The sequence below is a fragment of the Panthera onca genome, chromosome D2 (genome assembly GCF_046562875.1).
Source record: "Panthera onca isolate mPanOnc1 chromosome D2, mPanOnc1 haplotype 2, whole genome shotgun sequence".
Classification (NCBI taxonomy): domain Eukaryota; kingdom Metazoa; phylum Chordata; class Mammalia; order Carnivora; family Felidae; genus Panthera; species Panthera onca.
Window position 1 is genome coordinate 12,384,945 of NC_138349.1, and position 286,761 is coordinate 12,671,705.

Sequence of the window (286,761 nt, forward strand, 5' to 3'; positions counted from 1 at the left end):
AGAGGTGCCCTTGCAAATGCTGGAGAAAAAGAGAGGTGGACAGTAAAGGACTATGGGTCTAAGGAACATGGAAAGAGAATGCGACCCCTTGCCTTTTCTTTGCCTCCTCCCCCTCACCTTTGCCAGCTCACATACTGGCTGGCCAGGTGTGAAGATGTTCTGGGTTCTGGTCCTCTCCTTCCAAGCAGCTGCGTGACTTTGGGAAGGTCTCTCCATCTCTAAAAGTCTGTTTTTGTGTCTACAAGACCAGTGCTCTAACCCTTGAGCTATGGAGCCTGTTTTTACAGTGTCTACAAAATCACAGGGCTAGACCACAGCATCATTTTTGTATTTGTTGTTAGTTTCTATTTCTTCTTCTTTTTTTAAAATTGGGGTAGGGGTGCCTGGGTGGCTCAGTCTGTTAAGCTTCTGTCCGACTTCGGCTCAGGTCGTGGTCTCACAGTTTGCGGGTTCGAGCCCCATGTCAGGCTCTGTGCTGACAGTGCAGAGCCTGCTTGGGATTCTCTCTCTCTCTCTGCCCCCCTCCCCAACTCGCAAGGTCACACTCTAAATAAATAAATACATACCTAAGAAAAACTCAGATAAAGTGACGTAAAATTCACATGACATAGAATTAACCACTTTAAAGTGTACAGCCCAATGATATTGAGAACATTCACTACATTGTGCAATCACCACTTCTATGTAGTTCCAAAACATTTCCGTCACCCCAAAAGAAAACCCTGTACCATTAAGCAGTCAGTCCCCTTGCCTCCTCCTCCTCCCAGCACTTGGCAATTGCCAATTTGCTTTCAGTTTCTATGGATTTACTTGTTTTACATATTTCATATGAAAGGAATCATACATCTGGCCTTTGGGGTCCGGCTTCTTTTACTCAGCATAATGCTTTTTTTGAGCTCATCCCTCTTACAGTAGGTATCAATCCTTCATTCCTTTGTATGGATTAATAATATTCCTAAAGACTACAGTATGATTTTGAGTTCCAATAGTTTGACCCCCTTTCCTTTTCAAACATCTGTTCATAAACACATTATGAGCAGCAATTAAAAAGAAGGCAGGTACTAAGGGGAAATACTTGGGGTGCCTGGGTGGCTCAGTCAGTTAAGTGTCCGACTCGGTTTCAGCTCAGGTCATGATCTCATGGTTTGTGAGTTCGAGCCCCACATTGGGCTCTGTGCTGACAGTGCAGAGCTTGCTTGGGATTCTCTCTCCCTCTCTCTCTGCCCCTCCCCTGCTCACTCTATCTCTCTCTCAAAATAAATAAATAAACATTTTTTAAAAATAAGGGGAAATTGTTGAGAAATGTGTAGCCCCTTGCTTTATATTTATATATATATAAATTTATATATATGTTTATATATAAACTTATATATATAAATTTATATATATAAAGCAAGGGGCTACAAATATATATAAGCATATATATATTTGCTTATATTATAGTTATATATATTTTTTAATCTATATAATATATATATATTCAATTGGAGTATAACATTTAAAAGTGCCCAAGTGTACAGCTTCATGAACGCTCACAAAGTAAATACAACTATTAACTTTAAGCTGGGTCAACACACAATATATTATTCACACCCCATTCTTGTCTTCTCATTACCCGCCCCCAATTCTCTCTTTCTCAAGGTACCACCATTCTGACTTCAAACGCTATACGTTAGGTTTTCCTGTTTTTGAACTTCATGTAAAGGGCACCACAGATTATCAATGCTTTTACATCTGGCTTCTTTCACTCAGTATTACGTTTGTGAGATTCTGGCACTCTGTTGCATGTCATTGCGGTACATTCATTCTCGTTGTTGTACGGTATTAATAATATCGCAATCTACTTATCCGTTCTGTGGGTGATGGGCACGTGAGTAGTTTTAGCTCTGTGCCATATAATAGTGTTGCTGTGAACATTCTAGCCTGTTTTCATAAACTGATGCTCACACATCTTTTGGGCATATGCCTAGGACTGAAATTATTTGAGGCATATATTCAGCTTTACTAATACGGACACAATTTTCCAAAATGGTCAGACCATTTTTGATTCTCATCTCTTGCTTCTAAGATAATCCTTTCCAAAGCATGGGGCTAGTACCCACCGCCGTACTAGTGTTGCATAAAAGGATCTATGTGAGGAGCAAAACAAATAACATCAGGCTCCAAAGTGAGAAAATTATTGCCTGTTTAATGCTCTTTCAGTCCTTCTGATTACATAAAGAGAATCCCATGTGAGGTTGCTAGCTACCTCTCTGTCTGTTTTTATAAAAAGTCTCGGACTCTCAGCAGGCAACTGTATCTACTTGATACTTAATAACATTTTGTTTTCATGTATTTGTTTTAATTACTTTCTACTTATCGCAAGCAATGAAAGGTTTCTCATTTTAGTTATTTAGTATTTTCTTTCAAACAAATTCATTTAAGGGGTGGCTGGGTGGCTCAGCTGGTTAAGCGTCTGACTCGGGACCTCAGCTCAGGTCCTGATCACACTGTCAAGCCCCGTGTTGGGCTCTGTGCTGGGCGAGAAGCCTACTTAAAATAATAATAATAATAATAATAATAATAATAATAAATTCACTTAATTTTTTCAAAAGTGAGTCAACTTAAAGAAAATAGTAAACAATATGCAGATGATATGCAGCTTCCAGAAACGAAGTTGGTAGTGGAATGACTCCTGTTTGGAAAATACCCACTTAGAGTGTGCATTTATTTACCAGAAGGCCTCCGTGTGATTTTTATCTGCATTTGATGAGCTTACTTCAGAGTACCAGGCTCACCACTGAGCACTTGGCTTTACTAATCGACAGAAGACAAATTTTAAATTTGTTCCAATTCTAATTTGCGGAAGAGAGGCCAAAATGAAGTCCATACGCCATTACAAAGGTCTTCAAATACCAAAAACTTGATGTGTCTGACCAGCTTGGCTTATTAATGGACAAAAATCGCATTGAAATTACTTCATTTCATGCAGAAGTCAGAAGGCTCTACTTGATGCCTAAACAGATATGAGAACCTTCTGCAGAACTGGTAGAAACAGTCATCCACACAGGTTAACAACAAAAATCCGTAGAAATATGAAACTAAATATCTAGTTCCCCACCTGGATTAGTCCTTTTTGGATTGGGGCGACAATTAGAGACCAAGTGTTGCTTTCCCCAACATTCGGCTACTCAGAAGCCACAACGGGAATCTTCTCAGAACTAGGGCTGAGGCGCCCAACACGTAAGTTAACGCGGGGAAGCAGAAGGTAAGTTGAGGCGAGGAATCGAAAGGCCACGAGGACTTCTCTCCGCCCCCGCTCCGGCCCAGGCCCCGCCCCGCCGCCGAGGTCCCGCCCCCACATGCCCCGCCTCCTCCGCTTCCCAGTCGGCTTCGCGAGTCCGGCGCGCACTGGAGATGGCGGCCGCGGTGGGAAGGTTTCTCCGGGCCTCGGTGAGTGGCTGCAGACAGGGGACAGGCGCGGAGACACTGCAGTGGCACCGAGATCGTAGTTCCCAAGCAGGATCCTGCTCTCTGCCGTCTGGGGGCCTTTCGCCCTTCTTGGAGGGCACCAGCGGGTAACGGACCCCAGAGGCCTCTCCTCTAGGGAATGTGCCTGCGCAGAATCATCCTGCCCCCGCCCCCCGCCTCCTCCTAGCTGTCCCCTCTTCTAATCCCTCCTCACCCAGGAGTCGCGGGTCCCCAGGCCTTTTTCCACCTGAGCACCTGGTCCCGGAGGCAGGCGACCTGGGCTCTGTTCCCTGTTCCGTAGCCTACTCTGTGACCTTGGACTGACTTTCCGAACCTCAGTTTGCTACCCTTCCTTACCTTAGGATAGAAAGAGTGATGGCCTACATCAGGGCGTTGCTGTGAGCATCCACTAGATGCTGCATGGAAACCAAAGTGGTAAAGTACCAAGTGCTAAAGTGCAAGGCACTTCCCTTCTCCCACCCCAGGTCTGTCCCCACGCTTCTCAGGCAAAGCCTAATTCCTTCTTGGTACCCACCCTCCCCTTTCTCCTGGCGGGGTTCAACGCAGGCTCCTTCTTCCTGAGTCATGCTAGACACTGTAGTTGAGCACACAATTCCCTTGAGCCCTGTACACACTTTGCCGGAGGCTGAACTTTGCTCTGCTTGTTTGCTTATCTGTGAGGCCTTGTCTTTTCTGGGAAAACCTTGACGTGGTAGAAATTGCTTAGCAGATCATGCTGGTAAAGGGCTTAAATACACAGAGCATGGCCAAGTCCTCTTGGTTTTTGGATCCTCTGTGTTCTTCTTAAGAGCATGGCGTCTTTACGGTCTTATAATTCCCCTCTGCCTTGCAAGATTTTAAACAAATTATTTGTATACTTTTAAAATAAAAGTTATATCTGTATAAGATGTACAACGTGATGATTCGATATACATAATGAAATGATTACGACCGTCAAACTAACATATCCCTTCACATAATTCCCTTTTTTGTGTGTGATGAGTGTGCCTGAAATCTATTCTCTTAGCAAATTCCCAGGGTTCAATATAGTATTATTAAGTATAGTCATCATACCCCTCTACATTAGATCTCTAGACTTATTCACTTTGCATAACTGCAACCATGTACCCTTTTACCAACATCTCCCCATTCTCCTCTTGCAGTCTTGAAGGAGAAGGAGGCAGAAGAGAATGTTAGGAACATGAAGATTCAAGGGTGCCTGGGTGGCTCAGTTGGTTAAGTGTCCGACTCTTGGTTTTAACTCAGGTCGTGATCTCACAAATCGTGAGTTCCAGCCCCACATTGGGCTCTGCCGTGACGGTGTGGAGCCTGCTTGGGATTTTCTCTCTCCCTCTCTCTCTCTCTCTCTCTCTGCCCCTCCCCTGCTCATTCTCGCTCTCTCTCGAAATTAAAAAAAAAAAAAAAGAACATGGAGATTCAATCTATGCTCTTAGAGTTTTAGGTTTGATATTTGATTCACAGGATCAAGGATAGCTGAGCCCACCAATGGCCTGATGCCCTTTCAGCAGGGCCAGCCTTCAGCTACCGTTCTGGGGCTACTTCCTAATATAAAGTGTTTCTCTTTCCAGGTTGCCCGACATGTGAGTGCTATTCCTTGGGGTATCTCTGCCTCTGCAGCCCTTCGACCTGCTGCTTCCCGAAGAACATGCTTGACAAACGTATTGTGGTCTGGTTCTGCTCAAGCAAAATTGGCTTTTAGCAGCAGTAAGTGTTAATGCCTTGGGTTGACCCTAGAATGAAAACAGGAATCCTCATCTCAGGACAAGGGTTCTGAACCCTGTCTATGTCTGAACCCTCACTTGGGAAGATTTTTTTTTTATTTATTTATTTTTGAGACAGAGAAAGAGAGCGAACGGGGGAGGGTCAGAGAGAGGGAGACACAGAATCTGAAGCAGGCTCCAGGCTCTGAGCTGTCAGCACAGAGCTCAATGCGGGGCTCGAACTCACGGACTGTGAGATCACGACCTGAGCCGGAGTCAGATGCTTAACTGACTGAGCTACCCAGGCGCCCCGGGAAGATTTTGAAAACATACCACTGCCCCAGTCCCACTACAGACAAATTAAGTCAATCCCTGAGGTGTGAGACTGGGACATCATTTTTTTTTTAATGGAAAAGTAGTTGATATGACAATATTATTAGTTTCAGGTGTACAACGTAGCGATTCAAGATTTATATACATTAGGTGGTGATCACCATGATAAACCTAGCTACGGGCTGTCACCGTACAAAGTTGTTACGGTATTATTAACTGTCTTCACTGTGCTGTGCATGGCACTCCACCCCTGTCTGTCCATTTGTAACTGGAAGTTCCTACCTTTTAATCCCCTTATCAGTGTATTTTAAAAGCTCTCCAGGTAATTGTGATGTCCAGTCAAAATTGAGAATTGCTGAGGCAGACAGCCCTTGTGTCACATTACCATTTTGGTCATCAGAGGTTTAAATCCTCTGTGTTGAGGAACATGGAGGGAGGGAGGTGGGACTCAGATACCTCTGGGCCTCGCTGTGTATGAGGGGATGTGAGGTAACCGGAAGTGGCCAACAGCCTGTCGGAACCAAGGCTTTTGGACTCAGACCTGTGTGCTAGTCCTAGCTGGCCACATGAGAGCATGGACTCCTCCAGGACCTGAGTAAAACAAGGCTATTTCTTGAGATTTACACTCCCATTTTCTAGAATGTGGGTTTTGCTAAGATGAGCCTCAGATGAGCGGTATTTGAAAATACCTCCTTTAAGTTTGTCCCACCTTGTAAAAAGCACGTGCAACATCTAATCGCTTGAGAAATATACTTCAGCAAAGCCTTTGCTAATTTTACTACCCTGGAGCTTTAGAAAAAATTTCTAGTAATTTGACGCCCCACATATAAAACTTTCCTTGTCCCCTGTCCCAGACCCACTCCAGCGGCCCCCACCGTTTCTGAAGCCTGGGTATTTTGACACTTTGTGGCAGGTTGCCAGTGGAAGCAAGTCCTCTCTAGTTCTGACACATGTCTCGTACCCTTTCCTTCCTTCCTGTCCTCTCAGGCACACCCCTCCTGTCCGTACCTCTCATTTAGATAACTGCAACGCCCTCCTACCATCAGTCTCCCTTCCTCCTGCTCCCCTTACCCTCCCCTGCCAGACTAACCCTCCCAAGAAGAGTTGACTCATCTTCTATCTCCTGCGTGTAAACCTCCTGCGTGAAACCTCCAGTGAGGACTCTGTCTTTTTTTTTTTTTTTTTTTTTTTTTTTTTTTTTAAGAACAAACTCTAGCCTGATATTTCAGGGCTGTCACAGCCTGGCTTTCAGTCATTCTTGCTTTGTCTCTCACACTTCCTTCCACACACCTGCTCTCTCTGTTCTTTGTTTGTTTGTTTAATGTTTTTTATTTTTTTTATTTATTTATTTAAAAAAATTTTTTTTTTTTAACATTTATTTTTGAGACAGAGAGAGACAGAGCATGAATGGGGGAGGGTCAGAGAGAGAGGGAGACACAGAATCCGAAACAGGCTCCAGGCTCTGAGCTGTCAGTGCAGAGCCCGACGCGGGGCTCGAACTCATGGACCACGAGATCATGACCTGGGTGAAGTCGGACGCTTAACCGACTGAGCCACCCAGGCGCCCCTAATGTTTTTTATTTTTAAGAGAGAGAACGCACACACGAACCGGGGAGGGGCAGAGAGAGGGAGACAGAATGCAAAACAGGCTCCAGGCTCTGAGCTGTCCGCACAGAGCCTGATGTGGGGCTCGAACCCACGAACCACAAGATCACAACCTGAGCTAAAGTCGGACGCTTAACCGACTAAGCCACCCAGGCATTCCTGCTCCCTCTGTTCTAATCAAACTGTGCCACAGGCTGTTCCCCACACTTGCCCAGTTCCCTCCTCCATGCCGTTTGCCCTGTCCCACGTGGCCTTGACAAAATCTAACCCATATTTAGAATCCACGTCTGGGCTCATGTCTTCCTCGGTTCTGTCTTAATGCCATCCCTACCATCTCTGGCATCATCTTTTTCAGCTTTTTAGTCCCCATAGTACTTTGAATTGAATTTGTATACAGTCTAGACTACAGAAGGTGGGGGGGAAATGACCTAAGATGTACAGTTGAACTGAACCTTTTATTTATTTATTTATTTTTTTTATTTTTTAATGTTTATTTATTTTTGAGACAGAGAGAGACAGAGCATGAATGGGGGAGGGTCAGAGAGAGGGAGACACACAATCCGAAACAGGCTCCAGGCTCTGAGCCCTCAGCACAGAGCCCGACGCGGGGCTCGAACTCACAGACCATGAGATCGTGACCTGAGCCGAAGTCGGACACTTAACCGACCGAGCCACCCAGGCGCCCCTGAACTGAACCTTTTAATTTATACTACTAATTAATTACTGTGAGAGATTTGAATAAAGTCAAGTAGGCGCGTGAATAAGCAGATGATGAACTGTACGTGCGTGTGGGCTTCCTTCAGGTTCTTCGTACCATGCTCCTGCCGTCACCCAGCACGCACCCTATTTTAAGGGCACTGCCGTTGTCAACGGAGAGTTCAAAGACCTAAGCCTTGATGACTTTAAGGGGAAATATTTGGTGCTTTTCTTCTATCCTTTGGACTTGTAAGTATAATTTCTGTGATGCTTGATGTCATTCTGAGAGCCAGCAAAGGTCTCTGCTTCCCCCTGACATTTCCTATCTCTGGTTGCTCTTCTGGTCAAGGGAAGGGTTCTTTGGGTTGTTTATCGCCAGTGGCCTTGCTGAGTACAGCTTGCAGCTGCAGCTAATCTGATACCTGTAGAGGATGAGGTGGCATTCTTAGTGGGGTTGGGTTTTGATATGGCTGTTTTCTGTACTCCAGAGCAGTGGTGTCTGTAAGCCAGTCTGTCTGCGAGGAAGCTTTCATTGGCCTGGAGGAAAATGAGAAAAGTAAAGATAGTAATAAAATGAGTTTTCTCATAAAGTTATTTATTTTTGGGCGCGCCTGGGTGGCTCAGTCGGTTAAGTGTCCAACTCCGGCTCAGGTCATGATCTTGCAGCCCGTGAGTTCGAGCCCCGCGTCAGGCTCTGTGCTGATAGCTCAGAGCCTGGAGCCTGTTTCGGATTCTGTGTCTCCCTCTCTCTGACCCTCCCCCGTTTATGCTCTGTCTCTCTCTGTCTCAAAAATAAATAAAGGTTAAAAAAAAAAAAAAATTAAAAATAAATAAATAAATAAAGTTATTTATTTTTTTCTTTATTCTTAGACTATGCCTCTTTTCCCCTGCCCACCCCCATTTTTTGATAAGATTTTTTTTTTTTATGTTTGAGAGAGAGAGAGAGAGAGGGTGAGCGCGTGCTTGCAAGCAGGTAAGGGGCAGGCGGAGAGGGCAACAGAGGATCCGAAGCAGGCTCTGTGCTGGCAGCAGAGAGCCTGATGTGGGCTCGAACTCACGAACCATGACATCATAACCTGAGCCAAAGTCAGCTCCTTGACTGACTGAGCCACCCAGGCATCCCTTGTGATATGATGCTTCAATAGAAAGGGAAGTCCATTGAGGGTGGTTAACCACTTTTGCTTTTTTCACCTATAAGCAAGTGGAGCTAGTCTTCAGACCACGCATCGTTTAAATTCTAAATCCTTGTTTTTAAGTTCTCTGATGGGAATTGCTTCCCTTTTTCTCTAGCACCTTTGTGTGTCCTACCGAAATTGTTGCTTTTAGCGACAAAGCCAGTGAGTTTCACGACGCGAACTGTGAAGTTGTTGCAGTTTCGGTGGATTCCCACTTCACCCATCTTGCCTGGATAAACACGCCACGGAAGGTACAGACCTCAGTTACCCTGCCTTTGCAGTGAGCTTCCTAAAGACTGGAAAGATCCCATGAAAGACTAGCCTAGAAGTTGTTAGAGCATGATGAGTCTGAAATAGGCGTTCATAGGTCCCAAGCTCCCGGCAAATTCTGTCAGACTCTCGCCACGTCTCCGTCCACATTGCCTGGATTTACTGCCCACCACTCGTGTGTTTTCCAGGGCACAAACAGTAACAGAGACCAGTCTCAGCAGAGCGGGGCAGACCCAGCTGGGCATGGCTGCCTCCTCTCTGACCTGTACCTTATACATCCCACATACCCGGCCTGGCTTGTGGGACGGTGGTTAATAATTTCACTCTTTTGCATGATCGTTGTTCCTGCCTGAAAAGTTGCTTGGGAGAATCAAAATTTCTAGCTGTGTTCCCAGCCTGTCAGTACCAAACTAGTCAAAGTCTTTATTACTCTTCCATTCTTATGCTATAGAAATTAATCTTCAAGTAAGAGAATACTTCAAGAATTAGGAAAAGAAAGTGTTACAGTATGAGCTGGGTTTAAATCCTGCCTCTGTCCCTTTCTAGCTGTGGCCTGGAACAAGTTACCTAACCTTTGTGCGCCTCCAGTTTCCTCACCTGTAAAAAGGTGATTGTCATGGTATCTGCTCCAGGATGGTTGGGAGGAGGAAGTGAGTTAACAGAAAGAGCTTAGAGCAGCACTCGGCCTGCTGCCGGTGCTCAGTCCCGCTGCCTGCTGCCATTCTTGTTGGCCTCAGACGTCATGTTACCTGGCTGAGACAGTGTAACAGCCCGTCGCGTTTGCATTTTTATTAGAATGGCGGTTTGGGCCACATGAACATCGCACTCTTGTCAGATTTGACTAAACAGATGTCCCGAGACTACGGCGTGCTGTTAGAAGGCCCTGGTATTGCTCTAAGGTAAGATCCTGTTCCTTATGAACTTAAACTTTGTTTTTCGTGTTTAGCATCATCTCACTTCTTCGGGGATTTGTAGAGACCTCGGTAAGGCGCTTTGAAGCCCAGAAAGCCTTCATTCACCTTAGCTTTAGTAGCGCCAGTGAGTGCCTGCTGCGAGGGTTGGCAGAGGCTTTCAGAATGGCTGTGACAGACCCGCCCCCTGCAGCACCCTGAGTGTTGATGGTCACACTGCTGCACTTGCCCTAACCACCTGGGAGCCGCTTTCGTGGGGGGGGTAGGGGGTGCACTCCTGGCGTGTTTGGGGAGGGGGAGACCAGCAGCCCGTAGGAGTCAGGAAGCTGGCGTGGGTGAGATCTTATTCAAGCCCGAGTCAGACCAGAGTTTGAATTTTGTTTTTTAACCCAGCTATTTGTTTAACAGCTGTAGGACTTTGGGAAAGTTAATGTAACCTCTCTGAGTCCCACTTTTCCTGTCACTGAACTGAAAATGTACCTCCCAGGTTGGTTGGGAGGGCTAAATAAGGGGAGGCAGCCAAAGTTTACAGCACAGGTTCTGGTAGCTGTGAAGACCTTTGTCCCAGAATGTCATTTCTGTCCTCGTGCTTTCAGTAGTTAGAGCTTCATTCCTTTGAGTGTTGAAGCTTTCCTTCTCTAACAGTCCTATATGCAGGAATGCAGGCTTCCTGCAGGGGGGTGGTGGGGGGGGAGGGCAGAGAATAAGAACTTAGGCCTTAGAATGGCATCTTGATGACCACTGAGTGAAGGAGGGTTGGGCAGAACTTCACCTCCAGGAAGCCGATGAGGACCTCACTGGGATGCACCTAGCAGTTTTGCTGGGGCTGGTTGGAACCTACTCACCTGCTCTGTCTTGGTACCTCACTCTTCTCTGGCCCACTTTCCTTTTGGGTTATCCCTGGGATTTTAGTTCTCCACCTTGGAGTTTGGGCCTTTTTTACTCCAGGCAGAGTCTCTCTTTCTTTAATAAACTAAAGCCTGGCTTTGGCAAAGTTGGCTAGGGAAGGAGAAAAGGAGTGCTGGCTTTTTCCTCCCAGGCTCCCCTTCCATGTCGGGTCTTGCTGGTGTTGCCGTTACTTCCCTGCTAGTTTCACCATTAGGATTGACAAGGGAGGGTAACCGAGTCTGGTTCGTAAGATGAGGCTTTCGTTCTGGAGTCTCTGGGCTCCGTCCTCGCTCTGCATCTGCACCATGGACTCCAGCTTGGCTCCTCTCTCTTGAGCATGCGCCAGGACCGCCGAAAGCCTCAAAGCCCAGACCCCCAAGAGCCGGGCCCAGGGAGGAAGAAGCACCATTTTACCTTGCTGTTTTCTCTTACTTGCTTCTTCCCTGAACAGTGAACACTTGGAATGCCACACCCTTTTAAGATGGGCTGTTAAAACCTGTGGTTTAAACATATCTGCATATGTCATGGTAACACCAACACTTGTACAGAAGATGAACACAGACTTTGGTTTTTCCTTTAGATTTCTGCCCTGAGGCCTTATTTAAGGACATTAAATTCTTTCTGCAAAGATTTCCCCTGGGATTTTCCACCATTTCCCCAAGAATTCACTCATTTCATAAGTATTTACTGAATATAGATAAAATACATCTCTGTCTTTTCCTTTTGCCTATGGTTTCTTGCCAAGGTTTGATACGGCAGCTCAACACCTGCTAAATATCACTAATAAGTGAAAGAAGTCTTTGCTCTCCGTGACTTTTAGACTGTGTGACAGTCCAGTCACATTTGCAAAGGTGACTACCTGCTTTCCATGTTGTCCTGGTCCAGTCACACCTTTGTTAAGGCATCTCATCAATAGGAGATGATCAGCTTTTTATATAACAATGAAAACACCATGTTTAAGCATATGATTGAATTTAAGAAATGCTTTATTGATGAGAATTAAAGACAAAAGTGGGTAGAAGTTAGACTTTCTAGTTCTCTCTAGAACATTCTGCCGAAGTACTAATGAGCACAAATTCTCATGCAGAGGTCTCTTCATAATTGACCCCAATGGAGTCATCAAGCATTTGAGTGTCAATGATCTCCCTGTGGGCCGAAGTGTGGAAGAGACCCTCCGTTTGGTGAAGGCATTCCAGTTTGTGGAAACCCATGGAGAAGTCTGCCCAGCAAACTGGACCCCGGATTCTCCTACAGTAGGTTTCTTTTCCAAAAGCAATGAGGTCCCAGCATAAGGATCCCAGGTCCTCATTGCCTCAAGAGATGCTGGCCTGGAGCACCCACAAAAGAACCCACCCTTGGTGCCAGGGTGCAGATAGTGTGCAAATGGGTGAGGCTGCTGAGGGGTGGGGGTTGGGGTGGGATCAGGGATCAGGCAGGCTGTTAAAACAATGTTCATCCATGCATTTTAAAGGAAACAGACCACACTTTAAAAAGTAAAAGAACTTTGGGTTAAAAACTGAGCTTTCAACTCACTTTTGAGACTGTTATCTTAAAGGCAGTTACCTGATTAAATGTTTTCGTACTTTCAGATCAAGCCACATCCAGCTGCTTCCAAAGAGTACTTTGAGAAGGTAAATCAGTAGGTCATCCATCCCCTGCTACCTGCAGCTTCTCCCATCAGAAAGAACCACATTTGGACTCACCTATTAGCATTTCAAAGATGATGATTTCTAGAAGACGAAAAACCAATTATGTTTGCATTCATAAATAATACTCTGAATGTTTTCTTTTTGTGACATTGGCTAAGGCTTTTTTAAATGTACTCACACATACAAAGCGTCCTTTATTGGTAACCTCTTGGTGGCTAGTTTGTAGAATTTGCTAGTTCACCTATTCCTTCAATTGTGTCTTCAATGGGAAGAGCAAACACTCTTCTTTCTCAGCCTTACTCGAACTTTTCTGTGCAGCAGAGAAGTCAAACGAGCCCCCAAAGCTTCTGATCAAGGGTCCTGAAATTTTCTTCTTGGATTTGTTTGTACTAAACTGAATTTTCTTTTCAGGTAACAAAGATCATAGTTTGAAGGTGTTAATGTCAGTAGTCTGCTTTAACTCTTGCAGTGGATGTATATGTACTTGAAACAAATGTGAATCATGTTTTTAAAAAAACACAGTGACAAATGACTTAAGCGATCATGCGTGTTTCTCTTCCCTGAGATTAAAATAGTTATTTTACTTATTTGCTAGCTGACATAGTGTCCACAAATATTGTAGATATTGATTGGGCGTAATTATAAAGCATATTTATTGAATCCAGTAATTGCATTTTGAAATCATTATAATTATTTTCTTTTCTGAAGTGCTCAATGTAAAGTACGTAATAAACATTTTAAAATATTTGCATGCTCAACACCATTAATTGTTGGTTCGGCTTATGTTGTGAGGCTCTAGGTCTCCTTCTGATTAGATCAGCAAACATTTATGGAGCATTTAGCTCAGGGCCCCCAAATATGAGTAAGATGCTGGCTCTGTACCCAAGGAACTCAAGTTAGGGCAAGAGAGATATGGAAGCATCTATTCATTATATCAGTAAATCCTGGGTGCGGTTTTGGAAGCATAAGGGTGAACAAAAAGAGACAACCCCCTTCCTTCATGCAGTTACATTCCAGAGAGGGAAACCCAATAAATATAATAAAAATACATAGAATGTTTGAAAGGGAAATAAAGTAGAGTAGGGGGCTAGAGCAGAGAATTGAGATGTTCTAGATGGGGTCGTCAGGAAGGCCTTAAAGTCAATGTCCAGGTCCATTTTCTCATCTGTAAAATGAGGGCAATAATTGTCATACCTCAGGGTTTTGATGAGGATCAAGTGAGATAAAACATGTAGAAAATGAGGGTGCTAGGCAAAGGGTTTGGCAAGTGCAAAGGGCCTGAGGCAAGAGTAGGTGTAGAGTGGATGAAGAATTGAAGGGGCTGTGAGACTGCAGTGGTGAAGGAGGAGAATGGTCAAGGGGAGCCCAGAGTGCCTAATGGATAAACTGGGGACTTTGGATTCTCTTCTAAGAATTCAGAAGGTTTAGAATTTAGAAGGTCTCTTCGAAGGTTTTGACTGACAAGAGTCGCCTCAAGCGCTTTTCTAGGAGGATCACTCTGGCTCCTTTGTTAAGACTAGACTATAAGGGTCCAGAGAAGAGAAGCTGAGCTGGATTTGACATACTTGAGGGTAGAGCCAACAGAAAATACTACAGGTGTGCTAAATACTATGGCACAATACGCAGTAGATGCATTCCTGGGGTGTGAGGGGAGCACTGGGGAGGGGGGAGCTTACCCAGCCACTGGCATGGGGGTGAACTTCCTGGAAAAGGAGATGAACTCTTGAGGTTATTGAAAAGTGAGCCAGGTGAGCTGAGCAAAAAGGGGCACAAATTCATATCAGCCTGCATAAAACCTTAAGCTTTCATGTCCCTGGAGGGAAAGGCAAGACAAGGCAAGGGACAGAACAGGCCAGCTGGCTGTTAAAGGCCCGAACAGCTTTTCCAACGGACCCAGTGTCATGTTAGGGCTTTTACATGTTTCGTCTCATTTGATCGGCAACAAAACCTTAAAATGGGTGCGATTACTGTCCTCTTTTTTACAGATGACTAAATAGACCCATTTATGTTGACTTCACCAATGCCATCCAACTAAATAACTTATGGTCTTCAACCCAAGACTCCTGAAGACCCCTGAACTCCCTAAACAAACGTCCAGGAGCACACATTCTACAACCACCCCACCCACCCCAGTGCAGGGCCAGGATGTAGGGGAGGTAGCAGCAGGAGGAGGGCAGATGCATTTCTTCTCCAGAACCAGACCCTACTTGATCTGGTATTCAAAGGAAGGAACTGAAACTGCCCCAGCACTAGAGAAAAACTTGGGAGATTGCACTTTATGCAGTGCCCTCTTCACCCGCAGGGTCAGGGCCCCACACTTAGAAGGGCCCTGGGCCTGGTTTAATGCTCAGGATGTTGACTTTTTGAAACTCTCAATCGTTTTTAAATAAGGGGTGCCACATTTTCAAATTTCACCGTGAAAATTAAGTAGCCAATCCTGACTATCCCCAACGCCCTTCCAAAAGGTTGGCACACCGGTCATCTGGGTAAGATTCAGGTTCTTCTCAGTAGGTACTGTGATAGGGGTCCATAGGTGACCCCTCCAACCTGGAAGCGGTCCAGCTACCCTAAAGGGAGAATAAGGTTGGGAAGACTTGGTCTGCAGGAGGATGGGCAGGTGCACGGGGACCAGGGCGGGATGGAGGCGTGGAATCTGGACGCTGGAGCGTGGTGACAGCGAGCATCGGGAGTTCGGGGACCCGGCAGCGGGAATACCGGGCGCACCGGGTTCCCGCCACTGGCGCGCGGCGACAAAGAGCAGCGGGCGAGCCAGGAACCCGGCAGCGGGAACAGGGGACGCGCGCGCGCCTGGGCGGGGCACGCCGCCCGGCTCCTCCTCCGCGCCTGGCGGGGTGGCGGCGGCCTCCCTCCACTACATAGGTCCCAGGAAGAGGAGCAGGAGGAGGAGGAAACGCGGGGGCCGGGCGGCTCCCTGGGTGCAGCGGCGCGGCCCCCGCATGGAGCCCAACGTGCGCTTCTGGATCACCGAACGCCAAGTACGGCCCGGGCCCGGCGCGGCTGGGGGCGGGGAGGCCCTGGGCCGCGTGAAGTCACCGGCTGGAGTGCTGGCTGGCCCGGGTGACCTTGGGTAGGCCACGTGGTCGCACCACCCGCCTTCCCACCTCAGACCCCGGGAGGGGACGAAGGGGAAACCCAAGCGTGCGGGAGGCCGACAGCCAGGGCTGTTACCGCGTGTCACCGCTACCCCAGGCCTGGCTAGCGAGGGTCGTCACAAGGTCACCCTACCCATCGCCCTGAAGAGTCAGGCCCCGCCTCGCAGGGGTCTGCCCTCCGCTGCCTGAGCTGTTGCTGAGCACCAGCTTGGAAAGGAACAGCTGCATCCAGGAGCCACCCCCGCCCCTCCTAACCTCCGTAGGCTCAGCCACTCGGATGGCACAGGGGCTGTCGGCAGCGGTAGACAGGGAGTAGCGCGGGCCCCGCCTCCAGGCGGTGACTGGGCGGCGCTGCCCAATAGAAATACGATGGGAGCCGTAGAGGTCATTAAAATTTTTCTAGTAGCCACATTCAAAAGGGTAAAAAGGAACAACAGAAATTAATTTTAACAGTCTATTGTATTTAGCCCAACAAATGTAAAATATTAACGTTTCAACACGTAATCAATGTAAAAATTATTAATGAGATATCTACAGCCCTTTTTTACATCTTTGAAATCTGGTGTCTGTTTTACACATACAGCGTATCTCAGTTTGGCCTGGCCACATTTCAGGGGCTCCAGAGCCACACGGGGCTAATTGGACCATACAATTCTAGGGTGTTCTCTTTCAGCCTTACCTAAAGGAGGGCCTAGCCTGGTTTTGAGTGGGGAAGTTGAAAGGGGACAGGGAACTCCAGCTTTCCAGGCAGAGCCAGGACCGGAAGCCAAAACCATTGCAGAGGTGGTGTGTGTTGTGGGGGAGGGGAAGGGGAAGGTTTTGGAAGCCAACCACACTTCCTCTGTCCACATGTGAACTGAGCTGCCTTTATTGATGCCTGGCTGGGGTGTCGGGTTCTTTATGACTCAAGTTAAGTCTTAGAACAATGATAAGAGGGTAAAGAAGAAGCTTCTGAGAACTTTCTAGGTAGTTGGTTCCAGGTCATTTGTGCGATGTGAACATAGATAGGCCCATTTGACCCCAGAGTCTGAGCTTTTAATCCTCGAGAGTAATTTGATATTAGAGTAGTTAAGAGCACAGGCTGCTGGGTTTGGTCCCGGCTGGGTTTTCTTGGGTACGTTCGTGAGCTTTACCTCACCTGTAACATGGGGATGTTGCAGGAGCTGCAGTTAGAAGCCCTTTAGGGTCTCAAACATTATGTTCACCGTTATTATTACCATACATCTTTTCTTTTCTGCCACCACTAACCTCTCTGGTGCTCTTCTCCCTCTCCAGTCTTTTATTCAGAGATTCGTTCAGTGGACAGAGTTATTGGATCCTACAAATTTGGTCGTTTCAATTGTGAGTATTTCCTTGTTTTCTGAGATAACGCATTTCACATCTTATTCTGAAACGGGAAGACCGTGTGTCCCTGTTGAAAAGCAGTGGAAGGGGCGCCTGGGTGGCGCAGTCGGTTAAGCGTCCGACTTCAGCCAGGTCACGATCTCGCGGTCTGTGAGTTCGAGCCCCGCGTCAGGCTCTGGGCTGATGGCTCGGAGCCTGGAGCCTGTTTCCGATTCTGTGTCTCCCTCTCTCTCTGCCCCTCCCCCGTTCATGCTCTGTCTCTCTCTGTCCCAAAAATAAATAAAAAACGTTGAAAAAAAAAAATTAAAAAAAAAAAAAAAAAAAGAAAGAAAAGCAGTGGAAACAGAATCCATATATATTATCACGTTTTCATTCCTTCAGAATGAGCTTGTTAGATTGGAAGGTGGGTAAGCAAATGCTGACAGGTAATACCAAGCTCTGGGCCAGGTGCTGGTGGCTCAAAAGGGATCAAAACAGTCATCCCTGGTCATGGAGGACAGACTGACAGAGGTGGTCACAGACCTTGACCTCGGGTTCTAAGGGAGGCGGAAGGCCAGAGGGAGGAGGCATCCAGGAAAGGTCAGACAGAAGGGACTGTAAGCAAAGCCCAGGGGAGAGAGCGGGTAGTCCGGTCAGTGCGTTGGGGAACCAGGCAGTTCCTGAAGGGCCTTGTGTGTCACTCAGATGAGAGGGGTTTGCATTTAGCCTGCAGGGCGAGGTGGTGAGGTTTGTGGTTCAGAGGGTCTCTGGTCCCATGTGGCGAAGGATCAGAGGGACCAGACTGTAGATGAGGTGAGCTGTTCAGGGAATGGCTCAGCTATCTGAGTGAAAGACCAGGGTTTGAACCATGTGTTGCTGAGGGCAGAAGAGGAGATGCCCTGTCACCAGCAATATCCCTCAGGGCCAGAGGCACAGGGACACTCCCATCCTTGTGTTCAAGTTGTTCCAGGCAGCCTTGTTTATTTATTTTTATTTTTATGTTTTTTTAATGTTTATTTATTTTTGAGGGAGAGAGGGAGACAGAGTGTGAGCCGCGGAGGGGCAGAGAGAGAGGGAGACACAGAATCCAAAGCAGGCTCCAGGCTCCGTGCTGTCAGCACAGACCCGACCTGGGGCTCATGAGATCATGGCCTGAGCCGGAGTCAGATGCTTAACCAACTGAGCTGCCCGGGTGCCCCCACAGTCTAGTTTATAATAGAGAAAAATAACCTGAATGCCCATCAGTAGGGAGATGGGAAAATATAATGTATATTCATACAGTGGAATACTAACAAGTTGAAAATGATGATCTAGTTTGCGATGTATAGTATTAACGTGGAAACACGTGTATGATGTTACATGGAAAGCATCTACAATGTTAAGTGGAAAAAGCAAGACGCATAAAGTACAACATTTATGCAGATGACAATATAAACCAAAACTACATCTTTGTTTACAGATACATGTATTCTTATTTGTAGAAGTATAAGAAAATGGACTGGAATTTCATACCTTGAACTCATAATACTTTCTCTCTGATAGAATAGGGAGACAGGAGACTGCGGGTGATGGCTTTTTGGGGAAAAAGAAAAAAAAAAAGAAAAATTGGAAGCAAATATAACTGAATGTTTTATAGCTGTTAATTCTGTGGAAGGGGATTGGGAGTATGTACTCATTCTTTGTATTTTCTGTATTTAATTCTTTTTTTTTTTTTTTTTCTCAAATTAAGAAGAAATGAAGAGAGGAAGTAAGCCTGAATGGATCAGATGTGGGGGTGAGAGAGAGGAGAGATCTTCAGGTTTCTCTCAAAGCCAGGCAGATGGTGGTGGCTCTCACGGAGACAGCTGACATCAGAGAATGGGAGGGAGGTGGCAGCACCCGTGGCTTGAGCTGCTGGAGCTGTCTGGGAAGCTGGGAGCTCTGGATCTGAGTGCCACACGGGACTGTCCTCATGGAAACTCTCAGGGAGTAGAGAACATCATCAGCGTGTTGCACTGAAATCAGATGTCAAGGAGCATGTGATTCCTAAATCTGAGGATATAGCTAAACAATATTGAGATCATTGCTTGATTTTTTTTTCTCTCTGATTATAGGAAAAAATAGAAAAATCAAGGCAACTATTGTTAACAAATGAAGATGCGTTCACACATGACTTGGAGGACCGAAGGGTATGTCTCCCGTGCCTGGTTCAGGGTTGGATGTGGTTGCCCTCAGGAGATTCTGCTTTGCATGGTCTCAGATCAGGTGGAGTCTTGTCATAGTGAACACTGTCCAGGGGATCTGCTTTTTAGAACTGGATTAGTTTTTTTGTTTGTTTGTTTATTTATTTTTGATAGAGACAGAGCACAAGTGGGGGAGAGGCAGAGAGAAGGAGACACAGAATCTGAAGCAAGCTCCAGGTTCCGAGCTGTCAGCACATAGCCCGACATGGGGCTCGAACCCACAAACCGCGAGATCATGACCTGAGCCAAAGTCGGACGCCTAACCGACTGAGCCACCCAGGAGCCCCATGGATTAGTTTCTTTTAAATGTAGTGAGGATTCATTCTCTTAAACCAGATTACTAGCAGAAGGAGCTAGTATTAAGGAGAAAAAAGCATAGGGTTCCTCCTGTGCTTAGATATTAGTGGGGATCCTCTGTGGCCGATCCCTGGAGCCCCATGGGAAACTCCAGAATTCAGGCAGGCCTCTGAAGTCAGAATCTATTTCCCATTAGAGGCAGTGGTCCAGGTCAGGATTACACTCCTGCCCAAAGAGTTAATTAAACCAAGCATTTGTTATCTACCTTGTGGTGGATGGGGCTTTCCAGAGCCTACAGACATCAGTCCTGTGAGGCAGCCTGTGGAAAGCTCACATATTTAGTTTGGGGTGTGTGTGTGTTTATGAACTTGATAGGGCCTCTGGGCTCACAGCCTGGCTCAGATGCAGGTGCCTTGGCTAATGGCATGGTACATCACCTTGCCTGCTCTTCTCTGAACCAGGGGCAGGCTAGATTCAGGTACTCACCTGAAGAGTAAGTTAGGTGTTGGCCTTGAGTCCTCTCCAAGGTAGGAGATTTAGGACTTTTTAATGTTCTGGCTGTTTTCTTTCTGTGGATCATCTTATTGCTTATTGTTAGTTCATTTGTTTGTTTGATACATTTGATTAATTTTTTTAAAATTTTTTAAACATTTATTTATATTTGAGAGAGAGAGAGTGAGAGGGGGGAGGAACAAAGAGAGAGGAAGATACAGAATCTGAAGCAGGCTCCATGGTCTGAGATGTCAGCACAGAGCCTGATCGGGGCTCGAACTCATGAACCGCGAGATCATGACTTGAGCCGACGTTGGATGCTTAACCGACTGAGCCACCCAGGCGTCCTTGACTGATTTATTTTGATTTATTCTGTCCATGTGGCATTGAACAGTTCTGGCCTTCACTCTCTAAAAGGTGGAGTAAAGGCGGCACCAGAAATGAGACTGGAGAGATTTTTTTTTTCCTTTTTTGCTGCCAATTCACCTTTAAAAGCTTTGCTTGTTTTTTCTCTTTTTAGGTACAAGAAGCTTGGAAGAGAAGTCTTGTAAGTTTCAGCCCCTTGCTAATTTTTAGCCTGCTACCATAACAAAACCAAACATCAGACTGACCCTTGTGTTTGCTCTTGTGAAGTCAACAGTGCATCCTGACAACAGCAAACTGATCCCCGTTCCTTTTCGGCCTGCAGGTGAGCAGATTCCAATTTTCACAAGCGGGTTGAGAAAACATGGCTTGTAACAGTTAAAAAACTCTGTCTAGAAGGATTTCTGACAGTGAGTCTGGAAACAGCTTAAAAGGGATGTTTGAAGGGTCTAGGTGTTGATAGTGGAGAAGAGCAGGTTTGGGGCCCAGAGCTGCATCCAGTGCTGTGGAAAGATCTGGAAGGTTGGGGGTGAGGGCACAGGCCTGGGTCTGAAACCTCCTTTGCTCTGTTATCTGCTAAGAAACACGGCCGATCATTTCATCGATGATGGTTCTAGAACTGGTAACTCATAAGTGTTTTGGATTCCATGGAGTAGCCTCTCTCTCGTATCTTAATTACAATGAGGGGAATAAAACCTATGATCATACAGGGCCCTTTTAACTATAAATTCTCTTATAAACAAAAAGCTGGAAACACCATAATCTCCAACACTTCAGACTATAGTTAAATAATTCATTAAAATGAATGAGGTAAATCCCATGTGCTAATATAGAAGAATGGATCTCCAGGAACTAGTTAAAGGGGAAAAAGGCACAATATGAAACGGTGCATAGTGATCCCGTTTGTATGAATAAGTGTTGTGAGCATGAGAGAGCACCAGAGAGTGTGGGAGTTTCCATCTAGTAGAGGAAAAACACTTGTCTCTCCTTTTAATGCCTCGCTTCTGACACCAGATACATGGGCTTTTCCCACACCCTTCAATTCTGTGACACCAGCCAGGTGTCTTATAGGTTTTTGAGTTTTTAATTTTTTTTTTTTTTTTTTACATTTATTTATTTTTGAGAGACAGAGAGACAGAGCACAAGTCAGGGAGGGGCGGAGAGAGAAGGAGACACAGAATCCGAAGCAGGCCCCAGGCTCCGAGCCATCAGCAAAGAGCCCGACGCGGGGCTCAAACTCACAAACCGTGAGATCATGACCTGAGCTAACTGACTGAACCACCCAGGTGCCCCTGGTTTTGGGGTTTTTTTTAATGTTTATTTATTTTTGAGAGAGAGAAAGAGAACTAGCAAGGAAGGGGGAGAGAGAGAGAGAGAGAGAGAGAGAGAATCCCAAGCAGGCTCTGTGCTGTCAGTGCAGAGCCTGACATGGGGCTCAAACTCATGAACTGTGAGATCATGACTTGAGCCAAAATCAAGAGTCAGACGCAGCCACCTAGGTGCCCCTGTCCTACAGTTTTAAGTCAGTCCTGACTGTCGACCTGGGGACAGCGACAGACCCCACAGGTTAAGGGCTCAGGCCCACCAGACCACCCCAACTTCAGAGGCCAATTGAAAGTCCGGGTTCTCTGTGCTTCTGACGAACCTGCTGTAAATTGGAGGTCCTCACACCCCCCCCCCCCCCCCAGCCCTCCCAACTCCTGGGGCTTGAAATTGCTAGACTGGCTCACAGAGCTCAGGAAGACCATTTACTTACTAGATTCACCGTTTGTTATTAAAGGATACAGCTCGGGAACAGATGGAAGTGATGCACAGAGTGGGCTGGGGAAGAAAGAGCTTCCACACCTTCCCCAGGCCTCTGCTCTGCCAGCACCTGCTTGTCCTCAGCAACTGAAACACTGTAAAAAGCAGGCTTTATCACTACGGTTGACTAGATCGTTGGCCCTTGTGACTAGCCCCGCCTCCAGCCCCTTTCCCCTCCCTGGAGGTGGAGGTAGGGGGTGGGGCCGAAAGGTCCAATCCAACCCCCTCATGCGTTGGCTGGTTCCCCTGGCAACCAGCCCCTCCTTAGGGGCTTTCCAAAAGTCACCTCATTAACACAAACTCAGGTGAGCTGGACCGGGGTTCTTAGGAGTACAAAAGACACTCATTTCTCCTTCACTGCTGTTCTCATTGAGGAAATCCCAAGGGCATTAGGGTCTCTGTGCTCGGAACAGGGACGAAGAGCAAATACGGATTTCTTATTATAAATGACTGCATCACAGATGTACTAAGTTCGTGCAGAAGGACAAACAGGTGCAGGTTCACAGCGCTTGCTCTGAGTTGGAGGGACTGGGAAGGCCCGGGGGGCGGGGGCACCTCTCTAGGTCTTTCCTTGCTGTGCTGATTGAAATGCTTGCCATATGCATATAGTTATTATTAGGAAAAAATGAAACAATGAAGACTGTCCTTTGGCGTCTGTGCCTTCAGGGCGCTGGAGAGGAGGTTCTCGGGTGGGTGCGCCCCCCCCCCCTCCCGCCTGCCTCGGGGGCTGCAGTCACTGACCCTCTTCTCTTCCTTGCCAGCTCTCCTACCTTTCACAGCACCCATGGTGAGTCAGCTGAGACCCCAGGTTTAGGAAGATGTCCACTCATCTCCTAACCTCAGCGGTTTGTGTCCTCCAGCTCTGGAGCCCTGTCCCACCACCCCCTGCCTCTGACCCTTGGCTGCTCTTCTTGTAGTTTCACCCTGCCCCCCACACTTAATCCAGTCGGGCATCTGGGCCTCTTGAAGGTCCCTGTGTCACAAGGTAGTCCTTTCTCTGGATGCCTACTGTGCTCAGAGCGCTACAAGGCGGATGAAGTGCTCCCTGCTGCAAGCACACAGGACTGTCCGTGACCTTCTCTCCCTTAACCCTCCACCCCACCCCTGCCCAGTACAGGCCCTCTCCTGGGACCTGGGATTGCCCCCCCACCCCCACCCCAGAGAGGCTGTACCACCGTCACTCTCACGGGGTGCTTTTTCACAAAGTGACAGCATTCCTCCGTCACTTCTCCCACACCCGTCCTGTGTGTGCGCCCACTGCCAAGTGCAGACTTCTCAGCTGCCCCGCCCTGCTGCATCGCAGGTCTTTGAGGCAGGGACCCGTGTGAGAGTCCCAGGTGTCCTCAGTGCCCTGTAGGCATCACTTGCCCTGTAGCCTTCTGCATCTGCACCTTCGCCTCCTTGTCCCAGGTCCTGGGGGGCCAGTCCTGCATCTCCCCTGGGAAGTCCTTTGCCCGGCAGCTCCCCCTCCCCCAGAACACTTAAAACTTTGCTTTATTTTCTTAAAAGATCTTTTTGTCGATGCTGTCGGTGAAAAGTCTGAAGTCCCTGATTTTACCTCAGGTAACAACTGTTTCTATTTCATGATGACTGAATTCTGTTGTGCTCGAAACCAGTGTGTGATCCGTTTGCCTCCGTCTTTGTGCAGGTTTCCTTCTACACCTACACTACGGCATTCAACATTGTCAACGGAAACGCAAGTTATGTGAGTATTATGAGGCCCAGGGGATATGCAATTCTCTGTTATTTCTTTTGGAGTTTTGTTTGTTTGTTTTAATTATCCTTCCAGGGTAAAACTGTGGTATTTGCTAAGTATGTACTTTTGTTTTTTCCTTAGAATCGTCGCCCACATGAGAGTCTATTACTAGGGACAGGAGTAATTGCTTCTTCATCCTTTTTTGGAGTGGGTATTTTAAAAATCTGTCAAATCTTATTTATTCCTCAGGACAAAACAAAATATTCTGAATTAAAATTCATGTTTCAACTCAAACTATTTTTTTAATCTTTGTTTTTTAATTCAAATTTTTTTTTTTTTTTTTTTTTTTTAAGAGAGAGAGTGCGTGCGTGAGCAGGGTAGGGGCAGAGAGAGAGGGAGAGAGAATCCCAAGCAGGTTCCATGCTCAACACAGAGCCTGACATGGGGCTCAATCCCACGGCCCTGGGATCGTGACCTGAGCCGAAATCGAGAGTCAGACGCCCAACTGACTGAGCCACCCAGCCACCCCCTCAATTCAAACAACTTAGAAAGTATGACTAAGAGATAAGAAAGGAAATGGTCACCTGTAATCCTGTCACCCCCCCCCCCAAATAAGCATATGAGCATCCCAAGTTTCTAGGCATATACTCAGTACTCTTACCTTTTTAAAAAATGTATTTAGGCTAGATAAACATGTACAAATCGTATATTGCTTTGGATGTCAGGGCACCGTGATGGTTAAAAACGCAGACATTAGAGTCAGATAAGCCTGGGTTGGCATCCTGGCTCAAATTCTTAGTGGCTCAGTGACTCTGGACAAGTTATATAACCTCCCTAAGCCTCCGTGTGTTCCGCTGATAATCGGGAGAACACCTCAGCGTTGCAAGAATTAAAAAATACACGGAGAGCATTTGCAAAGGCCTGACCTGTGCCAGGAACTAGGTCGATGCTAACTCTTGCTATTGAGTATGTTCAGCTGATTTTTCAGACCTAGGCAATAATGATTTTTCTCTTGTTTTTCTAGTTACTCCCTCATTTGCTCCAGATGCGGCTGAATAACATGTTATTGAAAAAAGCCCTTCCCATCATCATTCTGAGTAAGCAGGAAGCATGCAGTCTCTGTGGTCTCTGAGCTTTCCTTCATCTTTGGGGACAGCCAGGTCCCTTGGCCACATTGTGACTGATGACAGCTGCTATTTGTAGCTTTCCGGGGCCCCCGGGGCCAAACTAGGTCCTTGGTTTGAGAGGTGACACTTGCTCTGTAGATATGCTCTTCATTGTCAGAGGATGAACACAATTACATTTGCAAGACTGTGCAAGCCCTGTGCATGTATCATTTCACTTAATCCTGACAAAAATGTATGGGTAGCAATATCGGTAGTCCGTTTACGGAAGCAGAGGCTGAGGCAGGGGAACATTAACTGTCCTAGGGTCACACAGGGAATAGGTGGCAGTAGGGGGGATTCCAGCCTGGCGGACAGACTCTAGTGGGAGCAACAGAGATGTTAACCGTTTCAAGTTTGCCAGCCTGCAGATTCACTAATTCGCACTCCATGTTTGACTCTGGAAATCATAATAGCGGTTTGAAGTGTTGGCAGAATGATGTGGGCGGTGACATTTGGGAGAACGTCATAGAAACCTGATCAGACCAGCTAAAGCAAAGAAGGGGGGTGTATTTCCAGGACCCCGGGGTTTCTCCTGGAATCCTCCCGGGGAGCTGGGCTGGACTTTCAGAGGTGCTGAAACCTGGTGCCGGGTCCTGGTCAGGGAAGGACCAACCGACTGGGAAGCCAACAGTTCTGATCCAGCTCCACAGCCCCAGGACAGAGCTCGGTTGGCCAGCTCCCGCCAGGTGACCGCCTGAGGGCGGAGGAAGCACAGCCATCAGAGGAAGAGGCGTGACATCAGAAAAGGTGTTCCTTCACTGGGCCAAACTCACCCCCTGTTGTGCATTTTCTTCTCTACATCCACAGCCCACATCAGTGCCATGAATGTTGTTGCCGCCCGAAGCCTTGAGCCCATTCGAGGGATTGAAGTCATGGACAAGGAAGGCAACGTCATGGGCTATTCCAGAAGAGCCGGGACAAAGGTAAGGGGACGCAGTGGAGCCTTAGCTGGCTTGCCTCTTGGGTAGAGCATTGAGTTTTCTGTTTGAGAGCTGTACCCAAGTCATGTCTCCCTTCCATCTTTCCTTATCCTGTTTTCCCTCTTGCAGACAGAGCGGTTTTCCATTTTGCACTGTGATGTTTGAAATGATGTTTCCATTTTACACCACTAATATGCAATTAGTCTGGGTTCTCCAGAGAAACAAAACCAGTCGTATGTATGCATGTGTGTATTTATTTTAAGTAATTGGCTGATTCAATCGTAGGGCCCATAGGTTGCTCAAGTGTAGGCCAGGTCGGCAGGTTAGAAACTCAGGAGCCGCTGAGGCAAAATTTCTTCTCTGGGAAAACCTTCTTGATTTTGCTCTCAAGGCTTCCCAACTGATTAAACAAGGCCCATTCACACCGTGGAAGGTAATCTTTGCTTAAAGTTAACTGATTATAGATGTTAACCACATTTACAAAATAGCCCCACGGTAGCACGTCAGTGTTTGGTTTAAGTACCAGGTCCCATCGCCTAGCCAGGTTGACACATGAGACTGACCGCCGCAGACGGGCTTCCACCAAATGCTAGGCCGCTCTCTGAGGGTGAGATTTTATTTTTCCAGCTCAGCATCCACACACACACCCGCCCAAGGCTGCTCTGCACTTGTGGAAGTCAGTGACTCCCTGTCTGGATTTGAGAGCGGTGTTCGCGGTCCCCCTCACAGCAGATTTTCTTATAGTCTTCGTCTTTCCGGACCAGTCTGCTGGCAAGGCTGGGCTGAGAAAAACCGTGCTCTGACCAGAACTCTTCAAAAAGGCTTCGGTTTTTAAAATTTTGTTGTGGGGCGCCTGGGTGGCGCAGTCGGTTAAGCGTCCGACTTCAGCCAGGTCACGATCTCGCGGTCCGTGAGTTCGAGCCCCGCGTCGGGCTCTGGGCTGATGGCTCGGAGCCTGGAGCCTGTTTCCGATTCTGTGTCTCCCTCTCTCTCTGCCCCTCCCCCGTTCATGCTCTGTCTCTCTCTGTCCCAAAAATAAATAAAAAACGTTGAAAAAAAAATTAAAAAAAAAAAAAGAATTTTCTATAACAAATATATATTAAAATAAATAAATAAATAAATAAAATAAAATTTTGTTGTAAATATTTTTTTAAGTTTATTTATTTATTTTGAGAGAGACAGCGCATGCCAGAGGGACAGAGAGAGAAGAAGAAGAAGAAGAAGAAGAAGAAGAAGAAGAGAGAGAGAGAATCCCAAGCAGGTTCCACGCTGTCGGCACAGAGCCCCACATGGGGCTCAATCTCACGAACCTCGAGATCACGACCTGAGCTGAAATCAAGAGTCAGACACTTAGCCAACTGAGCTGCCCAGGCGCCCCTCCAAGGCCTCAATTTTTAATAAGTTTTATTTTTAAATAGTTGAATTCTTTTGCTCAATTCAGCACCCTGGCTTCTGTGTGCATTCAGGTTGAAGAAACTGGACTGGCCTATGGTGGTCTCATTTGGGGTTTGAACTTTTTGTAAAATTACTTTTTCAGCAGGTGAGGTTTTTTTGGTTTTTTTTGTTTTTGTTTTTTCTCTGTGGAATGCCATTAGCTAAAGAATCATAGCATGAGGCAATTGTGTGCAAATGGCCTGAACAGCAGCATAGAACAGCCCAATAAGAAGTGAAGGGAATAATAGCTTCTCATGGTGTCAGTGTTCAAGGGGACTCCTGTCGGGACACCCTCTGCCCTATGTATCAGCAGAAGAGGAGGTCAGAAAAGATGACTGATGGGGCGCCTGGGTGGCTCAGTCAGTTAAGCGTGTGACTTCGGCTCAGGTCATGATCTCACAGCTTGTGAGTTCGAGCCCCACGTTGGGCTCTGTGCTGACAGCTCGGAGCCTGGAGCCTGCTTCGGATTCTGCATCTCCCTCTCTCTCTCTGCCCCTCCCCCACTCACACTCTGTCTCTCGCTCTCTCAAAAAATAAATAAACGTTACAAAAAATTAAAAAAAAAGAAAAGAAAAGATGGCTGCTCGTTCAGTTGGTAAATATAGCGTTGTTTGGCTCACAAACATCTTGCTGTAAACCCTGTCCGTGATTCACAAAGCTGAATTACAAACCATTAGCTACATGCCTGCCACCAGATTCCTGCCAGAACGTCTAGTAGCGTGTCTGAAAAATAGGAGCCACCTTTTCTTTCTTTTTTAATTTTTTTAAATTTTTTTTAACTTCATTTTTTATTTTTTTAAATTTACATCCAAATTAGTTAGCATATAGTGAAGCAATGATTTCAGGAGTAGATTCCTTAATGCCCCTGACCCATTTAGCCCATCCCCCCTCCCACAACCCCTCCAGAAACCCTCAGTTTGTTCTCCGTGTTTATGAGTCTCTTCTGTTTTGTCCCCCTCCCTGTTTTTATATTATTTTTGTTTCCCTTCCCTTATGTTCATCTGTTTTGTCTTTTAAAGTCCTCATAGGAGTGAAGTCATATGATTTTTGTCTTTCTCTGACTGACTAATTTCACTTAGCATAATACCTTCCAGTTCCATCCACATAGTTGCAAATGGCAAGATTTCATTCTTTTTGATTGCCAAGTAATACTCCATTGTGTGTGTGTGTGTGTGTGTGTGTGTGTGTGTGTGTGTATATATACACACACATACATATATATATGTATGTGTATATATATGTACATATACACATATGTATATGTGTGTATATATATACACACATATATATGTATGTGTATGTACATGTGTATATATATATACACACATATATATGTATGTGTATGTATATGTACATATACACATATGTATATGTGTATATATATATATACACACATATATATATATATGTATATATATATATATATATACACCACATTTTCTTTTTTTTTTTTTTTTTTAATTTTTTTTTTTTTTTTTTTAACGTTTATTTATTTTTGAGACAGAGAGAGACACAGCATGAACGGGGGAGGGGCAGAGAGAGAGAGGGAGACACAGAATCGGAAGCAAGCTCCAGGCTCTGAGCCATCAGCCCAGAGCCCGACGCGGGGCTCGAACTCGCGGACCGCGAGATCGTGACCTGAGCTGAAGTCGGACGCTTAACCAACTGAGCCACTCAGGCGCCCCTATACCACATTTTCTTTATCCATTCATCCATCGATGGACATTTGGGCTCTTTCAATACTTTGGCTATTGTTGATAGTGCTGCTATTAACATGGGGGTGCATGTGTCCCTTTGAAACAGCACACCTGTATCCCTTGGATAAATGTCTAGTAGTGCAATTGCTGGGTCGTAGGGCAGTTCTAGTTTTAGTTTTTTGAGGAACCTCCATACTGTTGTCCAGAGTGGCTGCACCAGCTTGCATTCCCACCAGCAACGCAAAAGAGATCCTCTTTCTCCGCATCCTCGCCAACATCTGTTGTTGCCTGAGTGGTTAATGTTAGCCATTCTGACAGGTGTAAGGTGCTATCTCATTGTGGTTTTGATTTGTATTCCCCTGATGATGAGTGATGTTGAGCATGTTTTCATGTGTCAGTTGGCCATCTGGATGTCTTCTTTGGAGGAGTGTCTATTCATGTCTTTTGCCCATTTCTTCACTGGATTATTTGTTTTTTGGGTGTTGAGTTTGATAAGTTCTTTGTAGATTTTGGATACTAACCCTTTATCTGATATGTCATTTGCGAATATCTTCTCCCATTCTATCGGTTGCCTTTTAGTTTTGCTGATGTTTCCTTCGCTGTGCAGAAGATATTTATTCTGATGAGGTCCCAGTAGTTCATTTTTGCTTTTGTTTCCCTTGCCTCCGGAGATGTGTTGAGTTGAGCTGAATTACAAACCATTAGCTACATGCCTGCCACCAGATTCCTGCTAGAACGTTTAGTAGCGTGTCTGAAAAATAGGAGCCACCTTTTCTTTCTTTTTAAATTTTTTTTAATGTTTATTTTTGAGAGAGAGAGAGACAGACAGAGTGTGAACAGGGGAGGGGCAGAGAGAGAGGGAGACACAGAATCCGAAGCAGGCTCAGGCTCCCAGCTGTCAGCACAGAGCCTGACGTGGGGCTCAAACCCATGAACCGTGAGATCATGACCTGAGCTGAAGTTGGACGCTTAACCGACAGCCACTCAGGCACCCCGGTAGTGGCCACCTTTCTAAATGAATTACAGGTAACAAGGGGACAAGTGGTTGCCTGAAACACCTCGTTTTCGAAACAAAGGTTTTGTGCCTAAGAACCACCCTAACGAGACATTTTTAATAGCTTTATTGAGATGTAATTTATATACTATAAAATTCACCTGTGGCGCAAGTATAGTTGGATGAATTTTAGTAAATTTAACCAGTTATGCGGCTATCATCTCAGTCCAAATCTAGAACATTTTCATCCTAAAAATCTCCCTTGTGCCCATTGAGCCACTCCCTTCTCCCACCCCCGGCCCCAGAGAAACACTGATCTGCTTTTTGTCCTCATAGTTTTGCCTTTCAGAAATTTCATGTAAGTGACTTGTACAAGTGTTTTTTTGTGTCTGACTTCTTTCACTTTTGAGGTTCATCCGCCTGTACCAGGCGCCGAAAGGTTGTTGCTTTTCATTGCTAAGCAGCATTGCATTGTATGGATGTGCCTTCCAGGTTTTGTGTATCCATTCCCCGGGCAACGGATATTTGGATTATGTCCAGTTTGGGGCTGTTATGCATAACGCTGCTCTGAACTTCCACGCAAATCTTTATGTGGATGGCCATCTGTCTGCATCTGTCTTCCGCTCCCTTTACCTGTAGGGTGCTAGGGCTGCTGTGAATCATTTGCACAGCTGAAGAGAAGAATGAGAGCAGGTGTATTTATTTTTAAGAGCCAGAGTGAGCAAGACTGGGGGAGAGGGGCGGAGAGGTAGAGGGAGAGAGAGAATCCCAAGCAGGGTCCATTCAGTGCAGAGCCTATCATGGGGCTCGATCTCACGACGCTGGGATCAGGACCCCAGCTGAAATCAAGAGTCAGATGCCCAACCGACTGAGCCCCCCAGGTACCCCATGAGCAGGTGTTTAATCTGTGAGTTGCTCCTTGGCTCCTCGTGCCCTCCAGCTGCTGTGTGAGCACAGCCACACCCTTGGCCTTAGGATCCCTTCCCTCCAGGAGCCAGGAGCTCTCAGCCTCCCAGGGGAGGCAGCCTCAGGCCCTGCTAGCTGTCAGGACGTCTAGTCCATCTGTCCAGGAGGAGCTTCGTTTTTGCATGAAGGCCAATTTAGGGTAAAAGATTTGATGGTCTGCTTTAAAAAAAAAAAAGAAAAGAAAGAAAGAAAAAACGTTTATTGGTGCACCTGGGTGGCTCAGTCAGTTGAGCATCTGAGGCTTGATTTTTGGCTCAGGTCATGATCCCAGAGTCGTGGGATTGTGCCCGCATCAGACTCTGAGCTAAGCATGGAGCCTGCTTAAGATTCTCTCTCGCTCGCGCTCTCTCTCTCACTTTCTCTCCCCTGCTCTCCCTCTCTCCTCTGCCCCTCTCCTGCCCCCTTGTGCATGCATGCACGCTTTCTCTTTCTCATTCTCTCTAAAATAATAATAATAATAAAAAGAATAGTGTCTGCAACTGTGCATAAGGATAAGCATTCTTCCAACATTTCCCTGTCACCAAAAGGTTTATTTTCTGTGGCTAAAATTTCAGAAACTACGCAACCAGCAATATCTGATTGTAACAGGGCACCTTTGATCAGATTTCAGGGGCCAGTCTGCGTTGTTTTCCCTTGACGGGCCTTGGAAGGCACTCCGCTGCGAAGTGTAACACGTCTCCCAGTGCCCCCCAATATAGGTGTCTGCTTTGCAGTGTCCTCCCCTCACACACAAGTGGAGAGAGGCCGGCCTTGCCCCACTGACGTGGAAACACACCACACTCGGCAGCCGCTTTTCTCTCCCTGAAGTTGAGCAGTTTTATTTTATATTCCTGAAAGTTTAAGTGCCACCCTCCTCGGCCCCCTCTGTCCCTGTGGGGGAAAGGCGTTCTCTGCAGAGGAGTCGGATGAGCTGAGCATCATCTGATGTGGGAAGCAGAGAGCGGGGCTGGCGGGCATGGGAGGGGAACCCAGAAGGCAGGCTGTAGGCACGTCCTGGGAAGCCAGCTGTGGAAGAGACGGGGTTGGAAGGGGACAGTGGCCTCATGCCTGTTCATCTTGTGCAGAGCAGTGCTGTCCGTGGAGTCTTGCCTTACCCGGGGCTGGGGTTCTGAAGTTAACATGTGAGTGTCATCTATAGTCAGAATTTCCCCGGAAAGTCTCTTACGTTGCCCTTGAGTACACATGACTTTGTGCATATATAACCCATACAGTAAATAACATGTTTAAATGTTGGATGTATAATGTATATTATAGAAAAGATGACAAAATGTTATCAACCGTACAACTTACTTGTGCAAAGTAAGATTTTTGTAGCACCCCTCATTACACAAGCAAAAGGTGGGTGCATGCAGGTGGATCCGTGCATGGCACGTGTGGGTGTGATGCCACGCCAGTGCCCTCTGAGCTGGACTTCTGGAAGGTTCCTCCACTCAAAGGGGTAGGAATAGCTGGGCTGCTGCTCGGGATCAGGAGGCCTGTGGCAGCGTCCTGGATTGAAAGGAAATCATGCAGCAGTCCTCGGGGGGCACTTCCAGCATTTCCACCAAGGGGCCTGCCCTTTGGTTCTAGGTGACGATGTTTCTATAAGCTGCCTTCGCTTTGTACTTTGGGTGGTTGGCAGACCAATGGAGACCATTGTGGAGTCAGCGGAGGCAAATCCCGTCCCCAGTTGCTCCTGCACCCGCCCCCGCGGTCCTCCAGCTGCACGCACGTGGGGCTGCCTCCACCTCTCTCCACCTGCATTATTTTTCTAAGTGAGAAAAGAGAAGTGCTGAAGAATATCCGGAAATGGCCTCATGCCATGTGTTAAGGTGCTTCCTTTCCATTTCTACTAGGCCGTTAAAGATACGGCGACGTCCAGGATCGTGCTGTTTGGGACCTCCGCTTTTATCCCTGAAGTCTTCTCCCACTTTTTCATAAGGTAAGAGGCAGGTAGGAATAGACGTTTGACACTCAAAATCCTTACAAAACTTGTCAAACACCGAGCCTGGTGGGAGGGATGGGAAGAAGTTTCTTTGGTCACCTTCCTGCTACATTCTGTTCATCACAGTTAGGACAGCAGGATTCACTTGGGGCACGCATGGAAATCCAGATTTGCCTGTTCCTTAAACGTGGAATCTCACCCAGACCCTGTTCTCAGCTCGCTGTGTGTTCCTGGGCGTGTCCCAGCACCTGCTGAGGCACAGCCCCTCAGGTCTCGAATGCTGAGTTGAGGTGATTGGCAGGTTCTCCCAGCTCTGATGTGTTGTGAGTGTGGCTCAAGCCTGCCTTCCCCCTTCATTCAAGCATGTGTTAAATTAGCCTAAGTGGCCTAGATTCAGCAGACCACCATCCCTTTTGAGAAGCAAGAAATGGCCGGTTGGGAGGAAGTCCTGGGGACCTGCCAGTGACAAGCCCAACACGCAGTAGCTTAGGCCGGAAGGCAGATGTGTTGGTTTAGATACTGGGTGCGGGCAGAGAGCGTAGCCCAGGGCAGCTGAGCAGACGCCCCACCGCAGGGACGGTCCTATCTTCACGGTGTCAGCTTCCCTCTGTCCTGCCACACGCTGGCTTCTTCATGGTGATGAGGGACGTGACTGCCAACACCTCCCAGCTGCTATCCTCAAAGAGTCCGGAGGAGGGATAGAAATGTGGCAGAGACAGGGAATGTCTTCCACTCGGTTCACAAACTCCCAGAGGAGGACTCAGTTGGCCCAGATGGGGTCACCGGAACCCATCCCCTCTATCCAGCGTGGTGAGTTAGAAAGCCTTCGTTAGGACCACATAAGGAGTGTTTTCTAGAAGTAGCAGCATGCCGCTTAGAGCCAAGTGTTACTTCCCATGGGCCACCGGCTGGATGGCTGTAGAGACTAATGCTGGCCGGGTTCTTCATGGACCAGTCTGGCTGGGTCAGAGCTGGGCTTCCTCCGAAAGCTGGCACCCTCCGGTCTATCCCTTGAAGCCCACCTAGTGACAAGAGCGGCCTGGGGAGAAGGGATGGCGTTCATTTCCCAGTGGGCCCTCACAGCTGTGATAGTGTCCAACCTGGAGTGACCTCGGTGGCTCTTCTGACTCAGCCCTTTTATTCTGCGTGTGAATGAACCCGGGCTCAGGAAGGGAAGGGGTCTTGCCCAAGACCCTGCAGTCTGTCAGTGGCAGCCGGACCCAGGCCCCTGGATCTCTGGCTCCCAGGCTGGGTCAGAAGGTCACATGCATGTCAGCAGAGCCCAGCATCTAGAATCTGGCCTCTCACTTTGGAGGTGTGGGATTTTGGACAAGTGACTTAACTGGTCGGTGGCTGTGTCCTTGTTTGTGTGAAAGGGGGTGATGATAACACAAACTTCAAAGGGTTGTTGGGGATCAAATGGGCAAATGCCTGGGAAGTGCTGAACCCCAGGCCTGACGCCCAGCGAGCGCTCCGTCAGTGCAGCTGTTGGTATCGCTTGTTTGCTGGTGAGTGGGGACCAAGGCGTGGGCCCGGCCAGCTGCACGTAAGACCATTAGAGCAGAGGGCCAACCTCTGAAGAAAGCCCAGTAACCTTGTCTCTTACAGGACCCAGTTTTTCCGGCAATATCCGTGGTCATTATGGACCTTCAAGCTGTCCTGTACTGTCTTAGTAATGGGACTGATGGTGCCAGTTTCTTTTAGTATGTACCCACAAATTGAACGGGTAAGTGCCCCCTATTCAAATTTCTCTCAAAACAAAAACAAAACAAACAAAAAAAAAAAAACAAGCCTTTTTCTTCTCCTCATTGTAAGAGAAAGAGAATTGTAAGAAATCTGCGAAGTTTACAGAAGTATAAGAATAACATTATTTAATCCCGTCCCGCAGATCACTTGTGCAATTCTGGATTCTATTTTTCTTAGTGATATACCAGAAGCATTTTTCTGGGATATTTAAAAAACCTTTGAGATTTTTTAGATACCCCATAACGTTCCATAGTGATGCCTCATCCAATGGGACTTTCTGCAGCGATGGAAATGTTTGATACGTATGCTAATACAACCACCTCTAACCACATATAGCTGTTGAGCACCTACAATGTGGCTAATGTGACTGAGGAACAGAATTTTTTTTTGAATTATTTTTTTAAATGTTTACTTATTGCTGAGAGAGAGAGAGACAGAGTGTGAGCAGGGAAGGGGCAGAGAGAGAGGGAGACACAGAATCTGAAGCAGGCTCGGGGCTCTGAGCTGTCAGCACAGAGCCCGACGCGGGGCTCGAACTCACGGACTATGAGATCATGACCTGAGCCAAACTAAGCCACCCAGGCTCCTCTAATTTCATTTTTTTTTAATTTTTTTTAACGTTTATTTATTTATTTATTTATTTTTAATTTTTTTTTTTTTTTAACGTTTATTTATTTTTGAGACAGAGAGAGACAGAGCATGAATGGGGGAGGGTCAGAGAGAGAGGGAGGCACAGAATCTGAAACGGGCTCCAGGCTCTGAGCTGTCAGCACAGAGCCCGACGCGGGGCTCGAACTCACGGACCATGAGATCATGACCTGAGCCGAAGTCGGACGCTTAACCGACTGAGCCACCCAGGCGCCCCTATTTATTTTTGAGACAGAGAGAGACAGAGCGTGAACAGGGGAGGGGCAGAGAGAGAGGGAGACACAGAATCTGAAACAGGCTCCAGGCTCTGAGCTGTCAGCACAGAGCCCGACGCGGGGCTCGAACTCACGGACTGCGAGATCATGACCTGAGCCGAAGTCAGGCTTAACCGACTGAGACACTCAGGTGCCCCTGAATTTTTTATTTAATGTATTTTAAGTACTCACATGCAGCTAGCGGTTTCTGTATTAGACGATGTAGTTCTATAGACAAGGATATAATTATAATCGATGATGAGTCAGACTACCTGGGTTCAAATTCCCAGCTCCTCCATGACCTCGGTCAATTTGCTTAAATTCCGTGAGATTCAGTTTCCATATCCATTACAGAGAATTAAAGATAGTATCTCCGCAAAAGGCTGTTGCTGCTGTCAGGGACATTGTTGATGTCACAGCTTTTGGCGATTCCTGGCGTTTCTTAGCTGAAAATTTCAAATGTTTGTTTCTGTCACCGAAGTTAAAAATCAGTGATGTCTTCAAAAGCATTTAAATTTATGGAATGAGCTTGTTCAAAACCCAAATCTAGGTTCATAACATCATTAATTCAGGTAACTTTGCCATCACCTAACGTAGAAACTTTAAATTCTCTTAGTTGCTATACTCGCTAAATATTGCTAAATATTTATTTATTAAAATAAAATGTTAGAATATATTTTTAATCCTTACAGGCCCACCTAGACCATGGCTTATTATAATAAGATTGTAATAAAAGTGAACCCTTTTGCAAATAATTACTTCTGGTCGCACTGGCACTCAGAGTGAAGGAGGAAATTCCCCTGTGGGCTATTCAGCTATGGAGAGGCGGGGCCAATGGGGGAAGGACCTTACCAGCCCCTCATGGTGATAGAACTTTATACGGAGGCAATGAGGGAGACGTTTCCAGGGGGGAGTGGCTTAGTCAGGTTGTATTTTAGAAATATCACTCTTTGGATGTCACAGTGTAGATGGGGGCAGTCCTGGAGGCTAGGAGGACAGCTGGGGGGCTGTAGACACATTCTGGCTGGAGGTGATGGGGGGCTCAGAGTAGCTCCATGGTAGTAGGTTAGAGAGAAATATTGAATTGGGCGAGTTAGAATTTGTGAGCATTCAGATTGGGGGTGAAAGTAAAGAGAAAAGGATCCAAGGGGATACCCAGATTTCTGGTTTAGGTGTGATGCCAATAACCAGGACAGAGGGAAGGAAGGGCTCTGTATTAACTAGGATTACGTTTTGGGGCACCTGGGTAGCTCAGTTGGTTGAGTGTCTGACTCTTGGTTTCAGCGCAGGTCATGATCTCACGTTTCGTGAGTTCAGCCCCACATCAGGCTCCACACTGACATGCAAAGCCTGCTTGGGATTCTCTCTCTCTCCCTCTCTCTGCTCCTTCCCTGCTCATGCTGTCTCAAAATAAATAAACTTAAAAAAAATTTTAAAAATAAATTAGAATTACATTCGGTTGTAAATGAGATAAAAAATAACAACAACCTGAACAAGGTAGAAGTTGTTTCTCACTCACATAAAATGTGTCATGAGCACGCTGGGAAGGCGCACACATGAGTTGTGTTTTTCCACAGTACCTTTTCCAATAAAGCACCAGTTTTATCCAGTCACAAAGCAAAGGGAATCACGATCATAAAAGCAGGTTCAGGGTTCCAAACTGGGTGACATTTCACCATGTGATTAAACTTGGCTTCTTACACAGCGCATGGAACAGAACATAAGTCACACAACAAACAAGGTAACGGAAAGGTGCAGAAGTTAGCGAAGCCAACGTGAAGTCAGTCTGTGGGTGCGCAGTTGAGATAAGGCCGTGGTCCAGTCGGGTCAGCTCTCGGCACTTACCGCTTATTATGGTCAAGCCGTGAAGGATCTCAGTCATGTTCGAGATCAATCGGGTAGTGCCTTTGGCGGCAGCTGCTTTTTAAGTGGTCATAGAGGGGTCACATCAGAAGAGTCTGATGGTTTGCCGCAAAACTCGTCCCTTTATGAAGAGCCCCTGCAGACCTCCTCTGGTTCGGCTTGTTGCCAGTGCTGGGGTATCAGCTGATGCCGGTCCCGGCGATAATCTCGGAGCTGCAGTACCTCTGACTACTTGTGTCATTGCTTGACACAGGCCCCTGCTTGACATCAGAGGCTCCATTTTGCTTTCTACTGTGAGGTGACCAGCCCAATAAGGCAGCGATGCGCCATAAAGTCCTCAGGGATCTTAATTCCTTCCAGGCCAGCATGACACCATTCCTAGGGTTTGGCCCCATCTTCAGGGTACCAGATGGTACCTTTCTCATTCCACTTGGCCCCGTGCCACTTTCACTTCATCACATTGGCCAGAACTTAGTCATGTGGTCAAGCCTCACCGCAAGGGAAGCTGGGAAATGAGGTCTTTATTTTGGATCTATTTAAAATTCTGCTGCTGTGGAAGAACAGATGGGACAGATGGCAGGAAGGGTAATGTGTCACATATGGAAACAACTGTTACCTGCTAGGAAGTAAGTATGACCAAAAGGCTATGGGGAGATTAGGGAAAGAAGAGAATTGCCGGCTGATCCAGGAAGGCTGCCTGGAAGAAGTAGGCTTTGGACGTGGATGGATTTCAACAGGCAGAGATGGGGGAGTGAAGAGGGCATTCCAAGTCGGGGTATAGGAGAGCTGAGGAGTCCAATGTAGCTGGGCACAAGTCACTGAGTGTGACTGGCAACATGCTTGGGGCCAGATAGCAGGGCCTGTGTGGCCAGGCCCAGGAGGCAGGCTCTACTCTGAAGGCAACCAGTGGGTCATGCAAGGCTTGAAGGGGCAGGGCTCTCAGAGGCCAGAATAGAGGCAGGAAATGGAATCCATTTCCCCTCCTGAGCCTCTCCCCGCCAACAGCCAAGCAAGTCTTGGCATTTGCTAGACCTTGAAAGAACCTTGTTTGTCCAAGGTGGGCACAGAGGTGGCTGAATGGTGGTCCCCAGCCAGTGGGGTCCCCAAGCCCTGCCTCCTTGTCTGGCCCCCACCCAGGACCAAGACATCTTCTCAGACGTACCACGGGCTGCAGCAACCTTCAGGTCTGGAAACTCAGTGACCTTGACAGGGAAACTTGTCCCCTGCAAAACTCCTTTTCCACTAAGCTAGTACTTCTGCCACCTCGTGAGACTAAGAACCGTGACTGGGGATTAGGGGGATTGTTGTTAACTTTGGTGGGTGTGATGACAGCAGAGTAGTTGCATAACAAAGTCATTGTCCTTTGGAATTTCATAGGGAAGCATTTGTAGGTAAAATGACAGATCTGAGAATTGCCTTCAAATACTCCAGAAAATACCCCAAATTGGGATTGGGAGATGCCGGATGAAAGGAGATTGGCAGGTTGTTACTAATGCTGAGTGATGAGTAGATGAGGGCCCATTGTATTCTTTCTGCGTGTGTTTATATTTGAAATTCTCCATAACAAAGTGTTCAAGAAGTTCTGCTTTTTTGTTGTTGTCGATCAGACATCACTGAAAAAGTTGGACCGGAAAATAGATGCTTTCTGTAATACATACATATATTTTTTTGCCTTGGCTCTTAAGGCAAGAAAAGTTAATATAAATATTAAGAATTTAACTTTGTTTTTCAGATACAGTGCAATAAGCTTGAAAAGGAAATTCAGTCCGCAACAGAAGAAACGGAACTCTTCTATAACAGAGGGGTATAGGGATGAGTTTTTGGTGAATTTGTTCTGTTCCTGCTTGAACACCTTCCTCTCTGCTCGAGGTGCCCGTTCCGAGGACTCTGCCAGGGGTCTGGAACCCGAGGTGTCTGTGCCCCCAGGATGGCTTACAATTGCACAGGCCAGCGCCCTTTCCAGGCAGGCGCCTGGGGTTTCAAGCCTGGATGAAAGGGGAAACAAGAGGCTGTCCTGTCTGGTCCACCCCCATGGGGTTGCTGAGGGGACGGGTGATAGAAGATTCGATTCTCTAGGTGTTTGTTCATCGGCCTCTGAAGGGATACTGTGAAATTACTAATAAACTTATTAAAAGTTGAGTATTTGGAAAAATAAAGGAAAAGGCTCTCCCGTGCCCAGGGCCCAGGCATTAAATTGGTGGCCCACCTCAAGGTAAGTGGGAGCCTCTGGTGAGCGCTGAAGGCCTCCACCCCCAAAGCAATCCTCTTTCCCTCCTCAGCTTACTCCCATTTTGGATGACTGAAAATCTTTGGCCCCCGGGGCCATCCGCCTCCTTTCTCCTCTCAGGCAAATGACCCTGCCTCCTCCCTCACAGTGAAAACAAGGCTGTGGACCAGCGGTGGAACCTCCTGGCATCAATTCCGCAGACCTCTTTCCACCCACGCCCAGCCTTCCCTCCTCCTCGCAAGGTCAGCTGTGGGCCGGGCTCTGGGCCCTTCCATTCTGATTTCCTCAGGGCCTTCCATGCCTGTGTAGCTTCCCTGCCTCTGGCTCCAGACTCCTCCCTCCTTCCCAGAAGCAAGGGAACTACTGGGGTCACCAGCCTCGTTAAAATAGCTAACATCCTTCCAGAGCCAAATGTTTTCAAGGATTGTCTCCCCTCACTGTGCCCACCGCCTTCCACCCTGCTAGAACTGCTCCCCACCCCGCACCCCACCCGAACGCTGACTGCCAGTCTGCTGGGTGCTCAGACTCAGCATGGGGTTTTTGCTTCTCTGAGCAGTAGGCCCCCCTCCTGCTGCCCCCGGTACCCCGCCCCTCAGACATCCACTTGAGACCATCTTTTCCTCCCCGTCTCAGGAAATGGCACCGCCCCCGACGAAGCAGCATCACCCAAGATCACTGGCGTCACCCTCTCTTCTCCCTCCCCTCAACCCCATTCAACAGCTGAGCCCAAAGGTGACAAGTGCCACAGCCTGCCCAGCCCATCAGCATCCCCTGCTGGCGTTACTCGAGTCTCTCTGCTGGCTCCTCCCTTCCCTGCCTCAGCCTGCTCTGATAAACACCTGCCCAAAAGCCTTAAATGGCTTCCCAGTGCATCAGGTTCAAGTCCAAATTCCTTACCAGGCAGGCAAGAGCCTTTACCTTATTCATCTCCTGCCGCCCCTTTTCTTCACTTTGGACCATACCCTGTTCCTCATATGGGCTGCAGTCTTTCCTTCCTGGACCTTCATATCAGCTGTTCCCAGCTCCAGGTTAACTCTCGCTTATGCATCAGGTCTAACTTGAACATCAATCACTCCCTCCAGGAAGCCCTCTAGGATACACAGTACTGAATTAGGTGCCCCTGCTATGTGCTCCCATAGCACTCATACTGTATCTAGCCTGGCCACACCACAGTGGGATAGCCTGTTTGCTGACCCTGAGCCCCCCCCCCCCCCCCCCCAGACCGCATGCCTTGAGAGCAAGAAGTGTGTGTGTTGTGCAACAAGGGAAGCCTCAGGACACAACGCAGTGCATGGCAGAGTAGGCACCCTAACATCTGCATGCTGGAGGACGTTTCCAACACACCCTGCCCCAAATCATCAAAGAATGTATCTGAGGCTTTCAATGTTCCCTGGGCCAGAATGATGGTTATCTTCAAATTTGGTTAAAAGGGTTTCACAAAAGCCTAAACGAAAAAAACTGTTTAAAAAAGCCTACCAGATGGCTCGGTATAGCCACAGGCATACACGAAACAAAATGAAAGAACAAAACACACAAAGGACCCAGGTGGAGGCTTAGCCACTAACAGATGACAGAGTAGAAATGCGAGAGCACCTTTTCAAAGGAGAAGACAGAAGTGCCAGCTCTAGGAAATGGGGGATGGAGAAGGGCGAGGGCAGGGAGGGCAGGGGGTGAGCCAGGCACGGAGGCAAGGAGCTGAACGCCTTAACTTTCAAACAGGCCTTGTAATAACTTCTCAGCACATCTGCATTGACAAAAGGGTTTTATCTTTTGTTTTGAGTGGGGAGCATTACAGAAAGAGGGCACAATTCTTCATCTGCCTAAATTTCATTGGATATCAAAATATTTTCATTTTATTTCTGCATCATAAATCTGTAATTTTAACAACTTTGATCATTAACTGCTATAGTAATACAAAAAATGGAGATAAAGACGTTCATGTTCGTTTTCATAAAGTGCAGATTTAATTTTCAATTGTTTGCCTTAGTAAACATCATCTCATTCCAGATCCTCCCTGCCCCCACCCAAGGAGGGAGGGGAAAAGGCTATTTTTTATTTTTACTTAACAAATGTCTAACACAAAGAATAAATGAAAGATCTAATAAAGACAAGATTTTTTTGCAACTGTTTTTCTGGGTAAGATTTCTAAGGACAACAGTAGTGAGTGTAAAATAATTTTTCACAATATGAATACATATAATAACAAATACATAATTTAGACCTCTATGCTTATTTTGCAACTTTTAAGTCTCCAATTATGAAAAAGGTACATAAGCTGAACAAGAATACTTTCCAGTGTGGCCAAATTACTTTCACTGAAGTATGAAGACACTCTCCGGTCTTAGCCTTTGTAATTATGTAAAGTTGCTATTTTCTTCATACCGACATTTATATCCAAAATGGGCTTATTTTTGCTCTATCATATAAGGACTGGCATCTTTTTCAAAAGAATATTGCTAGCAACAGGGTTAAAGAGTACTAATGGCTTAAGTTTGCCAAGTGCTTACTTCTGTGACAATATAAATATGGATTATTAAAGTTGTCTACTCAAGTATAAAATCTATGCAAAATCCTCATAATCTAGGCAAAAATGTTTAAAGGCCAAGAAAAAGAATTCTTTTCTTTTACAAGAAAGTGCAACTGCAGGATCTTTTTTGAATGATCTTCTGGACAGTTCTGCAGAAAACTTAGTAGTTTGGCTCAGAAAGTAGAGTTCCTCATGAGGAATAAAAGTTCTTCCTAGAAGAATACAAAGCAAAATTTCAGGCAGCTTTCTGAAAGTAAGCCATTCGTTTGTGGCTACGCAATGGGACAAGTGGAACTGATAATAACGAAGGCTTTCGGGTTTGCTGTGATTTGCACTAAAACTTGGCAGAGCTTTTTTTCTCTTACGCCGGGACACCACGTCGTTGCTCACGTCATAGGTGGTAGTTACAGCACTTGGTCTGACCCTGACCGCAGGCATGAATCTGACCAGGAGGACATCGGAAATGTTTTCATATGTGTTTTAGGGCTTTTTCAGATCAAATCTCAATACTTTCACATAAATCATTAAAAATAGAACATTTTCTGTGCTATTTTCAGTATTTTACACAGTGGATAACCATGGTGAGAGAACTTTCTATCATTCATCAGGGATATGCTGTCACACAGTCAGATTTTCAGCATTTGCTCGGCTGCTGCTAGATGGTAAAGGAAGTTTTCTGTTGCTGGTGGAAATCGTCTTTGCTTTAGTGCCTCAAAATTGAGAACTAGCTTTTCTCCATCACTAGAAACTTCTGAAAATGGTTCCAGGTGGGTGAAGATTTCTCTAGTTTTTAGAGAAATATCCTTTAATGGAACAAGAAAATATGCCATAAGTTAGCATCAAAAAATATGAATTTTTGCTGCATTTGGAGAGAATTCTTCCTATTTTTTAAGTTTACCAAATTATTTATGCATTACAAAAAATGAAACAAACTTAAAACAACTTAGAAAAACCAACACCATGTTTTTGCCATTTTAGCCATTTTTAAGTGACAACAAGTACATTCAGTGTTTTATGACTACCATCCATTTCCAGAACTTTTTCATCATCCCAAACTGAAATCTTGTACCCATTAAACAATAACTCCCCATCCCTGTCTCCAATGCCTGGTAACCACCATTCTACCTTTTGCTTCTGTGAATTTGCCTGGTTCTGGGTACCTCATATAAGTGAAATCACACAAAATTTGTCCTTTCGTGTCTGGCTTATTTCACTTAGCATAATGTTTTCAAGGTTAATACATGTCGTAGCACATGTTAGAACTTCATTGCCTTTTAAGGCTCAATGATATTCCACCATACGCATATACCACGTTTTGCTTATCCATTCATCCACTGATGGACATTTGGGTTATTTTTACCTTTTGGCTCTTATTTACAGAGCTGCTGTGAACCTGAGTGCACAATTACTTATCTGTGTCTGCTTTCAATTCTTTCTGAAATATACCCAGTAGAATTGCTGGATCTATGGTATTCCTATGTTGAATTTTTAAGGAACCCTGGTATTGTTTTTAGAACACATCTCCCCACCCCCCAAAATCCTCTTCTACCTGGAATAAGTAACCCAGCACCTGCCACATGGGCTGTATTCCTCTTTCCCGACAGTCCTTTGCATGGCTGATGACTCACGAGAGCTCACATTAAAGTCATGTCTTTTTCTTGGTTTGCTGACATCATTAATTCAAATATTTTCAAACCCATACAATATAATATGCCAGGCAATTTCATCATACATTATACTGAGTCACCTGCGTATCACTTTTAGTCCACGAAAAACGCAGTAACACAAAACTCATATTTACACAGTTAACCAACATTGTAAAGAGCCAGCATTTTTACTTGAGCGTTGATGGAGGGATGGATGGGCAGTGATGATCCACACGGTAGGAAAGGAAGAGTCTCAGCTCTCAAGGCAAGCCCCGCCCACTCTTCCTGGCCTGAGCAGATGGGCCACCAGCGCTGAACAGAAAGAACGGTGCTGCTGGCGGGTTCCTGTCACACCTGTGGCTCCTCTCAACCTTTAGCTCACGTGTCACCTCCTCAGAGAGCTGTCTAATCTCTTCTCTAGTATTCTTCACCTTGACCTTTTGTTTCTATCACAGCATTCATTTCGCATGGCTCACAATGATCTGGCGTTTACTTTTTTTTAAGTTTATTTATTTATTTATTTTGAAAGAGAGAGAGAGAGAGAGAGAGAGAGCGAGAGCATGATCTGGGGAGGGGCAGAGAGAAGAGAGAGAATCCCAAGCAGGCTCTGTGCCACCAGCACAGAGTCCGACGTGGGGCTCGAACTCACAAACACGAGACCATGACCTGAACTGAAATCAAGACTCAGACATTTAACCAACCGAGCCACCCAGGTCCCCTTACATTATTTCCTATTCATCTACTCCAATAAATACAACCCTACTGCCCCATGCCTGACATATAGTCAGTGCTCAATAAATATTTTCTGGATAAATGAATGAATAAATGGAAAAAAGAACCGGGTCCAGCCAGATGAGTAGGGCCTGCCTATCAGAGCCCCCCACCCCCACCCCTGATGAGGTGGTACAGGTACAGACAGTGGGAGACAATCCTTCCAGGCCTCTGGCCCCCACGGGATGACACAAGGGTCTAGATGAGCCAGGGCCCGGAGGCCAGGATGGAAGTGTATCCCGGGAAAAGAGTAAGGAGCTGGGAACAGGCTGAATGCAAACCGGCAGCAGACAGGAAAGGAGCTGGCAGGCTGCGGTGCACAGGAGGGCCTGTCATCACCACAGGGACAGGCTTAAATAAACTCTCCAGCCATCCCGATCCAGAAAGGGGAGAGGGGAGGATCCACATGGAAGCTCTGGTCAGCCTGACAGGGAGACCCCACAGCGGGGCTAGCCCTGCAGGGTGTGAGCCCAGACCTGCTACCTTTGGCAGGGATCGGACTACATGCTTGCTTACTGCTGTTCTGGACGCAGTACATCGAAGCTAGATTGAGACGCCCTCTCTAGTCCTCAGCAGCAACTATCTCTTGAAAGTTGTTCCTCCGTGAAAATTCTGCTGGAGCACAGAATGCGTTCGCTCAGGAAAGCATTCCAGACCAGCTGGGGGTCACACCTGTCACCAGCCCCCTGCATGTCTCTGTACCCAGAGCCTGATAACTATTTGGCTACGGTGGGCCTCTGCCCGCTCCTCTAACCAGGGCCACCCTGCAGACCCTCGTGCCAGCATCTGCCTACAGCTTCTCACGGCTCCCCGCGCCCCAGGCAGTTCTGCCACACGCTGCCCGGCACCACCACTGCACAACTCTCAGTAAGTCAGGGGACTGAGGAGTTACCTGTATGACTTGGCTGTCTGACTTCTCCGGATCTTCTGCAGATTGAACAATCAGCTGACCAATTTCTTTGTGCAGTTTGCCCATTGTCATGGCCTCTGGTGAGATCAAGCAGAAGTGATGTAGATATTTAGAAGTTTACATAATAAAAACCAGGACGCCTATTTGAAAATGTAAACCATCATGCGGAGGAAATTTTCAAAACAACCAACAACCGCCCCCATTTCCATCTTCATCCTGAACGCAAATATGATATCACTCCAAGGGATGTGTAGGAGGCACGGCATAATCATGATTTCTACTTCGTTCAAAATAAGAACATGCCAATACCAGGTTTCTCCTTCACAACTACCTGATAAGAATTTTTGTTTTTCTTCCTAGGCAAGACCTAATGAAAACTACTGACTACAAGTAAGTTGTGATTTTAAGCCAAGAGCCTAACCTCCCTTCGCAGGTCTTTACGGTTAAGAATTCAAGTGTAACCCGGGGGCCTGGGTGGCTCAGTTGGTTAAGAGTCCCACTTCGGCTCAGGTCATGATCTCACATTCGTGAGTTCGAGCCCCGCGTCGGGCTCTGCGCTGACCGCTCGGAGCCTGGAGCCTGTTTCGGATTCTGTGTCTCCCTCTCTCTCTGCCCCTTCCCCACTCATGCTCTGTCTCTCTCTCAAAAAGAAATAAACATTTGAAAAAAAAATTCAAGTGGAACCTTCTGGTGGGGATCCTATAGCAGCAGAGCGTCCTATCAGTTCTGCAGAAGCCAGCTGAACATTCCAGTGTGTGAAGACCCTCAGAATGTGCAAAGGAAACAACCTAAGTCACACGATTTACATACACTGCTCCTTTTCTGCAGCAAAAAAATGAACAGAAATTTCTGTTTGTCCCTCCAAGGGACAAACTCCATTTGAATGGTGTTGATTTGAGACGAGCTCATCTTATAGACTCGGAGCAACAGAAGGCGGCAGGACATGGCCACCCTTTCTGGTCCTAATGCTTCAGCAATATAAGTGGCCCTGGCCACAGCTAGTATCCTATCACTCTGGCTTTACAAAGGGCAATACTCACCTCCATTCCCTTTTGCTTACTGACACATTGTTCAAAAAGATTTTCCATACAGGATTCATGTTCAGTCCTTGTGCAATAATAAATTTCTATGCCCTTTTTCATCCTCTGTCCTTTAAGAGGTGGAGCCTACTTCCTCTCTCTTACGTGGGGACTGGACTTAATGGCTTCCTTCTAACAAATAGAATATGGAAGAACTGGTATATGACTTCTGAGACTAGGTCATAAAAGGCACTGTGGTCTTTCTGTCTCTTGGATCACTTACTCTTGGGGAAGCCAGCTGTCATGTCATGAGAATACTCAAGCTGCCCTACAGAGAGGCCAGGTGGTGAGGCCTCCTGCTAAAAGTTAGCTTAGAAGTTGAGACTTTGGATGACTGAAGCCTTGGGAATATCTTTGTTTTTTAATGTTTATTTTTGAGAGAGAGACAGAGCATGAGCAGGAGAGGGACAGAGAGAGAGAGGAAGATACAGAATCCGAAGCAGGCTCCAGGCTCTGAACTGTCAGCACAGAGCCCAACATGAGGCTCGAACCTACGAACCATGAGATTATGACCTGAGCCGAAGTCGGACCCTTAACCAACTGAGCCACCCAGGTGCCCCTGCCTTGGCAGTATCTTGATTGAAACCTCATGAGAGACCCTGAGTCGGAACCTCTCAGCTAAGTCAGTCCTAAAACTGTGAGATAATAAATATTTGCTGTTTTAAATTTTTTTTTTTTAACGTTTATTTATTTTTGAGACAGAGAGACACAGCATGAACAGGGGAGGGGCAGAGAGAGAGGGAGACACAGAATCTGAAACAGGCTCCAGGCTCTGAGCAGTCAGCCCAGAGCCCGACGCGGGGCTCGAACTCATGGACCACGAGATCATGACCTGAGCTGAAGTCAGACACTTAACCGACCGAGCCACCCAGGCACCCCAATATTTGCTGTTTTAAACTACTAGGTTTAAAAGTGATTTGTTATGCAGCAATAGGTAACTCATACAGCTTGTTTAAACAGAAAAGTTGAGAAACGAGATAGAGACACTATCCTATTGGGGCACCTGGGTGGCTCAGTCGGTTGTGTCCACTCTTGATCTCAGTTCAGGTCATATCTCAAAGGTTCATATGACGGAGCCCCACGTCCGGCTCTGTGCTGACTGCACGGAGACTGCTTGGGATTCTTTCTCCCTCTCTCTGCCCCTCCCCCACTCACGCTTACTCTCTCATAATAAATAAATAAACATTACAAAAAAAAGATACTATCTTATTAACATATACTGTACAGCATAAGCACCCAGAATGTACTACTGACATGGCTGGGCCTGTAAGAATAAATGCTCTGTTCCAGACACAGAAAATCTCTCCAGTTTCAGCACAGCGGGCAAAGCAGGCCCTTAAATACCAGTTTTTGAATACCAGTTTTAGAGCATCAGCCTACAGATACAACTGCTTCAGGGGCGCCTGGGTGGCTCGGTCAGTTGAGCGTCTGACTTCAGCTCAGGTCATGATCTCACGACTCGTGAGTTCGAGCCCCGCGTCAGGTTCTGTGCTGACAGCTCGGAGCCTGGAGCCTGCTTCATATTCTGGGTCTCCCTCTCTCTCTCTCTCTGCCCTCTCCTGCTCATGCTGTCTCTCTCTGTCTCTCAAAAATAAAAAAATAAATAAATAAACATTAAAAAAAAATACAACTGCTTCAGGTGGGCGGGAGGATGGGTGAAACTGATAAAGGAGATTATGCGCACACTTATCTTCATGAGCCCTGAGTAGCATGTGGAAGTGTTGAATCACTGTACTGAACCCCTGAAACATAACCCTCTATGTTAGCTACACTGGAATTAAAATTTTAATAAATTAATTTAAAAAAGTCTAACTGCTTGGCTTCCATTTTGTATCAACGACGGAAGAGAGAACTAACCTTTCGCAAGTGGGGCAACGGTAATCTCACGATCTGCCAGATTCACAAACACGTCATAGAGGTCTGACCTGTTGCTCACCTCCAAGTCCACAAACCCAGCGATGTAACCTGCATGACACAGATGACCCACATTACCGGAATGGGAACAAATCCTGTTGTGAACGGGTCGAAAGAGAATGGACTCTAAAAGTTCACCAGCTGCTTTTCTTCACTGCTTTACTCAGGGGACATCAGCTGTACCCTCTGGCATTTCTTCAGACTACATTATTGACAGTTGACTGAAGAAACCCTTCCAACTCAAAACGTCCCCCAAACTACATTGTGGTGTCAAAGAAGAAGGCATTTACTTTTCAGTTACTGCTATTCAGGTCAAGAATGACAGCCGAGGTACAGGTAGCAAGGATTCTCTTGACCAATGTTCCCCCTGTAGGTCTCTGTCTCTAAGCAACCACAGCCACACGCCTGGCTTTCTCAGGGACAGCGTGCTGGGGACAGCATCAACTTTCACCAGTTTCAGATCTGATACAATAAATGCTAAAGGAATCAGGACAACTCAAGAATTAACAGAAGTTTGGAACTGATGTTAAGAAAACAGCTACCAGACTTTTCACATTTCACAGAGCAATACAATTAAAAACAAATAAAAAAAAATTGAGGACCAATTCACTATTGGGACCTCATCAAAATAAAAAGCTTCTGCACAGCGAAGGAAACAATCGGCAAATCTAAAAGGCAACCGACAGAACGGGAGAAGATATTTCAAAAGACATATCAGATAACGGGTTAGTATCCATAATCTATAAAGAACTTATCAAACTCAGGGCACCTCAGTGGCTCAGTCAGTTAAGCATCAGGCTCAGGTCATGATCTCATGGTTTGTGAGTTCAAGCCCTGTGTCGGGCTCTGTGCTGACAGCTCAGAGCCTGGAGCCTGCTTCAGATTCTGTGTTTCCCTCTCTCTCTGCCCCTCCCCCGCTCGCACTCTGTCTCTCACTCTCTCTCTCAAAAATAAACATTGAAGAACTTATCAAACTCAACACCCAAAAAAACAAATAATCCAGTGAAGAATTGGGCAAAAGACATGAAAAGACACTTCTCTAAAGAAGACATCCAGATTGCCAACTGACACATGAAAAAATGTTCAATGTTACTCATCATCAGGGAAAAACAAATCAAAACCACAATGAGATACCACCTTACACCTGTCAGAATGGCTAACATTAACAACTCAGGCAACAACAGATGTTGGCGAGGATGCCCAGAAAGAGGATCTCTTTTGCATTGTTGGTGGGAACGCAAGCTGGTGCAACCACTCTGGAAAACAGTATGGAGGTTCCTCAAAAAATTAAAAATAAAACTACCTTATGACCCAGCAACAGCATTACTAGGTATTTATCTAAGGGATACAGGTGTGCTGTTTTGAAGGGACACATGCACCCCCATGTTTATAGAGCACTATCGACAATAGCCAAAGTATGGAAAGAGCCCAAATGTCCATCAATGGATGAATGGATAAAGAAGTGGTATATATATACACAATGGAGTATTACTTGGCAATCAAAAAGAATGAAACCTTGCCATTTGCAACGACGTGGATGGAACTAGAGGGTATTATGCTAAGCAAAATTAGTCAGAGAAAGACAAATATCATATGACTTCACTCCTATGAGGGCTTTAAGAGACAAAACAGATGAACATAAGGGAAGGCAAGCAAAAATAACATAAAAACAGGGAGGAGGACAAAACAGAAGAGACTCTTAAATATGGAGAACAGAGGGTTACTGGAGGGGTTGTGGGAGGGGGGATGGGCTAAATGGGTAAGGGGCATTAAGGAATCTACTCCTGAAATCATTGTTGCACTCTATGCTAACTAAATTGGATGTAAATTTTAAAAAATAAAAATAAAAAATAAAATAAAATGTGAAAAAAAATAAAATTTTTAAGGAAAAAAAATTGGTTGCATTTACCAAAGAAATAATGCATCATCAGTATTCCCTTTGGGAAGGCCAGAAAAAAGTCCTCCCCCAAACCAGGTGAACGCCAAGCCTCTCCTCCTGCGAGACCCCCACTGTCTACCTGGGCACATCCGCAGGGCTTCCAGCTCCTCGGCACTGAGGTGCACATAGGAATGAAGTATGGTCCAGTCCTGTCGATGCCACACCAGGGCAGGCAGAGTCCTGGGGAACGAAGACAAGAACTCAAATGGTTGCTGGCCCGCACCCGCACCCTCCTCCCTCTTCCTCCCGAGGACAGAGCTGCCTGTCAGAGGCAGAGGGGAGAATGAAGACTACACGTGCCCCGACCTCCAGGCTTCAAATTAAAGTAATGCAATGTCTTCAACTCTGCCTTTTTGGGTCAGATTAGCTACAAAAAGCTCAAGGTGAAGTTTCAAAACATCTCCGTGGTGGCAAGGAGTAACACTTCTGAAGTTTTCCTCCAAATGCCTCACTCCACAAACTGCCACGGAGGGAGTCTGAGGGTAGAATCCAGAGTGGGGCCCTGCAAGCAACACATTTTTTTTGAAGTCTCTCATTTCTATCTTTAAAGTTCCAATCAAACTTGCAAACCACTTTGTGTTTGTTTTTATACAAAATAAGTTTCCTTGAAAAAACCAGTGAAACAGCTGCCGCGGAGAGAGGTGACGAATTGAACTGTGGTATGGTGAATCCGCTGTTGCCCTGCTATGTTTCCCAAGCTGTGGACATCCCCGTTTCAGAAGCATAGATGTAGAGGGAAAGGGTAACTGGGTGGCCATCGCAATGACAGCAGTCCTCGTTTCCAGAGCGCACACGATGAGCAAGGCACACGCCAAGTACTTCACACACGGCATCGCCAGTCCTGACAACAGGCTTACGAAGTGGGCATTATTACCTTCATTTTACAGATACAGAGACGGAGGCTTAGAAAGTTTAAGTATCCTGGATGTGGTCACAGAGCGGGTAAAGCGCCCTCCAGGATTTTAACCCAAGTTCTTCTGACTACCAAACCTTCTTTTCCCGTTTTCTAACCAGTCAGCCTCCTGGAGCCTCAATTTTCTCATCCGTAAAAGAAGGCAAAGTTCCTTGCAAAGTTCGTGTCACGAGTAAATTTAATAATTGAGGTGATTTATACAACAGCTGGCATACAGTTAAGCACAAAAGCTAGGTCCTCTTGTTTTTAAAAAAGAATCTATGAACAAGTTAGATTTGGTAAAGAAAAAACTTTCAAAACATCTTTATTATAAAAATAAGAGAGGGGCACCTGGGTGGATCAGTCCGTTAAGCATCAGACTCCAGCTCAGGTCATGATCTCGTGGTCTGTGTGTTCAAGCCCCATGTCGGGTTCCACGCTGACAGCCCGGAGCCTGCTTCAGATTCTGTATCTCCCTCTCTCTCTGCCCCTCCCCTCCCCAACTTGTGTTCTGTCTCTCAAAAATAAATAAATGTTTTTTTTAAAAAAAGAGAAAATCTGTGGTAAAAGTGAAAAAAAAAGAAATAACTTACTTAAAACAGGGGTCAGGAAACTATGGCCACGGATCAGCTGTCTGTCTTTGCACATAAAGTTTTATTGGAACACAGCCATGCTCATTCATTTACATATGCACGACTGGCAGTTCGGTGGTTGGGACAGAGAACTTATGGCCTCCAAGCCTAAAATATTTATGGTCTGGCAAGGAAAAGTTTAAACTCCCTGCTCTAAAATATTCTTATTTCTAAATTTAAAGAAGAATCTGCCCAAATTCAGTGACCTTGAACTACTAAAGCTCACCTGAAACATTAGACCAAGATAGCATTTCACCCACAGCCTACCACATTCTATTTATACCAAATGTGTAACAGAACAGAGCACACAGGAACACAGACTGCCCCAAATCAGCTCCCAACAAAGCCTCTACTTTTTAATGACCAGAGACAATACCTGGTGAACTCCTGGACAGCTTCTATTTTGGGGTGATAGACGACAATTCTTTTCTTTAGCATCAGTGCTGTGTGTAAGATAACGGTTTCCATTCCAAACTGAGATACAATGTCTTAAAACACAAGAAATTATAATATTACTGCATTAAATAATATGTAAGAAAATAACATTTTTATTGGAAGGAATTCTTTCCAATAAATGCAGAGTTTATTTTCTGTATACAGAATTATTTTCAATACAGAGAATAAAAAAGCACCTTATGCACTGGATGAGCATATAAATCCAGACATCTGCTCCCTAGGATGGGTGCTATGACAGCTTAAACCTGACCCCCCTCCAAGGGACTCTGCACTGGATGCACAGATGAAGCCAGAGCCCAAAGAAAGTGGAATAAATGATATGAAGGGAACCAGTATCTTTCTGTGTCATGAAACACCCTTAGGTTTAAAAAAAAAAAAAAAAGTTTACTCTGGAGCACCTGGGTGGCTCATTGGCTTAAGCAACTGACTCTTGATTTCGGCTCAGTTCATGATCTCACAGTTTGTGGGTTCAAACCCCACATAGGGCTCTACACTGACACTACAGAGCCTGCTTGGGATTCTATCTGCCCCAACCCCGCTGGCTCTCTCTCTCTCTCAAATAAATAAACATTCAAAAATAATAATAGATAAATAAATAAAAGTTCATGGACACCACCCCTCCACCAATACATACGTCATTATGTAAGTCCTTTTGAGACAGCTGAACAAACCTGTCAATAGGACACTTAGAAACCATATAGAACAGCAGGTTCACGAGCTAAGACAGGCGCTGTAGGAGGACAAGAGTGAAGGCCAGCATTTCCCCTTTCCTCCCTTTTAAGGACCCTGAAATCTGTGGCTTAGCCCTGCACTGCTGTTTTGGATTTTCCAGTTGGGAGAGGAAGGCGGAGAGTTAGAAGAGGAACTCTGGGTCAGGGGCCTGAGCTCTCCACATGGAGGAAGTAACTGCTAAAATGTAAGGAAAGAAAAACGATGGAAGTCGGCAGACACTCAAACTGTGAAATTCAGCTTACCCACAAAAGAACATTTCTGTATTATTAACAGTCAGAATCGTGTGGAAAGGGCCACCACAAAAATCTGCTTTCCTACGACAGAATTCTAATCAAATAAGGCAATGTAGAAGTTGAACTACCCTCCTGTATAGCAAATAAATATTACATAGATGAAAATATACAGAAAGATGGAATATTAGAGTACAATGAGGATTGCCCTTGGCTTGGGGATCTTGTTGTTGGGATGGAACCATCCGGGACGGGTTTTTGTTTTGTGGGCTGTGTGTGTGTCTGCGTGTGTTTACCTTTGATGGAGCCTGCAAGATAAGCCTTTCGGGCATCAAAATCTTTGCTAAGGAAAGAGCCATTTTCTTCACTCTGGCATATCCCCTTTGTGAGTACTGCAATATAACTCTCCATCATTTTAACTGGGCTCCCATGTTTCAGGTACATTCTGTAAGAAAAGACAAAAAACAACCATGCTTTTATATAGCATGAACCACACAGAGCAATGCGCCCAAGGCTGGGTATGGGTACTTCCTAAAAAATCTAAGTCAACCTGCTGATAACGCTTCTGAATGCCTGAAACTTTTTATGACATGACTACTTCTATAATTTAATTCGATAATGTATTGAAAAAAACAACCATTCAAGAGACCTCCAACAACTCCCTGAAGCTGGCTTTCTCCTTCCATCTCCATAGCCCACTCGAGCAGGAGAGTAAGCTAAGGACTTTCTAAGGACTCATTTTTCTTTTTTTCCCTAAGTTTTATTTTTTAAGTTTATTTATTTTGAGAGAGAGAAAGAGAGCATGTGCACACCCGCACAAGTCAGAGAGGGGCAGAAAGAAGGAGAGACAGAATCCCAAGCAGGCTCCACACCATCAGCACACAGCCTGATGTGGGGCCTGAACTCACGAACCCAGGAGATCATGACCTGAGCTGAGATGCTTAACCAACTGCACCACCCAGGCGCCCCTGAGGGCCCACTATTCTTAAAAAAAATATTGCATTTTTATCTGTCTTATATTCACAAATGGTGCTTCTAGCCATAAGGACTCTATTATTGCTGGGATTTCCTTTGACAAGAAAGGAGTTTTACACATTGTTCACAGAGAAAACAGTAATTATAGAACCTATATTTATTATCAGAGTTCCCAGAGGTAACTATATTTAGATAATTAAGAAATCAAACTCCTTTAAGTTTCTGGTGGTAAGTATACACTAGATATATTCATCATCAAGTTCCAGAAAACGCTGACAGGAAACTGCCTACATTTATAGCTCACATGTGAAATCAGTCTCTTCCCCTGAAATCTCTTCCTCTGAGTAACTAAATCTAAATTTTGCATGAGAAGCAGGACTGGGCCTACTTGAGCCTTTTAGTAGCTAAATGGATGAAAAAACTGGAAAGAAAATAAAATTATTGTTTAAAACAGATCATTTGAGGGATACCTGGGTAACTCAGTTAAGCGTCTGACTCTCAGTTTCGGTTCAGATCATGATCTCACGGTTCGGTAGTCTGAGCCCCTCGTTGGGCTCTGTGCTGACAGTGTGGAGCCTGCTTGGGATTCTCTCTCTCCATCTCTCTCTCTTCCCCTAACCCACACATGCTCTATCTCTCTCAAAAATAAACATTAAAAAAAAAAAAAAAAGATTTAAAAAATTTTTTTAAAATAAAATAGATCACTCGAAACTGTATTTATTGTAGGTTAAGTGAAAAAAGCAAGTGTTGTAACTACTAGCCAGTCAGTGTTTTTAAATGACTTCAATGCACAATTGAGGGAAAGAGGTAGAGAACAATGAATATGGTAAGCTATCCTACATGTAAACTAGTCAAACCCATGAACTCATATACATGCTTCTATATGGAGAAAATATCTCCGGTATGATATAAAGAAAACAGCCCCAGGAGTGCCCCGGGGTGGGGGTCGGGAGGCAGATTTGAAGGCTAGGAATAGGGAGAGGAAGGGACCTAGGTTTCACTGTATACCCTTCTGTATTGTCTGTATTTTTTTCCTGTGTGCTTACATTACCACCACCAAACAAACAAACAATATACCATTAAAACTGTAAAATAGACGGGCACCTGAGTGGTTCAGTCAGTTAAGTGTCCGACTCTTGATTTCTGCCTAAGTCACGATCTCACTGTTTGTGAATTGGAGCCCTGCATCAGGCCACATTGTCAGTGTGGAGCCTGCTTGGGATTCTCTCTCTCCCTCTCTCTGCCCCTCCCTTGCTCACGTGTGTACGCGTGCACGCATGCACACACACACACACACACACACACACACTCTCTCTCTCTTTCTCAAAATAAATAAATAAACTTAAAAAAAAAACACCCTGTGAAATAGAAACGATATACAGTAATGGAGAAGAGAAACACAGGAAGGGTAGTAGGATAAGATCACTTTTTCCATAACAACCCTGGGCCATGAACTACTGACATAACAACCCTGGGCCATGAACTACTGACAGAAGCAAGGATCCCCCCAAATCATTCCATAGGAAAACCACAAAGTGCAACCCAGGGGAACTTACTCAGATGGGACAGCCGGAGGCTGTCACACCTGGCCTGGACAACTGGTTCCAAGTGAAACCCTGGTTCTCTACCATGGCCACTAGCTGGAGGCTCCAGAAGATGAAGGGGGTCATGGCAAATGACCTGGATCCCACACAGGGAACGAACCCCCTCGTGTGGGCTTCCGCTGCCACTGTGAGCAGCGTGCTATGGAAGGCACGCCTGCCTGTCCCCTCCCCAGAAACGGAAGGGAGCACCTCCATGGTAAGCAGCAGCATCAAAAAGTGTTGGTCTATGTACTTGTGCACACAGACAGGTGTTAGTGGGGAGAGGCAGTGTGTGTGTGTGGCAAGAGCATGTGGGTATGTACACATGCAAGGGTACGTGCAGTAAGGTGCAGGGGGCACAAGAGGTGGCTGCCAATAGCTCTCAGTCCTCCTTTCTCCTAAACTGTGACAGGAGAAGAGTCCGGAACCCAACAATGCCATGGCACTACAGAAGCTGAGGAACCTTCCAGCTTCCTCCCGGGCAGGAAGTGGAATCTAAAGCAATCTTAAATTTTGAGCCCAAGAATATTTCCCAGTGAATTCACTGGGAAACCTAACCCTGACTCAGCCAAATGAAATGGGAGTCCAACGTTTGTTCAAAAGCAGCTTTACAGTGTTTTTAGCTCATGGCTTGTAGACAGCGTCTCTTCTCACAATAATAATCTCCCTTTGTGTCAGTGCCATGGTAGCAGACAACTGTTTATATTCCACAATGAACCATATACCTGGGACTTATCTTAAGAGAGCAAAAAGGTTTTCTTATCATAGCTGGCTGCAAAACAGTAAAACTTCATTCTGTGAAAATACAATCTACCTGAAACCCTTAAGTAATTAGAAAGTAGTCTTCTGCTACATGTAGATATAGATATATAGATATAGATATAGTTATGGATATAGACATATAGATATAGATAGCCAGAGATAGATAGCATGTGTGTGTACACATAAAAATGGCAAAAAAGCAACCATTCATCGAGCTTATAGCGAGGAACACAAAAACAACTCCCTTTGCTCCCCACCCCATCTAAAACAACTTACTGAGCATAAGCCTGAGGGCTGATGTTGTAATACATAACCTCTAAAATTACAATTCTATCTAGTAACAACAATATTAAAAAAAAAAAAAAAATCTAAAACCCTGTCAAAGCCCTGATTGAGGAAAAAACTAATTTCCCCAAGATACAAGAAAGGTTTGATTAACTCCACTATATACACTCACCAAGGCAAGAAAGCAGACTGGTATATTTTACATACAATTTTTCAACAGCTGGGATGAAACTAAAGAAGTTTACCTGAATCACTATTAACCAATTAATTGGATTCTCAGCTTCCCAGCACTCCAGCTAAGAAGTATTTTCCTGCGTTTTTGCATAATTCAAAATGCTCATTAACTTTCCCCAAAATGACTCCCCCACACAGACCTTGACACATATAAATTAGCTTACCACTTCGCCAGCACTTAACTTATCCGTCCTGCTAAGGAAAGTTCTAGATTGGAAGTGAGCAGAAGTGTCAGGCCAAAAGTAGCAAGTGACTCAAATACCCAAGAACTACAATCGTTGTGTAAATTGCTTTTTGTCCTCCCTTCTACCATTTTCCCAAATAAGAGCAGTGTCATAAAAGCAGAAGAGAAAGTTCCTCTTACAAAAGTTTCCAGAGGGCCAGTAAAGATTAAGTTGGGGAAGCAGAGGGCTGAAATTTGCTTCCTCCGTGTAGAAATCTGCTATGTAACTACCGAGCAAGATCTTCATTTTTGTAGGATAGCATTTAATACAGTTTTCATACAGACCTACACAATATCCTAGTGAAGGCGGCATATTTCTCTGGATTAAAATCTTTGGCGGTCAGAACAATAGAAAAATGAGTCACCTGTCCAAAAGAAACAAAAAGTATACTTTTTAAAGACACTTTCACAGATTTAAATTTTATTACTACATTCTAGCAAACCTCTTGTACAAGATATAACAGCATTAAAAAGAAAAGATCAAAATGTAACCAAGTTCTCACTTCCTTGTTTATACTTTTATGTTTACATACACACATATAAAAGATATGTACTTATATATACCTATATATTTCATTTCTTAGATAAGAATGTAGTACTTTTAGAGTTAACATCTTTTCAAAAACACAAATATATTTCAAATATCAAAAATGTGAGTTTTCATTTAAAGTACTCTCACCTCATCAAAGCAGAATTAGAAATGTCATATCAGATCTACCAATTTATCAACTCTTAATTAATGAAAGAGGATACAAAACAACAAAAATACACACAGTAAGATCACACAGTTCCTGAAATAGTCAATGCTCTACAGAATGCCATATAATCTCTGTAGAAAGCACACTGTAACAATAAGCTTCATTTGTCTATACTCCTCTATTATTATAAATATAAATTTCTTCTAATCATATACCTATTATTCTCATTAATGAGATAAAATTCAGGACTTTATAAAAGGCAAAGCATTTAAGAAATACATTTTTAGAAATCATATTCTTTTTTTTTTTTAATTAAAAAAAAATTTTTTTTAATGTTTATTTATTTTTGAGACAGAGAGAGACAGAGCATGAACGGGGGAGGGGCAGAGAGAGAGGGAGACACACAATCGGAAGCAGGCTCCAGGCTCTGAGCCATCAGCCCAGAGCCCGACACGGGGCTCGAACTCACGGACCGCGAGATCGTGACCTGAGCTGAAGTCGGATGCTTAACTGACTGAGCCACCCAGGCGCCCCAGAACTCATATTCTTAAGTATAAGAACTACCTCTAAATCTTGTCATTTTTCAAATCTGAAAAGCAGATTTGAAATCGATGTTGCTGCTATTGACATTATGGAACAAAACACAGATAAACCTATTCGACACATCAAGACTTTTCAGCAAGAACTTAATGAACATAAACGAAAGATTTTATAACACATTGAAAACTATCTTTTTGCAAATTTACATTTTCTAATTATGAATCTGTTTTGTTTTAAACCTCTAACAGTTTTAAACTGTTGCCTTCTTGTTATTTTAAAAGTAACTCCTTAAATTTAAATTGATATCTTGGACATGTTTCATGATTATTGGCTATAAAAGTAGCCCTAGATGGTAAAAGAAGTCCCCACACAGGCACACACCAGGAGCTTCGTCACTTTCCAATATTTCTTTATTTGAAAAAAAACAAAACAAAAACCCTGCTGGTTACTTGGAAATTAGAAAAGCCCACAGTGACCACATACTGGTTTTCAACATGTCACACTGATACTATTCATATCAAATGACACACACACAAAAGCCTACTTAATACATGTTTCCTTAATTCTCCTTTCTATTCCTAACATATCCTTACCATCCATAAACAAATGAAAAAAAGCTTTCTTAATTATATCAAGGATAATTTTATCTTTAAAAATTTTGGGGGGGGTAAGGGGCATTAAGGAATCTATTCCTGAAATCATTGCTTCACTATATGCTAACTAATTTGGATGCAAATTTTAAAAAATAAAAAATAAAGTTAAAAAAAAAATTTTTTTTAATGTTTATTTATTTTTGAGCGGGGAGGGAAGGGAGACACAGAAGGAGAGACGGAGACACAGAATCTGAAGCCGGCTCCAGGCTCTGAGCTGTCAGCACAGAGCCCGACACAAGACCCGAAGCCACTGAGTTGTGAGATCATGACCTGAGCCAAAGTCGGACACTCAACCAACTGAGCCACCCAGGCATCCCAAGGATAATTTTATCTTTTAAAATAGTTTTTAGGGCGCCTGGGTGGCTCAGTCGGTTAAGCTTCTGGCTCTTGACTTCGGATCAGATCATTATCTTGTGGTTTGTGGGTTCCATCCCCATGTCAGGCTCTGCACTAACAGTGCAGAGCCTGCTTGGGATTCTCTCTCTCTCCTTCTCTCTACCCCTCCCATGCTCTGTCTCTCTCTCTCTCAAAACAAATAAACTTAAAACAAACAAACAAACAAACAAACAAACTTAGGGGCGCCTGGGTGGCTCAGTTGGTTAAGTGTCCGACTCTTGATCTTGGCTCAGGTCATGATCTCATGGTTTGAGTTTGAGCCCCGCGCTGGGCTCAGCGCTGACAGTGTGGAGCCTGCTTGAGGTTCTCTCTCTGCCCCTCCCCTGCTCAATCTCTCTCAAAATAAATAAACTTAAGAAAAAAAAAAACTTAAAATGGTTTTTAATTATGGACAAATGCTTCTTTCCACTTTTAATCGGTCACGACTTTGCACGTCCACATTACTACTCCATCAGAGTATAACCCAGAAAGGACTTCACTACACCAGCCATAGGGTCAGTCAATAGAATGTATATCAACCAATATTCATAGAATGAATAAGAGTGAAATTTGAAAGGGGACATTCCCAGTGAAAAGCATATCTGGTATTTTTCAAAAGCATATTGTGAGCAATAATGTCTAAAGCTAAGAGTCACTGGAAGAATGTTACGTCACTTTAAATATTTTTGGTTGTTAGACCTTCATGCAGTCATACCTTTATCAAAACTGAAGAATCTGGAACTTCAACTGTTGTGATATAAAACCATGTTCTTCTGTACTGACCAAAGACGAAGGGATGGAGAAGTTTGTTCTCATCTGTAAGGCAGCATTTTCTCAGCAGTAAATTCCTTAAAGTAGCTGTCGTGGAAGGATAACACCACACCCACAGAACTTCTCCATTTGTGTCCTTTTCTACGGTGGAAAGATGGTCACTGTGAGAATGTCAAACAGCAGCAAGGAAGTGAATTGATTGGTTACTCAGAAGCACTTAGCGGAATCAGTTTTCACATCCCATTTTACAAAGCATCCCGGAGCATGTGTGACCCCAAATTCCCATCCACCTCTGTTGGTCAAATCATGCAGCTCTCCTGATCTTGAGTTTTAGGCCACCTGAGTAAAAACCTTTTACAACAAATCATGAATGAAAACTTAAGGGGCACCTGGGTGGCTCAGTCAGTTAAGCATCCGACGTTGGCTCAGGTCGTGGTCTCATGGTTCGTGAGTTCGAGCCCTGCGTCGGGTTCTGTGCTGACAGCTCGGAGCCTGGAGCCTGCTTCCGATTCTGTGTCTCCCTCTCTCTCTGCCCCTCCCCTGCTCGTGCTCTGTCTCTCTCTCTCTCTCAAAAATAAATAAACATTAAAAAATTTTAAGGAAAAGAAAATCTGAGCCTTAAATTTGGCAGAGTTCTTTCCTATCTCCTCCCACACAAATTCATAAACTCAGCATTACGTTTTGTTTTAATTTTAATTAAAATTAAATTTTAATTTTTAATTTTTTTTAAGTTTATTTATTTTGAGAGAGTAAAGAGAAGACAGAGTGAGAGCAGGGGAGGGGCAGAGAGAGAAGGAGAGAGAGGGTTTCAAGCAGGCTCCACGTTGTCAGTGGAGAGCCCAATGTGGGGCTCAATCTCACGAACCTTGAGATTATGACCTGAGTTGGTCACTTAACCGAGCCCCCCAGGTGCCCCCTCAGCCTTACATTTTTATCAGTTAGAAGGATCTTTAATAAATACACAGGAAGTGTTTGTCAAAAACAAAACTGGAGATGAAGAAAATGGTGAAATCTCTTTTAAATCATGTTATATACTGATTGTATAAATTCTATATTTAACATTGTAATAGTAATAATAATAATGGTTATCCTGTCACATAATGTAGTTTCCTCATCACAGTAAACACCTCAATAACCTAGCCTAAGCTTCAGAAAAACAGTTACTGTGCATATAGCAGTATGGATGCAGATTTTTGTTATGGAAAATATCAAGTTCATAAAAAAATGAATTCCCGTCTCCCTCATTCAGCTCCAGCAATTATCAACACCTGGTCCCTCCTTGTTTCTAATGTTCCCCCTCCCCCATTATTTGGAAGCAAATTCCTTTTAAATCCGTTTCCATACGAAAAATAAAAATCTGAATTGAAAATATGATTGTAAGTCATCTTCGTCTTTGCCGTTACCAGATAAAGTCAGAATTTAACCTAACCTTATTCACAAGTACCTTCAAGCAGGACTAAGATGCTTGAAGTACTTAGGTTTTGTTTTGAAGCAGTTCTAAAACCACATTAGAAATAATACAGGGGAAATAAAAAAGAAACACAGGAAGCCATTCCCAGATAAATGCACTCCTTTGAAACACTGAGAAATAATCAGCACAGTTAGCCGGTTTTGCTGAACGCAAGCAACGTTCTTCCACACTAGAGGAATAGAATGTTATCTCAATGGAGTATTACTTCAAAGGTCAACGGCACGCAGGGAACCGACAGACGTTCATTCAAGCAACCCGCGGCCGCCAATGGGATGAATGGTTCCTTGAAACACCCAACCCTGAGACGCTGCACACGGCTCAGGCACACCCAAAGATCCCAACGTACTTCCTCAACCACTAATTCCTCAAATCTAACTGGGATCCCGCCGTACATGATTGTATGTATGTAGACACGCCGGCTACGTGCCTGAGCTCTATCACATGATACAGGATTCCGCCACTGGTGTGAGTTGGGGCTCTGCGGCTAGACCGCAAGGGTCCCAACCCTGGCTCCGCCGCTTCCTAGCACGCGTCCGTGCGCAAAGGACACCGTGGGCCTCCATCTGCTTCTCCGAAATGTGGTCACCAAACATTACCCACATACCCTGGAGCCGTGGTAGAAGTTTAATGGGAGATAATCCGTGCATAATGCTCAGCACTCGGGGCTGGCACAGTTGGTCACGGTGACTCGAACTGCTCAATCACATAATCGGGGCCAGCCGGGCGCCGGGCAGGAAGTCACGCGTGCCTCCCGCACGCTCCGAGGTCTGCCCTGCCGCCTCCCCGCCCCCCCCCACCCGCACCGCCCACTAACCGCTCTCGGCCCAGCCCCTGCCCCGCCTGCGCAGCGGCCCCTCGCAGCCGCCGGAGCTCCGTCACCCTCGACGTCCGGGCTTCTGTGCATCATGGGGCGTCCGGCAGGAGGCCCGGGGTCCCTCCGCCCTGCTGCCCCGCCCGGACGGGTCCCACGCGAGGCTACAGGCGGACCCGCCCAGGGCGGCTGGCCGGGTCCCCGCGCCCCGCAGCGCCCCCCGCCCCGGCCCAACAGAGAAGGGGCCGCGACCTCCTCACCGCAGGCGGCGCCGGGGACCGCGGGAGCAGAGGCCACCCCGGGCCCAGGCGGAGGCCGAACTGGGGCGCGGGACTGCGGGGCAGGGCGCCTTCGTCCTCACCGATCAGCCCGACTCCGAGCATCAGCTGAGTGTCCGCCGCCTCCGCAGCAGCCATTTTCCGCCGCCGCCGCCGCCGCCGCAGCGCGCCGCTCCCAACAATCCGCTCGCAGGCCCCGCCCCTCCTCCAGGGCACGCCCACCATCGGGTCCCACCCCCAATCAAGGCCCCGCCTCTCCCTCTGGCCCCACTTGGGTCCCGCTCGCCCTGACTTCCTGCCCCCCCACCCACCTTCAGCCCTCAGCTCTTTTTTTTTTAATTTTTTTTTTGTTGTTATTTATTTTTGAGAGAGAGAGACAGAGCACAGGCAGGGGAGGGGCAGGGACAGAGGAAGACACAGAATCCGAAGCAGGCTTCAGGCTCTGAGCTTGAATTCACAAACCATGAGATCATGACCTGAACCCAAGTCAGACACTCAACCGCCTGAGCCACCCAGGAGCCCCAGCCCTCAGCTCTTCAAGCTCGGAAAACTCCTCAGCCTGGGCATCTTTCCTCAATTCCTCTAATCCGATCTTCATAAGCCCTCTATTCAACCCACTCCAATCTTCCCTCCCCTCCTCAATCTTTTCTCATTCTACCTCTGCCCTCCAGGCCGACTAAAAAGAGGAGTCATGAGTATGGAGGAACGGTCTCCATCCATCCACCCACCCACCCAACCATCCATCCATCCATCCATCCACTCATTCATTCATTTTCATTCATCCATCCATCCATCTACTCATCTATCCATCCCAAGAACAAAAACAAACAAAACAAAAACGAAACAAAACAAAAAGCCCGGAAGATTTGAAAAAGCTTTGGGAATATAGTGTTGAACAAGACAGAGCATTCTAGTGGAGGGAGACAGACAATTGCTGAGTAAAATAATAGAAAACAGCCTAGAGTGATAAGCCTGTTGCAATAACATAGTGGAGTGTGTTAGAAAGTGGAGGGGATGTACTGCTTTAAAATAGGTGTCAAGGAAGGCTCCTCAAGGAAGAGATATTTAGACAGAGATAGGCATGTTGAGAAGGAGCCAGGCAGTTTGTGTAGCTCCAGGATCCCTCCTCATGGATCTTCTGTGCCTCCAACCCCAAACCTCACAAAACTAATTAGGGAGGGTCTTTGGTATCTACAGGAATATCATACCATCTCCAACTCACTTGACGTACATTTTAAACTATTTAATATAAAATATTATATATATATATATATACACCAATTGTTACATATATACATAAATGCTAATTTAAGGAAAAGAGGTGGTTATCCCCCAGTTTAAGAAATAAAGCATTACATGGGGTGCCTGGGTAGCTCAGTCAGTTAAGCCCCTGACTCCTGATTTTGGCTCAGGTCATGATCCTGTTGCATCCACACGACTCCTGAAACAGAATGCTACGGGCACCAGTGACTGATTGGGACCAACACTCTTGATAAGAATGTGGCCCTGAACAGCCGGGGTACAGAGTTGTTAAAGCCGATCACATCATTTTATCATTATCTGGGAACAGAACAAAGAAACAGTTCCCAGATGAGTTAGAAACAGTTGCCAGATGAGTCAGAAACAGTTATCGAATGAGGTGATTATTTTAGACTTTCTGCTGCTAAGTTGCAACCAGTGGATCTCCTTGACCTTGTCTCTGATGCTCTTTTTTTGAGCTTTTGTTTCCTTCATTGATAAAGCCTGATTCACAAGAGTATGAAGTATGATTTACAAGAGTAAAAGCAAGGCTGTTATCTTTGACCTTTAAGTGTCAGAACAAAGTTGTTATCTTTCAAGCTAAGCGTTAGCCCTACACTACAATCTAACCCTTACAATCCTAGCATTGTGGGATTGAACCCCACATGGGACTTCTTGCTGAGTGTGGAGCCTGCTTGAGATTCTCTCCCCAACTTAAATACTCTTTCTCTTTAAAAAAAAAAAAAAAAGCATTACAAATATAGTTGAAGCACTTCCCTTCTCTTCTCCAACCTCCTTCCCCTCCCTTTCCCACAGAGGTGACCACTGCTCTAAGTTTGGTCATTGTCATTTTCCCATTATGTTATTAAGTTTTGGTTTATTTGTATGTTTCACTCAACAAAATATTGTACTCTTTCTTTTAAAACTTTACACCGGTGCAACAATAGCTAACATTTACTGAATAGCAGACATTGTTCTAAGTATTTTACTTGTTTTTTTTTTCCTTAAATCCTCAGAATATCCTTTTGTATAAGTCCTATTACGATCCCCGATTTATAGGTGAGAAAACTGAAAAGTAGCACAATTTGCCTAGGATCACATACATGATTGCAAGTGGTGGTGCCAGGACACAGACCCAAGCAATAAGACTCCAGCCACACAAGAAATCACTGTGCTACAATGCCCTTCCATTCTGTTGCATACTATTTGTATTCACTTGTAAGTTGCTTTTTTGCTCAACTTTGTTTTTTTTTTTAAAGATTTATCCAAGTTAATACTTATAATTCTGGTTCAGTAATTTTAACTGAGTGATACTTTTGAGTATGAAAATATGATTAGTTCCACCAGCTATTAATGACAATAAATGTGTTTCCTGCTGTTTACTCTGTAATCACAGTGCTGCTATATTTTCAACAAGTCTCCCTGTTCTACTTTCTCCTTACCTTGGGAAATTCTACATCTTCAAGGTTCAAATACCATTTCTGCCCTCAACCCAGGCAAAACTAAGTTATCCCTCTTCTAAGGTCTAATAGCATTTGGCCATAGAACTAGAATTGGGAATATATATGGCTCTTCTTTAAATTTTTAAAAAATGTTTATTTTTGAAGGAGAGACGGAGCATGAGCAGGGGAGGGGCAGAGAGGGAGACAGAGAATCTGTAGCAGGCTTCAGGCTCTGAGCTGTCAGCACAGAGCCCAACGCAGGTCTTGATCGAACTCATGAGCTGTGAGATCATGACCTGAGCCAAAGTTGGACACTTAACTGACTGAGCCACCCAGGCACCCCATATATGGCTCTTCTGTTTCTCTCATTAGACTGAACTTCCGGAGGGCAGCACCCTGAATTATGCCCCTTGGATTTATTCCCTATGCTTACTATTGTAGTAAATAGTTGCTAATGTTTCTAGATCTCACAGAAAATACAAAGGTGTTAGGGGCTGAGGAGTGGGATGCAGATTTGGAATCAGTTTGGAAGCCAAGTAGACACTTGCACTCATGTTTCATTGGCTTTTACAATGTCCTGCAAGGTTCTACAGATAAAGTGTTCACAAGGAAAATAGACCCTCTTGTAGATTCCCTTTAACGTGAACAATGCACCAATCTCCATCAATCTGCACCTTAAATACCTGCTTTTGGTGAAGGTCACTGTCATCCAATTAACTAGGATAATTTATATAAAATCCTAACATATTTCAGCTACTGTGATGGGCTGGAATAACTCCATGGTTATATGGTATAGGGCTAACCTCACCACCTCAGGATGTGATCGTCTGTGCAGATAGGGCCTTTAAAGAGGTAATTTAATTAAAATAAGGTTGTAAGGGTGTGTCCTAATCCAATCTAACCTATGTCCTTATAAGAGGAGGAAATCTGGACAAAACAAAGAGATATCAGAGATGTGGCTGCCCAGAGGAAAGGCATCTGCAAGCCAAGGAGAGAGGCCTTAGAAGAAATTAAACCTGCCAACACCTTGATCTTGGACTTTTTATATCTTGAACTGTGGGAAAATGAATCTCTACTGTTTAAGCCCCCTAGTCTGTGGTATTTTGTTGTGGCAGCCATAGGAAATGAATATAGCTACTCTTCAGCCATGTGTGTTAAGTTTGAGAGAGAGAGTGAGAGAGAGCAAGAGAGCACACGTGGGGGAGGAGCAGAGATGGAGAATCCCAAGCACCGGGAGTGTGGAGCCTGATGTGGGGCTCAGTGCGGGGCTCAAATCCACAAACCTTGAAATCATGACCTAAGCTGAAGTTGGGATGCTTGACAGAGCCACCCAGGCGCCCCACTCTTGGGCCATTTGTATTGGGTGTATTTGAAGCACCCTACTGGAGATTATATTTCTGTGGGGGTTCTCCCCCTCTTCTCTGATAAAAGAGAAGCTTGGAAAGATTGCCTTTGAATCACTAAGGGTAAACTCCTCTTCTCTCTGCAGTAAAGGTGTGGGCCCCTCAAGTTCACTAGCCATCTTCCTTGGGTGGGCAATTGCTCCTTTATCTGGGGTTAGGACATACTGTCACGTCCTTTTGTGGTTGAAGTTTCAGATGTGCCAGGCACCTGGGGAAATTCCCATAGCTTGGAGGAGAGAAAGCAACAAAGGATCTTCGTTCATGGAGTGATGGACCAGGGAAAAAGCCCTAACCTGCTGCTCCTGAGGGACTGGAGTCAGAGTTCATCAGTGAATCAGGGAAAGCATTCCTCCTCTCCCCAAAAGGAACACTAGGATCTGTGCACTGAGGAACATCCCAGGTCCTGGATGGTAGCCAGATGCTGCAGGCTCAGTCTTCAAGAGCAATCTTTGAGGCCAGAAGAGCCACAGCCAGAAGCAGAGTGCCCAGAACTACCTCACAGTCTCCCTGGATTTGTTTGCTGGCCCAAGAGTAAGCCCCTGGGGTCTGGGACAATTGGAAAGAGACGCTGAAGAAATACCAAAGTCTCTGGTAATAAGGCAGTTTTTAATAAGAAAGATAAAAGCAATACGAGCATAATTGCCTGTTGAGTTTGTGACAATTTATGCTGACTTTACTAGGAAATACCTTGTTTTGTTCAATATGGGTTTTATGTATTTAAAGAAGATGTGTTAATGAACTGAAGCCTTTCTGAAAGGCAGTCTGGCAGTATCTAACAAAACGCTGAAGTGCATACCCAGCGATTTACTCTTCAAAAATACACATACCAAAATATGCATGTTTAATGATGTTCATCTGGTGCTGCTAGTAATCACAAAAATATGAAAATTACCTAAATATTTACTCATGAAGAAACTAAAAAAAAATAAAATAAAGGCGTATTCCACCATCATAGAGTGCTATGGAGCTATTAAGGTGAGGTAGACATATTTGTACAAACTCACTATAATCACATCTGTGTGTAAAACTCCAAGCTGGTCTGTATATACACAGGATTGGAAGGACGCACACCCGGATACTGACAGTGATTACTTCAGAGGAACGGTGTGGGGATAGGGTATGAAGGAAGGTATGAATTGTATAATAAAAATACAAATATAAATATTTGGAAATGTATGATATGAATATATACATTTACAAATATGTATAGATGCATATATTTAATACATAAAGACATTAAATGCACTAATACAAGGTCCGTAACTGTAAAGATGTCATAGGACAATATAGAAAAATAATAGTGGTTTTCTTTAGGCGGGTAAGACTTTAGCTATTTTTCCTCCTCCTTTTACTTTCATTTCACAATTTAAAAGATAAAGAAGTATTTGTTGCTTGCAGTAGTTCAAATTAAGAAGTCTCTGAAATTGGGATGTATCCTACAATTAAAATTGAAAATGTTTTCAAATATATGGTAGATAAAATGATGTGCTTAATCACTGATGGCGTTTCTAGATTTGATGAAAGATAGTACACAGAAAAAATGAGAAAATATGTTAAATCCACAGGCCCCAGATCTCCTGTCCCTCCCACCTCACCAAGGTCATTTGCTGAATCTTACAGGGACACATTTAGCTCCAAATACATAATATAATTTTCTGTGGTATTTGGGCTTGGGGAATCATTTTCCATTACATTGGCAGGGGTATAGCATTAGGAAAACTCCACTTCCCTTGCACAGAGTGCAAACATTTGCAAAGCACACTGTGAAATGGGACAAAGGCTGGGGAGATGGGTGCACAGATAACCTCAGCAGAACTCATGCCTGTGACCACCTTACAATCAGGTGGGAAAACAGAGAAGGGGTGGGGGAGGGCCTGACCAGATCTATTGCTTCTGGGATTTCAGACCTAGAGATCCAAACTTGAGGAAAGGGAAAAAGGAGACAATCTCAGAAGTAGAAGAGCATGAAAGCACCTTACGTGTATTGCCTCTCCTTGTTCTTGGTTGGCTTGTTCATGCTGTGTCTCCTGCAGTCCCTGATGCCTGCTAGACACTCTATTTTCTCAGTGAATTAGTTAGGGAGCAGCCCCTTGTGGCGGGGAGAAGGATAATGAGGCTGTGGCCAGGCTCAGGACACAGGGCAGGGGTGGGGAAAGAACGCATGCCTGCCTCCCTTCCATTTCACTGCTGGGTGCTGTCAGACCTGCCAGACAGGTTCACAGAGTTGAGGGAAAATGAGTAGAGGGCACGGAGAAGGGGAGGTATTTCTAACCTTAAGCAATAAGATGCTGCCTGTCATAGATGGAAGGGGGTTGGAGGGTGTGGAAACAGACAAGCCTGAGTTCAGATGTCAGCTCTGCCATCTTGGCTGCCAAATCTCTCATTTCGCTACTTTCTGTGTACTTGCTTCCTCAGTGATCAAATGGAACTAATCATACTTTCTTCTGTGCCTGTCCCAAAGTTTGAATCAAGAAAAATCTTTATGTTAATATTATAGATCACTCCCAGACCCAATGATTTCTTAGGGGGTCCCCGCAGGATTCAGCACACAGCTATGCTCATGGCTAGGATTCATCAGCAAGGGGAAAAGGCACATGGGGGTGATTTCCGAAGGAAAGTAGGCCAGTAGGCCCGTAGGCCCAAGCTTCTAACCTCTCCTAGTGGAGTCACACAGGACACGTTTCATTCCTACAGCAACAAGTTGTAACAACACAAGTGAAATATTATTGAAGAGGGAAGCTCGTTAGAGACAGGCAGGTTTTTATTGGGGGACAGTCAGGTGGCACCTTCTGCCGAGCAAGTACCCAAATTCCAGTCTCTCAGAAGGAAACAGGTATTCAGCATGAACCCCACTGTTTGTGCAAGGAGTCTAGATAGTCATTCTTATCAATTCCAGGAATGGTGGGAGCACTCCCGAAATCCAAGTTCACAGATACCAGCCAGGGGCCTACCTTATCAGTAGGCTTTTCTAAGGATAGCTGGCTGAGGCCTGCTATGTCTTATTTGCACAGCCTGCTTGCTCTTTGCTCCCTGGGAAAAGAGTTAAGATGTTATTGGCACTAATATGGATTTGGAAATGCCCCAACTCCCTGGGCATGTAGGTAAGGCACCCCAACATCTTCTATAGATGTTCCAATTCCCAGATCCCTGTGAGCCAAACGTGGCTTTTCGTTTCATTGTTTTTCCTTACTTGTATTTAATAAGAGGTTAGGCATATGTCGGGATGTCAGCTCTTTTCAGGGATTCCAGGCTTGCTTGGGGCCCAAGAAGTCACCTCTGAAAGGGGCTTTAGTCAAATGCCTTGACACTCTTTGCTGATGGTTAACTGGCTTCCAGATTATGTGAGGCTTTCAGAACATTCCCAAGGGAAAGTCATCCTTCTTATGTTCTCCATCCATAGTTTTAGGGTGCTGATATTGGAACCTGAGTAGATCCCAGGCCCCAAAAAGCCTAGCTTTCAAACTGTGTTGTATTAAAAGAAACAGATCAGCATGAAAATGTAATTGAGATAAATTCTGATCTGTATTTGCATTTTTCTTTTTTTTTAATTTTTTAAAAATGTTTATTTATTTTTGAGGCAGAGACAGAATGCGAGTGGATTAGGGCAGAGTGAGAGGGAGGCACAGAATCCGAAGCAGGCTCTAGGCTCTGAGCTGTCAGCACAGAGCTCGACACGGGGCTCGAACTCACCAGCCGTAAGATCATGATCTGAGCCGAAGTCGGACGCTCAACCGACTGAGCCACCCAGGTGCCCCTGTATTTGCATTTTTCAAAGAATATTAAAGGTTATATAATTTATTACCTACAGTGATATGTCTTAAAATCCCTTTCCCCTATTTTATAAATAGATATTTTATTTTTCTTTTATCATTTTTAATTTTTTTTTTATTTTTTTGGTGCCAAAGTCTGGGATAAATATCTTATTTTAGAATAGTCTTAGATTTACAGAAAAGTTACAAAGATAGTATCTAAAGTTACCTACCATACACCCCAACCATTTTCCTCTTTTGTTAACATCTTACATCAATAAGATACGTTTGTCACAACTAACGAACCAATACTGACACATTAGTAACTAAAGTCCATATTTTTTTTCCTTAGCTTTTTACTTATTTTCTGGGTTCTGTTCCAGGATCCTATTTAGGATGACACTATATTTAGTCAACATGTTTCCTTAGGCTCCTTTCGGCTGTGACAGTTTCTCAGACCTCCCTTGCTTTTGATGACCCTGGCAGTTTTGAAGTATGCTGGCCAGGACTTCCATGGACCGCCCTTCAATTTGTTTTTGTCTGATGTTTTGCTCATGATTAGACTGGTTCATGCGTTGTGGGGAGGAAGACCACAGAAGTGCTCCTGTCATCACATCATATCAAGGGTACATGGAGGTATTAACCTTCATCACCTGGCTGAGGCAGTGTTTGCCAGGTTTCTCTCCTGTAAAGTTACTCTCCTTCCTCCTTTCTACGCTTTCTGCTTTGGCTACCAGTCACTGTGCACGGCCCACGCTGAAGGAGCGGGGAGTTATGCTGCACCTCCTCCAAGGCAAAGCGACTACACAAACTATTTGAATTCTTCTTCCTGGGAAATGTGTCTATTCTCTCCCATTTATTTACTTATCCAATCGTTTGTTCACATTGGTGTGGACTCCCTCCGTGTTTTTGTGAACCATCACTCCCATTCAGTGGCACGGGTTCTGAAATCTCCCTCCTCCTCTTACAAAAAGCTCTTTTTGTTATCTCCTCTCTCCTCTTTCCTTTTCTTCCCCGTTAGCCTTTTTCCCCTACCCCTCTATTTTTCTCTCTCATCTCAGCCCTTTCCTACTTGATTCTCCCACCTGACTTTTCCAGCTGTCCTCCCAACTGATTACCTTATGTATTTAAGAAGGTATAAGTGGGAAAAAAGGGGAGGAACACAGGGGGAAATGCCGACTAGTCGGTAGATGATGTTAGCAGTTGAGAGGGCAGAAAGAGCCTGTGAATATTTCATGCATTGATTATTTGGTCTCTCTTACATGTCCATGTATGAAAAAGACTTCTTGAGAGCTTGTATCAAGGACAGTGTGAAGGGTGCTCAGGGTCGTATCTCCTTCAAACCTTGCCCAACTCATGCATATTCCACAGGTGAGAAAATGGAAGCTCAGAGAGATTACTTGCCCAATATCATGGTGCTAATAAATGGCAAAGCTGGGAGCCATTTGGCTCCAAATGAAGCCAACTGGCTCCAAATCTGGCATGCTTATTGGATGAACTGAGGTGTATTTATAATTCTAAATTCCCTAGGAAATGAAACTTAACCCCTAGTTCTAAAAACACCAGTGTGGAGTACTGTAACACGTTCATAGTCTCAGATTCCTTCTAAAGGGCTTTTGCTTGGACAGTCTGAATTTGTAAAGTTAAACCTTACACAGTCTTGCCCTTTTCTTCTACTGAGCTGTACCTTTGTTTTCATTTCATGCAAAGCAAAGTCACTTTAGAATGTTAGACTCCATTTGTGTTTCTTTCTTTTTCTAGAAGTTAATATGGAGAAAATTTGTTAAGGTCTCTGTATTAGTTTTCTATTGTTGTGTAACAAGTTGCCACAAACTTACTGGCTTCACACAACACCCATTTATCACCGTGCAGTTCTATAGACCAGAGGTCCAAGCATGTAATGACTGGGCCTCTGCTCAGGCCCTTGTCAGGCTGAAGTCCTGGGATGGCAAGGCTGTATTCCTCTCTGGAGGCTCTGCAGAAGAATTTCCCTCCAAGCTCATCCAAGTTGTAGATGGAATTCAGTTCCTTGCAGTCGTGGGAGCGAGGCCTCCGTGCACTAGCTGGTTTTTGGCTGGGGGCGTCCCATATCTAGTAGAGGTCACCGACAGTTTTTTACTACGCAGCTCCTTCCATTTTTCCTCTCAAGCTTTGAAATCTCTTACTTCCTTTGCCAGTGACCTCTAGACCTGGATTCATAGGGCTCATGTGATTGGTTAGGCCCACCCAGAAAATCTCTTCTGAAAGTCAACTGTGATACATAATATAACTTAATCACAGAAGTAACACCTCATCATATTTACAGTCTCGGGTATTATACAGGGTGTGTACATCAGGGACTGGGAATCTATGGGCATCTTACAATTCTGCCTACCACATTCTCCACTCCTTTATTTATTCACACACCCCATATTTGTAGAGTGCCTGCCCTGTGCCAGGCACAGTTCCAGGAGTTGGAGCTACAATGGTTAACACGACAAGCTTGGTCCCTTAAAGATTACCATCTAGTGTGGTGAGACAGATGGTAACCAAGGAAACAACGAAAACTATCCATTAGTGATGAATGCTGTGCCGAGAATTAAAATAGGGTAGACTTCAGGTTTAGATGGGGTGGTCAGGAAGGGGCTCTCTGAGGAGGTGCCATTTTAGCTGCTTCATGAGAAGACGGCACAATGAAAAGGTCCATGTGAAGATTGTTTAATACCCACAAGCCCAAAATGAAAGCCCACACCCTGTGGTTCCAGGGTTCCTTCTAATCATATTTAACATATTTAACACAGAAGCCTATTTCCAAACCACACCCTAAACCACTCTGCACAGCGTCTTCCTCATTCTGCTCTTGGCCCTGGTTGGGTTGGTGTAGCTTTGAGCATAATCTCCTAAACTCCCAGATCCCAGGCGGGAGCTGGGCTGTGTGGCATGTCAACAATGGAGACTATGGACACTAGTTCCCACAAACATGCTTCTCTTCTGCCCCTCAGACTTCTCCTGGAGTCGGGCAGAATATTAATGGTGAGGACTCCTGGGTGTAAGATGCATTTCTCCCAATAAATAACAAATACTGCTAGGACAGATTTCTGCTAAAAATCTACTCAACTTAATCTCCATTCCAATCTCCTGCTTTAAAGTTACACAACCCAAAGGTTCACTGAGAACTGCCTGGCCCAGGCACAGCGCTCCCCACATCTGCTCTTGGTACACCACCGTTGAAAAGATTTCCAACCCTCATTGGTCACTTTCATGGTTAAGAACACAAAGGTGTGGAAAAAAAACCCAACAAAAACCCAAAGGTGTGAGGTTTTGGACCTTGTGTATCACCATGCAGTTGGAACCATCAAGGTGCTCTGAAACATACACTGAACAAACACTTTCCGGGTGTGGACCATGTCCCTACCATCAAGGGACTTCCAATGTCATGGAGGAGACCAACATGCACGTGGGCAATGATAATACAGGAGGCTTGCTTTAATGTATTAAGTGATTTTTTCAACAAATATTTATTGAGTGCTTACTCTGTGGTAGGCACTGTTTTAGGTGCTAGACTTAATATAGCAGTTAAATGGAACAGACATTAATCCCTGTCCTCATCAACCTTATTATATTCTAGAGGAGTATATCATGAAATATATAAGTAAGATGTTGATCGCTAAATAAATTCTGTGGAGGAAAATAAAGAAAAGGGTGCTCAGAAGTATGAGAGGAAGGGGGTGCCTGGGTGGCTCAGTTGGTTAAGCGTCTAACTTCAGCTCAAGTCATGATCCTGCAGTTCATGGGTTCGAGCCCTGGCTCTAGCTTTCTGCTGTCTGCACAGAGCCCACTTCGAATCCTCTGCCCTACCCTCTCTCTCTCTCAAAAATAAACATTAAAAAAAAAAGCGGGAGAGAAGTATGGGAGGGAGGGAGGTTATTATCACTTTAAAGAGGTGAGGGAAGGGGCACCTGGGTGTCTCAGTCGGTAACGTGTCTGACTTTGGCTCAGGTCATGACATGATCTCACAGTTTGTGAGTTGAGGTCCTGCATTGGGCTCTGTGCTGACAGCTTAGAGCCTGGAGCCCACTTCGAGTTCTGTGTCTCCCTCTCTCTCCTGCCCCTTCCCCATCCCCATTCACACTTTGTCTCTCTCTCTCTCTCTCTCTCAAAAATAAATAAACATTAAAGAAAAAAAGAGGTGAGGGAAGACAACACTGAAAAGGTGACACTGGCATGGCCTGGGAGGGATGGGAATGGGGAAGGGTAGGATGGGAATGGGGAATGGTAGGGTCTCGCAGGCCACTGTATGGACTTTCACTTTGACCACATGTGCTGGGTAGCCACAAGAGCGTCTTCATCAGGGGACTGGCATGATCACCTCCTTTTTACTCCCTGCTTGCTATGGTGGAGAGTAAAGAGAAGGGGGTCAAGGGGAAACAGAAAGACAAGTGAGCAGGTTATTACATATTCTAGGTGAGAAATGATGGTGACTTGGACCAGAGTGATAGTTATGGAGGTGGTAGAAATGAAATTTGCTGATGGATTGATTGCATGTGGGGCTGTGGCAGAAAATGTGGAGTCAAGGATGTCTCCAATGTTTTTGGTTTAAGCAACTGGAAGAAGGGGGTTGCCATTATTTCCATGGGGAAGATGATGGAAGGAGCAGGTTGGAGGCCAGAGAGACCAAGAGTCTGGTCTGGGGCAGGTTGGGTGTATGTTGTATGTCAAACGCTTAATGGATGTGTCAAATAGGCATCTGGGTGTGAGACTGGCTTTCAGGAAAGAGAGAGAGAGAGAGTGAGAGAGAGCACTAGTGATATAATTTTGTAACTTCTAAGCACAGAGATGATGTCTAAAGCCATGAGTTAGAACCAAAAGATGGATGTAGTTAGAGAAGGGAGAAGTCCAGGACCTCGGCCCGAGGACTTTTTAACCTTAGAGGTCCGAGAGGCGAAGAGATACTAGTCAAGGAGACTGAGGAAGAGTCAGAGAAGTAGGAGGAAAATCAGGAGAGGGTGATCCTGGAAGCCAAGTGAGGAAGTATTTGAGGAAGGATGGAGTGAACAACATTCCGTGTGAGAGGAGACAGAATCCAGTGCACTAGTACAAAAGGCTGGCCTAATTTTTAAAATTTATTTAATTAATTTATTTATTTTTACTATTTTATTATTAAAATTTTTTTTTAAATGTTTATTTTTGAGAGAGAGACACAGAACGCGAGCAAGGGAGGGGCAGAGAGAGAGGGAGACACAGAATCCAAAGCAGGTTCCAGGCTCAGAGCTGTCAGCATAGAGCCCAACTCCAGGCTCTAACCCACGAACCAGGAGATCATGACCTGAGCTGAAGTCGAACACTCAATCAACGGAGCCACCCAGGTGCCTCAAAAGGCTGGCTTTAGAGAGGAGCACAGACTGCCGGGTAAGAGCAGGGAAGCAGAGTCTCTGAGTACAGAAGCGAATGGGTGGGTAGATGGCAGAGTGCAGAGGCAGGTTCTCTTCTCGCTGCTCCACTGCTTACAGTGCTACAGAAAATGAAGCCATCAGCTGAGAGCAGAGGATTGGAGACAGGAAAAAGTACGAAACAGTCATTGGGGAGATTGGGGATGTGGCCCAGAGAAGTGTAGTAGGATGGCTGAACAGCAGCACGCTACTTGTTGGGGCTTGTGGTCAGGAATGTCAAGTGGGGCTTGTCAACATGGTTGTGCATTTTTCCCCAGTCATACTGGGCTGCAGGCAAGGAGCGGGAAGACACTTGGATTGGCCAGGGTTGGGGTCAAATAAATGGAAAGCGCAGCAAGAAAAGAACTACATGATGGAATCCAACTTGGGTGTGGAGGAAATAGAGGACATGGGGGATGAGGAACAGTGAAAAGGAAACAGGATTTGTGCATGGAATGCAGGTCCCAGTCAGGCAGCAGGACCACTGGGGTTGTGGTTCACTATGAACAAGAAAGTGAGATACTTGAAATCACAATCTGGGAACTGAGAGAGTTGGTATGACAAGGTTTAGTTAAGAGTCAGCAAACATGGCCTATGGGCCAAAGTTGGCCTACTGCCTGTGGTTTACACAGCCTTGAGCTAAAAATAGTCTTTACTTCTTTTTTAGTCTTGATTTTTTTAGTCTTAAATTATTTTTTTAGTCTTTTTTTTTTTAAATTTTTTTTTTAACGTTTATTTATTTTTGAGACAGAGAGAGAGAGAGAGAGCATGAACAGGGGAGGGTCAGAGAAAGAGGGAGACACAGAATCTGAAACAGGCTCCAGGCTCTGAGCGGTCAGCACAGAGCCCGACGCGGGGCTCGAACTCACGGACCGCGAGATCATGACCTGAGCCGAAGTCGGACGCTTAACCGACTGAGCCACCCAGGCGCCCCTATTTTTTTAGTCTTAAAAAATTTATTTTTATTTTTATTCCAGTATAGTTAACATATAGTATTACATTAGTTTCAGGTGTACAATATAGTGACTCATCAATTCTATATATTACTCAGTGGTCATCAAGATAGTTTTTATATATTATTTTCTTTATATTTTTTTCTTAATTATTTTGAAAGAGAGAGTGTGCACATGTGTGGGCTGGGGGAGGGGTGGAGGGGGGAAGAGAATCCGAAGCAGGCTCCTCGCTCTCAGCACAGAGCCCAATGTGAGGCTCGATCCCATGAACTGCAAGATCATGACCTGAGCCAAAATCAAGTCGGACACTTAACTGAGCCAACCAGGCATAGTTTCTACTATACAACCCAACATAGTTTTTATATTTTTAAATGTAATATACACACACATACATACATACATACAAGGGCAATTATTCTTTTGGCAAGAACAATTGCTCTAAGAATTGAAGACATTGCCTCCTGGCCTGCAAAGCCTAGGGTACTTACTATCAAGCCCTTAACAGAAAAAGTTTGCTGACTCTTAGTCTAGACTCTAGGGTATCACCATGAGTGTGAGTAGCTGAGGTAAGGAAGAGGACACAATTGTAAAGTCCAGGTGGCCAGGATATTGGCAGGAATATCTACACGTGTATAGAAACTGCTAATAATTATGACGGTGTTGGAGAGAGTGGCAGGGAGCTAGAACTAACAGTTAAGGAATAAGGAGTTGTGACCTGGGATCTGTAGATGCCTATTGAGGACTGCAACATAGAGGAACCACACGTAATCCAATCTGATAGCATGAGGTTCAACATTCAAAGTTAAGGGAGGAGAGAGAGAATGTTCTAGAAGTAGCTGGGTGAAGAGCTAGTCAGTCATTGGTACTCCTCTAGGCACCAGTGGTTTGAGGGATGAATACAGCTACCACTTGACAGAGCTGCAGGGGAAGCAGAGTGCTCAGAGATGGCCTGGGTGACCAAGTTAATGGTGCCTTAAGGAAAGAGCACAAGTGAAGGGGCAGTTAAGTCAGCCCCCACTGGCTGGAAAGACTTTGCAGAGGAAAGCTTTGAGCGGAAGCTTAAAGTATTGGTAGGACTTAGGTAACAATGGGCGGGACAGGAAGAAGGGAAGGGATATATAGGTGTAGGAAAGCATGATATATTTAAACACTGACCTCAGAAAGGCACAAATGAACTTCAGTACAGCTGGAGGTTCAAGACCAGTGCAATTAGGAGCTTTGGGAGAAGAGCATTATTGTCTCTTCTTTAGTATTTGCGTGCTGGGGCTTAAGTAGATTGAGAGCCTCACGTAGATAGGTAGATGCTCTATAAATGAAACAAAACCACACAATCAACTTGCAGACTTGTTACTCTCCCACGGGTATAGTAGAAACTGTTTTAAATAAATCTGTATATGGGGATGCACTCATTCATCTCTCAAGCATTTTTTGAGAGTATCTCATCTGCCCAACGCTCTGCCGGGCATTGGGGGTGTAGTGGTGAACAACACAAAAGCTTCCTTCCACTCTCTGAGCTTATAGTCTGCAAGTATTGAAGTGTGATCAGGCTCAGATAGGATGTTACTGGTGCTCACTGCTTTGGCATCTAAACCAATCTGGGGGCCAGGGAAGAGTCCTGGAGGAAGTGAAATGTGGAGAAATAGGTTGTTGTTAGAACAAGGAATGCGTGGTGGTGGAGAATGTTCCAAGTGAAGTGACAGCACTCATTGGGTTGGAGGTGGGAGAAAGGGCTATTTAAGGCACTGAAGACATGGAGTGTGGTGAAAAATGGACTCGGAAAGACGATGGGGGTCTAGCCTGGAGTGGGGTCTGCATCCTCAAGAAGCCTCTGGCAAAGTCCAAGAAGGCAGGACCCATGTCTGTCCTGTTCGCTGCCTTGCACCTGCTATCAGGTGCTCACTTCCCATACCTGGCACGTGGTAGGTACATGATAATGGTTTGTGGAAGGAGTGTGTCACTGTGAACCATAGTCTAACGCTCTGAAAAAATTATTAGTTTATCAGTATAAATACCTTCATTATTCTTGTAAACAAAATGACAAATGTGAAAGCATTTTGTAAACTGTAAAACATACCTGATTTTAAGCTATATTATGTTGCAATATGTATAATGTAGTACCTCTTTTGTGCTCCTAACAACTGTTGTTTTTTTTTTTTGAGACTCTTATTTACTCAAAATCCCCAAAACATTGTATTAGAGAAATTATCCAGTCATATGTAGTACGAAAGTAGCTTGATTAGGGAAAAAACCTTCATCAGCCTTTTAGCCTTTATCACTTCCTTTTACCGCTTCCTAAGGTGGCTTCTAGCATATTCACATTGCTTGTTTTCTATGAAGTGAGCATAAACCAACAAAGTAATCATACTTTTCTCCTGGTTCAGAATAGATCCTACCTTGTTCCTCACTGTGTACTCCTCTATCTTCACCAGGGAATCATCAACTCCTTGGAAACAGGCGTCTTGCATCGTTTATGCCCAACATCCAACATTATGGCTATTAGCTGGTATTTAATACCTACTGGCTACATTTAATAAATTTATTCTGGAAGTTGCGACTGTTCACAAATACAGTACTAGAGCCTAAATAACTGTATTTAATGCACTTAAATGATCATTGGCTATTATATTACCAAATGTTTCATATACTTTAACTTGAAAGGGAAAAGAATGAAGATGCAGAAATATTGAATTTCATCTTTTCTCCAAATTTTCTAGAGTTTGTCTTGTTTTAGGTCTACCACATAATGGGCGATAACCCATGAGATCATTTTACCATCTTCTTTGATATATAACGCAAAGGTAATAATGTTGAAAAGCTTTTTCTGATATTTAGGCCAGGTTTCCTTTCATTTTATTCTGTCACATCTCTCTGTGGCCTACTAAATAGTTTTCTATCTACGGCATTTAAAAGCTATGCTTGCTCTTATGTTAAGCTCTTTAATTCTGACTTAATTATCATATACACAAACGAGTCTCTTGATCCTGCCCCATAAAACCGTTCCTGTAGCTTCTTAGTAGTACTTGTTGTTCAACTCTGTCTGGCTCTTATTTTGGGGGAGGAGGGTAAGTTTAATTTAGAGTGGCCCAAGCATTTTGGAGAAAGAACTCTGAAGCTAATTTTTAAGTAACCTCTTTTAGAATTTTTTTTTTTTTTTTTTTTGGTCTATGTTTGCATTTCCTAAGTTTTCTTTCTTTACAGTGATACATTTAGTTACATAGAAAAACCTCTTGGCTCCGGTAGAACGAATGAGAGGAAAAGGCTTTTTGTGTGTATGTGTTGTGGGTTCATTGTTCCCGGATGTAGTATTCTGTTATTCATTCACATGTACCATCCATTTTTACAAAATGTGTAAAAAATTTGTAACAATGTATCCCACTGCTGCTTTCTGATTTTTTCTGAACTCCTCTTAATTTCATACCAAGGGCTTGAGTAATTAGATTCAGTTTAAATGGCTTTCAAGTTCCAGGTATAATAGTTACTGATTAAACATTAAAATTGTTGGTCAAGAGGCACCTGGGTCAGTAGAGCACCCGACTCTTGATCACGGGGTTGTAAGTTCAAGCCCCACGCTGGGTGTGGAGATTACTTAAAAAAGTAAAATACTCAGGGGCGCCTGGGTCGGGTCCCTCAGTGGGTTAAGCTTCCAACTGCAGCTCAGGTCATAATCTCCTGGCTCATGGGTTGGAGCCTGGAGTTGGGCTCTGTGCTGACAGCTCAGAGCCTGGAGCCTGCTTCAGATTTCTGTGTCTCCCTCTCTCTCTGCCCTCTCCTGCTCACACTCTCTCTCTCAAAAATAAACAAACATTAAAAAATTTTTTTTAAATATTCAAAAAAATTGTTGGCCAGTAATAAAAGGCTGTAGCAAAAGGCCTGATAAATTGATTTTTTTCCACTAACACTCATTTTTCTTGTTTGTGATGTGTGCTGAATGTAAAGCTACCACACTCAAGTATTTTCAAACGATGCAAAATCTGTTCTGCTGCAGAGCTTCTGCGCCCTTGCCACGTTACTCTCTCCAGCCTGTCCCCACCTTTCAGGTCTCAGCTCAAAACTCACCTTCTCTGAGTGTCCCTATTCCCCAATCTTGGTCTCACCACCTTTTTTACTTTACCGATATGAAATAAACTTGCTAATTTACTTATTGCGTCCCTCCTCCCACTGCTAGTCCGTCAAGGGTCGGGCCACTATTACTTCCCAGAGGTGAGCGGTGCTGGGCTAGTGATACCTGCTCGATGCGTTTCTGATTAACGGATAAATACGGCATTTTCACTCAGCGGAGACAGGCCATTCCCCAGGCGGAAGGGACCGGCCTGTAACTTTGCATGACTGCGCACAAAACATGCTCAAAATGACCCTATGCAGACGCCTTCTTTCTCGCCAGGCAGAAACCCTGACCCCAATTTCACCTTTCCTACCCCGTTTCGCGCTCGAGGAGTGAGGGGCGAGCGGTCTGAAAACCTCCTCCCCAACGTTTCCCGGCGGAGGCCGGAGGAGGAACCGGCGCGCACGTACTGCACCCGCCGCCACGTCAGCCGGTGCGCGCGACGGTAGCGCGCCTGCGCGCGGAGGACCGCCCCGTACATCCGGGGCCTGGGCGGCGGCGGCGCCGCCGTGCGGGGGTCACGTGGCTCTTTCCTTTCCGTCTCTGGCCGGCTGGGCGCGGGCGACTGCTGGCGAGGCGCGTGGAACCTCGCGCTGGTTCCCTTTCGTCTCCTCTCGCGGCCCGGGCCACCAAGGAGTTCGCTGACGCCGGTGAGCTGAGCCGCCCGCCAAGATGCCGGCCTATTTCCAGAGGCCGGAAAATGCCCTCAAACGCGCCAACGGTGAGTAGGGGATCGGGGCGCGCCGGGCTGGGTCGGCCCGAGGCCTCGGAGGTCGAGGGGCCCGGGCCTCCTTCTCCCTGCTCCGCCTCCCGTCTGCGGCTGCAGAGGTGGTCGATGAGACCTGTCTGCCGCCGTTCCAGCCTGTGGTTGGGCATGGTTTCCCTTCTCGCTTCTACCGACCGCGGTTGGGGGGGTGGGAGGTGCGGAGCCGGGAACCGTCGCTCTGGGGGGGGGCCCTTCCTTCCCCCCGCCGCTTCCTGCTGCGTCTCAGGGGCCGCGGCCCCAGAGACAGGTCTACCGGGGCCTGGCCTCCTTAACCGCCCCCCCCCCTTGTCCGCCTCCGCCCGGCTCCCCAGGCCGCCGGGCCCTCGGCTGCTTAGGCCCCGCGCCCCCAGCCGCCATCTGGGAGTGCCGGGGAGGAAGAAACATGGCTCCCTCCCGGGGACAATGCACGCGAGAACCTCGACTCCACCTCCTGCCGGCGCCGGGAGCCGGCCAGTCCCACCTCCCGCCCTCTCGCAGACACCTCCGCCCCCCAAATCCAGCGCCGGGCTTTGCTGGGTCAGGGTCCACTTAGCCTTTTCCCCAGTCACTATAGCTCTGCTTCGGGGACTCTGACCCAATTAACCGGTTATCTGTTTTTTTCCTGGCATTGATTATTCTCAGTCCCAGAGCCTATCCCAAATCACATGAAGTTGGAACATTGTTAAACCTGTAAGAGACTTGAAGTTCTTTCTTAAAGATAACGAAATTGAGGCCTACAGAGAGAGAATGTTTACCCAAGGTCACTCCGAGAGTTAGTTGTGGAGCCAGGAGACTAGAACCAAGGTCTCTAGACTTCCAGATGAGTTGTTTTTTTTTTTTCGCCACAGCGCTCCTGCCTGCGATTTTTATTTCCATGTGTTCTTATGCCACCGGCCCTTTCGCGAAAAGTTGTGCGTGTCTCGGTCTATTCGAGAGGCATTTATTATGTTCGCATCATGGGGGTGCAATGTATTATGCATGGCTCTGGTCTTTAAAAACTTTTTCGTTTAGAGTTTTTTAAGCCTAATAATTTCTAAGTGTGTAGGTAGTTGATCGTTCTTATTTCAACCCTTCCTGTACCCCAGACAAGTTTTGAGTCTTATCCCATTTTGTAGGTGGATATACCGTGTCTCTTACAGTCTTATGTTGGTGGAGCTAATTTTGTTAGCTTGTTTGGAAATTCCTCTTGTGGAAATGTCAATTTCAGTCGACACAAAATTGTTAGTGATAATCTGTCGGGGTAACGGTGCCTTTGTCACATGGTTATTTTAAAAGCAACAAAAAAGAGTGTGAAATAGGATAATGCCACATTCTTTGGAATAGAGTAGAGTAAGTGTCCTAAAAATCAGTTAAAAGTACAACTTAGATCTGATGACTGCTCATTTTAACCAGTGATCTAATGGTTAGGACAGGCAAGAATTAAGGACGTTAACTTATAGGAAAGAAACTCAGTGGAAATGGAGATTTATCACTAGAAAATGAACTGTAGCAAAGTTAGATTTTTTTCTTACGTTTAGAAACTTAGAAATCTGTATTATGGTATACAAAGTGACTTGGATTCAGTTACTACTGTAATTGCTATTGTAGATTTGTTCTACAGTTGTTTGCTTTACCAACAGGCATTTTTCCTTCTAATAGGCTGAAGCACTGTAATCTGGATAGCCTAAGTATTCCACATTTGATGTGCTCCGGCCTTGTTGCTTTCATCACTCCCTTTTGAATCCTCATATGAGTTTACTATTGCAGTAATTGTTTAAATTAAAAGGGTTATCTCCTGTGTAACGAATCTTAAACCTCTTTTTCACGTTTTCTAAGTTGAAATAGCTTTGACTCATGAAGGGCAAGTCAGGGAAAACATCTGAAATTAAAGTAGGCAAGATGAGAAAGGGGCACTGTGGGGGGGGGGGCTTTTATTTGTGTAGGTTTTTTAAAAGTCTGTATTGACTCCTTGCTGCAGCCCTTTTAAATTGTAGGATGGGTGTTACAGTAGAGAGAGGCCTTAGCTTTCAAGTAGTTAGCTCTGTACCTTTGATCTTGTGAATGAAGGATCCTGTCTGAAAGTGTCAGAGTGAGCTGAATGTGGATGGCACATGGCACCGCTTACAAAACTTTAAATAGGATCGTAAAAGCGCATTTCATTCCATGGAGATAATCTCATTTTATGTAAATGTTTTATCTATGACATTTGTAGCCTTAAACACATTTAGACCTAATCCACTGCATTATCGTAATAAAATGTGAATATGTTTAAGTAGAATAGTTCTTCAAGTCACTCTGAGTCTGTAATTCAGAACAATTCCTTTGGAAACTATTATAGTAATCATTCAGGAAGATGAGAACTTGGCCTAAGCAGTTACAGACAAGAAATCTATACCCCAGAATCATTTGGAAAAAGACCCTTTTGCAGATTATGTTGTCAGTAGTGCAGAATTAATTGCTCCTGACCTTGTAACAACCTTTTAATTTAGTTCTACCAGTGACTTATAAATAAAGTTATTAAACCCACAAATCGAGTAACATTATAGCTTATCTACTTGGTCTGTTGCCCAAATAAACTAGTAATGTTGAAGGGCCGACCTAAGCTTTTTCTTTTATAAATAGATACAATTTGTCACTGTGTCTGAAAGGTAAGCTCAGCATGTCCACCCTCCTAGTAACAGTTCATAATGCTAGATTTTTATTTTTATTTCAAGAATATCAGTTTGGAAATTAACTTTTTTTTTTTTTTTTTTAACATTGCAATAGAGCTTTTAATATGTGGTATGCCTCTCTAGCCTCAAAAAGTTTTTTTTTTCCCCTTACTAGAGAATTCATAGGAACTAAATTCTCCCTGTATGTGACTTCGGATAAAGACAGGAACTCACCCTCATGGACTATCATATCTGTTCCCATTCAGGTTTTTTCCCTTTAAAAATGTCCTTGCTTGGTATCCATGTTTGCTTTTTTCCCACGATGATGGTAGGGTGTCCTATAAAAATTATTTTTTAGTGCATTTGCTTTGTTTGAACCTATTGTTTCAGAGTTTGAAAGTGGAATTTGTAATAATAAATTCTGATTGGCTGTTTAGGAAGTGAAAAAAATCACTTTTCTATCCCTAAACAAGATTTTTTATTTTTTATAGTGACATTAAGACACCACACTCCCCTATTTAAAAATAAGAGATAGGGTAGGTAAATTATTTTTACATAGTTTATTATTTTGTCATCACCATCCCGGGCACAGTTCTCAACTTTAATTCTCTTTGTGCCTGTTCTGTGTTACAAGCACTTTGACAGTGTTTATATACTAAACAGTATAAGATTTAAATCCTCAGTGTAAGATTGGGAATTGGATATAATAGGTTGTTCTGGTGCTGATGCTGTGCTGTTTAATATGAATGCTAAATTTAACTAAAAACATTTACTTCCAAATTTTTGGGTGATAGAGACTTTTCTGTTAAATAATTGTTAAAAGCACCTAAGGTACTGTTGGATTTTAGACGATAACCTCGTTTGTATGCTCCAGTTTAAAGACTGTAACGTCCTCCCCTCAGAACAGGAAGGCTTAAAAAACAAAAAACACCCAGGAAAGGCTAGTATTCTAACAAAGTATCTAGTTGTGTTACATCTTTGTTTCCTCTTACAAGGTGTTTTTTTTTTTTTTTTGGTTCTTTGTTTTTTTTGGTAATAGCATTGACTCAAATGAAAATGGACTTTTTCTCATAACAGTACTACTAATGTTGACATTGACGTGAATTACTGAAGAGGGGTTTGTTTTCACTAACCTATGAAGAATAGGGCTTAATATGATATGGGAAGACACAGGCTATCCTTTAAAGATAAGAATTTCAGTATCTTTTGTGATTTGTTGCAAACCTCTTAATATACCAGAGAGTTGGAATATTGTTTGTAGTTTTCCTGGAGGAAGGAACGTTCAGAAGCAGCATTCCTGAAAGATGTGATAGTTGGGAGAAAAATTACTTACTAAATCTGTAAATCTGGTAAAACTCCCAAATAAGCAGTGTTTCTGCCAGTTGTTTGCCTAGCACAGAGTTTCATGATAATGCTGTACGCTGTTTGGTTAACTCTTAAAAATAATTCTTTGTCAAAGATTTCTTAGGAAAACAGTGATTTTTAACAATAGGGATGTAGTGTTTTAAGATCTTTTTTAATAGTGTTAATTAGTGTTTTGGTTCCCCAAAGTATGTTTCAAATGTTCAGTGGAAAGATTTTTCTTTGTGAAATTTGTTAATTACTGAATTTTAAGTTGAACATAACCAAATGACTTAGGTTAAATAGCCTTCCCCTTCCCTCAGTTTACTAAGTTTTGTGCAAAAGTAAATAAAGTAAAAGATGAGAAAAAAGATAAATTTTAACCTGTGTCAGAAGTAATGTGATAGAGGACTCTTTGCTTTTGAGTGAATTTCAAAATGAGCAGTGTACATAAAACCTTAGATTGGAACTGGATTTTGAAATATTGCCACTTGCAGAGTGCCTTCAGGTTTAGGTGGTAGTAAATTCAGAAATGTGTAATTTTCTCTGGTATGCATTCTAAAATTTTTTTTATTTTTAAAAATAAACTTAATTTTAAAAGTTAGAGATTTACAGAATTATTGCAAAGATAGTACAGAGAATTCCCATATACACCATAACCTATTAATTTCTTCTGTCATTTTGGGACATTTATCACAACTAATGATCCAATACTGATAACATTATTAATGAAAGTCCATACTTTGCTCAGATTTCCGTAGCTCTCCCTCATGTCCTTCTCTGAATTCCAGGATCTCATCCCAGATACCACATTATATTTAGTCGTCCTGTTTCCTCAGACACTCTCCTCCTCCCCCCCCCTTGGTTATGACAGTTTCTTAAACTTCCTTGTTGGTAACCTTGACAAGTTTTGATGAGTACTGGTCAGGTACGTTGTAGAATGTTCCTCATTTGGGGTTTGTCTTAAGATTTTTCTCACGTTTAGGTTGGGATAAATAAATGGGAGAGATATTTCATAGATTGGAAGACTATTGTCAGTTCTTCCAAATTTTGATATATAGATTCATTAAATCTGAATGAAAATTCCAGTGAGCTATTTTGTAGATATTTACAAACTAATTGTGAGTTTATATGGAAAGGCAAATGACTTTCCAAACAATAGAGAAGCCAAACAATACAGAAGAACAAAGTTGGAGCACTCATACTACTTGGTTTGAAGACTTTACTATAAGTCCATGGTAATCAAGTCAGGGTGGTATTAGAAAAAGACTAGATACATTGCAATAGAGAGTGATGAGAATAGAGAGCCCAGAAGTAGACCCACATAAATAGTCAATTGATCTTAAAGGAACAAAATCTAATTGACTGTCTTATTGAGTCTAGTGATCCTTTTGCCTAGAGCAGAAATTGTATCCACCAGATCATTGTGACTAAAGTCACATTTCACTTTGTTTGCTGGGAGGAGATTTTTCTCTCTCATAACTTCAATTTTTGGAACATGGCAGTCATTTACAAGGGTTTGGTACAATGTAATTGGGTGAAATCGTTTTATCCATAGACCATATTTTGAGATAATACCAGTTTTCGTTCTATTAAGTTGGGTGATTTTGGCATGGCTTTAGATGTCAAAAATAAGTGTGATCTAAAAAGAGATGGTAGTGAGTTTAGAAATTAAAATAGCCAACTTAGGCAAGATTTACACTTTAGTATAGTATACATACCAATTTTAATTTTTCTGAATTACTTTTCCAGAATTTCTTGAGGTTGGGAAAAAGCAGCCTGCTTTGGATGTTCTTTATGATGTTATGAAAAGTAAGAAACACAGAACATGGCAAAAGATACACGAGCCAATTATGTTGAAATACTTGGAACTTTGTGTGGATCTTCGCAAGAGCCATTTGGCTAAAGAGGGATTATACCAGTATAAGAACATTTGTCAACAGGTATGAAAAGAGCTGGGTTTTATATTTTTAATAGTGCTTTAATGATTTTCAGAGTTTACCTTTTAAAGGTAATATGCTTTTATGTCATAAAATTTGCTCTTAAAGCATTCTGTGGTTTGTTGAGAAGTGTTTTAAGGTTTTCTCTCTCTCTCTGGTTAGGTGAACATCAAATCTCTAGAGGATGTTGTTAGGGCATATTTGAAATTGGCAGAGGAAAAAACTGAAGCTGCTAAAGAAGAATCTCAGCAAATGGTCCTAGACATAGAAGATCTGGATAATATTCAAACTCCTGAGAGGTATGTAGGTTAAATTGCTAATTTTTTTTTTTTTTTTTTGCTAATACATTTTTGTCAATGTTTTTCTTTACATGTGTCTCCATCGTCCTCATTTGAAGTATAGATGTTTATTAGAAAGAATGCTTACCTTTGGAATTTTAAGTGTCTGATAAGAAAGCCATACTATTCAGAATTCATAAAGGTGGCAAATTAACAACCTTCAGATAGTCAGATACTAATTTAAATGGTTGTAATAGGGTTGGGGGTGCAAATACTTGAACACTTACATGGCATCTTTACAGTATGCCCAAAGTTGTAAGAAGGATTCACACTTTCTTACACTGGTATCGTTGTTGGTTTTGTTTTTTTTTAATCTTAGGGCAAAGTAGGAAATCGTGTCTAAAATTGTTTTTAACTTAAAAAATTTTTTTTTTTAGTGTTCTCCTAAGTGCTGTAAGTGGTGAAGACACTCAGGATCGTACTGACAGACTACTTTTAACTCCATGGGTTAAATTCCTTTGGGAATCATATAGACAGTGTTTGGACCTTCTTCGAAATAATTCTAGGGTAGAGCGTCTCTACCATGATATTGCCCAACAAGGTAAAATGAGAACTGATTTGAAAAGTTGACTTTTAGGAAAAGACTTTGCAAAAGATTGACAATTAAAGTTAACCTGTTTTTCTTCATCGTATTTATTTTATAGTTTTTATCCTCATTGAGAGATGGTTGGCATTCGTTCAAATAGTAACTAAGGGACTATAAGAAATTTGTTTTACTAGTTAGGGTAATTCTATATGAAATCCACTTCATGGATGTCTGAAAGACAAAGTCATTTTGGAATTTCCCAGGTGACTAGAAAAACAAATGTAACTTTTTAATTGCTTTCTGATAAATGTGACTTGTGCTTTTTGACTTCACCTACTGCATATATACTTAATCATGCCGTGGCCTTTTTTTTTTTTTTAATGCTTATTTATTTTGAGAGAGAGAGTGTGAGCAGGAGAGGGGCAGAGAAGGAGAGAGAGAATCTCAAGCAGGCTCTGCTCCACCAGGGCAGAGCCTGATGTGGGGCTCGAACTCATAAACCCGTGAGATCATGACCTGAACCCAAATCAAAGAGTCGGCCATTCAACCAGCTGAGCCACCCAGGTTCCCCATGTAAGGGTTTCTAAGGTCTTTTTAAGCTCTGGACTTCTGTGATTCCCTGAAAAATGCATATTTTTATTTTCTTAAACAGTATTACTGAACATAGAAATAAGTCATCTTGATGACTCTGGATCATCTTAAAAGGTATCCAGCTGTCATAGTGCATATACAGTTGACACTTGAACAGCTTGGGGTGGGGGATTAGAGGCGCAGACTGAAACACCCCTTTGACCCCACCCACGCACTGTTGATCTGCCTGTGATTTGCCTATCCAAAAACTTAAGTATAGCCTACTGTTGACTAGAAACCTTGCTGGTAACATAAACAGTTGATTAACACATTTTGTACGTTATATGTGTTATATACTGTATTCTTAAGATAAACTAGAGAAAAGAGAAGGTTAAAATTATTGAAAAAATCCACATGTAAGTGGATCCACACAGTTCAAACCCTTGTTCAAGGGTTAGCTGAACTTTCAGTCCTAAAGAGCTGCATCAAGTCTGTTATCTTAATCTTGTGTCTGTCTTTACTGCACTTATCTTGCTCTTAATGGAGCTTTCTAACTGTATACAAATGGGGTATGTGTGACTTGAGAGTAGCTTTCGACTTTTTCTTATTTTGGCCTTAGTACAACCTTATGTTGCCATTCTGCTCACTATGGGGATGATTGGCATTTGTTTTATCAAGTTGTAAGTGACTTTAAGGAATATTTTACCAAAAAAAAATACTGTAGGGGCAACTGACTGGTTCCATTGGTAGAGTATATGACTCTTGATCTCAGGGTTGTAAGTTGGAGCCCCATATTGGGTGTAGAGATTACTTCATAAATAAATGCTTATAAAAATGTTTTACTATGAGTATTACAACTTCTGTTTTATTTACGTAGCATGTGTGAATTTTCATTTAAGACAAGTAAACTTGGGCTTTTTGCTAACTACTGATACATAAATGTTAACTTGAAGTTAAACTGCATCCCTTCATTTTGGGCCTATTGAAATAGAAATGCTCTCTCTCTCTTTTTTTTTTTTTTTTTTAAGGGCAAAGGAATTCTGAAAAAATTGTTATATTGCATATATGACAGTAGAAAATTATTTTAATGACAGAGCAAGTAGTTAAGGTATACATCTATGTACACAGTTGAAATCAGGTTATCATAAGCCCAAATTTTGTTAGATAAGAAGGCTCTTTGTATTCCAGGCTAGAATTTTTTGTTCTTTTAGGATTTGAAGTGGTAGGTGTTTGAAAGGTGAGTCCCTCCTACACTTCAATTGAATAGCTTCCCATTTGTAAACTCTCCCAGAATCCCAGAAACACATTTTAGTCCTAGGCCAGGACTATGTCTAGTAGATGGTCACGACACAAGTGACTAATGACCTTGATCATTTCTGAAGACTGATTATAAGTTTGGGTAAATCTTGTTAAAATAACTGATTTCAGTATTTGAAATAAAACTTATTCACATACTTGTTGATGGTGGAAAGTACCTAATATATTTTATAATTATGTCTATAGCTTTCAAATTCTGCCTCCAATACACCCGTAAGGCTGAATTCCGTAAGCTTTGTGACAATTTGAGAATGCACTTGTCACAGATTCAACGCCACCATAACCAAAGTACAGCAATCAATCTTAATAATCCAGAAAGCCAGTCCATGCATTTGGAGACCAGGCTGGTTCAATTGGACAGTGCTATCAGCATGGAATTGTGGCAGGTACGTTGTGAACTACTATCTGTCTTTTGTAGTAACAGTAGCCCATATTGTTATTATTATTTTCTTTAATGAGTATCTTTCTCTTGATACTTACTGGTTAATTTCAATCATTAATTGAAGAATTTAAGATCATCTGATGGATAACTAAGAGTTCTGAACAAGCAATCTCAGAATATCGTGGTTCTAGTTACCTGCTGTGAAATGGGGGCCAAATGTGTGCTCTTTTGGGCCCAGTGGCTTTCCATATAAAACAGTTCATCCTCAGTGCTGCTCCAAGTGTGGTTCATTGCCTGGTGCCAGTCTGAACTACCAGATTGAAATAATTAGAGAGGAGAATATGCATTTACGAAGGGTTTTTTTGGGGGGGAAGGATAGCGATTTCATGGTGATGGTGTGTGTGTGTTTTACTCTGTTTAGAAAAACTGAGCTTGTTTTTCAATTAATTTTTGTAATAATTTTACAAATTTGTAAAATTTTGTATTTTATAAAAGTATTGGTGGCAAAAGGTTGGAAATTAAAAACGAAACGAAACAAAACAAAACTTGTCCTTTGCTGTAGAGAATTGGAGAAGCGCACTGGATCGTCTCTGAGATTTCTTGGTGCTGCTTTGACTTAGTAAACATGCATGGGGAATATCCTACATGGGAGATCTCAGTGTGGTGCTGGGAGTCTTGCCCACTACTTGAGCTTTTTACACTAAGAATTGTGCAAAGACATTTTCACGTGATTTTGTAGTCACAACTTGAGACTTCTACATGTTTGACCAAAATATAAAATCTAATTGAAATTGCAAAGAAAGAGTGGTAGTTTTTTGAGCCAAGTGAAAATGTGATTTCCTGCTCTCCAAAATATTTTCCATTTCTGTAGGGACACCCTTAAAATACTACCTGATGAAATAGGAAAAAGAGGTTCTATAGAAGGTAGACATACTCCTTATAGAACAAATGGATAGATAAGTAGAAAGAAGGAAGTAATACTCACATGTTATCACTCAGAAATAACCTCTATGTTTTGTTTTAATGTCCTTCTAGATATTTTTTCTGTATATCCCAAGTGGTATGATAATCACTTTTAAAAAAGAATTTTAAAGTCACATTTACTGATGTGTAAGTTATCTCCAGCAAAACTCGCCCTGAAGTCTGACAAATGCAGTAACCACCATAATCAAGATGTAAAACATTTCCTCAAAACTGCCTCATGCCCCTTTGCACCCAACCCCTCCCTGATCCTTAAGGTCCGCTGATCTGTTTTCTGTCAAAAGGATCAGATTTAATCATTAAAATAATCTATTACGGAAAAATTTGTAAGCATATAAAACCATGCGTGCAAGGGTACTTTGAAACATTTTTAGGACAGTCAATGGGATTTAAAAATAACCTTTGCAAATTAAAGCATAGTTGGCAAAGTTGTCAAGATAGTTGTAGAATAGCTAACCTGGTTACTGTGTCAAGCTTTAGGCTGGGGCTGGTTGACAGAAAGACTAAATAAAATTGAATTCTACAAAATTCTCTGTGGGGCAGATAGATGTTTGTATAGATATTTGGCACTTTCTCAAATTACACCCTTGCTACTACTGTGAAAGAGACAGAAAGCAAAACACTGTGTTCTGTACGTCAGCTGGCACATGTTCAAACCTGTGCCAGTTCAAACCTGTTCTGTCTAATTTTAAGAAGTTTAAGGATTTAGTATGTTTGTGATCATGGCAGTTTTGTGAGATACATCAGATACTAGATTATAGATGAATAAAAGGAACCACACATAGAGGGATTTTACTTCCCACTTTTATTCTTCAGTGTTTTGTGTTTTAGGTTTCATAAAGAGATTTGGATTAGATTTTTTGTTCGTTTAGAATGCAGTGACTGTAATTTATACTCCTAATCTTAGGAAGCGTTCAAAGCTGTGGAAGATATTCATGGACTATTTACCTTGTCTAAAAAACCACCTAAACCTCAGTTGATGGCAAATTACTATAACAAAGTCTCGACTGTGTTTTGGAAATCTGGAAATGCTCTTTTTCATGCATCTACACTCCATCGTCTTTACCATCTATCCAGAGAAATGAGAAAGAATCTTACACAGGAAGAGATGCAAAGGTAAGAATGTTGAAGTCAGATAATATTGAAAGTATGAAACAAATATCTCCTACTAAATGGCATGGTTCCAGGTTAGGGTTTCTCACCTTCTACACTGTTGACATTTGGGGCTGGATCATTTTCTGTTCTAGGGGACTAGGCATGAAGGATGTTTTGGGGCATCCCTGGTTCACCAGATGCCAGTAGCAGTTCTTTCCCTTCTATCAGAAATGTCTCTGGACATTGTTGTTCTTTGGTAGTAGCAAAAACCTGATGGAGAAAATTGAATATTAGGAAAGGCAGTGTTATGGTATGAGCTTTCTGTCCATAAATGGTATTTAGAATCTAGTTTTAGAACAAATAAGAGAACTAAAAAAATAAATGCTGCCATCATGCCTGATTATAAGACATTAACTGAGTGTGTGTTTGAACATAAAAAAAGGGTCTGTGACGTAGCAATCTAAAGACCACTTTTTTCCTTTGGCATCACATGTAACCTATTTTCTTCCGGTCAAATACATATATTTTTTAACGTGTTTTGGTGGACTCCGGCAGCTCACACACCACTCTTTTCTCTTACTGGCAGACCATGTTATTTTGGCCTCCATAATTCTTTCTGTATACCAAATTGTTTTTCTTTTGCCTTTGCAGCAATACACGGAACCAACTAAATTAATTTTTCTAGTATATTTTCTTTGAAAGTCTTGAGGACAGTGTTCACTCATTGTCCTTCATGTAATACGTGTCTGTTTGAGATTTAAAACAAAACAAAACTTGGTTTCCTTTAAGGTACCTATGTACCATCCCTTTATTTTCATTTATTTATTCAGTTTTTTTTTTTGTTTTTTTGTTTTTTTTTACATTTATTTATTTTTGAGGGACAGAGACAGAGTGTGAACAGGGGAGGGGCAGAGAGACAGGGAGACACAGAATCTGAAGCAGGTTCCAGGCTCAGAGCTGTCAGCACAGAGCCCTTGCAGGGTTCGAACCCATGAACCGTGAAATCATGACCTGAGCTGAAGTCGGCCGCTTAACCGACTGAGCCACCCAGGCGCCCCAGTACCATCCCTTTAGAAACTGCTGTAATGGTATTATAATAGTAAGTATTGGGCTATGTAGCTCTGTGTACATTATTTTGTTTAATCTTTACAATAGCCTCATGACTCAAAAAATTGCCTTAGGTTTCAGTCTTGGAAACGGTGAGGCTGCGATTCTAACCCTTCACCCTTTAGCTCCAGAGCCCACTATCCTTAATGTAATACGGTGATCTGAATTCAACCTGACTTGCCTCTTGTGTTTTAAGGAAGTTACGATTTCTCTCCACCACGCGTCCTCCCAACACCCCTGTTGTGTTCACTGACATTCTTTGTAAATTTCCACCCCTTTCTTAGTGTCATTTTTCTTAGCTTTTAAAGCTGCCTTGTTTTTCTAAGGAAGCATAGGATATACAAAGGTATCTTATTCTACATTTTAATCTCCCAGTCTTTTTCTATAGCTGGAAGATATTGAGAGTAGTAAGTGGGTAGATGAAGTTCTGATTCTCCCAAGTACTCATTTTAGTATGGCCCATTTCTCTTAATTTCCTGTTTTGATGAATAATATGTATGAATATAGTCCACCAAAGGTGGTGTACATAGTCTGTCACTGGCATATCTTACGAAATGATTAAAGAGAAGTGTCTTTCTTTATGTCAGGTAACATTTATGAATGTAACAGATTTGTGATTTTGTTCTCCAGAATGTCTACTAGAGTCCTTTTGGCCACTCTTTCCATCCCTATTACCCCTGAGCGTACTGATATTGCTCGACTTCTGGATATGGATGGCATTATAGTCGAAAAACAACGTCGCCTTGCAACGCTGCTAGGTCTTCAAGCCCCACCAACACGAATTGGCCTTATTAACGATATGGTTGGTATAAGTTCGAGCATTCTTACAGCTCAGAATAGGAAATTTATGGTCAGGGTTTACAGTTCGTGCCAGGTGGTTCTGATGAATGGACTGGTTTGAGAACTGCCGGTGTAAGTCAGCACAGTGTTCCTTTAAGGTGATTCCTCTGTAGGGGGTGGACTGAAGTTACATTTGATGTAGTAGATGAGAGTTGGACTACCTCTGAGGAATAATGTGGACCACTCAGTAAGAGAAAAGGTAATGATGGGTAAGGTTCATGGCTTACTTCAGAGGGCTGCAGGAAAACTAACCAAGCTGACAGATGGTAGAAATGGGGTGATGAGTATAGGAATGAATGTGAAGTTGATTAGGCCTGATTCTGGACAATGGGAATATTTCCAATTTTTCTTTCTCTTTTAATGTTTGTTTATTTTGAGAGAGAGAGCACAGTCACGAGACCATGAGCTGGTGAGGGGTAGAGAGAGAAAGAATCCCAAGTAGGCTGTGCGGAGCTCAATGCAAGGCTCGATCCCATGACCATGAGATCATGACCTGTGGCAAAACTCAAGAGTTGGAAGCTTAATTGACTGAATCACGAAGGCACCCCATGAAGTACTTTGTAAAATGCAGATTTCTAAATATAAATAAATAAATAAATAAATAAATAAATTTTAAAAATGCAGATTTCTAGGGGTCCCTGGCTGACTCAGTCTTCTGAGAAGAGCATGTGACTCTTGATCTTGGGGCTGTAAGTTCAAGCAACACGTTAGAGATTACTTAAATAAAACTTAAAAAAATGTAGATTTCTAGGTTGTACCCAGTACCTACACCAATCAGTTTCAGAATATGGAGCCTAAGGTTGGTGTATCTTTACAATGTTTATGTTGATGGACTTTTGCATTCACTGGAAATTAGCATGTGAGTGCGTATTATTTTCTTAATGTTTATTTATTTTGAGAGAGAGAGAGAGAGAATGTTCTCCACGGGGGAGGGGCAGAGAGAGAGGGAGAGCGAGAATCCCAATTTTGGGGCTCAATCTCATGAATCACAAGACTGGGACCTGAGCCCAAACCAAGAGTCTGCTGCTTAACTGACTGAGCCACCCAGGCGCCCCTTACACGTGTGTATTACATGCCAGGCAATTAAGATTTACAACTTTAGGTTTTAGAGAGTCTGACTCACAATAGTCAGACTTAGTAGTTACTGTAATATAATAGCCCAGTAAATTACTTTGGAACAAGAGAAATAAGAGGGACAGTTGCTAGAGAAGAGGCTTTCCTTTTCTGGCAGAACCCGTTAAGTAAGAACTAATCAGTTTTCTATGTAGCAACACTTTTCCCTTGGAACACTTTTCTGTAACAGTAGGAAGGCAGATTCCCTTTGTTGTCAGTTTTTATTTTTATTTGTTTGTTTGAGAGAGAGAGTGAGAACTGTGTGTGCAAGCAGGGGGAGGGGTGGGGAGAGAGAGTCCCAAAGCATTGTGGAGCCCGACGTGGGGCTCGATTTCGCAAACCGGAGATTGTGACCTGAGCTAGGAGTCAGATGCGTAACTGACTAAGCCACCCTGGTGCCTGTTGTAAGCTTTTAACAAGAACTTAATCTGCAAAACAGCACTTCTCTGTCTCTGTATGCCTCCATGTTTTATTTTGTTGCCACTGGCCACAGGTCAGCTTTGTGTTTTGACGAGTTTTTGTGGGACTGACTTAGAATTAAGTGAATAAAATGATAGTATTTTCTTTGGGAAGAGATCTTACTAGCAAATAGTGTAAAAGAAATTTTTTTTTTATTTTAAAATACTGAACAAGTGTTTAAACCGGAAAGAGAGTCCATATCTCTTGAACTTTTATCTATATACCTAACACACACCTTGATGTTAAAGTTGGTGTCTTACACTGGTTTGTTTATCATTGTTGGAGAGCTTTCGGCCAGCAGCCAGGACATCCAGATTTGGGTCCTTATTGTGCCCATAGACAGGTATAAAGGTTTATGAGAAGGGCATAGGTTGGTATCAGGTCAGTTATTAGCTGGCTGTCAGTGGGCATTTATATAAGTCTTTATGAGTTCACCATACATTCAAGATTGAGACCTGAGCTTTGAGCTCCTATAACTGAATTTGTAAACACCAAGAGAATGATTTTTCTAAATTTATTTTTTAATGTTTATTTATTTTTGAGAGAGAGGCAGAGCACGAGTGGGGGAGGGGCAGAGAGAGAAGGAGACACAGAATACGAAGCAGGCTTCAGGCCCTTGAGTTGTCAGCACAGAGCCGGACGTGGGCCTCGAACCCACGAATCGCGAGATCGTGGCCTGAGCCGAAGTCAGATGCTTTACCAACTGAGCCAGGCACCCCGAGAATGATTCTCTTATCTCAGGAACATATTCAGGTTAAGCAGAGTTCATAAGCAACTCGTTCTTAGATCAGAAAGCCAATTATAAATCTTAGAAATATTTTAACAGAATACAGTAGCCTATTGTAGCATATCTCCTCTTTGGGGAAAAGGGTGCTAAATGGAGAATCTAGAATAATTTGATAGGAATACGATTACAGCCAGGAGAATTTTATTTGAATGCTTATACCACACCACACTTAATTCAATAAAGGCACTTGTGAGGGAGGTATTCCAGAAATGTGGAAATCAGTCGTGCACCCATTTTGGATAGGAGGTAGACTAGAGTGCTCGTGTGTGGGGATAGGATCTGCTGTCACTTGCCTCAGTCGTGTGACCAGTCTCGTGGCTACGCACACAATCCTGCAGTCCTGTGCTTGCAAGTCTTGCTGTGTGTCTGCAGTTAGTCTGCTGTCTTTGGGTTTGCAGTTCCCCACATGTAAAGGGTAAAGGTCCGCGTGCATTCTATATTCTAGTTTATAGTTCAGGTAAGGTATGATTTAATTATGGGCAGTTTTGAGGTTTATAAAGTTTGGCCATTTTTTGTCTCCCTTTTTAAGAAAAGTTATTCAGGTGGCACCCTTAGTTGAGTTTTAGTCACATATAAAAGTGTAGATCATAAATGTAATTGGGTACATTCTCATCAGGTGGTTTATAGTCCTCGCTCCCCATGCCCCCCAAAATAGCCACTTGCCCTGATATGCGACACCACACATAAATTTGCCTGTGTACTTTATGTGAGATTTGAGGTTCATGTAAATGCAGTATGTTAAATTCCTGTGAGATTTATTCACATGTGTAGCACTTTTTTCTTCAATCATTTCTGTATAAGAACCTATCCCTGTTTGTCCTGAGTTTTTTCTAATAGGGGCTTTTATGAATAGTGTTGGCATGGTAATTTTTGTGTGCTACAGTAAATTGTGAACTGTGGGATTTTACTTATTGCTGGTAATTAGGTTGGCCACACTAGTTGTCTTTATAAATATTTTGTTGGTTTAGAGTTCTTCTATCCTTATTAAGCTCTTGGGAGACTTTTCACTGTAGATAGATACATAATTTGGGGTAAGAGACCCACGTGTAGTTTTCTTTAGAGTCCTCTGGTAAATTTAAAGAGGATTGAGGCTGGTCTTTCAGACACTTTCTAGATCTCCAATCCTGTATTTTTCTTCTTTGTATTCAATTCAGTTGGGAATTTAGTTGGAAAATTTCCTTCAGCAGTTAAACCTTTTGTTCGTTGTAGGTCAGATTCAATGTATTGCAGTATGTTGTTCCCGAAGTGAAAGACCTTTACAATTGGCTGGAAGTAGAATTTAACCCGCTAAAACTCTGCGAGAGAGTCACAAAGGTAAGGCTTGGCGTTCTAGTTTTGGTTATATGACCTTTGCTGGCTGGCCTTTTTTCAGGTTGTATTTATACTGAGGAGAGAGAAGTATTGTCCTCTGTGTTTAAATTCAGTGCACATTTCATTGTCTTTTTTTCTTTATGTTGAGGGAAAAGATATTTCTGATGTGCTAAATAAATAAGCCTTTGGAGGTAAATTAGCAGCATGGCTAATTTAGTCATTGCTGTCAGTCACCTTCAGACAAGCATCAACATAGTTTTGTATTACATTTGTATTTCCCTGCACTGTGATGTTTCTGTATGTTAAAAAAAAAAAAATGAGAAAAAGCTTCACAAATGTTTGACTGTTATTAGAAAGTATGATCTGTTTTCAATGTAATGGACTTTACAGGTTCTAAATTGGGTTAGGGAACAACCTGAAAAGGAACCAGAGTTGCAACAGTATGTCCCACAGCTGCAAAACAACACCATACTTCGTCTTCTGCAGCAGGTAAACATTTTTAAATAAATGTTTTATTTAGAACTGGAATTTCTCCCCTTGATTGTTTTTATCACAACACTAAAAAATTGAGGAATGGCCTAGGATTTGAACTCCTCACCAAATTCTAGCCTTGCCAAAATTAGTCTTAATGTATTTGATTTGGAAAACAACATTTTACGTATAATTTGTAGTTTTTTTCTCCTTTATTGTTGAATACTATCTATGTACATTTCTCCTCATTAGTAGTGTAAATCTAATTCAACACCTACATGGTTTTAAATTGTCTCAAGGGTACTGTGATTTATTCAGACTCCAATGATGGAAATCCGTATTTCTAGGGGTTTTTCTGCTATTAGAAAACGTTGTAGCAGTGAACATTCCCATACATGTGTCTTTACGTACTTCTGTGACTTTGTGTAATATCAGAAGTGCAATTAGTCACAGAGTTTACACATTTAAAGCTTTAATAGCTCTTCAAGAGATTCAGTTAGTGAACCCTCCTACCTGTAGTGAGTGGGGAAGCCTTTTCTCTTGCTAACGCTATTTATTGTTAGTCTTTTAACATACTTTAGGCTGACTCATGTAAGTTTGAATATTAGGGTTTATAATATGGCTTAAATGTTCCTGTTTTGTCTTCCATTTGTTTCATTGGTAGGGGGCTTTTACTATATTTTCACTTCAGTATTTATGCACATTTCATTGACCTGCTTTCTTTTGTATATGTGAGCAGTGTTATTTCTTATGTGCTATACAAATAGTTGAAGGCTAATTAGCAGTATAACTAAATAGTAATGCTGCCAGTCTCCTTCAGACAAATAATTTTATTAGAAGTGTTCAGATGAATTAGGTAAGTAGCAGATCTCTACAGATATATGGCCATTCAGGGCTTTTTGTTTGATGAAACTAGGATTTGAAAGGATTATGCTTTTGAGGAATGGTATAATGTGATGGTTCAGAGCATAGCTTTTGGGGTTGATAGCTTTGAATTGTGATTCCAGCTCTAGCAGTGTAGTGTTAACAGTTAACTTTGAGCTTCAACTTCTCTTCTCTGGGAAATGGACATAAGTTCTACTCATAGTTGTGTAAGATTGCACATAAAAATGCTGAATAAATTATTATAGCTATTACTGCTAACCTTGTGTTCTTTATGCAGGTGGCACAGATTTATCAGAGCATTGAGTTTTCTCGTTTGACTTCTCTGGTTCCTTTTGTTGATGCTTTCCAACTGGAACGGGCTATAGTAGATGCTGCCAGGCACTGTGATCTGCAGGTATGTGCTGGAAGGGACACCGAGGTAGAAGGCCTTTAAGGACTAAAAAACACCTATCCTTTGTTTCTCGCAGTTTTTGGTTCAGTGGCACCATTTTAAAGTTGTACCGAATGGGTTTTCTAGCTTTTGTATTTAACATTCTTTTTTTTTTTTTTAATTTTTTTTTTTCAACGTTTTTTTATTTATTTTTGGGACAGAGAGAGACAGAGCATGAACGGGGGAGGGGCAGAGTATTTAACATTCTTAATGTTTTCTCATATTCATTTGAAATTTTTTATCAAAAGTTACTTATTTGTGGGGCGCCTGCGCGCCTCAGTCAATTGGGCGTCTGACTCGGCTCAGGTCATGCTGTTGTAGTTCACGAGTTCAAGCCCTGCGTTGGGCTCTGTGCTGACGGCTCGGAGCCTGGAGCCTGCTTTGGGTTCTGTGTCTCCCTCTCTCTCTGCCCCTCCCCCGTGCTCTGTCTCGTGTGCACACACGCTCTCTCTCTTTTCCTCTCACTCAAAAATAGACATTTAAGAAAATATAAGGGACCCGTCTGTAGAATGATTTCGTATTTGTATATAGATGTAACTATTGATGAGGTCGTTTAATTTTCAAAGGTTCGTATTGACCACACTTCTCGGACCCTTAGTTTTGGATCTGATTTGAATTACGCTACTCGAGAAGATGCTCCAATTGGTCCTCATTTGCAAAGCATGCCTTCAGAACAGATCAGAAATCAGTTGACAGCGATGTCTTCAGTACTTGCAAAGGCACTTGAAGTCATTAAGCCAGCTCATATTTTGGTATGCATCTTGGGGAGAAATGAACTACAGAATCTTTCAGGGGTCCTTACGCTATGTCTTGCACAAAAAGGTTTGTTTGGGATGATGTCTGAGAAAAAGACTTTGTTATATATTTCCTATTCAGTTGTATTTCTTAGTTTTGGTATTGTACCTATCACATATAAGACGATATCCCCTCTTCACCCCCTCTGTGGGATTTTTCCTTCCTGCTTAACTTCTTTCCTTGTTAGTGTTGTTAGCCTTTCTCCTTGGCTTACATGCTATAAAGTAGATTTGGTGCAGAGAACAATGGACCTAGCAAATGAAGGTTCTTCAGCTGTGTCGCTGCTATTAAAGACTTTGTATAGGTCATAGTATTTGGTGCTGGGAGCTAGTAGCTTGAGTAACATCATCTCTGTTATTAAATGCAGATATACGTAAGGGTAATAGGTCAGGATTATTTAGTAATTTTTTGGATGCCTAATACCCTGGTGTGTCATGTGATAATTTTTTTAATCCATTTATTTTTGAAGCAAGAGAAAGAAGAACAGCATCAGTTGGCTGTTACTGCATACCTTAAAAATTCCCGAAAAGAGCATCAGCGTATCCTGGCTCGCCGTCAGACAATTGAGGAAAGGAAAGAGCGCCTTGAGAGTCTCAATATTCAGCGTGAGAAGGAAGAATTGGAGCAGAGGGAAGCTGAACTTCAGAAAGTAAGGAAAGCTGAAGAAGAGAGGCTGCGACAGGAGGCAAAGGAGAGAGAGAAGGAGCGCATCTTACAGGAACATGAACAGATCAAAAAGAAAACTGTCCGTGAGCGTTTGGAGCAGATCAAGAAAACGGAACTGGGTGCCAAAGCGTTCAAAGACATTGATATTGAAGTATGTAGCTCACTACTTGTTACGGTCTTTGATCCACATTTCAGAAGCACAGTTCTTTACCAATTAGTGATTTACTTTGAGTAATCTGGTTATTTTCACTCGTTGGGGTACAGCTGATTGATTAACTCTAGTCTGTGAAGTAAGCATTTGTTTTAAATGGCTCTGTGCAGTTTTTAGCCATTGTTAAAACAGAGTTGGGTACGTGCAGGTGGGCGGAATGAGAAGTAGATGTTAAGATTATGTTGTTTTTCCCTACACAGAAGTGGAAATATGGCTATTGTAAAACATTCTTACGTTGCCTAACTTTACCCGCTGGTAACACCTACTCATTGTATAAAAAGTAACTTAGGTTTTGATTACAGAAAACATTGCTCCATACGCCTTTCTTCTATATTCTTATTAGTGATTGTGCGTTTGTAATACTTTACAGGATCTGGAAGAATTGGATCCGGATTTTATCATGGCTAAACAGGTTGAACAACTGGAGAAAGAAAAGAAGGAACTTCAGGAACGCCTGAAGAATCAAGAAAAGAAGGTGAATGAAAGGACTGGTTGGTAAACTTACAACATGTCAGGTTAATAGAAATTTCTTTCTTAAATACTTTTGTTTTCATGTCATTCAGATTGATTATTTCGAACGAGCTAAACGCTTGGAGGAAATCCCTTTGATAAAGAGCGCATATGAAGAACAGAGGATTAAAGACATGGATCTGTGGGAACAGCAAGAAGAAGAAAGAGTAAGATTTACATTGGACTGTAACACTTTTAGACTGTAAGCTATAATTAAATCCTCTGCCAGTAATGGGGCCACGGTTTCAGAACTGATCATTCTGTGCTCTTTTGCGAGGAATGGTGGCACTTTAATGGCTGAATACAGACAGACTGGTGGGCAGATAGATGTTTTTACAACAGAGGTTAAAAAATGAAACTTGTAGTAACGCAAAAGACAGGTGAAAAGTTCACTTAAAAAAGAGCTTTATGAGGATATACCTCACATGCCACACAATTCACCCGTTTGAACTGTGTAATTGATGGGTTTTAGTACATTTACAGAATTGCACAGCCATTAAACTTTACCCCAAAAGAAACTCCACGCCTATTAGTAGTCCCTCCCCATTTTCTCCACACCACTTTGGCCTTATGCAACCACCAGTGCCCTGTCTGTCTCTAGATTTGCTTATTGTTTAGATATTTTATATAAATGGAATCATACAGTACATGGCCTTTTGGGACTAGACTGTTCCTTCTGTATTTATCTAATGGTATAAGAGCAAGGCTTTCAAATGCTCGTGATTAAATTGTGATTAAAAACTAGTGGCCCTGTTCTAGTTTTAAAAAAAAAAAGTAAATACAGACAACAAACCTGTGGGGACTTGCAGTGTGGAGAATGCAGCCTCTTGGTTCCACTGGAGTGTTGCCATTCTGTGCTTCGTTTGCCAGTTCCTCCCATTCTTTCAGAAGTTCGAATTTTTGTGATAATGTGTAAAATCAGAGAAAACAGAGTGCAGACCAGATAAAATATTTGAGATGATTTGTTGTAGTCTCTGCCCTGAAGCCTTCCGTTTCCCTTTGGAGTACAGAGAGGAAAGTCTTCTTAAATCATTAGTGCACTCTGCCTGAACCTCCACAGTTTTCTTTAAGGGAGAAAATATCTTTCATAATTAGATCGTAGTGCTTATTACCATGAGGTGTTTCCTTTCTGTTTTACTGTATACATTGTAGTTTTTCCTTTATAAAAATTTTCAGTACCATGGGCCTAGATAAGAATTTCTTACAGATGCCTCAGGACTCTTTTACCCGTCTCCTGTCCCTGATTTCTGCCCAGGGACACGTGGGCATGGATATAGTAACCCTTCCATTTTTATAGCAAGACAGAAGGGGCAGAGGATCTGCTCGTCATTCTTTGAGAATATCTGTCAGGAATTGAGAGTAAATTAATCAGAAAGTGAATGCTTTGAAATTTAACTTCATGTTATGTATTTGCAGATTACTACCATGCAACTAGAACGTGAAAAGGCTCTCGAACATAAGAATCGAATGTCACGAATGCTTGAAGACAGAGATTTATTTGTAATGCGACTCAAGGCCGCACGACAGTCTGTTTATGAGGTGAAGTTACTGGTTTCAGGGAAACATTTATTCATGAGCTTTTTTGTTTTGCCTTAAGGTTCTTCTTTAATGCAGTGGTACGTTGTGTCCTGAGCCAACGTTTTGTAATAATCATTTAAATAACATTTTAATAGAAACGTTCTTGAAAATATTTTGTAGGTTATTAAGCAGTCAGCCATCTATAAACACATTTTCGGAAGGTGCAAGTGGACTGCATAATATTTACTTTGGATGTAGGTTTTGTTTACTGTTGGATTTAGAAAGGAGAAAATAGATCAAAGTGTCCTGCTCTTAAATTCTGATTTAATTATTTGATTTGTTTTGTATAAAAACAAACCCACTGGGTGTAGGAAAAAATAACTGGCCACGACACGTCACAGAAACCGGTCATTGGGAAATGTGTGTACATAGGGTTTCAAGAAACTTGCGGTGCTTTTGTAAACTTCAGATTTAGCTGGTTTGTAGGGCTTCAAAAGATTTGATTTTTATTGTCCATTCTATTAATAGGAAAAACTTAAACAATTTGAGGAGAGATTAGCAGAAGAAAGGCATAATCGGTTGGAAGAGCGCAAAAGGCAGCGTAAAGAAGAACGCAGAATAACCTACCACAGAGAAAAAGAAGAGGAGGAGCAGAGGAGGGCGGAAGAACAGATGCTGAAAGGTATCGCTAGACCAAGGTTGGAGGGTGTGTGAGGCAAGGTTGATAGTCCGCCTTACAGTAATCTTACTTAGAAAATACAGGAATGAGGAACCAGGATCAGTGGCTTCTTAACTGCAGCTAACTTAAGCTAACTTGTAGTTGTCTGAAGTTTGTTTTAGGTGAGGATGTTCTGTCCTCTTCTAGCTTATTGCCACATCTTTTGTTTTTTAAATTAATACCATTCTTTAATTTTTAATTTTTATCACTCGAGTTTATGTAGCACTGACATGTACTAAGGAGCACATACCACATGGAGTCTGTCAGATGGTCCTTTCTCTGGAATCCCAAGATGCTCAGGAGTTGGGGAGGCATTCGAGTATCTTGTCATTACAGAAGTGTCGAGTGGCATCATACTTGTTTTCTTGACTATCTTCTGCCCCTTAGCTCATTGTAAAATACACACAATTTTTTAAAAAGAATTTTCCTTCTACCTTACGCTGCCTGCTGAATACCAGCAAAGTAGACCTAGTTCTAGGGCAAAGACTTGGCACGCTTAATAACCTAACCCGTTATCTAGAGCGTGAAGAGAGAGAGCGTGCTGAACGGGCAAAACGTGAGGAAGAGCTACGAGAATATCAGGAGCGGGTCAAGAAATTAGAAGAAGTGGAAAGGAAAAAACGCCAAAGAGAGCTGGAAATTGAAGAAAGGGAACGACGTAGAGAGGAAGAGAGAAGACTTGGTGACGATCCACTTTCTAGAAAGGTGAGTGTAGAAGTTACTCTGTTTTTATGTGCCATGCATATCACCCGGTTCTCTTGCATGCCTCAGTGCACGTATCAGTGTCTGAGCTTCATGTTTTATTTATTTTTTTAATGTTTATTTATTTTGAGAGAGCAAGCGATCAGGGAAGGAGCAGAGAGAAAGAGAGAAAATCCCAAGTGGACTCTGTGCTGACAGCACAGAGCCTGATGTGTGGTTTGAACCCATGAACTGTGAGGTCATGACCTGAGCCGGAACCAAGAGTTAGATGCTCAACTGACTGAGCGACCCAAGCGCCCCAGCATCTGCATTTTAACAATATTTCCAAGTGATTCAAATGCTGCCCTAAATATTTTTAATATGCGCTCACGTCCAAAACTGACTTTTATTCCCCCTCTAGTTTGTGTCTCTAATCCCTGCTCCTGATTGGTGGCACCGTTACCCATTTAATCTTAAGAGTTTTGAATCTACCCCCTCTCTCCTTTCTGTTCTACGTTCCTGGCTTAATTTAGAATCTTCCTTTGTCTGTATTATTTTACTGGTCTCCTTACTGTTCCCTCTGATTATAGTCTCTCCCCAGCTTCAGACCTTCCTCTACATCGTGGCCACTTTTTTCATGATGTATATTTGATCATTTTACCTGCTCTTGGGTTTCAAACTTTGCTTTGATTGGTACTCATTACTTAGAACCAAAGGTAAAACCTGCCTTAGCAGTCAAGGCCTTTCTTGTTTCCTGCTTTTTCCAGTAGCTTTGTCTGTCACCATTTTCTTCTTAGTCATCTATACTCTAACCGTTTCTGAGCTCGTTTTATGCCTTATGGTTCTTTGACATCTGTCTGCATTCTCTTTGTTTCCTCTTGGATGTGCCAGTGCTCCCTCTTAAACAAGATACAGCTTTGTTTCTACGTTCAGACTTGAGGAGCTGGAGGGTTTCTTGCCTGCTGCCTGTCTCCATTCCTTCCTCAGTGCCATACCTTGTGTCAGTTTTCTTGGATGGATGACCTGCTGTTCTTTGATTTCCGTTTAAAATGTATATGGATAGATTTTTGGTTTTGTTACTCCTGTTGCTAGTTTTTATTTTTACTTCCTTGTTACTAGTGAATGTGGCCTATACGATTCCTAACTTTGTGTTCTAAAACATGATGTGTTACGCCTATTCTTTTTCTATTGGGCACAAAGTTGTACGTGTATATGGAATCAGAAATGTTGTTACTTATTTTAATTTGCTACATTCTGTTAACTTATGGGAGCTTCATCTTCTGAAGAAAGGGAGGTGACTTACTTGGCTGTGATGATGGATTCCTGAGTTGCTTTTTTTTTTTTTAGTTTTCGCAAATCTGTCCATTTTCAGTCTTTTGTTTCTGTTTTGTGCCTCCCCCTCCCTACCCTCCCTTTCAGTTAGTCTTTAATTTATTTACATTTAACATAGTAATTATTATATTTTTTTATTTGTTTCCATGTTCCTGCCACTGCTTCCTTCAAGCCAAATTTAAGAACTTTTCTCAGTACATTTTTGCTGTCTCTAGTGTCTTAGTGATTATCACCATTTTTAAAAATTTATCTGAACTTCACCATCTGTAAATTTTGGGAACTCTGTCTTCTCAGAACAAAAAAATTGTGAGCATACCTTTACTTTTATTTGTTCTATTGCAGTAAGTTGAATATTTTTACATCCAGCCCACTAAAACATGTTAATCTATTTAGGACTTTCTTAACAGTTTTCCAGCAAGATTGGTAAACATGATTTAGTTTCAAATAACGTTTATACTTACCACTTTTTCTCTTTTGCAGATAACATTTTTTTGGTCTTGTTTTGTATATCTTTTCAATTTTTTTTTTTTCCAGGCTGTCTTTGTATATATCTCCAAAGAGGTTTCTTTTTTTTGTTTCCTCCCCTCAAAGTTGAAAATGGTGTAGTGGTTTGGTCAGTTCGAATCCTCCCTCGGAAGTTTCACGACTGCTCAGTATCCCAGTACACGGTGAAGAGAGGAGATCGCGAGCATAGTCTTGGTCTTGCTACTTCTGTAGATACTCTGTATTATTCCTTGGGAATTTCAGAATATTCTGTCCTTGGAGTCAAAGGAGCATGAAGATTTTCCTGAGACTTTGTCCAGTCACCTAAGTACATAGCCTTTATGATTCACCCATTTTGGCACTTGTGCCTTTTGTAGTCAGAGGATGCAATTTATTTACCTTAGAGAAGATTATGTTTCCTTAATCTAGGGAAAGTTTTTTCTCTTGTCTTTATTTGCCTTTCAGAGCCCTATTGTTTTCTTTTAATGTTTCCCTTTTTAAAAAAAAATCTCTTTGTCCTTTTGAAACTGGTTCTCTGAGATTCCCGTTCAATTTATGTGTTTATTAGCGGGGCCTGTTCTGTTTGATATATGGACTGAGTTAAAAATTTTTGGTAATCCTGTTGCCTTTTGGAATTCTTTTTGTTTGTTTAATGGCTATCATAGCCATCCCTGAAAATCTTCTTTGAGGTTCTAGTTGTATGAAAACTTCTAATAACTTGAAGTCTTTGCTGAGTTTACTTTCTAGGGCAAGTATGAAGGGTGGGAGAAACTTGGTTTTCTGGGCGTTGACATTCCCTGCATTGTAGTGACCTCAAGTGTTATGGACAGTTGAGCTCCTCTTTTCTCCCACGGTGCCCACCTGGGAAAGTCTCTTAGAATAACCTCCACCTTAAGAGTCCAGAGGTCATTGCGATGGCAGGTGGCTTACCATCTCTGCCTCTTCTTCCCTTCAGTTTCTTATGTTAATTGTTATTGGAGGTTTTATTACCAAAACACTTTTTAAAATTTAAATAAAGATCCTCTTATACACCACCTACTTGGAATTGTTAGGTTTGTTAGATTTTTACCTTACTCCTCCCACCCTTGCCACAGATCTTGTTTTGTATTTTCCAGAGTATTCTCAATTGCTGACTGTGGCCTTAGGTTATGTTTGTAGGAGCCATCAAACTGTGTCAGAGCTGTATGGGGTTAAAATTGTGTGCTTTGCTCTCTACAGAGGTTGTACCACATTTACATTTCCACTGTAAGCGTATTTATCTCCCTATACTCTTTTCCGTGATTTTTAACGACAACACGGTACTTGCAAGAGGGAAATACTGTTAATAGAAACATCCCTCATTTGACATTTCATTTGTTCCATTTTAGGAGGTCCTGTGCAATGTAAGCTTGGGGCACCGAGCTTTTTTCGCAGAATCTCAGGAGGGAATTTTGAGGATCAAAGGATATCTGCAGACATTTGAATAATTCCAGGGGTCGGGTGCCAGATTGCTTTCAAGGTGGTATTTTGTTGATTTGTAAAGCCAGTCACACCGGTTTCACTGTACTACCACTCTGACTTTGGGTTAAAAGAAACCATTTTAAAACTTGTTTATATTTAAGGACTTAAGGTTAATATAAGTGCAAAAACATTTGGTAATGCTGGTAGTTGTAATAAGTGTTGCCGACGTAGTGCCTCACATTAACTTTGGTGAATGTAGGACTCTCGTTGGGGAGATAGAGATTCAGAAGGCACATGGAGAAAAGGACCTGAAGTAGATTCCGAGTGGAGAAGAGGCCCACCAGAGAAGTAAGTAGAGTCAAGGAAAATAGTACCAATTAGACAGAGGTCCTGTTAATGCCTCATTAGCAGTTTTTCAGTTGGGGTTATTTTATAGAGGTGGGGAAAGGAGAACTTCATACAATATGAAGAATTGTATGCATGTCTGCTACCAAAACGTTTTTATAGTTTACTGCAACAGTGCTGTAATTACGGACTTCTAGATATTTTGAGAAATAAAGGCTTCAGGGTTTTTGTTCCCTAATGGAATAATACTAAGATTACAGTAAGAATGAATAGTTCTAGAACGTATTTTCCTTTTATTTTTTTGCTTATGATTATTATGATTATTATTTTGAGAGAGCGAGGCAGGGAGAGAGGGAGAGGGAGAGAGAGAATCTTAAGTAGTCCCCATGCATGGCGCAGAGCCCGGCACAGGGATTAATCTCACAACCATGAGATAGTGACCTGAGCTGAAATCCGGTCATGATTACCCACTGAGCCACCCAGGTGCCCCTTCCTTTAAATTTAAGTGGATTGAACCATCCTTCAAAAATGACTGCTCATGATAAGATGGCTGGTCATAAGTGCTATACAGAAATTAAGTTTTGAAAGCTCATAGTAATGGATGCCAGGATGCTTCTGGTAAAGTGCAGGTAGATACCTTTAATTGTCTACCTGTTTGTTTATTTGTTGATGTAAGATTTTATATTTTGTGTTATTTTTTATTAGGAGCACATATTCTTTCAGGACTAGGAATAATGAATTTAGGCTGAAGTGGTTTTTAGAAGTGAATGAAATAATTCCCAAAAGGATCATTTGCTCTTAAGAAAATGGACTCTTAAAGATGTTTGGCTTGTTGCTCTGTAGGGAGTGGAGACGTGGAGAGGGGCGGGATGAGGAGAGGCCTCATAGAAGAGAGGATGATCGGCCAAGGCGACTGGGGGATGAGGAAGAGAGAGAGTCTTCTCTCCGAGCAGATGATGATCGCATTCCCCGGCGTGGCATGGATGAGGACAGAGGTCCCAGACGTGGCCTTGATGAAGACCGGTTCTCTCGCCGGGGAGCAGATGATGACCGGCCTTCCTGGCGTAGTGCAGATGATGACAGGCCTCCCAGGCGAATTGGCGATGAAGACAGGGGAAGCTGGCGTCATGCGGATGATGACAGACCACCTAGACGGGGACTGGATGAGGACAGAGGAAGCTGGCGAACAGCTGATGAGGACAGAGGACCAAGACGTGGGATGGATGAGGACCGGGGGCCACGGCGAGGAGGTGCAGATGACGAGCGGTCTTCCTGGCGTAATGCTGACGACGATCGGGGTCCCAGGCGCGGCATGGATGATGACCGGGGTCCCAGGCGTGGGTTGGATGATGATCGAGGACCTTGGAGGAATGCTGATGATGACAGAATTTCCAGACGTGGTGCAGATGATGACCGGGGGCCTTGGAGAAACACAGATGATGATCGGATTCCCAGAAGGGGCGAGGACTCAAGGCCTGGTCCCTGGAGACCATTTGTCAAGCCAGGTAAAATTCTGGTATTCAGAAAACCAGCTTAGATGCTTTATAGACTCTGCTTGATGTGTTTTACAAATGGAAAGTGTAATCTTGCACATGCTACTCACTATTCTGTAGTGTTTCAAACAGGGACATTTCAAATGACTGTATTTCAATATCTAAATAAACAGTTATTTTTTAGCTAAAAAATGAAACTTTAGTGTATAAATAACAATGATTAGGCTATATTATAATTAGTTTCTGGATAAATTGGTCTTTTATTTTCCCTTAGATGTTTGTGCAGTGACTTTTATCTCAGGAGCTTGGCTTTGATATCCCACACACCAGAACAAGTTAAATAACCTTACCCCTTTTTCTGCTTAAGTGATTCGTGCTTTTTTTCCCCTTCTGCCTGCTGACTGCTTCTTTGAGGGCTCTTGTCCCATGCCTGTCCCTTAAGTCTCGGTGTTTCTCAGGTTCTGTCCTACACCAGCCTTCTTGTGTAAGTAATGAAAAAAGTACACGGAGTATTTGCAGTCTTGCCTACCATGGGGTTAGGCTTACGGGAAGAGCGGTTCCTTACTTTCTCAGTCTTGGGCCTGCTCATGTTTTCATACTTTTTTGTTCTTGAGCAGTTGTACGTAATCTGTGACTTCTGTTACCATCTTCTCCAGGTGACTTCTTTCCTTACCTTCAGACCCATGTTACCAGCCTCGTGCTGCACACTGTACAGTTCTACCTAGAAATGTCTCTGACGTGTCGCCTTTAGCCTGTTGAAACTGAATTCACACCCACAGGCTTCTCGTCAGGTCCACCGCCATCCGTCCCATTTTATAACCTAGAGATCTGGGAGCTGTCCTTTGCCCTCTTTCATCCTTTATGATAAGTCTTTTCATTTAGTTCATTTCTGTTTCCTTGTGTTCCTTAAATCCACCCACTTCTCTGTTCCCCTACAAGTGCTTCGGTCTGGGCTGCTATCATGCTTTCCTTGAACTCTTGCTGCTCCTGGTCCCCGCAGGCTCTCCCACTCCCGACTCGGAGCAGTAACCGGAGGCAGCCGTCCTAAATGCACATGTCAGTGAGCAACTTCCTTTCCTTTGCCCTTGGTGTTTCTGTCTCTTCTGGTCTCCATTCCTTCCACTGTCTGGCTGTGTGACATTTCTGTGCCTTGTGTAAAACAGGGATAACGGTGTGGTAGGTTCTCATTAATTCACGATAGATGTTTTATAGTCACTGTGGATACTGAATCATTGCTCTGAAGGAAAATACCAGATTAGGTTCCGTTAAGCCCTCTGCTCACAACATTTCTGTCAACCAAGTCAACCAATGAACGCAGAACCCTTCTTTTGTGCATTTCTGTTTTAACATGTTAATTGACTCATTAACATTGAACTCGTGGCCAGCAGCACTGTCTCTCCTCAATGAAGCTTATCTAAAATGGTATTTTTTCTGTAAGGCGCATCCATCACCTTCTTGTGCTTGGGACACGAGACAGCACTGCAGCACAGTGCTTGAGGGCCATTTTAAACAGTGAAATCACCAATAAAACACAAAAACGCAAAGATGTGTCGCTAAATTTAAGACCAGCAAAAGGATACTTGTTTTAAAGTATGAGAGAGCTGGGGCACCTGGGTGGCTCAGTCAGTTAAGCGTCCGACTTTGGCTCAGGTCATGATCTCGCGGTTTATGAGTTCAAGCCCCGCGTCGGGTTCTGTGCTGACAGCTGGAGCCTGGAGCCCTGGATCCTGCTTCAGATTCTGTGTCTCCGTCTCTCTCTCTGCTCCTCCCCCACTTGTGCTCTGTCTCTATCGAAAATAAATAAAATGTAAAAAAAAATTAAAAAAAAAAAAAGTATGAGTGCTGCAGCAAGAAGACCGGGCCGTTGCCTTGTTCACCCTCCACTGTGAATGGGCTCTTCCGGCGACTCAGGTACCAGAAGCACGTGTCTGCGAGGGACTATAAAAGTGCTTGAGTATTAGTTTTAGCAACTTACAAATTTTAGCAAGTATGTAAAATGGCAGGTATGGGATTTACTTAGCTCAAAGCTACGGAAAGGATTAAATGAGTTCATATACACAGAAGGTTTAGAATAGTGCTGTGGCACGTTGTAATAGAAATGTTAGCAACGATAATAGTCCTGCAAGGGTAATAGATTTTCATGTAAATTTGCTCCCTTTGGCCTCTTTGTGCAAATATATTACATTCCTAGGTTTGGGCATCCCAGCCTTAAGTGTGAGGTGAGGTGATGGATAGGGTGGGGTCAAAGGATTGATCTTTCTTTGTTCCGTGATTGCATGGGTGGTAAATGGTGGAGGGCAAGAATATGAAAAGAAAGTTTTTAGTTACAAAGGTTTTGAAAATGTTGCAACATGTGAATGAAATTACAGTTGGGGCTCCATCTCTCAGAGATCTATTTCCTAATCCTCCACTTTTTAAGTTTTTTTGCTTAAAATGAGTTGTCTATTTACCATCAGAACAGATTTTTATAGCCATAATCTCAGCATATGAAACAACCCAGGCTATATAAATTTCCCTTATCTTACATGTTCCTCCCTGTGTGTTAGAAAAACAATAATAGGTAGTTGTAAATACAAGCTGGTGATTCTGTAAAATGATATAAGTAGCTTTAGTTCTTTAAAAAAATTTATTTTTTTTCCATTTATTTATTTTTGATCGAGACAGAGCACGAGTGGGGGAGGGGCAGAGAGAAAAGGAGACCCAGAATCCGAAGCAGGCTCCAGTCTCGGAGCTGTCAGCACAGAGCCCCGCATGGGACTTGAACCCACGAACCGCGAGATCATGACATGAGCCGAAGTCAGACGCTTAACCAACCGAGCCACTCAGGCAGCCCTAGTTCTTTTTAAAAATAAGATTGTATTGTATTTTTTTTTTATTTATTTTTGAGAGAGTGAGAGCGAATTGGGAGGGTCAGAGAGAGAGGGAGACAGGATCTGAAAAGTAGGCTCCTCACTGTCAGCACAAAGCCCGATGTGGGGCTCAAACCCACAAACCATGAGATCATGACCTGAGCCGAAGTCAGGTGCTCAACTGACTGAGCCACCCAGGCACCCCTAGAGTGTCTTAAATTAACATACATAATGGTGATATTAATGTCAACATAAAGATGTATAGTCATAGTTACCAACTTGGGTTTCTGGAGTATTAAAAAAAATTTTATTTCTTAAAAAAAAAAAAACCAACAGGTGGATGGAGAGAGAAAGAAAAGGCCAGAGAAGAGAGTTGGGGTCCACCTCGAGAATCGAGACCATCAGAAGAACGTGAATGGGATAGAGAAAAAGAAAGAGAGCGAGATAACCAAGATCGTGATGAAAATGACAAGGACCCAGAGAAAGACAGAGAGCGAGAAAGGGACAGAGAGCGAGAGGGGGATCGAGAAGACCGCTTCAGACGGCCGAGGTTTGATGCTCTGATTGGGACTCTTTGTGGAATTACAGCTGGGATTCTCCTAAATACTCTTGGGTGTTTTCCCAGATCACGTTGAGAAACGGTGTGCTGCATCCCTCAACCGACGTCCCCTTTTAACAAAGTTGAGAAAGTGAGGCTGACACCGTGTAGCTTTCTGCAGGTTTTGTAATGATTTAGTAAGGAAGCCAGACCAGGTATCTTTACCCATCTGTTGCCTATCCTCTGTGGTTTAAATTCTTCAGTTATATAGTCCTTAAACTAGTAAAAGCCCCTTTTACTTTTATTGGCGGTAATGGTTCTAGCTTGCTTCTTCTGGCCAAATTGGCTTTGTGCTGATGAATCTAAACCAGCACTGTTTATAATACAATTTTCTGCAAGGATGAAATTGTCTTGGATCTGTAATAATCCAGTATGGTAGCTGTTTGAATACTATTTGGCTATTGAACATTTGGAACGTGGTAGTGCTATTGACAGAATGTCTTGACTTTGTTTCAGTTAATTTATGTTTAAGTAGCTACATACAGGTTGTGGCTGTTAGGTTGGAAAGCACAGATCCAGATAATCTCATTTGACCTCTACACCTGGGGCATCAGGTCGAGATCAAGTTATAAATCTAAACTTCATCCCTGTTAGGTTTGTAAACTCTCTCAGCACCGACTTGGAAATGATCTGTTCACATACGCTATCATGTAGTTTAACAACAGGATTTAACATTTTGAATGGCTACAGGGATGAAGGTGGCTGGAGAAGAGGACCAGCGGAGGAATCTTCGAGCTGGAGAGATTCAGCTCGCCGAGATGATAGGGATCGGGATGACCGTCGTCGGGAGAGAGATGATCGCCGTGACCTAAGAGAAAGGCGAGATGACAGAGACCGAAGAGGACCTCCTCTCAGATCAGAGCGTGAAGAGGGTATGGATGGCCTGCATGTTGCTGGACTATCAGAAATCCATAATTTCTGGGGAAGTTTTGAGTTTTACTTAATTATCTCACATACTCATGTAAACATCAAAAATAAGATCATGAATAATCAGTTTAAAATCTGTAGTTTTCGTAATCTTCGTCACTCTGTGAGGTTAGCTCATTTCTAAATTCAAAGTATATCAGTAGGCTAATTACGTTGGATAGTAGTGATATATATTGCTTTGAAAGCTTATTTTATGTAACCAGGAAATAGTGTATTTGTTCTTTAAGATCTTGGCAGATAAGCACAAAGTGTAAAACATTGTTTCTCTGAAATTGTGACCATTGAAACTTTAGCTTTTAAAAAAAAAAAAAAAAACCCATGCTGGGGGCGCCTGGGTGGCTCAGTCGGTTAAGCGTCCGACTTCAGCTCGGGTCATGATCTCACAGTCAGTGAGTTCGAGCCCCGCATCGGGCTCTGTGCTGACTGCTCAGAGCCTGGAGTCTGCTTCGGATTCTGTGTCTCCCTCCCTCTCTGCTCCTCCCCTGACTCATGCTGTGTCTCTCTCTGTCTCTCAAAAATAAATGGGGGCGCCTGGGTGGCTCAGTCGGTTAAGCGTCCGACTTCAGCTCGGGTCACGATCTCGCGGTCTGTGAGTTCAAGCCCCGCGTCGGGCTCTGGGCTGATGGCTCGGAGCCTGGAGCCTGCTTCCGATTCTGTGTCTCCCTCTCTCTCTGCCCCTCCCCCGTTCATGCTCTGTCTCTCTCTGTCTCAAAAATAAATAAACGTTAAAAAAAAAATTTTTTAAAATAAATAAATGCAAACAAACAAACAACTATGCTTAATGGCTACTTTGCTGTTTGATTTCATTAAGAGCCAAGAATTTTTTTTAATTTTAAATTTTCATTTAGATTTTTGTCACCTTGTCTTAAATTACTAAATTTATTTTATTGTTTTTTTATGGGGGTTCTGCATTGTTACCTTTAGTACAGGATTTCTGAGTAATTGGAAACATTCTTTTTGCTAAAGTTCTGTTTAGTCTGGGCCAATACAGTACAGCACTAACTTACTCTCTTTTCCTGTTAAACTTTTAGTAAGTTCTTGGAGACGTGCTGATGACAGGAAAGATGAGCGGGCAGAAGAGCGGGAAGCCCCTCGTCGTGTTCCTCCCCCAGCTCTTTCAAGAGACCGGGAAAGAGACCGAGAAAGGGAGAGAGAAGGTGAAAAAGAGAAGTCCTCTTGGAGAGCTGAGAAAGATCGGGAGTCTCTTCGTCGTACCAAAAATGAGACTGATGAAGATGGATGGACCACGGTACGACGTTAAATCTCAAGATAATGGATTCAAACTCATGTCTCACATAGGTTTGATCCCATTCAAGGATTATTATACTTGTGTGTCAACCAGTCTAAATTGGATTCTTTAGTGTTGTTTCACCATAACACAAAAAGCATGAACTTGTATTAATCCTCTATAATAGATTGATCATGCACCGTACCCACAGGAGGTTGGACGACGAGGCCATTTTCTGGAATTTGAGGTGTTGCATTATTTCATCAATCATTTGTTTACAAAAGAGAAAAACTAAAAAATAAATTAAAATGTGAACCCTTCAGGTATGAAGTAACACCTGTATCTTGGTATAGAACTGATTTTTTTTTTTTTTTTTTGAAATACCATATTCATTTGGAATGAGGTAAGGTTCTATTATAGAAAATGTATAGAAAATGTATTTGAAGACTCTTCAAAGCAGGGGCTGAAACAATTTCCACACCATTAGTGGTTGAGACATACCTCTAGATACTTTGAGGTATTTACTATATTAACTACATTTAGAAAGTTTTTAGGTTCACTATAAGTGCAGTAAACATTACAAACATTGGATACAGTGGGATTTTCTGTAGGTTTTACTTGAGAGGTGAGTATAAAGCAATTTGCAGTCATGATTGTAATGACAAGAATACTGCTCAAGTGTGAATCCGAAACAGTTACAGCTTTTAAATTTTAAAGCATTTGGTAAACTGTTGCTGAGTTTTTTCTGTTGCCAATAGCAAACTGCTTTTCCATTAATGGAGAATTCATGCCTTTCAAGCATTTTAAATATGACAATATTTATAAATGTGTGGTTTGGAGGAATTGTTTAAATTCTTTTTCCTAATTTCCTTTCTCTTCAGGATAGATTCTTTGAACAAGTAATTTGTAGTAATGACTGTGTTGACTTCAATTTTGGAGTGTTGTAGCTATGTTAAAGATTAACTATTTGGTCTTATTGAAGCCAACACAGAACTTGCTGCTGTGTTTTTTCTTCAATGATAAATAAAATACTTACAGAATTTGTTTTAGTGTTGATTTGTAGTTACAGTCAAAGTGTTTTATTTATTATGGTGAGTTTACATATCCAGTTGAGTGTGGTTTTGAGTTTTTGGGGCCATTAAATGTCTCAGTATGTAGGATCAAAGAAAATAACCCAAATATAACAGAGCAGATGTGGCTACAATGTTTCCTTCCAATTAAGGATCCCGTTAGTTTCCTTGCAATGCCATCCTCTCTGTGAGTTTATATATATGGGGGGGTGGGTGGGTGAGTGGTTTACTGTTTCGGGTATTCTCCTCAAATTAGAAACGTCATAGTTTCAGAGAATGTTAGTTGCAAATTGATAGTGGCTACAGACATGTAAATTATTTCCAGTGTTGAGTGGTGGGGAGAATTCCTGCTGGTAACAGCTATAAGGCCAGAAGAGGGAGTATTGATGCTTCTTTACTTAATCAGATGCAGCGTTTTTGGTTTGATGTTACCAGCAATGGAAGCCACTGTTTTCAACATTTAATCTTTTTTTTTTTAAGAATTTTCTAAATGTTTGTTTATTTTGAAAGAGAGAGAGGGAGAGAATCCCAAGCAGGCTCTAGACTGAGCCACCCAGGCACCCCAACATTTAATTTTCTTAATATATTTAGTATTTCAAAAAGTGGAAATCTTAAAAGATATTTGGGGGAGAAGGCCTTTTCTTTGTAACCAATAAAAGAACTGGGGGCAGTAACCTGCTGAGTGTCCAGACACTAGAGCAGGACTGTACCTGTGACATCACTGATTGGCCCCAAGGCACGATTTATTAGCTGATTAGATGAGTTGTAGTTGCATGTCTGACCATTAGCCTGCATTTCCAGGCTAGTCTGCAAGCTACTAGGACCCTTTCCCAAATATATGATGCCCCCCCGGTTCTTTGTCCTGGGAGGTGTGAGTCCAGAGCATGGGGTAGGGTCAGAAGAGTCAGCTGCTTCTCTGTGGTCCTGCTCTTAAGTTTCTACTCTGAAGGCCTCCCCACCCCAGTATTCACAGGTGTCACAGGAAAACCGAACATCCAATCTACTCACTATGTGTAGAATGTCTTCCATGTTTCCAGTGGCATCTGCTTTTTTTAAGGTTTACTTATTTTGAGAGAGAGCACATAAGGGGGAGGGGTGCAGAGAAAGGGGGAGAGAGAATCCCAAGCAGGCTGTGTGGTCAGCACAGAACCTGACCTGAGGCTCGAACCCATGAACTGTGAGGGATGATGACCTGAGCCAAGATCAAGAGTTGGACACTTAACTGAGCCACCCAGTCTGCATTTTTAAACCAGAACACCATTGCTATTAATACAGGTGAATTCTAAGAGTGGAAGACAGTGGCCCAGAAAGGACTACAGCCATCTAGCTGTCTGTATTGGCTTCCAGGAAGAAGTTGGCGTGTACGTATTGGGATGCTTTTATGTTTTAACTGTGTTTTGTTTTTACCCAAAGACATTTGGACTGTGGATTCATTTTATAATTTTACAAGTCTAATGGACATATATATTGGACACTGGAAGGAATGAAGGAATGTTCCTCGTGCCTAAGCACAGACTAGAAGGTTAGGACTGACACCAAAACTTGCCTGCCCTTTCCCTTGAGGCACGCATATTTGTAGTATAATTTTAAAATACATACATAATTTTGGCTTCCTTACAATCTATGCCAAAAGTTGTAATAAAAGTTAATTCTGCAGCTTCTAAAAAGCACTGCATAGGAAAACTAAAATACAAAGAAATTAAAAGCTACTGCAGAGGTCTCTACAGAAGAGGACAAGCAAGGTAGGGCAGTCTAGTCTGCCTGCACAGCTGGTAAAGCTCTTTTGAGATTCCATACATTGTTTGATTTTTAGGCAAACATATAGCCATATTTTTATAAAAACAAGATCACTTTGTCATACCAATTATTTTATGTATTTTTTAAACTTTGGAAAATTGGATTTCTTTTACCCTAAATAAAAGAAAATTTTTTTTAAGGTTAAGCATCCGACTCTTGGTCTCGCCTCAGGTCATGATACCGTGGTTTGTGGGTTTATTCCCCAAGTAGTCAGGCTCTGCATTGACAGCGTGGAGCCTGCTTGGGATTCTCTGTTCCTCCCATGCTTGTGTGTGCTGTGTCAAATAACCTTAAAAAATTTTAAATTTTAAGTCAACTCTGCCACCAGTGTGGAGTTCAAACGCACGACTGACTGACTACAAGATCAAGAGTCACTTGCTCTACTGCCACTGAGCCAGCCAGGTGCCCCACACCCTAAATTAAATTTTGCAAGTATTTAAAGTTTTAGATTGAGAGGTCTCTAAGTCTGCTCTTAGGTGCATTAGAGCATGGTCAGATTTTCCCTAAAAGATCTCTAGAAAATGTAACCGTAATGTTTCCTTTTCACACTTCAACTCCCAGCATTTTAATGTTAGCTGGGAAACAGGAAAATTTGAGGGGGGAGGGGGGAGAGGGGCTGAAACAGGTGCATTTTAAATGGATGAACATGATGGTTGGTGGTCCAGGGTCTTTGGGATACCTTTCTTGATACTCTTCGTTTCAAGACTTGAATAAACTCCACGTTGCACATGTTCACAGTTTGGATAAAACCGTGATCGTGTCACTATCCAATCCTTATTAGGCACACCTCATCACTGAGGGATTCTCCTGTTGAACGAGCCACGTGCCCGAGATCTAGAAACAGTGTCTAGAACAATTTGGATCTTTGAAAATACAAAGCACTTGCCTGCCTAGTTCTGGGTTGCAGAAGACATGGGCCTGTAGTGATCTTTGGAAAGGTAGAACAGTAAGAAGCTAACAGGAATTCCTACTGAGCTGACACCTCCCCAAAACCAAAAGTAAACTGGTATATTTTCTAGCACAATAAGAGAATAATTACATGTTTTTTATGAAACTACTTGAGTTTAAGACTAGTCCTATCTTAAGTTCTGTGGCCTGGGGCTAGACTAGCAGGAATGGATCTTCTCTTGGCTAATGCACTGTTTGCCAGCACCTCTCCTCCTTGTTCTGATGCCGTTTCCCTCCACCAAAAAAGGCTCCTAGCCTTCCAGTGTTATTTACTCCAGCCTGTATTCTACCTTCAAAGGAGTGTTCAAGCCAATTTGTTCTAGAGGAAATTAGTAGTTTGATAAAACAATCTACGTCTAGTAGAGAAGCTCAACTCTCCTACTTGAATCTATATATTTATAACCAAATCTCTTGCTGGTGTTTTCAGATAGTGATGTATTTTGTACATTCATATGCGTTCATCCTAATTCACTGTTTTTGGCTCTGTATCTGTCCTGATGGTAGCTGCATGCCATTGTGGGACATCCAGCATGGATGTAAAAATAAGGGTGTGACATAAAGTAGGGATTAAGGATGTTTGCCTAAAGATCGGGTCTAATCTTCAGATAAGTGGTGGGATTCCAGAAACAGACTAGGGTCTTTGAGGGAAAAAGGAGCACGAGGGTGGCCATGTTCCTGGTCTTCAACCCCCACTCCACAAGTAACTCCTTTAGTGCTTATTCCGGTTTGAAGACTGCCTGTGCCTCAAGCCAGACACAGCCCATAGTGGAACCTTCTTGAGCACAGGTTATTACATTAACCTTCTGCAGCTCAAAGGATTGCATCGTCCATTTAGTTTGAGAGGCAACAGCTGGAATGAGCTTTCCACTATTAAGGAACCTTGAAACTGATGAGCAGGGTGACTAAATACTGCTCCCTTTTGATCCTACAAATGTTTTTCAACAATTGGAGATGGGGAGGTGGGTGCATATGGACAAAAGGCCAAGTAACAAAGTTATAGGCAAGATTAATGAATTCATATACTGTTACTGTATAAATACACAAGTCAGGTTTTTTAAACAGCACCAATTTCCAAGTGTATACACAATAAGATTTTAACTTGGCACAATTTTTCAAGGTGGAAAGACTAGTTCCTAGTTCGGTAATAAAAAGATCTGGTACATAAAACGATAAGGAGCTGTACTGTACCTGCTACAGATTGTACATTTTTTACACCTCCAGCCAAGACCGAAACAAGCCACAAGGAGGGAGTAACCCACACAAATCAATACTGGAAAGTTTACTAAACCTTCACTTCTCAAAACAGTGATGCTGCCAGGGCTTGCTTCACCTGGAATTAGAATAACTGATTTAAGGACAACTAAGAAATTGTTTCAAACAATAAAATAGTCAATTTGCCGACATTCCATAAAATCGTCAGTTTCAAGTCCAGTTACGAGGCTTTTAAAAAAATATTCTAGACCTAGTAAAGTGCCTCCATAAAATTAAACATCCGAGATTAGATGGAGACACTTCATACTGATGCGCATCTAAAATAGATCGACGTATACCGTAAATAAACAGCGCCACTAAGTTGCCATATTTCAGGTAGTGGAATACACACCCAGCTTTCACCGTCTGGATGTGCACAAACTGGAAACTATAGACATAAACAAATCAAGATGTTAGCGTCTAGTCTCAACCGCTCTTCGACAGGAAAGTACTCCGCACGGCCGGCTTGCTTTGAAAAAAACCAAGACTTCTTCCCAAGCTGAGCCAACTGCTGGTCTCCAGGCCTCTCCCACAGCGAGGGAAAGACGGTGCGCAGACCAAAAATGAGAGAGCGGGCAGGCGGTGACCCTGGTGGCGTCAGGTGGGGGCAGACCGGAGCCCAGGCGCTCAGCGCAGCTTCTTCCCCGGCTGGCAGTCCCTGGCGCTGCGCGGCGGCGGGCGGGCGGCGGGCGGCGGCGGCACTTTGGAGAGCGGGCAGTACTTGATGGTGTGCGCGTTGTCGCCGCTGGCGCCGCACAGGGGACACGTGTAGCGGCGCAGCACCGGGCACAGCACTCGCCCGTCGGGTCCCTTCAGGATGTGGGTGGTGTAGAGCGCTACCGCCTCCTTGTTGTTCCGGCAGAACACGCACACCTGCAGCTCGGGCTTGAGCAGTCGGGCGGCGGCCGCCCCGGAGGCGGCGTGCAGCCGGGGCTCGGCCGCCCACGCCGGGGCCCGCTCCTCGCGCGGCGCCACCTCCGCGGCGGCAGTGGCGGCAGCGGCGGGCGCGCAGCCTAGCAGCACGGCGGCGGCGCGACCCGCGAACGGGCTCAGCTCGGCGAAGCGCTCCTCCAGCAGCCCGGCCTCGGCGGGGCCCGCGCACAGCTCCAGCGCGCGCAGCTCCAGCGCGCCGCCCAGGTAGCGGCCCCGGGACGCCGGCTCGTCGCTGTCGTCGTCGTCGTCGTAGTCGGGCGGCCCCAGCGCCGGCCCCAGCGCTCCGGGCCCGGTCCCCGCGTGGGGGGAGCAGCAGGATGACGAGGAGGAGGAGGGCGGGGAGGCGCCGCCGCCGCCGTCCCCGCCGCGGGCGCAGCCGAAGCGCGGCTCGCCGTCCACCGCCTTGGTGATGAGCGTGGCGAGCCCCAGGTAGTCGTTCCACGAGCTGAAGGGCTGCGGGTGCGCCGGGCCCTGGGCGCTCACGTAGCGGGCGCTGGGCACGAGCGCCATGGGCGGGGGGGCGCGGCCGCGGCTGGGCGAGCGGGGCGCCCAGGGGAAAGCCTCCATGGGCGGGCTGCGGGCCGCGCGCGCCGCCTCCCCGCGGCCGGCGCGGGCCGGACGGAAGGGAAGCGCGGAGCCTGCCCGCCGGCCTGCCGCGGGGTGGGGCCGCCTCGCAGCCTTTTTATCGGGCCCCGCTCCTCCCCGTTCCCCCGGCCTCGCCGCCGCGGCCCTGCCCCCTGCGCCACCCCGCCCCGGCCTCCTCGCCCGCGCCTCGGACGGAGGCGGAGCGGAGGCGGGCGCGCCGGGGGCGGGCGGGCAGTGCGCGCGCTCCGCTCCGGCCCGCGCGGCTTCCGCGCCCCGCGAGCTGCGCCAGCCTAGCCAGCTGCGGGCGGCTTTCATTCCGGGAGGGGGCGGGCGAAGCGCCGCCTCGGGCCCGGCCGCTAATTGGCTGCTGACCAGAGCCCCCTGCGCCACGGGCGCCGCTCGGGACGCTGATTGGTGAATCTGGGGGAGGGGCGTGCCCTGCCGGAGCTACTGGGAGGGGAGGGCGAGATAGGGGGGGAGAGCAGAGGAGCGGAGGGGAGAGGAGGGGCGGCTGCCGGGACCCGCCTTCGCCCGAGCGCTGTGCCTCGGGTTTGGAACAGGTGACCAGGCCTGGGTCTCCCTCGGCCGGGTGGCGAGATTCGCCGAGGAAGCGAGTAGGCATGGGTATGGGGGGAGAGTGCCCCAAGGTTCGTGCGCCCATCTCCCACCTCCCCGGGGCAGCCTTCCGAGAAGCCCCTTCTCCCGCCTCAGCAGGAAAAGCTCGGGGGGAGGCAGGATTTGGCGCGCTCTGAGGATGCAGCCGTCAAGTCTAGAGCTTCCCAACAATCGAGAAACTTCCGTTTGCACAGTGCTTTGGAGAGCTTTCCACTGGGTGAAATCTTCGCACAAACCTGAGGCTCAGAGGGTTATGGTTCTTGCCGTAGCGAGTAGGGGAGGGATCAGGACTTTCCCACAGCGCGCGACACACTCCCAACAGGTGTTCAGAGACTGGGTGGCCATTAACTGGTGACTTCGTAGGGATGAGGGCTCGGCCAGAAAATCTTCCAGCCCTCGGACAGTGATTGGGGTGTGTGTGTGTGTGTGTGTGTGTGTGTGTGTGTGTGTGTTTATGAAGCCCCTCATCCCTAGGTGGCCATATCAAAATCTGGGCTGCCTGTGCAGTTTGAAAAATAAACCCTGTTCAGCGTCACAATTTAATACTTTAAATGAGTAAAATATTTTTGTAAAAACAATGGAAAATAAATTGGAAGATTTTTTTCTTTTTTGAGAGAGAAGGAGCCAGCGAGCGAGCAGGGGGGAAGGGGAGAGAGAGGGGGAGAAGGAATCCCAAGCAGGCTCCCAGCCGTCAGCGCAGAGCCCAGCAAGGGGCTGGAACTCACCAATCATGAGTTCAGAACCTGAGCTGAAATTAAGAATCCCATGCTTAAAGGGCTGAGCCGCCTAGGCGCCCCAGATTTTTGATTAGGAGGATGGGAGGTGGCCATGCCCTTCCCAGAAGGGGCAACACTTTCTTTTTTTTTTTTTTTTAATGGAAAGCAGTAAATGTTTTTGGTATTGCAACAGGTTCTTTAGGGTTCTGTGGGACTAGGAAAATGCCTCCTCTGGTGGTTGGGCTGGCAGGCAAGGTGGGCTGCAGAGGGCAGGTCAGGACTTTCCTTCCTCTCTCTGGCTATGCTGTGGCTATTGAAACAAGGCGGGGAGGGCAACTGCTACTGACAGCCGTCATTAGGCCTGAAGCTGTGAGTCTGACTGTGTCCAGCGGGTCTAGAGTGGCCCAGCAGGGGATGCCGGGAACCTCATGGTGGCTCTGGTTTATGGTAGAATGAACGAGTGGATCAGAATGTCAGCGGTGGAAGGGACCTTTGGGATCCTTTGATCAATCCAACCTTCCTTTACAGATGAAGAAAATGAGAGCCAGAGAAGAGAAGGATTTCTTCAAGGTCACACGGTGAATATGTCACAGCCAGAACTAGAACTCAGGTCCCTTCACGAATGGCTTGGTGGCTTTCCTGTTACACATGGACCCCGAAGGTATTTCAGACTTCATGCCTGGGTATGCATCAGCAGAAATCAAGTGTGGAACACAGGGGAAGTTGGAAGAAGAGAAAGGAGGTGGGGCCATGTGCCTTTGGCTTGATCTCCTGCCCTCAGGGAACAATCCAGAAGCCAGGTGGTGGGCATGGGGAAGGAGTTGGAACAGTACCATGATGCATATTCCAGCCACCTGTTTGCATGAAGAGTAGAAGCTATGCTTCTCAGCCTCTTCTACACCTCTGGCTCCCTCATGGTGAAGCCATGAAACCAGGCAGTAATATTGTGCACCTGCCAACCCAGTTCCTTCTTCAAGTTTGTGTTGGCACTCAAGTTAAAGAGTCGTTCCTTCTCTTTCCTCCCCCTCTCCCACCAAAAATAAATAAAAGAGCCCGCAGAAGCGTGGCGGGTTTGCTGACACTGAGCTCTGAGCTCTTACACAGGAACACCAGCCCCTAGAGTAGCATGAAGATGATTATTCTATAAATGGAAAATTCCACTCTGTTCGCACAGCCCTGCAGCTTGCATGCTTTCAAGGTATGCAGACTTTTCAGCTCTGAGGAGCGGGAGCCACTGTGCTGAGAATAACTTGTGTAAGGAAAGTTGAAAACCACCAGCTGCTGCGTTGGCTTCCCTTTGGTCAGGCCAAAGGGGATGGCAAGGGAGTGAGACCTTTCCTCTCCCACATGATTTTTAGCCCTTGTGGGTTTTTTTTGTTTTTAATGTTTATTTATTTTTGAGAGAGAGAGAGAGAGAGAGAGACAAAATGAGGGAGGGGCAGAGAGAGAGAAGGAGACAGATAATCCCAAGGAGGCTCCTTGCTGTCAGCACAGAGCCCAGTGAGGGGCTCGAACTCACAAACTGTGAGATCGTGACGTGAGCCGAAATCCAGAGTCGGACACTTAACCGACTGAGCCGCTCAGGCACCCCATGTTTTGTTTTGTTTACAAGGGGAATTAAAGCTTTTATGAGAACGTGGGTAAGAACAAATAAGAACAAATGCCTTGCTGTGGGGCTGCAGGCTGGGTGGGTGGGTAGTGATGATGGCAAAAAAGATGCCCTGGAAAGAGGTGGAAGGGAGCTCCTGTGTCCCCGGGGGTCTGGCTACCTGCTTTTTCCGCAGGCTGCTCACCTTATCTGCTACCAGCCTTTCCCCCACAGTAGGTGGTTTGATCTGGAACATCTGGAAGTGGAGGCAGAGTGCATGATGGCTTTTTTTTCCCTTTTTCCTCCTGCACGTGTGGCCTCCGTACCCTGGGAACCTCTGTTGCTAGTTTCCACAGAAAGGCCAGAGTGGGTGCCTGATCCAGTTCTGGGTTTAGCAGACAATTACTTTTATCACTAAGCACAGGCTTCAGCTGGGCCATGAACTCTCCAGGAGCTCTCTCCAAGGTGGTGGAGCTGACCTCAGACATGTTCTTAGCACCTCGATGAAGTCAGCCTGCTTCTTGTCCCCCTTCTAGAAGTCTGGAACAAAGTGGACAGCAATAGCCGGAGCATGAGCATTTATTCAAGGGATGCCCTCTGATTGGTGCAGCAGGAAGACAGGCTGGGACAGGCCTCATCTCAGAGATTAGAAGGTGTTGCTCTGTCTTCTGGAATGGGGCCTGTGAGGCTCTGGTGGGACGGGGTGGGTGGTGGGGTGGCCGCTTGGATTCTCTGTTTTCACCTCTCTGTATGGCTCCCAGCCCCCAGCCTGAGAGGCAACACACGGACCTCAGGCATCTTGAGGATCTTCAGAAATATGAGGTCAGCCCTGGGGAATGAGGCAGCTTGGCAGGTGTCCAGGTGGCTAGAGAGATGCTGTTTGTCAGGCTCTGGGTTCCTGCTGACTTGCCTGCCAAGTGCTTTCTAGGGGCAGGAAGTGCTTTGGCTTCCCCAGCTGTGGGACTTGTAGGCCAGTCGGACACATTTGTGTGCTTTGGGAGCTCTCTTCTGTAACAGTGTTGACTTTGCCTATTTTATGCCTCTAGCCGAGCTCAGGGAGTCCTGGAGATGGGGCTCCTGTCCTTTGGGGGTTTAGAGTCAGCTATAGTTAGTTGAGAAGCCCTGTGGTGAAGTGCAGGGAGGCGTCCTGAGCCTGTGAAGTCACATGCGGCTTTGAATGAGGGACTTAACCACTCTGGCCCTCAGCTCCTTCCTCTGATCCTTGAGGGGCTCATCATGTAAAGTGGCAGCCACTTTACCCTTCTTGCTGACTCCAGCTCCAGAAGAGTCTCTCCATGGGCTTCGGGTCGAGCCGTGACAGGTGTAGGCCAGCAGACATGTCTCATTCCCCCTTGGGCATGATTGGTTTAGGAGGGGGTTCTGGTCCTTGAAATATAAGAGGAAGTCTGTCAGGAGGACTCTGGGAGGGGATTTGCTCCCTTGCTTAAAAAGGGAAATACAGGGCGCCTGGCTGGCTTAGTCAGTAGAATGTGCGACTCTTGATCTCGGGGTTGTGAGTTCAAGCCCCATGTTGGGTGTAGAGATTACTTAAAGATTTAAAAATCTTTTTAAAAAATAAGAAAAAAACAAAAAAGGCCAGGAGCCTCCCGTTTTTCCAGCCACCAGCGGGTTATGGAGCTGAGGCAGCCTTGAGGTGGGAGGTCTCATGGACAAGCAGCTAACATACTGGTGATCCCTGACCAGAAAAGTTATTTAAAAAAAAAAAAAAAGCCTCAGGGGCATTTTTGTTGATTCCTTGGTGACTTGTTACACAAGACCATTAAACAACTTTATTGTTTCAGCCCCTGGAAGTCGGGTATTTTACTTCCAGCTGAATTCCTTCTAACTGAAACACACAGTAATATGAAAAAAAGATACATTTGGTAATTCTATCAAAAAGGTAGGATCTGGTACTCTGGCCAGGGGGAGGTGACGCCCATGCCAGGATTGTGGGTGTGTTGTGGGTGTGTGCACAGGGGTGGAAGGAAACACGGGGAACTGAGAACAGCGTCTCCTCTGTCACCCACCCCGCCTGCGCCAGTCTCCCAGCTGATAGTAATGAAATACCCGCTTCAGACCAGCATCGCCTCGTGGACCCCCACCTGCTACACAACCGCCCCGTGACCCGGGTTCTGTGATTGCCCTCGCGGTGCAGAAGAGGGGCTGCATGGCTCACAACCAGCAGGGCTCAGAACCTGTGTCGCTCTCGTTCCCAAGTGGGGCTTGTGTCCACTCGCCAGGGCAGGGGGCTTCCGCAGCCTGTATGGGGGAGGAGCCAGTGCAAGGAGCCGCCGGGAGCAAACCTGGGCTCATTCCACTGTGTGTCAGAGATTGTCCCCCAACAAAACCAATTCCAGTTGAAAGAGGTTAGGTTTTTCTATTTATCCAAGAGAGTGGGTACTTTGATATAGTGAGTAATCCTCTCTCTTTGTAAGGAGATGCTACCCCCACTCCTCCCAGCCAGGTGGTGTCCTTTCAGAAACCTGGATTGTCCCAGTTTTGTTTAAAGCAGTACATGTAGGCCTGGAAGGCAGAGGTCCTGAGATCAGTGATGCCAGGAATGATAGTAATAACAATAGCTCACAGGTATGGAGCCCTTTCAAGGCACTAAGCACGAACTCCTGTCCTTTCTTAGACCTTCCCAGTAGTTCTGCAGTGATACGCATTTCACAGAAAGGAAAGTGAGGTTTGGGGACCTAAAACAGTACTGCTCGGCATCTCCCAGCTAATTAGTGGGTAGGATTTCTCCGTGGCCTGCACTCTGGGCCTTGACCATCTCGTGGCCCGTGGGCATTCATTCAGTTAAGAATTCACCAGTCCTGCCTCCCATCTCCGTAAACGGGACCATCGGCCTTCTTTTACTCATCTTCAATCCCTGCTGTCTGCAAGAGGGGAGGAGTAAAAGCTGGGGCCTCTAGTGGAGGAGTTATACATAAAATGATAAACTATAAGGTCAAGATTGTTCTCCAGCGATGCATAAAATGATGAATTATAAGGTCAAGGATGTTCTCTAGTGGGCCTGAGGGCTGGAGTGGGGATGGCAGGGAAGATAAGATCAGTGAAGGGGATGAGACCAGACTGCCAAGCAGGGCCACTGTGTATGGTTCTGCAGGTTGTGCACTGCACAAGGACTTCCCATCTAAGGGAGTACCTTTCACTTCACAGATGTAGTAATATGTATGAGTGAATCTAAAATAGTTTACTGGTGGATATGGGATAAATTATCTTTTTTAATGGAATCATTATATTGTGACAGTTTTTCTGACAGATGGATAAAGATATCTCGTGGAAGAAGTGCCTTTTCCTAATTTGCCCAAAACCCAAAGCTTTGGTTCTAGGCAGAGGCATGAAATTGCTATGCTTCTTGAGAGCAAGCCTTAAGTTTGCCATTAGCTAGGTGCCCAAGGGGCCTTTTCAAAGCTTCAAAGCTTTTCAAAGCTTTTCAGTGAAAGCCTCTGTCTAACTGAGCTGACCAGGCCGGGGCCATGCATGGGTCTGCTCTCGTAGTTAGAGGTGGATCAACATCTCTGTTGGGATTAACATTTTTAAGATTGCTCAAGTCATTTAAGACATCTCCTGGTCTTACCTGACTTACACTTATATTTTCCCAGCTGTCCTGAGTTCCCTAGGGATTTCTCATGCCCTGCCAGTGTCTGTCCATGATGATAAGTTGGCAGTGGTGTCTGTCCTGGGGCGTCTGTGGCTTAGGAAACAGAAGGTAGGGGGACTTCCGAAGACGGTATAAATTAAGTAGCCTGGAGCAAATCATTTTCCTTCTCTGGACTTCAGTTTTTTCTCATTTAAAATAACTGGGTGGCCTAAGTGATTTCTCGGCCCTATCTAGCTCTAAAGTTTATGTGTTCACCATCAAGGCCTGGGACTGAGTGGTGAGTGAGACCTATGACCTTCTGACCTCATGGAGCAGATGCACAAACAGTTGATGCTTTGGTGGGAGACCTATTGGTTTCCTATTGGTGCTGTAACCAATTACCAGCCACAGAGTGGCTCAAAACAACAAAAAGAATCTTCCTTCCCGTTCTGGAGGTCAGAAGTCTGGAATGGGTCTCACTGGGTTAAAATCAAGGTGTCTGCATGGCTGGTCGCTCTAGGGGAGAATCTATTTCCTTGGCGTTTCTGGTTTCTAGAGGCCACCTGCGTTGCTTGGGCTCTTGGCTCCCTTCCTTTTTCAAAGCCAGCAACAGCAGGTTCAGTCCCTCTCATTGACCATCTCTGTTTTTTCTTCCGCCTCCCTCTTCACTTTGTGATTATAGTGGACCCACCCCGATAATCCAGGTTAATCTCCCCATTTTAATGCCATCTAATTAGCAACTTTAATTCCTCCTAGAACCTTAATTCCCCTTTGCCTAAGGTAACATTCTCGGGTGCTGGGAATTAGGAGGTGGACATTTTGGGGGGCCATTATTCTGCCTTCCACAGGAAGAGTACAAAGGACAGAGGGGTGTCATGGAGTCCCAAGACCTTAGCACATCCAGAGGTCAACTGGGCTGGTCAACCTAGATTTTCTTTGCCAGTTAGGACCTGACATGGTGCAGGGGAAGCTGTAGGATGAGGGAGCCCTATGTTGTGTGTGTGTGTGTGTGTGTGTGTGTGTGTGTGTGTGTCCATCTGTTCATCTGTCTCTTGGGCAAGTGGAAAGGTCTGAGTTGCTGGAAGGAATGATGAGCAAAGGAAGTAGAATAGGTATGGAGTACTCTAAAACTTAATAGTGATGATGATGATGTCACTTAATTTGTGGTTAAATCAAATAAAACAAACAGCCAAGTACAATAAAAACAGCAACAGCAGTATGTACTTTGGGCAGAGCAGCTGGAGTGAATGTCTTGCTCAGGAGGAGGGTAAAGATACTGACAAGTTTAATATTTTTTAATTTTCAAGCATTACAAAGTAAAGGTCATGGTATAAAGGACCTAACCCAATTTACCCTTGGTACATGATTAATCATATCTCCACATCTATTTTTCACTCCATCTCCCGCACTGTGGATCATTTTGAAGAAAATTCTGAACACCAATGTTAATTAAATTTAGATTTTGATAGTTAGGCACATATATATTTATTATCTATATACACGTATATATAAATATAAAAATATATATATGGAAATGGTAGAACAAATTGGAAGTATACAATAAGATGGTTGAAATAAAGCCAAACATGAAACTACTTATAATAAATGTAAATGGACAAAATGGTTCTATTAAAATACAAAATTTCAGGTTGCATTTAAAAAACGGCCATGTCCTCTGGAAGAAACACGTATAAAATGTAAGGATGCAGAAAGGTTAAAGGGTAAAGGTAACAGGGCGAAAGAAGATGTGCCAGTAGACGCTAACAAAGGAAGTCAACATTGCTGTGCTGAGAGCAGACAAATAGGCTTTATGGCAAAAAGCTTTACTAGAGATAAAAGGGTGGCTTAAAGATTCGATTTACCAGGAAGCTGTAACAATTCTAAACTAGCATATACCTAATAATTTGGTTTCAAAACATAGGAATAAGAAACTGAGGAAATATCCATAAGGAGATAGGAGACTTGAATGACAACAAGCTTGACTTTATATATACATCTGTACATGTGTATGTGTAATTATATAAAATTATCTATAAACACTCTTTAAGTGCACAATTTACATTCTTCTCAAGCACGCAGCACATTCATAGAAGTTCTGTGCCATTTCCCAAGTATTAGCAAATTTGATAGGATTGGTGTCACATCGGATTTTCTGGACACAATTCCATTTCATTAGAAATCAACAACAGATGGTAACTAGAAAAGAACGTAATACAGGTAAGGGCAGGGACTGATGAAACGGGGAATGAAGATATGCTAGATGATTGACAGAGCTAAACAGTGGATTCTTATACAAGACTAATAAAATTGATCTATTTGGCAGGATCCAGATAATCAAGACACAACACAAAAATAAAAGATACAAATAAAAAGTTTTGTGGCTAGACGCTTCATAAATCTGAAAATGTATATGAAATGGAAAAAAACAAGAACTAAAGAAGAACTTAAAAACCTTGATGTCCTGCAACATTTATATAAATTGAATCAGAGTTTAAAAATCTCACAAGGGAAATACCAGATCCTGTTGCCTTTATTTTTTTTTTCCAGTTGACTTCAAAGATAAATTCTATTATTCAAGGAACACGTAATTTTTTAAAAAAGTTAATTTGTTAATTTTGAGAGAGAGAGAGAGAGACAGAGAGACAGAGAGGGAGAGAGAGAATCCCAAGCAGGCTCAGCCCTGTCAGCATGGAGCCCAACATGGGGCTTGAACTCACAGAACTGTGAGATCATGACCTGAGGTGAAACCAAGAGTCAGTCAGCTTAACCAACTGAGCCACCCAGGTGCCCCCAAGGAACAAATAATTTCAAATCTACACAAACCATTTTAGAATTTAGGGAAAAGGGAACTGTTTTCTAATTCACTTTATAAGGTTAGTGTAACCGGATCTAAAACAAAACAAGTGTAGGGGTGCCTGGGTGGCTCAGTCTGTTGAGTGTCCAACTTTGGCTCAGGTCATGATCTCATGGTTCATAAGTTTGAGCCCCACATCAAGCTTGCCGCTGTCAGCCTGTCCCCTTGTCTCTGCCCCTCACCTGCTCATGTTCTCCCCAAAATAAATAAATATTTAAAAACAAAAGTATAAGAAAGGAAAATTACAAGTCATGCTCAGTTGTAAACACACATACAAAAGTTGTAAACGAAATATGAGCAAACCCAATTCAGTAATGAAAAAAAAAATTGTCAGACCCAAGGTAGATTTAGCTCAGAAATGAAATGTTGGCTTACCATTAGAAGTCATTCATGTAATTCACATTAACATATTAAAGAAAAAAAATATGACCAGCAGAAGAGATGCAAGAAAAGCATTTGATAAAATTCAACATACGGTTATGATCCAAACTGTTGGAAAACTCGAAAAAGATTTCCTTAACTGATAAACCATGTCCACAAAACCACAGAGCGAATATATTTAACTCTTCTATTTAATATTGTACTGGAAGTCTCAGAGGCCATAGCCAGTACAGTATGGTAAGAAACAGAATTAACATTAGAAGGTTCAAGAAGGGAGAAACAAAACTTTGACTATTTACACATCACACGATTTTTCTATGTAGAAAGTACAGGAGAAGCTACAATAAGTTGTTAGAATATTATATCATCAGAAACAGAAAATGTTGGTATATTGCCAACAACATAAATGATAAAGTAGCATTTATATTAACACTAAGAAATCTCTCACACCCCACCACCCCCCACAAAGAAAACACCAGATCTGGATGACTGTACAGATGAGTTCTATTCAAAGAAGAAATAATTTTAGTAATCTGATAAAATATGTACAAGACCTTTATGGAAACAACTATAAACTTTATTGAAAGACATTGATGGAAACCTAAATTGGAGAGAGATGCCAAGTGTGTGTATTAGAAAATTCACTATTATAAAGTTGGTTCTTCCAAATTCATCTGTAGATTCAATGCTATTCCAACCAAAATCCTAACTGTGTGTGTGTGAAATTTGACAAGCCAGTTCTTAAACTTCTATGGAAAAACAAAGGCCAAGAAAGCCAACACACTCTTGAAGAAAAAGAACTAGATGGGTAGTTGTGGGGGCTTGTCAAAGATGAAAATTAATATAAGGCTTTAGCAATTCAGGTGTTGGGCTACTGAGACAGCCATTGGTTGAGTGGTCAAGAATCAGACCCGGGGTGCCTGGGTGGCTCAGTCTGTTAAGCATCTGACTTCAGCTCAGGTCATGATCTCATGGTTCATGGGTTTGAGCCCCCATCAGGCTCTTTGCTGACAGCTCAGAGCCTGGAGCCTGCTTCAGATTCTGTATCTCCCTCTCTCTCTGCCCCTCTCCTGCTTGCACTCTCTCTCTCAAAAATAAACAAACATTAAAAAAATTAAAAAAGAACCAGACCCACACATATAAAGAAGCTTGATCTATGTTGGAAGCCTGATCTGTGATGGACTTTCCAATAAATAGTACTATGGATAATTGAGAATCCGTATGGGAAAAAAAAAAAAGCAATAGATCCCTATATTGCATTTTAGATAAACATCAATTTCAGGTAGATTAAAGATTAAATGTGAAAGACAAAACTGTACAGCTTTTAAAACTCTAGCTTTTAAAAGATGATACAGGAAAATATCCTTATGACTTCAGGGCAGGAAAGGGTTTCTTAAACAAGACACACACACATAAACCCCACTAACTATAACAATAAATATTACTTATGAAAAGATGCTCATCACTCATCATCAGGGAAGCACAAATCAAAACCACATTGAGATACTACCCCACACCAGTCAGAGTGGCTAAAATTAACAACTCAGGAAACAACAGATGTTGGCGAGGATGTGGAGAAATGGGAACCCTCTTGTCCTATTGGTGGGAATGCAAACTGGTGCAGCCACTCTGGAAAACAGTGTGGACGTTCCTCAAAAAATTAAAAATAGAACTACCTTATGACACAGCAATAGCACTACTACGAATTTATCCAAAGGTTACAGGAGTGCTGATTCATAGGGGCACTTGTACCCCAATATTTATAGCAGCATTTTCAATAGCCAAATCATGGAAAGAGCCCAAATGTCCACCAACTGATGAATGGATAAAGAAGATGTGGTTTATATATACAATGGAATACTACTTGGCAATGAGAAAGAAGGAAATCCTGCCATTTGCAACAACATGGATGGAACTGGAGGGTATTATGCTAAGTGAAATAAGTCAGAGAAAGAGAGATACCATATGTTTTCACTCATATGTGGAACTTGAGAAACTTAACAGAAGACCATAGGGGTGGGGAAGGTGAAAAACAGTTTTAAACAAAGAGGGAGGCAAACCATAAGAGACTCTTAAATACAGAGAACAAACTGAGGGTTGATGGTGGGGGGTGGGAGATGGGAAAACGGATGATGGGCATTGAGGAGGGCACTTGTTGGGATGAGCACTGGGTGTTATATGTAAGCGATGAATCATGGGAATCTGTTCCCAAAACCAAGAACACACTGTATGCACTATATGTTAGCTAACTTGACAATAAATTATATTAAAAATAAACAAAATCAAGTAAAAAGAAAAAGGAAAAAATTATGCATGAAACCTGAAGAAAATAATAAACATTACTTAATTAAAATTAAGAACTCCTGTTCCTCAGAAGACACCACAAAGTAAAGTAAAAAGGTCACGATGAGATGAGCTATTCACAATACATGTGATTGAGTAGGGTCTTAGCACCCAAACTATGTAAAAGAACCCCTAGAAATTTGATATGATTCATGTAACCCAATAGAAAAATTGGTAAAAAGTGTGAAAAGTTACCGATAGCAGAGGAAATTTGGCTAATAAGAGAATAAATAAGGTTATAATGTGGGAAATGCAAACAGACTGCCCGATCATAGGTTATGTGTGGCATCAGCCTTACTAGATCTTTCCAAATTATTTTCCAAATAGTTTGTACCAATTTCACCCCCTCTAGCAGTGTGTGGGAGTTCCAGTGCCACCGCATCCTTTTTTTTTTAAGATTTTATTTTTATTTTTTTAAGGTTTATTTATTTTGAGAGAGAGAGAGAGAGCATGCTCAGGAGGGGCAGAGAGAGGGAGAAAGAGAATCCCAAGCAAGCCCACCCTGTCAGCACGGAGCCCAGTGTGGTGAAGCTCGAACCCATGAACTGTGAGATCATGACCTGAGTGGAAACCAAGAGTCCGACGCTTAACTGACTCAGCCACCCAGGTTCTCCAAGATTTTGTTTTTAAGTAATCTCTACACCCAACGTGGGACTTGAATCTACAACCCCGTGATCAAGAGTCACGTGCTCCACTGACTAAGCCAGCCAGGTGCCCCCAAGAATTCCATTCCACCACCTTCTTGTCAACTTTGAACACTGACAGAATATTTGATTCTGCCAGTCTGGTGATGCACACATACGTACATCACCTCTTTGATGATTGGTCTTCTCCATGAAGGCAGACACCAGTCACCAGTTAGGGTGGCTTCAAGGAGTGTCCATCCTTCCTTCTGGTGGTGGCAGATCGTGGATAGGGAAGGAGAGCACAGGGAGCCCCAGGGTAGGACCCTTGCTTCTTAGGTTGAATGTGGTGTGGTGGGATGAGGAGGGCCAGGAAAACCACCAGCATCTACTCTGGTGATAAGAACTGAAAGACAAGGAAATTTGAACCTGCGTCTGCTTGTGTGAGGAGCCCTGCCATACTACAGCAAGGATGCTTGTAATTTATGTGTCACATTTGGAATGGTTGCTTTGGGCCAAACTTGAATATCTCCTGGATGGTTATTTGGCTCTGTTTACAGTTTTTTTTTTTTTCACCGTTTATTTATTTATTTTTGGGACAAAGAGAGACAGAGCATGAACGGGGGAGGGGCAGAGAGAGAGGGAGACACAGAATCGGAAACAGGCTCCAGGCTCTGAGCCATCAGCCCAGAGCCTGACGCGGGGCTCGAACTCACGGACCGCGAGATCGTGACCTGGCTGAAGTCGGATGCTTAACCGACTGCACCACCCAGGCGCCCCAACAGTTTTAAAAAGTTGCAGGGAACTTTGCCCTCATGGCCAGCATTTCATGATCGTAATGAAGTTATAAATTAAAGAGTTAAATGACACCACAGACAACTTAGAAGGAAATGCACGTAAACATTTACCTCATCTCTGAACTGGGAGGGTCTTTCTGAGCATTTAGATGATGGACAAAATCCCAAAAGAAAAAGTCCTAGATCTGACAACATGAAAATGTATGAAAAATTAACAACAACAAATGGTAAATGGCAACAACGAACAACTATTTATGGCAAATATTTCCCCCAAACAAAAATGTATGGCAAGTGTTTTCCAGAATATATTTGTCACATAAAAACACAGGTCACTATTTTTTTATATGAAATTTATTGTCAAATTGGTTCCATACAACACCCAGTGCTCATCCCAAAAGGTACCCTCCTCAATACCCATCACCCACCCTCCCCTCCCTCCCACCCCCCATCAACCCTCAGTTTGTTCTCAGTTTTTAAGAGTCTCTTATGCTTTGGCTTTACAGGTCACAATTTTTTATGTTCATATGTATATTCATTTACTCTATTTTATGTTAACTTTCTGATCAATTTATGTTTTATATATTATTTATATATATTTTATGAGAAATATATATAAAACACAAATTGATTAGAAAATTAACACATAAATAGAAATATGAGAAAAGAACATGAACAAATGATTCATAGGTGACATAAAAATTGCTTGTAAATGTAAGGGGAAAAGGTTTAACTCCACTAATAAGCAAAGAAAGGCAAATTAAAACAAGATCCTATTTTTACCTATCAAATGATTTTAAGAATCATGCAGATTTTCAAGAATTTGAAATGGATCCTCTCCTCCCTACTCTCATGACACTTATATTCAGGGCTCACCTCTAGGAAGAAAATGAGAAAGGGTGGGAGTTAGGGAGATAAAGCAACATATTAGCTTTGTCTATATTATTTGAATTTTTCACAGTAGGAAGTAGCCTGCTGTCTGAATAATTAATATTTATTGGTAATACTTTCATTGGAAAGGTACCTTTTGTTGGAGAGCCACTTGTCATTATCTATTAAGAGCCTCAAATGTGCATACCCATTGGATCAATGCTTTGACCTCTAGGAATCTGTTCAAAGGAAGTAACCCAAGATGCAATCAAAAGTTCAAGCAAAAATATTTACTGAAGGATTGTTTGTAATACTAGAGAATTAAAAACAACCTAATGACCAAATAAAGAGAAGCAGTTAAATAATGGTACATAAATGTGATTACCTATTATGTGATCAACGGAAGTTGTTTTCTAATTTTTTTAAAAAATTTATTCAATGTTTATTTTTGAGACAGAGAGAGACAGAGCATGAATGGGGAAGGGTAAGAGAGAGAGGGAGACACAGAATCCAAAGCAGGCTCCAGGCTCTGAGCTGTCAGCACAGAGCCAGACGCGAGGCTCGAACTCAGAGACCTTGAGATCATGACCTGAGCCGAAGTCCGACGCTCAACCAGCTGAGCCACCCAGACGCCCCTATGTTTTCTAATTTCTAATGACAAAGGAGAATACTCATCATATAAATCCATAGCTATGCTGTAATTCTAAAATACTAACAATTGTTATCCCTCAGCTGTGGGTATGAATTAGAAGCTGTGGGCTCCTTTTTTTTTTTTTTTTTTTTTCAATATATGAAATTTATTGTCAAATTGGTTTCCATACAACACCCAGTGCTCATCCCAAAAGGTGCCCTCCTCAATACCCATCACCCACCCTCCCCTCCCTCCCACCCCCCATCAACCCTGTTTGTTCTCAGTTTTTAACAGTCTCCTATGCTTTGGCTCTCTCCCACTCTAACCTCTTTTTTTTTTTTTTTTCCTTCCCCTCCCCCATGGGTTTCTGTTAAGTTTCTCAGGATCCACATAAGAGTCAAACCATATGGTATCTGTCTTTCTCTGTATGGCTTATTTCACTTAGCATCACACTCTCCAGTTCCATCCACGTTGCTACAAAAGGCCATATTTCATTCTTTCTCATTGCCACGTAGTATTCCATTGTGTATATAAACTACAATTTCTTTATCCATTCATCAGTTGATGGACATTTAGGCTCTTTCCCTAATTTGGCTATTGTTGAGAGTGCTGCTATAAACATTGGGGTACAAGTGCCCCTATGCATCACTACTCCTGTATCCCTTGGGTAAATTCCTAGCAGTGTTATTGCTGGGTCATAGGGTAGGTCTGTTTTTAATTTTCTGAGGAACCTCCACACTGCTTTCCAGAGCGGCTGCACCAGTTTGCATTCTGTGGGCTCCTTCTAGTGTTGTGTTAAGAGCTAGACTTTGGAGTCACACAGACATTCCTCTTCAAGGCCAGCAATGGCCAGCTGACCCTTTCTCAGTTCAAGTTTGTCTGATACTGACTCTTTTGCCTCTAACTTCCCTGTACAAGGACCCATGAGCTTACGTTGGGCCCACCTGGATAAACCAGGATAATCTCTTTATGTTAAAGATCAGCTGATTAACAATCTTAATTCCATCTCCACCTTTAATTCCCCTTTGCCATGCAGGGTAATATATTCACAAGTTTGGGTGGCCATTATTCTGACCACCACACTAGCTGGGTGACCTTGGGCAAGTTATTCTCTTGAACCTCAGTTTCTTCATCTCTAACAGGGTTTCTGAACCTCACCACTATTGACATTTTGGGATGGATAATTCTTTGTCATAAGGGATATCTTGCAGATGATAGGATATTTGGCAGTATCCATGGCCTCTATCCATTAGATGCCGTGCAGTTTTCCCCTCCACACAATGTGACAACCAAATATATCTCCCAACTTTTCCACATGTCCCTTGTAGGAAGAATTGCCCCTAGTTGAGAAATGGCCTATAAAATGACTATAGTTTTTACCTCATAGTGTACTTGTGAGTATCAGACTAGATGGTGTGTATAAAAGATTTAACATAGTGGCTGGGGCATAGCAAGGTCTCCCCAAGTGGCATAAATCTGTAGTTTACTTTTTTCTTTTTTAAGATTTTATTCAATCTCTACACTCAACGTGGGGCTTGAATTTACAACCTCAAGATCAAGAGTAGCATGCTCTAGGGACACCTGGGTGGCTAGGTCTGTTAAGCGTCTGACTCTTGACTTCAGCTCAGGTTATGATCTCACAGTTTGTGAATTTGAGCCCTGTATTGGGCTCTGTGCTGACAGCATGGAGCCTGCTTGGGATCCTCTCTCTCCCTTTCCTCTGCAACCCACCCCCACCCCCCAACTTGTGCTCTCTCTCTCCCAAAACTAATTAAATAAATAAATACACACATAAATACATACATACATACATACATACATACATACATACATACATAAAACTTTAAAGAAAAAGTCCCATGCTCTACCAACTGAGCCATCCAGGCACCCCTAGATCTGTGGTTTATTTTCTGAATGCATAATACTGCTATAGTAATTTAAACAGAACTTACTAGAAATAGGCACTTAACAGTTGGGCAGTAGGCCTGAAAAATAAATGACATCCAAAAGCAAAAATACCTTTTCAATGAAAATATTACACATACATTTTAGTTATTCAGATTGAGGGCTGGGACACCAGGGTGGCTCAGTTGATTAAGCGTCCGCCTCTTGATCTCAGCTCAGGTCTTGATCTCAGGGTTGTGAGTTCAAGCCTTGCATTGGCCAGCGTGGAGCCTACTTTAAAAATAATAGAGGTTAATTCCTATTTTGAAAAACTCAAATAGTACAGCAAAGACTAGTATTTTCCTTTCTTTCCCCAACCCCCATCCTCTATCACCCTCATCCTGAGACAACCCCTGAATGTAAGGGTCATGAAAGTAGTACTTCATTTGTATTTTTCATCATTTATTTTTAATTTTTAAAAATATTTATTTATTTTGAGAGTGAGAGAGAGCATGAGCAGGGGAGGGGCAGAGAGGGAAGGAGAGAGAGAGAATCCCAAGCAGGCTCTGCACTGTCAGTGCGGAACCTGACACAGGGCTCAAACTCATAAACCATGAGATCATGAACTGAGCCGAAATCAAGAGTTGGCCACTTAACCAACTGAGCCACCCAGGTGCCCCCATCATCACTTTTAAAGTAGGCTCCACATTGGGCATGGAACAACTCAGGAGCCTGAGATTAAGAGTTGCATGCTCTACGGACTGAGCCAGCCAGGAGCTCCAGTGGTTTTCACCATTTTATCTCTAGAGGCTGAAGGAGTGTCAGCCACACAGTAGACATTCAATTCATCTTTGTTGAATGAATGAATGAATGAATGAATGAGTTTAATGTGTATTATTCCAGTTCTTTTAGAAGATTTGCTTGTAAATCTTAGTGGTGTTATTATTATATTCTAGTCCCACAGTTTATTAGCCAAATGGTCCAATTACCTAACCACAAAGAACCTTAATAATTTCATCTGCAAAATGGGGTTAATAACACTACTTCATGGGGTTGTTGGGAGGATTCCAGTTCTTCGGCCATGCATTTCTGTGGACATATACACATCCTTAAATTTGGTGTATCTGAGACCCTCTGTATTGTTATGCAATTTGCTTTTTTTTTTTTTTTTTTAACATTTAATGTGTCTTAGGAGCTTTCCAGGTCAGTATATATAGAGTCACCTCACTCTTTTTAGCTGCTGTTACAGATGAACCCTGGTTTATTTAAGGGATGGTGTCAAACTCGCTGCCCTCCTCCTGTGTCTGGCAGGTGCTCAATGAACAAATATCTCTTGCTGAATCACTGATTGGGCAAAGTGCTCTGAGAACTGGAGGAGCCTGTTGATATTTTAGTTTTCATCGACTGTGCAAGTCTTTGAGTCTTTTTGGTTTGAGTGCGTCAGGGTCTGGTCTGGAAATCTACCAGAGACTATTTTTAGCCTATTTGGCCAGAGGATCAGCTGCTCTGTGGAAATGTGAACTCAGGGCTGGGGCCTGTCTGCACGCGCTGCCTCTAGCAGGTGGTCACAGACTCTGGAAGAAATACCTGGGTGTAGGGTAGACGTGACTCAAAAGCTGATGTGGAAACTTGAGTTCTTGAATCTTTTTTTTTTTTTTTTTTTTTTTTTAATTTTTTTTTTTTTAACGTTTATTTATTTTTGAGACAGAGAGAGACAGAGCATGAACGGGGGAGCGTCAGAGAGAGGGAGACACAGAATCCGAAACAGGCTCCAGGCTGTCAGCACAGAGCCCGACGCGGGGCTTGAACTCACGGACCGTGAGATCATGACCTGAGCTGAAGTCGGCCGCTCAACCGACTGAGCCACCCAGGCGCCCCAGAGTTCTTGAATCTTAAAGCAGGACTGGGGGGTCTCCTGGAATTGGCTCCAGCCAATCAGTCAGGGACCTGAGGGAATTCCTGGGCATTCTTTCCTCATCCTGCTTGGACTGTGACTATAATGGTTGTTGGATACTGATGGGACCTCTACACTCTGGCCTCAGCCTCTGCCCCAGACCTCCTTCAGCTCCAGACAGACTGTGAATGTTCACACCTTTGTGCCTTTGCTCAAGCCGTTTGCTCTGCTAGGACCTTTTCTTCCCTCTTTTTGCACTCAGGGCTCAGCTCAAATGTCCCCTCTTTTGGTAAAGCTTCCCCCTTTCCTCCAGGGGAAGAGCTGGTCACTTTCTTCTGAGGGCCCAAGGACTTTATACCTGCTACGTCCTGGTCGCAACATAGGACTGACTTTTACTACCTATCTGTTCCCTTCACCAGATGAGGACTTCTGGAGGCAAGGACTTTGATGCCCATCCTAGGGTCTGGCACGGTATGGAATTTTGCAAATGTCTGCTGGCTGAGGGAAGCTCTGTGAGTGTAGGGCAAAGGCACTGAGGAACAAGCCCGGAAACAGAGAGAGTGCTGCATGAGGAGAAGAAGCTGAGCAATCATGTGATTTAGAAGCATAGGCTGTCTTGAAGAGGTCACTCATTGGCTGTCCTTGGGATAACGTCCTCATTGTCTTCAGAGTGTCCATATGGCCTGGAACCCAGAGCATCAGGCTTCAGTTCCACTCAGATGAAATTTTTGTCTAATTTCTAGAAAAAGACTAACAGAAGATGGCAGTCATTTCAATGATGATAATTATACATGAATATGGAAAAAAGCATCTTGAAGCACTCTCCATGTGAACAGCCATGTCAGATGAGGATAATAATGGTCACTTTAATCAGGGTCTGACCCCCCAAACCTCAGCCATCCAGAATGAGGCTGAGTGGGAAGTAAGAGGCTTTGGGTAGCTATCTCAGAGTTTTATGAAAGCAGTTTTGCTGTGTAGAAGAGTGGGGTCCTCTCTGGGAACCCATTAACTCACACTTTACAGGCCCTTTGATCTGGATTCTCAGCTCAGACCGTAAGCCGGTGGTGATAGAGGAGGTAGTAATGTTGAAAGGGGAGAACCTGACACTGAGAGAGGACACTGGCAAACTGTAAAAAAGCTGATACAGGCACTGTTAGGACAGAGTGACCTTGGGTTGGGCCATGTAGAATTTTTTTCTTAATGTTTATTTCTGAGATGAGAGAAAGACAGAGTGCAAGCAGGGGAGGGGCAGAGAGAGAGGGAGACACAGAATTCGAAGCAGGCTCCAGGCTCTGGGCTGTCAGCATAGAGCCTGACGTGGGCCTCGAACCCACGAACTGTGAAATCACGAAATCATGACTGAAGCAGAAGTTGGACCCTTAATGACTAAGCCACCTAGGTGCCCCAGGCCATTTAGCATTTGAACAAATAACCCAACTTGCATCCAGTTGCCTCTGTAGATATGGTGGCAGGATATAATCATTTGGTGCTGTTAATTCTAAATTATCTGCTTAAGAAGGCAGGCTATGTATAGTGCAGTTTAGAAAATGATTAACACCTAGACTGGTTTGTGGTATGTCTATCATGTGCCTATATTCACTTATGTGGTATCTCTCCTTTTTCAAAACCACCAGGTAAATAATAATTAATTGTGGGTAATATGTCCAGCACTATGCTAAGAGCTCTACCCTGTTACCTCATTTAATCTCTAACAACCCAGGGAGATAGAATTATGGATAATCCCATTTTATAGATGTGGAGGGTGAGGCTCAGAGAGTAATGGAACACATCCAAGGTCACACAGCCAGCAAGAGCTGGAAAGGACTTTGATCCCAGGTCAACAGGCTCTAAAGGCAGTGCTCTTAACCCATTGGCCCTGAATCTATTGTGGTTTTCCTCCCTCATCTCAGTGGACTGCAGTCTGGTGGGTGCATCTCTTGCTGTCTCTTTTCTTTTTTAAGTTTATTTATTTATCTTCAGAGAGAGAGGGTGACAGAGAATCCCAAACAGGCTCAGCATGGAGCCCAACATGGCTTGAACCTTTGAACCGTGAGATCATGACCTGAGCCGAAGTCAGACACCTGACCTACTGAGCCACCCATGAGCCCCTCCTCCCATCCTTTAATCTCTGTACTTGCCCCATCTCCCGGTAAAGTTCAGGGTGATGGATTTGCCTCCCAGGAGGCTAGATACATTGTCAGAAACCCTGGTGTCCGCTGATGTGACATTTTGCTGATGAATAGCTCCCTTCCTGGAGCCGAAGAGTATTCATTGTCCAGTCACAGGAAAAACACACCATGTGTCCCCTGACAGCCCAAAGATGAGTCGTGACTGTCTGGACATGTTCAGGGTGTACCCATGGCCTTTGGTTGAACCAACCACACCTTGTCTCTAGGCCAGAGGTAAAGTCTAGGGCCATCTGTCTGCCTAGTGACTGGGTCCTGCTGGAGGCAGGAGATGGCAGCTCTTGGGAGGCAGGGCCCAGGGTCCTGGCCAGGAAGTCATGTGGTTGCCCTGCAGGCTGCTGTGAGGTTGAGGGTGTGTGAGCCCTGGAATCTGCTGGGGGAGTCGAGGCATGTTGAACACAGTGTCATGTTCAGAAGGGAACTTGCCACGCAGCAGCAGCACAGACTGGAAAGGGCTCTGAGTGAGCCAGAGCTTGGGGGCTTTTTGACCTCCCTATGTGACAACAGCAAGTTTCCTCCTCTGGACCTCAGGTTCCTCACTGCTAAATACAAGGACAAGCAATGGCATGGAAAAATGGTAATACATATCACTGTCAAACAAGATCATGAAACAGTAGTACCCCTCCCTTTTTGTTAAATGAAACAGTTGGTATGTATATTTGTCTCTATATCTTGTGTAAAAAATATAGAAACTTGTAGGGGTGCCTGGCTGCCTCAGTTGGTAGAGCATGAGACTCTTGATCTTGGGGTCGAGTTCAAGACCCACGTTTGGCATAAAACTTATTTAAAAAAAATTATACATACATATATATAATATATATCATAATCTATTTATATATTCATAAATTCATGAATTTATATGTATATATTTATATCTATCTATATATGTGAAAGTATATGTGATATAGAAGGATATACATAAAATTGGTAACCGAGGTCATCTCCAAGTGGTAGAATTATGGGTGATTTATTTTTCTGCGTAGTTATATATTTTCTTATTTTTGAAAAGTACAAAAAATTCCAATCTGAGATGTCAGATTCCAAACCTTGTGCTCCTGGCTCATCTGTACTGCTGCCTCTGCTACTTAAGCCCAACAGTGACTGTCCTCTGTGGTCCCGGGAGACCAGAAAGTTCTGGGGAACTGCACCTGCTCACTCTGTTCCTTCTTCCCACCAGGTCCTTCATGTTGCACACGAGTGTGCTTTCAGCCAGAATTTTGTGGTGCTCAGTGGAAGTCTGGGGCCTGTATGTTTCTTCATCTCTCACCACTGCACCCTTTGGCCCCACCCTCAGATCAAACAGCATGATGGCCCTGGAGAGATGAGCTGGAGTAGATGAATCGGGTGAATGGTGCTGTGTGATGTCTGCTCTGCTTTTCTCCTTGTCTCAGCTCAGGCTGCTGTGATAGCAAGATACCAGAGACTGGGTGGCTTATAAACAACAGAAATTTATTTCACTGTTCTGGAGGCTGAAAGTCCAAGATCAAGGCACCAACAGATTGGGCGTCTGGCTTACAGATGGTCATTTTCTCCCTGTGTCCTCACATGGCCTCTTTTATAAGGGCACTAATCCCCTTCATGAGGGCCCCACCCTCATGACCTAATCATCTCCCAAAGGCCCTGCCTCCTAATGCCATCACATTGGGGATTAGGTTTCAGTTTATCAATTTGGGGAGAACAGAAACATTCAGTCTACAGCACTCTCCTTCTCAGGTACTCTTTGGGATCACAGCTGTCCCACACCCCTTCCCTCCACTCTCCTCCATCTCCCCTAGTAAATCCTGACCAACTATCAAGGCCAGCTCACGTGCCACCTCGTCAGTGAGGGCTTTGGTGCTTGACTGGGGAAGTGAGTGTCATCCGCATGCTTTCCCACACTCCTTCCTTGAGTTCCTCTGGAGAACTTGCTCATGTTATGTGGTTTGGTGGGGCTGTCAATCATAGCACTGCCCCTGCCAGAGGCATGGGCACACAACAAGGGCTGATAAATCAGAGGATCCAACCTCACTGGCCACAGAGATTGGATCAGTGATGGGCATGTGACTCAGATAGGACCAATCAGATACCTCCCTGAGACTCATATGCAAAAATTGCAAGAGAGAAGTGTTCTTTTTGCTGTCCTTGCGTACCTGTGTGTGATGCTATGAGTCTGTAGCAACTGGCAGCCATCTTGCTTGCATCAAAAGAGCACTTTTATGCAGAAGAAGACCATATACAGGCAGAGGCTGAATGACATCATTGGTTCAGCATCTGCATTCAGCTATACCTGAAGCAGATACTCCTGCCTTCCCAGTTAGGTGAGCCAGTAAATCCTCTTTTTGTTTGAGCTGGTTTGAAATGGGGTTCTCCTCCTTGCATCTGAAGGACACCTGACCAGTATAACTTCCCTGACACCCCCTGGTGTCCCCTACCATGTCATTCTTTAGAGTTAGTAATTCATACTCCTGTGCTGCATTGTTGCCGCTTGCTACTGTCCTCCTCCTCAGTAGGACCTCCCTGCTCCTTTGTCCGCCCACAGCTCTGAGACCATATATCATTAAAATTAGTGAAGGGTGATTGAGTGAATCGGGGAGGGATGAGTGCATAACGGCCACCTTGACACCCTTTTGGCAGCTGCTAACACTTCTACTAAGGATAAGCTGGGTCTGAACTTACTCTGCAAGGAGACTTGAAGAAAACAAACAGTTAGTTAGCCCCACCAGCCAACATTCCTACTTCAGGAATGAGGCTGGGCTTGGGCAGTGCCTTGATGATCCAGTTCTGACCTGCCAGTGGCTTAGAGAACAGACAGAACTGTTTCCAGAGGAATAAGAGAGCCCGAAGCCATAGCACTGGCACTTGTCAGGGACAGAGCTGCCATCAGAGCACTTCTTGGCCCCTTGGAGGGTAGTCAGGAGCTGGCTAGGAGGTCAGAGGCAGGACCCCTTGAGATGCTGGAGCCACAATGAAGACAGGGGTCCATTTGGAATGGATGGATGGAAAGCTGACTTCCTGCCAGGAATCTTAACCATGCACAGTCTCAGCTCTTGGGGAAAAGTTCAGATTTATTTAGTGTGATGCAACCCTGGGACATAGGCACTGTTTTCCATGTGGCTGCAAGAATAAAAGTTATGATGGATTTTTTAAAAAATGGAATCAAATGATCAACATGTTTCCAGGTCTGCAACTTGTAGAAAGCTTGGTGGACAGTTGAAGAAATGTTTCCCTATAATAAATTAGAAAGTGTTTTATTTTCCTTCAGCTAATCTTTCATAATAATTTCGATTGTGGCATGGGAAGGCAGGATTCTTTTAAATAATTCTTCCCTGAAACATAACATCTGCTGGTCCCAAACTGCCAGAAAGGACCATTGATTACTATGAAATAGATGAAGATTAGATATTAATTCTACAATTTGCCCATATTTTATTTTCATTTGTGGATGGCATCCCCTCTTTATGCTGGCTCTCGAGAAAATACCATGATTGTGACTTAGGTATGCAGTAAGTCCACGGATGGTGGTTGTAGCAAAAACATGGACAGCACAAAAGTCAAATCCATATTTAAATACTCTATTCCAATGAGAAAAAAATGGCCGCTCCTTCCACAATGGAAGTGATCCAATGTAATCAACTTGCCACCAGATCACTAGCTGGTCCCCTTGGGGAGAGGAGACATTGTAACCATATGAGCCTAAAAGAGTGGAAGTCCGCGTTGTTGAGCTCATGCATATTTTCCATTCATCAAAGTGCCATAGCCACTTGGGTTGATGTTCAGAGGCAGTGTTCAGTAATCTCTAAAAGTCTAGTTATTTCCCCTTCTCTAAAGCAAAACCTGGTAACCTGCTGGAAGACTATTTTAGGGTAGCAGAGTTCTTTCTAAAGGGGACTGTGGCAGATTGTTTTTTCCAAACATGGCTCTGTTGAGTGTAGTTCATCTCATGTGTTTTTCTTTATGATATGCTGTTGAGATTACTCCACTGAGTGGTAGGGCCTATGATCTCTTTCTCTAAATATGGGCTGGTCTTAGTTCTAAAACACAGAACGTGGCTGTAATAGTAAATTTTATGTGCCAATGTAACTCTGCTAAGGGAATGCCAGATACCTGGTAAAACATTATTTCTGGGTGTGTCTGTGAGGGTGTCTCTGGAAGAGATTAGCAACTGAATTGGTGAACTGAGTAAATCAGATGCTCCTCCCCAGTTTGGGTGGGCAATTGCCAATCTGCTGATGGCCTAGATAGGCGGCCTAGGGCGAATTCTGTCTGCTTAAACTGAGACATCCATTTTTTCTTGCCCTCAGACATCAATGCTCCTGGTTCTTGGGCATTCAGACTCACATCAGGGTTTACACCATTAGCTGCCCCCACCCCTCCCTGCCTCCATTCTTAGGCCTCTGGACTCAGACTGAATTATACTACTGGATTTCCTGTTTCTGCAGCTTGCAGATGGCAGATCGTGGGACTTCTCAGCCTCTATAACCATGTGAGACAATTTCTATAATAAATCTCCTCTTCTATCTATCTATATATATCCTATTGGTTCTGTTTCTCTAGAGAACCCTGACTAATACAATGGCAGTAGTGATGGTTGGCATGAGGCTAGGTTAAAAAAAGCAATACAGTTTCCATATGGTTCTCTCTCTTTCTCTTTTTCCTTCTCTGTCTCTCTCTCTTTCTCTCCACACACACACAGCACAAATACACACACAATACATGAATATATATACATATCACACACATATATGCACATCACACACATGCATACGTATATGCATGACATGTGCCTTGGGAATTCTGAGCCAACCTATAAGAAGTCTACCAGCTATCCTGAAGCTGCCATTCTGGACAGACCACATGTGAAGTTTCCACATAGAGAGAGATGGTTGAGGGGCCCAGTTGTTCCAGTCCTTGGCTGTTTGCGTCCTCTGAGCTTTAACAGCCAGACATCTGGATGAGACTTCAGATGATTTCAGCCCCCAGCCTTTCAGTTGCCCAGCTGATGCCAAGTAGAATAGAGATGAGCTATTTCCACTGAGCCCTGACCAAAATGCAGATTCATGAGCAGAATAAATGATGTTTTAAGCACCAAGTTCTGGTTTGGTATATAGCATTATTTTCAGAGTCTCTGGGCCTCTGGACTGGCTCCAGTCTGGGAAGGGTTTGAGGGGCTTTGATTCTGTTGTGCTCATTCAAGTCAAACCTTTGCTCATCTGACCTAGAGCTTTCTCTTTATGCAAATAAAGTGAGCAGAAGGGTCCTTGTCTCTTTCAGTTCTAGGGACACCATGATCTCATGATCGTTAGCCAATACTGAAGATCTCTGCTTGCCAGACCAGCAACACTTGGCTCTGTTGCTCATTACAGAAACCATGCTATACCTTGTCTCTGGTGATTGAATACCATCCTCTGGCCTCTGCTTCCTGGGATTTAAGCTTTCCTATTGAGTTCAAGAAACGCTATTTGATGATGCCATCATTGTGGAGAACAACCACAATAAAGACCTTCAAGGATGGTATGCAAACCCCATCAAAGTATTTCTCAGAGCCTTGGTGCAGGGAGTGTCCTCTGGATCCTCCCAAGGATCCTGGCTGTAGGGTGGGTGGAGCAAGTCTCACACAGCAAACCTACTTCAGCATCCCAGTCTCCTCAAGACTTTGGACACATCCCCTAGAGTGTACCACAGAAGATTCGGCACTTCGGCCTCATTCAACATTGACATGTTTGAGTCAAACCAAAGAAAAACTGGAGCCCTAGGCCTATGACACCTTTCAGTGTAGAGGCTGAATTTCAAGATGTGCTAGAGGGCTTCCCAGTTGAGATATTGATGTAAAAAATATAGTCCCTCTTGTACACCTTGCAGAAGCAAATATGAAACTTTTTTAAATGTTTATTTATTTTTGAGAGAGAGACAGGATGTGAGTGGGTTAGGGGCAGAGAGAGAGGGAGACACAGAATCCGAAGCAAGCTCCAGCCTCTGAGCTGTCAGCACAGAGCCTGATGCAGGGCTTGAACTCACGAGCTATGAGATCATGACCTGAGCTGAAGTTGGACGCTCAACCAACTGAGCCACCCAGGTGCCCCAATATGAAATTTTTAATAGAAATTCTTTCATAACTCACAGCCATGGGACTGCTTTAGATAAACTCAATCCCAAATCCCAAATGGTATGATATGAAGAATCACTATGAGGAAGAGACAGCATATAGGATTAGTATTTTTTTGATTTTTTTTAATGTTTATTTATTTTTGAGAGACAGAGCACAATTGGGGATGGGCAGATAGAGAGGGAGACACAGAATCTGAAACAGGCTCCAGGCTCTGAGCTATCAGCACAGAGCCTGACGTGGGGCTTGAACCACGCACCATGAGATCATGACCTGAGCTGATGTTGGTTGCTTAACCGACTGAGCCACCCAGGTACCCTTAGGATTACTATTTTAATAACCCCAAAAAATGTAAACGTACTAAAGAAATAAATAAAATGGAAAGAAGCAATAAAGAAAGAACAGGATACAATAATAAGAGAAAAAGATTTGAAAAAAAAAAAACCCCTACATTGAATTTATAGAAATGAAAAAAAGATAGCTATTGAACTAAAGATACTCAGTGGATAGGTTAAATAGTAGGTTAGACACAGACAAGAGAACATGAGGGATGAAATTATCTCAAATGCAATACAAATAATAAAGAAATGGAAAATGAGAAAGAGATTAGGTGACACGGAAGATTGAATGACAAGTCCAACGTGCATCTAGTGGCCATTCCAGAATGAATAGCAGAGGGAGAATAAGTGAGAAATGGTATTCAAAGAGATAACTGCTGAGAGTTTTCTTGAATTAATGAAAGCTATGAATTTTCATAGTGTTGATAACAAAGTGTCCTCTGAAGGTAAAAACAAGTAAATCTACACTTCTATATGATGAGTAAATTTTTGGAAAGCCAAAACAAAGAGAAATCTTAAAAGCAACTGTATGGCATTGACAGATTACCTGTAAAAGGACAGTGATCAGGCTCACAGCAGACTTAGTAACAGTGGACGCCAGAAGACAATGGAACTACAGTAAAACTTTGGTTTGTGAGCATAATTCATTCCAGAAACATGCTTGTAATCCTAACCACTTGTATATCAGAGCAAATTTCCCCATAAGAAATAATGAAAACTCAGATGGTTTGTTCCACAACCAAAAATATTCATATAAAATGATTACAATGCTATAACATGACACAAAATAAGAAAGAAAATACAAAATATAAAAAAAAAAAAACCAGGGGCACTTGGGTGGCTCAGTTGGTTAAGTGTCCGACTTCAGCTCAGGTCATGGTCTCGTAGTTCATGAGTTCAAGCCCCACATCCGAGCCCGCTTCGGATCCTATGTCCCCCTCTCTCTCCGCCCCTCCCCTGCTCTCTCTCTCTCAAAAATAAATATATGTTTAAAAAAATAAATTAACCTGTAAGTACCTTTGAAAACCTTCAAGGCTGGTGTGAGGGAGACAAGAGAGAGGAGGGCCATTGTGTAGGATGACTTTCACTATCACTGATGGAATCACTACTGTCTATTGGCTCAATGGAATCTTTTTCTGCTTGGGGGCCATTGTATATGCTTGCACAGATGTTGACTACAGTAAAGTATTAATAAACTCTTATCATCTACTGTATTTAATGTAACTGGCAATAAGGCAGCAGAAAAAAGGGTCTATATCTGCAGGCAGCCTGACCTAGAATGAAGCAAAGCATTCCCATCCCAAGCTTACTCTTGTATGGAAAAGCAAAGGACTGTCCATAGGTGCTTTTAAGTGACAAAAAATACACTACTGCCAGTTGTGGGCACCTTCCAATATTCTGAAAAATCACTGATTTCTACCAGACACTGCAGCCTGAGACTGAGCATCTGAGCATGGGAGACGATCACCCACAATCCTGCAGTGAGAGAGAGAGAGAGAGAGAGAGAGAGAGAGAGAGAGAGAGAGAGAAGAACCATTGGCTCAGTTGTGATCATGTGACATTCAGTGCCACATACTACTTGTATTGTAAGACATCACTCGTTTATCAAGTTAAAATTTATTAGAAATGTTTGCTCGTCTTGGAGAACACTCACAGAACAAGTTACTTGCAATCCAAGATTTTACTGTTTCTAATAAAGATGCCACGGTAGATAATTGTCAGTCAAAAAGTCTGTAGCCAGCCAAGAGTTAGGGCAGATAAAAGACATGTTCAAAGAAACTCTGAGATTCTAAGGCTCACAGACCCTTCCTGAAAGGATCATTAAAGGATGTTCTTCATTAAGATGGAGTTTAGCCTAGAAGGAAAAGGTGGGACATAAGAAGTAATTTGAGACAATGATAATTATGTACATAAGTCCAAAGAAACATTGGGCATATAAAACCAGTAATTAACAACCAGTACTGGGGATTCAGAAACAGGACTGAAGTAATAGATCACAACAACTTGGTGAGATTGGAGGCAAAGGTTTTTGAGGTCCTTGTGTTACTGGGGTGGAGGAGAGTGACATTGCTTAACTTGGAACTGTGTTAAGTATTCATTTTAAATATGCTAGGAACTAGCTATAAGAGTATAAAAAGATGTGTGATTTTGAAATCAGTAGAAGAGGAATCTTTAAAAAAACTCTGATCCAATAAAAAGCAGGAAAGGAGAAAAAAGCAAGGTAAACGGAAAACACAAAACAGGATGATAGAGGAGTCTGAATACTTTAGTCATTACAATACATGTAGGTGGATTGTACTGGATACCTAAAAGAAAATTCCAGAACAGGTTAAAAAATGCAACACCACCAACACCGCAAATCCAGCTTCGTGCAGCCAACAATGGCTCATTTAAAACAGTAGAAAGATAGAAGGTAGAAAGATATGGGAGAGGGTACGTCCCATAATTACTAACCAAAAGAAAGACAGTGTAGCAATGTTGGTTTTTTTTTTTTAATTTTTTCCCCCACATTTATTTATTGTGGAGAGACAAGAGAGCGACAGAGCATGAGTATGGGAGGGGCAGAGAGAGAGGGAGACACAGAATCTGAAGCAGGCTCCAGGCTCTGAGCTGTCAGCACAGAACCCAACACAGGGCTCGAACTCACAAACTGCGAGATCATGACCTGAGCCGAAGTCGGCCGCTTAACTGACTGAGCCACCCAGGCTTCCCTACCAATGTAGCAATGTTATTATCAGACAAAATGAATGAGAAACAGGGCCTTCCTTATGTCATTCATAAGGTCAAATTATGTCAATCATATGTCAATCATATATCAATCATTATGTCAGTCATAAGGTCACATGTCAAAGGAACAGTTCGCTAGGAAGATATACTTGGACTTGTATCCCCTACCAACATTATTTCAAAATATACAGAAAGTACACAGAATTATGAGAAGAAATGGAAATGTTTAAAATTTTAGTGAGCGATTTTGCCACAGCTTTCTAGAACATAAGAGCTCTTGTAGACAAAAAAAATTAGTAAAGACACAGAAATTTTGAATGTCATCTTTATCAGCCTTGGTAGGATGAATACATAGAGAATACTAACCTTGAATTTGTCATTTAAATACATATTTTTCATGCATATGGGAACATTTACAAAAATTGATCACTTACTGGCCCAAAGCTAGTCTCAACAAACATTAAAGAATGACTATCATATATAGACTATATTCCCAAACCACAATACAAGGAAATGACAACAATAAGGAGAGGTTAGCCAACAAAGGAGAAAAGCTTATTCTCAGGATTTCCAGCCGCACTCTCAACATCATGACATTGAGCACGGGAGCCAGGCAGATAGTTATCACTGTGGGCAGTTATGCTCTGTAATTTGGGGCAAACCATCCCTCCCCAGCCCAGTGTGTAGGTCCAAGGACAGAGAGTGCTTTGCCAGCAAAGTTGGCAGGCACGGTAACTGGTGTGTGAGTCCTTGAGGCTGACTCCCCAGTGGCAGCAGCTGAGTCAAGGGACAAACTGGAGACGACCCCTCGGGACTCTTCTCTTTTCCCTTCTCTCTGGTTCCCCACTGACTCCAGATTCAAGTGCAGATGAAAAATCCACCTTCAGGCTGGAGGCAGCCTCTGCTCTGAGTGCTATGGGGCAGCTCTCTTTTCACCTCTGCTTGTCTGTGGTTTGGACCCTGCCATGCCTTGAGAGTGGGGTGGGGTGTTGCTAAGTGAGCATCTCACTCCATATGTTGGCTTTAGGGTAGCTTTGGTTGGGGCCAATGCCAGACCCCTAGACAGGAGAAGAGGCAGGGGGTCATATGGAGAACTGTCTGCAAGCCAGGCAGCCTGAGTTCTGGTCTCCGCTCTCTCACGAAGCAGTTTCACGACCTTGAGCAAGTCACTCACTACTGCCTTGCGCCCCAGCAAGTAGCCTTCCTAGACACTCGGTAAACCAGAGGTAACTTAGGATTCTGGGAGTCCTTATCCAGGACTCTTGGTTGTGAGTGACAGAAACCCATCTCAGACTGGCTTAGGCAAAAGGAGAATTAGTTGGCTGATGAAACTGGAAAGCTCAAGAGTGCCACTGGCCTCAGATATGGCCGGATCCAGAGCTTCAAACAAGATCATCAGGACGCTGCCTTTCTCTTCATCGCTTAGCATTGCTGTCCTCTGAGCTGCCTTCGTCTCAGGCACTTGCTCCACTTGATCCCACCTGAGGATCAGGCTTCCACCCAGTCAGCTTCAGAGCCCTCCGTGGGAAGGTAATGTCTCTTTTCTGGCTGTTTGCACACAAATCCCAGGACTGGATCTCATTGGTCTGACTTAGGTCGTGTGCCTGTCTCTGAACCCGTCACTGTGGTCAGGCGTTTGGATGCTCTGATCGCGCAGGGCTTGGTCAGGGGCTCACCGCTGGAGCTGAGGGAGGTGATTTGCCAAGACCTCCCGGGTACCCGGGAAGCAGCGGGCAGCTCAGAGGCGGTTGGGTTGTGATACTCTCCTCCATTCCACGCCGTGGTTACTAGGCATCTGGCCTGGGATACAGAGATGAGTTTACATCTTAATTTGCTCACAGTCTGGGGAGGGCAGATAAGTACACAGTGAACCGTAATACCAGCTGGACCCTCTCTAAGGCTGTCATGGCAGCCGACACCAAGTGCTCCAGAGCCCAACGGAGGCAGGAATTAATTGTGCCTGGGGGCTCAAGAGGGCTTCTCAGAGGAGGTGATATCTATCTGTCCTGCATCTCTCTCTTTACTTTCTGCCTGCACTCAAAGGCGGTTGGGACCTGCAGTGACACAGGGCTGACCCAGCGCAGGACCGGAGCCTCTATTCCACCTGGCGGAAAAGGCTGAGAATCGGCTACAGCAGCGCAAATCTGATTATCAGGAACTGAGTGGCTCCTGAGGAGTCCTGGACCTTGGTTGCACACGTCTGAGTATGGAAATTCAATAACCATACTCGATCTAACCCTACATCTCTGTCTGTACCGCCGCAGAGAGAAAATTAGTCTCGGTGTTTGCAGTTTTACAGACATTAGGGAACTGGTACGAAAAACACTGGTCCCTGAGCTCGTGGGTCTCAGATGACAGTGGTCGGGTTGTTGGTACGATCCTAGCACGTGAGAGATGGGTGGCCTGAGAGGTGATCCGGGCCAGGGGATTCTTCATGTGGAATTTGTTAGGGCTCCTAAATTGGAGACAAAATTGTGCTTTTGTGTGTGCCTGTGTGTGTGTGTGTGTGTGTGTGTGTGTGCACATGTGCAGGTGTATGCTCTAGGGAGAGGTTCATTGCTTTGGTCAGATTCATGGAGGGATCTGTGTGCACCAAAATACTGAGAGCCCTGAAATGGGGCCAAACCCCTCGTTTGGTGGTGGAAGAAAATGAAGCCCTGAGGAGAAAATATTCCTGAGAGAGCCCCTCAGGTCAGTGTGTGAGCAGGCGCTGAACCTCAGCTGTCCAGCTCCTGGGCCATGAGGTCTTCCTCTAAACCAGGGGCTTCCTGAGCCTGACTGAGCATCAGAACCTTCTGGAGAACCCAGTTTCCTGGGTTGGCACCAGACACACTGAGTAGAGTAGGGTGAGCCTTAGGAACCTGTGTGGTTAGCAGGCTCCCTAGCCTGGTCTAATGCAGGCCACTGAGACGTGGTGCTGGGACAGAGGTCTGGGACCAGAGCTTGAGAACATGGCCTGAATGAGTGGAGAGTCAAAAGGCCATCTTTGATGGGGGTGGGTGGCTAGGTGGGCGTGTGAAAGGTTTCTAAGACCACCCTGAGGCCTGGTGATTCACTAGAAAGACTCCTAGAATTCAGCATATAGTCATACTCATGGCTGAGATTTACTATAGCAACAGGATGCAAAGAAAACCAGCAAAGGAAAAGGCACATGGGACAAAGACCAGAGGAAACCAGGCACAAGTTTCCAAGGTCCTGACCCAGAGAGTGACACAGGGCCCCAGCATCAGATTGTGACAGCAGGTGTGAGTGTTGTCTCTCACGGAAGCTGTTTGAGCCCAGGAGTCCAGGGTTTTATTAGGGGTCAGTTACATAGGTACCCTCTGCCTAGTGTTACCAAAATTCCAGACATGCAGGAGGAAAGCAGGTGTCAGCACAAACCATATTGCTTGTACAGACATTTCTGGTATTCCCTAATTGATAAGCCGAGAACCCTACCATTCTGAGGTCCTGAGGGTTAGGACTTCGACATATGAATTTTGTGGGCAGGGGATACAATTCAGCTTACAACAGTAGACAATTCCCCAAAGATAGAGCAGGGGCTTGGAAGCTGGGCATCCCCTCCTGAAGGACAAAACTGAGATTTTAATGTCTGGCAGCTTCTGTGGTCATGATCATTGTGTTCTGAGGTCTCCCCCTGGTAATGTGAATGTGTTCTCCCCCTATCCCTCCTAGCCTCTCTAGAAGCAGCCCTGGTTTACAGAAGGAGAAAATGCCAACTGGCTTTTATGCCATAAAAACACATCCATCATCCAAATACAGCCAGTCAGGAGAGTCTGACCTGTGTGGCTAACCTCTGGAACCGGGCTGGGGTCTCAGCCATGTGGAGACTGCGGGAGAAGTCAGTGCAGCTCTGACCACTAGGCTCACTGGCTGTCTCGCTCTACCTGCTCCAGGTGCCGTTGGCTCTGACTTGAAGGTAGAAGAAGCCGGGGGCAACTTTCCCAGCCAGCACACAGCGTCATTTCTCTGTTTCTTGAAGAAGGCACCCTGGTTCCATAAATAAAGATCCTTGGGGTGAGTTGACAGCTGCAGAGGCATTTTGGGAGCAGTAACTGAGCTGCCACATTGCTGGAGCATGGCCAGGGACCTGCTGAAGAGAGAGAAGCCATCAGGGTGGGCACAGGCCTTCCCCCTACGCCTCCCAGACCTTGACTCTGCTGCTCGAGGTACCCCAAGGCCTGCTGTGATGAGAGACAGACAGAGAGAGAGAGAGAATGAAAGAAAGAAAGAAAAGAGAGAGAGAAAGAAAGAAAAGAGAGAGAAAGGAGAGAGAGAGAGAGTGAGTCATTTCCCACATAGAGGCAGAGCAAGGCAGGCAGAGTGCTCACGGGGCACCCTAGGTGGGTGGTGTCTAGGGAGAGCCATGTGACTTTCTGGCCCTTCATTTCCTCATCTGCAAAATGGGAGCAATGGTCCCTGCTCAGCCTCCCTCACAGCATTGGGTGAGAATGGAATAAAGAAGGTAAAGCAGCATTCCCAGGGACCCTCAGTTCACAGAATGCCAGTTTACAGTGTAACAGGGTCGCACTGCCTTTTGGGATCTATGGCCGGGAGGCCCGGATTTCAGCCTGTGACTGCCCCCAGATGGGCTAACCATGTGGGACCCTGCCCACTGACAGCCCTCAAACCCTCGGGCAGCTCATATTCAGAGGGCAAGTCTGGTGTTTGGGCAGATGGGGCTGGTGTTGGTCCTGCTCACATTCCCCCCCCCCCACCACAAGCAGAAGGTTGCTTTCAGAACTTACCTGACTCTGTACCCTTAAAATGGTAAAAAAATGCACCTTTTGATTTTGAAGGGCAGAGGCTGCTGCTTTCAGCTGGGGGCCTGCACCGTATGAGGAGAACTTCACAGGAGCTGTGAGGATTTGCTTAGAGTCAGCAGGGTGGGGAAGGGGGGAGCGGTTCAGCCCCGGACTCCTGATTTCAGCTCAGATCATGATCTTGTGGCTGGTGAGACCGAGCCCCTCATTGGTTCTTCACTGACAGTGCGGAGCTTGCTTGGGATTCTTCCTCTCCCTCTCACTCTGCACCTCCCCCCCCCCCCAAGTAAATAAACTGCTTGAAAAAGCAGTTTTAGGTTCACAACAAAACTGAGAGGAAGGTGCCGAATGTTCCCATATGCCCCTGCCCCACACACGCACAGCCTCCTTATCAACATCCCACCAGAGTGTACGTTTGTTACAACATTACCACCCAGAGTCTATAGTTTATCACACTGTTCCCCCTTGGTGTTGTACATTCTATGACTTTGCCAATGGATATGACGTGTATCCATAATACAGTATCATGCCCACCCCCACCCTCAGCTGGGTTTATATACTTGCCCACACTTGTGTCTGTAAACCGTGTAACCAAAGAGCCTCTTGGCAGCTGGGATCTAACGAGTGCAGTGAGGTGGCAGGAGGGGTCAGCAGGGGCCCCCTGGGCACCAGGTTTGGCGTTGGGCTTTGCTGGCCACTGAGAGACCTGAGACATGTCACTATACTCTCACTGAACCTCAGCTGCACTGTCAGTGACACGGGGGCAGGAGGGTGGGGTAGAAACTCTAGACCAGGTGAGGCTAAGGCGAGGAGATGAAGGCATTCTGTGAACTGAGGGGCGTTGTGGGTGGTGCAGTGGTACCTCAGCCTCTCCTCCTGGTTGCTGACCTCTCCAGGAAATTCTGATCCTCTGTCACCTCCCTGCCAGAGATGAAGGGAGGAACAGGGACAGCGGGGAAACAAATGGCCAATTAACGCCAGCCAGAGCTGCGGGTCAGGGCTGGACACACTGTCTGAAGGGTGCCCCCTGGTGTCTGTCACCCGGATGATCAGGCCTCGGTTGGCAGTGACACAGCGATGGGTTCCCCCTTCCCTGAGTTTCTAACCTTCTCGTTTCCTGCTGCAGTCCCGAACTGAAATGTAAAGTAGAACTTCATATGCTGAGCCAGTTCCGCAGGGCAGTCCTACTTACCCTGTGTGCGAGGAGAGAACATGCACGGAAGTAAATGGGCAATTAATACCCACTGCTTGTTCTGAAGTGCAGGGAGCTTAGTTTCTATGTCCTGCTCAGGCAATCTTTGCCTGCCCCAAGGTCACGAAGATATTCTAGTTACTTTCTAGAAGCTTTTTTTTTTTTTTTTTTTTTTTTTTTTTTTTTTACTTTCTGTGGTCTTTACTTTACACTTGATCTTAGCCAAAAGGCCGAGAAGCGATTGTGGTCTTTACTTTAAAAAACAACTAAAATTTGCTTAAAGAACAGAGATTGGTTGCTGTAGAGTGGAATTCAGTTTCGGGCAAAAATAGGTCAATACACTTAAGCTTTGGTTTCCTCAACGGGGAAATAACTGTGCCAGGATTGTTGTGACGTTAAATGAGATAACAAAGTGCTCAGAGCAGGGGAAGGCTTGCAGCAAGTGAATTCAGTGTAGGCCTATCACTGTTGTTGTTTTTAAAGCTGTAGCCGGGGCACAGGGGTGCAAGAGAAGTTAGCTCCAGGGACCCCAAACAGACCAGGTGCAGCCGCTCGCCACTGACAAAATCCGAAGGCAGAGAAATGAGCGGTGGTGGAACAAGAAAGGAATTTATTTCAGTGAGGGCAACACCGGGAAGACAGCACACCAATATCTCAAGGACTGTCTCCAAAGTGCTGGGATTCCTTCCAGGTTTATATAAGGAAAATGTGGGGCAAAGGCGGGTGAGTCTGTGCAGGTGGGCAGTGAAGGGCAGATTGGTCATTGTCTTGGGGTCAATCATGGGTGGGCCTTGCTGGCTTGGGCTGGTCCTCCTGCTTCTTGAGGGGGTAGTTTCGGTTGCCTCAGGGGCTGCTTTGCCCTTGGGACCTTCCACCTGAGCCCAGAGAGAAGTTGGAAAGAAGAACCCAACTGGAAAGTTTGAGGCCATAATGGAGCCAGCTGCGATCCTCTTTCATGGCTGTCCAGTATTGTATTTGACAGTGATGGGCATGGAGGTAGTTTCTGTTTTTCCATTCTTACAATCCATGCTGCACTGAATATGCTTGCAAACACAGGCGTTTACGAGTATTTCTGCAGGACAGGTTGTATGTATTATTCTTTTGTAATGTTTGTTTATTTTTGAGACGGAGGGAATGCGTGCAAGTGGGGGAGGGGCAGAGAGAGAGAGGAAGACGGAGGACCGGAAGCAGGCTCTGCACCGACAGCGGAGTCCGATGTGGGGTTCGAACTCATGAACTGTGAGATCATGACCTGAGCCAAAGCTGGACACTTAACCGATTGAGCCGCCCAGGCGTCCCTGTATGTATTTCTTTTAAGATTTTTAAAAGTAAGTAATCTCCACATCCAATGCAGGGTTCAAATTTACAACCGTGAGATTAAGTGTCTCATGCTCTACCAACTGAGCCAGCCAGGCGCCCCTGGTTGTATCTATTCTTGATGATTCCATGTGCCTCCTTCAAATGTCCCCACCAACTGAGCCGAGGAAAAGACCGTGAAGGTTCCCCCAGGTTCCCAGCCTGGCCTAGGGGAAGGGTGGGCCAGGAGCCGCAGCTGAGAGGCTGCTGGAGGGAGGCCAGGAGAAGACAGATCTCTAAGATTTGCCCTCTGAAGAGGGAGAGCGGCCAGGATGCAGGTGTGGAAGGGGAGCGTTTGCTACAAACGGTGAGAAAATAGCTTGTGGGAGCCTTTGTTCCTTCAGAAGAGTGATTGCCTTTGATGGGCTGTTAATAGGAGTCATTACGTGGTTATTAAGAAGGGAATGCAGTCAGCCCAGCTCTGAATAGCTAAATTCAGCGGTCTTCTGGTTTAACCGTTATCTTTCCCTCTGCAAATACGGAGTGCAGGCACCGTCCCTGGAGCCCCCTAAAATTAGGGGTTTTGACATTTTAGCTCAGCAGGATGGACGATGCTTGCGGGTGCCAGTGAACAGCTGGGGTAGCTAATGGGAGGGCCGAGGTGGAGAAAGAAATGGAAGTCAGAGCTGAGAAGGGAGGTGGGGGTGGGCATCAAGAGATGCAGTGATGGAGAGACACAGGAAGAAACAGGGCAGGGGAGAGAGCCAGAGAGAAGCAGGGACAGAGATAGGGAGCAAAAAGAGAGGAAGAGACAGGGAGGAAGAATTTCTAAGAGCCTAGATTCTGGCCCAGGGCCAAAGACATCAGCATCACCTGCAAACAAATGCAGATTCCCAGGCCACCCAGCCCTGCTGATTTAATTTCTGCATTTAACAAGATCCTCTGGTGATCACTCTTGCGTGTTCAAGTTTGAGAAGCCCTGGTTTGGAGCTTCACCAGGGTAAGGGACCCAAATTGGTCCACAGGCCTGGGGCTAGGGGTGGCCATGCATGAGCCGAGACTCCGCGCAGAGGCAAGCTGGGTTTGATCTTGAGAAGAGTGCTCAGGAGAGGAAGAAAAGGAGAAGAGGGGATTGGAGAGTTTGGGGTTGGGGGTGACTTTGGGGCAGGTGGTCAGAGACGTTGCTAAGGTGACATTTGCAGAAAGAGCTGGATGGAGAAAAAGCCCATGCGACTCCTGTAGGCTGGGTTCTGTTCTGAGTTCTTCACTGTATTAGGTCATTTAACCCTCACCCCTTGAGGGGGAGGGTCAGACCTCCTACCCCATCAGGTGTTCACAGCTCACGCTGAATTCAAAGCCAGGGGGAATTGGAGCAGTTCTGACCCCATTACCCACCCGGCACAAGCCCAAGTCACTGGCTAGGGAGAGCCATATCTGCTTCCTCCTGCTTCTCCCCCTCGATGTTTCCCAGCCATCACCTGTGTCACCAGGGGCTGTCTGATGTCCATTTCTGGAAACTCTGGAGTTCTTCCCAAAGCCAGAGACCCTTATACTTCACCTAAGAGAGTGGCTAAAAATGCATTTGGGTGGTGGTTGGCGGGGGGGATGCCAATGAGGGACTGTGTGGGGACAGCTGTAGGCCTCCTGCACACCCCCCTTTCACGGGCCTTAGGATGGTGACCTGCTCAAGGTCCTGCAGCCAGAGCCTAAGCTGTCCAGGATGCTGGCCTGTCAGAGCCCAGAGAGAGCACGGCAGTCTTCTGCCTGGGGATTTGTGATGTGGGGTCACAGGAGTGGCTGAATGAGAGCAAAAGTGGGTGCGGCTGTGGACTCGGGACCGGGAGACCAGGACACTAGTCCAGCCAGTGGTACTGGGCAAGTCCCTTTACCCGTCTGGGCCTCACTTTCCTTATCTGTAAAATGGAGATAATGAAAATAGTACTAACCTGTAGGGTTGTTGACAGTATAAGTGTCATCAGTGGTCAGCAATAGGAACACATTTTGTCTGTATCGTTTTGCTCTTATTGTCGCTGTGACTTCCTCCATTTCTGGCCCCGCGGTTCAGCTGGGAGGAGCCTTTGCTGCCTGCAGACAGGAGTCAGGCTGCCTGAGGAGCGCCAGTGGTAAGGGGACACGTGGGTCACCCACAGGCCAGGGTGAGCCTGGGTGAGGGTTAGGGCTCCACCTCAGGCTGAGAAAGGAGTTCAGACAGGAGAACGAGGTCTCTCTCTGGGGAGGCAGTGCCTACCGCGCCAGAACCTGAGGAGTTTGCAGCCACCTGCAGGGACAGGAGCAGGTCTCCGTGTTCCAGGAGCAGCCACCTGGCCAGTGTTTCCATCAGCTGCCCCAGGGTGTTTGCAAATAGATGGCAGGTGTTGGGGTGTTTCATGAATTGTCTTGTCAAGCCCCAAAGGGCTCTCCCTTCACATCTTCCATCCGGGGCCCTTCACATCTTCCATCCGGGGCCGCGTCAGTGTATGTAGACAGGAGCCGGCACTGACCAGGGGCTCAGTCCAAAACAGTTTTAAATACATTCAGGGTGTCATCTCAGACCTACGGTGGACCTGGGGATGGTCGGAGCCTCTGCCCCTTGCCGGCATTTTCTCGTTTTCTTGGGCCTCCTGGGTCCAGCTGGCTCGGGCAAAGTCCAGACTGCTTGGTGCATTGCCCACGGCCCTCCAGGTGCTCAAGACCCCCATGCTCTGGCCCGAGGGCCCTCCCTTCCCTCACCTCACCTCAGCAGCTGGAGACCAGGGCGAGCCTTGCTCTGTCTGCACACATTTGAGTCAGCTGATCTCCCTGCCCAGCCAGCCATGCCCACCCCCTTTCCCTCCTGACTCCTACAGTGAGCCCGCAGTGGGGCCCATGACTCTCAGGGAAATTGTCCCACCCCCTCCCTGACTGAGCAGGCACTTGCCACCTGCTTACCGACCTCCTCCTCCAGGCTTGTTCAGCATCTCGTTTCCAGACCATCCGCTGACTCAGTGAGTGAAGGAATGCCCCTCCTTCTCCCAAAAGAGTTCCCTAGGTTTGCTTTCTAGAATGAAGGCTTTCTCGTTACAGTCTCTGCCCCTGCTTTCCACCAAAATGTCAAGGAGTTCCCACTTTTCCAGACAGATAGGGAGGAGAAAGGAAACTAAATTTATCTGGTGTTTGTTTTGCATGAATAGCATGGAGCCAGGCTTTATCAGACCAAGTGTATCTAAATGAGAAAGATATGGCTGAAATGCTATTTTTCTCCTCTTGTCCTTTTCCTTTTTCTCCTCCTCCTCCTCCTACCAGGGCTGCTCCACTCCAGACCATGTGAATCATCAGAATCTCAGGGGGATGGGACCAAGCTTGACTGCTTTTTCCTTTTCCTCTTTCTTTCCTTCTTTCCTCCTTTCCTTCTTTCTTCCTTTCCTTCTTTCTTCCTTTCCTTCTTTCTTCCTTCCTTTCTTTCTTTCCTCCTTCCTTTCTTTCTTTCCTCCTTCCTTTCCTCCTTCCTTTCCTCCTTCCTTTCTTTCCTCCTTTCTTTCTTTCTTTCTTTTCTTTCTTTCTTTCTTTCTTTCCCAGGTAATTCTAATGTGTAGCCTGGGCTAAGAGCTGCTTCAGGGTAATTGTTGTCATTATGACCAGAAATCCCAGAGGCCATAGATGTGGAAGGGGAGCTGCTGTGATAACACTGGGATGTGGCTTGTCTCTCTTTCCTTGTTCCTATTGTCCTTTACATTGGTTCCTATTTCAAGCCCTAACCTCAGAGTCACAAGATGGCTGCAGCAGCTCCAGGCTTCACATCCTCTTACCTTCAAGCCCTGTGGGAAGAATGTCCAGCTGATGACTGCATCTCATTGGTGCTTGCTCTCCGTATCTCCCACTGGCTTGGTTCTGCTTGTTTTCATTTCTATGTGTAAGCTTTCTCCAGCAGGTGGATGGGTGCAGTTTCAATTTAGGGTGGGTGGGCAGTTATAATGGGGGAGGTGTGAGGTGCTGTGGGAGCAGAGTGAGGTTGCTGGCTGAGAGAGGTTTGGAAACAGCTAAGAGGAGGCCTGGAGGAAAGAGTGTTCTCAGCAGAGGAACCAGGATGTACAAAAGCCAGAGGGGAACCTGGGAGGATTCAGGGCCACTTAGATCCTGTGGTCAGCCTGATGGGGAGGTGTGATATTGTAGTTAATAATAAGAAATCTGTCCTTGGTCTTTATCCTATTCATTGCACCTCTAAAAACCCTTGGAATTTCCTAAGTGGTAAGAGGATAAAGGTGTCTTTTGTTATGTATAACAAGCCCCTTTCAACCACACCTGAGTTTATGTTACTGAGGGGCCTTTTGGAAAGCCCCTACAGCTGGGGGCTGGTTGCCAGGAGATTAGAGGTTTGGAACTTCCCCACCCCACTTTAGGGGAGGAGAGAGAGGCTGGAGATTGAATGGGTCACCAATGGCCAGTGATTTAGTCAATCTTGCCTGTCTGATGAAGCCTCCATAAAAAGGCTTCATCAAGAAGGAGGGTGCTCTCAGAACTTTCAGATTAGTGAACAAGAACACATCCATGTGCTAAAATGGGGGCTCCATCCGGACAGAGGCTTCTATGCTGGGGACAGACCTCGCCATATGTATCTCTTTATCTGGCTGTTCATTTGTATCCTTCAGTATACTTTGTGACAAACCGGTTATCTAGGAAGTAAACGGGTTTCCTGGGTTCTGAGTCACTCTAGTTGGGAACTTGTAATTTATAGCCTATAGGTCAGAAGAACAGGTAACAACTTTTGGATTTAGGATGGGGTCTGAAGCATGGTGGGCTGTTTTGTGGGGTTGAACTTGTGTCAGAGAATTGCTTGGAGGTATGGGTACCACCCCCACAGGCCTCCCCACCCCCCCATATTTAGTGATCAGAAGTGTTAGAAGTATTGAGTTGAGAATAGACTGAACACAGGTGTGTTTCCTATCCTGGAGGCAATGTACACACAGCTTAACAAGGTATATGGTTAAAAATTAAAAATTAAATAGTGCCCTCTGAGGCTTATAATGTAAAAACTGCAAAACCCTATCCCTGCCCCCCATCTTGCTGCTCAGTGGTAATTTTTTCGGCTTTTCTAGAGATGTCTTCTGGTTTCAGCATCTGTATTCTAGTGTTTATGCTGCACTTTCTTGATGTTTCTGTTTTAGACACTGATGACTTCCTCCTCTGGAAGATGGAGATTTAACCTATTTCAACCTCCTCTGTCCCCAGCCCCCAGATGTCCGTGCCTTAATCTCCCAAACCTGTGAATGTGTTACCTTATATGGCAAAAGAGATTTTTGTCCATGTGATTCAGGTTAAGAACCTTAACATGGGGAGATTATCCTGGGGTATCTGGGTGGGCTCAACCTAATCACCTGAGTCCTTAAAATTGAAAGGCAGCAGAGTGGGTCACAAATACTACAAAGGAAGGAAAGGCCAGAGAGTCAAAGCCTCTGTTGCTGGCTTTGAAGATACAAGAAGGGGGCCCAGATTCAGGGAACTGTTGGCAGCCTCCAGAAGCCAGAACAGACCTCAGCTGACAGCCAGCAAGGAAATGGGGATTTAAGCCCTACCCATGGCAAAGAACTGAATTCCACCAACAACCTGAATGAAACAGGAAATGGATTCTCTCCTAGAGCCTCCAGAAAGGATGCAGCCCTGCGCACATGTTGATTTTATCCTAGTAAGACCTATTTCAGACTTTTGACATCCAGAATGGTAAGAAAATAAGTGGGTAGTTTTTAAATGACTTTATTGGCTTAAACTACTAATTTGTTACAACAGCAATAAAAAACTAAAAGACGCATACTTAACTTCCTCTACCCCCTCTTCTGAACGCATTTATAAATTTATATGAGATTACGGTGTTTTCATTTGTAAGGTTAAATATTGTTCCCATGTAATGAACCGTGGTTATTTGTTTCTTCTACATTTTATTTACTTGGAATTAATAATTGCCTTTTTTTTGATTTACTTTTTTATGTACTTATGAATTCAGCCCTAAATATTTGGTCATGGTTTATTCATCATGTGCTTAGTTGCAAAAATAATGCACTCTAGGTAGAAGAGGAGATCATTACAGGATGTTGACCAGCTGCAGGATTTCCATCCAGGTTGAGGGAGAGTTGGGTTTGGAGACCTCACGGCCAGGGTCTGTTATCAGACCGCAGGGGCTGGATGTCAGGAATGCCTATCTTTCCCTGCTCTTGTTCCTGAAAATTAGGTCCCTCCCCCCATCCCCCAATCTTCCCCCAGTGATTTTCACTGACATCTGCTTCTTTGATTTCTCTTGAAATGAAATCTCACGTGGATCCCCAGTTGGTGGGGCTAAGATCACGTGTTCACACCTAGCTACAAGGGAGCTTGGGAAAGCTCCCCTCTCCTCTGGGTCAGTTGCTGTCCAGATCTGCTTGACAGCAGTCATTCTGGGAGCTTCCTTCACATCTTCCTAGGTATTTTCCTTTTTTTCCTCTCTGCTGGACTCCTTGCTTCCTGGGTTCCATGTCTTCCTCTTCCTCATTTCGGCGGAACATCTCCAGTAACAAGAGGGAGAACATTCTTGATTCTTGCAAGTCTGGGAATGTCTATTCTGTTAGTGACTTGACAGAAACAAAGTTCTAGATTGAAGATAACTTTTCAGAGTTTTGAGTTCCGTTGTCTTCTAGCCTCTAATGGAGAGAAATTCCTATACCATTATAATTTTTGATCTTCTGCATGTAGACATTTTTCCTCTTTCTCTCTGGAAGCCTGTGGAATCTCCTCCCTGTGTGAAATTTAAATTTCGCCTTGCCTTTAATGTAGATTTGTTTTCTCCATTATGCTGGTACTTAGTAAGCCTTTTTAATCTGGAAGCTCAGGGCATTCATCTTGGATTATCTTTATTTTTTAGAAAATGTTTATTTCTTTAGAGAGAGAGTGAGGGTGAGTATGAGCAGGGGTGGGCAGAGAAAGAGAATCCTAAGCGGGCTCCTCAGTGTTAGCACAGAGCCTGACTTTGGGACTTGATACCATGAGTCATTAGATCATGACCTGAGCTGAAATCAAGAGCGGTATGCTCAACCACTTGAGCCACCCAGGAGCCCTTGAATTTTTTTTTTTTTTTCTCTCTTCTCTCTTTCTGGGATACCTATGATTTTGATGCTGAATCTCTTGAGGTTTTCCTCTACCTTTCTATTTTTATTTCTTCTATCTCTCTGCTTTTGGGGAGGTTTTTTTCATCTTCAACTTCCAAACCTTTGAGATTTTTATTTCTACTGTCCTAAGATTGTGGTTCTAAGTATTCTTTTAAAAATGATAGTGTCCTGTTCAGATTTCATGGATTTAATGTTTTGGCTAACTCTTTGAGCATCTAAGCCCTGAGAAATTAATGATTCTCTCCTTCCCCCAAAAGATTTCCTCTTCTTTTTCCCCCACCCCAGGGTAACGTTTTAATTTTTTATTTTTTTAAAGTAGATTATTTTTAATTTTTTAAAAATTGTTTAATTTACATCCAAGATAGTTAGCATATGGTGCAACAGTGATTTCAGGAGTGGATTCCTTAATGCCCCTTGCCCATTTAGCCCATCCCCCCTCCCACAACCCCTCTGGCAACCCTCTGTTCTCTATATTTAAGAGTCTTTTATGTTTTATCCCCTTCCCTGTTTTTATATTATTTTTGCTTCCCTTCCCTTATGTTCATCTGTTTTGTATCTTAAATTCCTTATATGAGTGAAGTCATATGATATTTGTTTTTCTCTAATTTCACTTAAAATACCCTCCAGTTCCATCCACATAGTTGCAAATGGCAAGATTTTCTCTTCTGCATAGTTTGTTTCCTCCTAACTGTTTTATATACAATTGACCCTTGAGCAATTAGGGGTTAGGGTTCCAACACTGTACAGTTGAAAATCCGCGTGTAACTTTTAACTCCTCCAAAACTGACCTAATAGCCTGTCGACCAGAAGCCTTCCCAGTAACAGGTGATTAACACAGCCCTTGTATATGTATTATATACTGTATTCTTACAAAAAGTAAGGTAAAGAAAATGTTCTTAATTACAAGAGAAACTACATCTACAGTATTATATTAAAAAAAAAAATCTGCAGGGGCACCTGGGTGGCTCAGTCAGTTAAGCATCTGACTTTGGCTCAGGTCATGATCTCACAGTTCGTGGGTTCGAGTCCTGCATCAGGCTCTGTGCTGACAGCTCAGAGCCTGGAGCCTGCTTCAGATTCTGTTTCTCCCTCTCTCTCTGCCCCTCCCCGGCTTCACTCTGTCTGTCTGTCTGTCTCTCTCTTTCTCTCTCTCTCAAAAATAAATGTTAAAAAACAATTAAAAGAAATATGCATGTTAGTGGACCCACAGAATTCAAACCCATGTATGTTTAAAGGTCCACTGTACTTGATTGTTTTGGTCTGTCTTGTTAGAGATTTTCCTCAGCTATCTGGTGACCCTGGTCTGACCAGTCATATTACTTAAAGGTAGACATTAGTAAGTGGATTAGATACTATGATTACACCAGTGGGCTTGTCCACCACAAGCTTCACTGAAAGGCTGTGTTTTTCAACTTCTGCATGTCACAATCACCTGGGGAGTTTTTACAACTGTGATGCCTGACCCCTCCCTGACTAATTAAATCAGAATCTCTGGCAGGCTGGGCTCTGGGATTGGTTTGTTTTTAAAACTCCCCAGGGAGGTCTAATTGCAGGTGAAGTTGAGAATCCCGCTGCAGGGTGATCCAGTTCAGCTGTCTTGGAATGGCAATAGTAGCAGAAACGTAAGTAGATTCCCTACCCCGCTAATCCTATGTGTCAGATGCAGTATACTGTTTCCCCTGCTCTGAAATAGAAACTACAGGCAATAAGAGAGTCGGTGTAGGAAATTGTGTTTTCTCTGACAGAAGTTAATTCTAAATTAAGTATTCCTGTAAGAGAAGCAAGGCACACCTTTTTACCCATCTATCATTTGTCCTTGGAGGACACAAGTATGTCAGCACCCAGGGCTCTTTTCCGTTGAGAATTCCACCCACGAAGAATTTTCCAGTCTTCTGCATTTTTGTTAGCCTTCTGAGATCTGAGCGGAGGAAGAAGACTGTGGTTCTCCATATGCAATATATAAGCTTTGATTTAATTTTCTGGTTTGGTACAGGCCCTCCCTCCCCCTGCTTCCTTGATAGTCCCCAGCATAGTGGTCCTGTTTACAGTCCCCAGTGACTCCATCTCCAGTCTTCTCTGGGGGCAGAAGGGACGTTTGCCCAATTGCACGAGTGGGAGAAGTAATCAGGGTCTAACTGCTGGGTGGGCAGGCTTTCAACTGATCTTCCGGGTCTCAGCCCCCCCTCTCACCCCTTCTGCCAGGGGCATAAATAAATTTGAGACTGCTTTCTCTATTCTACTCTTGTCAGTTACAATTTATCCGTCTGCTTTCCAGGTTCCAACATGCTGTTTCTGCTGTTTCTCCTTCTGTTTGTCCTTGTGCGTTGGTTCCTTTAAAGAATCCCTTTACTAATGTTTTAATGGGATTTGGGGAGGAATCCCAGGTGAATGTGCTCAATCTAGTCTTTCATCAGACGTTTTCACCATTGCCATAGTAAGAATGTATTGTATTGCTTTGTGTGGACATGTGAGTTATCTTAACTTTAGGGAATGGCTACTTTAACAGTTCACGTGTAATTTATTTTCTGTGAGGCATTGAATTCAGCGCAAACAAAATGGCCTTTTGGAACTTTCCAGGGTGATGATGGGGCGGTGTGTGTGGAAAGGCTCTGTGTTGAACAGTTTCTTTTTTTTGAGAAAAACTCTTTTGAGACAATTTGGGTCCCATTTTGCACAGAAATATCATGGAATATATCACAAATGCTGCTGAGTGGCATACTTCTGGCTTCATGTGGGTTTCCATTCACAATGGCTGCTGGAATGCGTTCTAGAAGATTTTCCCAGAGAGCTAGAGTGGTACATTTAATTTTGTTCAGACACCAACATTTCTCCCTTTGTTGCCCACCAACAGGATTTGCAACGTTGAGCTATGCACTGTGGACTGAGAAATGTATTTGAAATAAAGACTCCGAGTTCCTGGGTATTGGATTTCCAGGGAGGCGTCTTGAAATAGTAGGGATCCACGTGGTTCTATTTTTGACTGAGTAGTTCAGGCAGGCGTTGGAGGGATGAGGGGTCCATGGGAGAGATTGTTGTGTCCCCGGGGCTCCTTCTGCCAGTTGGGGAGGAGGCGGGCACAGCTGTGGCCAGGTTGAGCACCAGGTTACTTGGGGGAAGACCCCAGGCAGCAGGTGGGGAAGGAGGTGTCCAGAATGCCAGACTCTTGGCTCCACGCATGTTGCCAACTCTGGTGAACTTTTGATGAATTATTTCAGTGTCTTATCCAGAGCAGGTCTGGAGGAGTAGGAAAAGGCCATATTATAAGGCAGGAACCCAGATCATGCTCGTTAGAGAGCACTCCCCCCCCCCCCCCCAACTAACCCTATAGAGGTTTGCAGACTTTATACAGTGCCAGGGAGCAAAAATTACAGGCTCTGTGGGCTGTGCAGTCTCTGTTGGACACACGTTTGTTTGTTACAACCTTTTAAAAGCATAAAAGTGCGCTTAGCTTGCTGGCATACAAGGAGGCTAAGGGCAGGATTTGGTTGGAAGGTTGTACTTTGCCAAACCCTGCGTCCTATCGTTCTGTTTCCCTCATAAAACCTCCCACAATCTGAATTATTTTCTGTTTCCTCTGTGAACTTTGCAAGGGCAAGAGCCTTGGCTGCTCTATGTCCTGCTCTGTCCTTAAGGTGTAGGGCAGTGCCTGGCACAGAGGGGCACTCCAGTATGGGCCGAATGATTGAATGCGTTATTAGCTCTAATTTCATCTCTGGTCACTCATCTGTGAAACAAGGGACATGACCTGGGTGGTCTCCGAGTGACCTTCCAGAGCTTAAGCTCTGAGATTCTAGTTCGAGGAGCGGTGTGGGACTCAGGCTCGTATCACAGCTGTGTGTGGATTCTCCAGACATCCCAGCCTGCATCTGAGTGCAGCGTGGGGGTGAAGCCCTGGGGGTGGGGAGGGGCCTGGCTCTGCCTCTCACCTGCTTCCTTCTGCAGAGTCAGACCCATCCTGCCTGTGCTCGAGGAGAGTTTTCTTTAAAAACAAATCAGACCAGGGGCGTCTGTGTGGCTCAGTCAGTGTAGCGTCTGGCTCTTGATTTCGGCCCAGGTCATGATTTCATGGTTTGTGAGTTCTAGTCTCATTTGGAGCTCTGCAGAGCTGAGACAGTTGCAGAACCTGCTTGGGATTCTCTCTCTCTCCTGCTCTCTTCCTCTCCCCTGCTCACACTCTCAAATTAATTAAAACTTAAAAATAAATAAAAAATAAAAACAAATCAGATCCTATCGATCCTCTATTGATAGTTTGGGGCTTCAGTTCCTCTCCAAACAGGTATGATGGTCAAATTGTTGAACAGCTGGTATGAGCACAGGTACCCATCAGGACAGGTGGGGCCACAAACAGCTGGAACTGCTGGGGGTGATGCCTACAGCTGTTCTCTCTGCCTACTTCTCCAAGCGTTCCCCGGGCTGTTCACCTGGGCATGAGCATTCCATGCCTCCCTCCTTTGTTCCTGCTGTTTCTCCCACCTGGAATGGCCTCCCCCAAGCTGCTTTTCTCTTGCCTAGCAAACTCCTATGCATCCTTTAAGAACCAACTTGGCCATCAGTGTCTCTGCCCCCCGGACACACTTAATTGTTCCCTTCCCTGCCTTCCCGTAGTACTTTTAACTTTTCTGGGTCATCCCACTTCTATGGTATTATTGTCATTGCCTTAGGTTTGTCTCCCCTCTGGGCTCGATCCTCAATGCCTGGCTCCTAAAAACCTTAATGAATGTTTACAGAAAGGGATTTAAATCAGAAGAATGAGACTCACACGGCAGATTTCAGGGACCACGAGTCTGGCATCAATATGACATTTCCTCTCCTGGGTTTGATACTTGGCATCATCACAGCTGTAAGTGGGCATTTGTGTGAGGCTCTTGCATGTTGAGAGAATTGGATGGCAGCCCTGGGCAGCTGGGCCTGCAAGAACTGGCACCTGTACGAATGGTGCCCCAGGGCACTGGGACCACCTGCGGGGGGTGGGCAGGAGGGGCCACAACCCGGGTTATCTCACTTGTGGGGCCCTGGTTTGCCTCCCTTTTCCCCTGGAGGGATCACTGTGTTGCCTTTGAGGTCCCTTCCAGAAGTAAAGTGTGATTCCACGAAAGAAGTGTTGGCTTATCAAATTGGATTCTTTATCTGCTGATCAAATACTACCCAGTCTTTAAACACCTCCTCTGGGATGTCTCTCGGGCATCAAAGTGGCATCCTCCTGCAGGACCTCTGTGCTCCTCAGCACATGTGCACGTGACACCATTGTAATTCTGGAACCCCAAGGCTGTCTGTTAGAACCCCCACCCCGCCAAGTGCCAGGCACCGTGCCAAGAGTACAACTGACATTTCTTACTGCTCAGCCTTTCCAACACTTGTGCCCATTTCTCAGGCTCAGAGAGGCGGAGGGAATGGCTGAGGGTGTGCGTTCCAGCCCCTCCCTGAAGTCACCTACAGACCGTCCCTGCACACTGGTGACTTCCTGCGTCTCTTTCCGAGGCTGCTCTCTGGCTGGGGTGTGTGCTGGCCTGTGTGCACAGCTAGTATGAAGTGCTGGGGAACTGACACCGTGGAGCCTTCCCCAGATCTCCAACCCCTTGGGGGGAGGGGAGGGGGATGGTCGATGAATGCCTGGCTTCTGCGCTCTCAGTGGGACAGCTCTGGGAGCTCCCTGTGGGGTGAGCCCCCGCAGTCAGCACTTCCTGACGTACCTCTTGTTGGCCTTCCTCCCCTCCCTGCCCTACCTCCCTGCTTCAGGAGCCATGTCCCAGACAAACTACCTGTACCCACACCCTTCGTCATGGTCTGCTTTTGGGGACCCCCCCAAAGTGCTCAGTAGTAAAACCAAGATTTGGCCAGCTCAGGCTGACTCTGAATCCCCTCCTCATATTGGTGGTTTTGGGTCTGTGGAAACTTGAAGGTCAAGGCCAGAATCTAGGTCTGGTTTGTTTATGGCCCAGATGTGGGGTTTCGGTGTGGCCTGGATGGCCTTTCAACGGACATTTGCCCACTAGATGTATTTCCTTCCACTCCAGACCTCGAGGAGAGCCCTGCCTCTTGCCTGGGGGCAGGTTGTTGGCTGTAGGATCTTGGGGAGGCAAATTTGGGAGGTGCCACCCCTCTGGTCACTCATGCTTCTTTCTCTTTCCCGAGCTTGTCCCGGCCCCACCTGGCATCCTAGCTATTACTTTCAGGCTCCGTGAACTTGACAGGAAAAAGGAGGTTTTCTCCTAAAGGTGTGACCAGCTAAACCGGATAACTGTCTGCAGGCACCGTGCGGATGTGAATGGTGTGCATACTCTGGTCATTACCCTGGAGGTCCAAAATTGGCTCGGGAAACCGGATAAGCCTCCAAAGAACGATTGCGTCTATAGCAGCTCAAGAGAGGAGACTGGAGTAGTCCAGGGAGAATTTCTGGAGAGGGTAGAAAGGTCACTTAGGCCTTGGCAGGGAATAGAGGGGGACCCCAATGGGGTCCCCGAGGTCCCTGCACTTAGGGACTACTCACAGAGGGGAATATGGGGAAGAAAGAAATCCCCCTGGGATGGGGTGCTCACCACTCCTGGCTAGAAGGTCAAGGCCAGCTAGTGGTATCAGAGGCTGGAGTGGAGCAGCCCACCTCGTCTGGAGGTGTTGGCCTGAGGGTGGGGGGTTGTGCACTGCTCTTCTGTAGCTGAGGACTCCATTCTCTGACTACCCGTCCTGCCACCCTCTGGCTCTTGCTGGGACCTCCACTCGATGAGCCCAGCTGGAAGTCGAGGCACGCAGGGCAGGACGGGGGAGGCCGGGAAGACATCCACCTAGTAGGGCTTCCGTGGATCCTTGCCCATAGTTGCATCTGAGTAATGTCTAGTACACAGAGGCCTGTTTTCACAATCCTACTGCTCCTGTTCAATCAGAAAATGCACCAGTCCCAGAACTCTGTGTGTGGCTTTCTTTCCGACTGGATGCCTCCCTTTCTCTAAATGTAAAACATTTGAACAGTCCCGCATTTGGAGTGATTGCTCCTTCTGTTCCTTTGCTTGTACCTCCCTGACCTTGAAAGAGCCATTTTCCAGGGCTGTTGCTAATGGACCTTCACACGATGACGATAAAATATCCTGGCGCTCGGAGAAAAGAGAGGAGAAGCCCTCTTGAGTGATAAGACATTATCCAATGTCTTATGAAATGGCCCAGGTGACGGATTCCCTCAGCCGTACTCCTATGGCACCTTGGCCCCATTTGTTTGGCCCCCACCTGATGCTGGGAATGATGCTGTTTTAAAATACCCTTTTTGCAAAACCCACCTCAAGTAATGTCATGGCCAATGGCTGACCCCCGGGGAGGCTTCACCAACCCACTGTGTGGGGAGGATCCTGTGAGTAGATGCTTTGGAAATGTTCAGTGAGTTTTCTGAGACCTGAAAGATGCCTTTAACTAGGAAGCTGGATCTTTGAGCTCCTGTGCTTGTCATTTCCCTTCACTTCCAGCATGTAGCCAATCTTGGAGCTTGCTGCCTGTCCAGAAGTCCTGATGTTCAGATCCCCAGCTGTACCTGCTTACTCCCTCCTGCTTAGAGGGTAGAAATGAATCCTTGCAGGACCAGCCTCTCAAACCTGGACTGGGAATGAGTGACTGCTTGGTTGGAGGCCTTGGCTGTTGTCTAAGCACTGTCTAGCAGCTGCAGGAGGATTCCTTGGGGTGAGCCACTGTGGGGCGCCAGTGGGGCTTTGAACCGCCTCTGAGCCATGTCTCCAGAGGGCGTGAGTGCAGGATGCGGCGTTCTTGTGGGGTTTGAGATCCACGCTTAGGTAGAAGGACAGGCTGTGATGCCAGGAGCCTCGTCCCAGGGCTGCAGCGTTCCCCATCCGCTGACAGAAGACCTTGGTTCCCTCCAGCTTTGGCCTCTAACTTCCTGGGGACCCTAGACAAGTATCCTTTGTCCTTCATGTTTCTCATTAGCAGAGTGAGGTCCCGACTGGACCTGACAGCACAGCTGGGCTGCCACCAGGGTCCCTTTGCTCGTGACCCAGCCCCAGAGCAGTAACCGTGGCTCAGAGTACCCGAGGATCCCTCTACCATGAGCCCAGTACTCCTGCAGTGTGGTTTTGATGAGCTCCTCACTCACTGGGCAGGGACCCGAGGAGGAACTTTGACCTTGCTTAAGGTCCACTCATTGGAAGGGTGCGGACCGAGGTCAGCACTTCTGACAGTAAACCTCACACTTCTTCTTTAGACTCCTGCCTGAGCTCATCCCCTTCTGGGGGACCAAAGTGTACGTTCTCACCCATGTACAGGGTGCTGTAACCCATCACAAATGTAGTGGCTTAAAACCACATAGATTTACTTTCTTGTGGTTTTGTGGGTCAGTGTTTGGCACAAGTGTCACTGGGCTAAAATCAAAGTGTGGGCACTGCTGTGTTCCTTCTGGAGGCTCTGGGGATGATCTGTTTCCTGGTCCAGCTTCTAAAGGGCGCCTGCATTCTTTGATTTGTGGCCCTTTCCTCCATCTTCGAGGCCAGTGGGTTGAATCTCTTACACTTCATACCTCTCCTTCCTTCCTCTCTTCTCTGACTCACTCTGCCCTCTCCCACCTTTTTTTTTTTTTTAAGTTTATTTATTTATTTTGAGAGAGAGAATTCTGTGCTGACAGCACAGAGCCTGCTGTTGGGCTCGATCCCGTGAACCAGGAGATCGTGACCTGAGCCAAAATCAGGAGTCGGATACTCCACCGACTGAACCACCCAAACCACCCAGGTGCCCCTGCCACCTCTTGTTTTAAGGAATCACGTGACTAGACTGGGCCCTTCCAGGTAATCCAGGACGGTCTCCCCGTCTGCAGATCCTTAACCTTATTCACATTTGTAAGTCCTGTGGCCATGTAAGGTCATCACAGGTTCCAGGGGATTAGGGTATGGACATTTTGCAGGGGGGGGGGGGCATTATTTTGGTGTCTCCATCCAGGTGCCGGAGAGGAGCCCTCCGTGACGGTACCAGGCCAAGGCGGCTGGTGTGTGTACCCTTATGGCCCTGGGCATACCCTGCCACACATATCACTATGCCACGTGGTGTGGCAGTGCTCATGGGTGGGAACGCGTGGGCAGGGGCCTTGCCTTCTCTCTGCGTCCTGTGTGTCTGGGGGTGGTGAGTGGGTATACACGGTGGCCTCAGGAGCCCCTTCATAAGCTGTTGAACAGTACAGAGGGCTTCTCCAGGGCCCCCAGCTGCAGACAGGGCTGCCTCATGCACTTCCGCTGATCCTTTTCTTTGGTCCTTGGACAGTCTTGGTGGCAAGGCAAAGCGTGGGTCATAATCCCCATTTTACAGGTGAGAAAATAGGCTCTGAGAGGTTGTGTGGCGGCCAGGACTCTCTGGGGAGGTGGCAGAACAAAATTCCAACTTGGGCCTCTTACCTGCTGTCCTCCTGTCCTCCGTGTTGCTCAGTTACCCTTTACTCCTCGGACTGCCTGCTGTGGGTTGAATTGGGGCCCCCACAGATTTAGACGTTCTAATCACCAGTGCCTCAGAATAGGACCCCAGACCTCAGAGGTGAAGGCTAACTGAGCGGGCCCCTCCTGGGCCTCCAGCCACATTTCCCATCCTTCCCTCCACGTGCACCCGCCACACTGCCTTTCCGTATATTCATTTCTTAACAGCTTTACTGGGCCATTATAATGGACACAGAGTAAGCTAGATGTTGTGCGATTTGATGAGTTTTGACATATGTATACACTGATGCAGCTGTCACCACCATCAAGATAATGAACAGGTCAGTCACCCTTGGTAATCTCTCTCCCTGCCCCACCTCCCAGCCCAGGCAACCACTGCCACTATAGATTACCTCTTCATAGAATTTTATATAATTGGAATCTTCCAGTGAGTACTCTTGTTTTGTACACTGGTCTTTTTCCAGGTTCTTGCAACTCCGGCTGCCTTCCTGCCATGGAGTCTGACCTTGCTCTTTCTCTGCTCCTCCTCACTTCCCTTTAAGCATCACTCAGCTCTCACCGGTTCCTCAGAGAAACCTTCCTGGACCTCTCTCCCCCGAGACCCAAAGGTCCCTGATTTAACATACGGTGCTGGCCCTGCATCCTCCCTGGACAGTTTCCACAGGTGCATTTTACATCCTCTTTGTGGTTAATGCTGTCTCCCCACCGACCTCCACCAGCAGCAGGCCTGTGATGGACTCTGCTATCTGTTAGCCCTGGCACCTGGAGAATGGTGGCACACTGGAGATGCTGGCTGGACAAATGCATACTCACAATGGGAGTGTCCAAAGCATGGGGCTCAAGAGCTGGGTCTGTGTGGTCAGCCTGCCCGATGGTCTTAGGCAAGATCATCCAGCCTTCTTTATGCCTTTGATTTCCCATCTTTAAAATGGGCACAGTAGCAATACTCACCTCACTATGTTGTAAAGTCTAAGGAAGGTGATGCATGGAAGGAATTTCAGAAAACACTTGACACATAGTTCGTGTTCAGTTAATGATGGTCAGTTTGGGAGCTGTAAAGGAATATGAGATCGTCCTGTGGCTCAAAGCTGAATTTCTCATCTTCCAAATGATGGGTGTGCAAGGCTGTTTTTTTTTTTTTTTTTTTTTTTCCTTCTTGCTAACAGGCCCATAGTTACAAGCCTCTTGTTGGATCAGTAATGCGAGAGAACTAACTGAGCCAGGATAAATCACTGTGCGAGCCTGGTTCCATTCCAGGGTTGGGATTTCATTAGCTGTTGGCAGTGCTGTACTCTCCTCAAGTCCTCTTCCTGGGGACTCAGGCTGGGTTTATTCGGTGCATATGTTTATGCAGTGGGCCCTGAATAATGGCCCTGCGGGGTGTGTTGGAAAGTGTAACCGACAGGCGGGCAGGCAAGAGGTAACTGTGGCTGTGGAGGGCAGATTTCCCACCAAGTTATGTTGATAAAGCCCCACAGGCTTCTCCAGCCAGTCCCCATGGGTTGTGCTCTGGCCGGTTTAGAGTGACAACAGGTTGGGACCAATAGGATTTTGAGTGTGATAGTGTGTCCAGACTGATGAGGCCATCCCCAACTGAAGGAGCCCTGAAGACCAGGGCAGGGGACATTGAGCTCTATAATGAGGAGAGATGCTGGTCCAGGGCTGTGTGGGGTCTGGGTTCAGGGCACAACTCTGGACATTGAACTTCACGTGAATGGTACTCCCCGGAGTTGTGCAGTGTGCAACCTGTGTGGCTGTATGTGGTTGCTCTGTCCAAGGTACTGGGTTGTAGATTAATATTTCAAGGGAAGCACTCAGACCCACGGGAACACTGAGGAAAGCAGTAAGGAGTGGAAGAAAAAGCCAGCAATCTGTGGGCAGAGAAGATGGCATAGAGCCAGTTCTTCCACTAAATCTTAGGATGTCAGGCAAAGCCCTTGGAGCCTCTGCTGTTTCATCTGTAACACAGGGATCATCTGTCATGCCCCACTCACCACACAGGGTTATTGGGAGGATTACAGGAGCTGGGGCATAGAGAATCTTTGTAAGCTGCTGAATAGGATGGGCAAGTATTGCTTAGTTTTTTTTGTACTCTGGTCCAGTGTAAGCTACGGGCCCTCCAAGTTACAATTGTCCCCAAGAGAGGCACCGGAGCAGTTACTGCCTTGAAGTGAGATTTTGGTTTTCTGGGAGAGAGCCAGGGCCCTACACTGGTGAGTATTGGGAGGCAGGAGAGGACACCAGAGGAGACATCTCCTCCTACCCAGCCTCCTGTTCCTGGAGATTGTGCAGCTGAAGGTGGCCAGGAGGCTGTTAGCAGGAGTCCCACCTGGCAGGTGTTTCCTGAGGCCCAGGCAGTGCTCTGCTCTGTGTCCCCACACGGCATCAATGCACACCGGCAGGAGGCCACAGTCCTGACGTGCCAGGAGCAGGTTTCTTCCGGTCTCTTGCTGTATCGAGCCTTGCGGGCTCTGGAGCTAGCCACAGTGTGGTACGACTCTCCTATGGTTCTGTGGCCTTGGAAGAACTGGTCGACCTCCCTGGGCCTCAGTTTCTCCACCTATAAGATGGGGATAGCAATAGCACTACCCTCTCGGGGTCCTCTGTGAGGATTCAGTGAGCTCGGTGCTGAGGTGCTCTGTACGGGCTTGGCAAGAAACAAAAAGTGGCAGCCGAAGTGACCTGTTTCCCCCAGGGGTCACCAGTCCCTGAAAGTGGAAAACGGGGGCTTCGGGCTGCTGGGCCGCCTCTGCGTGTGAGGCGTGTTCTTGTCATTCACAACCAGGGTGGGAACTGAGGTGGGAACCTCGTCAGCTCACAGTCCCAGGAACTGCTAGGATATTTTCTGGAGGGAAAAGCGCCCACAATAAAAGCCCCTGGAACAAAACCCAATAAATCTCAAAGACTCACATAAATGAGATGGTCCCCAAATGAGAGGGTCCCCTTCACAGACCCTCCAGGAAAGACACATGCAAACAAAGTCCCAGAAACACGGGTTGCCCCACGATATCACAAGCTGCGTATCACAAGAGAAGTTCTTCTGAATTCTCAAGGCAGCCCCCATGGGTGAAAAAGGCAGCATTTCTCTGAACGGTCACCAGCTGGTCCTGGGTCTCTAGGTTATTTGGATAAATAGCAGGGTGGCAATCACTCAAAGTCCCTTCTGTTTCCTGGGATGAATCCTATGGCTTGAGGCTGTACCTGGACTCCTGACAGAGGAGAGTTGGGCTCCATCCATCAGCATTCTGGAACCTTCCCTGCTGCCCAGGGCCTACATGTGCCAGGGGTCTAATGGGCTATTCATTTGTGGGTATCCTGGCCTGGCCAGGAGACACCTTTCTCCATGGGTATCTTTTTTTTTTTTTTTTTAAATTAATTTATTTAGAGAGTATGTGTGTGTGCATATGAGCAGGGGAGGGGCAGAGAGAGAATCCTGAGCAGGTTCTGTGCTGTCAGCACAGAGCCCCACGAGGGGCTCCATCCCACAGACTGTGAGATCATGATCTGAGCTAAAATCAAGAGTTGGATGCTCGACTGAGCCGCCCAGGTGCCCCTCTCCATGGGTATCTCCACTTCAGGTGTGTGGAACCTCAGGGAAAAGTGACAGGCATAGGCTGAGCTGGGTGTCTGGGGAAGGAGACTAGGGACCGAGGGCTTTTGAGGCTTGTGTTTGAGGATCTCCCTCCTCAGATCAAACAGTCTGAGTAGATTATTAATAGTAGCCCAAAGAAAGATCATTTATTTGGCATTTACTCTGTCAGACGCTGAGTTTGAGGTAATCGGGTTATTATTACTGGGTCCCTCAGGTCCCAGTCTCTGTGGGGAGCTGCTTTCAAGGAATGTAGTGTGGCACCTCAGAAGCAATTAAAGGTAGTTCAAATGCTGACTCCTTCTCTTGAAGAATATCAAAGGCAGAAAGAATATTCTCCGTGCGGTGTGTGAATTTCTTCAGAAACACTTTTCTCTCTACTTCTGCTTCCTGATGCCTTTCCTGTGGTTGTTGTCCCAAACTTGCCCTTGTTGAGGGGTTAGAGGCCAGAGTGAGGGGATCAGGGGCTCAGTCCTCCTGGCCTTCACTGGACATGTCTCACCTTTCCCCTCAGCCGCCCCACCCTTCTCTTCTGACAGGCAAGGCATGAGTCCAAAATGGCGAATGTAGTTGGTGGCATTCATGAGTTGGTGAGTCACTTTATTTTTTTAAATGAATGAGATTAAAACTTTTTTTTCCACCAAGGACAAAGTTTTTTCTGTAGGAGTTTATTGTAACCCGGGTTGTTTTAAGGAATGGGTATGTGGAAGCTGGAACACCGGTATTGTATAGATCAGAATAAGACCAGCTTTCTTCCTGTGGTGGCCCATGTTCACCCGAAAGCCATGTGACAGCGTCTGAAGTCCAAGAACAGTGAGACCAAGTGTCAAGGAGCAGTCACTCCAGCATTAGACTCAGGGTGGCAGAAAACCAGCTCTGGGATCCTGTTTCTAAGGATTCAGGCACTAGCCTGGGAAGGTCAAATGACCACTTGAAAAATTTCCTGGGAAGATTTCCATGACTCTTCATGGGAAGTGATCCAGGTACAGGTATCTCCAGCTTGTGGATCTGTCTGGTTATTTTTAATGGGCTGAATCAACTGCATCCTTTCCAAATCCCCAAGCCTGGGGGAGAGGATACTACTTGTCACAGCTCCTTCTGCCTTCTCCCTGTGCAGCCCGGTGTCTCCATAGCTGGGGGACTCTACGTATACCTCCCGCCATCTTGCCCAGGGCCACAGCTGGCCTGAGGAAGAGGGGGGCGTTGTGGTATTTTTCCATGCCAGGCCGGCTTTATCATGGGGAGAAAATAGACCAGCTCCAGGCTTTCCTTTGTGTGGTGTTTTTGTTTAGGACTGGGAGAAGCTCAAAGCAAACTTTCTTGGAATTTTAGTGGAATTTCTTGACAGAGCCTTGTCTTGGGAAGGAGGAAGCTTCCTGAAGGTTTGGACCAGTGGTGGGAGGGTGGGTTTTGCTGGGGGCCCATTGGCTTGAAGACTTATTCTTCTCCTTTGTGGGAGCCCCAGGCCCCCCGGTGTGGTTCTTTGGCCCCTGTCCGCAGGATTGAGTGTAGCCTTGTGCTGGTCTGACTTCGGATGGATGAGAGTGATGCTACCTAGTATGTGCTCCTTCCTCTGTGGAAGGTCCTGTTCCTTTCTACGTGGTCCAGATATGTAAGCTGAGGCCCAGAGGCGTTGTTTGCCCAAGGTCACATAGCTAGAAATAGGTGGAGTCAGAATTTGAACCCAGCTTTTGCAACTTGAAGTGTGGCTGTGGGTCAGAGAGCCTCCTTGGACATAGCTGGCTTTAGTGTTTTCTTGCCCCTCCTTTTCCTTCTAAGGCCCTTGCTGTCTTCTGGCTTCTAATCTGCCACACATATGCCTCCTTGGCTGGAATGCCCTGCAACCCCCTGCCCTACTCATTGTCAGGACCTGGCTCAGTGACTGCTGCCTCCAGGAAGCCTTCCCTACTGCGCCCCCCCCGCCACCAGAGTCCAGCCTGGGTGGCTCTTCTGGTGCTCCCATGGCATCCTGGGCTTCCTCCCAGCAGACTGTTGGCCACACACTGTTCTATTTGGGGCTCTTCTTGTCTGTCTCCTCCTCCAGTGCAAGCATCTCGAGGGTAGGGGCAGCTCACCGAATGTTTGATGAATGACTGAATGGTTCGCTCCTGTCTCTTATTGCCGCGTCTGGGGTTATCAATTCGTTTCCTGTCAGCAGTGTAGCCTGCTTGCTTCGGTCTCTCATCTGGAAAACGCAGAGGATCCTAGTTCATCTTTGTAGTGTTGGAGTGCAGCTTAAATGACAACACACACAGCCCTCAGAACAGCCCCGCTGCCCATGAGCTGTCCTGACTGCCTGGTGATTTGCAGCCTGGGGTGGGGAGGCTCTGCCCCGGGCTGATCTACTTCTTCCCTACCCCCCCCACCCCTGGCCCAGCACCACTCCCTGAGGTGAATGACTCAGCGCTTGGAAATCGCTTTCCTTTCTTGAGGAGCCAGATCATTTCCCCCATCAAACCAAAGACAGTAGACAAAGTTAATTGCCAACTGATGAGGTGGGGGTGGTGTTTGAGGGGGGGAGTTGTGGAGGTGGGGCTGGGGGTCAGGGGATGGGTGACAAGAAAATCATTCAGATAGAACCAAAGAGAGCATTTGCCACGGAGGGCAGCAAATAAAGTGTGAGCGTGTGTGTGTGTGTGTGTGTGTGTGTGTGTGTGTGTGCATAGGAGTGAGGGGAATGGGACAGGAGATGCTTGGAACACAGCTGTGAAATGAGACTCAAAGTGATACTCATGGTCACAGATCTGTAGCTATAACAGCCTGCAATGTCTATGCTCCCTAATTCGACCCTGAGGTGACTCCACAGGGAGGCAAATGTGTCTGGATATTCCTTTTCTCTCGTGCTGTTTTTGAAACTGCATCCTCTAGAAACAAGCCCCTCCAGAGGCTCTTGGAAGAGGATTCTGTGGTCACATAAATGTGGGAGCCCACTCCTGTATCCCTCCCAAACATTCACAAGGCATTAGCATGGGAAAGGCCCTGAGAAGTCCTGCAGTTAAGAAGTCCTTGTAACTTTGTTTAGGCCAGGGTTTCCCTGATCAGGGAACCCTTTTCCCATGTTACACCCATCTACATCCCATAGTTCCAGGAAGCGCTTTGGGAGCCTACCCCTCCACCAAAATGACTGGGACACAGTTCATGTCATTGTGATTGAGCTGATGTTTTCAAATTTAAAACTGAAAAATTAGTTCAACTCTGTATTAGTTTCCTAGGACTGCTGTAACCAACTTATTTTTTGCAAATAGTTTCAGGTAGGCATCCACTGGTACTTTCTTCCAGAAAGAGCCATGTGGGCTATAGCACCATTTGTAAATAAACTGTCCTTTCCAATTGATTTGCTTTTCTCCAAGGAGGATAAAATGGAAAGTGTCATGGAGGAGGTGGGATTTCAGGAGCTGCAGGAATATGGGGGTGAGGGACTCTGGTGAGGGGGTGTCCTATGGAAGAAGGGAAGGGAGCTAGAGACAGAGGCGTCTGAATGAGGAGAAGGGCCAGGTGCTATGGGCTCAGAGGGCCAAGCAACACCAGGTTAGTACTTAAAGGACAGGGCACCCCTTCCCTTCCAGCGGGGGTGGGGCCAGAACTCCTGGAACACGGAACCCCCGGACAGAGTGTACCTGTGTCTACAGGGCGTGGTGCCAAGTGATGGTTACTGGAGATCTGGGGTGTTGACACGAAAGCAGAGCACAGGGCCTGGGAATGGGGGATGGGAGTCCAGGGGGATAGCCCAGGCTGGAAAACTGAGCAGGAGCCCTGTCCCCCTGATGTGGTTGGCAGATGTGTTCACCTCCCTGGGCACTCACTTTTCCATGAACACTGATCAGTCCTGGAGGCACCTGCTTCTTGGCCTGAGTGTGTGCTCACAGTGTGTGTGGGCAGCCAGAAATGCTAATTAACTTGTGTCTCCAGGAGCATCCCTAACCCAGGGCAGATGAGATTTGGTATGTAAACCTCTAGCTTCCTTGGTCCGTGGGTGGGTAAGGGTCTATCCCCTCTCGCAGAGATCCTCAGTGGGATTTGGCTACAGTTACTGATGGCCATAACTCGCTCAGGGACATGCCTTCCCTGTCCCATTTCTTTACTCCCCTATCTGTGATCCCTGGGGCCACCTCCCAAACCAATTCCCACACTTGAATCCTCACCTCAGGGTCTGCTTCGGGGGAAACCCAAACATCTATGTTAGGTCAGCCCCAGAGGGCTGGTTGGAACCTGTCCCATCTCTCCTGCTTCACATGCAGTTGGTGCTAGGGCTTGGTGGAAGGGGAGTGTGAACCTGTGGGAAAGGGAGGAAAGACTTACAGAGCTTGCCACCCAGGAATGCTCAGTTTTGGAAGTTGTGAGTCACAGAAACTACATTCTAAGTGGCTTAAACGACAAGGGGGAGGGCTTCTGGGTGGCTCAGTTGTTGAGCGTCTGACTGTTGATTTCGGTTCAGGTCATGATCCCAGGTTCGTGGGATTGAGCCCCATGTCTCAGCATGGAGCCCGCCTGATATATTCTCTGTCTCTCTCTCTCCCTCCCTCCCTCTGCTCCCTCCCCCCCGCCCACACACACACACACACACACACACACACACACACACACACACACACGGGAAATGTTGGCTTATGGAACTGAGATGTTCTGTTGGTGACACTAACTTGAGGCATGGCTGGGTCCAGGGGCTCAGATGAAGCCATCAGATGTCTCCATCACTCCTCTGCTTTCCTTGCTGTTGGCTTTGTTCTGGAAGGGTGGGGGGTGTTCTCCACATGGCTCCCCCTGCCCTAGCCCCAGGTTTATATTCTATTAGCTGAGTAATCTCAATAGTAAGAGTGCCTCTTTTCAGATAATTTTAGGAAAAGTCCCAGCCCTGACCCTACTGAGTAAAGGACCAGTGTCTGAACCAACTCCGATGGCCATGGCAGGGAGTGAGCTGACTGGCCAGGACTGGTCCTGGGGGATGTCTCAGCTTCAGAACTAAATGGTCTGACATCCTTTCTCCTCCCAAAGATGGGATCTATTCCCTGTGGAAGAGGGACAGGGAGGTGGAAACAACAGATGATTATGGGCGGGTTGGGTAGACAGGGACAAAGAACAGAACACCTGAGAGACGAAGGCAAGGGGCCAAGGGCATGGGGAGAGGAAAGACCTTTTTGATGAATCTCTTGTGGAGCCCAGGCTGTCAGATGTCTGCCCTGAAACAGTGTTAAGAGAAGGCAAGGCTTTTTAAAAAATATATATTTTGGGGCATTTGTTTTAAAACTTTTTGTTTTGAAAGAATTTTAGGTTTACCTAAGAGTTGCAGAGATAATACAACTTTTCTGTACAGTCTCCTCTGCTTTCATGGTAACACACTCCTTGTGCAATTATCCAAACTGATAAGCTAATGTCACTGTTACGGTTAACTAAACCACCCACTTTATTCACATTCTCCCCATTTTTTCCCCACTGATGTTCCTTTTCTGCTCCAAGATTGAATCTAAGATCCTCCCTGGCTTTTAGCTGTCATGTTTCCTTATCTTATTCTAAATCATCGTGTGTCTCTGATTGGAGACCCTTTTCTCCATCTTTCCCTGCCTTTCATTGCCCAGACACTTTTGAAGAGATGTGGGCAGATATTCCATGGAATGTCCCTCAAGTTGAGTTTACCTGACATTTTCTCAGGAGTACACTGAGGGTGATGGGTTTGGGGAAGAACACCACAGGGGAGAAACCTGCCCAAGGATGCAGGATACCAGCATGACTTCTTGCTGCCGCTGCCTCCCAGGGGGTCACTGGTTTCGGTGCTGCCTGTCAGGTTTCTCTAGTGTCAGGTTTGTGTTTTCCCTTTCCATGCTCTGTTTGGAATACAGGGGTTTTGGTTGAGTTTGGTCCCAGGAAGGGAGAACAAACATCCTCTCCTCCCTCCCAGGTCCGTGCTCTCTCAGGCCAGGCCACCACTTACATCTGCTGCCAAATGCTAGAGCAGGCACCAGACCTGTGTTCTCTGTCGCTCCGGGAAGGACGGCTATGGCTTCCTTTCAAGGGCCTTGAGTCTCAAGGCCATCCTGTATGTGTGCCAGTTCACGGACCCGTCGTGCTCCAGGTGTGCCTGGTCTGGGGCTGTGGTTGCCCACACCTGGATTCTAGCTGGGAAACCTGTGCCAAAGGCAGAGTGCAGTTTGCCCCAACTTCCTGGAGAAAGCTGGTGTTTTCTCAGGGGTGAGGAGGGTTTGCTCCGGGGAAGGAAGGACAGTTTCTCACAGAAGTTGGGAGCACCTGAGTTACCTAGGAGGGCACTGGCTGGGGGAGGGAGGGGTAGGTGTCTCAATTGACATGAGGGAGGAGGAGATAGGGAGCTCACCGTGTAGGGAGAGGCTGGGCCCAAGACACCCACCCTGGCCCAACCAAAGACACCGTGGACGACAGCCTGTTTGGCAGTTTGTTTGTTGACCTGCAGCTGCTCTCTAACAGTTAAACAGTTTGCAGATCCACTCCCTAGGGTCCTGTTTGCAGTTATGTTCTGAAAGATAATCAATTAATGAAGCCAGGAAGACCCTGGCTTTAAAAGGAAACCAAAACTGTACAAGTAACTGTGGTTGGAGACTGAAAACACTGGAGGTTTGTACAATTCCTGTGGAATTCAGACCCTTCACCTCTTACCGGAATTGAGGGACAGGTTGGGAAGGCATTGGATTTGGGTTTGGTGTCAGCCCCATGAGGTTCAGGCCTTGGTGGTACCCTTTATTAGTTTGGTGTGACCTCTGGCAAGCCACCTGGCCTCCTGAGACCAGTGTCTCCTTTGGGAAATGGGGACAGTAATAGTGTAGCCATCGAGTCTTGCGGCCCAGGGGCTGTTTGGATTTGAGGTGATTAGAAAGGCAGGAAACTAAAAATATATATGCATGAAGGATATTCTCTATTTGGCCCAAGGACGAGGAACAAGGTTTGGGTGCAGCGTGCCTGGGGCTGAGAGGGACACTGGGGAGGGAGGGCAATGTCTGTCTGCCTTCAGGACTGGCTTTGAGCCTCTCTAGAAGCCGGAAACAGAGTAGCTGCTCTCACGAAACACGGCGCTCAAGCAGCGCTCCTTGGAGGCCCTGGGGACAAAGTGGGACTTTGTCTGGAAGGACCCCTGCACCATTTGAGCCTGGAATACAGAGCGGGAAGGAAACACGGCTGGCTGGCACCTCATGGGTTTTGTGGTCTTGGAGACAGTGTCTGAACACCAGCGCAAGGGGCAGCGTGAGACATGTTCCCCCGAATGGCTTGGGGGCAGCAGTGAGGAGGCCAGAGTGGATAAGGGTGATAGCTTGAGCCTGAACCCATGGTAGCCCTGGGAGTACCAGGGAGGCCTCGGGCAGAGGTTCAGAGTGGAGCTGAGATTCTGAGGACGGCGTACGTGAACTGGCAAGATGCATGGTCCCCACTTGCAGGGTGGCTGAAGACACCTGGGTCGCTATGATACCTGCCTTGTAAGGTGGGGGTCCAGTGAGCGCATCTGGGGCAGGCGTTCTGACAACTCCCAGTTGTCACTCGTAGTTGTCACAGCTATGACAAAGTCCATACAGCCCCCTCAGCTGCCTTTCTGATGCTGGGAGCCTCAGGTTCACATCTGTGAAATGAGGATGATGAGAATGACCTCCTTCAGTCAGGGTTGTTACGGGGATCCAGTGACCTAAAGATTACTTCTTCTCAGAGACTGAAAGACATACACAGAGTCCCACGGCTAAGAGAGTGGGTGCCAGCGTCTGTTGGACCTTGTGTCCCTGCATGGCCACTGCTCAGTGCATGTGGTCAAGGGAAGAAGTGAATGCTGTTTCTGTGCTCTAGAGTGCCTTGTCAGAGCTCAAAAGCACTCTTTGGGGGAAGTCCTGTCATGAACACACTGCCACGGAGGTAGAAGACAGAACCTGAACCCCAAGCATGAAGGCAGCGAGCTGTCATTGTGGGCTGGCCCTGCCAGCTATTGGGTATTGCTTTTATAACCCTCACAGTGACCCTATGAGGCAGGTCCTATCCTGAGACCCAATTCCCATTGTTTGTAACTCTCGCCGTGTAGAAAGGGAAACCACGTCTTGGAGGTTAATGTCCCCAAGGTCACAAGGAGGTAGGAGACAAAGCCAGGATTTGAAGCTGTGGTTTTCTCCAGAGCCCAAACTCTCCAGTCCTTGGTCATTTTGTGGTCAATGAAAGCATAGGACTTGGTCTGTGTTATTAAGCCCTTCTCTGGTTAACCAACTCAGGACCCCCACTGCACCTCACCACTACCGAGCAGTTTCTAGGCGGTCGCTGCCAGGATACGAAAGACCCCAGGCTTCCTTCAGGAATTACGTTAGGGGATTGAGAGAGATTATTTCAGAAGAGCTATTGGAGGCACCAGTTATTATTTTTTTGGTACAATGGGTAAAAATTTCCTCTCCGTTCTTACTCCCCTGCTAAAAGACTCAATTGAATAAGTAAGAGAAACAGCAGCATGTGTTATTTGAAAACTGTTTAGTGCAATTACTGCTGTAGACTTTACTGAATTTGAAAATGATAGATGGCAAATCTTAATTTCCCCAGCTCTCCATCCTGGCAAGCAGTTTGTTAAAGACTAGCGGTGCGGCTAATCGCCAGTGCATAATGCCCACACATACACGTTTTTCCTTTTTATATAACACATTATGCTAATCACCCTGTATTCCATTTTTCAATAAAAGGTCAGCGGAGCACTGTTTGTTCAGAATGTGCAATTTAAACTTCATGTCTGTCATTAGAGATAATCTAGGTTTGCTGTATCAAGTGGGGTTGTCATAGAAACCAGACCCGCAAGCTCTGTTTATGGCCTTTGGAGAATAAACACTTTGCATTTATTTCTCTGGCAAGGAAAAAAAAAAAGTCAGAAATCATCGAACAATTAAGTAAGGTTTGAAAACAAAGGGGTAATAGCCCAGAAGAGAGAGCTATGTCATTCATCAAAAATCAATAATTGTCACACAGTCGGTATACCCGGGCATTCAAGCACGTGACTGACGGAAGTGGTCAAGTATTTCCCCTGGGACGAACAAGTAAGGGAGAGTGGATGTGTTATTATGCTGAGTACAGAATTAATTTAAGTGTGCTAATGGGTTTTATCCAGGCTATTATACCCTTGAAAAACATTGCGTGTAAGTTGCATTGAGTGTCTGATCAGGTTTTTTATGCCATGTATTTGGTCATTTGTGAACTCCAAATAGCTGAGACGATTTCATATTGTCTCTCTGATCTTCCTATCGTTTAGAAGGACCTTTTCTGGAAGCAGTTCAGGGATCCCGAGCCTTAGATTTTTTTAGATCCTGCCTGGGAAGTATCATTTTTATTAAGTAAAAGGACAACCTAGTTCAATTTGAACACATTTTTTTAGTATATCTCCAATATTGCATGGCTATACTTCTGTTAAAATTATTTGTTGGTTATCTGAAATTCAACTTTAACTGGATGTCCTGTATTATATCTGTTACTTTGTGTTTGAGGGGTCCAAGGAGATGAAGAGGTAATTCTCTGAACTCTCCTAGCAGCCTCAGGCCTGTGCTTCCTTTAACAGGGGAATGAGAAGTGTGTGCACAGGATGTGTGTGCATGACTAATCCTGTTAAATTACAGTGTAATTGTGGCTCTAATTTGCTGGAGGCGCCAGCAAAGTCAAATTAAAAAAAAAGTCACCTGCTTGCAAATGACCAAACATTCACTTGGCATAGCCACTCTGTAAGGGGAAAACTTCTGTTTAAAAAAAAAAAAAAAATTTATGTTTATTTCTGAGAGATAGAGACAAGCGTGAGCCAGAGAGGGACAGAAAGAGGGAGACAGAGAAGCAGGCTCCAGGCTCTGAGCTTTCAGCACAGAGCCTGACGCGGGGATTGAACCCATGAACTGCGAGATCGTGACCTGAGCCGAAGTCAGATGCTTAACTGACTGAGCCACGTAGGTGCCCCAAAAACTTCTGATTTTTTAATTGTAATTTTTATTATTTTTTTTATTTGACCCCCTCTGAAAGAGGGTTGTTGAACCTGCTTTCCTAGGGGAGGAGGTAACCATTTACAGTTGTTTTTAGAGCTGGTCCCTAGTTATTTTTTGGAGCTGGGCCAGAGGAAGGACCTGAGCTTATCTGTTGGGCGTGATGTTCAATCTGGTGGGGAAGGGTTAGGGTTTTATGAACTGTGACCCTGCCCAAGGACAACCTCATTGCTGTAATCTCCACCCACACAACACAATTCACAGAAACCTGGTAATTGTCAGACGAAGCCTTCACTAGACTACTGTATCAAATTCAGGGTGATGGAGCTAAATAAAACCCAATACACACATTCAGTGTACCAAGTAGGAATTCGGTCCTGGGTCAGGAGCTCAAGGGGACCCAAAGCCAGATGACGGTTGGTCTTCCAGGGATGCCTTGGCCAGTGGGAGAGAGTTGAACACAGAAATCACTTTAGAATCAGGAGACAGGGCCAACTGCTTGAGCAGAGACTGAACAAAGTGCCCTGGGAACATAGAAGAAGAAGAGATGAATTTCACCTGGGGAGTCCAGGGAGCCTTCTTGGAGGAGGAGGGGGATTCTCAGCAGATCTTTGAAGTGGCCATTTATTAAATCATATTAACACTAGAAAAGTATGTTTCTTACAAGGACACTGTTACTGGATTTGGGGGCCACTTCAATTCAGTATGGTCTCATCTCAATCCTTCGTCTGCAGAGACCTGAGTTTCCAGGTGGACACAAATTTTTGGAGGACATTATTCAACGCGCTCCAGTTGCCAATGATTAAAACTTGGTAGGTTTCAAACAAACAAACTTGGTACGTTTCACAGAGATTTCTCCTGAACAATCAGCTTGTCCCGATAGGCCTGCAGTAGACTGGGGCTGAGGGGCAGCTTGCTATTTCCCTAGGCATGCCTTATCCAGGCACCTGGGTGCTCTGCTTAGTTGTTCACCTGCCAGGCCCTGATTTAGTTCAGGTGGAGCAGTCATGAGCCTCTGTGAGGCCAGAATCTGCTGCTTGCTCTCCCACCTCCTTCCTGGTACCTCCTTAGTGACGGGGACTCATTTATACTGTGCACGAGCTGTTGGTTAACAGTATTTATTTCCAGAGTCAGAAATATTTGATTCCAACTGGGGACACCAAATTGAAACCCATGCAAGTCCAAAATGCAGGTCAGGTGATAACGGAGAGCACGCTATGACATAGGATAGAGAAGGAGCGTGTAGGCGCCTAGAACAGGCAAGCCATGAAGTTCCCATTCTGGCCCCTGTGTGGTCTTGAGTAACTCAGTCTCAGGTAGCCTCAGTTTCACACCTGTGAAATGGGTATAATTACAGTTCCTTTCAATGTTATGAGAGCTTGAAATACTATATATAAAGTGTCTAGCACAGTCCTGGCATGTAGTCAAGGCTTAATAAGTTTACAGTGAATAAATGATGAATGAATGAATCATTTGAACTTTGCATTACCTTCCAGCTGAAAGAGGAGAAATAGTTCAGATGCAAATAATAGCCTTCAAACCACACTGACAAAAAAATCAGAAAATAAGATGATAGAATGTTCCCAGACAGATCTTCCTTGGCCCTGCATTGGAATAAATTATGCATTTTTCAATCAAAAGGGAATTCACTCAAAAATCAAGAAGTAGTAATTCCAGAAGTAGTAATAATGATAAACACCAATGGTTATCCCAACAGATGTGAAGTTTATATTTATATAGAATGCAAAATAAGAGATTTTTCAAGCATCTAGGATAGCATTTCTAACTGTGTGTGTTCTAAAAGGAGGTAATGGGTGCTCTATGAAGAAACAGTCCTCGTTAAATAATTTGGAAAGATACCCTAGTATAAAAGTTTTTTTATTGCAGGACTTTTCGGAACTTTTAATATGTTAACATGCAGTGTGAATTTCCTAAATGAAGATACAGCATGGAGTATTTTCCAAATATATTTGGTGATAGGAAATGCCCCCTCACCATCCCTTTTCTTGGAACTAGTGTTGCATGGAATGCAGCACAGGGAAAATACACCCTGATTTTTGATAAATGGCTGTCCCCCACCAAATGCTAGGCATTCTTATAGGTTTTAGGTGGCCTCTAATCCTGGGTGAACCTGTCTGGTTGCACAGTCCTGTGATTTTGGTTTTTAAAGGACAGGCTGATTAAGAGAATTTGGGTGTGTAAGGAGACCAGGCATTGTAAGGAAAGCCACCAGGCATTGAGAGTGTTGAGAGATGTCACCTTAAGAGAACTGGTGAGTTTCCTGCAGGCCACCTGCACGCTGTCCAAATAGGAGGGGCTGGGGAGAGTCAGGACAGGGTCCAGCTGCCCCAAACAGGTTCTCCTCTTTTGCCCTGCTTTCAGGTCCTTCAGCACAAAGCCTGATTTTCAGAGGGGCTTCTGCAGTGCCTTCTACAGTGCTTGAGCACAAATGGATCTGACTGGGGCTGGAGATGGCCTGTTTCTTGAGCTGTCACCTTTAGTCTCCTTATCTCTATTCCACCAAGTCCCACCACTGAGACTCTGTGCAGTAACCCCAGCCAGGCAAAAGTCATCAACCTTAAATCCCTTTACCTGGAGGGCTCCCAGTTCATTTCTTCACCCATTCCTCTTCATAATTCTATCCCATGACTACTCTAGCCACAAGAGGCAGGGAGCTAGGTCTTTCACCTGGATGTCCTTGTGCCCAGCTAAAAATCTCTTAAGAAGGAGACCAGGGAGGGGTGCCTGTGTGGCTTAGTCGGTTAAGTGTCCGACTTTGGCTCAGGTCATGATCTCACAGTTTGTGAGTTTGAGCCCTGCATCGGGCTCTGTGCTGACAGCTCAGAGCCTGGAGCCTGCTTCAGATTCTGTATCTCTCTCTCTCTCTCTCTCTGCCCCTCCCCTGTTCACACTTGGTCTTTCTCTCTCAAAAATAAACAAACATTTAAAAAAAAAAAAAAAGAAAAGGAAGACTGGGATGATACTGGGGTGTAACTAGCAGTCTGCTATAATATCCCTTACTTTCGATAAGACATTCTTTTGATTTATTATTTTTTTAATTAAAAATTCTATACATGGCCATTGGTGAAAGTCTGCAAAACATTGACAATTTTCAAAAAAGAGAAGAGCAATCTGGGGTTCCTGGGTGGCTCAGTCTGTTGAGTGTCTGACTTTGGCTCGGGTCATGATCTCATGGTTCGTAAGTTCGAGCCCTGCATCGGGCTCTGTGCAAACAGCCTCAGAGCCTGGAGGCTGCTTTGGATTCTGTGTCCCTCTGCTCGCACCTATGTCACTCTCAAAAATAAACATTAAAAAAAATATTTAAAGAGGAGCAATCAATGACCACTAATACTGCTTCTTAAAGATAAACATTATTAATACTATAGATAGATGTTTTCCTGCCCCCCAATTTTGAGGTCATATCTTACATTTGATTTTATATCCTGCTTTTTCACATTTTTGCATGTCTTTGAACACTCTACACAAATCTTTTTACCAATGACATGAGATTCTATCATATGACTGATTACATGTACCACAATTTGCTTAGTCATTTCTCTAATGGATATTGAAATTGTTAGCAATTTTTCATTATTAACAATCAAGAACATTTCCTGGGCTTTGACCTCCTTTTGGATTATTTCCTCAGGCTTGATTCTGAGAAGTGAAATTACTGGTTCACACGGGCTGGTATTCCAGAGTTTCTTGATGTGCAATGCCAGATTGCTTTCCTGAAAGCTGACTCACATCACTCTGTCCAGGACTAAGAAGAAATCTAGACTTAAAAAGTCATCTGGGCTTTTACATTTGTGATGGTAGGGGTCAAGTAATTGTTGAAACTTTTTCCTTGGTGCCCCTTTAGCTAGCTGGTGTCTTACCACACAGCTGATGTCTTCATGCTGTTGAGAGGCTGGGAGCCATGAACAGGGGTAGCTCACAGACTGGGCAGCCGTTAGATCTCACTGATGTTCCAGAGAGATCTTCAGCCACAGCTCTGTGCCTCATATGTTGGGCATTTCTGACTGTCTCATCAGTAGTGATGTTTCCACCCTTCTCCATGATTTCCTGCTTCTCTCTGTCCCTGGCTGGTTCTAAGGGGTAAAAACTACCATTACAGTCCAGCTTGTCCATTATGGAGGGTCAGTGTCACTGCTGTCCTTAACTCCTTCCATCACCAGTTGCCTTGGTGATATTGTCACCAGTGTTTTTGGATATGGGCTAGGGGCCAACCTTTTGGGCCAGAGCAGAGATAGGACCAGTTCCTATCTGGACCAGTTCCATGGCAGCAGCAGCTGGGTCAAATAAACCTGGTTGTGGGATGACTAAAGGAAGTTGAAGCTTTGCCTTCTGCAAGCTTGAAGACGAGAGCTCCTAGCCTTTCTTTAAAAAATAATTTTTTTAAACACCCTTTTATTTTAGAACAGTTTAAAATTTATAGTGAAATTGCCAAGATGGTACAGAGTTCCCATATCCACCACACCCAGTTTCCCCTATTAAAGTTTTGCATTTGTGTGGCTCATTTGTCATCATGGATGAACAGATACTGATACATTATAATTAAGTCCATACCTTATTCAGATTTCCTTAGTTTTTAACCAGATGTCCTTTTTCTGTTCCAGAATCTCACATTTTGTTAGTTGTCCTACCTCCTTAGGCTCCTCTTGGTTGTGACAGTTTCTCAGACTTTCCTTTTTTTTGATGACTTTGACAGTTTTGAGAGTACTGATTAGATATTTTGTAGAACGTCCCTCAGTTGGGATTTGTTTGGGAGGAAGACCACAGAGCATTTAGCAGTTCTTATCATATCAAGGGGATAGACTATCAACATGATTTATCACTATTGGTGTTGATTGATCTCCTGGCCTAGGTGGTGTTTGTCAGTTTCCTTCCCTGTAAAGGGCTTTTTCTCTGCCTCCTTTCTATACCACACTCTTTGGATGGAAGTCACTATGTGCAGCCCGTGCTTAAGGAATGGGGAGTTATGTTCCACCTCCCTGAGGGCAAGGTGTTTACATAAATTATTTGGAGTTCTTTTGTACTTGAGGTTTGACTGTTCTTCCCCATTTATATATTTATGTGTTCAGTCATTTATTTATATCAGCATGGACTCATGGATTCTTATTACACAAATTAATAGCTGTTTTGTATCTATATATATACAAATATATATGTGTATATATATGTTTATAAGAACTTTATTGACACCACACAATTCACTCATTTAAAGTATATGATTCAGTGTCGTTTTTTTAAGTAATCCCTACACCCAACATGGGGCTCAAACTTATGACCCCAAGATCAACAGTCACATGCTCTTCCACCTGAGCCAGCCAGGCACCCCATGATACAGTGGTTTTTAGTATACCCTGAGTTGTACAGCAGCTATAGCTACAATCAGTTCTAGAACATTTTTGTCCCCATAAAAAGAGACCTCGTACCCATTAGCAGTCCCTTTCCATTTCCTCCAAATCCCCCTGAACTAAGGCAACGACTAATCAATTTTTTTGTCTCCAAAGATTTATGTATTATGGACATTTAATTTTTTTTAAATGTTCATTTATTTTTGAGAGGGAGAGAAAGTGAGCAGGGGAGGAGCGAGAGGGAGGGAGACAGAGAATCCAAAGCAGGCTCTGTACTGTCAGCATAGAACCCAGTTTGGGGCTCGAACCCATGAAACCATGAGATCATGACCTGAGCAGAGATCAAGGGTCAGATGTTTAACCAACTGAGCCACCCAGGTGCCCCTGTATGACATGGTCTTAATTTCTCTTGAATATATAACTAGAAGTGGAATTTCTGAGTAGTGGGTGTGAAGTAGTATTTCATTGTGGTTTTGGTTTGCATTTCTCTGAGGGCTAATGATGCTGAACATCTTTTAATGTATTGGCCATTTACATATCTTTGGAGATATGTAATGGAGAAATTTGGGGAGAATTTATATCCTGATTATGTTGAGTCTTCCAGTCTATGAACATTCATATTTCTTTTTATTTAGAAATTATTTAATTTCTTTCATCAGCATTTAATATTTTTCAACATTCAAGTCCTGTCCATATTTTGGAAGGATTTATTAGATTTATATCCAAGCATTTCCATTTTTTGGAGCAATTTAAAATGACATATTTTTTATTTCAATGTTTACATGTTCATTGCTAATATTAGAAATACAATTGATTTTCATATGTTTATCTCCTATCCTGTAACTTTGCTATGATCATTTATTAGTTTTAAGTTTTTATAGATTCTTTTAGATTTACTATGTAAATAATTACATCACCTGCAAATAGAGACTTATTTCTTCCTTTCCTATATGAGTTTTGTATCCTTTTCTTGCTTTATTGCTGTGGCTAAAACATTTAGTAGTATGTTGAAAAAGAGTGGGAAGAGTGAATATATTTTCCTTGTTCCCAGTTTTAGAAAGTATTAGTCTTTCACTGTTAAGTATAATGCTATAGTTTTTGTAGATGCTGTTTATCAAATTAAGGAAGTTTCCTCTGTTCCTATTTTGCTGAGAATTTTTAACATCAATGTGGTTTAAATTTTCTGAAAGGATTTTTATTTCTGCATCAGTTGAGATGATCATATGATTTTTCTTTTTTAGCTTGTTAATATGGTCACTGATTGATTTTTCAATATTGAACCAGTTGTGGAATAAACTTGGTCTTAGAATGCAATTCTTACTATATATTGCTGAATTCATATTGTTAGTATATTGTTAAGGATTGTTTTGTTTATATTCATGAGGGGTATTGGTCTATAGTTTTCTCTTTTTGGATTGTCTTTGGTTTTGGTATCAAGGTAATAGTACTTTCATAAAATGAATGGGAAGTTGTTACTTCCTCTTTTTTCTTGCAGAGATTGTGTAGAATCAGTGTTAATTCCTCTTTAAACAATTTGTAGAATTCAGCAGTCAAACTATCAGGATGTGGAGATCTCTGTTTTTGTTTTGTTGTTATTCGTTTTGTTTGTTTGCTTTTGAGGATGGTTTAAATCATAAATTAAGTTTCCTTAATAGTTAGAGGGCTATCTAAATGATCTCTTCCACATTGGATGAGTTGTTTTTTGATCACTTCATCCAAGTGGTCAAATTTATGTGTGTAGAGTCATTCACTGTATTCCCTTTTTATCTTTTTGATGTCTGCAGGGTCTATAGTAATATCCTCTCTTTCATTCCCGATATTGATAATTTGTCTTCTCTCTTTTTTCTTTGGCAGTATTGCTAGTAGTTTGTCAATTCTATTAACTTTTTAAAAGAAACAGCTCTTTGTTTTGTTGACTTTTTTTCTATCTATTGAAAATCTGTTTTCTCTTTTTTGTTTTTCTATTTTATTTATTTCTACTCATAGCTTTATTATTCCCTTTGTTCTGCTTGTTTTGGGTTTATTTTGCTCTTTTTGTCTAGGTTCTTGAGGTAGGAATTTAGGTTATTGATTCGAGACTTTTTTTTTTACTAATATATTTATTTTAGTACTGTAAATTTCCCTCTCAATACTGCTTTAGCTGTGTGCCCAAATTTTTGATATATTGTATTTTTCATTTTCAGTCAATTCAATCTGTTTTTTTATTTCTCTTGAGACTTCCTCTTTTGCCTATGAGTTATTTAGAAGTGTGTTGTTTAGTTTTTAAGTGTTTGGAGATTTCCTGTAATCTTTTTTGTTATTGATTTCTAGTTTGATTCCATTGTGGTTGCAAACACATCCTGTATGATTTAATTCTTTTAAATTTGAGGAGGTTTGTTTTATGGCCCAAAGTAAGGTCTATCTTGGTATATGTTCTGTAGACACTAGAAAAGAATGTATATTCTGTTGTTATTAGGTGGAGGGTTCTACAGATATCAATTACATTCTGTTGACTAGTGTTGTTGAGTTCTTCTGTATTCTTGCTGACTTTCTGTCTGCCCAGTTGTTCAATCAGTTGTTGAGAGAGGGGTCCTGAAATCTAATGATAATTGTGGATTTGTTCATTTCTCTATCCAGTTCATCGGTTTTTGCTCATATATTTTGTAGCTCTCTTGTGTAGTATATACACATTTAGGATTGATATGTCTTCTTGGTCATTATATAATGTTCTTCGTGGTAATTTTCTTTCCTCTGATGTCTACTTTATCTAATAGTAATATGGGCACTTCCATTTCCTTTTTTTTTTTTTGACTCCCATTTCCTTTTAATTAATGTTTGCATGGTATTTTTTCCATCCTTTTACTTTCAACCTGTCTGTATTGTTATACTTGAAGTGAATTTCATGGAGACAGCAGATAGTTGGATGATATTTTTAATATACTCTGCCAATCTCTATCTTTTAATTGGTATGTTAGATCATTTATATTTAATGCAATTATTGATATGCTAAGGCTAAGTCTGTCATTTAATTTTTTTGTTTCCTGTTTCTCTTTTTTTCCTGCATTCCTGTGAGTTACTTGAACATTCTTTAGAATTCCATTTTTATATATCTGTAGTATTGAACATATCTCTTTATTTAGCTTTTTTTTTGGTTCTGTCTATAGGTATTACATTATATATACATAACTTATTACAGTATATCCTTATTATTTTACTAGCTCGCATGAGATATAGAAACCTCACTTTATTTATGTCCCTTTATCCTCTTTCATTTATAATATAACTGTCTCCAATATATCTTGTGCATACATTTAGAATCACACTGACAGTGTTAAAACTTTTGCTTCAACCTTCAAGAGGAATTTAGATAATTCAAGAGAAGGAAAGTTTATTGTATTTACCCATATTTTTGCTTATCATGTCCTTTCTTTCTGATGTTCTAAGGTTTTTGTTTTTAATTTTTTTTTTCTGTTTAGAGAACTTCCTTTAGCTATTCATTTGAGTAGGACTGCTGGGGATAAATTCTTAGTTTTCCTTAATTTGAGAAGGACTTTGTTTCCCTCTCATTCCTAAAGGATATTTTTGCTGCTTATAGGATTCTAGGTCAACAGTTCTTTCACCACATGAAAATTATTATTCTACTTCCTGCTGGCTTTCATGGTTTTTGATGAGAAATCTAACATCATTTTAATTGTTTTCTCCTAAAGGTAAGGTGTCATTTTTTTCTCTGCTTGCTTTTAAGAATTTTTCTTTGTCTTTAGTTTTAAAAAGTTTAATTATAATGTGTCTTCTTGTGAATTTCTTTGGGTTTATCCTGTTTAGGATTTCACTCCTCTTCTTAAATTGGCAGGTTTATACCTCTTGCTAAATTTGGAAAGTTTTCAGCTGTTATTTCTTTGAGTGCCTTTTCAGCCCTTCCCTCTTTCTCCTTTCCTCTGGGACTCTGCTCCCCCTTTTTGTTTGTTTGTTTACTTTGTTTCTGTTGTTCAGGTTGGGTAATTTCTTTTGTTCTATCTTTCAGTTCACTGACTCTTTCCTCTGCTTCCCATTTGGTTATTGAGGTCATCCACTGAGCTTTTATTTCAGTTACTGTATTTTTCAGTTCCAAAATTTCTGGTTCTTCTTTACATATTCTTTTTCTTTGCTGAGGCTTTCTATCTTTTCATATACCTTAGGTTGCTTGTTTAAGCATTTTTATCATGGCTGCTTTTAAATTGTAAGTCACGTAGATCTTACATTCTTGTCTTCCTGGTGTTGGTGTCTATTGATTGTATTTTTTTCATTTGGTTTGAGCGCTTCCTGAGTCTTGGTATGATGAGCAATTTTTGCCTGAAACCTAGACATTTTTGTATTATGTTGTGAGATGTTCTGATTTAAACCTTTTGTTTTGGCTGAATTTCTCTGACACTTCTTCAGTAGGGAAGTTGCAGTGCTGCCTTGTTCCTGCCAGGTGGAGGTAGAATCCAGGTTTCCCATATGGCATTTGTTGACATCTGAGGTGTGGGTGGAGGTGCTCCTTGTTACTGCTGATTAGGAGTGCTGGCTACCCACGTGGTCTTCACTGACATGGCAGGGGTAGGGTTTCATTACCACTCTGCAGGGATGGAATAAAAGCTCTGGATCCCTACTTGGTCTTCTCTGATACTGACTGGATATGGGTGTTGGGGCATCTTGGTATAGCCTCATGAGGATGGAAGTCTAGGCTCCACGCTTGGCTTTTGCTGGCATCAGTAGAAATGGGACCACAATTTTTATTGTAGTCTTTAACTGGAGTAGAGTGATTATTGGCTAAAAGTGTTCTGTCTTGCTGGACTGGTTCTTTCCAGACCCTTCAGCTGGAGGGAGCAGTCTTCCCCACCCCTGCCCCCTTGTGTGTGTTGGCACTTATGGGTTGTTGGCTTCTTTATTTCCTATGTGGAATATATGAAGCAAAAAGAAAATCCAGGGAACTCACAAATTCATTTCTTGGATGCTGAGGTCCCTAGCCCATCTACCTTCTTCCCTTTACCTTTTAGCCTACTTATGTGAGTTTGATATATAATGTTATATTGTTTAGGGGTTTTAGTAGTACATACTGGAAGACACAGGGAAAAAAAATGTCTATTCCATCTTTCTAGAAATGGAAATATACTCTGGACTTATGGATATTTATTTTATACTTTAGGTTCTAATCCAATACTATTTTCTTTTTTGCTCAAAGTTTTCCACCCATATTGGGAGTGGCTTTCCTTTTTGCAGCAGAATCCACCTGGGTTGCTTCACTGGCCAGGGAAGGAGGGAACCTCATCTCATGGAGGGGCCAGGCCTCCATTTCAGTGTGGAAGGAGAGGCTTGGCTTCTTTCAAGCCCTCTTCGATCTGACAGCTTGAGTAGAGGCCTTACTTGAAACCATTTCTGTGGCTCCCCCAATAGTTTTTCTACATAAGTTGGAGGTAGGCTAATTAGTTGATTTCAGGGCAAAGGCACCAGACTCCTCTCTCTCCTCCCTAGAGCCTTGATCTTGCCCATTTGATTGTGACAATTCTTCCTGCCATCTTAGCTTGTGAGGAAATGGGATACAGTTAAGGTGATCACTTATCTGGGGTGACAGCAAGTAAACATGAAAAATGTGCTGAGGAACACAAGAGGACAGTGATCAGAAAGGCTTTTTCTTTCAACCTAAATCATGATGTTTTGGGCGTCGGCTAGAGTTTTACAAGTTATTTATAACTGTCCATCCCTGTTAGGGGATATATGTTTTATCTAAAAATAGGTAATCTTTCCTAATCAGATGATAAATGTGTGTGTCCCAAATGGAAGCCCCATAGTTAGCCACCTCATTACAGAAGTTCAGGTGAATAATGGAAATATTACCAGCATGACACTGGATCAGATGCTTTAAGATACTCAGTGTCTGGAAGTTAGGGCTCTCTGAGTTCTTTGGTGGAAGCTCCTTCATGTTAGTAGAGGTAGCCCTTACAAGCCAAGTCCTTTTAGAATGATATTCAAAGTACTTCTTATTCCTAGCAGCTAATGATTGTGTGTGTAGGAGGTTATGTTGTGTTCCTTTGGAGTTTATGTTGCATACAGCCAGCATCTGGCTCTTTATCTCCAATCCTTCTTGAGGGATCCCAATGGGGCATCTCAGTCCCAGGCTTAGTGGGTGTCTAGTACTCATTTCCTCTTCACACAATGGGAAATTCAGAGTGTTAGAGCTGGTAGGAACCTAATTACTGCTTCTCAACCCTGGTTGCTATTTAGACATTTCTGGAAAAATAAAAAACACTAACACCTGGGCCCCATCTCTAGAGATTCTGACTTTTTACACCAGCCTGATAAAGTAGGTAGTGTTGTTATTTCCACTTACTAGAAATAGACCATGAGACCTGGGCTAAAAACTTTCTCTCAGACTCCATAGTTACCCATGGAGAAGAAGGATTTGAGCCCAAGTGGTCTGAATTTGGAGTCCTGTGTTATAATAACACACTACCTGGAGGTGGGCCTTGCTTGACACACATGTTTCCTCCTCCTATGCCAGAGATTCTTCAGTTGGAATCACCTGGGGGAGATTTTAACAAACATGGATACCTAGATCCCATCCTCTGAGATTCTGGTCTGGGTTGGGGCCAGTGCACTGATGGGTTTTTAAATATCTCCAGGTGATTTTAGTGGGCATGCAGGGTCAAGAACCACTGTCTAAGCTTGATCATTTGGGCCACCTGCCACTTTTTAGAAATAGACCCCAATGCCCAGAGGTGGAAGTGAGCCAGAGGTAGTGCCAGGACTCATATGCTGCTCAACTTTCTACATAGAAGAGGCATCTGGCTGAATAAGGGCCTTGATCTTTTTATTTATTTACTTACTTCTGAGGGTTACATTTTTATTAAAATACGTTTTAACCAGTTGAGGACATTGCAAGATTGGGAAATTTTACATAGAGGTCCAGATTTCAGAATACACTAGAAATGTCAGAGCATCTAGTAACACTTGGCTGGAGCTGAGCACTAGCTGATGCCTTGTGGCAGGGTTGTCCTCACCAGTTAGAGCCATCCCATTGCCTTCCTGACACTCCCACCACTGGCTCCCAAGGGTGCTGGAGTTTACAAGCAACATATTCCTCCCATGCCATCCTTCATCATAAAGAGTTGTTTAGTTGTCTTAGTTGCTTTTCTAGATTGCAAACACCTTAAGGTTTTCAACCTGGGGGCAACTCTTTTCCCTAAGAACATTTGGCAATGCCTGGAGATCTGTTTGGTTGTCACACTGATGGGGGTGAAGTGGGCTCAAATACTTCTAGTGGGTAGAGGTCAGAGAGGCTGCTAAACATCTTACAACAAACAGGACAGTCCCCACAACTAAAAATTATCTGGCCCTGAAGGTCCGTAGTACTGAGGTTGAGAAACTACCATAAGGGTAGTGTCTGTGCCCCTTGCTCACCTCTGAATCCCCGGCCTGGCCGGTGGCACACAGTAGACAGTCAATTAAATGTCAGCTGGTGGCCTGACTGATATCAGACTGTTGGCTTTTCCCCTGCTCCCACTGGGTTTCTGCCTAACGCACTGTTGCTTTGCTCTGTGTGCACCATATGGCCCTGCAATAAATGAGTGAGTCAATAAAAAGCCTGCCATATGCGAAGTAAGTGATCTTATGAATGAAATCCAGAGCAGAGACACAATTATTTCATCTGAAGAAAGAGACTAATTAAACACTCGATTGCAGCAAGCACATTTGTTGGGAGAACTGAAAGCTTTCTGCTACAGGAAGATGTATTGCTCATTCCTAAAGAAGGGTAATAGGGAGGAAGTCTTAATCATGCTTTTAATGATCAAAGGTGTCTTTAAAATCAATCCTTTCATTAACTGGGTGAAGAATGATTCTGACCTAGTGGGACATTTCAGGCGGCATAAATTAATTATAAATTGCTGCAAACGATCTGCCTGGTATCTAGCTCCTATACCTTTGCTGGAAGGGGTAGGAGAAAATTCAGTTAAGGCTCTGACAAAGCTAATATTAAATAACCATACCAGCTGGGGTATGCCGAATTAAGGGTTCTTGTCACCCTTTTGATGACCACTTGGTAATGAGGTCCAAGCTGGACTTAGCCTGGCTACCACTGTGTCTGGCTTTGCAGCTCTATCCAGAGTAAGGTGACAAATTTAATTTGTCTGGGACTGTCTCAATTTTAGTATTCAAAATCTGTGTCTGGAAAATCCCTTCCCAGGATGTGAAAAGTTCTGAATTTCAGTAATGAGTATAGAAGATTATGGGAAAAGTACAAAAACCATACTATGGCCCAAAATATAGGGCTGAAAGCAATACTGTTTTAGTGTCAACGGGATATGGAATAGGTGATAAGTTGCCTTCTGTAGTTGCCGTGGCTGTTTTTGCCCCGACTGCTGAGGTCGGCAGCCATGGGCAGCCTTTTGAAGGTGCCCTTTGTTCATCCTTGCTCATCCAAGACTTGTTTTCCCCATTTATTCAATAGAGATGATAAGGTCCCCCCCTGCCCCCCTCCCCCGAGACTTGTAATGAGTGTCAAATGAGACAATGCCATCAAATGCCTACTGAAGAGCTTGGTTCAGAGTAAGTGACCAACAAATGTTAACTGCCATTAATGAAATAATTGTACCGCAATGATTATTGTTAGTGCTATTATTATTACTACTAGTGTAATCTGCTGAGTGCGTGTGGTCAGGCAGGATGGGACCGCACAAGTCTTTGCCCTGAGCGTCTTTTTCGTAAGCACCAGATCTTCTGTGGATGTACAGGGAGGTTGGGGATTTCTGTTGTATGTGGCAGAGAGACATGGAGCGATTGATTGCCTTGGACCAGGCTCTCTGGTGGGCCTGAAGTCCAGTCACCTAGGTAGAGACTTTTGGGGGTAGAGGTGGGAAATAGGGAGACCAGTTGGGGCCCCCAAAGACCCAAGTTTAGAGTGATGATGGACTTACTTAGCCTTTTCTGTAGAGAAGTCCCTTCCATGAGTTGTGGTTTGGGTGTCATATACACTATGAAACTATTACCACAATGAAGAAAATGAACATATCCTTCATGCCCACAGCTTGTACAGTCTCTCATTCCCTAACCTAAGGCCTGAAGATTTTCTTCTCTGTTTTCATCCAGAAGTTTATTCCCTAACCTTTTACACTTAGGTCTATGATCCATTTTGAATTGAACTGCAAAGTATGGATCAAGGGTTAGGCTATCACCATTTGTTGATAGCATCATTACCATAGTTCCTTTCACAAAACCTAGTTGCTGATATATATGTAGTCATTTTCTCAACTCTCTATTCTGTTCCGTTGATCTCTTTATCTATTTTGATGCACACACAACACTGTCAGGACTATTATAGCTTTATAATCAGTCTCCAATGTTGTTCCTCCTTTTCAAGGTACCCTCCAATACAATATTAAATAGAAGTGATGAGTTGGCATCCTTGCCTTGTTCCTGATCTCAGGGAGAAAGGCATTCAGTGTTTTGTTTTAATGAAGGATGAAGGCATTCAGTGTTTTGTTTTAATGAAGCTTTAATGAAGCTATAGGCTTTTTGAAGATGCCCTTTATAAGACTGAAAAAGTTACTCTATTCTTAGTTTACTGAGAATTTTTATGAAGAATGGATGATGGATTTTGTCAAATGCTTTTCCCAAGTCTGTTGAGATAATCACAAGGTTTTCCTATTTTTAACTTACTAATATATAGTGAATTATATTGATTTTTGAATGTTAAATCAATCTTGCATTTCTAGGATAAATTCCATTTGATGACAATGTATATTATTATTTTTTAAAGTTTATTTATTTTGGGGGGGAGAGAGAGAGAAGGAAAGAAAGGAAGGAAGAAAGGAAGGAAGGAAGAAGGAAAGAAGGAAAGAAGGAAAGAAAGAATCCCAAGCAGGCTGTGTAGTGGCAGTGTGGAGACTTACATGGGGCTCGAACTCATAAAGTGCCAGATCATGACCTGAACTGAAATCAAGAGTCAGACACTTAACTGAGTGAGCCACCAAGGCGCCCCTAAATGTATGTTATTTTTTACATAGTGTTGGATTTGATTTGATAAAATTCTGTATAGAATTTTTGCATTTATGTTCATGAGGGTTATTTGATATTTTTTTTGTGATATCTTTCAGGCTTTGATATTGGGGTGATTCTGGCCTCAGAGAAAAAGTTGGGAAGTATTCTCTTATCTTGGATTTTCCAAAAAACTTGCATTGGTATTATGTTTTTCTTAAATGCTTAGTAGAATTCACCAGTGAAACCATCTGGGCCAGGAGTTTTCATTAAATACCATTAAAAACATTTTTAAAAATATTTTATTTTTATTTATTTATTTTTCTTTCTATAATTCATTTATTTTTTATAATTTACATCCAAGTTAGTTAGCACATGGTACAACAATGATTTCAGGAGTAGATTCCTTAAGCCCCTTACCCATTTAGCCCATCTCCCTTCCCACAACCCCTCCAGCAACCCTCTGTTTGTTCTCTATATTTAAGTCTCTTATGTTTTGTCCCCCTCCCTGTTTTTATATTATTTTTGCTTCCCTTCTCTTATGTTCATCTGTTTTGTATCTTAAAGTCCTCATATGAGTGAAGTCATATGATATTTGTCTTTCTAAGACTAATTTCGCCTAGCATAATACCTGCTAGTTTCATCCACATAGTTGCAAATGGCAAGATTTCATTCTTTTTGATTGCCAAAAAAACACTCCGTTGTGTATATATACATATACATATATATACATATACATATGTATATATATATATATATAAGATTTTACTTTTAAGTAAACTCTACTTAATTCAGGGCTTGAATTCATGACCCTGAGATCAAGAGTTGCTCACTCTACTGACTGAGCCATCCAGGTGCCCTCTTTGTTATAGTTTTTAAACTATAAATTAAATTTCTTTAATAAATAAAAGGCTATTCAGGTATTTACTGGTTCTTGAGTGAGCATTGGTAGTTTGTATTTTTCAAGGAATTTTTCCATTTAAGTTGCCAAGTTTTATTGGCATAAAGTTGATCATAATATCCTGTTTATTATCGTTTTATTTGTAGAATCTATAATGATATTCTCATTCCTAATGTTGGTAATTTGTGTCTGCTCTCTTTTTGTTTTTCTACCTGGTCAGTCTGCTTAGATTTATCAATTTCATTAATGTTCTTAAAGAATCAGCTTTGGGTTTTGATTTTCTCTATTGTTTTTCTGTTTTCTGTTTAATTGATTTTTGATCTTTCTGATTTATGATATTTTTACTTAGGTTTGATTTGCTTTTCTTCACTTAGTTTTTTAAGGTGGAAGTTGAGGCCATTGATTTGAAATCTTTCTTCTTTACTAATATGCTTTTTAGTGCTATAAATCCCCCCTTACACACTGCTTTAGTGGCATTGACAAATTTTTCAAATATATTTCATTTTAATTCACTTCAAAATACTTTCTTTTTCCTTTATGGTATTTTCTTTGACCTATGGGTTATTTAGAAATCTGTCATTTAGTCTAAACATTTGAAGACTTTCCAGAGATCTTTTTGTTATTGATTTTTAATTAAATTCTGTTGTGGAAGGAAACTATACTTTGTATGACTTGAATTTTTAACTTATTGAAACTTGTTTTATGGACCAGAATCTTGGTAAATGTTCTGTATGTATATGAAAAGAATGTGCGTTCTGCTATTATGAAGTCTTCTATAAATATCAATTAGGTCAAGTTGATTGATTTTGTTCAGTTTTTTATATTCTTACTAATTTCTTGCCTACTTCTATCAATCATTGAGAGAGGGTTATTGAAATATCTCACTATATATTAAAATATCTTGCTATATTTGAAATATCTCACTCTTTCTCCTTTCATTTCTTTTTTTATTCATGTATTTTGAAGCTCTGTTATTAGGGCCATAAACATTTAGGATTATTATATCAACCTGATGAATAGCTCCACTTATCATTATGAAATGGTGTTCTTAATTCCTGGTGATATTCTTTGCTCTTAAATGCAATTTGTCTGATATGAATATAGCCAACCTGATCCATAGAAACTGAGATAAATTTTTTTTGTTATAAGACTGCAAGTTTGTGACAGTTATGCAGCAATAGAAAATCAATACACAGGGTATAGAGTTTTAGGATGGAGATTTTTCTCTCTGTACTTTAAAGATGTAATCCCACTCCTTGCTTGTATTACTTCTGATAAAAAGTCTGCTGTCATCCTTCTCTTTTTGTTTCTGGGTATGTAATATGTCTTTGAAAAAACTGGCTACTTTTAAGGTTTTTTTTTTTTTTTAATTAAAATTTTTTTTTTAAGTTTATTCATTTCAAGAGAGACAGAGTGATCAGGGAAGGGGCAGAGAGAGAGGGAGAGAGAAAAATCCCAAGCAGGCTCTGCACTGTCAACCCTGAGTCTGATGCAGGGCTCAAACTCATGAAATGTGAGACTGTGACCTGAGCTGAAATCAAGAGTTGGATGCTTAACCAACTGAGCCACCCAGGCACCTCTAAGGTTTTGTTTTTTGTTTTTTTGTTTTTTAAATAAGTGATTTTGAGTAGCTTTACTACAATGTGTCTTGGGATCATTTCTTCATATGTCTTATGTTTAGGTGCATTGAGCTTCTTGATCTGTGGGTTTATAGTTTTCATTAAATTTGGAAAAATTTCAGCAATGATTTCTTCAAATATTTTTTTCTGTGGTCCTAATCCTCCTGTCTCTTCTCCTTTGGTGACTCAGTTACATATATATTAGGTGGCTCGAAGTAGTCTTACAGCTCATTGATACTTTGTTTATTCAAACAATTTTTTCTTTATATATTTTCATTTTGGGGAGATTTTATTGCTATATCTTAAAGTTTACAAATCTTTTCTTTTAAAAATTTTTTAAAAATGTTTATTTATTTTTGAGAGAGGAAGAGACAGAGTGTAAGCCAGGGAGGGTCAGAGAGAGGGAGACACAGGATCTGAAGCAGGCTTCAGGCTCTCAGCTGTCAGCACAGAGCCTGACGTGGGGCTTGAACCCATGAATGGTGAGATCATGACCTGAGCTGAAGTCGGACACCCAACTAACTGAGCTACCCAGGCACCCCACAAATCTTTTCTTCTGTGATGTTTAGTTTTCCATTATTTTACTGAGTGTATCTTTAATCTCAGACATTACAGTTTTAATCTCTTGGGTTTGATCTTTTATTTATTTGTTTATTTTTGACATCTTCCATTGCTCTACTTAACTTTTCAAACATATGAAATATAGTTTAATACTATTTTAACATTCTTGTGTGATAGTTCTAATACCTGTGTCAGTTCTGGGTAAATTTCAGCTGACTTTTTCCTCATCATGGCTATTATTATTTTTATTATTTTTAAGTTTGTTTATTCTGAGAGAGAGAGAGAGTGTGAGCAGGGGATGGGGCAGAGAGCGGGAGAGAGAGAATTGTAAGCAGGCTCTGCACTGTCAGCACAGAGCCCGACATGGGGCTTGATCTCATGAGCTGTGAAATCATTATCTGAGCTGAAATCAAGAGTTGGACACCTAACTGATGAGCCACCCAGGCACCCCTATTATTTTTATTTTTTTAATTAGGGAGAGAGAGCGAGCAGGGGAAAGTGCAGCAGGAGAGAGAGAATCTCAAGCTTGGGGCTCCATGTGGGGCTCCATCTCATGACCCTGGGATCATGACCTGAGCTGAAATCAAGAGTTAGACACTCAATCAACTGAGCCACCCAGGTACCCTGATCATGGCTGTTATTTTTCTGTTTCTTTCCATACCTGGTAATTTTTCATTGGATTCCACAATTTGACTTTTACCTTCTTTGTGCTGGATGTTTTTGTTTCCCTGTAAATATTTTTGAGCATTGTTCTGGGATGTATCTACATTACTTGGAAATAATTGATCCTTTTGAGTCTTGCTATTAAGATCTGTTAGGTAGGACCAGAGCTGTGTGTAGTTTGGGGTTAATTATTACCCACCACCAAAGCAAGGCTCTTACCCTGTGCATTATGAAGTTTTCCAGTCTGATGGTACAGGAACTTTCTGGTCCTCTTGAGTGCTGTGTATTTTTCCCTCTTATGCTTTTAGGTGATTCATTCTCTAGTCTTGGGTAGTTGCCTCATGCACTCTAATAAGTACTCTGCTGAATGTTCCTAGAGGACCTGCTGCAGATTTCTAGAGCTTTCTCCATGTGAAGGTCTCTCATTTCTGATACTTTGTCCTGTGAACCTTAGCTGCTTTATCTCCCTGGGCTCTCAGTTCTGTCTCTCAGGGCTTCTCCTGAGTGCTGCACAGATTTTCCCTTTTAGTTTCACAATCTGGAAACTGTGCCAAGGCAGCAAGCTGGCCACTGTGGGTTCATCTGGTCTGTATCTGACTCTCTGGGACCATTGTCTTTCACTCTGATAATCAGTCTCTTGAACACTGTTGTTTCAAACATTTTTGTCCAGGTTTTTAGTTTCAGGAAGTAGGGTATATCTGGTCCTTCTTCTACCTTGGCTGGAAGCAGAAGTCCAGACCTTTTGTTTTATTGCTCAGATTCTACCTACATTCTGGTTTCACCTCACTGTTGTGGTTTCAAGAGTTAGAACATTTTTCTATCTTTCCTTTTTTTTTTTTTTTTTTTTAAGATTTTATTTTCAAGGGACGCCTGGGTGGCTCAGTCAGTTAAACATCCAACTTCAGCTCAGGTCATGAGCTTGCAGTCTGTGGGTTCAAGCCCCACATCAGGCTCTGTGCTGACAGCTCAGAGCCTGGAGCCTACTTCAGATTCTGTGTCTCCCACTCTCTCTGCCCCTTCCCTGCTCACACTCTGTCTTTCTCTCTATCTCTCAAAAATAAATAAACATTTAAAAAAAAAAAGATTTTATTTTCAAGTAATCTCTACACCCAACATGGGGCTTGAACTTAGAATCCTGAGATCAAGAGTCACATTCTCTACCAACTGAGCCAACCAGGGGCCCCACTACCTTCCTCTTCTTATCTAGTCTGCTTTCCACAATGTTTTGGTGACCTCTATGCTTTCCCCTGAATTCTGTGACTTAATAAATTCTATTTATACTCACTAATCTTGGTTGACTTTCATCCTCTAATGTAATAAATTTCTTTTCTGACCAATTGTATCTGACATATACACAATGCATTTCTTCTTCACCCTCACATCCATCAACCAAGGAATGGTAGTACTGCCCTGCTGCCATCGACTGAATTGTGTCCCTCGAACATCATATATTCAAGCCCTAACCTCCAGTGTGTTGGTATTTGGAGGTGGGGCCTTTGGGAGATAATTAGATTTAAATGAGGTCATGAAAGTGTGACCTTTATGATGGGATTAGTCTCCTTATAACAAGAGCTCCCTCTCTCCAGATGTACACACTAAGGGAAGGCTATATATATGAGGACATTTTGAGAAGGTGGCTGTCTGCAAGCCTGGAAGAGCTCTCACAAACCAAACCCTGCTGGGCCTTGATCTTGGACCTTCCAGACTCCAGAACTGTGAGAAAATAAATTTCTGTGGCCAAAGCCACCCAGCGTATGGTGTTCTGTTATGGTTACCTGAGTAGATTAATAGACCTGCCATATTTATGCAAACATTTGCTCTCTCTCTTCCTTTCTTCTTACTCAGGCTGCCATGTTGGGGTTTTTCTCCCATTCAAGCTATTTTATAACCCGTGGTCTAGTGTGTTTCATCCTCTCCTTCCCCTGCCCTGTTCTAGGCTAAGCCTTCCTGGTCTATAACAGCCTTTTTCTTTCTGGCTCTCTACACATGATGCGATGGTACTTCTATAAAGCTCAGTTCTGGTTATGGCACATCTCTTTTCCTATACCTTCAGCGACTCCCACTGTCCTCAGAAATGGGTGTTTAAAGTTTTTGAATTCTGTCTTCCAAAATGCTGTTTTTAACCTGCCAATTGGATGGATGTATTTTCTCCTCTCTGCCCCAATAGGGGGTTTCTTTTCCTTTGCAGTCATTGCATATATCCCTGTCTTTCTGGTCATAAGTTGAACTGCTGTCTCCTTACTGGTCTGAAAACTCCCTGATCAGAGTGAAAACACCAGGATCAGCACACCTCACAGAGCTTTGCACATATTAGATGCTCACCGAATGCCTGCATCACAGGCGTTTTATTTCATTATTTTATTTTAATTTAAAAAAATGTTCGTTTATTTTTGAGAGACACAGAATGTGAGTGGAGGAGGGACAGAGAGAGAGGGAGACACAGAATCCAAAACAGGCTCCAGGCTCTGAGCTGCCAACACAGAGCCCAACATGGGGCTCGAACTCACAAACCGTGAGGTCATGACCTGAGCCGAAGTCAGGCTCTGAATTGACTGAGCCACCTAGGCACCCTTAATTGTCTAGATCTTAAAAATGACATGAGAAGAAATGTTTAGAAAAGAGTAGAAAATCACCATAACATCCCTATCCTAATACAACTCATCCAATTTTTGTTCTTCACCTCTTTGCATCTGCATTTTCAGCGCTATATTCACAATGAACATACAAACCACAATTCTTTTTTTTTAAAGCATACTACGCTGCACACTCCCCCCTGTGTTTAGCTTTATCATTTTAAGTAGTTGTGATATTCCATTAAGTAGAAGTACTGTAATTTACCAGATTAGATTAAGGTTTATTAGATTCATGCCTGTGGAAATGTAACCTGGTATCAGGTTTCCCTTTGTTCAGGGGACCTGGGTCTGCTTTGGCCCACACCGGGCCTGCAATTAATGTAGCTTAGCCCCTTCACTGGTTTTCATGAGAAATACAAGCAGACCAAGCACTTTTTGGCCTTGTTTACTAAAGATCTAAGGGCCTAGGCAGGGATCACATTGCACAGTGCAAGTCTTTACTTGAAAAATCTTCATTAACCGTAACCCCCTCTCTGTAGAGGACCCCCAACTCCAGCTCTCACTCTGCCCCACCCCATACCTAGGGTTCAGCCTTCCTTCTCAGTTTCCCCAGAAGTGAAAATTTCTCAACATGTTTTCCAGGGCAAGTCACTTCGCCCCAGTAACTTCATTAAGTGAAACAGTAAAACAGTCCTCCAGGTATGGGATTTACCCCCCTGGGTAGATACAAAGCATAAGGGGTTACAAATAACATCCCTCAAACCACTCTCCACCCTAGGCTATCTATATAAGGGATGGGAAGAAAAGTGGTGAGTATAGCACAAGGCTTGCTATGGGCTCCCTGCCTGTCTCTTGAGGTGAAACTTAGTCTGAGTCTCCCTGGGATGCCCTGTCCATGAGTACCAATGGTTCTCAATCCAACCTGAGGTCTGCCAAGGTGGGATGCTGACTCATCTTTGAAGGTATTGGCTGGTCTTGGCTTTTGGCATACAGGAAGGGAAAATGTGGATGAATGGGTGCTTTTCTGGCAATGCATTAACTTGGAATGGGATTCATGGTGCTACAGTAATGCCGAGGCAAGTGTTTCTCAGCTCAGGGGAGCTGAGATGCCTGCTTGTCTTGGAGGGGAATTGCTGTAGACTGAATGCATCCCTCTTCTTTCTTTCTGTCTTCTGGGAAAACCAGCATCTTAATGGTGCTGGACTCCTACTACTCATGGCCAGTTACTGGGATCTCTGGGTTGAAGAAATCTGGATCAGATTGGCCTAAGCTGCAGGGGTCTATGGCTCATGTTGTTGGGAAGGGCTCTGTGACAACTCATGGAGTTGGTAAAGGAGCTACAGCAACCAGGTTTGGGACTGAAATTTTACTCAAACCAGCTATGATTTGCTCTTCTCCCATGTATGTCCCCATTTTATCTCATGCTTGATAAATTCTCTCCAGCTGAAAACAGGCCTCTTTCTCCATGTTTCAGGGTGGAGAGCCAATGGTATTCACCTCTCACCTCCATGTTTTTCCAGTACCAGAATTGGTCTCAGGGGGAGACTTTTGGTTCAGCCTGGGGATCCTCTAGACCAATCCCACGCAGGAGAATTGAATACTGTGATGGGTCACAAGTCTCAGATATAGAGGCAAATAGCAGAAAAGGGGAGATTGGAAAGCTTGGATGTCAGAGAAACAGTCCTGTGCTATAGCAACTGGGCCCCACTCCTTCCTGCATCCAAGAAGTCACCAGTATGGCTGCTCGTACTGGTGACTCAGTTTTGAATTGAGGTCTCTGTAGACTTTGTACCCAATTCCAGATAATTAAATTTCACTCACCTTGCTTAAACTCAGGTGCGATTCTAATCCTTTTGAAACTCTTTTCTAGAAATCATATTGAAATGAATGTGATCATATGATCCCTCATACATTAACACAAACTAGCACCTTTCTACTCCCTTGTATAGAGGTGTTAAATCTCTAGGTACACATTTCATACAATGTCTGTGTATATGGTCAAGCATGTCTAATTTGAACTACTTGTGGGAAGAGCAGTCTGACTTAGAAAAACATCTGAATCCTAACTTATAATTTTACATAATTCAGGTTCCCAAATTACTGATTAGGGTGCTAACTACAGACAAATGATAGCACTCTGGACGGTTTAGGTAGAAATGACTCTGGGAAATCTGGCTAGCCCACGGAATGGTAGGGCCGAAGAGAGTCTTGAGTCTACACTCCAGGAACAGCTTCTAAAACCACACTGTAGAACTCAGCTACCCAGGGAGCTGCTGCCTCTCCATGATCAGAGAACTGCTGAACAGGGACACCACCTGCCACAGCTCCTGCCCCAGAACTGTCCCATCTCTGCTGCAATCTGTCAGGATGGGTGCATTGCACCTCTCTCTCCCCACGTAACTCCTTCCCAAGTCAACACTTTATGCAAGCACTTTTTCCTCCATGCAACTTAGTTCTCAATTGATATATTGTGCAAGTACACAACACGTGACTGTTGGACCTAAATCACACCTGGAACTCTAGCTGCCAGGGAACTTAGGAAAGCCCTTGTATGAGCTTCCTGGGAGTGTTCTTCCGTGCAGCACAAGGGGGTTGGACATTGGAACAGATGTTGAATGAGCATCTTCTCTGTTTGCATTCCCCATAACGCCTCCTATAGAGAAGGTGCTTGATGAATGTTGGTTCAAATGTGTGTGTGCATGTGTCAGTGTGCCTACATGCTCACTATAGACTGAATGTTTGTGCCCACCCAAAAGTCATAGGTTAAATTCTAATGCTCAGTGTGATGGTATCTGGAGGTGGGGCCTTTGGGAGGTGACTAGGTCATGAGGGTGGACCCACATGAATGGGATTAGTGCTGGAGGCTCCCTGGCTCCTTCCACCTTGTGAGGCTACAGTGAGAAGACGGTTGTTGATGAACCACAGGGCTCTCCCTACATACTGGATCTGCTGGCACCTTGATCTGGGACTTCTCAACCTCTTCTGTCATTCGTAAGCTACCCAATCTGGTATTTTTGTGATAGCAGCCTGAATGGATCAGTGTGTGGATGAGAACAGAAGGTGCTGGACTGAGAATCAGCTGACCCACATTCTGAGTAAGTTCCCTTCCCTGTCTGGGTACCACTCTATCTGTCAGATTATGGAATCTGGAGAAAGGGTCTCAAAGGTCCCTTCTAGTTTGGATAGTCCGTGATCCTCTGAATTTTTTCATGATAACTGAGATCCAGCATGGAAATCAGTGAAGTCAATAGAAAAAGCTTTTGCTTTTGATATGCCGATGCCTGCCTATTTCCCTAAGAGGATGTGAAGAAATGAGTAATCTTTAGATATTTTCACATTATATATACACACTCAATGCACATCTTTGCCCAAGGGAGAGTGGTTGTTTTTTTTAACTCCTTAGCACCGTAGAAAAGCTAGGGAAATTCCCTTCTGTCACTGATGCCTCCTACTGCAGAACAGTTCTGGTTCTGGGGATCAGAATATCTTGTGCCTGTAAGCTGGATAAAATATGTAAAGAAAACAAGACTTACGGGCATGGTGTAACACGTGCCTCGAGTGATCTCCCAGTAGAAATTTAATTTTGTTTCTAGTTCTTTGGGGTTATAGATAGGATTATATCTCTCAGGCAGAGAAAGTCATTAATCAAGAAAGGGGCCTCTTAATCCTTCTCCCGATTTCAATGAGACACTGTAAAATGCCTTTTGATGGCAAATGGCAAGTATCAACTGGGTGTGATTAGCAGGCTTCCATGGCAGGCTTGCCGTGGTACCTTGTACCCAGTTATTCACCAGCATAATCCTGTCTGACTGTCCTGGGGGCAGAAATGGGCAGAGGTGTTATGGTCTCTCTTCAATGGCAGGCCAACGAGGGAGAACCTGGATGTGGCATATGGGGTAGGTCCTTAGACGTCAGCCTCAAAATATTAGAGGAGAATTTCCAAGGGATGTTGTATATGCCAGAAACAGAGCTTCACTGTCGGCACATGGGTATGTCCCTCCTTTGTTGAGGTCAGAACTTCAAACCAGCTAGAGTGGTATGGGAGGGCCAGTCTCTCTCTTCCCTCCCTGTGCCAGTAGCTGTGCTAGTCCCTGGGGACACAGCAGTGTATGAAATGTAGTTCCTGTCTGCAAGAAGCCCAAAGAAGAAGAGTGACACATGGGTTTTCCTGGTCAGTTATTGGGGCATAACAACAACCTCAAGATCTTAGTTTGAGAATAAGTGCTTATTTAGCTTATGCGTCTGTGAATTGGCTAGAAGTTGGTGGATGTAGGCTTGGCATACACGTCCTCCTCATGACGTGGGGAGCAGTTCACCAGGGCAAGCAGAAAACACCAGGCTTCTTAAGGCCTAGGCTTGGGTTGGGCATGCTGTCACCTTTATCACATTCTATTGATCAAAGCAAGTCACTTGACTCAGCTTTGAAAAACCAAAGGGTGGTTGCCTTGAGGGGGAGAATTCCAAAGTCATATGACACAGGGTGTTAACACAGGGGCAATAATGCAATCAATCATGATTAACCAATTGGAGTGATAAAGCATTTGTATTAGGGTACTTCCTGTTGCAAGTATCAGAAACACTCTGCAAACAAAGCCCAAGTGCATGTAGCTGGCATATACAGGAGCTGACTGTGCATGGCTGGGTCCAGAGGCTCAGCCCTGGACCTGTTGTCAGGGATCTGTCTCTCATCCTCTTGGCCTGGCTCTCTGGTGTGTTGGCTTAATCTTGCAGATGGCATCTTTAATGCAGTTAGGTAAGATGGCTCTAGCAGTTTTGGGCTTTCTCTGTCTTTATTGCTGCCACTGGAGGAAAAGACACACCTCTCCCACCTAGTGAGTATATACCGAAGTCTTAGAGAAGGCTTTGGCCCACGTTAGGCCATGTCCTCATTTGTGATCCAATCATGTGACCAAGAGAGATGGAGAATTCTGATTGGCTAGTCTGTGCCACATGTCCAGTTCTGCATTAAAGGGACCGAAGAAACTATGATAGGCAAGCCAGGCACAAATAAAATAGGGAAAGGTAGTTTTTTCAAAAGAACAGGGCATTTTCACCAGATGGCAGAGGAAGGGTGCTGGGCACAAGTGAACCTCAGATGTATAGGGTCCAGTAGGGGCAAAAAGAAAGGAACAAAACGACCCTACTATTGATGGCAGACCCATCCCACTGCCCTTAGTGGTGTTTAGGAACAACACAAGGGCCAGTGATATGTTTGGGACAATAGGTCATCAATAGGAAAGAGCATTGGTCTGGCAGGCAAAAGACTAGGGTTTATGACCCAGCTCCACCACCCAATTAGGGTTAACAATAGACTGCGCCATCTAGGTTAAGACCGACACTGCATACCCAGGTGATTTGTAAGCTGTCTTCCTGTGTCTGTGCTTTGTGACTCTGTCATTGACCTTAAAGGATGAGCTGGAACATCTCAATGGTGTCTGTCTTTCTTTCTTTCTTTCTTTCTTTCTTTCTTTCTTTCTTTCTTTCTTTCTTTCTAATATAATTTATTGTCAAATTGGCTTACAACACCTAGTGCTCATGCCAACAAGTGCCCTCCTCAATGCCCGTCTCCCATTTTCCCCTCTCCCCCACCCCCCATCCACCCTCGGTTTGTTGTCTATATTTAAGAGTCTCTTGTGGTGTGCCTCCCTCCCTCTCTGTTTGTAACCAGTTTTTCCCCTTCCCCTCCCCCATGGTCTTCTGTTAAGTTTCTCAAGTTCTACCTATGTGTGAAAACATAGGATATCTGTCTTTCTCTGACTGACTTATTTCACTCAGCATAATACCTTCCAGTTCCATCCATGTTGCTACAAATGACAGGATTTCATTCTTTATCATTGCCAAGTAGTATTCCATTGTATATATGAACCACATCTTCTTTCCATAATTTGGGTATCGTTGATAGTGCTGCTTTAAAGATTGGGGTACATGTGCCCCCCTATGCATCGGCACTCCTGTATCCTTTGGATAAATTCCTAGTAGTGCTATTGCTGGGTCATAGCTATTTTTAATTTTTTGAGGAACCTCCACACTGTTTTCCAGAGTGGCTGCACCAGTTTGCATTCCCACCAACAGGACAAGAGGGTTCCCATTTCTCCACATCCTCGCCAGCATCTGTTGTTTCCTGAGTTGCTCCATTTTAGCCACTCTGACTGGTATGAGGTGGTATCTCGGTGTGGCTTTGATTCGTATTTCTTAAGGGTGACTTTCTTACCTCAACCATGTGGATAGAGATCAGGCATAGGTCTGCCAAGACTGAAGACGTTACCTGTATTATTGCCCATTCGGATGCAGCTTTTTGGCTTTCAGAGTGGGCATTGGTCTTTGGTGGGGAACCATGCAATGCATGCAAATGATTTAGCTCTGAGTTTTATTGAGCACCACCGTTGCTGTGCCTGGCACTTGGGCAGGGGACTGGCATTGCAGGTTCACAAGCCAAATGTGGTCTGTGCTTTCAGAAAGAAGTACAGGCTTGGGTGGTCACTTAGCCTCTTTGAGTGTCAGTCTCCTCATCCATAAAATGGGGATGATATCTATCTGCTTACATCACAGGGTTGTTGTTAGGGTCAGTTTATAGAAAAGCAAATGTGCAGCAGTATTTTGTACAGGCCTCATACACCTGCAAGGGATTACATTAAGATAGGATAATTATCTAATTGAGAGCAATGATTCCATATGTTCTTTTTTTTATATGCACCTTTAATTTTATTTTTTATTTTTTTAAATTTATATCCAAATTAGCATACAGTGCAACAATGATTTCAGGAGTAGATTCCTTAATGCCCCTTACCCATTTAGCCCATCCTCCCTTCCACAACCCCTCCAGCAACCCTCAGTTTGTTCTCCATATTTATGAGTCTCTTCTGTTTTGTCCCCCTCCCTCTTTTTGTATTGTTTCCCTTCCCTTATGTTCATCTGTTTTATCCATTAAAGTCCTCATATGAGTTAAGTCATATGATTTTTGTCTTTCTTTGACTAATTTCACTTAGCATAATACCCTCCAGTTCCATCCATGTAGTTGCAAATGGCAAGATTTCATTCTTTTTGATTGCCGAGTAATACTCCATTGTGTACATAAACCACATCTTCTTTATCCATTTATCCATCGATGGACATTTAGGCTCTTTCCATACTTTGGCTATTGTTGATAGTGCTGCTATAAACATGGGGGTGCATGTGTCCCTTCGAAACAGCACACCTGTATCCCGTGGATAAATGCCCAGTAGTGCAATTGCTGGGTTGTGGGGTAGTTCTATTTTTAGTTTTTTGAGGAACCTCCATACTGTTTTCCAGAGTGGCTGCACCAGCTTGCATTCCCACCATATGTTCTTTAATGACACTCTCAGGATTACCAGAGAGCACCCACCAATTGACTACATGAGGAAACGGGGGTACACAGAAGCAGTGTGACATAGGCAGGCCACATGGCATGTCCGAAAGAGAACACGATCTCGTGATCTCAGACCTGTGACCCTTACCTGGAGCCCCCTTAGTGGAAAACTTTTGGTCTAGAGGTAAGATTAGGTCCCTGATAGCATTAGAAGGCATTCCTAGCATTTCTTGGGCATAAGCCACCTCAGCCCCTCTGTGGGGAGTGTGTGATGAGAGAGGAGGGGCCATGGTACCATGATGATTCTCTCCTAGGACCTCCATGCCCTCAGCCTCTTCCCCCACTCTTGTCTCTTGCATGACATTTCCTTTTCTCCTTCTGCCTTTTGTTAAAATCCTGAAGGTCTGGCCCTTTAATAGCACCTCTGCCTCACAGGAGGGCAAGACACAACTCTGGCTGCCTCAGAGCACCTTGGCCCCACTAAGTTTATCAGAGCCACTCATGTCCTTGAGCTCTATCGCTGGCTAGGGCTGGGGCCGGAGGCTTCAGCCTGCAGCATGGGGCCCTGCAGTGGAAGTACTGGGGGCAATACTCAAGGGCGCTAGAAGAAGCCATGCGATGCAGAATCTGTGTGCCACCTGCCTCCATGAGGGACTTGGAGGAGTTAATGGTAAAAATATGTATGTGGGTAGAGAGCGGTCCATAAATACAGGATAAAAAATCCTATATGGGCGTGCCTGGGTGGCTCCGTCAGTTGAGCATCCGACTTCAGCTCGGGTCATGATCTCACGTTCGTGGGTTCGAGCCCCGCATCAGGCTCTGGGCTGACAGCTCAAAGCCTGGAGCCTGCTTCGGATTCTGTGTCTTCCTCTCTCTGCGCCTCCCCTGCTTGTGCTCTGTCTCTGTCTCTCAAAAAATAAAATAAAACTTAATTTAAAAACTATACAGACAAGGAGAGATAGTAGCAGAAACAGAAATTAAGTAATTCTCTGCAGTCGAGGTCTAAATTTGGCCCTGGACTTAGTGGCATACAAGACAAAGAGAGAAATATGATGGGTTTCCTAGTCTCTTCATCGAAAGAAATGAAATGTTTAGAGAAGGCATTTTCCCTCTGGCACAATGGTCTAGGAGGATTTTATCCCCCGGGTCCTTATGTAAAGGATACTGTGTAACAGAAAAGCGGCACATAAGTAACCCTTGATCTTGAGCTCATGAGCAGATACCTCATGAGCTGATGCGTTTGTGGACTCCGTTATTTTTAGTATCTGTGTTTCCTCTCAGACTGTGGGTTCTGTGTAGGCAGCAGTCTGGTTTGTCTTGTTGATTGCTGGGTCTCTGCATGGGACAGAGGTCTCCAAGTTTGTTATTAGGATTTAATAAGAAGCATTTTAGGGGAAAGGCAAGCATTTTGTGAGTAATTAGAGGGACATCCAAGCCAAATCTGCAATGTCAGTGGAAGGTAAGGGATGGTTCCCTGGGTAAAGGAGCATCTTAGCAGAGACCTGCAGGAATTAGGTAAAAGGACAGGAAGAGAAATTGGTCAGGAAGAGAGAACAGCAAATGTGAAGGCCTGAGAGAGAATGGCCACTAGATGAAAGAGGTCAGTCATGGGCTCTCTCAGCGTAGGGCCAAGGTGGAGAGTGGGGGAAGGAGAAGGTTGGAGAGATAAGCAGGGGCTTTAAATGGGAGACAGGAGGTGGACTTTTCCCTACAGGCAATGGGGAGCCCCTGAAGGGTTGGGAAAGATCACTTGGCCACGTGTCCCTCCAGACATCTGGCTCAGATCTCCGTAGGCTCAGAATGAGAGGATCAGGATGGCAGGCACCCCAGGATTGAGATCTCTGGCGAGAGCCTCAAATGCACATTCTGGCCTGACTGTCAGCTCCCCGAGGGCAGGCACACTGGCTGTGGTGTTCACCGTATGTCACAGTTAGACATTCCCCTGCCCAAGGTCTGATCCAATTGAGAAAGAGTTCAGAAGAGTCAGCAGATGGAAGCCTGTGTGAGGGTGGTATTTGCAGATGTGGCTTGGGCTGATTTCCCACAGACAGGGGGCACAGGTGAGTGGGGCAGGCCCCTTAGAAACTGACATGTGGAGGAACCTAAGCAGACAACTAGGGAGGGGGCTGGGCTCTGCATGGCCTATTTCTTTCTCCAGACTCACAGATCAGCTCATTTTTTTCCTCTCTCTGGGCGAGGAGTAAGGAGGGACAGGAGAGTTTGCTCAGGGAGTCCCTTCCACAGGGAAGGACACATCAGAAGTAGGAAAAGCATTGCCTTATCACCCAGCCCGGTGCCTAGCACATAGTAGGCACTCAGTATACTCTGTGCCTTGTTTTCTCTGTGCCTTGAATGGGTACCTTGTGTGCACTGCAGACAGAAAAAAAGTCTTGTTCCTTACCTACCTGATTATCAGAAGGTGGTCTTACCCCCTGTCTTTAAAACCACTACCACCACCAGACCAGTGCTTGTCCTCTATTCTTTCCCTGAGGAAGGCCGTCTCCCCTCCACCCCGTGGCTCTGGAGCTTTTTGTTCCTGGTCATTAAGCCCCCTCAGTTCCACTGTCCAGCCTGCCTCCTTGGACTTGGTGGAGGTCAGTGTCTGTGTCGCTGTCCCCTGTGTGCAGCACTTCGCCTGGCGTGACTCACAAGTAACCTGCCCTCTCCCAGGTGTGTGTGTGCTGAGGCCTTCCAGCTGTCCAAACTGGCAACAGGGATCCCCGTGAGCCTGGTAGGAAGGGGACTTAGGCCCGCTTGGGGTTTTGGTGGCTGGAAAATATCCCTTGGCCTGTGGATTTGCAGAAGGAGGGTGTGGCCTCATTAATATTCATGTCCTTGAATTAATCCCTGGATGGAAATCCCTGAACCAAATCCAAAGTTTTCCTTTCCAATCCCTCCAAAGTAGGAAGTTGAGAAGAGAGAGAAAAACCCACAGAACAGTAAATGAGAATGAAGCCTTGTGTCTCAGGACTTGGGAGGACCAGCTGGGGGAAGGGTCCTTCCTGTGTCAATGGCCAGTGGCTGGGAGCAGCCCTCAGCTCTTCCTGGTCTCAGGTGTTGGCAGCAGGAGTTGCCTATACTGGCCCTGCTTGCGTTAGATGGGTTCTGATGCCATTTTCCCTACTGATTGGTCAGGAGGAAAGGAGAGGGGCTCGGGATGAGAGAAATTCTCTCCACTTCTCTCCCCACGGGATTATAGAATGTGAGTACATTTGTTTCCAATTGCTGCTTGTATTGAATTATCCCAACATAGAGGCTTAAAGCAACCCAAATTCATTCTCCTACCACCCTGGAGGTCTGAAGTCCTGATATCAAGGTGTGGGCGGGGCTGCATTCCTTCCAGAGGCTCCTGGGAGAGAATTTGCTTCCTTACCTTTTTCACCTTCTGCAGGCCACCTGCTTTTCTCCATTCGCCGCCCCTCCCCGTATCCTGCACGTCTGCAGGGCAACACTTCCCAGCTGCTCTCAGCTTCCATCATACCACCATCTCCGTAATCTCTCTCCTGCCTCCTTCCTAGGAGGATCCGTGGGAGTACATCGGGCCCACCTGGATAAATCTCCCCATCTCAAGATCCTTAACTTGATCACATAGGCAAAGTCCCTTCTTGCCACGTAAGGAAACATGGTCACGGGTTCTGGGGAGGAGGACGTGGACATCTTTAGGGGGCCTTTATTTGGCCTACCACCTTGGGCATCTGGCTCCGTGTTTCCCAAATGAGTGATCCGTGGGGCCTGGCACTTCGGTGGCTTGCAGGGTGGGGCAGGAGGGGCCAGCTCGGATGCCCACCCACCTTTAGTCATGAGAAGCTGTATTTTTCTCTCTGGTGTTTACTGGGGTTCCGTGGAAGGTTTCATATGAAGAAAAGGTTTGAACACTGCTGATTTAATCTGATCTCTTTAGAATGAGGTCCAGAAAGGGCAAATGATTCACCTGATAATGAACAGTTAAAAAAAAAATGGCAGATTCAGTGCTAAACTCTGGTCCCCTGACTAGGTCCCACAGGTAAATGCCCTTTCTACTGGTCCCTCTCAGGGATAAAAAAAACAACCAAATTAAGAAGGGGTGTGTTTCCAGTCAGAGTGGCTAAAATTAACAACTCAGGAAATAACAGATGCTGGCGAGGATGTGGAGAGACGGGAACCCTCTTGCACTGTTGGTAGGAATGCAGACTGGTACAGCCACTCTGGAAAACAGTGTGGAGGTTCCTCAAAAAATTAAAAATAGACCTACCCTAGGACCCAGCAATAGCACTGCTAGGAATTTACCCAAGGGATACAGAAGTGCTGATCCATAGGGGCACATGTACCCCAATGTTTATAGCAGCATTTTCAACAATAGCCAAATCATGGAAAGAGCCTAAATGTCCATCAACTGATGAATGGATAAAGAAGATGTGGTTTATATATACAATGGAATACTCCATGGCAGTGAGAAAGAATGAAATCATGCCATTTGTTAACAACGCGGATGGCACTGGAGGGTATTATGCTAAGTGAAATGTCAGTCAGAGAAAGTCAGATATGTTTTCATGCATATGTGGAACTTGAGAAACTTAGCAGAAGACCATGGGAGAAGGGAAGGGAAAAAATTAGTTACAGAGAGGGAGGGAGGCAAACCACAAAAGACTCGTAAATACAGAGAACAAACTGAAGGTTGATGGAGGGAGCAGGGAAAACGGGAGATGGGCATTGAGGAGGGCACTTGTTGGGATGAGCACTGGGTGTTGTATGTAAGTGATGTTATCACGGGAATCTACCCCCAAAACCAAGAGCACACTGTATATACTGTATGTTAGCCAACTTGACAATAAATTGTATTAAAAAAAATAATAAAAAGGAAAAAAAAAGGGGTGTGTGTGTCCTCATTTACTGGTACAATGATCCTGAGTGAAAAGCAGAGGGGCATTGTTTTTTGGGGGGGGGGTCTTTCTTCTTCCCTCCCTCCCTTTGTTTCCCTCTGTTTATGCTGAGAAATGCCCTGTTTGGTAACAACAGGTGGAGTTGCTGGAGTGTCACCAGGAAGAGACTTGAACCTGGCCGAGGCCTTCAGACAGGCTGCTGTTCCCATACTCGGCCTCTGCTATTCCCTCCTGCCTCCCCCACCCCCGATCCTGGCTCTGGCTAATTGAAATTGGTGGCGAGTCAGACACTCAGCCGTGTTCCTGCTCTGGGGCTTCTGGACCACAGATTGTCATTAAATTAACTGTGAAGATTTTCTGTGTGCGCTGGGAGGCAGTGATGCAGGGGACATGGAGGGACTCGGGAGCTGTCATTTGCTCCTCTGGCCGAGGCTCAGAACTGTTGCCCTGAGCGGCTGGAGATGCGATAATTCAGTCGGGGGAGCACTGCCTCCCCCAGCCTGGGCCAGGCCCAGACACACGATCCAACCGACCGGCAGCCAGACTGATTTGCAAAATGGAACAATTAAATCTAAAGCGAGCTGTCTGAACTGATTTTTCCCCTTCATCCTCAGCCAGTTCTGCAAACCCTTTTCCCGGCATTGTCTTCATTAGTGGCCAGGACAGCCTGGACAGGACTCAAATGGCTGGCTCCAAATTGTGTGCTCTGTGCCCTGAAACTCAGGCGTCTGTTACGCTCACCACCTGCCTGCACCGTTTGGATGTCCCTCTCCTGACTTCCCCAAAGTCAAAACTCTGGGGCATGCCCTGTGATTTCAGGGGCTGGGCAATTGTACCCAGCCACACAGCTGTGCAGGACCCAACTCCTGGGGGCAGCGTTTGCTTCGAGCCCTATGTGAATGGTACCTCCTGGTCTTATGCAGGCAGTGCCCCCATTCTGTCCGCACAGGATGGAAAGGAGGGATCATTTCTGTGGTTGGTGCTTATGTTCTGACTCTTTTGTGTCTGGTGCTCAGTGGGGATGAGGTGGAAGAAAGAAAGGCTTTTCTCTTCAGCAGATGGAACAGCCCCGTTTCATTGCTCGCTTCCATCTCACCTGATAGATGGACACAGGATTGCTGCCCCTCTTATCAAGGGGTATAGGTTGAAAGGCCAGGGGTAGAAAGAACAGGGAAAAGAGAGGAGTCTTCCAGAGGCTCTAGGCAACATTCTGACGTAGCTTCTTAGATCACATGTCAGTACTCAAGATGGGGAAATGGAGGCTCAAGAAAGGGCAGGGCTCAAGCACACCATGGAGGAAGATGGATCAAGGCTAGCTTCTTTGTTATTCCTTGAGACCCTGGGCACATAGCTCTTGGGCTCAAGCATAGTACCTGGCACGACTGTATATTGGTTGACTGAATTAATGGGAGTACCGATGATTTATTGAGGAAGAAATGACAACTAGAGCCATAGCTCTTCAAAGCCAGCGCCATCTTGTTTTCATCTGTACATTCCCAGGGCCCAGAAAGGCCTGGTATGCAGCAGATATTCAATAAGGATGCATTAAAGTCAATGTAATTGGGAGCCAGATGGCTGGATCTGAAACAGAGAGGCCATCCCTCCCCTATTTAGTAGTTGTTTGGGGAAATTAAAGGGAGCCATCCTCATTGGAACTTTTGGCTAGCTGTGGAGTATTCCAGAGTGAGGAACATCCTTCAGCATTGGGGCAGTTGTCAACAAAATTGGACTCTGGTCCCCATGATGTGTTGATGGCTGAGTCTCTTCTCTTCTCTGGACCTAGGTATCCCCTTCAGTAAAAGGAGGAGGATGGGCTAAATGGTCCCCATGCCCTTCCCAGCTCCAACATCTTGAGAAAGCCTAGGGGATTCTAATGTAGCCTAGGACCCAGGGCACATGAGTCTGTGCTACTGGGTTCTTGTCCTAATGACATGGGAGATGTGGAGAGTGTCTGCTTCCCAAACACTTCCAGGCAATAGAGTCTGGAGCAGCCTGGGTTTCAGGGCCAGGAATCTGGAGGGAAAGTGAAGTCAGGCCCTGGTTTTTGGACTAGTGAGGGACCAACTCCCTAGCTGCCCAAGCAAGGAGGGCCTCTGGGAGGAGTTAGAACCAAGCCATAAACTGGATCTTGATGGCCTTGAGGCTGATGACATCCCTGGGGGCTCCACCTGGGGCATGTTGCTAACCTTGGGACACTGCATGGCAAAGTTGCCATTTCAAATGTCACTATTGCTAGTCCTGTGGATGGGGGCACTTCTGGGGAGACAGGCTGGGCTGTAGAGGACATTAATGGACAGTGTAGTGTTTACATGGCCCTCAGAAGAGCTTTGGTTTCTTTGTATTCCTGAGTGAACCCCAAACTGCTCTGTAAGAGCTGAAGGAAGACAGGTAGTCCCCATGGTAACCTAAAGATTCATTCCTGGAATTCTTGAGTGACTCAAATGATCTGCCATTGAACCAGGTCACATGCAATGTTTCTTATCTTTTCCCCAGCCATCTTAGGGTCTGTTCTCCTATAACTCATTCTTGGGCCATATTTCAACGTTTGTTGAAATACCTTATCTAGGCTCTCTCAATAGTATTATCTCAATAGCTGCAAATGCCAATGTTTACTTATTGTAGTATATAGACATGTACAAATATATGTATATATGCATATATACACAGAGGAACAATACACAAGATCTCAATGCACACATGAAGATCTGGAATCAGACCAGTGCTTTGAGCAGCTCAGGTAATCTTCAACAAGGCTTCCCTCCTTTGTTCTCTCTCTCTGTGAACAACACGATTCACCGAGAAATCCAGAGTCCTTTGTCACTTAGATACATAATTCACCAAACCCTGTTGTTTCTACTGTCCAAGTGACTCTGGAATCCCGCCCACCATTTCTTGCTCCGAAAGACAGCTGCTTCTCTATGGTTTTCTGGGCCATTGGCCTCTGCTCTCTGATTCAGCCACATCTCTGACTGCTCCCTTGGTCTCCATGGCTCAGCCATTCCCAGGCCTCGTGGTTCCCTGAATATGCCAAGCTTCTTCCTTTGTCTGCCTTCCTCTGCCTTCCTCTGCTTGGTACTCAGGGTTTCCTGTCACCCTTCTACATCTCTAGAGCCCCTGAGTATTTCTGTGACCAATGTGGATTATTTTTACTGATTCCTCTGGATTCAGCCTAGATATCTATTTCTCTTGCTGCCTTCTGCATTCCCTCATGTTGTTATGTAGTCTTCATTATAATCAGTTTCGTGCCTTCATAGGATTCTATCTGCTGGCATTCCCCCCCATCACATATTACTAGGCATAAAATGTGCTTCCTCTGTTTCACCATTATAGGTAGTGATGCATGGTGTTTTCGTGATCTTTGGGGGGCACTGTAGGGCAGTAATTAAGACTGGCTCTAGATTTGGATCCTGGTTCTATGGCTGTATCAAAAGTTGTCAAACTCTTAGTGTCTTGGTTTTATTATCTATAAAATGGGCATGAACAGTATCCATCTCACAGGGTTGTGAGAATTACATGAGAAAACACATATATAAAGTGTTTAGCGTCTGGCCCAGTTACTATAACCTATTATTTCCTTTCTTATTGTGGATTACAGATATATTGCAGGTATATTCCCAGAAGTAAGATTATTGAATCAAAGGTTAGAAGGTTTTTATGGCTCTTGAAATGTTTTGACAAATTGCTTTTGAAAAAATTATGCCTCTTTCCCTCACACCAGCAATACCCCAGCAACAGCTGGTTGCTTTCTCTTGTCTACACCATAATTCAAAGTGCAGATCTTAGAAGATGAAAACCATGATGGATTCCATGTCTGTGCTTTTGGACCCTCTACCGGCTCGCTCCCACTCAGCTCAGTCCTGTGCTCCTAGCCCAGAGGGCTGTCTCTTGCCTTTAGTGTGCCCTGTACTGCTTGGCACTGTATTTTTCTAATTGTTTTGTGCTATAATGATTTATTGAGGTATTAACTTATGTTTTGCTCTCACCGTGATTACTATCATTCCCTCCCCAATTCAAGATGGCAGCCATGCTTATTCTCTCCCATTAGTTGGGTTTGTGTTGCAAGGCATTGTGGGACCCATGTGCAGCATGGGGATGAGCAGGGCAAGAGCAAGGAGATGATGGGCACTAACCTGACCACTGGACCTGCCTGTTGGGATTCAAGCTGCAGCTATTGAAGCACTCAGAGATGGGACCAGATGGCAGGTGGGAATGCAGAGTCAGGTAGAGCTGCCTTGGGGACCTGGGAGGGCAGGGGCTTTATCTGTCTCATTCCCTGTTGGATGCTAAGCACTTAGCACAGTAGTAAGTGTTTAAAAATACTTGAAATGAAGGGATATATATTGAGGACAAGATCTCTGTGGGTGGCTGTGAGCATGAAACCAGGGTTTTGGTCAAAGATCCTGGGCTCAGGGTGGGGCCTGCTTTGTATTTATATATATATGTGTGTGTGTGTGTGTGTGTGTGTGTGTGTGTGTGTGTGTGTGTATACATACACATATATATATATATACACACACACACATATTTACACACATATATAAACTATATAAAGTATACATATATTTATACATATATAAAGTATACATATATATAAAGTATATAAAGTATATATATGTATAAATATACATATGTATATATATATATATATAAATGAATATATACTTTATTGTCAAGTTGGCTAATATACAGTGTATACAGTGTGCTCTAGGTTTTGGAGATAGATTCCTGTGATAATATCGCTTACATACAACACACAGTGCTCATCCCAGCAAGTGCCCTCCTTGATGCCCATCACCCATTTTCCCTTCTCCCCCACCTCTCCATCAATCCTCAGTTTGTTCTGGTATTTAAGGGTCTCTTGTGGTTTGCCTCCCTCCCTCTCTGTTTATAACTACTTTTCCCTCTTCCTTCCCCCACTGTCTCCTATTAAGTTTCTCAAGTTCCACGTATGAGTGAAAACATATGATATCTGTCTTTCTCGGGTAACCAGGCAGATCTCAGAGTACAGGTCCAAGTAGAAACGCAGGCAATGAGTTACCTACAGTCATGGGAAGAGGAGGTGGTGGGGTTTGGAACCCAGAATGGCCCTGCCTCTGCTCCTGGCTCTGACAGGCTTGCAAGCTATCATTCTAGGCCATACTGCCTGGTAGCCTGGAGTCACCCCCAACTGTGGTCATGGTAGTTCTGGCCTTCACCCTCAGTATGAGTAGTAATGCATGACTGCAGAAAGCAAAGGCCCCAAGGCCATCAGTCAGGACCAATAGCTGTTGTGGGTATGGCTGTTGTCCTGACAAGCTTGGGTGAGTAAGAAATGCCCTGACACCTCTTTAAAATCATATTGGCTCTCTAAGCCCTTCATCCTGCCAGGATGGTTATGTCTTCTGATCTGATCGAGTCTCCTTCCTCTGGCCCAGGGCTGTGTGTAGGTCTCAGGGGTCTCGTGCTGAGCAAAGGCTCCTGCAGCATCTACAGCTGCCCATGCTTGGTCTCAGGAATCCTGGTACCTCAGCCAGCCCCTGGGGGATCTCCATCATCACCTCCTTCACGGGCTACTTCGGGTCTATATCCAGTACCTGCAGACTTCTAACTTCCTGACCTCTCAGATAAACCACCTCACCTTCCCCAATTTCCTGCTGTTCTTGTTCTGCCCCTCTTCAAAGAGACACTGCTCTCTTCTCATGTCCTGGATCACCGAGCATCAGCCACTAATGAGCTGATGCTCTCATAGAAGCCAGGAGATTTTCTGTAAGCAGCCTCTATTTTAGGCCCTGGGTAAGCTAGTTGCCTTTGAGCCAAGGGGTTACTCAGGCCCTGGCCGCCTTCTTGGAGGGTGGGGTGGGGGTGTGAGGAAATTGCAACAAGAACAAAATGCAGATGAAGATTACAGCAGATGACCTGTCGCCCCAGCATCAGCCATGCGGGGCATGCGGTAGGAGTTTCATAAATTTGTGCCTGTTGATTGATAATTCAGGTTAAAAAAAAATCTCCCTATTATAGAAAAAGGGAGCCTTTTGTGTGCGTGTGTGCGTGTGTGCGTGTGTGTGTGTGTGTGTGTGTGTGTGTGTGTGTGTGTGTTTAGGTGAGCAGAAGACCTGAGAGAATCTAAGGCACTATTTGCAGAGATTGAATTCAACACATGCTACCCAGAACTCAGCGACTGCAGGTTGGTTAAAAGGTTTATAATTAAGTTACTATTGCATTGTCATTTCAGGTTCCCGACTGGGAGATCTTTAACCACTCTCCCCCCAGCAGAAAAACTCTCAAGTCTACCACTAAATTACAGTCAACACAGCGTTGATTTAAAAGAACAGCATGAAATTATTCATCAGGCATCAGGTCCAACAAATCTGAGTTGGTTTTCCTAAGTCATTTAATAGCTAATTACATGCTGCATAAGGTAAAAATGCAGCAAGGCCCCACTAAGAATAAATCCAGTTGTTTGCAAGGCACATCATAGAAATTTAAGTTGAGCCTGCTCCTACCTTCAGTGACTGCATATAGCATACAGTGGTTTTTGGCAAGTGAAAGACCCAGAAATAGAACCGCTGTTTTTGTAACAACCCTGTTACCTTTAATGACCATTTTCTTCCCTTAAGTGCAGCAAAGTATGAAAATATTGCTGTGCTCTTTGGTGCAATTTTCCTACTGTGATTTTTTTTTTTTTTTTGCCATTAAAAGCCCCAAGAGAGTGCATTTCTCTGCCTACTTATTAGCTACTGTCAAAAGATAGTGAAATTCATGAAAAAGCTCAACTGTCAATCCCCAACAAATATGCAATTACTTCAGGCTGGTGTTTTAAGCAAAAATGGTTTTCATGGCAGAAACTTGCTTCTATTTTCTGAACAGGGATGGGGATGTTTTTGCTTCTACCTGTTCCACTTTCTCTGGGCATCTCTCAGGAACACCTGTTCAAACACACAGAGGTGAATTTCCACTAGCGGGGCCCTGACATTCAGCTGAATTAAATGCCAGTTTGGGTGCCCTTTTGTGCATCCGTGGGTGAGGGGAGACCACAAAGTAATTTCTCTTCCAGCCTCACAAAGCCCATCATTCCTGGACGTTACACCGGGATGCTGGGCAGTAAATGACAGAAGGGCTTGGCAAGGAGGAGAAAATAGATGATCCTGTCCCTACAATAATACAGGGAAGATATATAAAGGCAAGTAAGTGGTAATGTTCTTCAAAGATAAACAATTGACTGCCTGTCACAAGTAATTGATGACTGAGATCCTGAAGAATGTGGCCATGATAAAAAAATACATAGAGGAGAATACACACACCATATTCTCCTGACGTATCGTTGCTTTCCTCTTTGTGGGAATCTTTGCAGGATCAAATTAGAAGTACTATTTGCTGAGAGGCAATATTCTCCACTCTGAAAGCAGAGCTCCTTGTCTCCCGGGGAGCCTTCGTTTGACTTTCATCTTGATATTGAATTTAAGCCTCGTATTTTATGATAAATGCATGTAGCCCTTGGCCCACCTGGTAATAACTACTGCCCTGAAGTGGAAGCTGCACTCACCAGAAGGACTGGGAGTAGGCTTGTCTGATGACGTAAACTTCTTGTATTCATTAACTAAAATCTTTCTCTGGTTTGAACAGTCCTTTGTGGGGTTCTTCCCAAAATGCATTTGCTTGCTTTGCTGTCTTGCCAGAGTTAAGAATACCATCGTGAATGGAATTGAATTCCTGGAGGAAGGAGCCTTCCTGTGGTTCTGCATGGCTCAGAGGGCAATGCCAAGGCCAGCAGGTGGAAGCCGCAGGGACCCTAACATCAGTTCCCTGGGGGCAGGGGGCTGGCACAGAAATGCTGGGCTGCCTTGGGAGGTGGATAATGAGTCCCCTACTACTGGGAGGAATCATCAGTGGAGCTGGAAGAACTCTTGGAGAGTCTGCCTACCGGTTGGCATCACTGAATCACACAACCTTTAAGGCTGGTGACACTGTGATCCACCCATATGCCCTTATCCTTACTGCATTCGTGCACGAAAACCCGACTTCTAACCCTCAGCCCCTGAGGGCACTTTTGTGGCATTGAAACCATTTTGCTTACCCATGCTGCTCACGCTGGAAACACAGGAATTAGTGCCTCCCTCCCTGTGACCCTCAACCAGTGACTGGTGGCTGTAGATACCTCATCGTCGGCACCCTTCAGGGATTTGGATCTGCACTGGCTCTCAGTTTCCCCAGGGGGATTAAGCTTCTGTTGCCTGCAGTGGTAGCCGGCTTGATAAAGCACCATTAACTGGATCAGGGTTAGAGGTGCCTTCCCTTTTATGCCCCATATCCTCAATCTTCTAGTCATTTGTTCTTCACCCCCAAATGTACCACTTATCCTTATCTCAGGGTCTGCTTCCAGGGGAGCCCCAATTAAGGTAATGACTATCTTTTCCAGACAACAATGAGGCCCAGGGCCTGACCATAGGGCACATTTGGAGTCGGGACTCCCAGGTACCATATTCTGAGGGGCTGTCTCAGCCCTGATGAGAACAGAAATAATTCTATGATAATCCCATGCCTTCTGTCCCCACACACTTTACCTTCAAAAACTGGGCCCTCGTTGGGCCCAATATGTGCTCTGCTGTGGCTACACCCTGCCGTCATGCCTGTGTTCCAGGAGATAATGCCCTGGCTTTGTTTCTTATGACACACTCCTACCTTGCACCCTTATTTCTTCAGAACCGAGGATCCCCCTGTTGGGACTATGGTCCCTCCGGGTGCCCTGGCCCAATTTCCTGCTCCTGGGAATTTCTGAGAATGATTCTTTGCTCACTCAGGCTTTCTCTTGCCTATTCTTGAAACAGCTGTTAGTTCTGGCATCTTCTGTCTAGCTTCCAGGGTGTTGACACTGAGAAGGTTGTAAGGCCAAAGAGGCACTTTTTTTTTTTAAGTAGGCTCCACATCCAACATGGGGCTCAAACTTGCAACCCCGAGACTAAGAGTTGCATGTTCTACTGACTGAGCCAGCCAGCCACCCCCAAAGAGGTGCTGGTCTGAATATTGACTATTATTGTAGATTTAAGGGCAGAACCAACAAGAGACTGGGGATACCAGGCTGAATGTGTCTGGCCTCTACTGGATATGAATGCATTCAGATTTCATGGTTTTTGCCTCCTTGTCTTAGAAGTTCAGGGGTATGAGTCTTGAAGCCCCCAGTGCTGAACATCCATGGGTTTCTGAGATCTGTGCCTGATGAACTTCATGGGCAATGCTTCTCTTTGGGTGTGTTCATAGCATGAACAGTCTTGAGTCAGTTTCATGTTCAAGAACCAGGGGTGAAATACTTGAATCAAATACTGTAACCCAACTCTAAATGCTGTGTGAAGCCGCAGATAGGTTTCTGGGCCTCACCATTACAGTGTTTGGGTGGCATACTTCTGGCTGTTTCTGCCTTCAGTCCATGGTACCCAAAGTGGGCCTCCTCCACTTCTGGAGCATCGGAATAGGAGGACCTAGCCTGTTTGTCTCATCATAGTAAATGTCCCACCTAGAATGGAACAGGTCTGACTTTTCCTGCTAACTACTCAGTATTTTTTAAAAAATGTTTAATTTTTGAGAGAGAGAGCACAAGTTGGGGAGGAGAAGAGAGAGAGGGAGACATAGAATCGGAAGCAGGCTCCAGGCTCCAAGCTATCAGCACAGAGCCTGATGTGGGACTTGAACCCATAAACTGTGAGGTCATGACGTGAGCCGAAGTTGGACGCTTCACCGACTGAGCCACCCAGGTGCCTCATAGTCTTTCTGATACTACTTGCCTTGTCTGTCTCAGAGAGTCTTACCTAAAGCATGGACTTCAGTATATCAACACTCTAGAGAGGAAGGTGCCCTTTATTTCCATTAGGTACAAGTGTTTTCTTTGGCTTCCAGTCATTTGCCCGGTAGGCTGCTCATTTTAAATCTGCAAAAATAGCATAGCATTAAAATGAACACTAAGAACCCAAAAAAACAAAAAAATTCCCTGACCTTCCCTCTCCCCCAGGCAATTCTTTCCACTTTAGCATGTCAGTCTCACCCTGTGTCAAACATTCTTTTTCTCTTCACGTTCTATCAGAAATGTTTTCCGCATGTTCCTACGGAGGCTTTATAGTGTTTCTTTTAAAGGCTGCAAAATCTCAGTATGCTGATTTACCAAACTGATCCCTCTTTGTCGGTAATTGAGGGGGTTTCCAGCCTTGGGTTACTGTAATATCTTCACAAAGAAAACTTTTTGTTTTCATTAAATTACTTCCTTAGCATATAGTCCATAAGTGGAATTTTTGGGCCAGAGGGTGGAGATGTTTTCCTGGCTTTTGATCAGTATTTCCACATTGCTTTCCAAAAGGGGGAATCAATGCACTCTGCCATCCCAGTGGGATTTTAGCACCCTGTTAGGTCCACATGTGCAAAAAACAGTGTGCGAGGGTTCCTGGCTTTCTGTTTTGTTCAGAACTTTAACATCCCCAGCTGCCTGAGGAAGAGTGAGAAATGACATTTTTTTAAATGCATATTTATTTTTGAGAGAGAGAGACACAGAGCACAAGCGGGGGAGGGGCAGAGAGAGAGGGAGACACAAAATCCAAAGCAGGCTTTAGGCTCCAAGCTGTCAGCACAGAGGCAGATGTGGGGCTGGAACCCGTGAACTACAAGATCATGACCTGAGCTGAAGTTGGAAGCTCAACCAACTGAGCCACTCAGCTGTCGCAGGAATGACATCTATAGTCAAAAACCAAAACAAAACAAAACCCCCCAAAAAAACAACCCCACCAAACCCCAAAACCCTCCCCCAAACCCCAGCATTACACACTACCTAATGAAGACCCTAGGTGTCCCCAAAAGGTTGAGGACAATGGTCTTAATGTGTACTGTGTGCTAGGCAAGGGCTTGCTGTCCCTCTTTCATTATTTTGCTTGGTTCTTAGAATAGCTCTCTAAAGCTGGTATTTGTTATCCCTGTTTAAAGATGAGAAAACTGAGGTTCAGAGAGGTGAAGCAACTTGATTCAGGCATGGGACAGTGTCAGAGTGAGGATTGGAGTTTTGGTCTATTTTATTTTATGCAAACAAATTGTGATGTTAGCGTATGTAAATGTGTAGATGAAAGAAGGACCACGCAGATTAATATCAGCTTCAGTGCGTCCTAGAGAGCCAGGAGAGCGACTGTGGCTGTGGGGGTGAGGCCATCTGAGGGTCAGCCTGAACCAGACTCAGTCTAGACCTGCAAACCAAGGTGAGAAAGAGGTTCACAGGCACAGGGGATGGCTGAGCAGGCGGCCCAATATATGCTAACAATCAGCAAATGCTTAGTGCTAAGTGAGCCTCTAATCGGGGAAGTTGATCTTGTCTGGGGAGTCAGGGAAGGCTTCCTGGAGTAGGCACTGTTTGAGCTGCAATTTAAAGGATCACATTAATTAGAAGAGGGTGGTGGAAGAGGTGGGGTGACCATCCTAGCAGAGGGAATAATAGTATGTGCAAAGGCCCTGTGGCTGGAAGAACTTGGCACTTTTGAGAAACTGAGAGAAGGCTCCTATGGCTGCATCATGTCCTCATTGGTACCGGCTTCCGTGTTGGGGCCACAGGTATGCTTCCCTCCCACCCCATCCCCGCCTCGGAAGCTCTGGATGGTGGTGAAAGCACAAGCTATGAGTGAGTTATTAAAGAGTTTGATAGATATGGCACACTGGCTTCCCCAAACCTGTTTCCACCCTCCTTCCAGTTTGGGAGGTTGGAAAGCTGAACACCACATTTCCCAGGCTATCTGACAGCATTCTGGATGCGAATCGGGTCCTGTCAATTAGACACAGGCATACGAGATTTGGATAGGGGGAAGTGTGGCAGTTCTTCCTGCCCCTTTAGGCTGCTTTCTGGTGTCAAACAAGGTCATGGAAGTGTGAGGACTTCTGCAGCCATGTTGCAAAGTCCATGTGCAGCCTCCTGGCTGTGGGGAGATTGTCGTGGTGACAGCAGCAACAGTGGTGGTGACTTTACAGGGCAAAGGTCCCCTGGTGGGTCAGTGCTTCTTGTCTGGGAGTCACTCCTAGACCCTGGAAAGGCTTCTCTGGCCCATCCAGTGAGGACCTAATTTCTGTTAAAATGCTCTACAGGATGCAGCTGGTGCTCTTGCCCCCACACCACCTGCAGCTGTGACAGTTCCCAGCTTCCCTGACGAAGCACCTAAGCAAGACTTGCTTTCTGATTCAGGGCTTTTCCTCTACCTGGAATTCACTTTGCGAAATGCAGGGGAATCCGGAGGGCGAAGGTGTTCATGTTCTGGGGCAAACTTCAGCCAATGGCGTGTGGGATTTGACGGGTAGGTGTGCAGCTTTCTGTCCCCGTAGGAAAATTCCAGGATGCGGTCCCCAGTGAAAGTCAGTGGTAACTGACTTCAGTGAAAGTCAGTTGCCCACAGTGGTAACCATTCATTTTACACCTTTTATTGATTTTTTTCACCCTATCCTGTCTTACTTTCCCCACTTCCTCACTTGTCCTTTATGAGATCACCTACTGAATAAACCACTTCTATCGCAACCCTTGACCCAAGGTCTGCTTTACGGGGAACTCAACCTATAGAAGTTTCTATTTTTTTGTGTTCCAAAGAGGTGCAAAAAGACTAATTTACACACATAGGTATTGATCATTTTTAACCAAGTCAAATGTATTCCAGGCAATCACATCACTCTGTTTTGAATTTCAGCCTCTTAGTAACAAGATTGATATCTTTTTTTTTTGAAAAACAATTTTAATGTTTATTTTTTTGGGGGGGGATGGGGGAGAGAAAGGGAGACACAGAATCCAAAGCAGACTCCAGACTCTGAGCTGTCAGCACAGAGCCTCACAAGGGGCTTGAACCCACGAGCCGTGAGATCATGACCTGAGCTGAAGTCAGATGCTTAACTGACTGAGCCACCCAGGTGCCCCAACAAGATTGGTATCTTAATAGATTAAAATCAACTACTAAAGATGCGTATTCATCCATCCAACCATCCATCCATCTGTCCGTCTGCCCAGCCAGCAATCACATCAAACCTCTGCTGTGTCTAGCATTGTGCTAGGGGCTAAGGATGGAGAAACTAATTAGACCGTCTGCCTGCAAGTTATTCATGGTGTGATTAGAGCCTATGGCAAATGTGGTTCTGCCATTTTGAGTACCGCTCAGATTTCTGTGCCTAATGCAGGTAGCTGTGTCCATACAAACTCAACACTAATGCCAGCTAGTGGTCTTATTATATAAACATAATACTAATATTTCTGTCCACCGTAAAAAGTGTCTCCAGAATTCAAACTGTGTCTCTATTTTATTAAAAAGTCATGTATTAAGACACTGCTTCTAAGGAACTAAATTTAGTTTGAGAAACTGCTGTGAACTTTGGAGTCATTAAATGTACCCTTTCTGTGTGTGTGCATGCATATGACAGAGAAAAATTACAGCCAGCAGTGTCTATATTGAAAATCCTGCATTAGATTGCCATCACTTGCTAATAATACATCATAATTATTCTTATAGGGTTAAGCTTTTCTCTTTCCTCTTCCACCTGCCTTGCTGAGATAACCTCTAAGGATGTCCTGGAAGACGGTAGGGCTGGAATTCAAAAGCTTTCATGACAGCTGAGCTCTCCATGCAATTCATTATGTTGAAAAGATGGGGAGGAGAGCGTTGTCTGCAAAGATAATGACTGTGCAATTTCCAGTCCATTCTCCTTGCAGCCAGATCTTGGAGGCAGCCCATGGACCAATTTCATCAAGCAGACTCTGTTCATCTCTCATCTTCCTGTATTGGGAAGGAGGTTGTGTCTGGCTCAAGTAGAAGCATGTGTGGGGGGAAATAGGATAGGGAGATGGCTGGGGAAATAGAATAGGACTTATCCCCAGAGTGCTTGGTACTGGGGATCTCAGGCATGGTTCTGGATGACATCAGTGTCAAAGGGGCTCAGTCCAAAGGGCAGTCAAGAACAGAAGACTGACTCCAGGTGTAGGCTATAGTTCTGAGCTTTCTCTCTTTTCTCAGCTTTGAGCCCAGAGCCAGGCAAAGCATGAGCTCGATAAATGCCATCTAACCGAGAAAGCACTGGTACAGGCTTACGTACAACAAGGAAACTAGCTGTGCATGGTTCCAGTGGGAAACAAAGTTGTGGTCTTCTCCAGCTCCTGCCTATGGAATGCGAGCCTCTGTAGGAAAATTCTAGCCCAGTAGCGATGTCAACAGCGGACTCTCTGTTGCAGGGAAGATTTGTGTCTGTGGCAGACGTCCTTAGCACTTCAGCCCCACGAATGGACCAAAGGCTTCTAGGGACTGGAAATGCTACTATTGCTGTGTCTCTCATTATAGGTTAAAACCATCGACATCCTGTGTGGCCCCCAAAGGAAGCCAAGTCAAGCTTTAAACACAAAGGAGGTGGTTTCTTCTAACTGGAGGTGACAAATGTCACACATGCCGAGTCTGCTGTGCAGGTTTTCATTCACACTTTCAAGGCTGTTTCATTTTCCTTTCCAGCCCTGCTACCCTCCTTCCTTTGTCCCTCTTTCCATGTGTCACCAGTGTGTCCTTGGCAGATTCTCAAGGTTATGGTCATTGCTGAAAGAGTGGCCTTGCCTGATTACGGTAAGGAAAAGGAAACAATGAAAAATTATGGAAAGTAGCAAGACAGCAAATATTAGAAGAAATATTAAATTAAAAGAATTTGAAATCTTCTTGAGGCACTACTCTGCCCTGTCCCCCCTCCCCAAAGAAGAATCATTTATTTTCTTGGCTGGCCAATAGCAGAGACCATTAGCTGTCTCCCTAAATCAAGTTTCTGCTTCTTCTACAGTAAAAATATCTCCCAATTTTAACTGAGCATAGAGCTACTGGGAGTAAAGTCTGCATTTCCTAGGCTCCCTTACAGCTAAACATGGCCATGTGAATAAATTCTAGTCCTTGGGATCCAAGCAGAAGTGGTATGTTCAACTTCTTTTTTTCATTATTACCAAAAAAACCGAAGTATAATTTACATACAGATCTTCGGTGTACTGTTTGATGAAATTTGACAAATGTATACACTCCAGTCAAGATAAAGAAAATTTCTTTTTTTTTTTAATGTTTATTTTTGAGAGAAAGAGACAGAGCATGAGTGGGGGAGGGACAGAGAGAGGGAGAACCAGAATCTGGAGCAGGCTCCAAGCTGTCAGCACAGAGCCCAACGTGGGGCTTGAATTCACGAACCACATGACCTGAGCTGAAATCAGATGCTTAACCAACTGAGCCACCCAGGTGCCCCAAGATAAGGAACATTTCTAATACCTATGAAGTTCCCTACATCCCCTTTCTGACTAATCCTGTCTCCATGCCCCAATCCAGACAACCCCCCTACCGTTGGCTAACAACTGTCCTGATTTCTAACATGTAGATGAGTTTTGTCTGTTTTTAAACTTCATATGAGTGGAATTATACCATATGTACTTTCTTGGATCTGTCTCCTTTCACTTAGCACTATGTCTGTTAAGTTCATCCTTGTTTTTGCTTGTATCATTGTTCGTTCCTTTTTATTGCTGAGTAGTGTTCTATTGTAATAGATGTATCCCATTCTACTTGTCCGTCTCCTATTGATAGATATTTGGGAGGTTTCTGGTTTTGGACTCTAAGATTAAAGCTGCTATGAACATTCCTGTACAAGTCTTTTTGTGAACATATGTTTTCATTTGTCTTAAGAATAAGATTGCTGGATCAGTGGGTAGGGGTATATTTAACTTTATAAGAAATTGCCAAAGAGTTTTCCAAACTGGCTGTCCTATTTTGCATTTCCACCAGTAATGTATGAGACTTCCAGTTGTTTTATGTTTTCACCAACAGTTGGTATTCTCAGTCTTTTTAATTTTAGCCATTCTGGGGAGAGTGAATGGGTATCTCATTGTGGTTTTCATTTGCAGGCTAATGAAAGTCAGTCCTGTTGATGAATGATATTGAGTGTCTTTTTATGTGCTTATTGCCTATTCATGTGTATTTTTTTTTAACATTTATTTATTTTTGAGAGACAGAGCAAGACAGAGCACGAGTGGGGGAGGGGCAGAGAGGGGGGTGGACACAGAATCCAAAGCAGGCTCCAGGCTCTGAGCTGTCAGCACAGAGCCTGATGCGGGGCTTGACCTCACAGACCGCGAGATCATGACCTGAGCCGAAGTCGGACGCTTAACCGACTGAGCCACCCAGGCGCCCCTCATGCGTATTTTTTTTAAATGATATGTCTATTTAAATGTTTTGCCCATTTTAAATTTGGGCTGCTTGTATTTTTTAAAAGCCTAATTTATTGAGGTATAATTTACATGCAGTAAGATGCATCCATTTCTAGTGTAGAGCTCGAAAAGTTTCCACAGATGCATGTACCTTTAAACCACCACCACAAGCAAGATACAGAATATTTCCATTTATCTCACAAAGTTCTCCAAATGCCTCATTGCAGCCAATCTTCATTCACCCTTGCCACTCTTAGCCCTGGACAGCCACTGATGTGCTTTTGCTATCATTTATGAAATTTCAAATGAATGGAATCATACAGGATGTACTCTTTTGCGTCTGACTTTTTTTGCAGCATACTGTTTTTTAGTTATATCCATGTAATTGCATGTATCAATATGTTGTTATAGCTGGGTAACATTTCATTATATGGACAGGCCACAATTTGTTTATACATTCATTAATCGATGAATGGTAGATCAGCTGGTAGGCTGGTTCCCAGTTTGGGGCCATTATGATAAAGCTTTTATGAACATTTGTGTATAAGACTTTATGTGGACTATGTTTTCATTTCTCTTGTATCAACACCTGGGAGTTGAATTACTAGGTTGTACGATTAACTTTGTAAGAATCTATCGCGCTTTTTTCCAAAGTGATTGTACCATTTTACCTTCCTAGCATCAATGCATGAGAGTTCCAGTTGCTCTGCATTCTCGTCGTCATGTGGTATTCTCATTTGTTTTAATTTTAGCCACTTGAGAGGGTGTGTGGTGGCATCTAATTGTAGCTTTAATTCACATATTCCTGTGTCTAATAATGTTATTCACATTTTCACGTGTTTATTTGCCATCCAATATCTTATTTGGTGAAATATCTCTTCATATATTTCCCCCCTCCTTTTTTATTGGGTTGTCTTCTTATTGAGTTTCAAGAGTAATTTATGATTCTGAACATAGGTCCTTTATCATATACATATTTTGCATGTATTTTCCTCAGTCAGAGCTTAACAGTATTTTTTAAAAAACCAGTTTTTTGATGAAATGGAAGTTATCAACTTCCTCTTTTATGGTTTTCACTTTTTTTGGTGCACTTTGAGATCTTTTTGTCTGCTTTACATTTGTTTTTGTTTTTGTTTTTACATTTGTGAATTTATTCCCAAATGATTTCTCCTACAAGCTTTATAATGTTAGCTTTTACATTATGGTCTGTGACCCATCTTAAATTGAATTGTATATAGGGGATGAGTTAGGGGTTTAGGTTCATTTTTTTCCCCACATGGATGTCTAGTTGTTTCAGCATAATTTCTTGAAAAGACCCCCTCCTTGCATTGAACTGATTTCGTGCCTTGTCAAAAATAAGTTATCGGTACAAATTTGGATCTAGTTATGGACTCCCTGTTCTGTTCCATTCAGATTTTTGTCCTTCTATAAATACCACACTATATTGATCACTGTGGCTTTATAGTAAGTTTTGGAATCAAATAGTATGAGTCTTCAAATTTTTTTTTTTTTTTTTTTTTAAATTTTTTTTTTCAACGTTTTTAATTTATTTTTGGGACAGAGAGAGACAGAGCATGAACGGGGGAGGGGCAGAGAGAGAGGGAAACACAGAACCGGAAACAGGCTCCAGGCTCCGAGCCATCAGCCCAGAGCCTGACGCGGGGCTCGAACTCACGGACCGCGAGATCGTGACCTGGCTGAAGTCGGACGCTTAACCGACTGCGCCACCCAGGCGCCCCGAGTCTTCAAATTTTTTTACAAAATGCTTTGGCTAGTCGAGGTCCTTTGCATTTATTTCTGTATAAGTATTAGAATCTCTTTTTTAATTTCTACAGAAATGAAGTATTTATTGGGATCGTTTTGAATCTGGAGAGAATTGACATCCTAACAATACTGAGTCTTTATAATCTATGAACATGGTATGCATTTTGCTTTTTTAGGTCTCCTTTAATTTCTCTCAGCAATGTATATAATTTTCAATGTAGAAGTTTTACATGTCTTCTGTTAAATGTGCCCCTAAGTATTTTAAAAATGCTGTTGTAAGTATTATTCTTTTAAAAATTTTATTTTTGCAATCATTTGCTGCTATTATATAGAAATTCAATTAATTTTTATATATCGTTCTTGTATCCTATGATGTTGCTAAATCCACTTATTAATTTTAGTAATTTTTAAATGATTTCTTAGATATTTTTATGTAAACAATCATGTCCTTCACAAATAAAGGTAAATTTATTGCTTTTTTTCCAAACATTATACTATTAATTTCTTGCATTATTTCACTGTCCAGGACCTACAATACAACACTGAATAGAAATGATGGGGGTGCCTTGGTGGCTCAGTCAGTTAAGCGTCTGACTTCAGCTCAGGTCATGGGTCAGGTCATGGTCTCAGGGTTCGTGAGTTCGAACACTGTGTGGGGCTCTGGGCTGACAGCTCGGAGTCTGGAGCCTGCTTCAGATTCTGTGTGTCCCTCTCTCTCTGACCCTTCCGCACTCATTCTCTGTTTCTCTCTCTCTCAAAAATAAATGAACATTTAAAAAAATTAGAAATGATGAAAGCAGATATCCTTACCTTGTTCCTTGATCTCAAAAAGAGACTATCAATATGCCACCATTAAGTCTGGTGTTAGCTGTAAGATTTGCATAACTGTCCTTTATATAAGAGTGAGGAAGTTTCCTTCTATTTCTGTTTTGCTGAGAGGTATTTTTTGTTTTGTTGTTTTAACTATGAATGAATGCCAGATTTTGCTACCTGCTTATCTACAACTACTGTAATGATTATCTGACTTTTAAAAATTCAGTTAATGTGGTGAAATGCTTTGGTTGATTATTTTTGTATGTTAAATTAATCTTGAATTCCTTAAATAAATCCCTCTTATTTGTGATGTGTTATCCTTTTTATATATTGCTGAAATTTTTAAAGGATTCTTCTATGTTCGTGAGAGATGTTAGTCTGTAATTGTATTTTCTTGTGATGTCTCTGTTTCAGTAACAAGGTTATACGGGTTGATAGCAACCATTTAGCAAACGTTTGTTCCTCTTCTACCTTATCCAAGAGTTTTTATAAGATTAATATTTCTTAAATAGAATTCACCAAGGAAGACATCTGATCCTGGAGTTTTCTTTGCGGGATATTTTAAATTATAACTTCATCGTTTTTTTGGACAGATATAGGGCTCTTCAGGTTTTCTATTTTTTTCTTATGTCAATTTTGGGAAGTTGTGTCTTATAAGGCAATCGTCTTTTTAAGCCAAGAAGTCAACTTTATTGGCATAGGTTATTCATAATTCCCTTATTATCCTTTTAGTGTATGTATGATCTGTAGTGACCTTCCTTTTTTGTTCCTAAGTCTGGTAATTGTTTTTTCTTGATTAACTTTGCTAGGGTTTATCAATTTTATTAATCTATTCAAAGAACTAACTTCTGGATTTACTAATATTTATATTGTTCATATGTTTTCTATTTCATTGACTTTTATTCTTTATTATTTTCTTCCTTCTACTTATTTTGCATTTTTATTCTTATTTTTCTAGCTTCTTAAAGTGGAAGATTAGATAATTGATTTTAAATCTTTCTTCTGTAAGCATTTAAGGATTTAAATTTCCCTTTAAGTAATCCTTTAGCTGCATCCCATAAATTTTGATAAATTGTGTTTACATTATCATTCCATTGGAAATATTATCTATTTTCTCTGGTGATTTCTTCATTGACCCATGTATTGTTTAAAAGAATGTTGCTTAATTTTCCAGATATTCAGAAAAGTGTTCTAAATTATTATTGATTTCTAATTTAATTACATTTGGTCAGAGAACCATACTCTGAATTATTTTGATCATTTAAAAAATTTTAAGACTTTAGGCATCTAGTGGCTTAGTTGGTTAAGCATCTGACTTTTGATTTCAGCTCAGGTCATGATCTCACAGTACATGGTATCGAGCCCCACAATGGGCTGTGTGCTGACAATGCAAAGCCTGCTTGAGATTCTCTCTCTCTTCCTCTCTCTCTGCCCCTCCCTCGCTCATGCTCTCTCTTTCTCTCAAAATAAGTAAATAAACATTAAAAAAATTTTTTTTAAGACTTGGGACACCTGTCTGGCTTAGTCAGTTAAGGGTCCACCTTCGGCTCAGGTCATGATCTCATGGTTTGTGGGTTCGAGCCCCACATCAGGCTCTGTGCTGACAGCTCAGAGCCTGGAGCCTGCTTCAGATTCTGTGTCTCCCTCTCTCTCTGCCCTTCCCCCACACATTTTCTCTCTCTCTCTCTCTCTCTCTCTCTCAAAAATAAATAAACATTTAAAAAATTAAAATAAATCTTTTGACTTGTATCATGACATTATATTTTATAAACATCAGTTAGGTCAAATTGTTTGATAGTGTTTTTCAGATTTGCTATATTCCTACTGATATTTTGTCTGCTGCTTCTATGAATTTCTGAGAAGGTAATGTTAAAATATAATTTTATAGCTATGGATCTGTTTCTCCCTTTTCTGTCAATTTCTTGCCACATGCATTGTGAAGTTATGTTATTAGATACATATGCATTGAAGACTGAATATTTTTATGTCTTTTAATTAATTAACACTTTTATCATGAATTATCTCTGGTATTATTTTTTTATTTAAAACAATTTTTTTAATGTTTATTCTTGAGACAGACAGAAACAGAATGCGAGTGGGTTAGGGGCAGAGAGAGAGGGAGACGGAATCAGAAGCAGGCTCCAGCCTCCAAGCTGTCAGCACAGAGCCCGACGCGGGGCTCGAACTTACGAGCTGTGAGATCATGACCTGAGCTGAAGTCGGATGCTCAACCGACTGAGCCACCCAGGCACCCCGGTAATATTTTTTATCATAGACAAAGTAAACTCATGAAGTTTACTAGTATAGTCACTCCAGCTTCCATACAATTAGTTTTTGCATGGTATCTTGTTTCCATCCTTTCACGCTTAATCTTTGTGTTTAAAGTATGTCCTCTGTGGGCAGCATATAGTTTGGCCTAGCTTTTGTGTCTAGTCTGACAATTTCTCTTCTTTTAGAAGATTTTATTTTAAAGTAATCTCTACACCCAATGTGGGGCTTGAACTTACAACTCCAAGAACATGTTCTATACAGACTGCGCCAGCCAGGCACCCCAACAATTTCTTTTTTTTTCTTTTTATTATTATTATTTTTTAACATTTCTTCATTTTTGAGAGACAGAGAAAGAAAGAGCACAAGTTGGGGAGGGGCAGAGAGAGAGGGAGACACAGAATTTGAATCAGGCTCCAGGATTTGAGCTGTCAGCACAGAGCCCGACGCGGGGCTCAAACACACACCGCGAGATCTTCACCTGAGCTGAAGTCGGACGCTTAACCGACTGAGCCACCCAGGTGCCCTAACAATTTCTCTTTTTAATAACAGTGTTTAATCCATCTACATGTGATGTGATTATTTTTATAGTTGTGTTTAAATCTACCTTCTTGTTATTTTCATTTTGTTCTGTCTGTTCTTTGTTCCTTCTTTCCTGTCTTCTTTTGGATTCAGCCAGTACTTATTTCATATTTTACTTTCTATCTTCTATTGGATTTTTAGCTATATCTTTTTTTTATTTTACCTTGGCAATGGTTTTGCTAGAGATTAAACAAGTATCCTTAATTTATCATAGCCTAGGGGTGCCTGGGTGGCTCAGTTGGTTAAACCTCCAACTTCAGCTCAGATCACGATCTCGTGGTTTGTGAGTTTGAGCCCTGCATCCGGCTCTGTGCTGACATCTCAGAGCCTGGAGTCTGCTTCAGATTCTGTGTCTCCCTCTCTCTGCCCCTCCCCCACTGGGGCTCTGTCTCCGTCTCAAAAATAAATAAACGTTAAAAGAAATAAAAAAATAAATAAAAAGCAATTTATCATAGCCTACCTTGAATTCATGAATATCATAAGAAATTTTACTGTTCTCCGTGTTTGGTGCTATTGTGTCATATTTTACTTTTACGTACATTATAAATCCTACAGTATGTAGTTATTATTTTACAGTTCTGTAGTTTATATTTTTTCCCAACTTTTCTTTTTTTCTTGAAATAATCCATATATTCAGCCATCATATTCATCTTTTCTTAGAACTTATGTAACAAATTTATAACACTTGATTTAAGTTTCTTATCTGTCAATTCCAACAACTAGTGTGTCTGTGAATCTGTTTCTATTGACTGTGATTTTCCTGGCGTTTGGTTACATGTTCCTGTTCTTTTCATGTTTCATAATCTTTTGTTGTGGACGTGAAAGGATATCTTTGGTTTGTTTCCTGGAGCGTGCAAACCCACTCCTCTGTCTTGCACATCGAGTGCAGGGCTAGTTGGATTCTTTCTGGAGTCTGGGCTGCAGCCTTACTGAGATTATTTGCTGGATATAGTCCACCTTGCCTCCTGCCCTGTTTGATCAGTATTTGACTTGGGAGGAGGTTGGATTGCAGTTCAGGTATTTTTAGGTCACTTTGCATTCAGCTTCTCAGGGCCCCCAAATTCATCTCCGTGACCATGACAAAGCTGAGTGGTACTAAGTGGTTTATCTCTGTTTACCTGCCCTTTCTTTATGACTCCTTTCTTGGCAAAATTTTTGACAGGGGCAGCATTATTGGGCTGAGTAATTTAGTTTTGCCTTTGAGGTTCTTCCAGGTAGCACCCTACCCTGCCAGCTCACAGAGTCGGTGGTCACTCTGTATTTTGTCAGTTCGGCTGAACTGGGAATATGTTTTTGGGAATTTCCCTTTCTATGCTTCTGGGTTAGTTTAGGCCACATGAGACATTTTGCACAAAGCTTGCAAGATAGAAGGGAAACTGCCACTATATTGTTTTACATTCTGTAGGTCAGCAGGGGCACCAGGAAAGTTTGCCTATTCGGTGTGGGACACCTGACCTCAGAGATCTCCTTCATCTTTGTATTGTGGGTCAACTGCATATGTATCTCTGGGGCAAAGAGTGTTAGCTTTTCCTATAGATAATTCACAGCATTAAAGTTTGGAAAGTGTGAACAACACATGTGGATCCCAGTTTGTCCTCATAAGTCCCAGTTCATCCCATGATTCCATTTTGTCCTGGCCTTCATCTACCTTCAGTTTTTCCAGACCTGCTCACCTCTAGTGACTTGGGATTTACTACTAGTTACAGAGGCAACAGCTTGTGTGGACTGTTCCACTGGCTCTCCTTACTGCATAAGGTCAAACCCATGAGATAAATCCCTGATTTTGTAACAAGGGTAGCAGTCCTGTTTCTCCTCATTCATGGAAAAATCCCTCCCCTCATAGAATGCCACAGGTACCACAGACAAGCTCCCCATCCCTTCTCAAGTAGGGAGCTGCCTTGGCCCTCTGCTTACCTAGGAAGGAAGGGTTGTTTTCTTTCTGGAATTCAGTTCATCAAGGCTTCCTTACATCCTTCACTCTGTTAGACTCATAGAAAAGTATGATTTTAATATTTGTCCAGGTTTTTCCTATTATTACCATAGGATCAAGTCTTTTACATCCTTTTATATAATAAACAGTGGCAAAACTGGAAAGTGCCCTTAGAGGGTGGGTGTGTGTCCTTCTCGTCCCTCTTTCTTCTTTCTGGGCCTGGGAGCACACATCATGACTGGTGCCACAGCAGCTGTCCTAGACCTGGCAAAGGAGACCACTCCCAGCCGTGACACAGGGCAGAGTGAAAGGTATAAGGGAATTGCTGTACAAGCTCTGGCCTGCTGATTGCCAGAATTTTGATGTGGGAAACTAAGACCCGAGTGGGTAAGCCAGTGCTTCTTTTCACTTTCTCATTCATGCAGCCAAACTTGTTTCTGAGGATATAGCCAGCAACTGGGATCTTGTAGGGCTATTTAGAGTGGGCAGTGGAGAGGGGAATGATACCAGCTGGGAGTGAACTAGAAGACAGGCTGGTTGGGGAAGTGACAGGAAGCAAAGGTAACCAGTGCTAAGGTCAGGTCGGCCGTGGCAGAGGGGACCTAGCAGGTGTGTAGAGGAGAGGGTTTGTGGGGAGAGAATGTAAATTATTTTTTAGGCAGCCCTGCTGCGGGTCTTGTGGTGCAGCCACTTCCCTTTTGCTGCTTCCTTAAGAGTCCTCTTGTATTGGACCTATGATGCTTTCCAGAGGTGTGAGGAAGTTGGATTCGGGTTACTTTGGATGCAGCCATGTGCTGAGATGGGCCTGGAAGAGGCTCAGTTTTGGAAGAGATCCTAGGGCTGGGGATGGTTTGGTTACTGAGTGTCCCCTCGGGAGGGGTGGTTCAACAGCGTTGGAGACTAGAATGTCCAATCTGGAAGGGTCTTGGACAACCATCCATCCACATTCCCCTGTTGCAGATAAAGGCAATATCTGCTTTGATTGAGACTTGCTCTCATTGACCATTTTCTCCTTTGGAGCAGATTATTATTTTTATAAATGTTTATTTTGGGGGAGAGAGAGAGCACACATGAGCGTGAGTGGGGGAGGGGCAGAGAGAGGGAGACACAGAATCCTAAGCAGGCTCCAGGCTCTGAGCTGTCAGCACAGAGCCCGATGCGGGGCTCAAACTCACAAACCGTGAGATCATAACCTGAGCCGAAGTCGGACGCTTAACTGACTGAGACACCCGGGTGCCCCTGAACCAGATTATTTAATGGTGGGACTCCCCACCCATATTTCTTGGTCCTACTGGGGCTACATCTCCTCTTAGCCTAGCTAGGAGTTGACAACAAATTCAGTCTTGTCTGTATCTACGTTTCCTAAATGGGAATTCAGCTTTGTGAAGATGATGAGTATAACTTTCATCATTTCTAGGATCTTCATTGAATGACTGAAATTGAGGAGAAATCCTTGGCTAACCCAGAAGATGAAGCTGAGGCCCATGGAGGGGAGGGGACTCATCCAAAGGCCTATAGCTAATAGAGACTGAGCTGGCATTAGAACCTGTATCTCATAGCTCATGGTCCAGAGCACTTCCTGCTCCCCCTGAATTGGGGTAGAAATGGTGCGATGGACATAAGCTCTGAACATGAGCTTAGAAGTCGGATAGAATGACTTTATCCTGACTTCTCCCTACATCGTTGTTCACCTCCCTTCCATCCTTTTGAAGGCTTTCTTCTCTTAGTGGCAGGAAAGAAATGGAATGTAACTGCAGTAGCAAATTCACCCTGACCACAACAACAACCTCCACCATCTCCCAGTCTTGGACTTTCCCTCATGTACTGATGGTCCCAGGTAGAACAGATGAGGGAACATGAATTCATAAAATGCTTTATGTAACCCAGTAGTTTGCAATGGAAGGATACACGCTTCTTCCCCTCCGTCTGCCTGGGAATATTTGGTGATGCCTGGAGAAAATTTGGGTTATTCCAACTGGTCGGGGGGTGGGGTGGGTAAGGGAGGGATTGGAGAACATTACTGGCATCTAGTGGGTAGAGGCCAAGGATTCTGCTAAACATCCTACAGTGCACAAGACAGTCCCCACCTCCCGCGACGAGTTAAATTGATTCACCCAGGTTAAATTGGCAATCCCCTGGTAACCTAACCATGACCAAAGCAGTGGGAGCTAGATCAGGTCTGGTGTGTGGTCCCAAGAAGTACCAAGCATGCAGGCTCAGTAAAAGCCCTTTAATTTACAGTCTTAGTTCATCTCTGTCTGATTTCATCCTTCACCCATATCCTAATCATTCCTTAACAGCCCCCCTCCCCTTCCCAAGTGCGGAACTATGAAGACCAGAGCTTTCCAAACTGATGTGTATGTGAATCATCCAGGGACACTGTTAACATGCACATTCTGAGTAGATGAGTCTGGGATGGCATCCGAATTCTGCATTTCTAACAAGCTCCCAGGTGATGCCCGTGCTGCTGGTCCACAGACCAGACTGAGTAGCAGGGAGTAAGACCCCATGTTGCTCCTACCCTAATTACTATTTGCTGCTTCCATGTGGCTTTCCTCATTATATCACTAACATGCTGGGGGCGGCATGTTCTGTAACTGGAATACCCTGGAGAGGGGGCTGCTGAGTTCAGCCTCAGCTGGACCCTCTGCTCCACTGGCTGCATTCCAGCCTGGCTGGCCTCCTCTCAAGACTGTAAGGATGGAAACAAAAAGCTCAGGAGGTTTGATGTATTAATGCTGGCAGCCTCCTCTTAGTTATTTCATTACTCCCCCCGCAACTACTTTCTCTGAATAAACTCACTTAACATATTTCATTCCCACCAAGTAAACCTAATACATTTTCCTCCTAAAATAAAACATATTGTAATTGTAATTGTGATGAGCGGCACCCACTACATACCGATATCTTTAACACTTCTTATATCTCTATTTAAAAAGTCCACGGCAACACCTTTAGCTCTTGATCAATATTCCCTGTCAACCAACATCAGCAAGGTACTCAGTCCTTTCCTTACGCTTTCCTCACTGTGTAAGGTGGGGCTAATAGTTTCTACTCTGTGGGAATAGTAGGATAGGCATTCCCTGAGACAGTGCTATCTTCCTTTTTCTATCTAATCTCTTTTAATTAGGTTTGGTAAGGTGACAGACATGGAGACAACTGCCTTGTTTATTACATCCAATTCCCAAGAGGAGAGGGCACTGTGTACCATGAAGGGCCACACGGGGAAGCACCTGGGTGGGTCAGGAGGCAGAAGGAGGAGCAAGAGATAGAGAACAAGGGAAGAGTTGATGTTGAGTCCAAAGACCAGCTGGAGGAGAATTCCTTCTTCCTTCAGGGACCTCAGTCTTTTTTCTCTTAAGGCCTTCAACTGATTGGATGAGGCCCACCCACCTTATAGAGGGTAATGTGCTTTACTCAAAGTCCACTGATTTAAATATTAATCACATATAATGCCTTCAAGTTATGAATAAGGAAAAAATGTTAATCACATCTAAAAAAAAAAATCCCTTGACAGCAACATCTGGACTGCTGTTGACCAAGCATTGGGTCACCAGAGCTTAGCCAAATTGACACGTAAACATAACAATGGCAGTTCTTTATTCAATTATCCCTGTGTTGGATGATTTTTAAAAAATAGGTGCTATGTTCTCTTTAATTGTTCTAACCTCTGTATGTATATCCTCTGCAGTATTATGATAATCTCAAGGCTTGCTGAATGCCAGCAGTTTGATTTTCAGCTGTGTCTATTTTGTTCTTTGCTTTGTATATTTATTAGATCTGAAATAGTGTTATTTTGGAACCCTGTTTCTTCAGTTCAGGGTCTCCTTCCCTTCTCTTCTCCCAAACTCTTATCTTGTTGAATGTACATTCTTACTAAGTTTCTGTCACAGCAGAAAGCATTTGGAGAATTTTTCTGTTTTTTTAAGGTTTATTTTCTTCCAGACTGGGTTCATCTTTTCTATCTTTTAAATTTTTTTTTAACATTTATTTATTTTTGAGAGACAGAGAGAGGCAGAGTATGAGCAGGGGAGGGGCAGAGTATGAGCGGGGGAGGGGCAGAGAGACAGGGAGACACAGAATTTGAAGCAGGCTGCCCGCTCTGAGCTGTCAGCACAGAGCCCGACGTGGGGCTCGAACTCACAGACCACGAGATCATGACCTGAGCCACCCAGGTGCCCCTCTTTTCTGTCTTTTAAATGCTCTTTCCCCCCTGCTTCTCTCTTTTTCTCCCTCTTCCTCCTTTCTTCTTTTCCTGCCTCTCTTCTTCCCTCCATTCTTTCTTCTTTTCCTGAGCATTTTTTTTCTTCATCTTGCTAACGCTCCATACGGGCTGTCCTATCACACTTTCTCTTGCTCTGATGTAGAGAGGGGAGATTCTCCTTGTGATCCTCCTACCTGAGCCAGTGTGAGGGCAGAACATGCTTTCTCTTAGTGCTGAGGTGCTAGGGCTGATGAATGGGGAAGCCTGGCTGAAGCAGAGTGCAGCCCATGAAGACACAGCTCAGTTCTTCGTTGGGGTCCTGTTAAATGTCCCCTCACCCAGCCGGCGATGCATTCCATGTTCATGGACCTCCACAGGCCTCAGCCTGTTTCATCCAAGGCATGTTCCCAAATGCGATTCCAAGCCTTTCGTGCACTTTGGATTTGGCCAGGGGGCCTGACTTCTCTTTCAGGGGCTCTACTTTTCAATTCCACGTTACCTGACTTAAAAAGGAATGTACCTGCTTTGTCTTGTATTTGGTCTGTTTTCGTTCTGTGCTTTCTTGTTCTTTTTTGTGAATGTTATCTCTTTGAGGATTATAAACTTATTTTCTAGCCATTATGTGGTTGCTCTGCTGTTTTTCTTCTGTCTAGAGTAAACACGTATCCAGATTAATTTTTTTATGTTTTAATTTTGTTCATTGTTTTGGAATTTGGATTTTCAGGGTCATCTTTTTTTTTTTTTTTTTTTCATTTCCTTCTAGTTTTCCAGAGAAAACTCCTAGTTTCCTCTGGCTTAAGTTCACGGCCACATCTCTAGACCTTGCCCCCACTTTCTGCAGCACTTAGTACCCTCTGCAAGTGGGTATGTGAGAGCCTCCTCTGGCAGGTGGAGGATTGATTCCCAGCAGGTGGGCTCACAGGAACCTCCCTACAGTCTACTTAAATATAATGTTTAAGGAGTTTCTAATTGTTCCAACCTTTCTGGTTCCTGTGGCAAAAGTTCTCCTATTTTAAAATTTGATAGTTGTCTCTAAAGTAGTTTCTTTTCTTTTTAAAAAACATTAAACATTTTTTTTTACATTTATTCATTTTTGAGAGATGGAGAGAGAGCATGAGTGGGGGAGGGATGGAGAGAGAGGGAGACACAGAATCCGAAGCAGGCTCCAGGCTCTGAGCTGTCAGCACACAGCCTGATGCAGGGCTTGAACCCATGGACTGTGAGATCATGACCTAAGCTGAAGCTGGACGCTTAACTGACTGAGCCACCCAGGTGCCCCTAAAAAACATTTTTTTAATGTTTATTTATTTTTGAGAGAGAGAGAGAGAAAGAGAGAGCATGAGTGGGGAAGGGGCAGGGAGAGAGGGAGACACAGAATCTGAAACAGGCCCCAAGCTCCGAGCTCCAAGCTGTCAGATCAGAGTCTGATGCGGGGCTTGAACTCAAGGACTGTTAGATCGTGACCTGAGCTGAAGTCGGATGCTTAACTGACTGAACCACCAAGTGCCCCAGTATTTTATGTCCTTCGGTTGCATGTAGGTTTAAACTGTGAGCATAAGTATGTGTGTGTATGTGTGTGGCTCACCTTGAATGGAAGGTTTTCTCTTTCTCCCTGGAGGCCCGGTTCAAAATCAGGTCTCCTCGTCAAGGGTCAGGTCTTTTTGGTAGAGAGGCATTGAGAATGTCACAGACCCAGTCACCAGTCCAGCAAGCTGCGTGGTCCACATGTTTCTGGAGAAGACTCGTCTGCTCTTTCTGACCTCTCAACTCTGTCTACTCAAACAGGTTCATGTATGCTGTAGCCCTGGCAGTAATAAGTGGCAGATATTTTTTTCAGCCCCTGTTCCGGCTTAAATCAAAGAGCCTGATTGCCATCACTGGTCTTCAATGGGGGATTTTTGGTTCTTAGTATCCCAGGTAAGTAGACTCCTGATCAGTTCTGCCTCCTTCCAGACCTGCAGGCAAAGAGCCCCAAGCTTCAGCCCATTTAATGTTTCATTTTCTTGGGTTTTGGTCCATGGAGGTATCTATGATATCTGTTTTGAATGAGAATGTATCTTTTCAATTTTCTCCTTTTATATTTTATTTGTTATTGCTTTGGGTTTGGAGTCAGAGTGTGAGGCTCAATACAGGAACTTAAATGGTATCTTGTCTGGATTCTATTAAAAGCAGAGGAGGGGTGCTGTTCAGAGGGATGACTGACCAACAAAAACAGTGTCCTAATTTAGCCACATGTACCAGGGTGACAGCAAAAGAATGGCAAATAGAGCCCTGGGTGAGGATTCAAGAATCCTGGGTCTCGTTTCCTTTAATACCCTCTACCTGTTAACTTGCTGCGTGACTTTGGACAAATGACTTAACCTCTCTGGGTCTCAGCACTCTGCCTTGAAAAACAGTGATATTGGACTACCTAACCTCCAAGGTCTAGAGTTGCATGAGTCTACCGGGGGATTGTTTAAAACATTGTTCTCTGTTGCAGTTAAAAGGAACTGCTGAAGGTATTTGCTCAGTTCAGGCAAATGGTAAATGTGTCGGCCACTCTAATGAAATGAGTACATTTTTGCTCTAAATGTCATGGATGTTTATTATCAGATTAAACTACAGCAGGCCTAATTTTAGCTCTTCCAATTCAAGTGGCGCAATGAAGATTAAATGTTAGGCATAATTAAAGATGCAGATGTAGTTATATTGAATTATAAACCTCATTAAGTGCAACGTCCCAGGAAGGCCCCTGAGACCAGCTACAAAGGACTTCAGTCGCAATGCTGCAGTTATTAAAATATTGTAAAGTAAATCTCACTCCAAAAATATTATGACTTGGTTGGAAGGATTTTTTTTTTTTTTTTTTAAACGTGGTTGGAGTTGGTTTTGTGGGTAGTTTCTTCGCTCCGTTTGCACGTGGTTGGGAAGGGAGGCTTTTCCTTGGCTTCTCCAAAGAAGGCCTCCAAAGGGCATGGTGCCCCCCTTCACCTGCCACCGGGGATTCTATTCTCCTGGGCCAGTGGGAAAGGCAACCTCAAGGTCAGTCAGATTCCATTGCGGGAGTTGGTGGCAAGAGGAGCTGGGGGAGAGGGTGGAGGCTTTCTTAAGGACTGGAAGGCCATGTTTTTATATTTAGAGAGAAAGGTTTTCTTAGTGACATTTCCATTTTTTCCCCTTTGTGTAAAGATAACACATTGTCATTTCACAAAATCATACAATATTTTGTATGAAGAGGGTAGAGCAGTAAAAAATCCAACTACTCCGAGATAATTACCATTTTTTGGTACAGCTCTCTCTTTTTCTCTCTCTAAATTCGACAGAAATAACATATCATACCTTAAAAGCTGTTTTTCTGTGTTTTTTAAGGTTCTTTTAAATGTTTATTTATTTTTGAGAGAAAGACAGAGCACAAGCAGGGGAGGGCAGAGAGAGGGGGAGACACAGAATGTGAAGCGGGCTCCAGGCTCTGAGCGGTCAGCACAGAGCCCGACGCGGGACTCCAACTCACAAACCGTGAGATCATGACCTGAGCCGAAGTCGGACGCTCAACCGACTGAGCCATCCAGGCGCCCTGCTGTTTTTCTATATTTTTTAAAAAATGTAACATGAAGTAGACGTCTTTCCATGTCAATAAATACTGACATACATTGTCTTTTCGAATGGCTGATGACATTGCATTGTATGGACCTGATTTTAAAAAACCAATCCCTCATTATTGAGCATTCAGATCATTTTTTTTTTAAGTTGGGGTTTTTGGGACACCTGGGTGGCTCAGTCAGCTAAGTTTCCATCTCTTGATTTCAGCTCAGGTCACAATCTCACGGTTGATGGGATCCAGCCCCGCATCAGGCTCTGTGTTGACAGTGTGGAGCCTGCTTGGGATTTTCTCTCTCCCTTTCTCTCTGCCCTTCCCCCTGCTCATGCTTTCTCTCTTTCTCTCAAAATAAATAAATAAACATTAAAAAAAAAACCCAAACAAACAAAACCAAACAAAATAAATAAAGCATAATGTCCTGCAGGAGCATCTAGGTGGCTCAGTTGGTTAAGTGTCCGACTCTTGATCTCAGCTCAGGTCTTGATCTCAGAGTCATGAGTTCAAGCCCTGCACTGGGCTCCACACTGGGCATGAAGCCTACTTAACAACCAAACAAAACCAAATCATGAAGTCCTGCCATGCTGGCCAAACCCAGCCAGTTGGTCACCGTAACAGAGGGGTTTGGCAAGCTTTAAAGGGTCAGATGGTGAGTATTTTAGGCTTTGTGGACCACATGGTTTCTGTCACAGCTACTCAACTCTGTCGTTGCCACGTGAAAGCAGCCATAGAGAATACATAACAAGTAGGTGTAGCTGTGTTCCAATAAAACTTTATTTACAAAACTGTGAGACCACAACCTGAGTCAAAGTCAGATGCTCAACCCACTGAGCCACCCAGGCGCCCCCGTAAGGGCAGTTTATCATTTGATATCATGCTCACTTAACAGCTTTGTGAACTTGGGGAAGTTAAACAATTTGAACTCAGTTTTTTTATCTGTCAGATGGAGATAATAATGATACTGATCCCATAGATATTTTTGAGGATTAAATCAACCTTTGTAAAGAACCTGGCACATAATCAGCGCTCAGTAAATGTTAGCTGCAGTCATCATCTTCAGCATCCCATGTGTCTTTTTCAGCAGCTAGCATAGTTCTGCTTCCAGAAGAGCCTTGATAAGCAGAGTCATAAAGGTGTTAATGTGAGAAGGGCCCTTAAAAGTGTTTAATTCAACACTCATTTTAGGGGTGAACATCATGGAGTTACCCCTATATTAAAGGAGGGTTGGATGCTATCAATCACACCTGACAGTGCCCTTCCTCTGATGTTGCCCACGCTCATTCCCTGTGGTTACCCGTCAGGCCCTGTATGCCCAGAGACTAAATCCCAGCTTCCACATCATGAAGTCTGTCCTTGGAGAAGACCAGCTTTTGCCTCATTTTCCACCTTCTGGTCTTATTCTTAGGATGGTGTCCAGCTACCTGGGCTGTGTAGGTGAGGCTCAGATAAGGGGCCAGCCCGAGATTGTGGCTGGAAGTTCTAAAACAGGTGGAATTGGATGCGAGGAGTACCTTGAGGATGGTGGTCAGAGCTAACGTGGTGGGTGCACAGGTGTTCTGGGCTTGCCTCCAGTCGGGACCCGGCGTGAGCTAGGTGGGCACTCACTTGGCTCTGGCCAAGTGGCTCTGGCAGGCCACGCAGGGCCCTGGACTACACTCTTGGGACGGGAGGGGAGGAAGGGGTACCCCGTAGTAGATACTGGACCAGTGACCTCTTGGCTGGACCCCACTACCTGGTTCTTCTTCGGACGCATCTCATCAGGGCACTTCTTCCATCTTGGTGCTGGCTCGGCTTTGATCTGGGAAAATGAAAGGCCGGGCTGCTGGGTCCCCTGCTGCCAACTTTTGCAGCAAGAGTGAGACTTCATGATCCTGCTGGCTCAGGCGCACTTCATTTCCCGGTAATTAAACAAGTGGAGATCAAAGCTGACAAATCTCCCCCATCTCTCAGCACAGTAGATGAAAGGTAAATATTTCCAGCAACAGTTTTTTTTTTTCTTCATTAAAAGTGAGATGTGAAATGTCTTCTCCTTACTTTGAAGAATACTGATAAGTTCAAGGTCACTCCAGATAAGATATCTGGTCTCACTACCTTTATTATTCCACATCAATTTTTATCTTATATATATTGGGCTAACTTAAGGGGATTGCAGAGGCTAGATCATATCAAATAAGTCAGAAGACAAGGGAAAGGAAAGTAAGACACCAAGATGTAATTGGTCAGTGCTATGGAAGCCTATACCTCACATATGGCCTCACTGAGCAGGAATTTCTCTTTATTGTGCAGGTCTGAGGGTTCCTGAGGCCGGTATCTAAAATGGGTCCTGGAGTCGTACACACAGAATCCCAGGCAGATGTCCAGTGCTCTCTTGGCTGGGCTTCGAAGAGGCTATTTAAGATCTGCTATTTTCTTTGTGACGAATGGCTCACCAAAGAACCCATCCCTGAGGCCATGAATGCCAGGGTGCTGGTCTGCTGACCTGGGTTTGTAGATGCCTATTGGGTGCTATCATCAGATTCTTTTTAGTGCAAAGAACAGACCTTACTAAGATGAGCTCAGGTATGGGCAGGTGGTTACTTAAAGATACCACAGGGACTCGTGGGAATCTGAGAACAGGAATTTGAGTGCAGCTCAGGGAGGCCACAGCACCGTCGGGAAGGAGGGAGGACAACTTCTCTGCTGCCCATGCTTTCTGCTCTCCTCTCACTGTCCCCTTGGCTCTTATATCACTGCTGCTTCCTCCAGACTTCCGCCCTCTCTCCTGCTCCAGTGGATGCTCTGAATGCAAGTCTCCCTTATGTCCTCTCAGCTCATCTTGCAGGGCTTCACTCTTCTGTTTCTTGTTCTCTGGTTCCAGATTCCGGAGAGATCTGACTGACATAAGCTGTCATCTCCAGCCAGGCTGTTGAAGTCATGAATTTCTGAGCAGGCTGTGGGTGTTCCAGGTCCCCCCACACCATCGTTCCATTTAGCTGTAAGCGTGGTGCCCCCTCCCTAGAATCGCGCGGTAAAACAATGTCCCCTCAGCAATAGCTGTGGGTAGCGAAGTGCGCCCCCCTCCCCATGGGACTCTAGTTGTGTCAGGCTGCAGTGGACATTGTGAAAGATGTTGGAGCAGGGCATGGGAGGGTAATTACTTGGATTAGGCTCTTGGCTGGCTTTTTATCGGTTGGGCTTTTTTTTTTTTTTTTTTTTTTTTGAGATATGGTTCACATATGATGATATTCACTGTTTTAAAGTGCACAATTCAGTAGTTCTTACTATATTCACAAGGTTTTGCAACCATCACCTATCTAATTCCAGAACATTGTCATCACTCCCTGGAGAAATTCTGTACCTATAAGCAGACACTTTGCATTCCCCTCCCCTCAAGCCCCAGACAACCGCTGATTTGTTTTCTGTCTCTGTGTCTTTGCCTATTGTGGACACTTCATAGAAAGGGAATCATATAACATGTAGCCCTTTATGTTTGTCTTCGTTTACTTAGCATGACGTTTTCAAGTTTCATTCGTATTGTAGCATGAATCAGTCCTACTGTTCCTTTTTTTATGCCTGAATAGTATTTCATTTTATGGGTGCACCACATTTTATTTTTCTACTCATTAGTTGAGGGACATGTGTATGTGTGAAGGAGAGCCCACAGTTTTTTCCTTCCTATTTGGGGAAAAGCTAGTTATTCCCTACTACGTGCTTTTTTCCTATGAGTCTCCTTTACTGCTCACACATAACACTTCACTTCTGATACTTCTGGTACTTATGGAACTAATGGGAAGGGGAGGGCCATGTTTCCTTTTTCCCCCTTCTTTTGAACCAGAGAACAGTCCTGGGGGTCTAAGGGTTTGTCAAGGGCCCTGATTCTCCTAGACCCACTCATAAAAGACTGGGGTGGTGCCTAACCCAGAATTTGTTTTTTATTGTTATTTGTTTATTTGTTCTTTTTTACCACCAGTTCTCTACATTTTTTCTTTGTTCATTTGTTTCTTCAATTCCACATATAAGTGCAATCATATGCCATTTGTCTTTGTCTGACTGACTTATTTCACTCGGCATTATACTCTCTAGCTCCATCCATGTTGTGGCAAATGGTAAGAGTTCATTCTTTTTTATGGCTGAGTAATATTCCATTATGTATTCATACCACATTTTCTTTATCCATTCACCTATGGATGGACACTTGGGTTGCTTCCATAATTTGGCTATTGTAAGTAATGCTGCAATAAACATAGGTGTGCATGTTTCTCCTTGAGTTAGTGTTTTTTATTTTTTTGGTAAATACCCAGTAGTGGAGTTACTAGATAAAATGGCAATTCTGTCTTTAACTTTTTGAGGTACCACCATACTGTCTTTCATAGTGGCTACACCAGTTTGTGTTCCCACCAACAGTGCAGGAGGGGTCCTTTTGCTCCATATCCTCACCAACACCTGTTATTTCTTGTGTTGTTGATTTTAGCCATTCTGATAGGTGTGACGTGATAGCTCATTGTAGTTTTGATTTGCATTCCCTGATGATTAATGATGTGGAGCATCTTTTCATGTGTCTGTTGGCCTTCTGTATGTCTTCTTTGGAGAAATGTTTGTTCATGTCTTCTGCCCATTTTTAAATGGATTATTTGGTTTTTGTTTGTTTGAGTTGTACAAGTTCTTTATATATTTTGGATACTAACCCCTTATCAGTTGTGTCCTTTGCAAATATCTTCTCTCGTTTGGTAGGTTGTCTTTTTGTTTTGTTGATTGTTTCCTTCACTTTATTTTGATATAGACCCAATAGTTTATTTCTGCTTTTATTTCCCTTGCCTTAGGAGACATGTTTAGAAAAATACTTCTATGGCTGATGTCAGAGAAATTACTGCCTGTGCTCTCTTCTAGCATTTTTACAGTTTCAGAGGTCTCACATTTAGGTCTTTCATCCATTTTGGATTTATTTTTGTGTATGGTGTTAAAAAGAGGTCCAGTTTCATTCTTTTGCATGTAGCTGTCTTGTTTTCCCAGCACCAATTATTGGAGAGGCTGTCTTTTTCCAATTATATATTCTTGTCTCCTTTGTTGAAGATTAATTGAATTGTGGGTTTATTTCTGGGCTGTCTATTCTGTTCTATTGATCTGTATGTTTATTTTTGTGCCAGTACAATACTGTTTTGATTACTATAGCTTTGTAGTATATCTTGAAATCTGGGATTGTGACACCTCCAGTTGTGTTCTTCTTTTTCAAGATTGCTTTGGCTATTCAGGGTCTTTTGTGGTTCCATACAAATATTAGGATTATTAGTTCTAGTTCTGTGAAAAAACATGTTAGTATTTTGATAGGGATTGCATTAAGTCTGTAGATTGCTTTGGGTAGAATGGACATTTTAACATTTGTTCTCCTAATCCATGAGCATAGAATGTCTTTCCATTTGTTTTTGTCATCTTCAATTTCTTTCATTGAAGTTTTATGGTTTATTTCATCAAAGTTTTGTGGTTTCATCAAAGTTTCATTGAAGTTTTCAGAGTACAGGTCTTTCATCTCCTTGGTTAAGTTTATTCCTTGGTATTTTATTATTTTTGGTGCAGTTGTAAATGGGATTGTTTTCTTAATTTGTCTTTTTGCTACTTAATTATTGGTAATAGAAATGCAATGGATTTCTGAATACTGATTTTTATATCCTGAGGCCTTACTGATAGATTGATCAGATCTAGTAGTTTTTGGTAGAATCTTTAGGGCTTTCTATATAGAGTATCGTGTCATCTGCAGATAATGAGAGTTTTACTTCTTCCTTACCAGTTTGCATGCCTTTTATTTCTTTTTCTCGTCTGATTGCTGTGGCTGGGACTTCCAGTACTGTGTTGAATAAAAGTGGTCAGAACAGACATCCTTGCTTTGTTTCTGATCTAAGGAGAAAAGCTCTCAGTTTTTCACTATTGAATATGATGTTAGCTGAGGGTTTTTCATATATGGCCTTTATTTTGTTGAGATATGTTCCCTCTAAACCTACTGTGTTGAGGATTTTTAACATGAATGGATGTTGTACTTTGTGAAGTGCTTTTTATGCATCTATTGAAATGATCATATGGTTTTTATCCTTTCTCTTGTTGATATGATGTACCATGTTGATTGATTTGCAAATATTGAATTGCCCTTGCATGCCAGGAACAAATCCCACTTTATTGTGGTGCATGATTTTTTAAAAGTATTGTTGGATTCAATTTGCCTATATTTTGTTGAGGATTTTTGTGTCTATGTTCATCAAATATTGGCCTGTAGTTCTCTTTCTTTGTAGTGTCTTTATCTAGTTTTGAATTCAGGGTAATGCTGGCCTCATAGAATGAATTTGGAAGCTTTACTTCCTCTTCTGTTTTTTTTTTTTTTTTTTTAAATAATTTGAGAAGAATAGGTATTAACTCTTCTTTAAATGTTTGGTGGAGGGGCACCTGGGTGGCGCAGTCGGTTAAGCGTCCGACTTCAGCCAGGTCACGATCTCACGGTCCGTGAGTTCGAGCCCCGCGTCGGGCTCTGGGCTGATGGCTCGGAGCCTGGAGCCTGTTTCCGATTCTGTGTCTCCCTCTCTCTCTGTCCCTCCCCCGTTCATGCTCTGTCTCTCTCTCTCCCAAAATAAAATAAAAACGTTGAAAAAAAAAATTTTAAATGTTTGGTGGAATTCACCTGTAAAGTCGTCTGGTCCTGGACTTGTTTGTTGAAAGTTTTTTTTTTTGTTTTGTTTTTTTGTTTTTTTTTTTTTACAGAAACTATTTTTAATACAGTGTAATATAGTTTTTGAGCACTACTGGTTTGGAAGAAATTTCCTAAGGAAAAGGAAGAGGCTGTGTATTGAAACCCAAACAGGGGTGCCTGGCTAGCACAGGTGGTTAAGTGTCTGACTTTGACTCAGATTGCGATCTCATAATTCATGGGTTTGAGTCCTGCATCAGAGTCTGCACTGTGCAGAGCTTGATTGGGAGTCTCCCTCTCTACCCCTCCCCCACTCACGCTTTTTCTCTCTCTCTCTCTCTAAACAAACAAACAAACAAACAAACCCAAATATAGTAGGGCTTAAATGATGTTGAATAGAAGAAGCCACTGTGTTCTTTTTTCTGTAAGAAACTACCAAGAAATTTGAATATCTAGAAAAAGTCCTTCAGGTTTGTGTAAGAAATTGTTACCTATTTGTAAGTTTAAGTCACCTTTCTGTAGACCTTAGCAGCCGATGCATATAGAAGAGTTCTGTTACATCTAATAATTCCAATTAACCTGGTTCTACCCCAGCTGTACACACACGGGATCTCTAGCCTCCGAGCCCAGGAAATTTAGGACGTTCTCATGAATAAACTTAAACATGATGAGAATCAAGTCCTCTTCCACCAGGTGGCGCCATGGGCTTCCCAAGGTTATGCTAGCCATCTGCCATCTTTGATGCCGTCTTTGACCAGGCCATCATCTCCTGGGTACCCCAGTACCACCAAGGCACCATCACCCCTACTGAAACCCAGGCCCTGAGGTCTTTTACTGACTAACATCATTCAGAGTTCAACTGCAGAGTCATTATAAATATTTCAGGATGCATCTGAGATAAAGATACATCATATAAAGACTCTGGTTGTTTTTGTTTTTTTTTTTAAGTTTATTTATTTATTTTGAGAGAGAGAGAAAGTATGAGTCAGGGAGGAGCAGAGAGAGAGGGAAAGAAGGAGAATCCCAAGCAGGCTCCACACCATCAGTGCAAACCCTGATGTGGGGCTTGAACCCATGAACCGTGAGATCAAGACCAGAGCCAAAGTTGAATGCTTAACCAACTGAGCCACCCAGTTGCCCCACGAGTCTACTTGTAAAACACATATCTGTAATAGAATTACCACCCCTAAAATAAATTAATAATGATTCTTAAAATATCATCAAATATCAAGTCAGTATTCAAATTTCCAGTTATCTAATAGATGTCCTACATTTTGCCTTTCTCAGTGAGTTTTGACTTGACCCAAGAATTTGTGTGGGTTTGATGTGAAGGCTGAGGCATGAGAGTATTTCAGAATGCTGAGGTTCCTATCACCGTGGCATAATGAAAAGAGCACAGGATTCAGAACTAGCTAACATTATTTCTAGCCTTTGCTCTGTCTTGATAAACTCCCTGAGCCTCAGCTTTCTCCCCTGTAAAATGGGATTCTATGTGTAAGGTGGGGTAATGACAAAACCTTCTCAAAGGGTGATTGGGGATTAAATGGGATTATATATAGGTATAGGGCTGTGACTTGGACCTGTTGACCAATTGTTTCCCAGGGTACAGAAGATATGGCTGAGAAGGGGTTTGGGCCCCAACATCATTTGTTTCTGGTGGCAAATGAGGACCAGAGCATCTGGCCTGCGAAGGCTGTCAGGGAATTTATTTTGCCTCTAACTGCCTCAGTAACCCAGCAGTCTGTCTGGTCCCCCTGCACAGTGGGTGTCCTGAGATAATTGCTCAAGTACTTTGTTAAAAGAGAAAAGCTCTCCGCGTTTCCATTAACCCACTGCATGGGGCAGTTACAGCCCACTGCTCCAGGTACCATTTACCGTTCAATTTCTCAGTCATGATGGACTGAAATACCTGAGACTCACTTCTGCTCCTCTCTGTGAACAACATGCATTCACAAACAGCAGAGATTCATCGGTTCACTCTTCACCCGTCCCTTCGTATAATCATCTCCTCCTGGTCTCTCTCCCCGCTCCTCTTTAACTGATGGAGCCATGAATGCAGTTCACTTTGAATTTCAAATGTCCCAAGAAGTGCTTTCATCCACAGTGGGGACTGATGAGTTAGTTGCTTAGGAAATAAACTGAGCACACGGGAGCTGTTATAATTCCCTGCCCAATGCCAACATCACAAAGAATAGCACAGTAGCACATAAATCTACTACTTGCATATGTTTACTTAATCACATTGGAATTCTCTTTGAACTTGACCCCAGGGGATAAAGATTACAGAACTGGCTGGTAGCTAAAATAATCCACTGAAAAAGTTCAGTGTCACACAAGAACTTCAGGATAAAATGCAGGAGGGGCTGGTCGGTAAAAGTATACAACCAATGTGACTTTTGACTACAGGCTTACCCAGGGCTGTGTATGCCTCTCCACCGTAGGCTGTGGATTTCAAACTGGCTGGGAGGATATGATTTCCTCTGAAAATATATATGTGCCCAACCTTGGATTTCCATGTAATATTGCCAATTAAGTGTTTGGTCTCTCTAAAGTGCGATGGTCAGTGGGGCCGTGGGCTGGGCTTGATAAGGCTGGGTTGTGGGGTGGATAGTGCTGACTCTGTATTCAGGCACAAGTGGCAAGTGCAGATCTGAAAATTAAAGAGGTCAGGCTGAGCAGGGACAGGGACAAGCAAGGAGGAGCATGTGTGCAGGGGTGTAGGGGTAGAGTGAGAAGGGAGGTGTGGAGGGGTAGTGAAGTGACAAGTCCCAGGCTAAAACTTCCCACAGGGTCCAGGCACTCCAGCTCATTTCTATGGAGGGTTGCTTGACCGTTGCAGATGGACTGGTAAAGAGGTTGACAACTATGGTCTGTGGGCCAAATCTGACCTGACACCTGTTTTTGTATGGCCCGTGAGCTAAGAATGGTTTTTTATATTAAACAAATTTTTTATGTTAATTTTTGAGAGAGAGAGAGAGAGAGAGAGAGAGACTGTGAGTGGGGGAGGGGCAGAGAGAGAGAGGGAGACACAGAATCCAAAGCAGGCTCCAGGCTCTGAGCTGTCAGCACAGAGCCCAACGCAGGGCTCAAACTTGTGAACCACAAGATCATGACCTGAGCCGAAGTCAGTTGCTTAACCAACTGAGCCACCCAGGCACCTCAGTTTTTTATATTTTTAAACGATTGGGGAAAAAATCAAAAGAAGAAAAATATTCTGTGACTTAAAACATAGGAAATTCAAATTTCAATATCCATAAATAAAGTTTTATTGGTACACAGCCATATTCACTCACATAATGTCTAAGGCTGCCTTTGTGCCATCGTAGTAGAGTTAAGGAGCTACAACAAAGGCTGTATAGAACATAGTGCCTAAAATATTTACTACTTGGCACTTTACAGAAAAAGTCTATTGACCTATATTGTCCTTCCTTTAGAAGCTCAGTTTTGAGAGTTTAGGTTCTGGATGGCATTAAAGCTAAATGAAATGAGTAATGGACTCATGGACTAGCTGATCTCAGTGTGGAACAGTTTCCTATCTGTCAAATGGGCATATTAACATTACCTGTCTCATAGGTGCCTGACTCCTAAGAGCCTGCTGATGGAAATCCCATGTATATTTCAAGATATTCGCATGGTTGGGAGGAGCCACAGAAATTGGCTGGAAAATGTTCTCAGATCTGGGTCATCGTCTTAACCACTTGCTGAGCTTTTAAAAAAAGAGGTCCCTGGGCCACCATTCCTTGAAGAGACTGATTCAGTAGGTCTGGGATGCGACTGAGAGTCTGTATTGTCACTAAGCTGCCCAGGGACAGGGAAGCTGTGATCTGCTCCACAAACTTTGAGCCACAGATGAAGAGACATGGGGGTTTGGTCAATCCTTCTGGGTCCATCTTCAATGGCTCCTTTGCCTGCATCTCTTCTTATTGAGATCCCATGGCCCCATGCTTCTTCTCCTGTCCCCACACTGAGCTCAGGTTGTCCTCTGGCATTGTGGCTTGTGGATACCATTCTTGGCTGCTCAGGGCAGGAAGCTTTCTGAGGCCAGACTCAGGGGTGCACATTAGTCTCCCCACCAAAGCCTAGGATAAGGCCACACCTGGTTCCACATGGCTGGAGGTGAGAGGTATATCTTTGATTTCTACTTGGTTCCTTTCTAGCTGGGAGCCCTCAGCAAATCATTTAACGGTGACTCGCTGCCACCCTAGACCTTAATTTTCTCATCTGTAATCCATGGCTGGTCCTCCTCATCTCATGAGGCCCTCTGGGGCCCAGAGAGATGATAGTCACAAAAGCATTACTTAAATGGAGAACATTGCAGGTGGAGATGGGGCTCTTAGGTGCTCAATAAATGTGTTCCAGTTGGCCCAGAACCTGGGGCATGCACCTGGATATTGGGACCTACACCTCCAAGCTACCTCCCAAGTCTGTTGGCCTCCATCGCCCAAGAAAGAGACGTGGATATTGGGTTTAGGTTGACTCACAGAGAAAGTCTTATATTCTGGAAAACCCTTCAACCTTGGGTAAACTGGACAGTTGGTCAACCTGGTTGGGACTGACCCAGGAACTGAGCCTTTGCACATTGGCCTAAGACAGATCAGCTGATTGAGAAGGAAGGGCTCAGAATTGTGGTGAAATAGGGGAGTGGGCCTTTGGCATCCTATTGAGGCCCCTTTCTTCCTGGCCAGGACCCCAACCCCACTTATTTTTTTTTTTTAATTTTTTTAATGTTTATTCGTTTTTGAGAGACAGAGCATGAGTTGCGGAGGGGCAGAGAGAGAGGGAGACACAGAATATGAAGCAGGCTCCAGGCTCTGAGCTGTCAGCACAGAGCCTGACGCGGGGCTCCAACCCACAAACTGTGAGATCATGACCTGAGCTGAAGTTGGGCGCTTAACTAACTGAGCCACCCAGGCACCACCCCTCCAACCCCACTTCTAACACCTTTCTTCTTCTGGGTCCCCTCTGAGATGACATGGAGCCTAATCTAAGGCTGTATTTAGAATTTGTCCACTTTTCTCCATCTCCTTCTCCCTCCCAAGTTTGAGCCACCATCACATTTCCCCTGAAAGCAGTTTCTGAACTTATTCACCTGTTTTCACTCTGGCCCTCATCAAGTGCACCCTTCACACAAGTCTACACAATCAACTGAAAACACATGTTGCATCAAAATGCCAGTATAATCATGTAGTTTATGCTTGAGTTTTTCATGGCTACCCCAGTTCTCTTAGGACACAGACCAAACTCCTTACCTGGGCTGCAGGGCTCTTCCCTGGTCCCTCCTCCTCTCCAGACTTACCTGTTTCCTTGTCCCCTTGCTCACTCTGCTTGCTCATCTCCCTCATGGTTTGGGGTCTATCTGATTCTTGGAATGCTCTTCTTCCTGCTTAGCCTGGCCAACACCACTCCTTTTCAGGCCCCAGCTCCAACATCATTTCCTCAAGGAAGCTTTCTTTAGCCCTCCTGATGGGACTGGTTTTACCTGTACTTCATAGTGCTTAACAGAAATGTCATTCTGATTTATATTTGTATATAATCACTTGTTGTCTGTCTCCCCTGTAAGACTGTAAACCTCATGAGGGAAGGGACCACATTTCTCTTGTTCCTACTGCATTCCTAGTAACTAGCACAATGCTCAATAGACATTCTTTGGATGAATGGATGGTTGAATGGATTACCAGATGGATATATGGATGAAAGCTGAAGGGGGTGGATGGTGGATAGATTATGGTTGGATGGTAGCTGGAAATATCCATGGAATGAATGGATTATTGGAAGAATAAGTGGCTAGATGGCTGGATTGATAGGATGGATGAGATAGATGAGTGGATGGAAGTACAGGTGAATAGGGGCTCCTGGGACCCTGTACTCCTTGTCTTTGATCTACCCCAGTAGAGGAGCTGATTTCTTGTCCCAGTCTCGTTCCATCCATTGGTTTTTCCTCATCAACAGTAATAGCTGCCAACATTCCTGGCAGAGGGGACATACCTTTCTCCATCTCTTTGGGAAGATAATTGTCTGCAAGGCAGTAGCAGAATGGTTCCAGCAGGCCCCAGTGAAGATGGGACCCGATGCCCTGACCTCAATTCCACCAAATTCTACTACCTGTTAGGATTACTTAGATGTCACCTAGAAATAGAACCCTCAGCAGCAGCTTCCTCTGGGCTGGGCCCTCATTAGTCGGATTCTGCATTGTGAGTGTCAGTAGTCAGCTGCTGGTGCCGGTGCTTTGGCTGTAAATATCCTGAGCCCTACTTCTCTCCTAAAGCAGGGGTGAGCAAACCTTTTTGTACAGGACCAAATAGTAGCTATTTTAGGCTTTCCAGGCCATGCAGTCTCTGTTGCAACTACTCATCTCTGTTTTTGTAGCATGAAAGCAGCCATAGAGAATATGTAAACAAATAAATGTGACTGTGTTGCAGTGAAACTTTACAAAGGAGGTAGATTTGGCCCACAGGCTGTAGTTTACCAATTCCTGCCTTAGAGCAATAGCTGTTAAAGTATGGTCTTTAAGAGCTGGGAACTTGTTAGCAATGAGAGTTCTTAGGCCCTGCCCTAGGCCTACGAAATCAGAAACAAGTATTTTCTGTTCATATACCCCCACTTCCTTTTGAGGCTCTAATTACACATATATTAGGTTGCTGGAAATTGTCTCAGAGCTCGATGATGTGCTTTTAATTCTTTTTAAAAAATCTTTATCTTCCCTTTTTCATTTTGGGTAATTTCTATTACTGTCTTTAAGTTTACCAGTCTTTTATTTTGCAATATCTACTCTTCTGCTAATCCCATACCGTGTTGTTTTTTACCTGAGACATTGCGGTGTTCATTACTAGAACTTTGATTATGGTCTTTTAAAAATATCTTTAATTTAAAAAGTATCTTTCTTTTTTTTAATTTTTTTTAACGTTTATTTATTTTTGAGACAGAGAGAGACAGAGCATGAACTGGGGAGGGTCACAGAGAGAGGGAGACACAGAATCAGAAGCAGGCTCCAGGCTCTGAGCCATCAGCCCAGAGCCCGATGCGGGGCTCAAACTCACGGACCGCGAGATTGTGACCTGAGCTGAAGTCGGACGCTTCAGCTGAAGTCGGACTGAGCCACCCAGGCGCCCCTAAAAAATATCTTTCATGTTTCTATGTAACTTTTCAACATATGGAATACAATTTTAATAATTGTTTTAATCTCCTTGTGTGCTAACATCTGTGTCAGTTCTGGGTTGATTTCAATTGATTGAATTTTTTCCTCTCTATAGTCATGATTTTTTCTTTCATTTTATGTCTAGTAATCTTTGATTGGATGTCAGATATTGTGGTTTTACCTTGTTGGGTACTGGATGTTTGAATTCTTGAGCTTTTTTCTGAAATGCAGTTAAATTACAGTTTGACTCTTTTGAGTCTTGGTTTTAAGCTTTGGCAGGCAGGACCAGAGCAGTGCTGTCTGGGGTTAACTATTCTCCACTACTAAGGCAAAAGTTTTCTGAATACTTGAAATCTCAGTATTTTCCAGATAATCCCAGAAGTTTCCCAGTCTGGCTGTTGGGAATAGGCACTTTTCCTGGCCCTCCTTTTGGGAGGTTCTTTCCATGACCTATGATAGTTTTCTCCCATGTATGTGCTGATAAATCTCTGCTAAGTACTCAAAGGTGACCTTGTGCAGGCCTCCAGAATGCTCTCCTCTCTAGCACTCTATCCTTCAACCTGTAGTGTGGCCCGAGCCTTCTCAAACTCTTAGCCTTGTTTCTTCATCTCAGGGAGTCCACTGGGCTCTTCTTGGGTTTCCCTTTCCTGTACCTTATCTGGAAACTTTCTGAAGGTAATAATCTAGGCAATCTAGGTCTTACTTATTTCCTGGTCTCAGGATCACTGTCTATCACTCCTTGATGGCCAATGGTATTGAAAATCATAACTCCATCTTGGTCGAATGTGATTCTGTAAGCAAAAGTGTTGACCTCTGATATTCTGATTGGTCAAAGTAGTAACTCAGACTATACAAATTTTAGGACATTTGATTCCTCGGAAACACAGTGAAGAATTTATTTTCATTTTACAGTGAAGGACATCTAGGCTCAGACAGGTGGAACTGACCACTCATTTGACACTGAAGCTCTCATATGTTCATTACATGATGCTGTTTCTTTATATATCAGCCAGCCCCTCCTGGGATGTCTCCTCTTCCAGCCACAGCACACACTGGGAGTACAGTAGACTGAGTCAGACCTTCCTAGTTACTCAAAGTGTGGGCTGGGGGCCAGAATCATCAGCATCCCCAGGATCTTGTTAGATATGCAGAGGCTTGGGCCCACCCCAGACCTGCTGAATCAGAACCTGCATGTTAGCAAGATCTCAGGTGACTTTTTGTACGCATTACAGTTGGAGACACGTTAAGTTAGAAAATAGTTCCTGGGCCTTGATCTCCTGGCCTAGTCCTTGTTCCCTGGGAGCATAGACTGAGCTGAACTGAGAGGAGGCAGGCCAGACACTGGAGTGAAACTGTGGGTCCCCACCTCTCTTCCCATAGCTGTTCATATGCCTGCACAGCCCATCCTGGACAAGGCTCCTGGACAGGCCAGCTTGTAAGCAGAAAGGGTTTTAGGGGTTCCCGGATGAAGAAAGACTTTCTTGACAAAAAAAAAAAAAAAAAAAAAAGGTCATTTTAGGCCCTGGCCACCTTGTGAAAGTATGTAAGAACAAACAGTCACTAGCAGGCCGACAGGTAAGCCTAATCATATCAAAGACAATAAATCAGTGGTAAAACTCCCTGTAATGATTCAAAGTGAAGATTGACATCCTTGAGTTGTCATTGCAGGATTGAAACCCCTTTGAGCTCTCAGATACCAGAGCTACTAGAGCCAAAGAATTGATGACCCCGACACTTCCTGGCCTTCATGACTTTGACCTGGACTCGGTCACGTGAAGATGACTTTTGACCCAATTCCATGCTACAGTCCCCATTGTGCAAGCCCCTTCATGAATACATACACACCCTTAGCTTAAACCTTCCCCAGTTTTATTGTTGGAGGAGATACCCTTTGGGAAATGATGTTTTTACTTGTTGCAAGTAAAACCCTTCCTTTTCCTATTCTTTGACTTGGTTGTGTCTTTGTCTTGACACCCACCTGCCCTCTGGGAGTTCATTTAGATCACAGTTTTCCAGGAATCTGTGACTCACCCTGCCCTTATCTACCTGCCAGGTGCTTCCCTGGCCAGAGGCCAGTGGGCTGATCTCTAGGAGAAGGAGCCAGAAGGGCCTCTGGATTAGGGGGAGGGAGATGAGCAGAGGGTAGTGGGGAAGGGCTGCAGGCCCTGGTGTCTTCCCTGCAGGACCAGCCTGGGCTACAGCCTGCTCCACTCCCTAGCCCTTGAGCTGACCACAGTCAGAGCCAGGTTATTAGCCTCACAGATCACCTTAGCATTTACCTTCTGAGGCTTGTCTCTGCACTTCAAGGAGAACATTTCCAAAAATGCCTCTGGATTCATTCTCGGTAGGACAGAGACTTCTGAGCAGATGGCCCTACAGGACTGAAACCACAGGGGAGGAGAAGGCAGGGCTGTTACAGAGCCATTTATTTCTTGTTTATTTCCTCTGAGGCCAATGATGTGCAATTCTCATAGGTTGCTCCCAGGACGAATGTGGCATCCTAAGGTCCAAAGAGCTGCGAGAGGCTTACCAAATTTCTAGACCAACCTCTTCTTCCCAGGCAAGCATGCTCTTCATATAAAGACAGAACTCCAGACACAAGTAGAATTTTTCTCCTAACCAGGGGACACTGCAACCCCTCCCTAAGCACGGGGTTCCCAGATTCCTCTAACCTACCCAGTGTCCACACCTGCACAACACTTACGAACCATACCTCAGCCAGGTGCCCGGGTTAAAAAGCAGTGGTCTGTGAAGTCACGGGAACCTGGCTTCGGATCTGGAATGCACTGTGTATTAGCTGCGAGGCTTCCAGCAAGCTTAGAAGCTTTGGGCCTCTAGACAAGGGGGTGAAATGGGGACCAGTTGAAATGGTCAATTTTATGTGTCAACTTGACTGGGTCATGGAGCGCCCAGATATTTGGCTAAACGTTATTTCTGGGTATGTCTTTGAGGCTGTTTCCACCTGCAATTAGCATTTGAATTGGTGGGTTCAAATAACTAAATAATCCAGGCTACAAAACCGCCTAATTGAACTATGAATACAGGTCTGTTTTATCTGGCATTTTGCTTCAAATCCCTGCTTTTGTTGACTGAGAGGCACCTGCCTCTTTTTTTCCTTTTATTATCTCATCTCATCTCATCTCATCTCATCTCATCTCATCTCATCTCATCTCATCTCATCTCATCTCATCTTTTAAATTTACATTCAAGTTAGTTAGCATATAGTGCAACAATGATTTCAGGGGTAGATTCCTTACTGCCCCTTACCCATTTAGCCCATCCCCCCTCCCACACCCCTCCAATAACCCTCTGTTTGTTCTCCATATTTAAGAGTCTCTTATGTTTTGTCTGCCTCCATTTTTATATTAGTTTTGCTTTCCTTCCCTTATGTTCATCTGTTCTGTGTCTTAACATCCTCATATGAGTGGAGTCATATGATATTTGTCTTTTTCTGACTAATTTCACTTAGCATAATACTCTCTAGTTCCATCCACATAGTTGCAAATGGCAAGATTTCATTCTTTTTGATTGCCGAGTAATACTCCATTGTGTATATATACCACATCTTCTTTATCCATTCATCCATCGATGGACATTTGGGCTCTTTCCATCCTTTGGCTGTTGTCAATAGTGCTGCTATAAACATGGGGGTGCATGTGTCCCTTCGAAACAGCACACCTGTATCCTGTGGATAAATGCCTAGTAGTGCCATTGCTGGGTCGTAGGGTGGTTCTATTTTTAGTTTTTTGAGGAACCTCCATACTGTTTTCCAAAGTGGCTGCACCAGCTTGCATTCCCACCAGCAGTGCGAAAGAGATCCTCTTTCTCCACATTGAGAGGCACCTCACTCTTAACCCAACCCTGCATCTTATTACAGTAACTGAAGCCACTCAGAAATAACTCCATTGTGATATTTAGCAGATTATTTTTAATCTGATGAGTAAATTCACATTAGTGCAGCTGTTCATGTCAAAGAGAAGAACAGAGTGAAGGGTGTTTGGGGCACCTGCTGGGCTCGCCTCATAAAAGGGGGCTTATCTTGCGTTCTGTCTCAGGTCATGCTATTTCTGCGGGAGTATGCTGTCACAGACTTACTGCTGGTGACAATTATAACACTTGAAGAATGAGGAAATGTCCTAATTCAGTAAGAAGGCCATGACTACACAAGTGAGGCAGTTTTCCAGATGAAGGAGGATGCTGGCCGCAATCCCATTTTCCTAAGCTTTGTGCTAGGCAGACTTCCTGCACACCTACCCCTTCACTAGGTTTTCTTTTTCTTCTGTGGGACTCACTCCCAAGGCAGAGAGCATCCACTGCCTTGTTCACTGGCTAGCTGGGTTCACCTGCCTATGGGACTGAGATCTTCCTAGCAAATTCCTTCTGGAATCATAGCCTTCAAAATTGCTGTTCCTTCAGCCAGAGACAGGCTTCCCCCAGGCATGTACATGACTGTCTCCTTGCCATTGAGGCATCAGCTAAAATGTCACCTCCTCAGAGAAGCCCTCCCTGACCACCTGTCTAAAGAAGTCCCCACCCCTGCCAGCAGTTTCATGTACTGTCAGCCATGTGAGTGTGCCACTTCAGACACCTGACTCAGCCAGGCGTTCAGATGGCCACGGCCCTAGCTGATACCTGACTGTGAGGACGTGAGACCCAGTCAGGACCCCCAGCTGAGCCTGGTTACCTCACTGACCATGAGGGAGGTAAGTGACAGCAGGAAGCCAGAGTGCTTACCTCACTGCAGCCCTAGGGGGAGCGAAATCCTTGTTTTTGTTTTTGGTTTTTAGTTTCTATTTTACCCCCCCCTCCCCCCCACTAGCGCTCTTCACAAATGCCCTCCTTAATCCCCACCACCTATTTCCCCCATCTGCCCCCTCACCCCCCACCCCCCGGGAACCATCCGTTCTTTACAGTTAAGAGTCTGTTTCTTGGTTTGTCTTTCTCTTTCTCTCTTTTTCTCCCCCTTTGCTCATTTGTTTTGTTCCTTAAATTCCACACATGAGTGAGATCATACGGTATTTGTTGTTCTCTGCCTGACTTATTTCACTTAGTATTATCCTCTCTAGCTCCACTCATGTGGTTGCAAATGGCAAGATTTCATTTTCTTTTAATGGCTGAGTAATATTCTATTGTAAATATACACCACATCTTCTTTATCCATTCGTCAGCTGATGGCCACTTGGGCTGCTTCCATATCTTGGCTATTGTAAATAATGCCGCTATAAACATCGGGGTGCCTGTATCTCTTTGAATTAGTATTTTTGTACTCTTTGGGTAAATAGTAGTATGATTGCTGCATTGTAGGGTAGTCCTATTTTTAACTTTTTGAGGAAGGGAGGAGGGACATTCTTTTTATTTTATTTTATTTTTAGTTTTTTATTAAAAAAAATTTGAATGTTTATTTTTGAGAGAAAGAGAGAGAATGAGAATGAGCAGGGGAGGCACAGAGAGAAAGGGAGACAGACAATCTGAAGCAGGTTCTGCATTGTCAGCACAAAGCCCAATGTGGGCCTTGAAACCTTGAGCCGTGAAATCATGACCTGAGCCAAAGTCAGACACTTAACCGACTGAGCCACCCAGGTGCCTCTGGAGGAGGGACATTCTTATCCCCATTAGAAAAGAGGAAATGGGGCGCCTGGGTGGCGCAGTCGGTTAAGCGTCCGACTTCAGCCAGGTCACGATCTCGCGGTCCGTGAGTTTGAGCCCCGCGTCAGGCTCTGGGCTGATGGCTCGGAGCCTGGAGCCTGTTTCCGATTCTGTGTCTCCCTCTCTCTCTGCCCCTCCCCCGTTCATGCTCTGTCTCTCTCTGTCCCCCCCCCCCAAAAAAAAAAAAAAAAGTTGAAAAAAAAAAGAAAAGAAAAGAAAAGAGGAAATGAAGCCACATAGAGGCAATTTTACCCCCACAACTCTGCTATGAGGCATTAATAGCCTGATTTGATAGAGGAGAAAGTGAGGCTCCAAGGGGTTTGAAAATCTCCCTGGGAGTCCCTGCTGGTGGCTTTGGGGTAGGTAAGAGGCCCAGAGGACTGAGGGCCTGAGCCTGCAGCCTCCACCCTCACCCCTTCCCGGCCTCCCTGTCACTTCCAGCCAGGCTACTGCATTTCTCACCTTTCCAGGGAGCCCCGCCCTCCCCAGGCAAGCACCAGGGGCTGACGTTTTGTGAGCTGTGCTAGGAGCAGCGCTGAGCAAAAATAAACTCCAGATGGAGCAAAGAGCTAAACAAACAAAAACGAGAATAGAATATTGGCAGAATATATAGGAGAACATTTTTGTAATCCTGGGGAGCGTAAGCCTTCCTCACCAAGTCACCAAACCCAGTGCTACCAAGGAAAAGATGTAACAATAAAAATCTTCAGGCTGACAAAAGGCACAGCGAGGGGAGTGAAGTGGGATCACAGGCCGGAGAAAACTTTTTCGTCGTTATCTCACAAAGAGTTAATATTCAAAATACCCAATGACAAAAAGTCAAAGTACCCAATTCGAATAATGAACAAAGGATCTTAGACCATTCACAGAAGACAACTGTAACTAGCAATCGACCTAAAAAAATGTACTCGGCCACTTCCTTCACGGTCAGGAAAAAGCAAACTAAAACAAAGACTTTGTTAGAAACTCAGATGGACAATTTTTTGTAAATGTTTATTTACTTGTTTTGAGAGAGAGACAGACAGAGAGCGTGAGCAGAGGACAGAGAGAGACACAGAATGTGAAACAGGCTCCAGGCTCTGAGCTGTCAGAAGAGCCGGATGAAGAGCTCGAACACACGAACTGCGAGATCGTGACCTGAGCCAAAGTTGGACACTTAACTGACTGAGCCACCCAGGCGCCCCTCAGATGGACAATTAAAAAAAAATGGATGCTGCCGAGAGGTGTTGGGGTGTCAGGACAAAAGGCATTCTTAGACCTGGCTGGTATTTGTAATTTCATGCTTATGTCCACAGGGTGTTTATGGAGGTGAAATTTTCCCACTAACTTTCTTCTTTTTTTTAAACATTTTATTTATTTTTGAGACAGAGAGAGACAGAGCATGAACGGGGGAGGGGCAGAGAGAGAGGGAGACACAGAATCCGAAGCAGGCTCCAGGCTCTGAGCCATCAGCCCAGAGCCCGACGCGGGGCTCGAACCCACGGACCGCGAGATTGTGACCTGAGCTGAAGTCGGACGCTTAACCAACTGAGCCACTCAGGCGCCCCTTTCCCACTAACTTTCTAGAACCGTGCTATTCCATATGGTAGCCACTCACCACATGTGGCTACTGAGTGCTTGGAATATGACTAATCTGGGGGCGCCTGGGTGGCTCAGTTGGTTAAGCATCCAACTCTTGGTTTCTGCTCAGGTCATGATCTCATGGTTTGTGAGATCGAGCCCTGTGTCGGGCTCCGTGCTGACAGCATGGAGCCTGATGGGATTCTTTCTCCCTCTCTCCCTGCCCTTTTCTCTGCTCTTGCTCTCTGTCTCAAAATGAATAAACATTAAAGAAAAAAAAAAAAAAAAGAAATGTGGCTAGTCTGAACCACACCAAAATACACTGAGATTTTAAACACTTGGTGTGAAAAAGATCATGTCAATGTCAAATACCTCATTAAGAATTTTTAAAATATTGATTACAGGTTGAAATGACAATCTCTGAATATGTTGAATCAGATAAAATATTATTAAAGTCAATTTTATCTGGTTCCTTGTTTTTTTTTTATATATTTTTTTAATGTTTATTTATTTTCAAGACAGAGAGAGACAAAGCATGAACGGGGGAGGGTCAGGGAGAGGGAGACACAGAATCTGAAACAGCCTCCAGGCTCTGAGCTGTCAGCACAGAGCCCGACGCGGGGCTCGAACTCACGGACCGCGAGATCCTGACCTGGCTGAAGTTGGACGCTTAACCGACCGAGCCACCCAGGCGCCCCAGGTTCCTTGTTTTTTAATGCGGCTCTTGGGAAAGGTAAAATTCTATATGACATGCATTTATTTCCCACGGATGACGCTGTTTCAGGATACAGCTAAGCTAACACTTTTTGCGAGCTGTACAGATATGTGGTTCGGCTCAACCTGGGTTGAGTTCCCCCCAATCCTTAATTAATGGGGCCACATGACTGAAGGTTTCTATCTTCCCAGCCTGGGATGGGCAGTGGGTGAAGAGGGGTGAGAGGACCCAGGGTCCGTCTCTGTATCTATCAGGCTGGATGTTGGGCACGTGCGTCCTTGCCATTCCTAGATTTGGTTTTCCTCTTGTACATGATGTGGGGGTGTCAGCTACTGCTCTGAGAAAGGGAGACTAGATGCCTTCTGGCCTTCCAGTGCCATGGTGGGGGTTGGGTACTCCCGACAGCAGCCATCCTGGGCCTGACTCTCTAAAGGACGGATGGACAGACTTCTGGGACTTAGAAGGAAGCCACCTCCCTGCTCAGTGGCCTCAGAGGGAGAGCTGCCAAGCAGAGCTGGATGTGGAGAGGTACAGGAAGCGAGGGCCCTGGCAGCCCAACACACACCCAACCTCAGGGCTACATTGGCCTCATTGACCTGAGCACCTGGATAGAATGGACTTGAACCTCAGAGGAGCTGGAATATTCTGAGCCAGTAAGAGGAGAGAGAGCAGAGTGAGTGTGCTTAAAATATGTATGTGTGTGTAGGGGGAGTCACCATGGCCAGACTCCTGCTCCTCCCTTTCATAGGGGGTTTCTCCGCATAAATATTCTTTCTTCTTCCAGCCTGACAAACTGAGTGAATCAAACCTTTGGGGCTACTCACACTGCCAATACTGAAATGTGAGTTAGTGGGTGAGTTAGAAATAGTATTCAACTCTGAGCCAGGAGACAGCCTCCCCACACCCCCCAATAAAAAACGTACGTCAAACATATCACGTCAGGTGTTTTGTTTTTCCTGTCACATAGAAGTCCACAGGAAGGTGTTTTAGGGCTGGTGTGATGCCCCACAGTAATCCGGGAGCCAGGCTTCTTCCGCCTTCCTGCTCCACCATTGCCAGTGAGTGGCTTTCATCCTTAAGTTTGCCTCTGCTTCAAAATGACTGTTGGAGCTCCAACTATCACACCTGCATTCCAGGGAGGGAAAAGAGGAAGAGAGAAGAGCAAAAACATGCACCCCAGCTTTCTGTTCTCCTCAGATATCATACTCGGTAGCCTCCATTTGCATTTCATTGACCATAATTTCATTACTCAGGTGCAGGGGAGTCTGGGAAATGTTGTTTTCTGGCTGGATGCATTACCACTTTGAATTAAACAAGAGTTCTGCTTCTTTTCTTTCTTTCTTTTGTTTTTTTAAAGAAAGTGGGGGAGGGAGGCTTTTTAAAGTTTATTTTGAGAGAGCGAGAGAGCAAGCACGAACAGGGGAGGAGCAGAGAAAGAGAGAGAGGGAGAGAGAGAGGATCCCAAGCAGACTCTGTGTTGTCAGTGCAGAGCCCGACATGGAGCTAGAACTCATGAACTTTGAGATCATGACCTGAGCCTAAATCAAGAGTCGGCTGCTTAGGCAACTGAGCCACCCAGCCGCTAAGAGTTCTGTTTCTAAGGAAGAACAGGAGAATGAATCTTGGTGGGCAACTAGCAATTTCTGCCTCACCAACATGGCAGTCAAGGTCTTGAACCTCCACACCAGTGAGTTCATTCTGCAGGCATGGCTCGCAGATGGGACTGCATGGAAAGCCCATCATTTGGCTGTTAGGTCTCTCTGCCCTGACTTGAAACTCCTGAGCAAGCTGGAGTTTCCTACTTCTGGCTCAGCATTTCTGCTGCTTCTAAGGCAACATCTGGAAACCCATGTGAAGGCCAGACCCACTGACAGCTCTTCCTCATTGTTCCCCAGTGAGGAGGGCAGTTTCCATTCCGCTACCCTGGAGTTGCCCACTGGGAAGACACTGAGTTTGCAAGCGCACGCACGCATGCGCGCACACACACACACGCCCACCCCTCCATTCCAACTCTCCCTCTCACCTAAGTTTCTCCCAGCTCTCTCTCGTGCACACACCTACATTCCCCCCCAACTGCCCCTCACCCTTGTCTTTCTTGCTCACACTCACCTCTCAAGGCAAGGACCCTCTTCTAGTGTTAATACCTTTTCACCTGGAGCAGGTTACACAGCCTTCTCCCATAATACTGGCAGATCTTTGGGGAGGGGTGTGGGTCCTGGAGGTCTGCGATCCAAAGCCCTGCACGCCCCCTACAGGACGCTGTGGGCATCACCCTTTCAGCTGCGCAACCTCGTAAATCAATATCGCGTTTCATTTTTAAAGCTGCTTTCATGATGACACTGGTTTTCCATTTAATCCCCCAGAGCTAACAATATGTAATCAGTTTTCCTTAACAAATGACCTCTTTTAACTTCATTAGATCATAATTAATTTGCTAGCATGTAACCAAGATAATTAACACTGCAGATTAGAGCCAGGCAAAAAGAAGCAGCCTCTTTTCTCATGGCTGAGGCAAATATTGACTCAAATCTGAGCTGTTTTCTAATTTTCCTTACAATTCAATTCATTGAAGGTGGTGATTGGTGGTGACTGGTGGGTTTTGTTTAAAAAATTAAAGAGGAGGCAAGATGGAGGGGTCTTGCTACAGAGCACTGCATTGCCAACTCATGTTTTGGATCATTTGGCTTTCCTGTCCCTGGATGCAGAGACATGAAACCAGAGAATCAAGTGGCCGTTGAACATGGTTAATGGAGACTTTATTATTTTTTTTAGAGTTTATTTATTTTTGAGAGACAGAGCATGAGTATGGGGAGGGACAGAGAATGAGGGAGACACAGAATCCAAAGCAGGCTCCAAGGCTGTCAGCACAGAACTGGCTTGAACCCATGAACTGTGAGATCATGACCTGAGCTGAAGTCGGATGCTTAACTGACTGAGCCACCCAAGTGCCCCAGTTAATGGAGACTTTAAATACCCGGAGTGACTTTCCCCTCAGTAGGTAGGGAGGCGGGGAGGTGGGGCAGGAGAGAGGCTCCCCGACTGACTGTAGAATAAGGATCCGGATTGTGTGTATTCTCTCGCCAGGGGTAGGGGTGTTCAAAGCCCCTCACTCCCTTCTCTGGTTTGCTCCCCATGCAGATTGGTGCTGGGCATGGTGGAGACGAGCCACCTTGCTGGCCTCGGCATTTTGGATGAGAAAACAGCCCCAGAGAAGTGAGAGAGGCTTGCCCTGTGTCTCCCTGCTGTTGGTGAACACCGATGCAGACGTTGGCTGATGCTGGGCTCCTTGTAGCTTTCAGTGGCACCTGTACATATCATCAGTGAGGCAGGCAAGGTGCCAGGCCACAAACTTGGAGGACCCCTTACTCTCAAGCACCTGCATTTGTGCCCTCACTACATTCTTGTTGCACTCTGGCCCAGGCCCCGCATCACAGCTTGCTAACCTCTGTTTCCAGGTATTCCCTGCCAGACCCTGCACTACTCATTTTTCATGTATTATTGCATCCAATTCCCACCATCCTAATGATATGGGTGTTATCGGTACTTTCATTTTTACTGACGAGGACAGTGGGGCTTAGAGAGAGAGTAACTTGACCAAAGTCATGAGGCTGGAAAGGCAGAGTTCGGTTGGAATCCCGGCTCCAGGCCCCATGCTCTGTTAGTAGAACCCCAGATTTCCCAGGGAGAGAATGCTTGGATCCAGACATTATGGTCCCATGGGTTGCTTGCTCAGCCTGCAATGGCAGGGGTGGGGGTGGGGGGCTCCCTGGAGAGGGGCTGGGGAAGGGAGAGAAAGCCAGGTGCCACATGGCTTGGGAACATGGCCTCGCATGTGTGAGTGGTGGTGGGGAGGGTGTGTGGCCACAGGAAGGAAGCAAGGAATCTCACTCTGTCCCCTCAGGTCAGCAGACCCTGCTGATGAAAACAGGGCTGCTTTTACCTTTGCCTCTTGCAGCCTCCCAATCTTAAACACATAATTCCTTTGCATTTGGCTCTTTCTCCGAGTCTCTGGAGATGGAGTCTTTCCCTGGGGATAGAGGATAGGGTGGGCATGCTCAGTGGGGCTGGGGTTTGGGGCTCAGGCTGTGGCTAACTCCAAGCCTTGAGGCTGATAGGAGGGCAGCTTCCTGGAGCATCCCCACAACCCCAGTGCAAGGAACATTTACTCTTTGGGGGAAGGAAAGCTGGGGACAGGGGGTAGGCTCTCTGCAAGGGCAGCAGGGATCCCTTGGGCCATGAACAGTGCTCTGAGGGAGCCAGCCCAGCCCCCTGCCCACAGTGAGCTGAGAACCAGAACAGCAGCTGATCTGAAAGACTGTGATCTATAATTTATACCCAGCTCCTTCCAGAAGGGACTGGCGGCTGTCTGCCAGGGGAATTGTAACTGTGGGTTTTGCTTTGATGAAGCTAAGGGGATTTCAGGTGGTCCCTCAGGTTAGGTGGTACTGAATCTGCTGTGAAGCAGATTCCCATGTATTCACTTCTCTATCTTCACAGCACTGCTACAGAGTCAGAATAATTATCTCCATGTGACATATGGGGAAACTGAGACACACAGGGTGACATGACTTGCCCAAGGTCCCATACCTGGAGAAGGCAGGATTTAAATCCAAGTCTGCTTGATTTGGGCAGCATCCAAGATTATTCCCTAGGAGGCAGATGTTGATGTCATTTAAAATCTCTGGCTGAAATCTCTTTGGTGCCTACGGGCATTTTAGGCATGACCCAGCTCTGCATGTTACCCAGATGGTTCTAGCCACCCACTGAACTGTGGCCTATATTTCCGTGGGAACATTTCCACCCAAAACATGGGTCTTGGCTGGTCTGGAATAGAATGTCTTTTGTTATGTAGAGTGAAGAGTGAAGGGGGTGAGATTTGACATCTATGTACTTTGTATATGCAGACTTGGCCATAAGGAGACCTACTACCCACCTCTCCAATCAAAGAACTGAATTGTAGATGATGCGGTCCTTAAGAACATGACTCTGAAGTCAGATTGCCTGGTTCCAATGTTGGGTCTGCCACTGGGTGATGTATTTGTCAGCTTGGGCAGCCATGACAAAATACCATAGACTGGGTCGCTTAAACAAGAGATGTTTAAATGTAAACATTTCTCAAGAGAGAAATGTATTCTCTCACAGTTCTGGAGGCTGGAAGTTCAAGATCAAGTGTTAGTTGGATTGATTTCTTCCGAGGCTCCTCTTTTTGGTTTGCAGATGGCCTCCTTCTTGCCATGTCTTCACATGGCCTCTCCTATGTGCACATCCCTCCGGTCCCTTCTTATAAGGACACAAATCCTGTAGGATTGGGGCTCTACCTTTATAACTTCATTTAATGTGAGTTATTCCTTTAAAGACCCTATCTCTAAGTACAGTCACATTGGGGGTTAGGACTTCAACATATGTATTTTGGAGGAACAAAGTTCAACAGGTTTTTTGTTTTATTTTTTATTTTTTGAGAGAGAGTGAGAGAAAGAGAGAGGAAGAACAGTGGAGGAGGGGCAGAGAGAGAATCCCAAGCAGGCTCCACACCCAGTGAGGAGTCTGATGAGGGGCTGTATCCCACAAACCATGAGATCATGATCTGAGCCAAAAATCAAGAGTCAGATGCTTAACCAACTGAGCCACCCAGGTGCCCCTGGAGGAACACAGTTTAGTGCATCATATATGAATATAGTCAGGAGCCTCCCTAAGCCTCAGTTACATGAGGTTAATAAAAGTAACTATTCCATAGAGTTGTCGAGGGAGTTGAGGGAACACATGAGGACAACACATGTCATACAGCAAGTGCTTCATGTACCCAGTGCCACCACCATCACCTCCAGCATCACCACTGCATTATCTGTGTCACTCTAAAGGGAGTTACGAGGAACCCAGGGGGCTGCTGGTTTCAGACCTGTAGGTCTTGCTTGTCATTTTTGGCTCAAAATTGCAGCCACACAGAATCAGAGCTGCAAGGATCTTGACCTATGATACCAGATGCCGATTTTACAAATGAAGAGACTGAGGCTAAGCTAGTGGCTCATCTAGGGTCAGAATACTGGTGCCCCGGCCCCTGTTCTGCTGTTCCTATGGCTTTTTGAACCATTTCAGTGACCACAAGGGGCCAGAAAGATACGTTCCTTGCTGGAGCCACCATGAGGTATCTGAACTATTATTTTTTTCTCCTTCATGTTTTTTTTATGTTTATTTACTTAGAGAGAGTACACACGTGCATGAGTTGGGGAGAGGCAGAGAGAGGAGGGAGAGAGAGCACACAGGAGGGGCAGAGAGGAAGAGAGAGGGAGAGAGAGAGAGAGAGAGAGAGAGAGAGAGAGAGAGAGAATCTCAAGCAGGCTCCACACTATCAGCACAGAGCCCAACATGGGGCTCAGTCTCATGAACCACAAGACCATGACCTGAGCTGAAATCAAAAGTCAGATGCTTAACCAACTGAACGACCCAGGTGCCCCTTCCCTTAATGTTTTAATGCCTGTTTTCCTCATGTCTGGACAGAGTGCCTGTCAAAAGTGAATGAATTAAAGCCATTAATTACCAGCTCCCTACACATGGGTCCTCAGCCCAGCCCCTCTTCGCAGACCCAGTGTCCCACCTCCTGATGTGATGACATCAAACCCTTCCAAGGGCAGCCTAACATTTCCTTGCCTTATCCCATCCAGGCATCTGTGTCTCCCCAGGAATTTGGATGGAAGTATTAATAATCCACCAGGCTTCAGTCAGAAGGGCATGATGACTCACTTGTTTTGACAGTATAATATCTCTAGTTAAAAATAATGCAGATGCTAAAATCCAGAAGTCCCAACAAGGCCTGGCAGCTTGGTTGACTTCTGACCAAACGTCCACTCCTGCGTCTTCCTTCCAGCAGGACCCAACTGTGCTCAGGTCTGAGGTACCGTGTACTCAGTGGGAGTCAGCCTGGAGCCCAGCTCTCTCCTGTTTTGTGTTAGGGCTGGACATGTGACCCAGTTCTGGCCAATGGGATTGGAGGGAAGTCTCCTGGGACTTTTTTAGATGGGAATTCCCCTGCCTCCTAGTTTCAGGTCTTGGGATTCAGTTGTTTGGGAAGTGATGGCCGCAGCAGCTCTCCAACCAGGAGGGCAAGGTCAGAATAGGCGCTCAGAGGATGGGCCTGGAACCCAGGCAACACAGAGCTTTGAATCTGCCCCGGAACTGCCCACATCCATCTTCTTAACTGAGGTGAAAACCTGTGTTGTTGTTGTTGTTGTTGTTTTATTTTTGAGAGAGAGAAAGCTCAATTAGAGGAGGGGCAGAGAGAGAGGGGACACAGAATCAGAAGTGGGCCCTGTGCTGACAGCGGAGAGCCCGATACAGGGCTCGAACTCACAAATCGTGAGATCACGACATGAGCCGAAGTCGGACGCTTAACTAACTGAGTCACCCAGGTGCCCCAAACCTGTGTTGTTTAATTAAGCCAGGTTTACTTGGGTGTTACTTACAGCCAAAGCCATCGCAATGAAAGCCAAGTTGGTGGTGAAGCCCTTGGCCAGGTGCAGCTAAGGGAAGGTGTCTGTTTCTACTCAGGGACGGAAGAGATTGTAAGGACCCTGGATACACTTCTCAGTCCTGATGTCTCACCTTGTGACAGGTGGTCAGATAGTCCTCCCACACCGCCCTCTTTCCTGTCCCCTTCATCCTATCCCCCTCCTCCGCCTTCATGCAACAGATCAGTGGGCACTGCCCTTCGAGGTGAGGGGGGGTCGTTCTACTCATTAGCTTCACACCAGCTGCCTCTTCCTTCCAGCGGCCATTTCTCCACCACCATCTCCTCAGCTCATTCTGGTTCTGGACTTCAATTTTACATGGAGGTCCAATGAGCAGCTACTGAGGTCTACACATGCTCCAGGCCACACACGCCCTCCACTGGATCCCTCCGCTGACTGTCTGATATGGGCACTCAGGCTGAGCCTGGTGCTCACCATATTTTGCAGATGGGGAGGTGGAGCTAAGTGAGGCCAGGTGATGCCCCCAAGATCCTGCAGCCAGGTGTTACACCTCTTTCTGCTACTTTTTCCCTGTAAGATGGGGTGGGATTGGTAATATAGTGTAGTAGGTGAGGGTCCTAGCATGAGGGCAAGTGGATTCAGATGTGGCTGGGCAGGGGCATGGGCGCTTTCCAGAGTGCGTTGGCCTGATGGCCTAAGGAATTTGCTGGGATGAGAAGTCACCTAAGGGAGAGATTTGGCAAGATCAGCTCCACTCAGGACTGGCAGTGGCACAGGGGAAGTGGTTGTTGGGACTGCACTGAGCCTGAGTGTAGTCTGGGGCCTTGGCGACCTATAGGGGACAGCATTGCAAGTAAGGGCTGTGAGATGTCAGGATGGCCACACTGCAGCTCGGGGGCCTGCAGGACCTGAGTGGGGAGAGAGGTGTCAGCATGGCCCAATGGCCTGCCAGTGCTGGAGAGAAACTAACACACATATGGGCAGGTCCAGTCCCCAGGTAGGACAGGTGTGCATGGGGGCTGTGTGATCCCCCAGACATTTGAGGGCTTTGCCTTGGAGGAAAGCTGTAGACAGCCTCTCCTGCTGAGTTCCTTGCCCAGGGCACTATAGTCCAGGAGTTGGCATATCTGGCCCACCACCTGTTTTTGTGTGGCCTATGAAATAAGAACGGTTTTTACATTAAGTGGTTAAATTTTAAATATTTATATAAGTACATATATATATAAATTTATATAAATACAATATACTCAATTTTGCTTCTTGGCCTACAAAGCCTAAACTATTTACTATCTAGGACTTATTAAAGTTTGCTGGCCTGTGGTGTGGTCTTTTTTTTTAGAGTCCAGACTTGGGGGCACTTGGCTGCTGGTGGAGAGACTTGGCCTTGCCTGTATCTCAGCCCTGGGGATGCTGGCCTTCCTTGGTCATAGGCACAGTGCACCAATATGCCCCCCTTCATTTTCCTTGAGGCCCCCCAAGCATAGAAGGGTAGGTCTGGGAGAGGGTGCCAAGCTCCAAGAATGAGCCCATGGCTCCACCTTCCCACTAAAGTCTTCCCAGGGCTGTCGGTGCTTCTGACAGCCACTCGTGCTGCAGGCAGGTGTGTTCCTGCCAACTGAGCAGCATCTTGCTGATAAAACCCAGTGATCTGCGTTTAACAACAACAAGGCCCTGCCATGTGTCTGTCCCCCGGGGCTGCCCATCTGTCGGCCCTGGGAGATACTCTTCGTGCAGCTGGAAGCTTCCCCACCATTGAATCAGGAGAGAGCTGAGGCCCCCAGAGCCAAGCCCAGCATACAGGCCAGCAAATCTCTGTGCTTAGCCTACGCCAGCTCCTGGCCACCTTCCAGGCTCTCCATGACATCGCC

At 44.4% G+C, this 286,761-nt stretch overlaps 5 protein-coding genes, 3 long non-coding RNA genes and 2 other non-coding genes across 17 annotated transcripts; 5 read left to right on the forward strand and 5 right to left on the reverse strand.

Annotated features, from left to right (window-relative positions):
- Positions 1-3,333: 3,333 nt before the first annotated feature.
- On the forward strand, positions 3,334-13,444 carry PRDX3 (peroxiredoxin 3). The gene is made up of 7 exons (XM_060641359.3): positions 3,334-3,432; positions 5,040-5,175; positions 7,913-8,054; positions 9,096-9,231; positions 10,046-10,149; positions 12,137-12,302; positions 12,639-13,444. The coding sequence occupies exons 1-7, from the start codon at positions 3,397-3,399 to the stop codon at positions 12,690-12,692; spliced, it is 774 nt and encodes a 257-aa protein (XP_060497342.1). The 5' UTR covers positions 3,334-3,396; the 3' UTR covers positions 12,693-13,444.
- A 1,846-nt stretch (positions 13,445-15,290) lies between these two features.
- SFXN4 (sideroflexin 4) lies at positions 15,291-39,758 on the forward strand. Of its 2 annotated transcripts, XM_078434876.2 has the most exons (14): positions 15,291-15,694; positions 17,087-17,152; positions 19,228-19,302; positions 20,666-20,692; positions 20,779-20,833; positions 23,073-23,098; positions 23,821-23,874; positions 23,960-24,016; positions 24,149-24,214; positions 25,032-25,104; positions 25,981-26,096; positions 33,020-33,105; positions 34,717-34,834; positions 39,352-39,758. In XM_078434876.2, exons 1-14 carry the CDS (start codon positions 15,308-15,310, stop codon positions 39,427-39,429), a joined length of 1,284 nt encoding a protein of 427 aa, XP_078291002.1. In that variant the 5' UTR covers positions 15,291-15,307; the 3' UTR covers positions 39,430-39,758. The 2 variants fall into 2 exon arrangements, with proteins under 2 accessions (XP_078291002.1, XP_078291003.1); XM_078434877.2 differs by lacking the exon at positions 24,149-24,214.
- LOC144613202 (uncharacterized) lies at positions 19,314-22,477 on the reverse strand. Its single transcript, XR_013550582.2, has 3 exons — positions 22,265-22,477; positions 20,757-20,827; positions 19,314-19,414 (listed from the first exon to the last, which is right to left on the reverse strand). It is a non-coding gene; the product is annotated as an uncharacterized LOC144613202 (long non-coding RNA).
- Positions 39,759-41,787: 2,029 nt separating the features above from the next.
- Positions 41,788-63,443, reverse strand: DENND10 (DENN domain containing 10). Of its 6 annotated transcripts, none has more exons than XM_078434872.2 (10): positions 63,317-63,443; positions 60,618-60,814; positions 57,922-58,001; positions 53,871-54,019; positions 52,533-52,644; positions 50,712-50,812; positions 48,637-48,744; positions 45,683-45,777; positions 44,212-44,331; positions 41,788-43,176 (listed from the first exon to the last, which is right to left on the reverse strand). In XM_078434872.2, exons 1-10 carry the CDS (start codon positions 63,369-63,371, stop codon positions 43,000-43,002), a joined length of 1,194 nt encoding a protein of 397 aa, XP_078290998.1. In that variant the 5' UTR covers positions 63,372-63,443; the 3' UTR covers positions 41,788-42,999. The 6 variants fall into 6 exon arrangements, with proteins under 6 accessions (XP_078290998.1, XP_078290997.1, XP_078290999.1 ...); XM_078434871.2 differs by having other exon boundaries at positions 60,618-60,834; positions 63,208-63,417; XM_078434873.2 differs by lacking the exon at positions 48,637-48,744.
- Positions 63,444-67,493: 4,050 nt separating this feature from the next.
- Positions 67,494-81,963, reverse strand: LOC144613201 (uncharacterized). 2 transcript variants are annotated; one of them, XR_013550581.2, is made up of 3 exons: positions 81,653-81,963; positions 78,583-78,733; positions 67,494-73,317 (listed from the first exon to the last, which is right to left on the reverse strand). It is a non-coding gene; the product is annotated as an uncharacterized LOC144613201 (long non-coding RNA). The 2 variants fall into 2 exon arrangements; XR_013550580.2 differs by having other exon boundaries at positions 67,495-73,317; positions 81,843-81,963.
- A 123-nt stretch (positions 81,964-82,086) lies between these two features.
- On the forward strand, positions 82,087-117,635 carry EIF3A (eukaryotic translation initiation factor 3 subunit A). Its single transcript, XM_078434870.2, has 22 exons — positions 82,087-82,250; positions 87,998-88,188; positions 88,348-88,484; positions 88,901-89,064; positions 91,123-91,322; positions 93,207-93,415; positions 95,132-95,303; positions 98,910-99,014; positions 99,402-99,500; positions 100,645-100,761; positions 101,364-101,549; positions 102,062-102,409; positions 102,840-102,944; positions 103,033-103,146; positions 104,396-104,518; positions 105,026-105,179; positions 105,736-105,920; positions 109,411-109,499; positions 110,340-111,001; positions 114,175-114,388; positions 115,127-115,308; positions 116,395-117,635. Exons 1-22 carry the CDS (start codon positions 82,202-82,204, stop codon positions 116,622-116,624), a joined length of 4,035 nt encoding a protein of 1,344 aa, XP_078290996.1. The 5' UTR covers positions 82,087-82,201; the 3' UTR covers positions 116,625-117,635.
- On the forward strand, positions 99,124-99,257 carry LOC132685683 (small nucleolar RNA SNORA19). Its single transcript, XR_009613268.1, has one exon. It is a non-coding gene; the product is annotated as a small nucleolar RNA SNORA19 (small nucleolar RNA).
- LOC132685682 (small nucleolar RNA SNORA19) lies at positions 100,179-100,308 on the forward strand. Its single transcript, XR_009613267.1, has one exon. It is a non-coding gene; the product is annotated as a small nucleolar RNA SNORA19 (small nucleolar RNA).
- A 3,569-nt stretch (positions 117,636-121,204) lies between the features above and the next one.
- NANOS1 (nanos C2HC-type zinc finger 1) lies at positions 121,205-123,490 on the reverse strand. The gene has a single exon (XM_060641363.3). It carries the CDS (start codon positions 123,488-123,490, stop codon positions 122,285-122,287), a length of 1,206 nt encoding a protein of 401 aa, XP_060497346.2. The 3' UTR covers positions 121,205-122,284.
- Positions 123,491-180,818: 57,328 nt separating this feature from the next.
- On the reverse strand, positions 180,819-185,024 carry LOC132684563 (uncharacterized). The gene is made up of 3 exons (XR_009612724.3): positions 184,789-185,024; positions 182,722-182,831; positions 180,819-182,301 (listed from the first exon to the last, which is right to left on the reverse strand). It is a non-coding gene; the product is annotated as an uncharacterized LOC132684563 (long non-coding RNA).
- Positions 185,025-286,761: the final 101,737 nt, after the last annotated feature.

Bases quoted from the DNA above. Each gene is read 5' to 3' on its own strand.
- PRDX3 (XM_060641359.3), top strand. From the start codon at position 3,397: ATGGCGGCCGCGGTGGGAAGGTTTCTCCGGGCCTCG. The intron at 3,433-5,039 runs GTGAGTGGCTGC...TTCTCTTTCCAG, and splicing joins GAAGGTTTCTCCGGGCCTCG to GTTGCCCGACATGTGAGTGC. The intron at 5,176-7,912 runs GTAAGTGTTAAT...GGCTTCCTTCAG, and splicing joins AAAATTGGCTTTTAGCAGCA to GTTCTTCGTACCATGCTCCT.
- SFXN4 (XM_078434876.2), top strand. From the start codon at position 15,308: ATGGGCAGGTGCACGGGGACCAGGGCGGGATGGAGGCGTGGAATCTGG. The intron at 20,693-20,778 runs GTAAGTTTCAGC...GCTCTTGTGAAG, and splicing joins AAGCTTGGAAGAGAAGTCTT to TCAACAGTGCATCCTGACAA. The intron at 26,097-33,019 runs GTAAGGGGACGC...CATTTCTACTAG, and splicing joins CCAGAAGAGCCGGGACAAAG to GCCGTTAAAGATACGGCGAC.
- DENND10 (XM_078434871.2), bottom strand. From the start codon at position 63,371: ATGGCTGCTGCGGAGGCGGCGGACACTCAGCTGATGCTCGGAGTCGGG. The intron at 58,002-60,617 runs GTATGACTGCAT...TCTTTTGGACAG, and splicing joins ATTCTTCAGTTTTGATAAAG to GTGACTCATTTTTCTATTGT. The intron at 48,745-50,711 runs GTAGACAGTGGG...TGTGTCATGCAG, and splicing joins AGCCCTGCGGATGTGCCCAG to GTTACATCGCTGGGTTTGTG.
- NANOS1 (XM_060641363.3), bottom strand. From the start codon at position 123,490: ATGAAAGCCGCCCGCAGCTGGCTAGGCTGGCGCAGCTCGCGGGGCGCG.
- EIF3A (XM_078434870.2), top strand. From the start codon at position 82,202: ATGCCGGCCTATTTCCAGAGGCCGGAAAATGCCCTCAAACGCGCCAAC. The intron at 102,410-102,839 runs GTATGTAGCTCA...AATACTTTACAG, and splicing joins TCAAAGACATTGATATTGAA to GATCTGGAAGAATTGGATCC. The intron at 109,500-110,339 runs GTAAGTAGAGTC...GTTGCTCTGTAG, and splicing joins AGAAGAGGCCCACCAGAGAA to GGAGTGGAGACGTGGAGAGG.